General features: G+C 37.9%; 4 protein-coding genes, 2 non-coding genes and 1 pseudogene across 15 annotated transcripts; 3 read left to right on the top strand and 4 right to left on the bottom strand.

The window, feature by feature from the left end:
- Positions 1-103420: 103420 nt before the first annotated feature.
- TRMT11 (tRNA methyltransferase 11) lies at positions 103421-129587 on the bottom strand. 4 transcript variants are annotated; one of them, XM_034418748.2, is made up of 13 exons: positions 129372-129587; positions 126717-126782; positions 123765-123838; positions 121002-121083; positions 120814-120906; positions 118310-118444; positions 117255-117411; positions 115064-115144; positions 113594-113758; positions 109851-109923; positions 108359-108490; positions 107555-107675; positions 103421-104044 (listed from the first exon to the last, which is right to left on the bottom strand). In XM_034418748.2, the coding sequence occupies exons 3-13, from the start codon at positions 123785-123787 to the stop codon at positions 103913-103915; spliced, it is 1194 nt and encodes a 397-aa protein (XP_034274639.1). In that variant the 5' UTR covers positions 123788-123838; positions 126717-126782; positions 129372-129587; the 3' UTR covers positions 103421-103912. The 4 variants fall into 4 exon arrangements, with proteins under 4 accessions (XP_034274639.1, XP_034274637.1, XP_034274638.1 ...); XM_034418746.3 differs by lacking the exon at positions 129372-129587 and adding an exon at positions 128738-128899; XM_034418747.2 differs by lacking the exon at positions 129372-129587 and adding an exon at positions 128727-128849.
- Positions 129378-131709, top strand: LOC117666248 (actin-binding Rho-activating protein pseudogene; annotated as a pseudogene).
- A 346-nt stretch (positions 131710-132055) lies between these two features.
- HINT3 (histidine triad nucleotide binding protein 3) lies at positions 132056-142478 on the bottom strand. The gene is made up of 5 exons (XM_034418749.2): positions 141978-142478; positions 139619-139736; positions 137852-137921; positions 135936-136062; positions 132056-133205 (listed from the first exon to the last, which is right to left on the bottom strand). The coding sequence occupies exons 1-5, from the start codon at positions 142137-142139 to the stop codon at positions 133158-133160; spliced, it is 525 nt and encodes a 174-aa protein (XP_034274640.1). The 5' UTR covers positions 142140-142478; the 3' UTR covers positions 132056-133157.
- A 2928-nt stretch (positions 142479-145406) lies between these two features.
- NCOA7 (nuclear receptor coactivator 7) lies at positions 145407-219155 on the bottom strand. Of its 7 annotated transcripts, none has more exons than XM_034418741.3 (17): positions 218601-219140; positions 211901-211977; positions 201907-202029; positions 197942-198186; positions 189270-189349; positions 187170-187277; positions 184559-184654; positions 181404-181526; positions 177698-177882; positions 174619-175643; positions 173300-173468; positions 169360-169507; positions 154297-154425; positions 152626-152778; positions 152001-152096; positions 150471-150544; positions 145407-147737 (listed from the first exon to the last, which is right to left on the bottom strand). In XM_034418741.3, the coding sequence occupies exons 3-17, from the start codon at positions 201954-201956 to the stop codon at positions 147602-147604; spliced, it is 2817 nt and encodes a 938-aa protein (XP_034274632.1). In that variant the 5' UTR covers positions 201957-202029; positions 211901-211977; positions 218601-219140; the 3' UTR covers positions 145407-147601. The 7 variants fall into 7 exon arrangements, with proteins under 7 accessions (XP_034274632.1, XP_087738897.1, XP_034274633.1 ...); XM_087882771.1 differs by having other exon boundaries at positions 174619-175610; XM_034418742.3 differs by lacking the exon at positions 211901-211977 and having other exon boundaries at positions 218601-219155.
- An 8198-nt stretch (positions 219156-227353) lies between these two features.
- Positions 227354-227425, top strand: TRNAE-CUC (transfer RNA glutamic acid (anticodon CUC)). Its single transcript has one exon. It is a non-coding gene; the product is annotated as a tRNA-Glu (tRNA).
- A 3241-nt stretch (positions 227426-230666) lies between these two features.
- TRNAE-CUC (transfer RNA glutamic acid (anticodon CUC)) lies at positions 230667-230738 on the top strand. The gene has a single exon. It is a non-coding gene; the product is annotated as a tRNA-Glu (tRNA).
- Positions 230739-240920: 10182 nt separating this feature from the next.
- HEY2 (hes related family bHLH transcription factor with YRPW motif 2) lies at positions 240921-255644 on the bottom strand. Its single transcript, XM_034418740.3, has 5 exons — positions 255377-255644; positions 252539-252617; positions 252339-252422; positions 247699-247780; positions 240921-243119 (listed from the first exon to the last, which is right to left on the bottom strand). Exons 1-5 carry the CDS (start codon positions 255457-255459, stop codon positions 242446-242448), a joined length of 1002 nt encoding a protein of 333 aa, XP_034274631.1. The 5' UTR covers positions 255460-255644; the 3' UTR covers positions 240921-242445.
- Between the last annotated feature and the right edge of the window lie 32714 nt (positions 255645-288358).

The following is a 288358-nucleotide window of genomic DNA, read 5'->3' as shown; positions in this document are numbered from 1 at the left end:
CATTTCCAGCTTATGAATATTAAAAAACAAAGCTCAGAGTAAGAAATTGAGGGACGGGGGGGGAGCAGTTTTTTATATGGTTGCATTTTTATTAATTTCTTTTTATTTTTGCATTGAGTCCTTAGTTGACCAGCCAAAATATCTTAAATTGGACTTGAGTTTAAGAAATATTGCTATTCCTGTCCTTGAGCCAGGTTGCACTGATAAGATCTTTGAGGAGAAGAAACAGCTAGATCTCTCTGCCTTGGCCAATTTGTTCACATAAATTGTTTACTTACGCATGTTTAAACAACTACTGACAAGGCACTCTTTGGAAAAATCTTTTCTAAGCCTGTCTTCACATGGAAACGGGTTTCAACTGATGCTCACAGGATCCTTTGTGCTTTCTCACTTCTGTTCCTGCCTTGATTGATTGTGACCCAGCAAGACGAAGGAAAACTTTGGGGTAAAAAAAATACAACAATTAAAGCTTGTGGTTACTCTCCTTTTTTGTTGTTTATCTGTAGGTTTATAAACATAGAGGGAAAAAATATATTGGCCTTGTGTTTTAAACCAAATATTTCCAGGCCACCCAATCTGACCACTTAAAGACCTTTTCAGTTTATTCTCACTTAGGGATCAGAACTTAGTTGCAGTAGAGCTCCATTCAACTGGTATAATACAGGGGCTGAGAGATGAGATCTGGTTCATAGAAATGTTAGGTAAGTCAATCAAAATATTCACAGACTGCAAAATTTCCCTGCAAGTTTGTTTATCTTGTATACCTTAAAAATAAATCTCTGTTATATATATCTGAAAGAATCTAGCATGCCAAATCCAATCTAATATAGGATACTTCCTGTTATGTATAGAGGTTTTGGCGGGAAGTTTGAATCAACTAGCCATCAGCTGATTGGCTGACCGCCACAGCTGCAAGGTATATAAGGGGAGCTGTTTCCCCAGGTCAGTCGCTGGATTCTCACGCTAATAAAAAGAGCTGTTGTCACACACCGCCTGGCTTGCTGCGTCCTCATTCACCCCACAGAACACTTCCAATTATTGTCTCTAAATTCACAATCCCAAGGACCATATTATTGGAGAAATGAAAAATGGTTGTGTTTGCATGACTCTGAATTCTACTGGCTAATTGTATTTCAGCCAAGCATATTGGGCAAATCCTGTCTTTGTGGTAAGTATACAGTTCAATGGGTCATGCAAATCCAGAAAAGTAATTTAACAGAATAAACTATGGTTGAAATAAGAGCAAGGAGATATATCACATGGCTGCAAGGAAATCTTTCCCTATAACACTCTAAAATATAGGCACTCAAATGGCTGACTGGTATGTTGGCTTTATATGTATAGACTTTGTTAAGGACATCCCACTTAATTTGCAAAAAGTGAAGAACTTTTACAGAAGCAGTGGTAAACCATTTCTAAAATCTTGCCAAGAAAACTGCAGGGACTTGTCCAGGCAGTTGTCAGGAGTCAACACTGAATTGAAGGCACAAAATAAATAAATATATTTTATAAATATGAAATAAATAACTAAATTAAATATTGTAGAAAAATATTAGTGCTATTGTGAGAATAAAACTAAATTTATGATATTATTTAAAACTAAAACCCTACAACTAATAAATAATTAAAATCTAAAAAGCATGATATTGGTAGCATTAAAATTCTAAATATCTAAAACTGCTGCATATAATTTAGGAGGAAGTATTAATGTCCTTGGGAGTTAGAAGTATATTTTTGTATACATAGCAATAAAATACTTCAGTATTTATCAGCCAAAATTTTTTTTCAGTCAACAAGCAAGAAGTATTGATATCAACTCCACCTAGTTTTAGAAGCAGTATAGCAAAATGTAGTGATATACAGAGAGATGGACTCTAATTGGTCAAATAAAAGAATCTGCATATAAAAGAGGTTGATATGTTCTTGGTTCAAATGCTGTGATATGCTACAAAGATCAGAATTGTGCAAACCATGATATTCCCTGTGACAGTCTATGGAAGCAAAAGTTGGACTTTGAAGACACAGAATGTGAAGAATATTGTTGCTTTTGAACACCGGTGCTGGAAAAGACTCCCAAGAATACAAGGGCAGCCATGAAAACAAACAAATGTATCATTGAACAATCATCCCAGAATTCTCACTTGAGGCACAAACAACAAGGGCAAATTATCCTACTTCAGACATATTATGTGAAAACCTAAACTCTAAGTTTTTATGAGAAGGCTCTAATGCTGGGAAAGGTGGAAGTAAAGAGAAGAAGAAGATCATCAACAACCATGTAGATGGACTCAGTTACAGTGGGAATGAGTGTATTATTGGAAGATCTGAAGAACAAAGTTAGGGACTGATTGTCATGGACAAAATCAATTATGTATGTGGTTGTTAGAAGTTGATAACAACTTGATGACACATAATCAATTGGTGCCATGGATATTTTATCATATGAGGATTTATAGAACAGGGGTTAAAGCCTCTATAAAATCCACAATAAAATATGGGCAGTGTATTCTACAGCTTCTATGCCACATGGGCAAGAAGAGATAGCATAATATATTGTCTTGTATTTGCCTTCTAAAACAGTTAATGGAAAGACATTGAACAGAACAAATGTTAGAGTATTTCTCAGTTTGGAAACTCAATGAAATATCTTGAAGGTCTAATCAGAAGAAACAACTACACAAACTTGTGTCTCTGGGCAGGTGAGCTTGATCTACTTGTCTTTCCAGGTCCAAAATAGGTGCTGTCAATATTCTCTTTGCCCATGACAGTAGGGCTTCATGAGGCAATCTATAAAATGCAGGTTTTCCAGTAGATATTTCTTCTATCTAGGATTCAAATTATGTACTAATAGCAAAGGGTTAAAAAAAATCTTAACTTTAATTTATAAACAAAGAAATTAGCCAAAGCTTGTAGTCATCTTCATTCCTCCAGCTTTGCAACAAAGGGCATATGAAGGATTGCATGGGACTAGGAAGATGATTCTTAAAAATTTTGACAGCACAATTTCTAGTTTTGAATCAACAACTACATATTGTGCTTTGACAAAAATATCTTTAAATACTGGGGATAAATGAGGCTTTCATTGATTGATCAAAATAATAATAATAATAATCCAGGAATCTTTTCCAATTAACACATTTTATTAAAAGGCATAGATTCTCAAAAGCTATTCTTTTAATGAAATTTGTTAGTTGGAAAACATATTTCAATTAACGTAGGTCTATAGCGGTACGATTTCCAAACCTAATGGGGAAGGTGAGGTGTGTACAGAATACATAATCCAGATGACCACTTTGTGCAGCAGAGGTCTGAAAGACCATTCCCTAGATATTTTAAAATCTTAACCCTCAATTATATGGGCATTTAATTGCCATCTGAGAATTCTAAGATGTTTAGTAAATACAGATACCTTTGTCTTTGCATAGTGAATTGCTTCCTCCTTACTGTGCACAACAACATTTAGCCCACTAGCCCACTAGAAACCTGAGACCAGAAGAACTACATCATCAGCATATGAAAGCATATGAGCTAATGGGAAAATCAGCAGTGGCAGGCAACCAGAAAGTTCAATAAGGATGGTGCCAAGATACAATCCTATCTGACTCATCAGGGTGATTGCTTTAGTTAGGTAGCCTTGTGGAATAGGAATCTTTAAGGTTTATGAACCTTACAGTAAATAGGAACAATAATAGACACTGGTTTCTTATGGAATTAATGAGTTTATCCCACAGCATAGCTCTAGATATTGAGTTGAGGCTGAACCTAAAATTAATAAAAACTGCACATAGGGCAAATCTGGCTTAACCCATGTAGTTTCTGCCAGATACTTTCAAATAAAAGCATGATCAAAGAAAAAGCACTTGGTTCTAAAGCAGGCCTTTTCCTCTACAAAGATTTGTTCAGTTCCCAGCCAATCCAATAGTTTGGTACTTAAAGTATTTGTTTGGCATATAGTTTGTCAGCAATATATAGTGGACTGATGGCGTAATATTTGCTGCTAGGTTCTTTCCCCGCTCTTTCTAAGTAGGGACTATTATGACTGTTCCCAGTTCTATGCACCATCACAGAATGATTTATGAAAGACAACAGACAGGCTACAATCAGAGTCCAACAAAGTTGGTAAAGATAATTTCTACAATTAAGAAATCATAACGTGGCACTTATCTTGGTTTAAAGTAGTTAAACAATTTTTGAATTTCTGAGTATGTTACCATAGCCAGCATGAAAACCAGTCAGGATTCAGATCAACTTGAATAAATCTAAGTTCCTCACATGCACACAGAGAAAAGAAATGTGGCTCCCAAACCACAGCTGGAATTAAAGAAGCAAGAGGAGAAAAGTGATTTGTTGGTTGTACAGCTATAAGATGCCAAAACTGAGTTGAGTTCTGAACAAGGGATGCTATTATCAGCTGTTGCCAGGATGTTCTGTTTTGTTTTTTTTTCTTATAAAATAATTGCTTATGCTGCCTTTTTTTAATAACAATAAGAATGGACTATACCCAAAGATATTACTTTATTTATTAAATGGCCTAACTGACGTTCTCTTAGCTTCAATGCAATCTAAGTCAATCTAAGTTATTGGGAGATCTGGTCTTTGAAACTATTATAAGAGCAGGTTGGAATAACTGAGTTAAATGAGAGATTTAGAATTTACTTACCCAAGTAAATAACAATTGCAGAATAGATTTCATCATATATTTCACAAAATAATGAGCACATAACAACATAAGTGTGATGCTAGATCAACATTTTTGGATTGACTTCTCAAATTATTAAATACAGAGTTTTGTCTTTTGATATCTTCACAACTGAACCAATTTTAATATTCTTCAATCTTGTATGTGTATAATTCATTGATCAATAGACAAATAAATAAAAAAGCCTGTTGTAAGTCTTTGAAGTCTTTTGTTAAAATAAAATCATTTGAGATGCTGATTGGTTTCAGTATGAAGGGCTATTGATCTATTAGAACAACCTGGATTTTAAAATTTTAACAAGCATAAAAGTCCCACCATGTCCTTAGATTACCAAGCAATGTGCTAGTTCAGGTGAATAATGGTGACATTTAGTATAAAGAAACATATTATTAGTGCTTATCCCTGCCAAAATAATAAATGCATGGTTAACTTTAGTTTGTAGGTCACCAATAAATGAGTTTAACTTTATTGTATTGTGTGATGTACTTTATGAAAGCAGTGTCATTATGTCTGGCATCTTCTCCATCCAAATTCCAGAAGATGGCTGTCAGGGGTGAACAGCCAGGGAAGGTGGAAGGGGGAGAAGGTTGAAAGTTCACTCCTGCATGTTGTCCCTCTAAAAGACTTTCTGAAGGAATCAATGGTGATACTGTATTTTTCTTTATTGGGACATTCCAGAGTTAGTCTTATTTGGCATTAAAGGAATTGGGAGTTCTATCATTGCCAGGTAGTTCGATTTTTCTTTAGCTTCAAGTCTTCTTATTACCCTTTTCTTAATTTAGGTATTAGTAACATTCCAGCAGGGGCCTCAGGGGTATAACCAAAATAGTTAATATTTGCTCTTAGAGCCTGTTTTTTTCTCCAATTCTTGAAACTAGCTGTACACTTTCTTTTTGCTCCCTATTCTATTCTTTATATTCTGGCAAATCAAAGTATTTGCAAAGAATTCAGTACACCATATTATTTGTGAATAGTTATGAGTGGTAAAACTCATGTAATTATGATATTAAGGAATGAGGAAAGGAACTGTTATTCAAACTATAGCAAACAAACAAATATACGTATTTGCATTCCAAACGCTTACTGCACTTCTTGTTTAGAAAACAATTTTATGTATATAAAACTACTACAAGAGAAAAATCAAGCATCTTTTTAAGGAGAGTCTTCATGAAACAGACTGTGTGATAGAATAAAGAAATGCTTCGAAGGCGGGTTCTTATAAAGACTCTATGGGGCCGTGGTGTTGCAAATTTGCCAATATATTGGATATATTTCAAAGCTGCTTAAAGAAATTTAATAAAGAGTTTGAAAATTAAATCTTGCCCACTTGCGTTCAAATGTACTGATGAAACAAATGCTGTTAGATCCATTCATTTACATGCAACAGAATAAACAAAGACAATTTTAGATGTAACCCTTAGAAGCCATTGGGGGTAGGAGTCATGTGGCCTTCTGTGTTCTTTTTTTTTTTTTTTTTTTTGCTTTACTTCGAATATAGATAAGGTGCCTAATTCTGTCTAAATTTGATTTCTTAGTTCAGATGTTCTTTTCTTTAAAAATAAGCTCCAGTCTCTGAAAATCCTGGAGTGTATTGCTCTATTGTTTTCATTTCTATCTATACTCATATTCTGCTTCATAAAAGTACTTCCTCAAACTCTACAAGAGCAACATTCTTCCTATGGAATGGATGGCTTCTTTTTTTTTTTTTTTTTTAATAAAAAAGTTTTTATTTTCTAATCAGACAAGTATACAATATAAACAGTCATTCAAACTTTCATCAAGAAAAAGAAAAAAAAATCAATCCTTGGTAATCTCAATCTTCAACCCCTCCTCACCACCCCCCCACCCCCGACTTCCCAGAACAGAAAACAGGGCATAGGTTTCACCAAACATTCGCTAAAATAAACTAACTAACTGCAAGATTTAATAACTCCCAAGACCCCTTAACTCCCCTTTTACAATTTCGTCAACCTCCCTTTTTATAAACTCACAATAGCGTATAATCCAATAACTCTAAGAGTTTTAAAACCATTAACAAATATTAAACATTCAAACCTTAAAAATTCTCTTAATATATCAGTAAAGTATTCAATTGATTTACAAAAACATTTTTCCCCTCCTACTTTTCTCAAAGTTCAGATATTTTAAAATCTCATAACAAAGAATAAACCTTAGATATTAGTAGTTAAATTTCTTCATTTTTTAAGTTACCCCTCAGTAATTATAACACCTAAAACATAATCATTTTTTACCATGAATAGAACAACTCTAAGAATTTTAAAACCATTAACAAATATTAAACATTCAAACCTTAAAAATTCTCTTAATATATCAGTAAAATATTCAATTCATTTGCAAAAACATTTTTCCCCTCCTACTTTTCTCAAAGTTCAGATATTTTAAAATCTCATAACCAAAAATAAACCTTAGATATTCAGTAGTTAAATTTCTACATTTTTTAAGTTCCTAAATTTTCCCCCTTCATTATTCCTCCCTCCAGCTTTTAGAATTTTGAAAGATAATCATCAACATAATTAACCATTGATACATCAACTAGAAAACCAAAAAGGGTTAATCTTACATTCAACCATTAATGCATCATATTTAAAATCAATATTTAACTTTATGCTTTTTCCCCCTCAGTAGTTATAACACCTAAAACATAATCATTTTTAACCATGAGTAGAACAACTGCAAAGCCAAAAGAAAAGGTTAGTCTTCCATTCTTGCTTTCTTTTTATATTTTTTCCAGTCTTTCTGCAACCCTCCTACTTCTATTTTGAGGAGGCTTTTCATTTTGATCTGAGGTTGATGTAGCTGCAAAGATTGTCCCCTTTTTAAGAAAATTTCCTCTGATTTAGAGCCCCCAAATCGCCTCTTCTTGCTTATATAAATCAGTTCATTCCTTCGTCTATAGGACCAAAGTTTGTCAAGAGTTTGTGAAAAAAAGTTCAGTTGTTTCTTTTCAATTAAATGTATAAATGCCACTGGCAAATCTCCTTCATCTTCTAAAACTTCGAAAGTCTGGTCATTTACTGCTTTTTTCCAAACCAAGTCATAATTTTGAAAGATTCTATCAATTTTTTCAAAAAGAGCAGAGAATAAACTCGAAAATTCTTGAAAAGATTCTTCCACCTTCTCTGCTACAATCAGAATATCTCCTGAATTGTCATCATGCTCCATTCTTGTTTTTGTCTCCTCGGTCATTTCTGTTGTTATCCCTTTAAGAATTGCTATTTGATTACTTATAGCTGCAGTGTGATTATTCATGGCTTCTTTTATAAATTCTGTAAATTCTGCATCAAAATCCTTATAGCTCTGTAAATCAGACAACTGTTCCATTTCTGACACCTCTGAATAGCTTCCAGCACTTTCAGGATCTTCTTTCTTAGAAGCCATTTTATTTTAAAAAGATTTCCTTTCTTCCCACAACCATAAAATCATAAAGTCAAAGCCATCCTTTTAAGCAGCTTTCAGCAATTTCTTTATAAATCACCAAACGAAATAGTCTTTTCCCAAACAGCTCTTCAAAATCTATTCCAGCAACTTAAAGCCAGTCTCTGAGCACTTAGCGAAGACTTTCCTTTCTAACTTTCACTTTTAAAATCGCAACAAAGAAACGCCATCTTACTTCCAGCTCAGCAAGTTCAATTAGAAACATTGTATCCCCGGAGTTAAGTATTATACTTGCAAAAAGCTTGTCCTCCTGCTTCTGTTCCGCCTGCTTTTTTTAAATCATTTAATCTTCTGTTTGACAGCAGAAATTGGACGCAGCACCTAGCTCTGTAAAAAAAAACAGAGTCCCCCCGGATCCGGAGCTTCAGTGGGCTGAACGGGGAGCTCTCACCCTCCTAACCCCTGGAGTTAATCCAGGGGTTTCCGGGGAGCTCTACCCTCACCCACCTGCTCTCCTCCCCTTCTTTTCCCGAAGGGGAGATTTTCAAGCCGTTTGACAGCTGATTAACGCTGTCAGAACGGCTCAACGGGATCGCGGGGGCGGCGGTCTAAAAAGACCGTCAATGGTGCTGCGGAGCCAACCCGGAAGTCCCGGAATGGATGGCTTCTTATTGTCAAAAACACCTAAAATCAAGGAAATGTCGCCTCTCTTATTTTTTCAGGAGGATTCAGATTGTACCAACTATCGGCCAGTTTAGGAAGAAAGGGTTAGGGTTAGGGTTAGGATTAGGGTTAGGCACTTGTTGGGCTGCCATTTTTTTTCCCATTCCCCTGTAGTCCAGTAAATGGCCTTTTTAACCTTCCTACTCATCTTCGGGAACTTCAGGTTTCAAGAGAAGGTTAGTGAGTGTTTGCACTAGAGTTTGCATGAAGATTACTTCTAATCTTTTCCACGTTTTTCTCTTCTTGTTCTAACTCTTCCTTTTGTCCCCTATCTTTTCTTCTCCACTCATATGGTCTTCCCACCCTGTAAGTGGTTTTAACTAAATTTAAATGGAGGATTTTATAATGACACAAATCATTGCCATTGATTAATCTAATTGTTATCCTGCATTCTGTTTTAGCAAGTACTCTGGTCAATGAAACAATTTTTAAAAATACAGATTACATTTAACAATAAAATAAATACTAAGATTGTCTAACAATTAATAGCCTGGAAAATATGATGTGTTCTTACAGATTTCCTAAACAATGAGAAAGGAACATCTTTTTTTTTCCAATCAAGTTTTTATTGTCATTATTTTTTAAATTTATCCACCAGCTGGGCAGGGGGCCATAGATGGTCTACGACCCCTGCAGATCCCCCAACTGTCGACCTTCTCTTCACAGCGTTTCGGGTAGGACCGCCATCTTGGGCATGCGCAATTTAGATGACTTCATGGGGCATGGAGATTTCCAGCAGATGCTCCAAAGGCTTCAGGCGGCCAAGAATGGCAACTAGATTTCTGACTTGTAATGTTAATGGCTTAAATTCACCACAAAAGAGGAGAAAAATATTTCATTATTTGAAACAGTTTAAAAATGATGTAATTTGTTTACAAGAGACTCACATTAGAAGTAAAGATCAAAAATACTTAATAAATGCAAGGTTAGGTATACACTGGCTCCCAGTGGTCTTCCGAGTGCAATTCAAGGTGTTGGTCACCACCTTTAAAGCGCTCCATGGCATAGGACCAGGATATCTATGGGACCGCCTTCTGCCACCAACAGCCTCCCACCGACCAGTTCGCTCCCACAGAGAGGGACTCTTCAGGGTGCCGTCAGCCAAGTTATGTCGGCTGGCGACGCCCAGGAGGAGAGCCTTCTCTGTGGGAGCTCCTGCCCTTTGGAATGAATTGCCCCCGGATATTCGTAACATTTCTGACCTCCAGGTTTTTCGCTGTGCCCTCAAGACCCTACTGTTCCAACAGGCGGGGCTATCAAATTGATTTATTTTAAATTGGGTTTTAATTTTGGGTTTTAAAATTCAGCCAAAACTATTTAATGATTTTAATTAATTTTAACTAGATACTGTATATTTGTATATTTGTATTTTAATTTTGGCTGTACACCGCCCTGAGTCCTTTGGGAGAATGGGCAGTATATAAATAAAATTATTATTATTATTATTATTATTATTATTATTATTATTATTATTATTATTATTATCAGCAGCAGCAAAACATGATTAAAAAAGCATTTTTAGAATTTTACATGAGGTTGTATACTAGTGATAAAATTCAAACTATAGATGTAGATATTTACAGAAAGAGAATATTCCTATAATTACAAGAGAGCAAAGGGAAGGTTTAAATCAACCAATAACTTCTGAAGAGATCATGCTTGCAATTAAGCAGTTGAAAGTGGGTAAAGCCCCGGGGATGGATGGTTTGACAGCTGCTTATTATAAACACTTGCAGCTAGAAATGGTGGGACCACTTAAAGATTTATTTACCAACATACAATCTGGAGGAGATGTACCCCCATCCTGGAGGACAGCTTTTATTTCTTTGATTCCAAAGGAGGAGCAAGACCACACTCAGCCAAAAAATTATAGGCCTATATCACTTTTAAATACAGATTATAAGATTTTTGCTAAAATACTAGCAAATAGGTTAATGATAGTCATGCAACAAATGATTCATAATGATCAAACTGGTTTCATAAATGGTAGACAAATGAAGAGTAATGTAAGGCAAGTGGTTAACTTATTAGAGTATTTGGGGAAGAACAATCAAATCCCTGCGGCGCTAATTTTTCTCAATGCGGAGAAAGCATTTGATCGATTGAATTGGCATTTCTTATTGAAAATAATAGAAAAGATGCAGTTTGGAGAACATTTTACACAATCTATTAAGGCAATATATCAGAAACAAACAGCGCAAATGATAATTAATGGTAGTTCAACAGATACTTTTAATATAGAAAAAAGAACAAGACAAGGATGTCCTTTGTCTCCATTATTGTTTATCTTGACTTTGAGATTTTTGTTGAGTAAGATACATGGGTCAGACAAAGTAAATGGAATTAAAATTAGACAGTATGATTACAGAGTACGAGCATTCACAGATGATTTGGTTGTTACTTTAACCCAACCATTACAGTCAGTTGTAGGTTTAATGGATATAATTAAGCAATATGGGCAAGTATCTGGATTTAAAATAAATGCAGGGAAAACAAAGATAATAACTAAAAACATGACTACAAATTAAAAAGATGAATTAGAAAGATTAACAGGATTTGAAATAGTTAAAAAAAGTTAAGTATTTGGGGGTTTATATTATGACATCAAATGCGAAACTATTCACGCATAACTATGATCCGTTGTGGCAAAAAATTATTATTATTATTATTATTATTATTATTATTATTATTATTATTATTTATTCAATTTATATACCGCCCTTCTCCTAGTGGACTCAGGGCGGTGCACAGCCAAAACTAAAATACATAACAATATAAAATTTAAAATTAATTAAAAGAATTATATACTTTGGCCCGAATTAAAACAGTGCGAATTAAAACCCATTAACAAATTAAAACTAAACAATTAATAACCATTAAAAACTAAAAAAGGGGGGCGGGGTTCACGCCAGCCCTGCTTGCTGAAAAAGAAGAGTTTTCAGGGCTCGGCGAAAGACCCGAAGATCCGATATCCTTCTTATCTCCGGGGGCAAATCGTTCCAGAGGGCGGGGGCTGCCACAGAGAAGGCCCTCCCCCTGGGGGTCGCCAGCCGACATTGCCTGGCCGACGGCACCCTGAGGAGTCCCTCTCTGTGGGAGCGTACTGGACGGTGGGAGGCTATCGGTGGCAGAAGGCGGTCCCGCAAGTACCCAGGTCCTATGCCATGGAGCGCTTTAAAGGTGGTAACCAACACCTTGAAGCGCACCCGGAAGACCACTGGAAGCCAATGCAGCTCACGCAGGAGAGGTGTCACATGGGAGCGACCCCTCGCACCCATAATCCCCCGCGCAGCCGCATTCTGCACCAGTTGGAGCCTCCGGGTACTCCTCAAGGGGAGCCCCATGTAGAGAGCATTGCAGTAGTCCAGGCGGGAAATGACGAGTGCCTGAGTGACTGTGCGTAAGGAATCCCGATCCAGAAAGGGACGCAACTGGCGAATCAGGCGGACCTGATAAAAAGCCCCCCTGGCCACGGCCGTCATATGCTCTTCTAAAGACAGCCGTGCATCCAGGAGGACGCCCAAGTTGCGAGCCCTATCCGTGGGGGCCAATAACTCGCCCCCAATAGCCAGCAATGGTACCAGCTGGCTATATCGGGACGCCGGAAGCCACAGCCACTCGGTCTTGGAAGGGTTGAGTCGGAGCCTGTTACTCCCCATCCAGATCCACATGGCCTCCAGGCACTGGGACATCACTTCAAGGGCATCGTTGGGATGGCCCGGGGTGGAGATGTACAGCTGAGTATCATCAGTGTACTGATGGAACTCCACCCCAAAGCCACGGATGATCTCACCCAGCGGCTTCACATAAATGTTGAACAGAAGGGGCGAGAGCACCGACCCCTGAGGCACCCCACAAACAAGGCGCCTCGGGGTCGACCTCTGCCCCCCTGCCAACACCGACTGCGACCGGTCAGAGAGATAGGAGGAGAACCACTGCAAAACAGTGCCCCCCACTCCCAACCCCTCCAACCGGCGCAGCAGGATAGCATGGTCGATGGTATCAAAAGCCGCTGAGAGATCTAACAGGACCAGGACAGAGGAACAACTCCTATCCCGAGCCCTCCAGAGATCATCCACCAACACGACCAATGCCGTTTCCGTGCTGTGCCCAGGCCTGAAGCCGGACTGGAGCGGATCCAGATAGACAGCTTCATCCAGGTACCCAGGAAGCTGTTGCGCCACCACACTCTCAACAACCTTTGCCAAGAAGGGAAGGTTGGAGACCGGACGATAGTTAGCCAAAACAGCCGGATCCAGAGCAGGCTTCTTGAGGAGGGGCCTCACCACCGCCTCTTTCAAGGCGGATGGCAAGACACCCTCGCTCAAAGAAGCGTTGATAATACCCTGGAGCCAGCTTCGCGTAACCTCTCGGGAGGCCAGCACCAACCAGGAGGGACACGGTCCAATAAACATGTGGTCGCGTTCAGCCGCCCCAGTATCCTGTCCATGTCCTCGGGAGCAACAGGGTCGAACTCCTCCCAAATGGCAGTCTCAAGACTGACACCCATCATCCCGTCTGTACCTACCCAGTCAGAGACCAAGCCTTCCCGAATCTGAGTGATTTTATCGTGCAGATACTGGACAAAATCCTCGGCACGACCCTGCAAGGGATCCTCCCGCGCTCCCAGATGAAGGAGGGAACGGGTCACCCTAAACAGGGCGGCCGGGCGATTATCTGCCGATGCGATAAGAGCGGAAAAATAGTTACATTTTGCCGCTTTTATCGCCACTAGGTAAGTCTTAATATGAGATCTTACCAGTGTTCGGTCGGATTCGGAGCGACTAGATCTCCAACTGCTCTCTAGGCGTCTTTTCTGGCGCTTTATCCCCCTCAGCTCCTCGGAGAACCAAGGAGCCAGGTAGACTCGGCGACAGGTCAGAGGCCGCACAGGCACGACTCGGTCCAAAGCATCAGCGGCCGCCCTATCCCAGGCGGCCACCAGATCCTCAGCCGAGCCATGAGTCAGAGTCTCAGGAAATGGCCCAAGCTCCGTCTGGAACCTATCAGGATCCATCAGGCGCCTGGGGCGGAACCATCTGGTCTGTTCCGCCTCCCTGCGGCGGGGTGTGGCGGTTAGAAAGTCAAGCCTAAGAAGGGAATGATCCGACCATGACAAGGGCTTAATCACTATCTCCCCTATCTCGAGATCATTCTTCCACTGCCCAGAGACAAAAATCAGATCCAGAGTGTGTCCTCCTGTGTGCGTGGGTCCACAAATTAATTGGGTCAGGTCCATGGCCGTCATGGAAGCCATGAACTCCCGAGCCGCCTCAGACGCTTCGCCGACAGACGGCAGATTAAAGTCCCCCATGACCATAAGCCTGGGGGTCTCCACCGCCACCTCGGCAATCACGTAAATATACAAAAATACAGAGAGAGATGGAAAGTTGGAAAAAATTACAGTTATCCTTGTTAGGAAGAATAGCAGCAGTAAAAATGAATGTTTTGCCTAAGTTTTTGTTTCTTTTCCAAATGATACCAATACTTAAAAAAGATGAAAATTTGAAGATATGGCAAAAGGATATTAATAATTTTGTCTGGGCAGGGAAGAGACCGAGAATAAAACAAAAAATAATGCAGGATATACGTGAAAGAAGAGGTCTCAAAATGCCCAATTTAAGACTATATTATGAGGCAGCTGCCCTATCAGCAATGAGTGATTGGATGAACTCAACAGAAGAAAGAATATTGACTATTGAGGGATATGATTTGGTTTACGGGTGGCATGCTTATTTACTATATGATAAGAAAGTGGATAAGACTTTTAAAAGTCATATATTAAGGAATTCTTTATTGCGTGTCTGGAAAAAGTATAAGTATAAATTAAACGAGAAGTTACCAATGTGGGCAGTACCCAGACACGCGATAGAGAATATAAGTGTAGAGCAAAAACAAGATGTGATTACATACAAAGAGCTTCTTAACAAGGAAAGAGGTATATTACAATTAAAATCTTTGAATCAACTAAGAGAAGATGGGATAATCCAAACATGGTTTCAATATGTACAGTTGCAAGCTAGATGGAGAGAAGATCAGAAAATTGGTATTTTGCAAAATGAGGAGAATTTGGTAAAACAGATTAGAGATCAAAGTCAAATGCATATAAAAAGGCTGTATAATGAATTGGTAGAAATAGATTCAGAAACGGAGTTAGTTAAGGATTGTATGATAAAGTGGGTACAAAATATTGAAGAGCCAATAATGATGGATACATGGGAAAAAATATGGGTTAGAAATGTGAAGTTTATGCAAGCCCAAAACTTAAGAGAGAATTTTTACAAAATGTTTTATAGATGGCATCTAGAGCCTAAAAAGCTAGCCTGTATGTATCCAAATGTGCAACCTAAGTGTTGGAGATGTGAATGTGATGATGCCACGTATTATCATATATGGTGGACATGTAAAAAAATTAAGGCATTTTGGATAAAAATATGGTAGATTATTCAAAATATTCTCAAAAAGAAGATAACATTTACTCCACAGTTCTTTTTGTTAGGTATAATTACAAATTGTACTGTTATAGAGACTAAGTTGATTTTAAATTTAATAACAGCAGCCAGACTTTTGGTGGCGCAGTATTGGAAGAAGGAAGACTTGCCTACTATTGAAGAATGGACATTAAAAGTAGTGAATTTAGCAGAGATGGCTAAAATTTCAGCGTATTTGAAGGATCATTCAAATGAAAGATATATATCGGAATGGAGAAGATGGATTGACTATATTCAAAACAAATATCGGACTAAAAAGCTTCAAATAGCCTATGAATGAAACTTTTTTTTTAAATCATGTTTTGTTAGTGGAAAGGGGAGTTAAAGAGCAAGAGGGAATTAAGAGTTTACAGAAAATTAGCATATTTTAGTTTATGTTTGTTAAATGTTATACCCTGTATTTGCTCTGGGAAGTCCGGGGTGGGGAGAGGGGGGTTGGAGGGAGAGGTGGGATGGGGGATGGGGGGTGGGGGATGGGAGTGGGTGAAGGAGAGAGGGGGAGGAGGAGGGATGGGGAGAAAATCTGTTGTATTTGATAAAACTTTTTAATAATAAAAAAAAGAGTCCATGGATCACAGGTTGAGAACCACAATATCTTATATAGGAAGAAAGAATAGCAAGAGGTGAATGACAAGTAATGTTTTCTAGTAGAGGTCAACTAAAGGCTTTTTATAAATTTATAATTTATAATAATTTTATATAATGTATATAATTATTCACTTTAAATAAACTAAGTTATCACTGTTAAACCAAGGATTCTAGTAAAGGTATTGGCAGTGATGGTCGTTGCCTTAAAAATGGGGCATGACCTGATGATTGAAGCCCTGCCCTTTTTACATGCATGCTAAATACCTATATAAATACAGATAAAGGTAATGTCCAGTCATTTCCAACTCTAAGGACTGGTGCTCATCTTTGTTTCTTAGCCGAGGGACCCAGCATTGTCTGAAGGCATTTCCATGGTCATATTGCCAGCATGACTATACGCCAAGATACACAGAATGCTGTTACCTTCCCACTAAAGTGGTACCTATTTATCTACTCACATTTGCATTATTTCGAACTGCTAGGTGGGCAGGAGCTGGGACAAGTAATGGGACATTCCATTGTGCAGCACTTGGGTCTCAAACATGGACTTTAATAGCTGAGCCATCGTGCCTGTACATATATAAATAGACACGGTAAAAATAGGTAGGACTTATCCAGTTATGCTAGTTGGAGGTTCGTACCTATAGTTATGAACATCCCTCGACTTTGGCCATTTTTTAAAAAGCCAGTAGATGTCTTTTCTAATATCTTTTTTTTTAAAATTTGATTTATATACCGCCCTTGTGTTAAGCAATAGCCTTCATACTTTTGTATATTTATACAAAGTCAGCTTATTGCCCCCACAAACTGGGTCCTCATTTAACCTACCTTAGAAAGGATGGAAGGCTGAGTCAACCTTGAGCTTGGTAAGATTTGAACCTGCAGTAATTGCAGGTGTTAATAACAGGGTGCTTTAAGCCACTGTACTACCAAGGCTCATATCTTCTTGTGCCAAGCCAGGATTTTGATTTAGTTTGTGTCCGTTCAACTTCCTGACCTTCTTTTCTATATCAGATATTAGGAAGTATGGAACAGCATTGGGGTGGTAAACATATAGCCTATACAAGAAGGCCTACAGTGTTGTCAATGCTGGGTCTAATCCAAACTACAGGTAGTCCTCGAGTTGCAATCACAATTGAGCCCAAATTTTTTGTTGCAAAAGTGAAACATTTGTTAAGTGAGTTTTGCTCCATTTTATGACCTTGTTTGCCACAATTGTTTTTTTTTTTTCTTTTTTTCTAGACTTCCCAGAACAAGCACAGGATATAGACATTCACAAACGTAAAACTAAAATATGCTAACAAATTATTGCATTCATATTTTCCCTAGATCTTTAACTCCTTATAACTCAAAAAACTATAAACATAAACTACTTAAAAATATTTCATTCATAAGCTATATGAATCTTCTTATTCGGATACTTCTTTTGTATATAGTCAATCCATCTTCTCCATTCCGATATGTATCTTTCATTTGAATGGTGTTTGCCACAATTGTTAAGTGAATCACTGCAGTTGTTCAGTCAGTAACATGGTTGTTAAGTGAATCTGGCATCCCCATTGACTTTGCTTGTCAGAAGGCCATAAAAGCTTATCACAATGACCCCAGGACCCTGCAACTGTCATAAATATGAGCCAGTTGCCAAACATCTGTATTTTGATCATGTCATGTCAGAGGCTGCAACAGTCGTAAGGGTGAAAAATTGTTTTAAGTCACTTTTTTTAGTATCGTTGTAACTTTGAACAGTCACTAAATGAACTGTTGTAAGTTGAGGACTACCTGTAGTAAAAATAATTACTGTCCTGGTTTGTCTACAAACATCTGTTGCAAAAATGAACCACTGAATCATTCTCATCTCTTCTAGGATTAAATGATTTTATGATCTTTTTGAAATATCTTGGGGGGGGGGAAGGATAATGAACAATTGTTTCTACTCCCTGTTCTTTAACAATAGTTAAGATTAATAGATTTTAAAACTCTTAAATTAAGCCTATTTTAAAAAGAGAAATAAATCTTTGGAAAAAAGCAGAATTATATTTATATGGGAAAGATCTACTCTTAATATTTGAAAAGAATCTTGGGCTATAAATTGTTAGGGCCATTTTTTTCCCTTTAATTCAAAGTTTATGTCTCTCCTCTGGGCCTCCATTTCAGGATTCTAGTAATACCCAGTAGATTTGATGTCTGTCTGCCCTTCCTTGCTCTAATTCATCATATAAAGTACTTTCTTACCTCTTTTTTGCATCCTTGCTCATTTAAAATCGTCAAACTAGCTGAAGCTACAGGGTTATAGAAGGCATCCCTTCCAGACATGGCAACATTTTAGGATTTTTTTTTCCTTTTCTCTTTTGTAAATAATTTCTGGTACAATCTGTGTTTCCAGAAGCTGTTTAGATGCATAAACAAACACAGTAAAAGAAGACTAACTTTACAGCCTATATAAATATGGTGCTATTGCAGCAATATAAAGATACAAGTAGTGAAATACTTATTACTCCATTATCGGAACATAAGTTCCGATAATGGTGCACATATGTGTGCACCTATGTGCATGTGCATGTAACAATGGCTGACAAATATTTTAGTCAGTTTCTGGGGGGGGACCCCACTAGAATTGATAGTTTACAGTGTGACTTTCCTGTGCTTGAGTTTCAATTATGTAAATCTAGTAATATACCTACGGCTCATAAATGCACCTTCAATTACACTTACTGCAGAAAATGCATTTATCTTTTTTCAACTGAGTAAATGACAAAAATCAGAACAATTTTGAAAATGGATCCAGCTCCCTCTGATTTCTTGCAGTATTTGGAACTCTAATAGTCAAGGGAGAGTGCACAAATAAGTTTATCTTTAAGGGACTCCAGTTACATGGAAAGCCTCATGTTGGACTACTCCCTGTACAAATTTCTTTTTTTCTTATTGTTTGTATGTTTGTTAAATTTATTTACCACCTATCTCGCTATCCAGCAAATTTGATTTTAAAAATTCCACTTTTTAATCCACAGAGATAGAAATTACGGTATGTTGACATTTGCAATAAAATAAGAGAACATATTTTGATGGAATGCTTACTGATTGCCTGGTTTTAGTGATGCCACAGGGAAGGGAGCCTTGTCTGAAGAAACAAGTTAGCAAAACAAAGTAAACGTAGAAGAAGATTTGGCCATATAGTTCAAAGTGAGGAAAAAAGATCCTGAAGGAATGAATCACAAGAATGGGCAGCATGGCAGAGAAAACAGAGTATTAAAATTTTATGTGTGCAGTCTCCCTCAGGACTCAAGACCAATTTAAAACATAGGCAAGGAACATAAAGAAGAAAATAAATTGGAGCATTCTAGATTTGGCTTTTTAAAAAAGATGTAATTCCTGGATTAAATAGACATGTTCTAGAGCAATGATGCCTAACCTTTTTGCTGTCGTGTGCCAAAAGCGGGGGGAGCATGGGGGTCACGTGCGTCCGTACCCACACCCATAATCCAATGCCCCTGCACACACATGCACACATGACTCTCCCCCCATGCTCCCCCTGCTTTTGGCATGCGACGGTAAAAACGTTACTGGTTACTAGGCCTGTTTTTTGGCCTCCCCAGGCTCCAGAGGCTTTCTAGGAGCCTAGGAGCCTCCCTAGAGCCTGGGGAGGGTGAACCCCTCCCCCCCCGGAGGGCCTCTGGAGGCTGGAAACAGTTCATTTGCCAACTTCCGGTAGGCCCAGAAGGCCCAAAAATCAGCTGGCCAGTGGGCATATGCATGCTGGAACTGAGCTAGGGCAACACTTGCGTGCCCACAGATATGGCTCCGCGTGCCACCTGTGGTACATGTGCCATAGGTTCGCCATCATGGTTCTAGAATCATCTAATTCCCTGATTGAATTTGGGGCTGGTTAATAATTACAGAAGGGCAAGTTTTGTAGAGGCAGTGTGCAAGGTCCTAGTAGAGGAAAGAAATTATGAAGGATACACTAGTACAGATTCATCAATTTTACCAACCCATTGTTAATGAATCTTCCAAACAGAAGAACAGAAAGGAATAATTGGTGCATTATTGACAAAGAATGTTTAACCCATATTAAATTTCTAGAGAACGTATTCTAAAAGCCACAAGTGAAAAAAATATAAATATAATCAAAGCTGTTTAATACCATCTCCAACACTCTTGAAATATTTCATTTTTTTATTAGTACGCTAGAAACTTTCAACATATATTGATTGACCTACACTAGAAAACAAGTGTTAATGGCTGATATAAAATATTGACAATGTAATCAAATGAGGCTAAGCAGAAACTGGAATATTGATGCTAAAGCATATTTGCAATTCTTGGGAAACCCCACATCTTTTGAAAGTCTTAAAAACCAGCTGGCCAGATTAAGGAAACCTAGCACTCATTATAGATAACTCATTTGCATGGTTCCAGGGATCTCCAATTATTTTTGGGAAATTTGCAAGTCACTGGCTCTGAAAAAGATTTCATGTGGGCAGGCTCTTTAGGAGCAGATTATTTTGTAGCACTATAAATCTTTCCCACATGTACACCTGAAGAGTATCACACATGACAGTTGTTTAAATTTCGGAGGGAATTAATGATGCCTAAAGAGGCAAGGTTTAAGAGGATGAGAAAGCAGAGCTATACAGATAGCATGCCACCACTAAGGTCAAATTGTTTATAAAAGTTTGTAGATGTTACATTCTATATTGGTTAATCTTGAAGAATTTTATGAACAGCTCTGCTATCATTTTGGTCCTTCAATGACCTTTGAAACAATGAAGCCCATCAATTGTTCTCATCACCAAAGTATCTACTGATGGAGTACCAAGGGTGTTTAATGGTTTGGAGCCCTTGGAGTTGTGGTCAGTTTGCTCCTGTTGAATCCCTGGTGGTATTTCTGCTACATGTAAAGTCTTAAATATTTTAAGCTTTGTTGGTACTTCTGTTGAAACCTTAGCTGGGGATGGAAGGGATATTTCAGAGTTTATTCTGAGAAGAGAGTGGGAGAGAAGGAAGAATGATAATGAAGAACAGATTTACCAAGTAACCCTTCTCTAATAGACTGTAAATGGCAAAAAAAAAAAAAAATTCCACTCCACCCCTTTTTTCCTTTTATTGAATGACTAGACTTTTACAATGGGACAAATAAACTTGGTGTCAGCTACACAGGCATTCCTCATTCGCCATGAACCACTAGGCAGGAAATGTCCTCATTTCCAAACAATTTTTTTTTAAGTCTGCTTCTATTTCAAAGACGGTACTGAGAAAAAAAATTCCTTCTGCCTGGTAAATGTGAAGTGGTGAGATCACAAAGCCAGACCATGGGTAAGGGAATTATATAGTTCATTATAGCTGGATATTCTGCTGAAGGCATCTTCATTGTCTTCATTAATCCTCAGGAATAAGGTTTTGAATTTGGAGCATCAATCTTGCTTGAAATATTATATACTGAAGACTGGATCCAAACAGTGTGAGAGGGGAAAAAAATCTTTCTCAAAGCTCTTCCACAGAACTGTTGTGAAAGGGTTAGCTAATGAGGTGATTTATGTAACACTCTATCACCAAAGTTCAAAACATGATTCATGATCCAAGCGTCACACTGTAGTTAGTACTTTACAACATGTGGCATAATGCAAGGGAAGTTTCTCTTTGCAAAGCTGCTGGACTGTGTGTAGCCTACATGCTTTTCAGTGCAAAATTGTGTCCAGAAACACAATTGCTTTTCTAAGCTAGGGGAATTTCAAACTAACAAGAGAAAGCTAACAAATATTCTCATGCAGTGCAGAAACAGCATTATGAGATATGTTGCTAGTCCCAAATCATATTGCTTTATGTAATTATTTTCTACAATCTGCATGTAAATTGTCAAGCCAGAGCACAATTTTAAAATAAAATGCAACATTTAAATTAGACTAAGAAACTAGATAATAAAATAAAAGTGGATGGAAAGGCAAAGAATTCCTATTAGCTAACCGAGAAACCGAAAAGTCTAATAATAAATAATAATCAATAATAAAAATTATAATTAATAATAAATAAATAAATAAATAAAATATTAAGAAACCTTCCTATCCTATTGGCTTGGAACAAATTACTGCCATTTTTCCCAATGTATATATTTCCAGTCTTTAAGTGTTTCCTAATTTAATAGGTAATTAGCTTGTTACCTTTAGAAAGGCCTGGAAAATGATATGTTTATATTTTAGAGCAATGTTTCTCATCCTCAACCACTTTAAGATGTGTAGATTTCAACTGAGTGAACAGAATGCTGGTTGGAGAATTCTGGGGTTTGAAGTCTACACATTTTAATGTTGCTCTGATTGAAAATGGAATAACAAAAATTATAGACAGATTATTGTGGTCAGTGGACAATTTTACCAAGTACTCCCTATACTAACATTTCCTTGTCCATTTACTATATGTTCATTTTATATATTACATTTTCTAGATAGCTTTGAGGCTCATTAACTTCAAAAAGATGAGGTAGCCCTTCCTAGACTGAAGTTCTCAAGCTATACTTGGACTACATATCCCAGAATCCCCTATCAGTTTTATTGGCTGATTCTAACCACTTCAAGGCAGGATCTGTGCTGACTTACAAATTGCACTAGTGATGTTACTTAGCTGAGTAACGAAACCTGAGCAGGAAACAACCAAGTTCAGAGAGAACCAAGGAGTTTACAGTTCAACTCTGAGCTATATATATTCTCTTCTATTGGGACTTATAAATTAGAAATGTTTTCTTTCAATAGTTCATTTTGATTTTATGGACCTTACAGTCATTAATCACTTTAGCATAAGGTATGCAGACCACCTACACTTGGTTATTTAAAACTGAAAACTATTTTTGGCTTTTCTTCCCAGTCCATCCATATTTTTGTAATGGAACTGTCAGTTCCTGGGTAAATCTAGCTGCATTACTTTTATTTGTTTGTTTTCAGTGGATGCTTAGAATGAATAAATGTCTAGTCTTGTGATTATTTTTAATGGCAGATATGTCACAATATAACTTTTCTATGATTATACATACCATGCATTCAGTTTCTGTTTAGAGTGTTTTTAATGTGAGTCCTTTTTCTGTTGAAAACCTCTCAGTTAAATATTCTGGCAGATAAAACAAGCTAATATACAAGGAAGTATAGTCTATTTATCCATCAAGTATTGTTCCCAACTATTCATTCACCCTCATCTGTAATTCAATTGTTTGCTATTCAGGCAAAATATTGAAGAAGGCATCGTGTAGGGCAAGAAAGTATTAAAGTATTCTATGAAAACTACAATTACAGTATTCTAACCAGATTTATTAACAAATAGAAAGACTCCTCACTATTTAGATGAAATACTGTATTTATGTTCATTGATAGTACTTGCCAGAGTATAAAAAATATATTAAAATGATAATATCTGTTTCAGGATCAAAATACTTGTGTGTACAGTGTTCTACAGAATTTATTGTTAGACAATTACTTATTATTCCAAGGAAAAATGGAAGAAATACATAGAAAAGTCAATACAGAGCCAAGTACAGTATTAGTGTCATGAGTTCAGCAACTGAAAGTCAATAGGAAAATAGAGGTTGCAAATTGTGTACTGTATATTAATCATTAGCAGACAGTGGTGGGTTTCAAATTTTTTTACCGGTTCTGTGAGCATGGCTTGGTGGGCGTGGCATGGTTTGGTAGGCGTGGCAAGGGAAGGATACTGTAAAATCTCCATTCCCACCCCAATCCAGGGGAAGGTTACTGCAAAATCCCCATTTCCTCCTGATCAGCTGGGACTTGGGAGGCAGAGAATAGATGGGGGCGGGGCCAGTCAGAATTTTTACTACTGGTTCTCCGAACTATTCAAAATTTCTGCTACTGGTTCTCCAGAACTGGTCAGGACCTGCTGAAACCCACCTCTGCTAGCAGAGGTTCCAAATATCAAATTAGTCATAGCATTCTTGGACATGAAGGCAGTGTCCGCTCCCCTACTTTCTGGTCTGAAAACAGAGAAGGTAAGCTATGTTTGATCTATCTTTTCCCTCTGGCAAAGCACACAGGCACCCGGGATCCTAAAATCCAGGTTCATTGAGGTGGAGAGATTTTTTTCCCCATTCAATCATGTCTGATTCTCAGAGACTGCCTGGATATGTTCCTGGGATTTCTTGTTTTTTTGGAAGTGGTTTGCCATCACCTCCTCTCTAGGTCTGAGAGAAAGTAACTAGCACAAGTTATCCAACTGCATTTATGCCTAAAGTAGGACTAGAACTCACAGTCTCCTGGTTTCTAGCCTGGTGTCTTAACCACTACACCAAACTGGCTCACTAGAACATTTAAGTGAATAGAGACAGAATAGAAGCTAGAAAAATTCAAGCAATATTAAAAATGCTTTTTTCCCCTTTCTTTTATGAAGGATTCAAATCAATTTACATAAACGTAATAGAATTTAAAATAAGATTAATAAAAATAGTATTGGTGGTACAAGCAGCAGTTACATGAGAAACTGAATATATACCTTTTAAATTAAAATAAAAACTTTTTTGTCATCTTCCTAAGAGCTCCAAAACATAGACCAGGTAAGCTTCTCAATAACTAGACGTAATTATTCTGATAACTACTCTCAATAACCAGGAGTAAAAATTAATCAGGATAACAAAATTAATAGAAAAAAATAAATCCCAAACCTAATATTTTCATGGAACTTACATTCCTAAGATGTTTTTCCGTATGAAAAAACATTTGCCATCAACTAATGTCTCCACTATAAAACTAACTGTGCAGCCCAATGTTGTTCAGGTTTATATTACATACCAGTGGTGGGTTGCCCCCCCAGTTCAGACCGGTTCGCAAGAACCGGTAGTAAAACCGGCGGGAGGATCCAGCCACTGACCTGGACATCATCAGAAGTGATCTGCACATGTGCAGAAACTTCTGCGCATGTGCAGAAGAGCGTGCATGCGCAGAAGAGCTCACGTGCGAGCAAAGCGAGCACACACTCATGGGCACAATGCAAACCAGTAGTAAAAGTAAGTAGAACCCACCCTGTTGCATACCTTGTGTAATAATCTCTCAGTAAAACAAATATATACTATCATATTGAGAATGCATTTTGTCTATTGATTCCTGGCTAATTTGTGGTTTGTTTTTATAATTCTCTTAGGATTCTATCCAACGTACATTATGCTAGACAAGATAACTAAAAATTGTGCAATTGGCAAAATAAGCCATGATTATTTCATTGATCTGCAAGTTAATTTTGGTATTTTTAAAGATGGTTTAACCAACTGTGATTAAATAAAACCATACCTTTTTGTGATGTGTGAATAGAGTTTATATTATTTTCCCTATATTGATATACAAACTATTTCTCTTGTTCTTTTATAGTTTTAAAATAGGTAATTCTTGTTTCTTCTATATAAAACTGTTCTAATTGATTTCCTCAAAATACTGATTTAGCTTGAGTAGTCCAAAAATAAATTTCCAGGAATACAATGAAGTGTTCTTCAATAGCACATGTTATTAGAAGATTCTAGGTTTGATTCTTATATTGGCTAAGGGTGCTGGACATGCACACATATTCTGTGCCTTTGAAATATATATATAGATATCATAGAATATCCTTTGAATACCTTAAGAAATGTTTAATTAGCTTAAGACTACAGGTGTATATATACAGAGGTTTATCAAAGCCCAGATGAGAGGCGTTTAGCCAGCTGGATTATATTTTGTAAAGGGATGAGTTGTGACAAAAAAAATATCAAGTGATTATCTGACCTCCTCCTGCTCCTTGTCTCTCTATGTTGTTCTATAACACATCAGCTTTGACCTCTGATATCCTGTAACTCTATTCCTTGCCCCATCAGATTTCATGTTGAAAAGCTAGAGACAAGTGACAGAAGGGCATGGACTGTGAAGCAAAGACTAGGACAATAAATGCAAGCTATATCTAAAATTTCCAGCTAGTTCCTTCTTTCTTTATTAGCTTGCCTCAAAGGCAGCCTTTATTCTCCACATCAGACTGACTGATAATGAACTTTATAAATACTAAAAAAAAAAAAAAAAGATTGTCACCTGATGAAGACAGAAGATCTATTTTCTTTAAGAGGCCCTTTTATTAAAGAAGGACATACCATTGTTCTCTGCCCCCACCTCTCTCCCTGTCATTTCTCCATGTCAGTTACAGCCTGTGACCTTGAAAGAGCTGGAAAGTATCATTATAGCTTTGTCACAGATTGCCCATGGGTTAGCTCCAGCACAGCCAAAGAGGAAAACAGACCCAATCTGAAAACAAGAGGGTGGACATGTTGAAAGCCATCTTTCCTTCAAGTTATGTCCCCAATGATGGATTCAGTTTGAACTCCTGCCACATGCAGAAGTGTGAATGGAAGACATTAAAAATGTCTCTGGTGGAGTATGAAGAAGCTCTTAGAAGAGGAAAGGTGGCATCAAATGTTGTGTACAAGGCTGACAGGAACCATCCGCATAAAAAGTAAAGCCTTCTAGCAGTCATAAAAATAAAATCGCTTTGGCATTTTATCCTTCTCACAATAGTACTATATAATCGGAACTCCATGCCCCACCATTTTTATGACTTTTACATCTGACTGGTTGTTGTTGTTGTTTTTTGTTGTTTATTTGTTTAAATTAACACCAGAATTCCTGTTCTGAAGACCACCATCTCATTTCCCCGAGAGATTCTCTGACAGGACAAAGGGCCTACAGCACACCCAGACACTTTTATAAATCAAAAGCAAGAGGGAAAGAAATGAAATCAGTGGTCTGTCTCGCATTGGGAAGGAGCCTGAGAGAGAATGTATCAAGAGGAGAGAATTGGGAGAATACGGGAAGATCAGAGAAGACATTTTACCCATGACTTCTGTAAACCAGGAAATATCTCTATTTCCTCAGAAGAAATAATAATGTGGTAGAAAATAATAGTTTCCATTCTAGCCACAAAAACTTGCTTTATAGATCATCAAATGATTTTCATGGAGAATCAGGTCAGGAGGATGTGATTACCTTGCAGCTTGAATAGCCTTTAGTTAAAGGCAATGTTCTGTCTCTTCAGCCCAAACATTAATATTATTCTGTCTTCATCTAGCTCAACCCTATCAGCCTTAATTGGCTCTGACTTTTAATGATTTCAGGCAAATAACCTTTCTCAGCCATGCAGAAAATATATCCTACATTAGTTCTCCTCTAATTTAATGAAAAAGAAATGAATAAAGAAATTATTCCAAAAGAGAAGGGAATATCCGTGAATTTTTTTTTGGGTGGCAATACTCTGGTATTCTTGATTTTATTTAAATACAAGGTAACCAAAGAGTATGTATTTATTTTCATTGCATTTTACTTTTAAAACAAATGCATACAGTTGCTCATCTACCATAGGAATTTTGGGTGGTAAACAAAGATAAAATTAAAATCCAAGAAAACTAGTACAGCCCGCCCCATAAATTCTAAATGCTAATATATCCAAGTCCATGGACCTCCACCTCCACACCAGAATGCCATCAACATCCTGGCCCCAGGACCTGGGAAAAAGGCATGTCTTCGTGACCTTCTAGAAGGTTAGCAGAATCAGGGCTCTCCATATCTCGGACAGGAGGTTGTTCCACAAGATAAGCACCATGCAGGAGAAAACACACTTCCTAGGACCTACCAAGTGGCACTGTTCACCAATGGAACATGATGCATACTTTATATAGTGAGACAAAGCCATTGGAGATATTATATTTTTATTTTATGCAGAAGCAGAAGTAAGCCGCCCTTATTTGTAGGGAAAACTTTCAGATAGGAACCCCAGTGAGCAGATAGAAATGCAAACATTAAGGGAGGTGAGGAGGTCATGGTATTGCTCCAGTAATGGTTTTGTACTCTACAATGGTTTCCCATGCCATGCTTTTCAGTCACAATGGAGTGTCCACCCTCAATCTGAAGAGAAGAGGAAGAGGAGGCCATCAGGAGCAACAGCTGAACTGGGAGTGAAGGAGGAGTAGATGTAGTACCAGGAGCTCTTCCTTCATCTCCTTTCTCCTCCTTTTCATCCTCTATGGTTGGTCAGAGCTCCATGTAACCAGATTGGTTGGTTGGTAAAGTTTGAAAGACTGGAATAAAGAATGGGACAGGAGGGTCACATGGTGATGGAAATTCTCTCATTGGGTAATAACACTTTACACCACCTCTACAGAAAAAGTAAGCTAAATAAGCAGCCAAAAGAAAGTCAAACAAATTCTCAAGCAGCACAAAAATAAGGTAGAAAAAAACTTTTGAGAATTTGCAGGGCTACTTCTAGCTTTTTAACGCTTAATATTACTGAGACACCTATGTGATCTAGTGAAGTAATAAATAAGATCTGAAAAACAATAGTTTGGATCCTCAGCTCTTGCGATTGATATGTCATCTCCCTTTAGTACAGGGCTGTCAAACTCACATTGTCACGGCAGCGTCACATGATGTATCGGGACTTTTCCCCCCTTTGCTAAACTGAGTGTGGGCGTGGCCAGTGTGTGACCCATCCGGCCCGCGGGCTGCAAGTTTGACAGCCTTGCTCTAGTAGATGAGCTACATAATATTAATTTTTCCTTCCTTGTGTGGTTCTCTGAACCACCCCAAGATTTAGTTTTGAAGCCGTAAAAGAAACAGGTGAAAATTGGTTACCAACCACTTTCTGTCAGTGTAAGCCTTGACGGGACTAAAGTTCCAATATGGAAGAAAACATTCTTCAGCTCAGGATCCAAACTAATGCAGAAACATAGAAATCAACTTGCCACCTTAGGTGATTGGGCTACCTGGTGTAGAACTCTCCCTTTAAATAGCAATAATTTTCTGGGATTCCAGACCGGAGTCATCTACCTGAAGCTTAGAAAGGTGGAATTTGGGATCTTATACTCCCAGCGATGTGCTCTTTTGCTGGGCAATAATCCTTTCCCAAGTACAAGACCATACAACACAAACACCTACATATCAACTTCACAAAACGGTGTTTTGAAAGCTTTCCAGACTTTAAAAAAATGCCTAATTTCACTGAATTGGTGGCTTTAAAAGCTTATTGGCATGGGTCACTGCGGGCATAAGAAGCCTCACAGAATGTATTTGTGCCTAACAAGTCCTTCCGGTGCAGCTCTAATGCTGATACCATCCAGGGTAACTTCAGAACCTCTTTTGGTGGGAAATTGTTGATGTGTGTGGCTGTCTCCCAGTGAAATTAATGGGGCTTCAAAGTCCTTAACTCTGGCCCAAGCAAACTGTTACTCACATGTTTCGTGGAGGCGGAAGGCAGTTGCATCCTAACTGTTGATGTTGTCCGCCTTTTGCTCAAGGAACAAGTGTGTGGCGTTGCCAAGACATCGATGCTGAATCACGAAAAAGCCGTTTGGCTCAGCAGCTGCCTGTTTACAGGACAAGAGTTTACTTTCAGCACTTTCAGCTTGGAGTGCTATTTGGAAACATTTAGCTCATAAAAAGGCTTACAGTTCATGTGGTGACCCTGTGGTGACCTGAACATTTTGTTAACAAAGTACTCTGCTAATGTTTTGACCAAAAAGAAAAAAGAAAAAAAAAATGAATGTGCTTCAGATTGGTTGTTTTGCCAAAGTGGTGCTTGCTCCTAAAAAGGGAAAGTTTTTCACTCCATTTTCAGAAAGAGAGTTTCACTCCTAACTATATAAGGAAATGTCACCCATCAGTCCTGAAAAAAATGAGCCTGTATGTGCAAGTGGAAGTGGCACTAGAAAAGCAAGGAGTTTGGTTCTCTGTAAAACAAATCTTACCGAAGAATAGGACACGGCGGAAATCTTTGTCTATATCTAAATTTCTCACCATCTATTCTGAATAGATAGGCATATGACTTGACATTTATTACCAGCAGTGTAAGTTCCTTTTCAATGTGAGCGTATATGCACCAGAGCTTCCAGATGTGAAAAAAGGAAAGAAAGAATGGAAAATAAAATTCTATGTGCCTACCCCAAAATTAACAGAGCTCTCTAAAAAAAAGGTAACCTTGTAATACACTTTAGAAGCCATAAAAATAAAAGAAAGACGTATTAACCCACAAATGTATATCAGTGTAAATATTTATCTTTTGTAATTGGTTACTATTCTGTTTTGCTTAAGGTTTTTTTTTAGGGGAAAGGAAGTGAAAAATAATGTAATATGTGTTGACGAAGAGACTTCTTGCAGTATTTTAAAATAGGGTGTGAAATTTATTCATGTCAAAAGCTGCTGTTGGCTTTGGATATTATACCAAGGGCTACCTTTCAACAAATCTGCATGACCAGGACAAATGAATGAAGCAGACATGTCTGAAAATGAAATTTGACTTATTTAGAAAATAAAGTAATTTGCAAATGTCAATATGATTATACCTCGTGTTTTTAAAAATATCATTGCTGTTGCATTAAAACCATGATGGGTGGAAGTTACATTGAGGCCTGGGGGATATATACTATACAAATGGGTTTTTTCATATGTTGTCTTGGTACTGCAATTTGCACATCCTCTTTTAAAGGATCTTGCCTACAAGTTGCAAGTAAAAACTGAACTACCTATGGGGCAAATATTAGACTGCAGCAGACATTAGAATGAAAATGAAATGAAGGTTCTGATGTTTCAATTACATTAGCAATAGCACTATAGCAATAGCACTTAGACTTATATACCACTTCATAGTGCTTTACAGCCCTCTCTAAGCGGTTTACAGAGTCAGCATATTGCCCTCAACAATCTGGGTCCTCATTTGACCTGGGGCCTCACCTCGGAAGGATGGTAGGCTGAGTCAACCTTGAGCCTGGTGAGATTTGAACTGCCAAACTGCTGGCAGCCTGTGATCAGCAGAAGTAGCTTGCAGTACTGCACTCTAACCACTGCGCCACCGCAGCTCTTATCAATTAATTTATCTGAATGCACTGAATCATTATGCCCTCTTCAGGGACATTTACAGAGACATATCTGATCCTGAAGCCAAATCTGATCAACCCTCTAGCTGAATAAGGAGTAGTAATGCACAACCAAAATGACAAGAATCAAGCTGGAAGCAGCAAATCAATTCCACTAGGTAGACTAGACTCAAAAATCAACTTCATAGGAAGACATAGACTACTTTTATTGAGAGTAGCCATAATAACAATTTTTTCAAGTCCAAGTATATTGTTCTCTCCTCTTTCCCCCATATGAATTAGAGAGGTATCTGTCTGAGCCACTTCCACATACTTTCAGATTTTGGGACTTAAGCTATGTTTTCCTTCCCATTGCTTTGGTAATGGATCTGGCTTATTTATTTATTTATTTATTTATTTATTTATTTATTTATTTATTTTTATTATTATTTGTCAAACATGTAAGATAACTGATATAAGTATAAACATGATTATGAATACATGATAAGGATACAAGTAAATGGGGACAGTAGGACAGGGATGGTAGACCCATTGGTGTGCTTATGTACGCTCCTTACAGACCTCTTAAGAATGGGGTGAGGTCAACAGTAGACAGTCTAAGGGTAAAATACTTTCTACATAGGAAGACAGAACTGGAAATAATATGTTAGTGAAAAAAGAGAGAAACTTTTTTTTTCAAACACAGGACCACCTTTAGATTAAGGCCTAGTAGGCAGTGGCTTGGAGTGCCAAAGCTTAGAAGGCACCAATGATACCCTTTCTTGTGAATAATTCTAAAAAAGAAAATTTTCCCATTGGCACCATGAACAATGTGGCTACAGAGTGGCCATACTCCTTGAATCAGCACTGTTGTATAGATCTCTCAGATCAAAGAAGAACTTCTTTAGTATAAAGAGATTAATTAGGGTGGGGGGTGTCTTAGTTTCTGAGTAAATTATTTTTATGTAAATAGTCTCCCAATATAAATATCTTGGCACAAAATAGTTCATTTTAATGCAAACTCTATCCAACCAATAACCTTTTAGATTTTTCTAATTTCAGACTCCAAAGAAATGTAAGTATTTTAAAATAAATAATTTAAATGTATTGGAAGGAAATATATAAACAATGTTCTAGTTGAACTCTCCAAGAAAAATGATAAAAGTCTGTTCAGCATATCAAATAGTTGATATTAACTTTTATTGGTCATTTTTAACTTTATTAATTTTATTCACCAACTTTAAAAAAATTCAGGGATCATACAACAAAACACATTAAATGCAACTTGTTTGATTTTCCATCATAATGTCTTACCTTCTGCATAAAGAGTTTTTAGTTATTTTAATAAAAATTATAATTTCAACAAAAACTAATATAAACTTAAAAAAGAAAGAATAAAAAGGAAAAATAATAGGTGCACAAAATTAGAAAATGAAAAAATAAAAGAGAAAGAAAAATAAAATTATAATATGCAAAATAAATAAATAAATGACTTACCCCTCATCATAAATATAAACTATTTTAGTAACTTATTGCCTTCTCTTAAAATACAACAAATTATCTCTTCTTTCTATATCCCATCTGTTTTCTATAAACAAGTCCTTAAAACTTTGTCATTTTAATAAGGGGATATAATATGTACTAATTTTATATTTCTTAAACACTTTCACTGTATGAAAGATTAGCATTCAACTGTGTCAGAAGCTTTCTTCAAGGCATAGAAAACATTTTGGTTCTCATTAAAAATTACAGTCCTACAAATAATTATCTGGGAATGACTATTCATAAACTCAGCACATTTTACTTTTGAGTTAGAAAAACTGTTTCATTGGTAATGGAGAAAACATTGTCCAGAATTAATTGTATTAATTGTAATATTAAGCATTTAGTACAATGCATTTAGTACAATCAAAAATACTTTCATGACAGTATTTGTCATTAAATGTGGAGAAAGTTTTTGATAAGATATGTCTAAATTTACAGTATGTTCTCTATTTCCCAGTAATATGAAAATATTTCATAATCATAATTTATAATTGTAATAACCATAAATTGAAACAGACTGGCTCCAGTTTGGCAAAGGATTGGAACGAGTCTGCATACTCTCCCTTATTTATTCCACCTATAAGCAAAATACAGTATATATTAAAGAAAGCTGTATTGGAAGAATACAAATGTAGTTTTAGTAACTTATTGCCTTTGCTAAATAATCTATGCCTCTCTCTCTTTCCAATAATAAGGTATTTTCAACTAACATTGTTAAATGATATCTGTACTGGTTTAATTTACGTTGTGTTTTGAGGGTTTTTTTTATCTCACCTAGCACATACTTTTGGTTATCTTGAATTTTCAAGTTGAGGAGAACAATGTTATAATAAAGTTATTATATGTATAAATAATAACTTTAGAAATGTAATTCTCTGGGGGGAAAAGTTTGCTAGATTACTTAGGATGCTGACTGGTATCTAATTAATTATGCCTGCCAACAGCTTCTATATGTAGAACAGAACAATTATTGCACAAAACACATGGTCAAAGCAAAAGGCTAAATCAAATGTGCAGCCAGCAAAATGTCTTGTATTGGATAGATCACAGTTGATTTAACTTGTATGAATGCATGAGCCACATCTGATGGACTGTATCTACTTCCAATTTGACACTGAAACTATTCAGCACCAAAATCCTGGGTATATTCAGAATCAGCTTGTTAGTTGGAGACCTTTAGAAAACAGAATAAATGATTGATGTACTAACACAATACTCAATCTGTCATTGAATATGTAATTGATATAATCAATTTTCTCAAATGGGTCTAGTATAAGAGAGACATTATTCCTATGGTTCGCAGCCCCTTTTTAGCCTTCTATGTTTTACAACAATGTATCCCTAGAAGCTGGACCCAAGTAGTCAACTTACTTCCCCTAACCAGGTCTCCCAAGGTAGGTTGGCTTCTTCATCTGTTTATGGATGATTGCCATTTTACTTTGTGCTGATGGCATTACAAGTAATACAGATAGATCTCATATACAGTTGCAACAAGAATCTGAAAGCTTTCAGGGCATTAGATGGAGAACCAATGCCAGTTCTGATTTCCCTTAGCAGTTGAAGTTTGCTGAATTGCCTGTATTAGATATTCTATTCCCCATTACATGTTGTCCTTGATTTATGACTGACCACTTGGTGACCAAATTATAATGTATCTATCTTGGGGTGGGGGAGGTATTTACAACCTGGATGCAATGTTCTGGTGGTTGCCCTCCCTTGTCACATGGCCGTATTTCAGATGCTTGGCAATTAGACCACATTTATGGCTGTTTGCAGTGTCCCCCAGTCACATGATTGCATTTTATGATCATTTTGCCAAAGCTAGCATTTACTTTCATTTTCTGGCAAAACCAGCCCATGGCGAACCATAGGTTTGCTTAATGATCTGAGAATTTGCCTAAGAACTGCCACAAAAGAGGTTTTATTACTATTACAACTTACAACCATATTCAAGCACTACCTACTGTATATTGATGCAAGAACTACTTTAGCTTCAGTGAATGTGTGCAAACATTCCTCCTTACCACCATCATTCATTTAAAGACTTATTCACATCATTCATTTAAAGACTTATTCATATCATTCGTTTAAAGACTTATTCACATCAGGGGAAACATAATAATGACAAGTTAGATCTTTTTAAATAACATAACAGGATGAAGAAAAAAATGAGAGGTTTCAAAACCAATGCCCTTTAAGTAGATGAGCAAATAACACAACTTCACATTTTGCACTGCAAATTGGATATTTAAATTAATAGCTTCACCAAATGTAATTCTTCCATCAGCTGCCATAATTGTTCCACCAAATACCCAGCAAATGCACATAAATGCCAATGGAGACAACCAATGAGCAGGGAAAAGCTGTCTCCATAAGATCTGAGATGAGAAGAAGGACAAAGCTGATTTCCAACTTGTTTCTTCTAGCTGGTTTAGAAATAGCAAAATGTTTACAGTTCTTAATGGTTCCAATCAAGGAGCTTCGTGCAACTGTTAACTTTTTTCTTTCAAAGATTATTTTATGAGAAGGAAAAAATAGGAAGGCAAGCAGAAGACATGGAAAGATGATAACTGGAAGTTTTGTAATAATTATTTTCTCCGAAAGCAACTTAAATCAACATAATTCAACAAAGCAGCTGTTTTAGTTCCCTAGACCAGCCTATCTGTTCCAGACCTCAGAAAAAGAATCCACATCAATTATTGAATGATTTAATTGACATACTGGAGTTTTATGTTATCTCTGTGCATTGTGCAAACCTGATATGTCTGTACTACATAAAAAAAAAAAAACTCCACTATGGTAAATCAGCTGGATTTTCAGACCTGATAAATATACTATTTCTGGACTGTTCATGTAAACCATTCCAGTTACAATGTTTTTATCTTCTGCAAGATCTATAATCTCTTTTAAAAAATAAACCTATAAAATATGCTAAAAGTTTAATGTAGATCTACATTTCACATTTATTTGTGATTTTTTCTTAACTATTTCATATTTTAACATGTTTGATGTTTTAAAACACTTTATCAAAATCTGTTCTTTTAAGCAACCTGAATCTAAATGTTTAATTTACTCAAATATAGCTGGATATATAGTCAAAATACATTCCAGTGAATTGTTTACCATTCTGATTACAGAAAGCATTGGTTATTAAAATGCATGTCTTGGTCAGAAGTCACATATTATTTTTGTTTCCTGGAACTCAGCAAGTCCATACAAATTGATAACTGCTAGAATAGCACTCAAAGTCAGTGTCTGAGTATCAATTCATTGGAAAGAAAGAGAAGAGAGGATGAGGAGGATCACAACAATGGGAGCACCATTGGATGTCAGATCATCCTGGAGAAAAATGTATCTATGTGGTTGCTAAGATTCAACATCCACTCGATGGCAAGGAACCAATCTATGTGCACACCAATAGTAACTACTTAATCCGAAGCATTTATGAAGATGTGTGAATAGAGAAACCAGATAAATACACAGGCTTGTTTCTCAATTTATGTAGTAGAAAGAGCGGGACCTTCATGAATCTTGGAGTACTATTATCCACTTACATTCATTTTTTTCCATCTGGAAAAGGAACACTTGATACAAATAGTGATCTAGACGAAACACACTATCTCCCTCAAGTGGCCAATAATGTTAGTTTTCCTATTCCTATGTTGCACTATTATTAGTATCAGATAACGTTGCGTGTAATAAATCTTTTTTTAAAAAAGATTGTATGTCATCTACAGTTTACTTTTTATAAAAGGTATATACTTTCTAATATTTTTATTTAATTAGTCACAAGAAATACCAGTCATTAAGTATATCCTTGTCAGATGAGACCAAACTTTTTTGAAGTATGTGTACATGCAGCTAGTTCTCAATTTAAAATAGTTCATTTAGTGACCGTTCGAAGTTACAATGGCACTGAAAAAAGTGACTTATGACCATTTTTCACACTTACGACCATTGCATACGACCTGTTGTATGATCAAAATTCAGATACTTGGCAACTGGTTCATACTTATGACAGTCGAAGTGTCAGGGGTCATGCGATCCCCTTTTGTGATTTTCAGGCAAGCAAAGTCAAAGGGGAAACAACATTCACTTAACTAGTGTTACTAGTTACTAGTGTTAGTGTTACTAATTTAAAAACTGCAGTGATTCACTTAACAAATGTGGCAAGAAAAGTCATAAAATGGGACAAAATTCACTTAACAACTGTCTCACTTAGCAACATAAATTTTGGGCTCAATTGTGGTCGTAAATTGAGGACTACCTATATTTTCTTCTAGATTACCAAAGAATGTAGTAAATAATGTAAAGATCTAGTTGTTAAAATGCTAAAATTTTAAAGCAAAATATTTCAGAATTGCCCTTTTTCATGTTCAACCAAATTGAGATACAAGACTCTCAAGAATGACCCAATAAAGGTCAACATGATGCAAGGGAGTGTTAATATTAAAATGTCCCCCAAATGTGAAAAGTTGAGAAACCATGGAGAGGATCGAAGACAAACCCCAAGTCCTAAGAACTTGAGTCTTGAAATTGGCAGAAGGATAAGGGCTTTATTTTGGCAGTCATATAAAAATCCAAAATTGAGTCAATGGTATCTGCCAATAAAAGAATAGGTAAGCCAAAATTAACCTTAATTTTAAAATTCGTTTCATTTTAAACAAAATTGTTCAGTCTAAACTGTTCAATACTTTCATTTATATATTTATTTCCCTTTTAAAATACAGTTAATATCTGCTATGATAAAGAGTAGCAATATGCTTCCAATAACAAAAATAGCTCTACTACAAGCATTCAGTATGGTTCAGTACAAATCAGGGGTGAAATGCTCCTGGTTCGGATCGGATCGCCCGATCCGGTAGCGATGGCGGCGGGTGGTTCGGAGGACCAGTAGCAAAAATTCCTGCCCCCTCCCCATGCCCAGCTGAGCCGCACAATCATCAGAGGCTTTTTTTTTTTTAACTTTTAAAAGCATTTTTTCTACAATCTCTTCGGCCGAAAAAATGCTTTTTTTCTTGCTGGTGTGTCTTGCCTATATGTGCGCACAGGTTGACCTTTTTTTTTTAATTAGGACAGGGGAAGATGAGGTGACTTCCCTACACAGGTACAATTTCTATAAAGTGTAGAAAAATACATCCTATCAGATGATGTGCAGTCTGTCCTCTTTTATATTGTTCTTCAACTTTTATGCACATTCTTCAAACAGAGGCCCCCTTCTGACTTTTATACAGTTGGGGGATAAGTCCACATTGCAATGCTACATAACAAAATATAGGGCACCCAGAATATTCACACATTTGTGCCAAAAAAGAGCAACTCCCACTAACATGGCAGTTTGCATCTCAAGTGGATTCTCAGCAGTAATGGGTTTCAATTTAGTTTGCTACTGGTTTGCTCGTTTGCGACGCTTCTGCGCAGAGCCTCCCGCCCCCACTGCTATCGGTTCGCCCAATCCGCCCAATCCACCACTGATTCTCAGATGATCTAGAGGTGAGTTTTGAGGTCACTGTGCATACGGTACTATTTGAGTACTGAATTAATGAATGGAACTGAAATAAAACATCAAAATACAATAGGTTGTGTAGTGAAATCCAACCTAAGCTCTGGACTTCTTCTTTTTTTTCTTTGCATAAAAAAACTATCTTTTAAAAGACTTGCCAGACTTGGATAATAAACTTGTTCCTGCTCCAGATACGTAATTTAAATCAGCAGCCAAGCTTCAACAGGCAATACAAAGTTTAATTCAGTTGTTAGCTGCCTGATGTGGTGCCATGTTGGAAGCAATGACATGAATCACAGGCAGCAAAAATATAATATTTCCTGAAGCTGATATATGCAGAGAGACACTTTTCAGCCTATTTGTATAGCACACACAAAGATTCTGGCCAAAAATGGTGTGATGACCAAAGTCTGCCCCGCCTGTTGTGCTTGTTTATTACTTGGAGAAACTGCCAATTTCTGCTGTGTGAAAGAAAGGTCAGAAATAGGCAATTTGCAACCTCTACCCAATGAACACCTCAATTTATATAGCAATGATGAACCTAGTTCAGAAAGAACATCAGACAATACAACTATCTTGTCCAAATATGCAAAAAAAAAAGTCCTTCTAATGAGGAATGTATGGAATCTTTCTGTATGTATTCAAGGGCAAATCCATCATTACATCAGACATTTAATGCCAAATCTCCCAACCAGCAGGCCAAATTTATTCAAATTTACTTCATGGACCCTCAAGAAAGGATAGAATTGAGAATGGATATACTCCACAATGATGGAATTCAGTGTGAGATTGTTGAATCATTGGAAAGAAAAGAAAAGAAAAGGAAGGGAAGGGAAGGGAAGGGAGGGAGGGAGGGAGGGAGGGAAGGAAGGAAGGAAGGAAGGAAGGAAGGAAGGAAGGAAGGAAGGAAGGAAGGAAGGAAGGAAGAGTTTCTGATGTTCTCTGCCAGTTTCCCACAACTCAATGGGGAAGTCAGAAAGATGCTGGAAGTCATTCCCACCCATGGGCATTCTGTTTCTTTATTTACATAAGGAAATATCTCTGAAACAATGATCCAATTGGGCATTGGGTTGTCTAGTATACTACTAAAATCCTAGTTCTGGTAACCTTCAGCTGGGAAAAACAGCACCTCATATGGCAACAATTTTTGAACCAAGGTATCTCAAATGGGCTCACTTGTAAAATGTCTCCGAAATATGGAACCCATGACTCACGTGTAATTGAAATTTGGCAGGTTTAATAAAACATTTTATGTCATACAAATTATAATTAATGATTTTATGACGAGATGTCATAAAACATTTCCTGATGTTTGGCTGAGCTACATAGTTTAACATAGGCTATTTCAAGGCAGATATATCTCTGAATATCTCCCTCCATTTTAAAGAATGTTTCTAGTGAATTTAATTTAATTTAATTCAATTTAATTAATTCAATTTATATGCCGTCCCTCTCCGAAGACTCAGGGTGGCTGAGGATGTGAAGGATGTTACTTTAGAAGATCTGTCATTATTGAAGGCACTGAAGAATCTGGTCAGGAAATATCTCAGAAATGATGATCTAATGGAGTCACAATTGTCTAGAATCATATAATACATGGCCTTTAATAGTGAGAATCCTATGAAACAGAGCAAAGTAATGCCATCATGGTATACATATTTATTTGGAATAAAATTCCACTGCATTAGCTGGATTTCTTATATGACTTGATTGCATCTGAAAGTCTTTCCCGTTTGCTCCCAGTTATTCTTTAAAATGGAAGCAAGTACATTTGACAGTTCTTGGGAACAGCATAATAGGTCTTGGTTAACATCAATAGCTAATGTTTTCTTAACATCCACTTATCCCCATTTGCACATACATACACAGACACTGCTTGCCAAAATACTTCGCACTAAATTGTTCGGAATCTCTGCAGCCACTTGTCCTGGTGAATTATCACATGTGAGGATATATTTATTTATATAACACAGATTGAAATCACCAACTTCCTTTTAAATGCAAATGAAACAGGCATCAGCATATTGATAGCATTTACTCATGGTCACTACTAATCTTTTTTTAAAAGTCCTTTTCAAAAAGTTTAAAGACAGCTCACAAAGTTTAAAGAAAAAAAACTAAGGTTTTTCTAATATCTTTTGGCTTTCTAAAAACAGAATATTTTATTTATAGTTTTATGAATAATTTATTTTCTAATTACCCAGGTAAACATTTTGTGAAAAGATTACAGGAAAGTTGTATTCCTGCCATCTAGAGATTTATGCAAAAAAAAAAAAAATTCAGCTTGGATAGGAACTTCCCGCTATAATGTCAACCCTAAGTAATCTTACTTAGTAAGATAGAGAAATAATGAAGATCTATTTTTTCTTTGAAGGGTCTTATGGTTCCGCCTATATTGTAGAATTTGTCATTCCTATGGCATATAGCAACTATTTTTCCAACCTGGCACTCCTCAGCAATGTGAGCCAGCAATCCCCCTTGCTTCCAACTAGCAGATTACAGGATGGAGTTCTCAGGTTATGATATTAATAGTCCAACACATCCGGAGAGCATTGGGTTGGTAAAAGATGGCATACTGCATTACGGGATGTGTGTGAAACACCATCTGCAGGACTGGGGAATAAGCCCTATTAAATGCAATCAATTAATTTGTAGTAAGCACATGTGCCTTGATTAGCACATATGAATATGTAAAAGCAAAAATTTATGTCAGTTGGACTTCACCCTCCAAACAAAAATGTTGTGAATCAGAGTGAAAAAGCATTGCTGTAATGATAATGTAAATTAAATTCACATCATTATCCCTGTTTATCATTTATTCCTTTTCTGGAACTTTACAAAGGGGACACAGGTTCTTTTTGGTTGGATTGCCTGTCCCTTGTGATAGCTACAGAAAGATCCAGGAGACCACCCTTCCTTTATGTCTAGACAGGAAAACGCCATGAAGTTTCTTTAGACTGCTGAAGTTGATGCCAGAATCTTGTTACTGCTGAAACATGTGGTCCTGGTGTAGAAGAGATTGGAAGGCAATGCAACAGAGAGGTAGTCTCTGTTACTAATCAATCCAACGTGAGTGATAAAATCATTTTTAAAGGTGATAAGCTAACAATACTGTCCACGGATCACCAATAATGCTGACAAGCTCATGGCTCAGACAGGCTTCTGAAAAACATCCCACAGAAATCAAAATAATTGATTCCAGCTGTAGGCTTCTACTTTCACTGAAGCACAAATCCTTTAACTCTACTTTTAATCAACAGAGTGAAGTGCTACTAGAGAGCTTTGCTCTCAGCTGGGGAGGTGGGGGTACCTTGTCTCCATAGCTGGCAGGTAAACATTCTATGAAACGATTACAGGAATAAATACAAGAAACCTTCAAATCTACCTCACTTGTTGTGACTAAAGAGGAGTGGCAACTGTTAATGAAAGAATTTGGAAGAAGGCAAAGTGGAGAAACCATTCTCCCAGGTCCTTTCTCTTGCTTCTCCATTCTAGAACCCAAGCAGAGAAATGACTTCTAAAGAGAAATTCCAAACTTATATCATGCTTTTTTCTTCCCTAGTTGAATAACAGGACTAAATGAGAGCTTGCATCCACCCCAGTAACTTCTCTTCTGCACTTTTGAAGGAAAAGTAGCACATCAAACATCTAAAGCAAGATACAGCTTTAAGCCACTAAGAATAGCTGAACAGAAAATTATATCCTTTGAAGATTAAATGACCTTCAAAAGAGGTCTTTTTCCTGTAACTGACTGGAAGAAGGCCAGTTTAACTGGTCAAACATGGATTGTACAGCCGGCCAAGAAAGAGAATTAGTCATGTTTGGAGAGAAAGAGTGGAGGTTATGTTATATTGGTCATTTATATTAATATGTGGATCCATATGATAATGCCTTTGTGCTATATTTAGGGTAACAGGATTTGAAATGGACCTGAGCAATTCATAAGATTCTCTACTGTTGGGATAGAATTATTCTGTCATCCTTATTCAATTGGGAACAGTTTTTCATTTTTTAAGGAAAAAGAACACATTAGAACAGGGAAATAGGCTAGCACAGGGGTGTCAAACTTGCAGCCCATGGGCCAAATGCGTCACGTGTTGGTCCTGCCCCTGCCCGGTTTAGCAAATGGGGGGAAGTCCAGATATATCATGTGACACCACCATGACGATGCAAGTTTGACACTCCTGGGCTAGCAGAAGCATTAAGACAAGATAGAAAGATTATGTTTTATTTATTTGGCTTGGGGAGTCATTCAAATGAATAGTTTCCTTAGGGCACAGATTACGTGCATAATAAAACAAATAGGTGTGTTTTTTTTAATCAGGAGAAAGGGTAAAGTACATGCATTTACTTCTATCTTTTTACTTCTGTCATGTTCCTGTCATACGCTAAACAAATGTACATATCCAAGCCTAATTTGATGAAGCTACAGTATGTGGAATTTGGGATGATCATACTGCATGTAGTAGACCTGAACATTATTGAGGTTTTTGATTGATATCTGCACAGATCTACCTTTGGAATGCAATAAAGCAGCCTTGATTTTTACAAGATGGGGATGAATTACATCCCTGTCTCCAGAAAGGAAAGAGAAGGCAGTCACCTGTTGTTTTCTGCCTCAGTTCAACAACACATTGAAGTCAATGACACAATTCCCATTCATTTTCCACAGAAGCTACATCCTGGGTTCTGACCGTGTGCAACAGACTTTTCAATTAAAGATAATATGGATCACATCATTCTGCCCTTGGCTCTAGGGTAGGAAAAGCATAACCAAGCAAATGGAAGCAATTTTCCTATTAACTTTTTTTTTTTTTAAAGGAAGACTTTAAAGAAATACGCAGGCTAAGCCATCATTAACTACTTTTCCTTCCTTTGCTGACTCATTTTTTTCAGTCCTTGATTTTCTAGTAATCAGATTACTACTACTACCATTTAAAAAGCCTGGGTCCAAATTCTGCCTCATCTGTATAACTCAGAGGTCTTCAAACTTGGCAGCTTTAAGACTTGTGGACTTCAACTCCCAGAATTCTCCAGCCAGCAATGCTAATTACAACATATTATATTATTGTAATTATAACTAATTACAACAAGTTGAAGCAATAAACACAATAAATTTACTGGCTATCATGACACACGTGCATATTCCAGAATTATGTCTGTTGTAATAAGAATCTATACTTCTTATCTATTCAATTCTTTTCAAGGCTCAATTCACAAAGTTTATTTTGCATTCAGGACATTTGATCTATCACACTCTCATGTATTTCTACATGCTGAGAAATTAAACATATGATCAAACACCCTTCTTTACTCTTCAAAAATTAGAATTCTGATCAATGTACAGAAGGCCATCTGACAAGACATTTGGTTTCCTAACATGTGGAAAGCAAGAATGGTAGCTAACTTCAGAGGGCAAAACCAATGAATCATCCCATTTCTATTCAAATGAATGTTATTTATGCAATGAGAAGCCGGAAAAGCATCCAAATGGGGCATTAATGAAAGTGGAATATGTAATCCAAATCCAAAATCTATTCTAGATTTTGAGTAGGATGAGATAGTTTTGTAATATTTCTATAATTACCCACTACAGCTTATTCTAACTGATGAGTTGTATGGATTGATTGATTGATTGATTGATTGATTGATTGATTGATTATGTACTATCAAGTCAACATGGACTCTTAGCAATCACAGAGAAAGACTTTTTCCAGGTTAATGTGTGCCCAATCAACCTGGCCCTTCAGATCTCCCAATGGAGCACTGATGATCCTGAGCAATTTTTGCTGGCATATGAAATTAAGAATATTGTGTGATAGTATACAAAATTGTGAAGTCTTCATACTTCAATATTGATATGTAGATTGATCTGTTTCTGTTAGCTACTGTGTCATTCTACAGACTGATGGCAGAGCACCTTTACTGATTCTTCTTCTGTTGCTTGCCATATTTTAATAGATTTTGTAAATCCTGTAGTTATCTGACTCATTAATGTCTAAAGTAGTGGTGGGTTGCTACCGGTTTGCCCCAGTTCGGGTGAACCAGTAGCAGCGGCGGCAGGAGGCTCCACCCACCCACCTGGATGTCATCAAATATGATCTGCACATGTGCAGAAGCAAGCGAACCAGCAGCAAAGGTAAGTGAAACCCACCCCTGGTCTAAAGATCTAATTTTATCATTTAGCACTAGAGATTATTATATCTCGAATATCTCTGCTGTACAGAATTTCAGTGTATTTTTTCCATCTTTTTTATCTTCTTGGAAATAGTTATTCTCTGCCCTTTTAGCATATCAGTTTGAGGTTGGAACTTCACTCTGAGTTCAGAAATTGGAAGTCTTTCTTTCTTTCCTGTTTCCATCTTCAATGTCTTTAAAAACGTCAGTGTAATATGGCTTGTCTCTTTTAATAGCTGCCTGAAATTCTTAGTTAAATTCTTTCCCAAGATCTTTGTCTTTCTTGGCTTGTCTCCTTGGCAATTTCCATTTTTTGTTCTAACATCTTCTTTATTTTATTTTGTTTCTTGAACTTTGATAGTCTTTTTTCACATTCATCCTTTAAAAAATACACCTACATACCAGTACATACACGAACAGAATTTTCAAATACAAGTTGTTTCCACAGGTTTTAAAAAAAATTTTACACCCACTAATAGTTAATTCACTCAAATGAAAACAATTTTCCTCTTAAACTATAGGGTAATCCATTAACAATCCTTCTATTCCATTAAACTAAGTTTCTCTGATTCATCAGGCAGAACTACTGTTGACCAATCTTTTACTAACAAATTCTACCCAAAGTTTGATCAAATAAACACATGGTAATGTTTTAGATAAGACTGCTGAAACTTGTTCTCAGATAACAGTGTGTATATCTTTAGATTATATGGGGCAGATTTAATGAAATTCACAAATGGTTTAAAAAATTGTGAATGGTTTAAAGGTTAGAAGGATTTTTTTTTTAAGTAAAATGATATTTTCTCATTATGGTTGGTTTCTCCATATTCTACTTTCTTCCATGAAGATAAGATTCTCTGATCAACATTCTACTTTCCTCATGGTGTCAGTGTTATGTAATACCAAAAAACTTTGTGGGACTACAACAAAACTAGAAGAGGTTCAGGAATCCAGCTCACAGACTTCCTGTTGGAATGAATCAATCTTGTACACTCCAATATAAAAGAACTCTACCATTTCAAAGTTAACCCAACAGAAAGATGGTATATTCGCTGTAAATCTTTTAATCCTTAAATTTATTCTGTATTGATCTTCTGGCAATATTTAGAGTCGAAGCCAATAATTCCTAAATTTTCCCTGGAACCTCCATAATATTCTGATATCAGTAGTTTTGAAGCTAAATCAAGATGATATATATCAGTGGTGAAATCCAATTTTTTTTACTACTGGTTCTGTGGGCGTGGCTTGGTGGGCATGGCAGGGGAAGGATACTGCAAAATCTTCTTTCCCACCCCACTCTGGGGCCAGCCAGAGGTGGTATTTGCCTGTTCTCTGAACTACTCAAAATTTCTGCTACCGGTTCTCCAGAACCTGTCAAAACCTGCTGGATTTCACCTCTGATATATATCCCTTCTAAATTTTATATATAATAAAGTTTAATGTACTTTCTCTGCCCATCCACAAAAAGATTGGATCTTTCCAATGACTGTTTCAAAGTTTTCATTCCTGCAGCCTTTTTTTTGTACTAAATACGAAAAAGATTAATTGGATTAAAGAAAAGCAGTTCCTATTCTGTAAAATCTGTTCAGAGGGAAGCCAGCTGTAAATAGTAAACAAGGAGAAATTAACTAAATACAAACATTATTCCACATTCTATGGTCTAGTTGAACACAATCTTTTCTGATTGATATTCTCTGAATGAAGCTTAAGATATTTTCCTAATTCTGCCACCATTGAATCTGGGTCCTCCTGAATCTGTCCTTTACATATTGAGTGATGGTTTCTTCTTTTTATTGTTCCATATTCCCTAAGGTGCCCATTCATTAGGATAATTCACGTTTCTACCATATATTGGCTTCCAATTATTTTTTGAACCATGATATGTGGGTTCACTGAACTCTCCATTTTAAAATATCTGACTTATCTGTTTTATTATTTCAAAACCTGTGTGCTTGTAAAATGCCATGAAGGAAAATGACATTTCTAATAGAAGGTCATAAAACATTCATCAAACCAATAGTCCTTCACATTTATTTATTTATTTATTTATTTACAGGATGTGTAAAGTGATTCTAGGTGGCTCACAACAAATTCCAGGAACTGCAATGCATTTACTGATCATTTATTTTAAATTGTATAAACTGACATCCAATAAATAAAGAAGTTCCTTTTATCATCCAGAGCAAATTTATGAAAATTCAGTTTCACTAACAATAATCATCCCACTGGCATGAAAGATACAATTTAATACTATCTGGATTCCTTTTTATCTACAGGACAAATAAGATTTTCTGTTCCCTGAGATGACAAACGAGACAATATCTTTTCTTATTAAAGATATGAAAGCTCACTGGGTTGGCAGGTAAATTTTATTTCAATGGGACAACCTCCTACAAATATTTAAAACCATAAAATGTATAAGTTGGAGGAGAATGTATAGATTATCTAAACTAATCACCTGTTCAATGGCATTGGCATCCTGTTGGAAAATTTCCAGCAAGAGAGAAGCCACTGTTCTTCTAGATGAATTCCATTGTTTAACCTTTCAAGATATTCCTGCTAATATTGAGTCTTTTTATTTTTTAAAAAATCTTAAAACATTGATTCTACTTATGCCCTCTGTTTCAACAGAGAACAACTCAAACTTTTCTTGCCAATTATATTTACTGTCATGCCTCCCCTCTTGCTTCGTTTTTGAACATTAAACATGTTCAATTCCTTTAGGCATTTCTCATGAGTTTTGGCATCCAGATCCTTATCACCTAATAGCAATCCTCTGAATCTATTCCCGCTTCTCTGTGTCACTTTTAAAATGTGGTACCCAAACCACACAGAAGACTTTGGAACTGTTGTCTCTTGTGATCTGGACATAGTGCTACTTTTAATGCAGCCCAGTGGTGGGCTGCCCCTGGTTTGGACCAGTTCGCAAGAACTGGTAGTAAAACTGGCGGGAGGCTCTGCCCACTGACCCCGACGTCATCAGGAAGCTTCTGCGCATACGCAGAAGTGCGCACATGCGAGCGAAGCAAGCACGTGCGCGCATCCCCATTGCGAACTGGTAGTAAAGATAAGTAGAACCCAACTCTGATGCAGTCCAAGATTGCATTGCCCTGTTTAGCATCTGTGTAATATTGCTTGGTCCTGTTCAGTTGGTTGTCCACTAAGACTCCTAGTTTTTTTTTATATACCATGCTGCCAAGTCAGATTTCCCAAATGCTGTAGCCACAGATTTCATTTTTCTTACCCAGATGCTAGACTTTATATTTGTCTCTAATTGACACTGTCATAATGGAATTGGCCTGGGTTTAAGCATTTTCAATCACTATTTTCTCCATTGACAGTCCCATTAAGTTAGTGTTAACTGTGCATTTGAAAAATATATCTTTCTTTTCATCCTTTAAAATATATTTTATAGATGTCGAATAACATTTGTTGGAATCTCAGACCTGGAGGAGCCACTAACAATTTATATCCAGGTAGATGCCCAACAATTTACAACCGCTCTTCACTACCTTTCTTGCATAACAGACAGCCTCCTTGCCTTTTATTGTAGCCGTACCTCAAAAAACTCTTATTATAATTTGCACATCTTACCTGTCTGATCTCATTCCAGCTTTAGCCTTTTCAACTCTATTCTACTGGATTGAGGAATTTGCATTGCTCCATAATTGTTAGCTCCTGCTTCCATTTATTCTTTTATTACTCTTCTTTTTTATTTATAGTTGGTCATTGGTTATTTCCTTGGTTTTGTTTCTCAATTTATCGGTAAGCTTCCTACTTATTCATATGGCCTCTTTAAAACTTTTCTGGTTTTCCTTCTCCTAGGTTCGATTTTTGTCTAAAGAGCCTTGGTAGTGCAGTGGTTAGAATGCAGTATTACAGACAAATTCTGCCCACAGTCTGGAATTAGATACTGAAAGGGTTTGAGGTTGACTCAGCCTTCCATCCTTTTAAAATTGGTAAAATGAAGGCCCAGATTGTTGGGGGCAATATGCTGATGTTGTAAATCATCCAGAGAGTGCTATAAAGCACTATGGAATGGTATATAAATCTAAATGCCATTACTATTTTCAAGTTGCTTATTTTTAAAAACTTGCCATCTCACTTGGGCATGTTTTTTCAGTTATCATATACTGCCTACTTTTCATCTGATTTTTATAAAAGTCTTCCTTCTTAAAGTCCAGGTTTGACCTCTATGACTGACTTCAGTCCGTTTACAATATTTCTCCTTTGCTCAGAACTAAATTCAGGAGCGATGACCTCTTGTTTCTTTTTCTATCTTCCAAAATATGAAACTGTCAGAAGGAAACATCAGAAATCTATTGGAAATTCTATTTCCAAATGAATTAGCTTTCAAGGCAACAAGCTTGCTTCAGGTTGAAGGACATGCCAAGGGGGAGACAGTTATCCATTCAAATATTTTGTTGCTTCCTGCCAGTCAGTGGTGGGTTGCACCGGTTCACCCCAGGTCGGGCGAACCAGTGGCGGTGGGAGGCTCTGTCCACCCGCCCAGACATCTCTGTGCATGCACAGAAGCTTTTGCGCATGCACAGAAGCATTGTGCGTGCACAAGTGCGCATGCACCCACGAGCGAATTGGTAGCAGCCAAAATTGAAACCCACTACTGCTGCCAGTATGTGCTGTCAGCAACAACTCCTGACAATGAAAGGGCTTATTTTGACATTGATATACAGTCAAAGAAAAACTCTGTTTTGTGGGCTCCTGGAGATACCAGGTACTAATACAAAGATTTCGATTTGTGTCAATGCTGTTCAGTTGGGAACAAATGAGAGTCAAAGAAGCAACAATACTTCGAATATGTCCTTAATTGTTTGCAAAGATTCATGACAAATTATCAGGAGTCAGATGATAAGAATATCCAAAATTTATATATGGAAATGTAAAAGATAATTCAGTTTGTTAAAATATAGGGTGTGTTAAAATTATCTGATGTTAAAAAATATATTTGTAGACTAATCATATGATAATATATGATTATGATAATTTATACTAAACCTGAAAGTTCTGTTTTGTTAGGAGAAATTGTAGATTGGCATTTTAGAAAACTAGAAACAATGAATGCAATGCTTGTATTATATCTGTGAGTTTGGCCATTGATCTTAATAGCATATGGTTTGCATTATCTAAGCCAGGTGTGTCCAACTTTGGCGACTTTTAAAATTTGTGGATTTCAAATTTCTAGAATTCTCAGCCAGCATGGGTAGCTGGGGAATTCTGGGAGTTGAAGTTCACAGGTCTTAAAATTGCTAAGGCTAGATACCCTTGGCCTAAGCCTTTATTTTTATAATCGTTAATAAAGAACTAGTTGTAACTATAACCAAAGAAGCAAAATTATTACAGGGTAAACATAGCATAGATGAATATCATGGCCATTGTCCTTTTAGGAACACTCCTGCATGCTGTGTTTCTAAATAAAAACAAACAAAGATCATAAAATTGTGCAATTTTCCCCAAAAGGTGGGCGGGCATAAGAGTCAGCCAAGAACAGCAAGAGATGAATATATTTTCATGGAGAATAATAGTTTCTCATCTTCTAGCCAAACTGTGTATCTTTTATGAAGAGTTCGTTATTTCTTAGACATAGACATGCTGACTGTGTCTCATGTTTTCCCCAATTTGTTGCAAAGCGAGATTTGGTTATATTTTTCCGTATAATGTTTTTAATCAACTATGTAGTGCCTTGAATCATTTTTGATTAAGTAGCCCTATAAATGGATTTTATATTATTAATAAAAGTATTGAGTACCTATTATTTGGGCAGTTACTGTACCTGAACCATCTCAGCTCTTAAAAGATATTTATGCATTTTCTCATCCTCAGAGAATTTTTGCATTCTCAACATACTGAGTTGCATTTGCAGGTCAGGGTCCAGCATACATCATATTTGTTCACCAGCCACACATTCAGCAAGCTATGTTGTTATGTTGTTTGCATGTTACATATGTACACAAACCAGAATAATGTCCCAAAGGTGCTTTTTCAAAAGGCAAAACTATACTTTGTTTTTCTTTGAAGGTTTTTTGCTACTCATCCAAGAACTTCTTCAGTTCTGAAGGCAACATCTTCAAGGAATAATAAGTCCAGTTGCCTCTTTAAAAAACTCCTTTGGGATAATCCTGACCTGGAGGACTGAGAATCTCCATAGACAAACCAGAACAATAATGTACTGAAATGTATATCACTGTTGCAAACTCATATATAATACAGACCAGTGGTGGATTGCCCCCAGTTCAGACTGGTTCACAAGAACCAGTAGTAAAACCGGTGGGAGGCTCTGTCCACTGACTCGGACATCATCAGGAAGCTTCTGTGCACAGCCCCGTTGCAAACCGGTAGTAAAAGTAAGAAGAACCCACCCCTGATACAGACACATAATTCCATACAATGTTATTGCATCAAATTGAGTCCCTGAGTCTTCGGAGAAGGGCGGCATATAAATCAAATTAAAAAAAAAAAAAAATCTATTTTCTACCTTGAATAAATAAACTTACATGGGTTTTCTTTCCAAATAATATACTTTACTTTATTGAAGGCTTTCCTGGAACAACTGGCTATAAATGGCCATATAAAGACATTATTTATTTGAAAACTAAAGAAATAGCTAAACTTATAGCTTTTATGTCATAGCAGATGCATTTTTATTTTACTCTTTACATAGGTACTGAAAATTTACAGATATTCCAATACATTCTTGAAATTCTTCCTGGCTGAAATATAAATTTAATATCAAGTTACATATGCTGCCATAATTTTAATATTTTCTTACCAAATCCTGTTAAGTTTTCTTTGTTGTTGTTGTTGTTTTTAATTTGATTTATATGCCGCCCTTCTCTGGAGACTCAGGGCGGCTTACAATGTGCTCAGCAATAGCCTTCATCCTTTTGTATATTTATACAAAGTCAGCTTATTGCCCCCACAAACTGGGTCCTCAATTTACCTACCTTAGAAAGGATGGAAGGCTGAGTCGACCTTGAGACTTGGCGAGATTCGAACCTGCAGTAATTGCAGGCAGCTGGTCTTAATAACCAGCTTAATAACAGGGTGCCTTAGACCACTGTACTACCAAGGCTCTTTTTATATGATGACAAAAGTAGATTTTTAACTTGCCAATAAGGCTCTGTCAATAACTCTTTGCCTTTCAAAACTAATCTTTCTTGAAAACTGACTGAACCCCCAATCATTTATTTATTTCTTTTTTATAAAATTTGTATAACTGACCCTCTCGTGTATATGACTCTAGACAGTTTACAAACAATTCTTTCAAAAGGCCTGAAAGGTGAAACATTTACTTCACTTTAAGTTCTTTTTTGTGACTTTTTAGGATTATCGGGAGAAAAATGTATTTGAAATCATCCTATGTTGCTAGACTTTTTTGTATTCTTAACTGGCAGTTTACATGGCTTTTTTTTAACATGCAGTGCTTTGTAGCAACTCTTATCTTTAAGCCATGGACTTTTAACAGTGACATATAGTTATGATGCTCTTAACCAGATTCAGAATAGAGCTGAAAGGGACCTTGAAGGTCTTCTAGTCCAGCCCCCTGCTTAAGCAGGAGATCCTATACCATTTCAGACAAGTGACTGTCCAATCTCTTCTTAAAAACCTGCAATGATGAAGTTTTTTTAACCAGCAGATGCCTGTTAGACAGCTGCCCTCAGTTGTGTGCAATTTGCTGGAATCACTTTCAGGGATAATTCTCATTGTTGTTTCCTCTATGTGGGCTTAGCCTCTTTTTGTGGAAAAAAGTTTGTTTATTTGTTTACCACCTGAGATGACTTAAACATCTCAAAGTTCAAAGCTGCTAATGGTACAACTTGTCCCAAGTCACATAATTCTTTGGCTGAGATCTAAATTGTGTGGCCAGACTTAGACTTAATTTAGCTTATTTATATCCCTGGAACGTCAGGCAAAAGCAACCAGAAACAATTGTGAAGGGTCTCTCAACAGAAGTTTTATTGCTAGACAGCTAAGTTACAAGGATCTCGCCAGACTGACTGCATTCCCTTGGGAACCCCCAAGATAAGATTTCAAGGATTCTATGGCAATGTTACATCTGTGCCAGGTTCTGCAGTGCAAAGACTCCAGACTCGGGTCCCTCTTGATACCTCCTTCTAGTCTAGCTGGAGATTCCACCACAGGTATAAAGTTGTAACCATCAGTTAGTCCACAAAAGCTGTTTTCCAATGTATAAGAAATTATAAAATTATAATATGTTTTATTACAAAATCTTTTGAGTTTTTAAGATGAAGTGCTAGATATATTTTTTTTAATAAATAAAGGGGTATGCATCTGTTTTCTCTGATGCTAAGATTTGCTTACTAGATCCTTTTCCTATATAACAATGTTTGTTAGCAAGACAGCTTTTCACTCTCATTTGATTAGGGCCACCCTACCTTGATTAACACTCTCCCGTCATTTTTCTTAAATAATTCATGAACATCCTGGAGATACTGTGTCTAAATATTTTGTAAATGGACAGTGATTAATCTCCAGTTATTAATCTCTAGCTCACAACCTTTTTTTCCACCCCTTGTGAACCAGGGGTGGGTTCTACTTACCTTTACTACCGGTTTGCAACGGGACTGCTTTGCTTGCTTTGCTCGCATGTGCGTGATGATGACGTCGGGGTCGCTCGACCGTGCGTTCCTGCTGATGTCGGGGTAGGTGGGTGGAGCCTCCCACCGGTTTTACTACCGGTTCTATAGAACCGGTCAGAACCAGGGGCAATCCACCACTGTTGTGAACCATTTCTACTGTTTTTATTTCATTTGTTTGTTTAATAAATTTATTTAGCCTCACAACTCACACACAGAGACTCCACAAGTTTTATCACTTCAATACTTTTACAAGACTGTTTTTATATTCTGCTGTTAAGATTAACTTTGCTGTTGTAAATTTACAACAAGTATTTTTTTTATTGTTTAAAACAATAGGATGAAAGACATTTAGCAGTCGGTCTAATTTCATCTAATAACAATAATGTTATTAAAACATTATTGGGAATTCATTCAGCTTGTATTAAGCAAGCTAACCAGGTTATAAGATTGGGAACTATGGATTATCACCAGCTAGGTACAAATGATTTGCTCAAAATACAAATGATTTTACATAATATAGGTCACTATATTGTTAAACTTGTAAGACAGTAAGAAACACCTTTTACTCAGAGGTGAAATCCAGGAGGTTCTGACAGGTTCTGGAGAACCGGTAGCGGAAATTTTGAGCAGTTCGGAGAACCGGTAGTGGAAAATTTGGAGAACCTGCAAATGCCACCTCTCGATGGCCCCAGAGTGGGGTGGGAATGGAGATTTTGCAATATCCTTCCCCTGGAGTGGGGTGGGAATGGGGATTTTGCAGTATTTTCCCCTGCCATGCCCACCAAGCCACACCCACCAAGCCACACCATGCCCATCAAGCCACACCCACAGAACCAGCAGTATAAAAATTTGGATTTCACCACTGCTTTTACTTCCCAAAGATGTGGAGCATCTGGTATCCAGCTTTCATACAGTGCTTTTTGTTGGCCCCTAAAACATTAGTTTTAAAGGAAAATCCATTATACAGCTTCAGCTTGGCCTCTTACAATAAATATCTTAAGAAAGCCATTCATGTGTTTGATGATAATCCACTTATTTATGGACATACTAATAATAATAAAGTCAAACGGGTTCCGCCCAAACATTTTGTAGACAAGATACTTGATCTTCCAAGTTATGGAATAGAAATAGAGCTATTTGTTCTCAAAAGGAATGCATTTGAGAAATAAATTGTGGCCTAACACAATCCAACTGTATGGTTTAGGGCCAGAGGTCTTCAAACTTGGCAGCTTTAAGACTTGTGGACTTCAACTCCCAGAATTCCCAGAAGTTATGCTGGCTGGAAACTCCCAGAAGCTATGCTGGCTGGAGAATTCTGGGAGTTGAAATCCACAAGTCTTAAAGCTTGTGGACTTGCTGCTTTAAGACTTCAACTCCCAGAATTCCCAGAAGCTATGCTGGCTGGACTTGTAGACTTCAACTCCCAGAATTCCCAGAAGCTATGCTGGCTGGAGAATTCTGGGAGTTGAAGTCCACAAGTTTTAAAGCTGCCAAGTTTGAAGACCTCTGGCACTTTAGGCAGTAATGAAATTGACCCGAATTGATGCACATTGCTAACTATTTATCAGCAATTGCCCTTATATTTTTTCCAGCATAAGAGGATCTCAAGGTTCAATTAAAAAGAAAGAGGATTTGATATTAAGACTAATGGAGCTGCGGTTCATATAATGAATCATAGATTGGGACATAATTGATGTTATGTATCTCTCTCTTTTCAATAAGCATTGCAGTGTTGCCCTGACAAAAGTTGCAAAAAAAAATATATGGTAGTACATGGGTCATAATAATGGTAAAGAAAAAGGACATTTGTTTAAAAGAAATGCTTGTGGAAAATTTGCTAGTACCACAGATTGCAAAGCCATTCTCTGAGACTTCTGACTAGGCAAGGAAACAGAACACATATGGATGTACATTATTATTATTTTTTCATAGCAATAAGAGATGTAATATTTCTGAAGTCTGGAAATTAATGACAATTGGTAATGTATGTGCTGGCACATAAAATGATTCCCATGCCATATTTCTTTTGTCCTATTCTGTAACACTATCCAGCCCTTAATATTCCATCAATTGTTTCCAATTCTCAATCGGGTGCAGAATTAATACACTTAGATTGTGACCTCAAAAATTCACAAATTAGAAATATCCAGTGAGTGCTTAGACAATAATAAACAGCAAGTCTGAATTAATTGTAATGAAATAATTACACTGGATCTATGTCTCCATGAAGCCCTTAAGATGATATAGAGCAGGGGTCTGCAACCTTGGCAACTTTAAGCCTGGTGAACTTCAACTTCCAGAATTTCCCAGCCAGTTGCCAAGGTTCCAGATTCCTGATATAGAGCCAGTCTTTTCAGCCCAGGTATCACACAGAACTCTCCTTATGAGCAGGAGATAACAGAAAACAGTCCCTGCTATTTTGAGTTCTTAAAGAAAAGGAGTGTGAATTTACTAATAACCAACTCTTTCGTATCTGAGGTGCCACTGGATTGTTCAGAACAGCTTATAGAAATGTAGCAGAAGTCCTATTCATGAATCAGTCTTTGTAGGGTCTTATTGGTTGAAGTAGAACAATGGCTATATGTTTAGCCTGGCTCCATGAGGCTATCATGCATAAAGCACGCACACATCATGCTCACATCAAGATAACCAGGATTTCTGGTAGCAGTGGTGTTCCAGTTGCAAGGAGCCCTTACCCCAGCAGCTATTTGCGTATTAAGGTGCTGCATTGAATTCTTCATGCTTTGGTATAGTAAAATGCTGGAGATAAGAGAGTTCTGATTTTCACAAAATAACAGGAATTAAGCTTTGAATAAAGGATAAAAGGATTTTATCATAAAAGGATAAAAAAATAAACTTTCAAGGAATAAGAATACTACAAATTTTTAGGAACAACAGGCAAGCAAGTATGAAAGAAATTCATATTTTTCCATGTTTAACAAATTTCAGATATTTACAATTACTTGAGGATGTGAGTTTTATAGGAAAGAAAATTCCTCATCCTAATAAACTCATTGTTTTTGTATCTTTAGTCATTGTTTAATTCATCTTGAGAAATTAAATATTAGAGGAACTCTTAATCGATTTTGGGTTCTTAGGCTGTAGCAGTCACCTGAATTGAATAGGCTTACTTCTGAGTAACCATGAATACTATCTTCAAAGATTGTTGCATTTCCAGCACCATGAATTAGTGGAGGCAAAAGAAAACATAGTTTTGGTTTGGATTCCTACAGGAATCAGGTTGTAATTTTAAAAATCCATTATCAAGAACGATTTCCCTCCAGTTTCCAACCACAAATGTCCAGTAGTGGATGGAGGTTTGAGATAAAAGGCTTGGGGCTTAGTTACATCATTTTAATAGGCATGGATAATGGAGCTGTTTGAGTTTTATTTCTGCCAAACCTCATCGTTCAGGTTTGGCTCTCAAAAAACAAAAACAAGTTGAGAGTGGTTTGACTCAAGTTCCAGTTAATTCAGATAAATAAAATGAGGAGGTGGGATTTTGGAAGGGAAAAAAATGGTTGGAGATTGGCATTCCAGTCCATACCTTTAAATGAGATTACTGTAACACTGCAACATTTCTCCACAGACAAATAAACCAGATAAAAAACAGGGCCATTTTGGGCCTGGAAAGCCTCCTGCACCAACCTGGAAGCCAAAACAGAGCGTGGGGGGGGGTCATGCAGGGGGCACATGCACAGGGGCACATGCACAGGAATGTGCATGCATATGCAGGGGTGGGGTGTTTGCGGGGGGCGCTCGTATTGAATTTGGGGGGTTCAGACATGCGCTCATGCATTCACACACGCTTGCGCTTTGAGCACTCGGCACCAAAAAGGTTAACCATCACTGGTATAGTGTCTTCTGCCTATGCAGGGTTCGAACTAGAAGACCCCCAAGATCCCTTCCAACTCTGTCATTCTGTTTTTTTAATTCAGTTTTTTAAAGTATAAATTATACCTTTTTTTTGGCTAACACCAAAATGTCTGATCAGTCTTCAAAATCTGTGCATATGATATGCTGAATTTTCCCTTGCTAGTCTTCTTGCAAATTATTAAATTACCTCCTACATATTTTGTCCAACTTAAACATTTTCAGAAACACAAAATTAAGTTAGAGATATTTTTTTTCTATGCGTGTGCTTTGTTTTCTATGTATCCTTAAACTTCACAGTTATTCCTTAGAGATTCCACTCTAGTTCAATGTTCTGGTTTTCTTTCTCATTCTCGTACTACAATATGGTTCTGTTTAGACACAGCTTGACAATTTTGTAACCCAATTTGGATTTTCCTCTTCTATACAGAATGGCTTTCGTTTACTTTTATGCACACAGCATGCACAACAAATGGGGAAATGAATAATGCTATATACAATGCCATTATAATTTTATGCCTCTGTATGAAATTAATTATAAAATACTTCTAAAAGAAAAAGGAGGAGCAGTCAAGTATGTTTCCTGCATTAACCCTTGACTTTTTCTTCTCTTGGTTAATTCAAATATGAAAAATTTCTGTTCCAAAATATAACATTGTTGGATTTATTTATGCCAACATATTTTTAACAAACCTATTTAACAAATCTATTTAATAAATATAGGCTAGGGTTTTAATACACCTCATATCGTGGACATAAATTGTTTCAATGTCTACCCTCAAAATGATGTTATAGAGCATTGCACACCAGAACAACTAGACACAAGGTCATTTTTCCCCGCATGCCATCACTCTGCTAAACAACTAATCCCCACAACACAATCAAATTATTTACTAAGACTGTATTACTATTATTCTTCTCATCCTTCCTATTACCTATCTCTTTCTACTTATGACTAAAACCTTGATGCTTGTATCTTTATTATTTATATTATTTTATTTAGTTTCCTAGTATGATTTTGATTGCTTATTTAGTATCCTATGACTATCATTAAGTGTCGTATCTTACAATTCTTGATGAATGTATTTTGTATGTACAATGAGAACTTATGCACCAAAGACAAATTCCTTGTGTGTCTAATCACACTTGGACAATAAAAATATTTTCTGACACTGAAATTTGCTCTCAGGTGTGATTTTAGGGAAAGGTCTTTGCAATGTATTAAGTCTGCTGAAGTAGGAAGTAACATTCTGTTCGTTGATTGGTTAAAGTAACATTCTGTTCGTTGATTGGTTAAGCCGCCCGACAGCTGGCTATATAAGAGCTGTCAGGCAGAGTTCCAAGCAGTTTCAGTTATAACTGTGGCAGTTAGCCCAGCTGTTGTTAATAAGAGGTTAATTACATGATCTTCGCATTGTCCATCGTCCGTGATTCAGCCAATACATTTCAGTCTTAATTAAGTCAAATTGAAAAGAAGACATGAATTCATAAAGCAACACATCTCAGTTCTAAAACCACCAAAGATACATCAATAGATAATATGTGTACAAAGATAGTCAATGGTTGCCTTCAGAATTGCAGGAAAACTGTGCCACCACTTCTCTAAAATACTGTAATCACTTGAAGGATAACTTAAAAGTTCTTGGAAGAATGTCTGAAGTACAACATTGTAGCAAATAAAACAGGCCCATGCCATGGAAGCAGACCCTTTTAAGATTTTTCCTAGGTAGACGTCTTAGAGATGGTTACCCATACCAATCTATTTCTGAGCATCATCTTATGTGACATTAAACTCTCATATTTTTAAATCTTTTCTGGGAGATGAAGACTGAGGATTATTCCAGTATTTTTATTCTTAACTGCAATGTACTCCTGTAGCTTCAAAAGCAGTTTCTTATCAGTTCTAAAAGAAGCTGGCATCTTGGTGAAGAGTCATTCCTTTTTATTCTCCCAGTTCCCCAAACTATTATTATTGGCTAAAAGAAGATTAACAACACAGTTTAAATATACGCAGAGGTCAGTCTATTGATTTCACAGAAACTGGCCCCAGATAAATCAGTACACAGTTGCAGGCCTGAGTAATCTAATTCAGATTAGCAGCTTTAAAAAAGAAAGCTCTCCTACCAATGTCCCTCTGTACCTTTCCTAATCTCTGTCCTTGCAAAAGAAATCTAAAGTACAGGGAAAGAAAACATAGAAAAGGAGTAAAGATGCCAAGAGTAAAGATATAACCAAGAAAGTACCAACTGAAACCTTTAAGGATTACACAGAAAGGAGAACCCCAGGACAAACTAGCATTTTGTACAAACATGACCATATTTCTGAGAAACACCAGGCGTTGCTCACTGGAGGAAAAACTAGGGGGAAAGAAGACTTATGTTTGCTAAATGATCTTTTAAAGAGCAAATTTTTTAAAAGAGCAAAGCATAAGGCAATCTGTTTACTTTCATAAATCAAACCAACCAGAGCAACATCTATCACATGGTTGTTAACACATAACATCAAGCTATTGTTTCTTATAAGCATGTTTTTAACAAATGATAAAGATCTGATTTGTATATAACATTAAGCCACCAACCACAGTTTACATGCCACAATGATTAGGTTGATGTGTTATGATTTGTTAGTTTTTAATCTAAAATTTAACCCCATCTTTCTACTCAAATGAGCAGTAAAGTTGGGGAACAACATTATGAAACAAAGCAGGAAAAATTAAAAACCAAACTTGAATTGTGAAATAACAAGAAAATGAGGAAAGAGGTCATCCCAGTGGTGTGTTGCCCCCGGTTCACACCGGTTCTATAGAACCGGTAGTAAAACCGGCAGGAGGCTCCGCCCACCAACCCCAACGTCATCAAAATGCTTCTGCGCATGCACAGAAAAGCGTGCATGCACATGGCCCTGCTGCAAACCGGTAGTAAAGGTAAGTAGAACCCACCCCTGGGTCATCCTAATAGTTTTTATTAAAGATGAGAGAGATGGGAAGTCAAATACTCCCATTAGGGAACTCCTTTTCCATAACGTGGGAGCAAATAGGAGATAGCTTTGTCCTTCAGACTAGCTGAACAAGCCTCTAACAACAGATTCATATTCTGAAGATTTGACCAGTTTCATAATGGGCAAAGTAACCCTTCAAACAATAACGCTTGTTTTTCAATAGCATCAGAAGCAAGGCTAAACCAAGGGAAGCATCTTCTGAACTCAAAAATATGGGTAGAAGTGAACTTTTTACAATACAACACAAGTGTTTGGTGTAAAGAGGCAATGAACTGCCATCTGGAACAGACAAAAGGGTCATGCATAAAAATGCTTCACTCAACAGCATTGCTGGACTCTTTGCAGGGTGGTTTCCATCCTTCCTCAGATGATGAGTCAAGGAAGTGCTGAAGCAGACTTTCTTCAAAGAACTCAACCATGTGGTAAATGCATTGGCCTTTTTATGGGTTAAAAAAATCTGGGAAAAAATTTAAAAAATCTCTCTGTTATTTTGTGTATTAAAAAAGGAAGTAACTTCTTAACTGCAGTATTGAAAGGTTGCACATTGCCTACTCTAGGCATAGTCCAGCTGATTATAATTATGTTCATAGCAACAATAATTATGAAAAGAAGGAAAGAATGAATTTCTGCTGAGAAAAAAATTCAACAGTTAATCACGCAATACTCAATACTTCTGTGAACTTGGCTTGATAGGTGATGCCATACTTTAACTGTCCTACATTTTTGGTACCTCAGAGCAATTTTCCTCAGAGCTAAAATCTGGTATAAGTTTTCAAAAAAAGGGGGAGAATTTGTCAATAGGCATATTTCAATATTTCATATTTCTAAATGTTCTATTCTAATTCCTTTTGGCCCTTTCCCCAAATTAATGGTGTCTTTTTACAAAATGGGTGCATTATTAATAGAGCAGGGTGGCTTTATATTAACGTTGCTATGTGATTTTCAAAGGGAAATTATTATTCCCATATGTGACTTTTTCTTCTTCTTAATATGGTCAGCAAATTTGTTGTGATGTTTTTAGCATATGGCATGAGTACCACACTTGACAGTTGACTTTAATTTGAATCCATCAAAATGCCTTAAGCAAACGAGTGTAATACTAAGCCTTAAAAAAACTCCTAAACTGCAACATGACTAGTGGCATGGCCTTAAGGAAGTCCTTTGATCATAAAGACTGTTCCATTAGATTTCTGAACTGCCTAATTTAATGCATGCCTAATCCTATGTGAGGCACTTTGGATGTTCCTACATCACTGAATACTAGCTCAGTGGAATACTATGTTATTTCTCATTTTCACATCAAATTTCAAGACTGTGAAATCAAATGTTTCATTGGAAATAAGTTTTTTTTTAACAATAAATTTATTTCATCTATTTTTTTGTGAAAATGGTTGAGTTGTTATAAAAATGTATTCATTTATGTTTTTCTGTCAGCAATTATATGTGTGTGTGTGTGTGTGTATAGATATATAGATAGATATATAGATATAGATATAGATATAGATATAGATATAGATATAGATATAGATATAGATATAGATATAGATATAGATATAGTTTACCGAGACACCTGGTCTACCCTTATATATGGGAGGGGGCATTATTTCTTTATCAGCAAAATATAAATTTGGTATAAAATGGTTTGTCGTGAATGTGACTGCTTGAGGGCTCCTGGATTGGAGCTGAAAGGCAAATGGGAGCAGAATGCCCCCTCCCACATGTTGGGGTAGACCAGGTGTCTCAGTAAACACTTAATCTTTCCCCTGGCTCAAGCTGATGAAGGGAGGAGAACTTGTGGCTCAGAAGTGTGTTTTTCTTCTAGCCAGGTTTTCCCTACGTAGCCAAGGTTTTTTTGTAGCTCCAGCTCAGTAGAATCACATCTACTCGGTTCTGGGCTTTTTTCCTTTCTAACACCTAGCAAGCTCTAACTGCTAGGTGGGATACTGTACCTTTACAGGGAGGATACATAAGATATGGGTGTGGCCTACTGATGACAGCTAACGAGCTAGAAATGGATCTAATTAGGTCTCCCACCTAGCAGTTAGAGCTTGCTAGGTGTTAGAAAGGAAAAAAGCCCAGAACCGAGTAGATGTGATTCTACTGAGCTGGAGCTACAAAAAAACCTTGGCTACGTAGGGAAAACCTGGCTAGAAGAAACACACACACACACACACACACACACACACATTATATATATATATATATATATATAGATAGATAGATAGATAGATAGATAGATAGATAGATAGATACAGAGAGAGAGAGAGAGAGAGAGAGAGAGACAGACAGACAGACAGACAGACAGACAGACAGACAATATATATATAATATACAGGTAGTCTTTTGACTTACGACCACAACTGAGCCCAAAATTTCTGTTGCTAAGTGAGACATTTTTAAGTGAATTTTTCCCCATTTTATGACCTTGCTTGCCACAGTTGTTAAATTAATCTGGCTTCCCCATTAACTTTGCTTGTCAGAGGGTTGCAAAAGCTGATCACATGACCCCAGGACACTGCAATCATGATAAATAGGAGTCAGTTGCCAAACATCTGAATTTTGTTCATGTGACTGTGAGGGATGCTGCAATGGTTGTAAGTGTGAAAAATGCTCAGAAGTCAGCTTTTTTCAGTGCCGTTGTAACTTTGAACAGTCACTAAATGACCTATTGTACTTCTATATGTACTATAATATTTTATATAGCACAAAATTGAGAGACTTGCTGACATTATTGTATAACTAGTTACTAAGATCTATGCAAGCCATTCAAACGAGGTTCCTCACAGGATGTAGGAGTGCATGCAAAAACATCAGCAACTGAATTCCATACAGACACAGCTAAGAGCATCCATGTGAGCCCAGAACATGTGGCTGCTTAAATATTTGGGAAAAGTTGCTTTGTGAACATGTTCACTCATCATGAAGCACATTATTAGCATATTTTACACATCCGTGTTAACTGGTATTAAATGTAATACTCCAGCTCCTTTTAAGCAACAGCTCTTTGCTTAATCATGAGGTTCCTGTTCTATTGCCTTGCTCAAGGGACAGGCCTGGATGATTATGCACCTAGTGTCTGCTCTTGAAAAGCAATTGTCAGTATTTGAACTCCATTTTTCCCTTCCCCTCCAATTGTCTAAGCCTCCACCCCTATCTTTGCTCAAAGACTAGAAGGATTCTTTGTACAGAAGGTATATATGGATATGTCAGACAGGCACACAAGCAGGCAGGCAGGCAGACACACACTTCAAAAGGAGGTAAAGTCCTCATATAGGATTGGATTCAGTGGTGAAATCTAAAATTTGTTACTACCGGTTCTGCGGGCGTGGCTTGGTGGTGGGGGTAATGTGACTGGGTGGGCGTGGCCAATTTTTTTTTTACTTTTAAAACCATTTTTTACATGTAAAACGGGTGAAATCTAAATTTTTTTGCTACCGGTTCTTTGGGCGTGGCTTAATTAGTGGGCAGGGCTTGGTGGTAAGGTGACTGGGTGGGTGTGGCCAAGTCAATGTCACTTCTTTGCCCTTTTTTAACCTACAAAACACAACACAACACAACTGGCTCACCCACAATATAAAAGCAGCTGTGCTAGAACCAAAATGGCCCTGCAACAAGCAGGAACCTTACACAGCCACAAAAAGCCCCAAAAAACAACTTTCACACTTTACACACACACACAACACAACACAACTGGCTCACCCACAATGTAAAAGCAGCTGTGCTAGACCCAAAATGGCCCCTGCAACAAGCAGGAACCTCACACAGCCACAAAAAGCCCAAAAAACCAACTTTCACACTTTACACACACAAAATTCCACATACAGCTTTGTGAGATTTTGTGTGTTTGTGTAGTTAGAGTGAAACACTACAAAAACACACTAAATCTCAGAAAGCTGCACAAATATTATTTTATTTTAATTTATTTTTATATAAAAGCAGCTAAATTTAAAACTTCCTAAATTTTAAATGGCTAGGTCTAAAAAAAGAACAACTAAAAAAAAACCCCAATTAACTATTTTTTTTAAAGGTCCCAAAGGGGAAAAAAACTTATCCAATAGAACAGGGGTCTCCAACCTTGGCAACTTTAAGACTTGTGGTCTTCAACTCCCAGAATTCCTCAGCCAGCTTTGCTGGGAGTTGAAGTCCACAAGTCTTAAAGTTGCAGATAGAGCTGCTCACCAATGAACTTGATTGCAGGCAGGGAGATTCAGTTGCTTGCTGATGCAATGGATTGCAGGTATTACAGCAAGTGAAGCAAGCCAGGCTTTGCGACCAGCAGCTAAGGTAAGCAAGCTGGAGGCGGGGGGCGGGGGAGAAAAAAATAACCTTTTTTCTTTTAAATGGCTCTGATGATCCAAGCTGAGTTGCCTGATCAGCAGGCAACTCAGCTGGAATTGTCAGAGCTTGGCTTGTCAGAGGCATTTAAAAGAAAAAAGCCTCTGATGATCACGCGGCTCAGCTGGGCATGGGGGGAGAGGCAGGGATTTTTGCTACCGGTTCTCCGAACTGCCCACCGCCATCGCTACCTACTCGCCCGAGCCGGTCCAAACCGGGAACATTTCATCCCTGATTGGATTCCATGTGTTTTTATATATACACAAACACACATACACACACACGAGCGCGCGCACACACACACACTCATTCCAATATATATTTGTCATGTCTTTCTAATTTATGTATGTGTTTGATTTATATCCCACCTTTCATTCAGGAATTCATTGTAATTTATATAACATTCTCCCTTCTTATTTTTCCTCACAACACAACCTTGTTCACTGTGGAGTGAGTGAGTGGCCTAAAGTCCTCCTGACAACTTCCATACCTGAAGATGGACTAGAGCCTGTTTTGCTTCCTGAAAACATATTTTTGAATTTTGCAATATAATCCCCCAATGCATTAATGATACAGCATATATCTCAGTTTGTTATCAATGCATGTGGAATTCTACTTCTATTTTGTTCCTCCAAAAGTGAAATGGACAATAAGTGGTATAGGTATAGGTGGTTCTCGATTTACAACCAGTCATTTAGTGACTGTTCAAAGTTACAAGAGCATTGAAAAAAGTGATTTATGACCAGTCTTCGCATTTACAACCTTCATAGCATCCCTACAGTCATATAATCGAAATCCAGGTGCTTGGCAACCGGCATGTATTATGATGGTTGCAGTGTATTGGGATCATATGATCACCACTTATGACTTTCCCAGCCAGCTTCTGATAAGCAAAGTCAATGGGGAAAGCCAGATTCATTTAATGACCATATAATTCACTTAACAACTGCAGTGATTCGCTTAACAATTGTTGCAAAAAAGGTCATAAAATTGAGCGCAACTCATTTAACAACCTCCTTGCTAAGCAATAGAAATTTTAGTTCTAGCTGTAGGTGGAGGATTACCTGTAAGGAATATTATCACTTGGTGTTTAAGTAATTTAGTTTATTGAAAAATAGTGAATAATGTTAGAAAAGGGAAAATAATTATAAAAATTATGAAATACTAATAAAATGTCCCCAGTTTTTCTAAGTTTTGGATTACAGTATTAATATAGAAGTCGAAAGAAGGAAAGCCAGTATTCAGCCTTGCTTCAATTATTTGTGGGTGGGATTAGAATGGAAAGTAAACTCCTCCTATTCTTAAAAGTCACACAAGAAATGTTCTGGCAGGGCTTGGATTCTACCCTGATGAAAGAAGAATATATAAAATTAAGACTACTGAGTAAAATGAGCTCAGTCTAGATTCATTTTCTTTGCCTGTGAAAATAGAAAATCCACAATCAGTGGCATAATTGTTTGTTTGTTTCAGACACTAGACCTTAATTAATTAAGACACAGGGTCTTAATTAATTGTGTACATCATTTGTGAATGAATATCATTTTGTGGTGGAAATAATATTTTCTTCAAGTAAAATAATTAAAGGAGTATGTGTATTTATGTGCATGATCAACATTCCACTTTAAAAAAAAGATTTTGTGGTGAGTAATAAAGTTGTATTGGGCTACACTAGCTTTGTTGTTGTTGTTGTTTATTCATTCCATTGGTTCTGTCCCTTCATCCATTCGGATGACAGTTCACCAAGGTTGTCTGTCAACTATTGTTTCTCTTGGGATCAATGACAGCACCTAGCCTTTTGTCTTCAGCATCTATAACTTTTTTCCTACGTACTTTGATTTTCCCAAGCATCGCAGTGCTCTCCAAAGATTTTTGTCCCTTCATTATGGGGCCAAAATATTTAAGCTTCAGCTTCATTATGACTTCATTACTATTAAATAGTGATGGAAGGACAATAGTAAATTTCTTTAACATAGGAATGTCAATATCCAAAATACCTAAGAAGTTTGCCTTTATGGTTTCAACATCCCAATGGTACATATGTCTTTGCAGGATCAAACTTCCCTTTTGCCTCTTGACTACATCATCGATTGGATGTCCTTTTGGCTTTAATCTAATGACATCATAAATGCCAGTGCTAATCTCATTTCCTTTCTGCTCTAACCCAAGAGTTTGGTGAGGAGCTCATCCAGAATCATATGGATCCTGGCATTATGAATAACCATTTAGTTTGTTTAGCAAAATCTTTGGATTGTCATCTTCTTTTCCAGAGGATCATATTTAGTCTGATAACTTCTCTGTTATTGATAGCAGTTCTTGAGGTAGGCAATCACAACTGTACCAGAGTCTCTCTATGAATGAGATAAGTAGTCTCTAACTTTGATAAACAAATAAACTGTACACCTCAGAATATCATTGGGATTGCAAATTCAATGTAATGACCTATGAAGGGACGCATTCATGTGAGAATGGAGTTTGGTTGTGTTGCCCAAGCCTCACCTTAGCTGTATCATTTGCCATGATCAAGCTTTCTGTTAAAATTTTTAAGAATAATATATTTCCCCAATGTTTTATAATACAGTTAAAGGAACCCTATATGGATGTAAAAATCTAGTTTTTCCACATCTCTTTGCTGCCACTTAGTGTTAGTCTGGATGTTTGAGCAGAAATATTATTTATTTATCTGTTTAACCATTCGTCTTTGCTTCATTTTTCCATTACTGCTGTTTTGCCAATTGAAAAGGAGATTCTAGGAAACTGTATCCAGATTTAAAATGTATTCTTTTATCTTCCATACAAGGAAACAAAACTGAAAAAGACAACTTTATTTTCTACTCGGAATTGCCTTGAAATTGAAATATATTTTGTTCACGTTTATTTGCCAACAAATTATATTCAGTAAAAACTCTGATGAGCAATTTAGAGATATAAATCCTCTCCATGTTGAAAAGGCATACAAATTAAAGATGAAAAAAATGAGCATTTCATAATCGCAGGCAAATTCTAATTGTTGAAATATTTTAATGATATAGAATTTATGGCTTTCAAGAAGTCTTTTTTTATGATTCTTGATTTCTAACAAAAATCTCCAGCTGGGATTCTTTCAACGAAACAGCATTTGTAAACAAGTATTTTTTAATGTGGGATACTACAAAAGTTCAGAATAATACCATACTTCCATTATCTGTCTCAAAACTAAAAATATGATAAATCCTAATGAAATAGTGGTAGTTTATTGGAAAAAAATGAACACTACCTTTTTAAATGAATTTGTATTTCTCCTTGGAGAATGCATTTTGCAATGAACCTTGCTTCTTTGCCTCCTTTGAATTGTTGCCTGAATGCCAGAATGGAAACCAGTGTGAAATAGGCTTTTCTTTCATGGTTTCTAAAGTTACTTTTTGTAAATGGCAAACTTTGATCTCTTGACATTACAAGATGACACATGATTTATATTCACTACAATTCATTTGCAATCTTGCAATGCAATCCTCTCCATGTGTCTACTTAGAAATGGGCTAAGCAATGGCTTCTAAGAAATCCTTCCCTAGAGCTGCAATATTAAGGAATTTTATATATGCCAAGTCTCCAGTTTGAAAACAGACAGAGTGCTTGGGCGTTTTCTAAGCAATGGCTGGAGCAAACAGTAAGGCAAGCAGAGAGTTTGAAAAGGCCCAAATGGCTGTCTTTCCAAAGAGAATCCCTCTCCTTCTAATAGAATCCAGCAGTGGAAAACAGAGCCTTGCTGGCAATTGGGACTTGTCAATTAGAAAGAAATTTCAGAAACCCAAAGAGAAGGATGACCGGTTTTCTTTAAAATCTAGACATCCATTAGTTTGTATAAATTTGCATATTTATTAATTTGAATCTGTAACCTCCCACAGATGAGGACAGTTATAATGCTTTGGGTCCTCTAGTGCAGGGGTCGGCAACCCGCAGCTCTGGAGCCGCATGTGGCTCTTTCATCTCTCTGCTGTGGCTCCCTGTCGCCGGTCGGTGCCACAATTTTGAGAGGGCTTCCAGTTGGGGGGGAAAGCACAGCAGGCCAGGAGGAGACTCTATGGCAAGGGGCAGGTTTTCCAGTCGGCTCCACAATTAGGTTAGGACAGCTAGAGGAAAAAGGATGCTGCTCTAGGGGGAGACTCTATGGTAGGGGAACCAGACTTCCGGTTGGCTCCAGAATTGAATGGAGGGCTTCCAGTTAGGACCTTTGTGGCTCTTTGAATATTTAAGGATGCCGACCCCTGCTCTAGTGGCTACCTGGGTTTTTGACAGCCCAGGAATAATAAGTGGCAAAGACAGTGTTCCAATTTGTGTGAGCCTGTGGCTGTTTGTGTTGCTACTCCTGTCCTGCTACAATGGGCTCTTAGAAACTGAGATATGTTCTGAGTTTCAGAAGTGTGTCTGGCACCTTTAAAATATATCTCTCTATAACCAGTATTGTCCTGGACAATCCAGGAAACTTAATTACCCTGCAGGGAGAGAAGAAGTAATTTCATAGAGACCTGTCCTTATAGTCAAGCTAAAGGAAATATAACTGTATAAAAGACACCTTCACATTGTAGGTGTCTTTTATACAGTTGCAAATTATATCAGCAAACTCTGAAAAAAGACAGGATTTAGCTTGCATCTTTAGACTGAAACAGGCAAAGTGAATAAGGTGGTATAAAAAGCAGATGAAACAAATCTCTAATACATTCTTGTTTCCTATCCAGCCATGTTCCTAAAAACTGCAAAAGTTTGGGTTTTCCTAACCCAGCCTGATGCATACAAAGGAAGAGTACGCCATGTCAACTGATTTAAAACATTTCGATTTCCATTCTTATTTACCTTATTTCATTGTATACATCCCGTCTGCAATTAAAACTCCTCTGATTTTCTAAAAAGAGAAGCAGCTCAAATGATTCAAGCTGCATTAAAGCTGCAGCCAACTAAAAAAAACGGCAAAGAATGCTTAAGCCCTCTAGGTTGTTTGAAGATGACAGCAGGAGACTGAATTTGTACAACTGTTCCAGCAATACTAAAAAAAGTAGTAAAACCACTCTTTGATATCATACGTGCCACAAGCCCTTAATTAAACTGGAGAGCAAGAAGAAAGTTTATCAAAACAATACTCCGAGCCTCTTAAATTATGAGCCTATTACAAGTAGACAATATGTACAGGACTGAGTAAGAACTGTATGTGCTGGCTGGAGGGTTTGTGGTTATTAAAAAATAAATTCTGTACTTTTCAAGTTCTAAGCCTTCAAACATTTTTAAGTGTTATCGCTGCTAGAAAAATTATAGGCTATGATAGAGGAGAAGGGTAATATATTAATCTTGTGTCTTGGATCGCTCATATCTTTTCTACAAAAAATAGCAGGTCCTCCAAAATATTATTTCAGAGGCGCAGGCCTTTGCCACAAGATCATGATGTGTTGACAGCAGCTCTGAAAGCAGGAATTCACCCAGTGTCTTCAGAAGCTGCCTTTTTTTTTTTAACCGCTCCATATTTCTCATGTACCAGGAAAAAAGGCGAATTCAGACATATTCTTTATGTCTGGAAACTGGAGAGGGACGGAGGAGGGAGAAAGATTTACTTAGCACTTATCTCTATATGAAGGCTGTAGTGTAGACTTAGCATGAAGGTATTAAAATATACGGTAGTTATTAGAAAATGGAATTTATAATGCACTGATTATTCCGTTAAAGCTCTTCCAGGCAAATCCTCTCCCATATAAGGTTGGCACCCATCTTCTACAGCATAATTTACAATTAAAATTGTAATTTAATACTGTAAGGATTTTAAACTTAAACTGGTAACCCTAAATCCTTTGCATATTTACACAGAAATTCATCACTTAGAGACTTAGAATAACTTTATTGTCACTTTGAATGTACACTAATTGGCATATATTGAAATGAAATTTCGTTGCATACAGCACTCAAAGGGTCTCCACCTCTAATATATATACTACATAAACATAAACAAACAAATAAATAAATATAAAATTATGCATATAGCCACATATATTATATGACACAGAGAAACAACACAGTCTAGTTCGGATGTATGCATGCACATGGCGAAAGAAACGAAACTTGCGAATTTGCCAGATGGATGGCATAGGGAACAAAGCTGTTACAGAATCTGGTAGTCCTGCTAGAAATACTTTGAAACCTCCTCCCAGAGGGGAGCAACATAAACAGACCGTGAAGTGGGTGTGTGGGGTCTCTAACAATGCTTTGAGCTCTAAGCACATAGGGCTTATAAGCAGTATCTTGAATGACAGGAAGCAAGCTTCCTATAATCTTCTCAGCTGTCCTTACCACTCTCTGTATGGACTTTCTATCTGAGGCACTGCAACCACCAAACCAAACGATGCAGTTTGCTAAAACGCTTTCAATTATGCCTCTATAAAATCATTGCCCTGATGTCCATTTCAGCATATGCAGGTTTAAAGATTTACACTGCGATCTTATTCAGACTAACCTGAGAGGGACTTCATTCTCAGTTGACAGACATAGGTTGCATTTTAGTTCATGAGTCAATAGGCATGCTGAAAAAACTCAGTGGCTGAACACCCCTCAAGGTCAGCGTCTGATTGGTTTAATTCCCGGGGAGACTGGAGGAAATACTTCCTTGAAAGTGGTGAACAGATGCAGATTCAGCCAGCCAGCCAGCCTTAGTCGCCTTTTATTACTTGTCGGTTGACTGCACTGACATCCTGCCATATTTTATACATGCTTCCAGCAGTTTATATCTGTAAAGGCATATAACTCAGCTGTTATAGTGACAGAAATAAAATATAAAAAGAGGATTATTCATAAATATGAGAATAATAAATAAGTGCAAATGGCAACCACTGTTTAATCGCCATCTGGAACAACTCAATTTTTGGAAGGTCAGTAAAGAGGATGTTAATCTGATTTTGAGAAAGAAGCTATTCCAAAGCACAGGGGCCATGACTAAGCAATGGTGTGAGCCACAGCCTTTTTCACTTCATGAAACTGGGGAATTGCCAAAAACTTTGCCAACGTGTATGCACTGGGCAAGTCAGATGGATTATATTCTACACACAGAGAAGATTCTGCGTGTACCTAAGCTATTTGGACTAACACAATTTTAACCAGCACTTTGAATTTTACCCAGTACCCTACTAATCACCAATGTAACAGCCACATTATAGTCTCCCGTGATTATGGTGATCTTGGTTTGCCAAGATATAAGCCACTGTATTTTGAACCCGTTTCCAACGGGTCTTCAAAGACCAAGTGAACAGAGATCAATGTATGAATTAATGTTAACACCATTATGACTTGCTATCTAAGTCAATAGTATCATGATTTATGTGGGAAGTGACTCATCGTGAAATTCTAAAAACATCCCAGTAGTTGTGGTGCTATTATTAATATAGAGCAGACATTTTGTAACTAGTTTTGATAGCATTATTCTAGCTTAACATTATTATTGATTGCTGCGTCATTTTTAATCAGAGAATACAGAAGCAATTCAGCAAGTTTAAGGATTCCTGACAGATGTATGTCGTAGCCAGGGAAGGAAACCTTGCCATGGGGACTGAATTTGCTTCAAAATGATTAGGAAGAATTGCCTTCGATGTGTTGGAAAGAGCAACAGCTTTTCTACAGCTCAACTCAAGCTTTTCTACAGCACATGAAATCGTATTCATCACCTCTTTCAATAATATGTTATATTCAGTAGATTTTTATGTTACCATGTACATATTGCATTGTTTTAACATATGCGCTATATCAATATTTTTTAGATGAGAAGTTGGAACCATGTGACAATTTCTCTTACAATATGTTAAATAGATAATAAATTCAGAAGTCTCTGTTCACCTTATATCTGAATATGAATTTCTGAGCTTCAGCAAGAAATTTATCTTTTAATAATGCAAGTTCCCTTGACCTGTTTGTTTGTTCTTTAAATAAGTATTTAGTCTGTAAGTCTTTTCTAATTGTACATTGGATCTTCTCTTTCCTCAGAGGCCAGTTCCCATTGATATTGGTTGAGGGGGCATAAATAGAACTCCAGGCACCTGCAGTGTGGGGTGCCTCTGGGCTCAAGTCTTTTGCCCCGTCTCTTTAATAACAATATGAGATTGCTGAAAGAGATCATCCAGTGTCAGGCCCAAAGAACAAGAATGACACATCACTTCCAAATAGTTTATTTATTGTTGTTTACTTATTGACAGAATCTTACCAGACTAAAGCAACTATCTACATAACTATAAATATACTCTGTGAATGCTAGAATGTTGTCACTTAGCTAGAATGTTGTCACTTAGCAGGGTCTTTGGAAACACATTTTCTTTATCTGCCTCTTCCTTGTGGAGCCCATTCCCACAGAGATCCAACAATCCCCAACCTCTTTTGCCTCTGGAAGGCCTTAAAGAGCAGACTCCTCCCACAAGTGTTAGGATAGATAGGATGAAGCTGGAGTCCAATAAGATGGCATGCCATGATTTTTTAAATGAGTTTTTCTCTTGATTGTTGGGGGAAGAGATTGCTACTTTTATTGTCTTGTGACTGCCCAAGATTGTAGTTATAATACGGGTAGCTACATAAATCTTTTAAATACATACATAAATTATTTTATGTAATTAATAGTTAACAACAGGCAGATGGCCTGTACTGAGCCATATGGGAATTAGCATTCATATCATTCTATAGAAAACTGCACCACATAAAAGAGCACAGGGTTCTGTTTCAACTTAGTTAAGTCCATTCAACTTTATTGCTATTTGCTACAGATTGTTGTAGAAAGTAATATCAAAATAAAATCAACAGTGGTAGCATATATGTAAATATGTGTAGCAATCGCTTAATACAACTGTATAACATTGTTTTTCTTCCACTAGAAAAAAGGAATCTTATTAAAACAAGTAAATAAGGAAGATACTAGAGATACTGAACACAGTGATTTATGCAGTCCAGTTCCTGCTTGTGACTAGCTTTTGTACTATTCTCCTTATTATTCTTCAGTCTTTCTCAAATATTAATATTAGCCGTACCTATATTACTAGAGAAAGGAGTGGGCTGCAGACATGGGAAGAGGAAACAGCCACTAAATTTCCTCCCTCTTAGCAGTTTTGCTCCAGTTGCCTTCTGTCATTGTCTAAAAGAAACTAGTATCTTGGACAAGATCATTAAAGAGAAGCTATGAGGCTTCGTCCTCTCTCCGCAAATCCTATTTAAGATGGATGTTTTTCAACAACTGCCAGCAACAATGGGAAATTGCAATCCCAACTGCCAGCAACAATGGGAAATTGCAATCCCAAGAAGATTTCTCTTTCCTATCTACCCTACTTAAAACTACTGCCAGCACCCATGAAGAAATCATTATTTGTCTGCCATAGCTAACTAATGACTAATCACCTGAGGAAAAGGAGTTGGACACTGGCAGACTCCGAAAAGTGCATCATGCAGCATACAGATTGCAGATTGCCTACCATGACGTTTTTGAAAGTTCACAAGAAACAATCTGCCTAACAAAAAAAAAAAAAGAGAGAGAGAGATTTTTTGAGTTCCCCTTGCCTTTTGGTACAACATGCGGTGGAAAATACAAAGACACGAATCACCATTATTTCCACTTGCAACTGAGAAAGTTAGAGCACACTCAAAGGAGTCAAAAAGATGGCTGTGAAAATATCTACAGACCCCTCACATCTTGGACATAAATTGTTTCAACTTCTACCCTCAAAACAACGCTATAGGGCACTGCACACCAGAACAACTAGACACAAGAACAGTTTTCCCCTGAATGCCATCACTTTGCTTAACAACTAATTCCCACAATACTGTCAAATAATTTACTAAGACTGTATTACTATTATTATTCTCTTCCTTACTAGTATCTAGCTCTTCCCACTTATTACTATAACCATGTTGCTTGTATCTTTCAATTTATATTGTTTTTATTTGTTTTCTAGTACAATTTGATAGCTAATTAGTAACCTCGACTATCACTAAGTGTTGTTATCTTTTTATTCTTGATGAATGTATATTATTCTCCTTATGTACACTGAGAGCATGTACCCCAAAGACAAATTCCTTGTGTGTCCAATCATACTTGGCCAATAAAGAATTCTATTCTATTCTATTCTAAAACCAGGATAATAATGTCCTTCCAGAATACCAGCAGACACAATTTAGAAACAAAGTGCTGTGCAAGCTTTCCCCAAACTACAAGGGTCAAAAAGTAAAATAATTTTCCCAATTATAAGTCTTAAAACGACAACACCACAGAGAAGAAAGTTCATTTTTGAATCTCAGCCAGATCAGACTGAATTTCAATGTCATGAGTCTAATCAGAAGCAAAGATTTAGGAACATCCTTTGCTCCTGATGTCAGCAGGCTAGACTGCTGTAAATAAAGGGGCAGGGGGGAGGAAGAACTAGTTATAGCATTGCTTAACTCAAACCAAGATTATTTTAAGATACATTTCTTAGAAAATCTGATTTTTCTGGGCAAAAGGATTTCTCTGAAGTGAGTGAATAAGGAGCAAAATGACCTTGACAAGCTTGAATACTGGGCCAAATCAAACAGGATGATGTTGATTGGTGATAAACATAAGGTAGAAAAACATATCTAATACATAGTTACAGGATTTGGGAGACCTGTGTGTGAAAAGGACCTAGGAGTCCTAGTGGACCGCCAGATGAATGTGGCCAAATAGTGTGATGCAGTTGGTAAAAAAAGACCAATGTAGCCTGGGCTGCAATAAAAGAGGCATCAAAAACTAAGAATTTCTGCGGTCACTACAATATTGGAAGAAACAAAGCAAATTATTCAAAGCTAACAAGTAGACTGAGTTTCATACTTAATAATGGGGCCGAAATTCTTCACAATTTAAAATACAGTTAGCCCTCAATTTACGACCACAACTGAGGCCAAAATTTCTGTTGTTAAGTGAGATATGGTACTAAAATGGAGTTTTGCCTCATTTTTTTTTTTTTATTTATATGCCGCCCTTCTCCGGAGACTCAGGGCGGCTTACAATGCGTTAAGCAATAGCCTTCATTCTTTTGTATATTTTATACAAAGTCAGCTTATTGCCCCCACAAACTGGGTCCTCATTTCACCTACCTTAGAAAGGATGGAAGGCTGAGTCAACCTTGAGCCTTGGAGAGATTCGAACCAGCAGAAATTGCAGGCAGCTGTGTTAATGACAGGGTGCACTAAACCACTGTACTATCAAGGCTCTTTTTGCCTCAGTTGTTAAGTGAATCAGTGTGGTTGATAAGTTAGTAACCCAGTTGTTAAGTGAATCTGGCTTTCCCGCTGACTTTGATTGTCAGAAGGTCGCAAAAGGGGATTACATGACCCCAAGACCCAGCAACAGTCATAAATATGAACCAGTTGCCAAGCATCTGAATTTTAATCACATTAACCTTGGGATGCTGCAAAGGTCTTAACTGTGAAAAATAGTCATGTCACTTTTTTTCAGTGCCATTGTAACTTTGAACAGTCACTAAAGGAACTGTTGTAAGTCGAGGACTCCCTGTACCTAAAAGAGCCCAAAGCAAAAGAAGTGCTACACTCTTCCTGTAGAAGCATAGTAATGGATTTTAGTCTGAAAAGAAGATAATGAGTCTTATGTCTGAAGAAACAGAGAAACAAATACTTTCTAATTTTTTAAAATCATGTTTTAAAGTAAAATCCTTCACCTTCATTTAAGATTTTGTTGTCATATTTATCCAGATAATGTTGATAATCAAAGTAATTACTTCAACAGATATTCAGTTGGGACCAAGATCTTTTCACAGTCCATTTCTTTATTTTGTAGGACAGCAGTCCCCAACTTTTGGGCACTAGGGACTAGTTCCATGGAGATTTTTCCGCGGACTGGAAGGGACGTGGTTTTACATGCTGCTTGCATACTGCGGATGAGGCTTTGCTTGCTTGCATGGACCGGTTGCTGGCATGCCACAGACCGGTGCTGGTCCATGGACTGGGGGTTGAGGACCCCTGTTGTAGGATGTCATTCAAGTGGACATACTTGAGGGTCACCATATCACCTTTTGTGTCAACAGGTAAATTTGTGGTATGCTCTGATCATTTTCACTATATTTCCATTTTAATACTATGTTTACGTTATCTTTGAACTTAATCTATCATTAAATTGTCTTATTTCTGATTTGATCTCTGAACAAAATTTTTAGCCTTTATCCTCCTGCAGCACACTGCATGACTCAAGGGTTTTCCTACATCTGATTTCCATACTTCGCATCTATAGGCCATTGTTAGAAGGACTATAAAACTGGGAGTGTTTTTACAAGCCTTGGTGTTGTCCATCTGTTCGAGGATTGTTTTTATTTATTAAGCAATCATTTAGTCAATTTATATGGCTTCCATACTAAATACATGATTTCTGGACAGTTAACAATAAAAATGTGATAAAAATGTCATTAACAATACAATAAACAACATATACAGCAGCTATGGATACAGTAAAACCAATCAACATAGCTATTATATGATACAGGCTCAATAACACAAACCAGGACCCCAAGCTTGGTAACAGAATCAGATCTTCAAGGCCATACAGAAAGTCAGTAGAATCAGGGCAAGTAAGTCTCTTTGGAGTGGCAATGTTCCAGAAGATGAGAGCAAGAATCATGACAGAAAAGGATCTTCTACCAAATGACATTCCTTAATAAACAGAACTTCTCCTGCTGGCTCTAACAAGTCAGGTAGATACAACTGTGGAAAGACAGCCCTGAAAGTAATCTGGATCCCTGCAGTGAAAAGCTTTATCACCAGCAACTTTAATTGAACCTTGAAGTATATTGGCAAATAATACAGCTTGCAGAGTAGAGGGATGACATACACTGAATAAAAAACACCCATAACTGTCTGAACAGCTGAAGCTTCCAGATGCTAATCAAGGGCAGACTCATGTAGACCTTGTATCTGCAGTCCACTCAGGAGGTGACCAGGATATGAATCACGATCAGCAGAGACTTGAAATTGGTGCCCAAAATGTAGTTACAGGTTTGAACACTGATTGGAACCAGCTCTGGAGGAAGGAGGAGTACCAGCTTAACACAGTGCCACTTACCCTTAAACCTGGAGCAGGGGTGAAATCCAGCAGGTTCTGACAGGTTACTGTCAGGTAAGTGAAGTATAGTTGCCTTCAGGTTGAGCAGCCATTTTGAAAGCCAGTTTGCTCCTTGGACTGATGCTCACTCAGTTGTTTCTCCAATCTGTTCACTACTATTCATGTGAAAAGTTTGTGGATTATAGAAATTAATAGATGAAGTAGTAGTTTATTGGGCTTTGGAGTCTCCTTTTTTTTTTAGGATAAGATTATTTTTATAATATCCCATTGGTTTTTCTATATAAAGGTACATACATTCATCTATCAGTTCTGTTTTTCCACCATGTATGTATAACTGTCAATTATTCATTTTTTCTGTTGAACAGAATTACATCAGACTTGAATACGTTAATTTTAGCTCCATGTTTATCATTGTATATTACTTGCAAATCATTTGGGTTATCAGCCAATAATATAGTGTCATTGACATAAAAAGCACATGTACATACAAATCACCAAACAGCATACCACTAATGTTACCACAAGAATTTTCTTGCTAATATTTTAGGCACCAAGGGGACATCATAGACTGTCTTAGTCCTTGCTCAATATTTCATTTATTAAACAAGTTCATATGGTCATTTGGACGACATTGAACTATTTCAATGCCCTAATATCAAACTGCCCTTCAAGAACACTCAGAAGCTACACTGGCCCACAATATAGCTATTCGGTAAATGATGGATGTGCCAGAAGGCAACTATACTGGTACTCCAAGAGCGTCAGTATTTGTAATTGGCTTCTGGGTGCAATTCAAGGTGCTAGCTGTCTCTTTTAAATCCCTTCATGGTTTCTGAGTATCTTCTGAGAAAACTGAGTATCTTCTTCCAGTAACATTTGCCTGCCCAAAAAAAATTCAAGAAGGGAAGGTTTGTCAAATGTCCTCTCTGTTCAAGATTATCAGCTTCAGGGCCCATATAATGTAACTTTTCAATTACATTCCCACTATACTCAGTCCCTCCCATCCTTACTTTTAAAAAATTGGTGAAAATCTGGCTGTTTCATCAAGCCAAGGGCATTGAATTGCTGTAATTTCTTCTTGAGTCATGAAATGCTTTATGAGATGAGATATCTTTTTTATTATTACTAGATGCTTTTATTTATGATTCTAGTTCCTTGTTATTGTTAAACTGTTAGTATGCTTTTAATCTCAAATACTGATGGGGGAATTGTATCCACTCAGAGTTGGTAGATTGGAGCAGCCTATTGTTGTGGTCCACCAGCAGCCTGCAGAGCTGGCAGCAGAGTTGGACAGTGAGGAGGCTGAGGAAGAACATGGGCCAGTCCTGGAGGCTGGGGAAGGCCTGGATGAGGGCTCTGTGTTGGAGGCAGAGATGGGGCCAGGGCCATCTGGGAGTGATGTGTGGACTCTGGAGCTTCCAGAGGCTGACAGCAGAGAGGCAGAGGAACAGGAGGAGCCTGTTCCTAGTGCACACATGAGAAGAGCTGCCAGAAGGCAAGAGCAGCTAAAGCAAAAAGGACGACTCAGGAGTAGGGCCAAGAGATGATTGGCCCCTCCCATAAGGGGCAATGGCTCTTGGGCTCTTTGTCAGAAAACAACGTTGATAGATTTGCTTCTTGTCTTGCTACATTTATTTCTTGTCGGTGTCTTCTGCTTCTGAACTTTTGCCAAGAAAAGACTTTGACAGGTTGCCTAATTAGACCAAGGTTGGTGATAAGGCTGAAGAATTGTGTTATGAAGAATTTGTTTTGAATTAGTTTGGACTACGCTGAGAATGAATTAATTCTCAGCTGTTCTAATAAAATCTGTTTGTTTTCAAACTGATTGCGTCTGATAATACCTACTTGGGCCTGGGTCTCAATACCTATAAGCCCTTTTAATCAATGGTGAAATCCAATTTTTTTTACTACCGGTTCTGTGGGCGTGGCTTGGTGGGCCTGGCAAGGGAAGAATACTGCAAAATCCCCATTCTCTCCCCACTCCCGGGGGAAGGATATTGCAAAATCTCCATTCCCACCCCACTCTGGGGTCAGCCAGAGGTGGTATTTGCCAGTTCTCCAAACTGCTCAAAATTTCCACTACCAGTTCTCCAGAACCTGTCAGAACCTGCTGGATTTCACCCCTGCTTTTAATAAATTAATATAGTAAATACAACTATAGGTTTATTATTTTGTATTTTAAAAGACTTTTATAGATAGTCTGGTACTGGATAGAATCAAGATCTTCTTATGGGCATAAGAAATATTCAAATAGAAATGATATCCAGACTGTTCTTGTAAAAATACAGCTTGCAGGCAAAGATGATGTTAGAGAAAAAACATGGAAGGGTGTTTAATACTTTGAAAATTATAAACATGTTAAGCTGGAGCATCTCATTATGCCAGAATTGTTTTTCCAGAAAGCTTCTGACAAAATTAATTTGGCAGGAGTAGAAGCAGGTTAGCTTTAGAGACATGGTCTTTCATAAATATATTTTGTAATTCTGCCCTTTTGCAATATATCTCAAATTGGACACCTAAAATTGGGAAACTTGCATAAGAATTTACACCTACTCATAGTTTTCTGTCTCTCAGAAAAGAATATTCTCTTCACAATGCATACCTGCCAATATAGTCACAAGCCTGTCTGAAAGATTTGTAACTGGGTGTGACTACATGATAATAATGACCCAATAGTTAGAATATCTGCTTGATTTATTAACTTTTGTGAAAGAAAACTATGCTAACCCTTTCCCAGTAGAAACCTGAGCCCTTTCTTCAGTAGAAAGAACAAATGAAACACTAGTCAAAATTGATTCAAACATGCAAACTTTCTCATAAAAAATTGGAACCATGTGTCAAAAAGATGAGTGATAATTACAGGAGATAAATTAAAGACTTATTTTCAGTGAATGACTGCTGCGTCCTAATTGCTTTTGCATGAGAAAGAAATTAACTAATTGCTACCACTGGTCTCCAGAGTTTTTCATTAATAAAAGCCAGAACAGGTTTCCTCTCTATCCTACATTCCAATCTGCGTCAGCTAGTTTATTCCCAATGTGGTTAGCAAATGATCATGGAGATTCAAAACCAGACATTTTTGGGTTCCACCATTAAGTCACTGTATCGGCTCAAACACAAAGTAAAATGGATTTTACCACCTAGCAAATGACTTTATACAGCAGAATGGGAGAACTCCATATAAGTTCCCACATTTTTAAATGGATCTTTTAATATAACTATTGATTCCAATCCAGCTACAATCTTGGACAGTTAGTAACAGCACACTAAGTAGCATGTAACTACTCCAAATGTTGCCTGCAAACTTAAAATAATTTAAAATGCAAACGATGAAAGTGTTTTGAATAGTTGAAATCTTGTAAGATTATCAAATGTCACTAGATTTTGATGCTCTCATGTCAAAGCAATAACTTTCCACAATTCCAGGTTGACTAACTGTGACATATTCTACAAATTGTGGTTCAGCAACTTCTAAAGGACCACAAATTTCCACCTCAGCCTGGAATGTGGGAATGACCTTGGGAGACCAGACTCAGACCCAGACGCTGCCTAGGGAATGGTCAGATAAGAAACAGCATAGTCTGCATCTGGATAGAACAGGGGTCTCCAACCTTGGCAACTTTAAGACTTGTGGACTTCAACTCCCAGAGAATTCTGGGAGTTTAAGTCCACAAGTCTTAAAGTTGCCAAGGTTGGAAACCCCTGGGATAGAGGACAGAGCAAGAGGCTCAAAAGAGACTTTTCCTAATTTCTCAGAGATAAAGAAGATGGGAGGAGAATTATATTTTCAAAATTGCAAGATTCAGTTAATATAACCTTACAATAAAATAGAATTAGCTGATATGGCCATGTTTCTTGCCTGCTCTATCTGGTACAGGTGGCACAGGTTCAACCTGTGACAGTGGCACAGGTTCAAATGCTCAGAACAACTTCCACAAAACATTTTATTTAAGAAACATCTCAGAGACATCTGGTTAGCCATGGTAGAAAGCAGAATGTTGAACTAATAATCTCTTTCATTTGATAGAAGAGGACTTTTCAAATATCTTTATGTATTAAATATCTTTATGTACTAAACAACTGTTGTTCCTGTTGCTGCATATGTTGTTTATCTTAATATATATGCAAGCATATGAGTGGTGGTGCAGTCATTAGAATGCAGTATTGCAGGCTAACTCTGCCAACTGCCAGCAGTTTGTTCCTGACCAGCTCAAGGTTGACTCTGCCTTCCATCCTTCCGATGTCAATAAAATGAGGACCAAAATTGTTGGGGGCAATATGCTGACTCTGTAAACCACTTAGAGAGGGCTATAATTCTAAGTGCTATTGCTAAGTGCTAAGCTTGTCTAGCTATGAAATCTGCCAGAGTGCACAAAAAGAAAATCTAATTTTTACCCAAGTACAAACTGACAACTGAGCCTAATGCAAATTCATGTTCATGTTGACAAGTCTTTGTGCAAGAATCTTGTCCCTGTTGCTTGGCCAAATGGTGGATATCTCCTTCCTAACTCCTAAATTATGACAGAATTACTCCAAATGTGAATTAGATTTCAGAAACTAGCAAGTGTTCTCATTACCATAAATGGGGTACTTACTGACTACCAGTGTCATGGCCCTATCAAATCCCAATTCAGAGGAGGAGGAGAAGGTGGAACTGGGACCATCCAACGGGGATGGCACATCTCCCATGGAATGTATGGGGAGTCCGGGGGTTGAGGACGATGCTGTCCCAGGCCCCTCACCTGACTCGGACTGATTTAACCAGAGGTCAGGGGAGGGTGCCTTTGTGTTCATTAGAACAATTGTTTGCTTTGACACACTTTCCCAGCCTTCATGAACTCTGCTTCTTTGACTTTGGATCGTGTTTCTGCCTTGACTCTGAAACTTGTTTATGGACTCTGGACTTTCTCATTGCCTTGTGAATCAGCTCTGGTGACTATTGGATCTAGTTTCTTGGATTGGGTTGCACTGACTGGGGGTGGCTGCCTTTGGAAAAAATTGGCATGGAGTTGTAGGGCCATCTGTTACAGGATAGCAGTGCAATATAAGAATTTATTCCTGCCTGCATCTGCCTATGCTACCTAGGTCATAACAACCAGTTTGGCTGGCTTCAGAAAAGGAATGGACCCATTTATGAAATTTTTGGAGATCAATGGCTGTTAGCCTTGATGTTAGTCTCTGCCACTGGAGGATGTCACTCCTGGAAACTTCTTTGTGCAGTTGGTTGGCTAACTGCTGAATTCAGATGGGCTTATGTTCTTATGCTTATGTTCTTATTTCTCTGCACTTAAAAGTCAATGAAAAACGAATGTATGAAAGAATGTAAAGTTGTTTTGGCAATATCAAGAATATTTATTAAAGACATCAAATAAAGTGCTTCTCAAAACCACAGACTGGTGAGTCATTTCGAGTTAAAAACTCTAGCTCTCAGGATGTTATCAACTAGTAGTTTATCTAACAATTTAGTAAATTAAATATATTTTGTAATGAGATATATTTTTCACCGCAGAGTATTAAATTTCCAAATCAGGAATACTACACATGAAATATGTGAGGTTGGCACTCAACAAAGAAATTAGGCATATTTGTGTGTTCTCTGCAATATCATAACTTTTAAACTATGTTCATTCTAGGTTCATTTACTACTTGCTTATTTTCTTCTAATGACATATATCAATAGTCATAATCATTTAGCAGATTTGTGTCCTCTGAATAAACAAAAGTGTGGAATTCAGTTTTCTGAAAACCCTGTTATTAAAAAAAGTTTCAAACCACTATGGTAGCTGTGTGCGCCAAATATGCTACTCAGTTTATGCACAATATGCACAAATGGCACTCGAGGCAAGAAACAATAAAGCAATAAGACTATAATTAAAACTCATCAAATAAAACACATCAGTCTGAATTAAATTAACCACATTAGAAATAAGTTCAGCAACAAAAGCAGCAAAACAGCCTCAAAAAAATGTTTCTACCAGCTAAGAGAGAACAATCAGGCTGACTTTCCTTCAGAGGGAAATCCAAAGGGTTTGAAGAATTACTTTAAAAGCCCAAAATGTGTAACAAATTTGCCACATGAATTTGGATCCAGGAAGTTCCCAACAAATCACAAATACATGTGAAAAGCCAAGTCAGCTAGACCGTCATCTACTAAGCATGCTACTGGTAGTAGCCTCCAGGACGTCTAGCAAAGGTTTTTTTTCACAAGTGGAGATGCTGCTTTGGGGGTTGGACTTAAGGTCATTTACAAGCTGTAGGTTTCAAAACTGTATAGATGTCAGATCTGGGCACCTTACTGAATGATAGGAGTGCTCTGCTTCCTGGTTGTTTTTAGCCATTTCAAGATGTTGTTCTTTGGAATCTGCTCAGTTATGCCTGATCCAATTTCCTAGTGAAAAAGCAAAGCAGCCTTTTGGGGTTGGTAAACACATCTGGAATGCAGAGAGGGTGAATTTAAGGTAAATGCTTTGGATCTCAAACACCAACTCCAGTGGAAGTTGGCCTTATCCACAATAGCTCAAAACTATTAATAGAGAAATAAATTCACTGTATTTCTTATAGTATTAACAAACACAACATTAGTCAACCTCTTCTTCTTCTTCTTCTCCTTCTCCTTCTTCTTCTTCCTAGCGTATTTCCGCAAGTGCCGGGTCTGCTTTTTGGATCATTGAATGCCACTTTACATGGTCAGCTGCATCTCCGGGGCGTAGGTCCACGGCTTGCATATCTTTGTTGATGGTGTCTTGCCATTTCTGTTTTGGACACCCACAAGGTCAATGGCTATTGACTTCTAATTCGTAGGCAGTCTTGGTAACGGTGGAAAGTGCTACTCTCTGGATATGTCCATACCAGAGGAGCCGGCCTTCTCTCATCTTCTCTATAATTGGTGCCACACCAAAATGCTGTTGAATGGTGTCATTTGGGATGTGGTCAAGAAAGGAGATGCCGGATATCCAATGGAACATTTGCTTTTCCATGGCATGGAGATAGCTTTCGGTCCCTGTTGTTGCTGCCCAGCATTCAGTATCATAGTGCAACAGGGTGGATGGTTGTCTTGTAAATCTTAGATTTGAGAAGGGGTGGCATTCATCTGTCACATAGCACATCAGTGAGTTCTTGCAAAGGCATCCAGGCTGCATTCACCCTTGCTCATACCTCGCGATTGATGTCATCATTGCTTTGGAGATGGGATCCCAGATACCAAAAAACATTAGTCAACCTGCTACCCTATATATGTTTTGGTACTCACATATGCTCATTAGATTATTTGATACTCCCATATGCCCAATAGGATCAATACTCAGTGTTGGGGATCTGTAATCCAAACTATCTGTAGATCACTGGGTTGCCTACTTATACCCTGAATATCTATAATTTCTCTAGCTATTTAAAAAAAAACCCTTTAAAATATTGTTACATGATTAGCATTGTCAAATATTTTGAATGATTAAGTGTCACCTAAATATGTACTGTTTGGCATTATTAAAAATCTGTCTTGTTGCTAAGCAATGCACAACAAAAACAGAGAAGCTCTATTAATTAGGGTTTCTGTGATTTCTGGCTATAATTTTGGCTGGGCCTACACTTCAGAAGACTAGTTTAATATTGGTGGGGGGAAAGTAATAAATAATTACGGTTGGACAATAACAACAGCAGACTAATTAATTAGTTCACTTTGAATATTTGTTTATTTATTTACAGAATTTATTCTCCCACAACATGGAGAGATTCCAGGCAGTTTACAGTTAATTAAAAAATATATAATCAAATAATAACAAACACTGTAATAGAGGCAGTCCTTGATTTATGACCAGTCATTTAGTAACCATTCGAAGTTACGAGGGAACAGCCACAAATATACAAAGGAAATTGTATAGTCAGAGAAGCTGGCAGGGGAAAGAAGACAAGATTGTATGATCAAGGGTAAGAGTAGTGTATGCTGTGATTAGGACTGGGAATTCAAAGGCAAAAAGTGCTGCAGCACGCACACACTACACCTATCGGCACCTTCTTAAACCAAACGTCTCTTTATCCTGCAATTGCACTTTGTTAAAAAAAAAATTGCTGACAGGTATGATGTTCATAGCATTAAGAACCATGCTGTGCATCATGATTTTCTTGAAAGTTTTCCAGGCACTCAGCACAGACTAGTAACTGTCAGCTCCATAAGATTAAACTTTAGCAATGATTTGTTTTATTCCTAACATCATTTATTAGGAACATGAGCTTGGTGTGATGTGAAAAGCAGAATCTCAAAGACCATCCAGTCTTTTTATTGGAACCGGTTCTAAATCACAATGGGCGACTTCTTTTTTTATGGTTGTCAACTGCAAAGGCACCAGTCAAACCAAGCACACTATCCAGCATAAAGCCTAGTGTCAGAAAATGCTATAAATGCAATAAAATAGTAAGAATTATATTAAAAAAAAAAAAACAAAATATTACTTGGTTGGCAAAAATCATCTCTCATTATAGATGTCAGCAGGAATTTCACCAATACTTCGTTTCTTTTCTCTTGCTCCTTTTCACATCAGCATCATCCTCACAATAGTATTATATTATAGTATCAAATTGTATTATGAATAAATAGTAATATAAATAAGTTTGCATGTCATTTTCATTTATTTTAATTTTATTTATTGGGTTCATTAAGACTACCCAATTCCAGGAAAATTCAGAGTAACCTTAACAAACTTTTATTTTGCCAATAATATCTGAAGGTGAGATCAAATACTTTGTCCAAGGAAATTCAGCAAGTTCACAAAAGATACAAGATTCGACAGGGAACAATTTGAATTGTAAGTCGGCATTATACACACACACACATACACACACACACACATATATTGTGTAGTATGGCTGTGCAGCGCTTCTGTTCAAAAATTCAGTTGGAACCAGTGGTGGGATTCAGCCAGTTCTCACTGGTTCAAGAGAACCGTTTGTTAACTCTTTGTGGAGTTCTGCGAACCAGCTGAATAGTCAAGGCTGTCTGCCTGCCTGCCGATTCCAGTAGCTCACACACACCTCAGATGTTCCTGCTCGTTTGTAATTAACCAAAGTACGAATGGTCATCATTATGGATCTCCCTGACCAGTTAAGCAGCACTGAGTGGAAAATAAAATAGAAGTATATACATATCAATACACACACACACATACCACACACATACATACATACACACCCCTCCTCCATTCTATTCTCCATCCAATGCTGCCTACTTGGCCAGGAAGATCCATAATGATGTCCATTGACTTCAAAATGGTAGGCATCACCATATTTATTTATATATCATATTTCTAAACCACCTGTCTCCCTCAAAGAGGAAGGGCTTTGTACAGTGTACACTATAATATAACTGATAAATAAAGCGACATATAGAAATGAACATTGGGGATGGGGGGGAGATTCAATATCTCAAAATGTATCCTAAGTAAAAGCTACCCTTACCTGGGATACCATTATTTCAAGCCAGCCAGACACCTGTTGAGATCCGTCAACCTTCTCCAGGGCCCTCCTCTTGGCCAACACTTCATTAATGAAACCAGCTTCTAATAATACTGTGTTACCCCAAAAATAAGACCCAATCTTATTTTCTTTTGGGCCCCAAAATAAGCACTGGGGTTTATTTTGGGGAAAACATGATTTTAAGGTGATCAGCCTGGCTGGGTGCCCTGCCTCCCGGTGCACACACAAGAGCCAGCAAGAGCGTAGGGATTAACAGTATCTGGCAGCAGCTGCAGCCTGCCGGTCCCTTGGTCAGCACATTCTGGGGCTGTGCAGAGCAGAAGGAATGGAGCGGAAGGCAGGTGACCCCGACGCTTAATGAGGGCTGTAGGTAAGCCGAGAGACATGAAGATGAGCCTCTCACAGCTGGCTGCGCTCTGGCCCACCACATCTTGGCTTTGCCGTGGCCAACGCGGTACATCTGGATTGCCTGCCTCCCCCTGCCCCCCGCATGCCTTTGCTCTGGCCCACCGACACTCAGATTTCTGCTGCCTGCACAGGTACTCAACTCACCTGTGCTGCGTGGGCTGTGGCTGCTGCCAAACACCACTGGCCCACATGCACGCACCATCTCCTATGCTGGCCAACCCACCCCAGTTCACCAGGACTTTTTTGGGGGTAGGGCTTATATTAGGCGCAACGTAAAAAAACAGGCTGGAGCTTATTTTTGGAGTAGTCGTATTTTCAGAGAAACAAGATATTACTTAATTGGGTAATTAAATGTTTGCAAGCAAATAATCAAGTTCAGAGAGCCTAAAAAACACAAGTGTTCAAACCTGAACTACACATATTTTCTTTCATTGAATCCTGCTTTTTCCAAATGGCCCACGAGAAACACAAACACAGGCACTTTGCAAAGAAAATGAAGTCTTCAGTAAGAGAGAAAAGACAAGAAAAGAAAAGCGCAAACATCCCTAAGCACAGTATTTCCAGCAGAAGGATCTTTCCCATTCAGGAATAGAGGACAAAAAGACAAAAAGATCACATAAAGCTAATGTAGGGCACAGTTCTTGGCACCAGCTGTGGCACCTCAGAGTATAAAATAAGGCATAATTCAGCAATTCATTCTCACAAGAGACACATTTGAAGCTTATTCCAGATTCACCTTAAGGAGAGTATATACAGAAGTAGCATCTGACTTAGGTGAATTGAATGGCAATTGGCCACCAGGTGCCAGGTAAAATTACTTCAGTACAACGCATCATCTAACAACCTATTGTAGAGTAAGGAAATGACCATAAAGAAATAGGGAGGAACTGTTATATAAGCAAAGAGGACTGAAACATTCCTTGGGTACAAGGGAGTATCCAAGAGAGACTCGGGCAAGCCCTTCCAGGATTCAGTGGGGTAAAAGAGGGACAGAAGATAAAACACAATCAGGTTTGCAAGATTATGTTATTATAGGTTATCTCAATGAAGTGTGATTCTAGTTTTCCTGTGGACTCTGATGTGGACTGTCCCAAAGGATGGCATCTGTGGACTTAGTTTTGTCATAATCGCCTGATGCCAGGATATTGGTTCTTTTTCATTCCCTTTTCATTCCCTTTTTCATCTTCCTTTTTCACCCCCTACTCTGATTATACCTGTTAGGCTACATTCATTTAGGACAACTCATTATATCACAGTCTATACACTTACTCTTGCCAAATGTAAGTTTGGGTAGAAGGAAATAACCAACGTTGAATGGCATCTGGGTCAGAATCAGAGCCAGCTGGCTCTCCACAGACATAGTCTGTAAACAGTGAGAGCTAGGTGGTCAAAGATATCCAGATGCTGACAAAGAGACACAGAGTCGACTATGTCTCAACTGAAGAAAACAAAGAGAAATTCCACACTGCCAGCCTAAACTACTGGTCTCCTTTGCATCTCTCAGCTGTTTCTTAAGCCAATTTCATAAATTCCACCCTGGGTTGCATTGAATTAGCTACAGGATCAGACTGGAGAATAGTCTAGCCACCCGTGTCAAACTCAGTCGCATCACATGATGTATCAAGACATATCACAATGTTTTTTGCCTTTACGGAGCCGGGGTGGGTGTGGCCTGTGTGTGTGACGCATCTGGCCCACAGGCCTCCAGTTTGACAGCTTTAGATTATGTACACCACGGTGGTGGGTTTCTACCGGTTCGCCCCGGTTCAGGAGAACCGGTAGTGGCAGCGGTGGGAGGCTCCACCCACCCACCCGGACATCATCATGGACACTCTGCGCATGCATAGAAGGTTCTGTGCATGCGCAGAAGCGCCACGTGCAAGCACTCCCAATTCCGAACCGGTAGTGAAGGTAAGTGGAACTCACTACTGGTTCACCTCCATAGTCCAATCCACAAGTGACCATTTGTTTCTTGCCTTTCCTGTCCACACACGGAAGACAAAACTTGATGACTGGTTTCTGTGTGGACCATTTGCCAGTCCCTGCTTTTTCATTTTGCTCAGTGATTGTTTAACTCCTTTCTAGGCTTTCCTGCTAAATATAATGCTTTTCCCTCTTTTTCCTCCAGTTGATTAGATGCTAAAATTAACTATGAGTTTTCTGACCCTAACACAAGTACAATGTTCTGAAGGTATTCAAAACTCATGATTCATGAGCATGAAGATAAGTAATAAATGCATCTTAACCAAAATAGCTCAAATGATTAATTAGTTCATAAACACACAAACCATGTCAGTCATGACCTGCAAAAAAATATGAAGTAGTTTCAAGATTGTTAAACCCAATATTTGTTTGTTGCTTTAATTAAATAAGACTAGAGTCATAATTGTGTTTCACCTGAAGAATTTTGTGTTGAAAACCTAAACACAAATATAGGCTTTTGTGTTAGTCTTTTTTATATATAATGATACCTTTCACAGATAAGAATTCTGGGATTACAATCAAGATTTTTTTAAAAAAAATTATCTTAAATATTTTCCTACAATTTAGGAAAATTAAAATCAAATCATATAAAAGTTAAATCAAAAGTAGATGTGGCATTTCAAACTAGTCAAACTGCAAAAGAATTTATCACAAGCACCTTCTGTTATTTTCAAATCCCTCATCAATATATTTTTATATTTTTCTTAGTGAAAAGCATTTGCATTCCTGGAAAAGGAAATTTAATCAGGAATGGAAAATAAAACCCCTGGATCTGAAAACTATGTAATTTACCTGAATAAGCAGGAATGATGTACTTTGTTGAAGATAAGCCAATATCCATGCATATCCAAATTGTCTAGCATCCTTTACTTGTTCCAAGTGGTGATGACAAATCCAGACAAGCCATCTCAGAATTCAGTTTTATCAACCACCCCCCCCCTTGGGTGAAATGCTCCCAGTTCGGCCAAACCAGTAGCGATGGCGGACGGTGGTTCCTCCACTGGTAGCAATGGTGGCACGAGGCTACGCCACCCGTCCGGTCGTCGTTACTTCCAGGTTTTAACCAGAAAGTAACCTGTTTCTTACCCTCTGTGCATGCACAGAAGGATTTGCGCATGCGCAGAGTGTCCAAGCACACACATGACCGGTGCATGCACTTCCGAACTGGTTGGGAAAGTTCGCCCCCCCAATAAATTATTCTCATAATATCAGTTAAATTGCTATGGAGGATTTAAAGGTGACAATCAATACCTTGGATTGCACCCAGAAGCCTTATAATAACCGGTGTGGTCAGGGACTCTTCAATTAGTTAGTTCAGCAAATGACACTGAGTCCAAACTGTTACATTCTAGAGCATCTGAAATTTATGGACTGATCTTCCAAGGAAGCCCTAGAATAAATTGACACAAATGATTGTCAACAATATCTCCTGGTCTTGTGGGAACTGTGTAAAGAAGATACATAAAGACCTGCTCTGCTCTGGGATTGTGTTCCTTTATGTATCTTCTTTACACTCTATTGAGGCAAGGTGGCGAGGTGTCTTACTGAGTGGTGTTTGCTCCTGGGGTTCAAATCCTAGCACTGTGTGACAAGGGTGAATGTCCGTCACATGCCTCAGCTTCTACCCACCTAGCAGTTTGAAAATATGTTCTATGCGAGTAGATAAATAGGTACCACTTTGGTGGGGCAATGAGCTGATACTTCATGCAAGCAGTCAAGATTTCTGCTGGAATCTGAACTTTCTTGCAACACCTGCTGGCAAGGTGGCTCTGGTGGAGGGAGGGGGGCCTTGGATGATGCTGCAGGAAGAGTCACTCATCTTTCTTTTCTTTCTTTTTGGTGCAAAGCTAGCTCCCCCTCCTATGGTGCACCGTGAGAAACACGCAAGTGTGTATCATAATAAAACTAGTAAATTGGCAGCCAAACTACTACTCTAGATTAGCATTGTAGTCTCCTGGCTAGTGTAACAATACCATACACAAATACTGTGTATTATTATCTCTTTTATTCATTAAACAAGAAACTCAATCAACTGAACATTTAAAGTTGTATTATAAATACCATTGACTAATGCTAATGGTTGATATGGGCTGCTGCCAGCATCCTAGGTATCGTATCTTTTAAGAAGGCGTCCTTCTTAAAATATACGATGGTCAGAGTAGCGCAGTTTTTTGCAGTTCTGCTGATGTTATTCCAGGAAGCTGCAATTTCTTGATGTGTTTTGTAAAATTCTTGGACATGGTACCAAGTGTCCCAATGACAATGGGTATCACTATTACATGTTTCATCCATAACCATGTAGTTTCAATGGCCAGGTCGTGATATTTCATTTTTTTCCAGTTCTTTTTCTTCAACTCTGGCATCTCCTGGTACAGCGATATCAATAAATTGTACGCTTTCGCCCTCCACAACCATGATATCTGGCATGTTGTGTTCCAAATAACGATCCATCTGTATTCAAAAGTTCCACAAGATCTTCACCACTTCATTTTCAACAACTTTTTCCACTTTATGTTCCCATGACTTTTTGGATACAGGTAGGGCTACATAATGACCAGTGGATTAATTTAGCAACTCGATCATGTCTAGTTTTGTAATCAGTTTGCACGATTTTGCTGCATTCACATATTAAGTGTGAAACAGTTTCAATTTTGTTGAAACTGTCATTGCAAAAGTTAGCAGTTTGGATTGTCAGTGGATTTTTGCATCTTCGCTTTCATGGCATTAGTTTGTAGTGCTTGTTCTTGAGCAGCAAGTATTAAACCTTCCGTTTCTTTCTTGATGGTTCCCCTCTTAAGCACACCCATGGCAAGTTGTTATCACATTTTCCTTCAATGTTTTTCAAGTGCTGTCCATGAAAGCTTTGGTTTTCCATTCATGTAATCTGTCATCCAGCTGTTTTCCTTTATATTCTGCCTTTGTTTCTGTTGTTTTTATGATGTTCTCCATTTTCACAACCTGCAGCAATTTTTCTGTACTTTGGTTCACATAATCATTCAAACTTCATTTTTCTTCTTCTACAGTTTGATGGATTTACAATAGCCCTCTGCCCCCTATTCTTCTTGGCAGGTACAACCTGTCAATGTCACTTCATGGATGTAAAGCGTGGCACATATTCAAAAGTTTATGTGTTTTCTGGCCCAAATTTTCCAGTTCAGCCAAAGTCCAGTTGATGATTCCAGCTGAGTAGCGTATCACTGGAACTACCCATGTATTAATGGCTTTATGTTTCCAGCATTCAGCTTTGATTTTAATATTTTGCGGACCCTCCTGATGTATTCCTTTTGCATTGACTCTTTGACTTTTCCATTCAAGATGTTATCTGCTTCCAATATGCCTAGGTATTTGTAACCATCATTCTTTGCTAATGCTTTTACTATGTTTCCATTTACATTTCCAGTTCTATTCCTTCTATTTTTTCCATTTTTCCTTGCTGCATGGATAATATAACACATTTTTCAAGTCCAAAGTTCATTTTGATGTCGCTGCTGAACAGTTGAACTGTGTTGAGTATTGATTTAAGTTCAGTGGGGCTTTTCGCATACATTTTTTTAAGTCATCCATGCATATTATTATTATTATTATTATTATTATTATTATTATTATTATTATTATTTAATCTTTAGTGAGATTCACAGCCTTTGAGGCTGGTTAATAGCTCAGCAGCTTGAGTCCTAACCAAGGACCTAGGAACTGTTAAGGTATCGTCGGAGGATGTAAGCTGTTACGAGTAAGGTGGTTTTTTGTAGAGTCAAAATGTTCAAGTCCAGTAAATTTAGAATTTCTAAATATTATTATTATTATTATTATTATTATTATTATTATTATTATTATTATTGGTTAATCTTTAGTGAGATTCACAGCCTTTGAGGCTGGTTAATAGCTCAGCAGCTCGAGTCCTAACCAAGGACCTAGGAACTGTTAAGGTATCGTCGGAGGATGTAAGCTGTTACGAGTAAGGTGGTTTTTTGTAGAGTCAAAATGTTCAAGTCCAGTAAATTTAGAATTTCTAAATATTATTATTATTATTATTATTATTATTATTATTATTATTATTATTATTATTGGTTAATCTTTAGTGAGATTCACAGCCTTTGAGGCTGGTTAATAGCTCAGCAGCTCGAGTCCTAACCAAGGACCTAGGAACTGTTAAGGTATCGTCGGAGGATGTAAACTGTTCCGAGTAAGGTGGTTTTTTGTAGAGTCAAAATGCTCAAGTCCGGCAAATTTAGAATTTCTAAATAGCGGGGTAGCCCTTTGGGTATTGCTCCGAGGGCTCCAATTACAATCGGGACAACACACGATTTCTTTTTCCACAGTCGCTCAACTTCAATTTGTAAGTCCCGGTACTTTGTGATTTTTTCTTGCTGCTTATCTTCAATTTTTATTATTATTATTATTATTATTATTATTATTATTATTATTATTATTATTATTATTTTCTTTTATTCATTAAAAATGAAACTCAGCCAACTGGACATTTAAAAATGTGTCACAAATACCATTGACTAGTGCTAATGGTTGATACGGGTTGCTGCCAGCGTCCCAGATATCAACCAAGTACCTTCTTATATATGATGTTCTGAGTAGCGCAGTTTTTTGCAGTTCCACTGGTGTTATTGCAGGAAGCTACAATTTCTTGAAGTGTTTTGTGAAATTCTTGGACATGGTACCAAGTGCCCCGATGACAATGGGTATCACTATGACATGTTTCATCCATAGCCGTGTAGTTTCTATGGCCAGGTCGTGATATTTCATGATTTTTCCAGTTCTTTTTCTTTGATTTCTTTGATGATGATGATGATGATGATGATGATGATGATCATGATCATGATGATCATGATGATGATCATGATGATCATGATTAATCAGTAGAGTTATGGAACTCCACTTGTGGTGATTAGCTTCCTTACCCCAAGCATTTTATCTTGCTAGGATTGGTTCTAAGCCTGTCCCTCTGCATCCAGACCTTAAAAGCTTTCAGGCCCTAAAACAAAACCTCAACTTCATCTTCTGTTTACAACTAAGTCAAAATGGAAACTGAACCTCGGGAGGAAAAAGTGTTAGAATTAATCAAGCAATGCTTTGAGCAGATCCAATTTTTTAAAAAAAGAATTACTTTTTGTTTATTATCTATTCAGAAATGTGGCACCGAATTGATTCTTTCCTGTGTTCTGGGGAAAAAACCTTGCTATTCTACTTTATTCTTCTTTCCACATAGGCAATCCTTCTCTTGAGAAGATTACCAAAGAACAGCTTCTAGGAAACTTTTGCTGGCGAGTTAAGTTCAATTTGGGAGGAGACTGGAAGAATGAAATCAAATGCCCTTGCTAGACAGGAAGGGATTTGAGTACAATGACTTGTGTGTGTGTTCTGCTCTCATGAGGACTTGTGAAATATACCATTTTAGAAAAGCACATTAAAACATAATGATTTTATTACGTTTCTTCAATCCTGCAGGCGCCATATTCAGTATTTGTTGAGAACAACTGATATGATTCTTTTACTTACTGTACCTATATCCTTTTGAGGTTCATGACAGATGGCTAGATGGAGTCAATCTCTATCTTGCAGTCAAATAATTTACACCAGCTATACATTCAGTTAGCCATTTGAATGTTGAGGGGTTCTGACTTAAGTATGGAAGGCTATCATAACCACACAATATTTTAAGAATGTCCAGTTAGAGATGTGAAAAAAGAAAGTATTATCTTTCTATCCTACTCGCTTCCAGAAGAAGTAGATTGTAACAGGGGTGAAATCTAAAATTTGTTACTACCGGTTCTGTGGGTGTGGCTTGGGGGCGGTGTAATGTGACTGGATGGGTGTGGCCACCATTTTTTTTTTTTTACTTTTAAAAGCATTTTTTCTACAACTCTTGGGCCAAAGAGGTTGCAGGAAAAAAATGCTTTTAAAAGCCTCTGACAATCAGGTAACTCAGTTGAGATCACCAGAGGCTTTTAAAGGCATTTTTTTTCCTACAACCTCTTTGGCCGAACAGATTGCAGAAAAAAATGCTTTTAAAAGTTAAAAAAAACCCAGCCTCTGATAATCGTGCGGCTCAGCTGGGCATGTGAGAGGGGCGCAGGGATTTTTGCTACCTGTTCTCCAAACCACCCGCCACCATTGCTACTGGATCGGGCGATCTGGTCCGAACCGGGAGCATTTCACCCCTGGATTTAACCATTTTAACTTGAATTGTTTATTTAAACATTTTATTTGGTATTTCAATAATTAAAAATAAGTCACTTTTCATATATTATATCATTCCAACTATTTATTATATATGGCAATCTAGAAATTTAATATTGGAGGGGTCCTTAGCTCTCTGAACTTGGTTGTTTTCTTCAAGCTCAGAAAGCACCAAGGACTCCTCATTTCAACCCTGAGCTACAAATATTCTCCTCTTTCCGTAATTCAATATCAACTTGAAAACAAAATATTTGCTTTCATAACAGACAATTCAATCAGTCAGAAATACAATATAGTCTTACCTCTCACCTTTAGCAAACAGTATCACTCATCATAGAGGGGGAATTATTTTCTGAAGAACAAATAAAAAAGAACTTTGAAATTAATCTGCTCTGCATATGCGCAGGGACTTCATTCTTCATTTGCCATTCTTAGACACTGGCGGTGAATTTGGTGAAAAAAATTATCTCGGGCCTTCTGAGGTGTTGTGGGCTTTTTAATCCACACCTTGTCAAGAGTTCTGCTGAGAGACAAAAGTAGCTCTGAAGGGCCTATTCTTTTACAAAAGTAAAGTGTCAACACTACTCTAGGTTTTCAGTTTGGCCAAATACACCTGAAAGAGAAATACAAAAGATTCTCAAATCACTCAATAAGTAAAGAATTTCAAAATAAACAAACCTCTCAGAATATCATTGCATTTGTAGAATGAAGTGCTAGAGCTGACTTTAGAAAAGGACCAGTGCAACATTGTTTTTCTATTATCTATCATCTATCTATCTGTGTCTGTCTGTCTGTCTGTCTGCCTGTCTGCCTGTCTATCTATCTATCTATCACATTAAGATAAATGTGATTAGAATCTTTTGGTTGATTAGGAGCCCTGGTTGTGTAACATTACTTTAGTAAGGTACTGACCTGTGGCTCCTAGACTAATCATAGTTTGCATGGCTGAAGTTCAGCATCAACACTTTTGAATTTCAGTAGAATTTCCCACTTTTTTTTGCCTTCTGCCTGAGAACAGTTTAATTTTCTGTACTCCCTCAGGTTGAAACCAATGGAAAACAGCCAATCCCAGGATCAGTGTACTCCATCAGCAGTTGGACTATTTCCTGATGGTCAGATTCTTACTGATTCACAGCCTTATTTCCCCACTGACATTGTATGTTTCCCTATTTCAAAATATTGGGGTGTGGCTATGGGCAACAACCATAAACTTTTTTCTGTGTCCCAGATTTTTTAAATCCAAAAATATCTACGTAGTACTCCACAATGTTTATCTCTCAAATTACATAAGCAAAAATTTAAAGAAAACCACTAGGAAATACTTAAGGCTGTTGGAAAGCAAAGATAAAGCCAATTTGTATCAAAGCTTGTCAGTTTCTCTAATACCCCTATTAAAGGTTAGGTCTCTTGTCATCATGACATTGTGGCCTTAGGGTGCTCTCCAATCTACATTTGTCATGCTTGTGCCTAAACTCTTTGACCACTTGCTTCCATGCAGAATCAGCTATGCTGTGTAGCTGGTTTGGAGATGTTTTGGTGGTAAAAAGGCTTGGAAGTTGACGTTAAGACAGGTTAGGTAGTCGTAAGTGGATACTTCCAAGGTGAAGAAATCTGATGTTTACATCTTTCAGCCCAATGGTAATTTAAGAGTAAAGAGATCAAAGTAAGCTAAACCAGAATTCACATTTATGAATGCACAATTCAAAAGTATTAAACAGTCTGAACATTTTTGTTTACCTTTTGGAATATAAAACTGAAAATGAAGGCATGGCTGCTGAAATAAAGTGAAGGAATTGCAACTCATAATTTCTCTCTTCAAGGAAATTTGGTTTTTTTCTTTTTTTTTTCTTTTTTCTGCTTCTTTCTACGCCATCCCAAAAAAGAACCGGTTCTAAGAGCTTAAGGTGACTTTTTATAGTTTTGTTTTAATTTAAAACTGCAGTCTAATATGCCACAAGCCATCCTTTTGCTAAAGGATGAGCTCTAAAAACCATTTATAATATTGCATGGAAGCTCTAACATTGAAAGCTGCAAAAACCCTGATATACAGTACGCGAATTGCACGCAGAGGCTGTGGCGCAGTGTACTAAACTACTGTTAAAGTAGTATTTAGCTGCCAGCTGCCTGCAATTACTGCAAGTTCAATTCTCACCAGGCTCAAAGTTGATTCAGCCTTCCATCCTTCCGAGGTAGGTAAAATGAGGACCCGGTTTGTGGGGGCAATAAACTGACTTTGTATAAAATAAAACACCGCTTGGGGGGGGGGCAAAAAGCCCTACTAAGCAGGTATATACAAAAGTATGAAGGCTATTGCTTAAAAGCATTGTAAGCCGCCCTGAGTCTCTGGAGAAGGGCAGCATATAAATCAAACTAATAAATAAATCAAACTAATAAACCAGTAGTAACACCGGTGGAAACCCACCACTGAAGCAGATCTATTCTGCAGGAGGACAATGATGCCAAATATACAGCCAATGTCATTAAGAATTATCTTCAGCATAAAGAAGAAGTAGTAGTCTTGGAAGTGATGGTTGGCCCCCACAGAGCCATGATCTCAACATTATTAAGTCTGTTTGGAATTTCATGAAGACGGAAGAATTTGAGGCAGCCTACATCCAGGTAAGGTCTGTAGTTAGTTCTCCAAGATGTTAGGAACAAGCTTGAAGGAGACTTGCCAAGTTCGTTCAAAAACAGCGTGCAAGTGTACCTAGAAGAATTGGTGCTGTTTTGAAGGCCAAGAGTGGTTACAGCAAATATTGTATTTGATTTGGATTTCTTTTCTGTTCATTTACTTTCCATTTAAATAATAAAAATAAACTATTAACACTTCTATTTCTGAAAGCATTCTTAATTTCTAACATTTCTGCACAACTTGCACAGTACTCTATCTTGGGTACAATATTTCTCTACACATAAAGAACTAAAGCATGAAGATACTACTTGGCTTTCGGCCTTCAAGAATTCAGCCCTGAGTTTTTCTCTTTACTTAATATAAACAAGACATAAAAGCCAGTTATCCAACCAAGCAACTCATTCAGTGTGTAGAGATGAAGAATCTTTTGGCATGGCAACTTTTACCACTCAAAAGCAAAATAGCCATTTTTTAATTTCAAGATGTAGAATGGAAGTCTTACGCAAATGGGCAAGAGGAAAGATTGGAAATCATTTTAGGTGGTTCCTACAAACTTCTTTGCTGAAATGAAAACATACTATTCATCAAGGTCATTTATTTGCCTGAATGATTTATTTTGCTGCTGAATTAGGAAAGTTTACAGCTGCTTCTTTCTTCTTTCTGCTTCCACAGCAGAAATAAAGGAAGCCAATTGGGACGGGGTGGGTGGAAGAATCTTCCTTGCAAACTCCCCAAAAATTCTTGTATGAAACCAAAAGTGACATTAATTATTCTCTCTCTCTTGATGCAAAATTTGAAAAATATTTGAAAATCAATTACTTAAAAATTTAAAATTACTTAAAATTGTATCTATAAAGATACAATGTAAGAGGATACAGCTTTATTAGAGTTTTTTTTTAAACGTAGATGATAAATATGCATGCTTTTGGCAAATCAATCTTAAATAAATAGTAAGTGTAGCCTCAATTCTTTTTTAATCTTTACATAGAATTCCAAACGCAAGAGAACTCTTCCAACCTTCTGGAACAGTTTGAAGAAGCATGGGAGCTAGTAGTAATAGTGGAAAGATTAAAAATTGAGCTCCACCCACTAATCCTGGTCTGCTAATGGCAGTTGTCTGTCTGTGGAAAGAAACAAACTAGATTTCACCATTCTCTTGGGTCATTTTAAATGCCTCAGCAGATAAGAGTTTGGAAGTAGTAGTGGGGCCTCAGCAGTTTGCTTGCCAGCATTGCAGTTTGAGGCTTTCAAACATCGACTTTAATCCAAATTAGTAGGAATTTCAGAAAAAGCATTTTGGCCAAGTCACAGCTGGAATGATTTTTTTGCCAAATATAAGAAATACAAGTGTTAAAAATAAGAGACAGCAGAAGACTCTTGGCATTAGCAGCAGATTTTTTAAAAAATTGATTTGAAATCCTGACTTAATTATGAAACATTCCGTATTTTGGTCTGTTCCATGATGTTCATACACTGGTAAAAGTGTATTAAATCTCCTCCCTTTTAAAAGATGAATATTTGCCCTCATTTTTTATTGTTTAATAGCATCTTGTAAATCCAACAGCCTTTCAATTTTTGGCAGGTCATTCCCTGGTCAAAATTGGTGTAGTTAACAAACTCAAGCTGAGATTTGTCATAATAATTCTACAAAACACCAATATTCCTGAAACATATTTTTTAAAAAATCTAAATGCCGAATCAAATGAATAATAAACCCTTACTGATTCCATATCTAGGAATACTGAAAAAAATATGTTCAAATTTAAAACTGTAGGAATATGCTAGTCATCTGATCTCTACTTAAAAACCACCTTGCCTAGAACATGATTTCTCATTTTCAAAATATTTGATGAAGTAGATTGACTTCATACATTTTAGATGGTTTACCAGAGAATTATCGCCATGCTATTTTAGATATGGATTTATGCAGTGATGATTCCCACTCCACAGTAAAGTCCCACCCCCTCTTGATTTCACTTCAATGAGCTATATCATAAGGTATATGCTATACTATATTATACTATACTATACATACATAGGTAGTCCTCAACTTATAACAGTTCATTTAGTGACGGTTTAAAGTTACAACGGCACTGAAAAAATTACTTATGACCATTTTTCAGTTATGACCTCTGCAGCATTCCCATGATCATGTGATCAAAATTCAGATGCTTGGTAATTGGTTCACACTTATGACCATTGCTGTATTCCAAGGTCATGTGAACACCATTTGCAATCTTCTGACAAAGTCAATGGGGAAGCCAGATTCACTAACAACTGCAATTACTAACTTATCAAAGTAGTAATTCACTTAAAAACAGTGGCAAAGCAAGACTGGCAAAAATTTATCCGAATGTAAGTCCTAAGTGTTGGAAGTGTGATCACCACCAAGGTACCTTTTTCCACATGTGGTGGCTATGTCCCGAAGCGAAGAGGTATTGGAGCAAAATACAACATTGGTTACAAGAATTAATTAATAGCAAAATTGAATTAATTCCGGGAACATTTCTCCTGGGTGTACTAAGAACCAAATACGACAAAAAACTCCAAGATATTTAATCTTACACATACTCACAGCAGCGAGAATCGCATATGCGCAATATTGGAAAGGAAATGAGTCCCCCCAAAGGGACTCATTATTCAAAAAATATTTGACTGTGCCGAAATGAACAAATTAACTTTAGAACTAAATGAAAAAGAATAATATACAGTGTGGGATAATTGGTACAGGTGGAGTGATAACTGATTTAAAAATGTATAAAGATCAGTATAAAGTTTAAGATATACATATATATATATATGAATTGTAGAATTTATAGGAATCATCAATTTAACTTGCTTTGTGTGGGAAAAGTAACACTGTCCATTCGACTGTGTATTGGAATTTTGGAAAAGAAAAAAACCACAATAAAAATATTTTTTTAAAAAAACAATGGCAAGAAAGAAATACAGTGTGCACGTGTGAAATATTTTTCTCTTATTTTCCTTTAATATGGCTATGTGGCTATGTTTAGTGGCTATGTTCTGTACTTTGTATAATGTTCCTTTTTAAAGAAAGAAACAGCATGATAAATGAGATTTTTTTAGTCCATAGCAAAGCTAGTCAAATCCAGAACTTTACCATTTTTACATCTGCTTCTCAAGCACTAAGTTTCTGTTTAGTTTCAAGATATAGTTTCAAACTGTCTCTTAAAATCAAAGAAATTAGGAGCAGCTGAAATATTTTCTATGGAAACTTCTGAAATGTGGAAAAAGAAGAGTGTAATGAAAACATATATTCCTGAAATGCAGGTAATACAGTCTCCACTTTGCTTTCTAGAAGACATAACAGCAAGCTGTCCATCATATAAAAATGTAATCTAATACATCACTGGTGATACAATCATTTTAATTTTTAACCTGAAAAATTCAGGATTGAGGTGCTGGGGTTTCCAGCACCTCAAAAAAAACCCCATGATCTATTGGATCATCTTTTTTCCAAATATAATAAAGGCTGCCACCATTTTCCCTCTCCTCATGACCTTCAGCAGAGCCCTGGTGAATCTGCCTCTTCCTCCTTCGTTGGCCTGCAAAGTTGCCTGCCACTTTGCCGTAGGAAGAGGGACAAAGGAGAACATGGGCTGTAAGAAAAGCTGCATCCCTCCATCTCTCCATCCCAACATATCCCCAAGGATCCCCTCCCACCAGGAAGAGGGCTCACTTGTCAACAGTCACCATCACCCTGCCAGCTCTACCTCACCAGCAGGCATCAGTCATTCTCTTATCTTTACCTCACAACCTACCACCACTAAGATATTTCTAATTTTTTGCCTTGGTTCCAAAGCAGCCAATCACTGTTCACTCATTGGGCTTTGCCACCAGCTGACTGGCACAGGGACCAGAGGGAGGGAGGAAAGAGACTGGGGATATGTCCCTCCCATCTTTCCTTGGGACATACAACCTCTGCTCTGCGGTTCTGAAAATGTAGTCAATATTATGATTGCATGACTGTGGCTAACTGTGGTGATATTGCAGGGGCCACCACTTTGGGTATACAACTTGTGTGAAGAATCTTGAATTTCCAATTATTTAAGAGTAATGAGTCCTGGATTTTGGACATATTTTTAAAGTTAGCCCATTTGAGATTCCTTGATTCAAAAATTGTTGCTCTATGATGCACTGTGTTGCCCAATTGAAGGTTAAAAATAGTTTTAGTAGTACATTGATAACCTGAGCAGGACGATGTAAATCTGCACCATAAATAGCTGCTTTTCTTCCTCAACCCACTGGCTTTTCAGCATTAGAAAGGTATGTTACTAAAGAAAAGTACCTGTGCCTGAGAATACAGCAGGACATATGCAGATCCATCAGGTCCATTTTCAAAGGTGGTGACTAAACACAAAAGGATGGATGGTAACCACCTTTACAAGAGGGTGAAGCAGAACAATTTCATATCAATCAAGTAACAGAATAAGAGCATTGGAAGGGACCTTGGAGGTCTTCTCATTCAACCACTGCTCAAGCATTCCAGACAAATGGCTGTTCAATCTTCTTAAAAATCTCAAATGATAGAGAACACCCACAACTTCTGGAAGCAAGCCGTCCAGTCATTAATTTTTTCTCACAGTCAAGTAATTTCTCCTTAGATCTAGGTTGGTTATCTCCTTGATTAGTTTCCATCCATTGCTTCTTGTCCTGCCTTCAGTGCTTTAGAGAATAGGTTGATCCCCTCTTGTTTGTGACAGTCGCTCAAATATTGGAACACTATATATACATTGTATATAGTGGTATATACATTGCCTTGTTAAAAACAAAACAACATAGCAGTCTTGTTGTTCTTGCCTACCATGGCAATGAAAAAAGTGGCATGAAAAAAAATAGTCCAAAATAATGTCTTAAACACTGGGGGGGAAATGTCAAAGCACCCCAAAACACCATCAGAACAGGCTTTTGAATCAATTGTCTCTGCCAGGGGCAAGAGACTGGAATTTAACACAGCTTGGAGTCAGCTTGGCTCTTAGGAGCCAAAACAATCTCTTGCTGCCAAAGCAAATGATCCATTTCTGGCAAGGAAAAAGCCAATCCATCTCTGAGAGACAAGAGGTCATAGAGAACTTGCAAGGGGGCAGCCTTGTCTCAGGTATCTGCTGGTTTTAGAAACAAATTGTATGCATAGAGAGAAGTGGAGGCAGGGAGAGGATTTTCTCAGCAGAGGTGCTGCTGTTTTGGAGGAAAAAAAACCCTCAAGTGGCAATCTCCTCATTATGGGACTTTATAACCATTTTAGTCACCAGGCTTTTGAATGTGACTTTCCCTCCCATTTCTTATCCTTGCCTATTTCCACCGCATCCAGTATTTGTGTTTTGTACAAAGTTACTGTTTTTTTAATTTACATAATTTCTGAGAACCTTAACACAATATTATGAATTTATCACAGAATCTATTACTAAAAACAGAAATCCTTTAACAAGTTTATGATCATCACAAATGTAGGATTGCCAAACATGAGTGTTGAGTATCTTAAAAATCCAAGCTAGAAGTTATGCAAATAAGAGCAGATGTCAATTATTGATATTTAAGAAAGAACAGAGGAAACAAAGTTGGCACAGATCCATTAGTAGAAGGGAGACTTAATTATTTCTAATAGTGACAACCTGCCTTCCTATAGTGGCATCAAATTGATTAACCAACAAAAGGGAAAAACAACAACAACTATAACAATCATTTTAAAAATAGCAACACAAATATCAAAAGCAGCAACACCAGGGCTTATTTAAAGTGATAGTAGATCCAAGATACAGATGAGCTTCAGATGTGTAATACCACACTGGATCCTTGGCAGGAAGGAAGAGGGCGTATTGGCTCTAGAAATGGCGGTAAGAAATGATAATTGCTGCGACAGACAATATAATTTTAAAATTCAGAAGAAACTTTTCTGAATTTATTGTATGGCAGTTACAAAAGAATAAAGGAAAATGAAACAGATCTTCACAACAGTTAAAAAAAAAATTAAAACCAAAATACCATTGTATTATTCCTAAGACTTCCAGATGTTCACAGCTAAAACAAAGCCAAACAATAGTCTTCATTTTTGCTAGAGGTAATAGACTGAAAGGCTAATAGTGATAAAGGTTGTAATCAATTATCATTAGAACTTGAAGTCCTAAAATAAATTAAATAAAGGTCAAAAAAAATTCTTGTGCAATAATCTGGTCTAAACAAAGTTAATGAAAAAGAACTGTCCTTCACTTATGTTGTGGTTTTTGCTTTGAGTTTTTAAAAAAATTAAAAACAGTATTTGTTCTCTGAAGCTTCTACATAATGTAGAGGTCCAGATGTTCTAATAGCCAAATACAAGCCTTGTGCGTTCCTTGCTTTCATTTTTTCCTTTCCAAACAGATTACTTTTGGCTGTCTTTTTTTTCCTTGGCAATCCTCTTCGTCACTCCACTGAAATATTTCTCACGAAAGGAATCATGACATTTGTATTGCAGATACTGGCTATCCAATATGTGAGAATTATAGTCGTCCTCCTATATGGGATTAAAAGACAATGTGAAGACATGAAGCACGCTTTGTTATGTCTTGAAATGCTAGAAGAGCTCGACTGCTAAACTATGGTAACAATACTAATTCTTACTCTGCTCTTCATTTTTCTAAAATATTTGGTTGCTGATTCCTGCAAAGATCGGCTGGTGAAATGATGACAGTATCAATAATAAAATGGATTAGACTCTCCCGCATGAGCATACTTGCCAATCATTCTCATCATGAGAAGACTTGTATGATATTTCAAGATATACGAATTGGATGTAAAACAGTCATTTTAATTGACACCCCATTCTACCCCCTCCAGGGGTTTAAATTACTCTTCATAATGTATAGAAGGAGACCTATGATACTTCCTGTGTTTTACATGCTAGTTCAGTTGTTTTAATGTCCTGTTGATAGTTTCCTTATTTTGTGCATTATTTGTTGCTGTGAAGAGTCTTTAATGTGGGCCAAAATGCAAGGCAAAATTAATTCTATTGGTAAATGCTCAATGAAAATATAAGTGCCTGATAGTGTGAAGCCAAACATATTAGTGCACTTATAAAGTTATGCTGGGAACACCGCATATCTGAAGACATTGGCCTCAATTTAATAATTTATTGCTTGTTAAAGTTCAGATCTAGATGAGCGTCAAATTTGTGTATTCCCTCCTTTAGAAATCCTTTTCTTTTAACTTAAACATACAAAAAGAAAAATAAATCAGAAAAGAGGGAGATAGAGAAAAAAGAAAGAGAGAGAGAGAGAGAGAAAGAAAAAAAGAAAAAGAAAAAAGAAAGATTTTATATAGGAAGATTGCTTGAGATAACAGTCCTTCACCAAATAGGTGTTTTTAGCATGTATTTTACTCTGCAAATACAAAGCTTATAGGAGTAGCCAAAGCTGCAAATGTACATTTTGGTTTCCAAATGCAGAGGAATTCAATTTCTGAAAGCACTCATATGTTGAGAAATTTAAAGTTAGCTGAATAAAGATAATGCGAGTAAATCTTTGAGAATGCAAGGCGTAAAAAGATTCAACCTATCTAACAAACATTCTCAAGATAAGATTTTAATGCATTTGCTCCCTTAATAACAATAACAAGAGCTTAATAACAAGCTCTTGTGCATATTGATCTGAACAGTACCAGTATGGATAACATTAAATATGTATTAAAATATACATTATCACAAGAATGCATACCCTGATATTACAGTAAAATGCTACCAACACTAATTCTAACAAACATAAATGTTTATCCTATGTCACTAACATAAGGTTACAAGCTGATATGCTGGTCAATGACAATTAGAGGATGGATTAGAGGATGGATGGGGATGTGTCAACATACGGAAGATGTTTAGATGACACCATCATCACAGGAAAAATATTATAATGAGATCTTGTTCCTTGGGATTACTGCATTGACACCTGTCAAGTTTAATGCTATTTTTACCCACTGGAAGTCAAAGGATTTTAAATCTTTATTTATTTATGTGTCTTAAATTTTAAGATTAAATCTTAATCTCTGAACTGTGACTGTTTAATGGACTTTTAAGATTTTTAGTGGGTTTTTATTAAAATGCTATGCTATGATAAAAAAAGCTACCAGTGTGTGACTAATACGTCCCTATTGTATTAGGTATACACAGCAATAATGTTTTCACATACATTGTTAGGGTATGAAAATACCTTATAGTTCAAACCAATAATTGAAAGATAATATTGCCTTTAACCAACTGCAAAAGTAATACATACATCTTGCTATTTACAGATCAACTACTTGTTAATTTTCTATACTCTGCCACCATAAAGCCCTACTTGAGCATGGCTTTATGGTGAGCCCTACTTCTGCATTTAATGCAGACTAAATGTTTAAAATAGTTTTTCCTGTTCTCTTAAGAGAGTTACTGTATTTTCTTGCCGGCAGTGCAAGCAATTTAAATGCCAAGTGATCAAAACTAATTTATTGGTACAGAGTTACACATTTATTTAAATGTGCAATATAGATAACATGATAACTGATAGATAACATGCAATATAATAGCACATCATTCATCTAATGTAATTCATCTAATACTAGGAATCAGAAAAGACCATTTCAAGCAAGATACTCAGTCCAGATAATAAAGAATTAAAAACAATTCTAGTTCTTTTAAGCATTTTGTTATTTTATGGTTATGGGTTTTTCAAGCAATTTTCCAACATGATAGTTAGAAAATATTTCTTTGTCAACATATGTATGTTTATTTTTATCAATGTAAAATTATGGTACTCCCATCCCTTTCAAATGTTAGAACTGGAGAAGTTCCTTAAATTTTTGGTACACTAAAAAGGGTGAAATGCAACAAATGCTATTGTTAATAGAGTACTGTGTAATACAGTACTTAGAATATGTGTGTGCACACACATGTGTATTTTCAGTGTTACTGATCATAGCAATAAAAATGACATAACTTTACCAAGTTATGGTAAAGTTTTTAAAGTTCATGTCAGAAATTGCGATTTTAAAAAATCCAACTGCTGCCAAAGAGTTCACTATGAAGTCAGGGGAAATGATTTTTGAGAAGACACCAAGAGAATTGCCCTGTCATAAAAATAATAAAATGCTTTACTTTGTCTACTAAAATGAGATTACTCAGTGATGCATAGTTCAAAATTTATTAAATGTAAGTGATTTTTCACTTGTCTTAATTGGATTTTTTATTGTTTCTCACTCTGATTAATTTTGGGTCTCTTTTAATAACGTTAGATATGAAAAAGAAATCTGAAAGCTGGTAACAATCAACATCTAGTAATGACGTCTCCATATGATGTTCCCCACATGAATCGTGCAGAGGACTGTATGAATTTAATACATCCACTAGAAGAATAGTGTCTTCCTTCTATTCTCTTTGAAGTTTCATTGTACGAGCTGAAACCAGCTCAGATTCACATTAATATAGCACATTAATATATCTAGAGACTCTATCTAGAGACTGCTTTCAGATGACTTTCATGCTTTTAAAATGGGGGAAGACCATAAATGAGGGAAGACCATAAATTCAGATGACTATCAGAATCAGATCTGGTCTATGAATCCAAACAAAGAGACGCCCTGACACATTGCACAAAATATTCCAAAATTGTGATCACTGTCCTCCCTTCCAGAGAATAGGGGAAACTCATAACCTTTTAAGTGAAGTCAATGTGCAACACTTAAGTAAAGCAAGTAAAATGAAGAAAATTAAAGTGAAGAAAATAAAACAAAGAGGGGAGGGGGAAGACTTTAAAAAAAACCATCAGATATTCTTCAGAAAGAATGAAATGAAACTAAATACTTCTTTCCTGGACTGTGTTCAAGTTCATTAAATGTTTTGGCTTTCTGTTTTGATATTTATAAGCATTCACAAACTTTCTAAACTTGCTTTAAAAATATAGCTTGGCATGGTAAACACCTTACAACAGTGCAGTAGAAAAACCCATGAGAAAGCTGACAGCTCCTTCCTTGCATGAAAGCCCATCCAAACAATTACCTCAAATTCTTTCACCTTTTCCATGGTTATCAGGTATCTTGATGTGTGGTTGGAAAGCGTCTGCTCACAGTTGCTAACAAGTTTCAGGCAAGGGTGCTGAGGTATAATCTCTTCTGTATATCTGGAAGGAATAAACAGTCAAAGAGCTTATGAACGGTAATATGTGAATCTGAAACAGAACTGCCAGAGGGGTTGATTCAAACTGAATTAGACTATACACTTCCACATGGTTCATAGCCTTATTAAATTTTCCAGAAACAATGTGTGCTAATTGCTTTCAGAATCCATAGAAAAAGAAAGAAAGAAAGAAAGAAAGAAAGAAAGAAAGAAAGAAAGAAAGAAAGAAAGAAAGAAAGAAAGAAAGAAAGAAATGTTGCAGGTAAAAATTTGGTTTAAATAGGATAAATATACCATGTGGATTTTTCTTGCAACAGTTATTTAAATAAATTATTAAAATCTGCCTAATAGAAGCATTTTTTAAAAAGCTGTCCATACAATGCTAAACTGTTTTTCTAAATCTGAGAAATATGTTTCTGCCATCCTGAGTTTATTAGAGCAAGGATAAGTTACATATGTAATTAATACCCATTTTCCAAGCTGCAAATTGTTTACCAATAAATCTAAATGTTTTCATTTTCAGTAAAATCTAGCAAATATCCAGTGTTTAGTACTCACTGATTACCATGTGCTCGTAACAAAATAATATACAAATAGGGAAAATATCCTCACCGACTTCAGAATCTATTCTCTCCTGTTCTATATATTAAAATCTGAGATCTATTGTAATATAGAATAGGGACTTACTCTGGTTTGTACACAGGCAACCAGTAGACCAATCTTCCTCCAAGAACCAAATACTTTGCCGCAAATTTTAATAGGTCAAAGATTATATCACTCAGCTGATAATTTGAAGAAACTAGGTTATGATTTTCAGTGCTAGGAGATATTTGGAAAAGAGTTAAATTAAAATTAATAAGAGCTATTGATACTTGGATGTTTCACAGTAAGAACAAAAACTAAACATTTATTATCTCTCACAAGAATCGAAATGTTTTCTCCTAGTCTTTAAAAATGCACTAATCTGCTTGGTCTGTTTAGTCTAATTAAGAATAAGTGTAAATAGAGTTTCTCATATAAAGTTTGGATTTAAGAAAATTTAATGCACTCTTTATACGAAGAGCAAAATTGAAGCAGTAATATAGAAATTAAAACAAAAAAGATCTGGAAAAACACATGGTGATTCAATTTTATAAACTTTGGTAGGAGATGGAGTGAGACTTGAAAAGGTAATGCAAGATTATACTTGGTACAGTATAATGATGCAAGATTATACTTGGTACAGATTTCAAACTGACGATTTCTGGTCAATACTTAAAGCATAGCCTTACTGACACGCATAACACATGTCCAATATATACTTGGCTTTACAAACTCAATTATATATAGGAGTTTGGATGAAACAGAAGATAAATTTTGCTTTGAAGCCCAAATAATCAATTATATTGCAAAAGTTCAGCCAAACTACTTCAAATCAGCCATGGTTTGGCAAAACAAAACCCATAATGTTTTTGAGCTTTTGCCAAAATAAAACCCACAGAATCCCAGAATGATTTAATAGGCTGAATATGGCAAAAGTGGAGTGCATCGCCCCCTCCCCTTCCTCTAAGTGGCCTTTATGCTTGTTTGATCCTCTTCCACAAGCTACTGCTGTTGCCTCAGCGTGACTTAACCCACTATCTGCCTTTTCATGGCCTTCCTCTCCCCACATCTCCTTAGCTACCACTGACCATGCGAGGATTTTGCCGGCTCACCTCTCAAAACCACTCTTTTCCAGAATGTTTCATTCCAAATCAAGAACAAAACAGCCCTGTTCAGTATAAAAGCATACATGTTTCAAAAAACCTGCTCTTCCATGTACGTAGCATGTTGGTAATTGTTATTGCCGGTCTTCAAAGTTACAATGACATCTGGTAAGATTTAGATGAAGAACTCTAATTAATATTAGTGAATAATCTTTTCTGCCCTTTTTAACTATTTTCCAGAGATTACACCAAAATGTACCACTATTTTCTATATGGGAGCAATAATTTAGATAAATTCCTAATCCCAAAATTTAGCCGAGAAGAACAAGAGATACACAAACCAAGCAAATGCTATATAAAAACTCCCTAATTAAAAACAGCATGGTTGAGTTGGTTACTACTTTGGCCGAAGATTACAGCATTCAGCAAATGTTTTCACAGCCACAGCTAGCTTTCTGTTCAGATTTGTGATTCATAATCCAAGCTCTGCCTACCTTTTTTCAATCATTTTTGGTGTTTCCCGCTGTGAACCAATTTTTCTGGTGGCTTCCCGAATGCCATATGGTGCTACAAAGAAAATAAATACAAGACACATATTGGTTTACACAACTCTGAAATTTTAGCTGCTACTGCTGCATTAACAGCAAGTATTCTCTCCATAGTCTTAATATACAAACAGATATACATACATTCAAAACCTGTAATCCAATTGTTGAACCAACTACACTGACTTCATTCAAGGGCCCAAAGGAGACCTGTTACATTTAAAATCCTTTTGATAGTTAAATAACCAGGTGTTCCCATACAGATTAGCCCATCCATTCTGATGTTTTACCCTATATCTGGTCACTGATAAAACCTTGACTGATAAACTAACCTACAGAAGGCTGTGCTGCAATACATCGGCTAATCTTTTAACACAGCACAGAATTCTTAGCTAGAGAGATGAGATCGCTTTCTTCAAATCAACGTTCAGCTAACTGAATTTGATCCTGCTGCCTAAGCTGGTTTTATCTGAACATAATACAAATCCATTAAAAAAAAAAAAAGAGGTTATTCAGTCTGCTGTGGCCTGAATGTCCTTTTACTCTGTCTTTTGTCACTTGCTTTGGGCATCTCAAGGGAATGGAAAACAGGATGCAAGTATTTATAATGATAAAATTGTGATATTACAAAGGAATTCTTCTTTTGCGCAATGGCTTTTCAGAGTTAGAACGTAAATACCACCACTATTTGCTGGTATCCAGACCCCTAAGCTCCCTTGAGCAAATTGCTTTAATTAATTAACTCACCATTAAGATCCACGAGCTTTGGAAATGATGGGTGGTCTGTCACCATGGTCCTCCCCCTCTTTAAAAAGAACTATTGATGCGATTCTTTTTAGCTGGCTAATATATGGGAGCGTTTACAAAGGTTCCATTAATCTCAACAAATCCCAAACTGAAACCAGTGAAATGTTATAAAAAGCTCCACTGAATCAAGAACTAGTAGGCACTGTTTGCTAACTTACATCTGATTCAACATTTAAACTGTACTTCTTTATAATTTATGTTTTTAATAAGCCTAGTAAAAACAAATTAAAACTAAACTGTAAGAAAAAAGAAAACCACAATAAAAATTGATCCATTGAAAGTGCAGGAGAAAAAAAGAAAAAGGCAACAAAGACAATAATAAAATGGCTTCCAACCTTTATCACACCAAGCATAAGCTCCTATAGTAACTTTTCACCTTCTTCTAAAAGTCACAAATAATAACTCTTCTCTCCTTAACTTTTATCCATATACAATCCAGAAATTGTCATTTTTCAGTTCTGGTTCAGCAAAGTCCATTAGACGTTACCAGAAATATCAAACAAATAGTTTATTCCTGAACAAATACTCCATCTTTGTATTTTTCATTTTTGCTCTTCTTAGCGTTAATCTTTAAATCCTTCCAAGGGTATCACAAGATTTGATCTTTCATCAATCCTTGGCATTCAAGAGCTTTCAAAGCTTTCACCAGCCTACTTTGTAAATCCCATAAAATGGCATCATGCAGGATTTCTTATTGCAGCTGTTTTACGTCTAGATCCTTTTCCCAATTTGTGGTTGTTTCCCACAAATATATTATTTAATTGTATACTTGTTTTTTCAAATCTTATCACAAAAAAAACCAATATTCCAAATCTCTCTGGTCTTCCAATCCACTTAAAACTTTCTTAAATCATTTTTTTTTTTTTTTTGCCAAATGTATATTTTTAAAGGGAGGGGTGCGGTGGCTCAGTGGCTAAGAGGCTGAGCTTGTTGATCGAAAGGTCAGCAGTTCAGCGGTTCAAATCCCTAGTGCCGTGTAATGAGGTGAGCTCCCATTACTTGTCCCAGCTTCTGCCAACCTAGCAGTTCGAAAGCATGAAAAAATGCAAGTAGAAAAATAGGGACTACCTTTGGTGGGAAGGTAATGGCGTTCCATGTACCTTTGGCATTTAGTCATGCCGATCACATGACCACGGAGACGTCTTCGGACAGCGCTAACTCTTCGGCTTTGAAACGGAGATGAGCACCGCCCCCTAGAGTCGGGAATGACTAGCACATATGTGCAAGGGGAACCTTTACCTTTACCTATATTTCTTTTAAAAATCCTAAATTTCTGTTTAAAATTTCCTAAATCCAAAAAATGTAAAACTTATCAGGTGTCAAATTAAGCTTGCCATTTTGAACGCCTGTGAGAGCCATAAAATGGTTAAATTGAGCATTTCTGACTGTTGTTAAAAAATGAGTTTAGCTGAATTAACATCAGTTTTAAAAGTTCCAATTCTAGTGAGAGCAAAAATCGTCTCCCTTGGTTCCTGGCACTCAAACCTATTGGAGGCCGTCATTCCAAACATCTGAGGGCAGCCTCCCCTTTTCTCCTTCTCCAGAGAGCTTTCACAGCAGTCGTGATCTTCAGACTGGTTTTCTTTTTACATTTAATTCAGCATTTAAACTGTACAGTTTTAATTGTTCACACTTTGACACTGTTGTAAAACTATTCTTACTTTACAGTAAGTTTAATATTTTAGTCCATTTTCACATTTAAATATTATTTTATTTGTTTATTAGATTTACGTGCTGTCCTTCTCCTCTAAATGCTGGATGATTATTAATATATTTGGCTGAAGGATACTTTAGGTTTTCCTATATTCTATGGAAAATATTTTTGGAAGTGATTAATGAGAGAATTTATTTTACAATCAGTATTAAAGCATAAATTTACACTTTTGCTCTGAGGGAAATAAACTCTTTTTCTCTAAATAGTGCTATAATTCATACCTTTTAAATACTGATTAAGTATGGATTCAAAGTAAGCATAAAAATGGGATTTTGTTACTTTTATGAAATTCACAATGCTTCAACAAGTAATAGAATTAATTAGGCTCAATTTAAACCAAAAAGGGGACAATCCTAATTTTACATTATTTAGTCCATGTAAATATTTAGTTGGTATGGTGTTAAATTCTATATTACTTTTCCAACCAAGTCACATTTCCTATATTACATAATCATACACAGCAAAGAGGTATTTAAAATATTTAGCTTATTACTGGAGTTTTTCTAACTAATCCCAATAAAAAAAAAACAAGCCCAATAAGCAAAGGCAGGAAAACTTTGGCATATGGTGTTACTCCAGGAACAAAGAAAGATGGAGAAGCAACAAGACAATGCACCATATAACATATGTATAAACAATGCAGCATTCCATTAATATTTTTAAGCCATTAATAATTTATATTCACTGGAAATAATCTTGACTTGGTCAGAAAAGTAACACAGAATTTAATGCCAACAAAAGGAGAAACCATCATATTTTGCAATGCACACCTAGAATTCCTCTCTGTTTGCTTATGGAAATTCCAGATGCAAGTATTATATTTGAAATTAATATGCTTCACATGTACTAACTTTACTTTTTTTTGAAGGGAGAGTATAACGAGAGCAAATGCTTATGTACTCATTAACAGAAATAAACTTGTATGCCGGTACTGTGATGTTTCCAAAATATGTTTCTACTGGGTTTACTTTTACACAAAATAACATATACTTGAGTTCAATAAATACTGAAAAATACTAGCATATTTTTAAAGGTCCAGATGTTCCTATTCTCATATTTCATCATACACATCAATCTCTATAACAAGCTTATGGATATTTCCATTTTGCCACCATCCCCATGGTCTGCATTCATGAATTAAAGCTATTTCAGGTTTTTCATCTTAACTTACGGTCTGTAATGATTGCATCAAACTGCACTCCCTTCCTCCATATGGGTTTTGATGCATCAGAAACAAATATGTCAAGGTAGTATTTCTCCAAACCGTACTGGCGAAGGTTAGCTCTGATATTTTCATCAGGTCCTCTCCACTTTTGATTCTTTCTACTAGCTTTGCCTTAGAGTGATGACAAAGGGGGGAAAAAATCATGGTGAGATTAAAATAATCTCCAATGTTTCTTTTGTCACTGCAATTCATTTATATTCCATTCAACTAAATAACATTTGGTTAGAATATTTCCTTTCACCTTAAATAGATCATAAGTGAATGTCAATGATGATAACACCTAATTCATAATAAAATAGTCACAACTGTTCAGTAAGTTCTAGAAGAAAACAAAAACTTGCATGGTAGCATTTCCTACAGGTAGTGCTCAGGTTACGTCCGTTCTTTCAGCATTCAAACTTACAACAGTGCTGAACAAGGGAGACTTATGACTCCCTTGAGAGTCCAATCATCACAAGGAACGCATTATTGTGATCTGGGCACTCAGTGCCTGGCTTGCAATTACAAAGTTGCAGCGAGCTGCAGTCATGTGATTGCAATTGCTGATTTCCCTTCTGGTTTCCCATAAGCAAGTTCATGGGAAGCCGGCACAAATCAGAACTTGAAGTCAAGTGAGGTCCTAACTTAAGCACTTTCATAGTCTTCAGTTAACTCTAGCAACTGGGACCGCTGAAACTAATGTTGTTAAGCGACATGATCATACAACATCACACTTTAGGGCTACACAGCTTAGCAATGGCAATTCTGGTCCCAATTGTCATTGTAAGCCAAGGACTACCTATATTTCATTTAAAATAACAAAACCTTTAAAGCTGCTATTATACTTTAGGATGACTTGGAAATATTTGAACAAATAAATTCCTGTTTCCTCTTTGCAGGATTTTTGGATAGTATACAAAACTACAACTCATTTCTTCTCTCTGATGAGATAGATACATAGCGATTCTGGACAGGGTACAGCTTTTACTGTATCTCGTGAGAAAAACCCACTATCATTGCTAGAAAAGAAAACAAATGATGACTATAAATCAACACATTATAAGAAACTCAACCCATGACTCTCAATTTATGGCTGGGATTTTATGCACACACCATAAGTTGATTACATCCCCTAGATTTTTTTTTATAGTCAACCATCATTCCATTTTGTAAACAGCCACCTAAATTCCCATGTGACTGAAAAATTAATCTGAAGGAAGGCATGGTCTTCCTTGAACAATCAGGAGTAAAATTCAACTGCATATTTTTTTTACAGTAAAATTGTCAGTCTATCATAGCTCACTATGAGAAAGACCATGTGAGGCTGTGAGTAATTACTACTGTCTGATAAATTTCCTAGGTTCAGGAGCTGTTTTGAGATTACCATACCTTATGTAATTAATTAATTTGTACTAGTAAATAATGAAAAGGACATACCCAACCCATGTACTATATTATAATCTATATCTGTGCCACAGACATATGCTCCAAAATGCGCAGAAGCTATAAGAAGTCCACCTGCAAGCCAAAGAAAAGAAGCAAAATATGTTTATTATAATTCACAAAATATTCCACAGTAGGGTGGAGCATGACTTCATAAAAAGATTCCCAACATACTTGGAGTGCCTGAATATTTTGTCTTGTTTGTGTAATATAGACTAGGCTACTGTCATCATCACACAGAAATAATAATTTTTGACAATTGTTATCAGCAACCTTCAGGCCATGAATGTTTATTTCTTCTGCCAGAAGTCTCACCTTTTCTCACCAGTGCAAATTGTTTTAAATATTAATATTTAAATTGCCTTCATAGCAAAATTAGTCTATTGCTACTTAGTGCATACTAAGTAGTGCATTCATTTTGAACCAATTTACCTCATACAAAAAGTGCATCTCATACATGTGACACAAGCACCCTCTACTGTTTTGTTCAAGAAAGACAACTAACTGAAGGAATATCGGGAGTCATGTAAGAAATAGCATTGTTTAGACAACACAGCAAATTTTTAAAAGATCTATGATGAACTCCAGTATTAAATCTGAAATTTGTTCAGCGCAAGGGGCACACAAATAGCTTCCTTAATCATACAAATCCTGAAGGGAATTTTTTCATACGCTTTAGTGCAGGAAGAAGAAAGGTGTAGTATCAAATAATTATAGACTGTAAAGGAATCTAAAAATGACCTTGGGGAATGTTTGAAACAGCCATTAAAGGCAGGAAGGAAGATATGAGCTATTAGGAACTTGGAAAAGTCATTACACAGTCCAGAAATTGAAGCAAGAATGAGAAAGAAACTCAAGATGACCCTGTCTTTTCTTTAGTACAGGATAGGTAGAAGGAAACTTAGAAGTAGCTTTCAAGAATCAATATTTATGCACTATAATATTTCTAGAATTCCAGCAATGTCTGTTTCAATGGCTGACATCAATTTTGAAAGCCTCTCCAAGTATTTTCTTTATCCTGTCTTATACGAAATATATGAAATCAAGACAGGATTACCTTGCGTTTCTTTCTCATATTTGCTTCAGTCTCGGGACTGTGCAATCCCTTTTCCAAATCCCTTTTCCAAGTCTTTTCCATGGTCCATTCTTTAATTCACTTGTTAACATCTTTTTCTTATCTGCCTCATTTTCAAATTCCTTTACTTAAGCCCACCAGCTCCTGAACCATAAACATCTGTATTCCTTCCCAAAATACTCTATAAACCAGTTTTCTTCAATCCAAATGAATGGGATTTCTGAGTGGTTACACTGGAATGAACCATAATGGGACAATGTTATAAACTATCCTTGTTTCTTTTTTCCTTCTGCATGAATCACTATTAAGATTTTATTCATCAAGCAGGTATTTTTGAACTACTTCCAGAGTATATGACTGATGCTGAAGTTTCTTCGAAGCCAATGACTTCTGATATCAATTGCAACAGGAACTGCATGAATAAAATAATTAAGCTGAATATTTTTAGGTAGTTGTCAATTCTAAGCAGTGATCCGGTATGGTTATAATGAAGCTCCAGAAGCTAAAGATTAATATTAGAGTTTTTATACAGAAGGCATGAGCCTAGGGAATAAATCACATTTAGATTACTAAGGATGTTGCATAATTATATCTGGATAATATATGCTGCATGTGTGTAACTTTGTTTACCAGCAGGAACGGAAACCTGTGCCTAAGTACCAGGGGTGGGTTCTACTTACCTTTACTATCAGTTCGCAACCGGAGCGTGCATGCTTTTGCGCATGCACAGAAGCTTCTGCGCATGCACAGATTGTCATTTATGACATCCGGGCGGAGCCTACTACCGGTTCTAAAGAACCGGACAGAACCACGGGCAATCCATCACTGCCAACTACCCATTCTCAGTGTTGCTTAACTCCCACTCACAATGTTTCAGCACTTCCATACTGGCTGGAGTTGCTTGGGAATTGTTTAGCAACATCTAGAATGCCAAAGGTCTGTAGAAAGTGCATGTTCCCAAAAGCAAATTCTTCTATCTAAAAACTTGGAATATGGCCAGATAAATTTAGTGAAATAAAAAGAAAATATGAGCAGATTATAAACGTAAAACTCCATGCACTTTTTTTTCCTTGATAAAGTTTGGAGGAGAGGAAATAGAGGAAGGGATACCTGTTCCCACAAAAGGATCAAACACAATGTTGTTTGGTTTTACTTTTCCGTGGTTTGCCATGATAAAAGCCAAGCCGGAATGCATGCTCGTGTTCCCAATAAAATGTCTTTTTTTAACACTGTAGGATTCAATAAGGTCCCTTTGTCCATTGGCAATCTATGGAATACATGGTTGGGAAGGCAGTGAGAGAAAAAGAACAAGAAAGATTTATTTTGGTTACCAAGCACTTCTAAAACATACAAAAAGAAACACAGAATAATTTTTAAAAAACCAGATGCGTAGATTTTATCAAATTACCACGTTGAACACATTAAAAACAGCACTCTTAATATGCTTTCCAATCCAGAATATTATTTTACTTTTCAGAAGAATTGAGTTCAACTACTAACTTGAAAATTGTAAAAGAGGGCACATATCTAAGCTTTTGTCAGCTGGATCTCCAGCATAGGTTTTCCCTTTGATGCTTGCTATCGGCTGCCATAGTAATGGGGAGGTGGGGGACATGGCATTGGGGTTTGGGAAGTGTGCTGGTGTGATGAAGGCCCATGTGGACTAAAAGGAAGGTTTGCTCTGCAGAATTATTGTGCTGCTGAATGGAGTTGTTTACAACCCAGTCAAGGCCAACGGTCCTAGAATTCCAGATGGACGAAAGCACTTGAAGATGTGTACTATAGTGCCACTATGACACTATGTGGGACGTGGATTGGACATTCAGCCTGGGTCCCTGGGGGGAAGGGATTTGGAGAAACTTTCAATATGTAACTTTTGCACCTTTTGGCTCAGATCTTGCTTTTCTTTTGCTGCTATCATTTCAAACTCAGTAAAAGTACCTCTTCTCTACTTCAATGGAGTCAGGGGTTTTCTTTCTTGGGTTTTGAAGAGAGGCAGGCCTGACAGCCTTAACAATTCTGAGACACATAATGCATCTATTTCCTTTTATTTCATCCATAAAGTCATACTCTTCAACATTTACTTCTTTCATATTCCAATCTGCCAAGGTTGCATTGTTGTTTTAAAAACTGATAATTTCATTATAATGTAGTACATTACTCACCCATCTTCCAAAGTACAAGCTAATAGGCTGTTCTGTACTGTTGCCTAGATAAATTCCATAATCTTCTAGAAACCAAAATGTATGATCTGGATTATTTAAATCTACACGTCCTTTAAATGGTAAAAACTGCAAAGACTATATGGTGTGAGGGGGTTGGGGAGGGGAGGAGAGAGGAATTGGAAACAATGCATTAATCAACAATATTATATGCGTGATATTGTTTATCCGTATCTACAGTATCTTTACTTTTATGATAATATATATTACAAATAATTGAAGGCAGCTACTGCCAAAACATAAAATGTGCACTATTCTTAAGCTAAAAGATTATTTTTAAAAAGTTAGTAAAGCAGCATAGAATAAAAATGTAGAGCGCTGGTGATCTATTAAAGCCAAAATATATCAGTTGTATTATGTATTCCTGATGGAAGATACATTTTTTTTAAAATTTGATTTTTTTTTCATCCTTTGAGAGTTAGCGAGCATATAGTTGTTTTAGCCTTGAGCTGCATGTGTTTTTTAAAATCAAAACTAGTAGAGGGTTAATACACCTAATTTGCTTTTTACTGCTGTTTCCCTTGGGGAGGGGAAACAGCAATGCAGACCATCCTTCCTGGCAGTCCCAGGTGTAATTTGATTTTTTTTTTCATTCCCTTCCTAACAGAGCATGGGCTTTGTGGCCTGGCCCTCCCAAGCTGATGTTCAGATGGAGCAGACTCCTCTTGCCTCCCAGGGCACTCAGACCCTCGTTAGGAGCCTGCCTCCACTCTGCTCAGCCAAAGTATTCACCCTCAGACATGGAACACCAGCCATTATTCTCGATTGGGGGTTTGTGCAATAGTTTTGCCAAGCAAATGTATGCAGCATGCGAAAAATTAATCCTTTCCCTTCTTCTCTCAACATCCAGGATCTTCTAGGTTGGAGTTGCAAAACATACACAACTTTGTTCATGAGTTATGTATGAATTGTTCATACACAACTCATGAACAAAGTTTTGTATGTATGAATTGTTCATACACAACTCGAAAGTTTGTAAGTAGAGTCACATCTGCTGGCTTCTAACTTTTGGCTAGCTGGTTGAACATTTATTTTTTACATTTTGAACCACAATACGCTGCTACTATTCCTATACATTTTACTATTTCTATACAATTAGTTCCTTAAACAAAACTGAAAAATTGTCCAGCTGAATCTTGGAAGTGTGCTGGAGGGATGGGAGTTGCAAAATTTAAAGACGGTGGACGGCTGTATTTGCCCACAGTGAATATATCATATCTGAGACAATTGTGCAACCAAATATTAAGGCATTTTTTATACTATCTGAAGTGAGAAGAAATCAAGAATGTTGACAGGCTTTATAAAGAGATTATTTCCTAGATCTACAAGGTGGGAGGCTAAAGCAGAAAATTGCAAGCTTCCCAAAAGTTGTAAGAGGATATCTAGTGATCTCCCTGGAATGCAGAGGATTATTTAGCCCTTTTTTGTTTTATACTATGTTTTAGAGTGTTAATGGAAGCAGGACACTTCTAAGAAGCAATTCCTCCAAATCTCTCCTCCCCACAAATAGTGATTTGGGATCATCAAAAGCGTCATGCTCATCCTTAAGGAAAAACATCTTGCCACAGAAATTTGGTCATATTATCACCAAATTTTAGTAAAATGACAGAATGCTGGATAGCACAAATGGAGAGCTGGACAATTGCCTGAGACCCATGGATCATTCAATGCTGGTGTGTCTTATGATATAATACAACATAGTCTGAAAAAAGACAAGGCACATAGCAAACAATGATCTCTTCATTGACTTGAAAAACAATGAGTGGAAGACTGACTCTACTTGAAAAATTCTGAGCCCCGGGCTAGGAAGACTTTAAAGCTAAATTTTAATAATAAACCAACAGACGGCAGCGATGTAGACATCGCTGCCGTCTGTTGGTTTATTATTTATTTAGCATATTTGTAACCTGTCTCCCAAATGCTCATGAGCATACAACGCAACAGCAAAATAAATCTAAACACATTTTATTTAAAAATAAACATATAAAATTAAGAAACAAAATCTAATAAATATTAGCCAAAAGTCTGTAATTCTTTAATTATTAATTTCTTAAATTCTAAGTACAGGTACTTATAATTGAAAGCCTTTCATAGTTCATTCATGAGAGAGAAATGTAAACATATCACGAGAGCTTCGTGAGGCTTAGTCTGAGGCTTGGTTGTAGCCCTGGGAAATACACGTGGAGGCATGAAATGAATTCTTCAGCATATGAAGGCTTTGCAATGTGACACTATTGAATGAATGAACAAAGACAACTTGGCTATGCATCAGGTATCAGAAGACAGGAGAGAGGCAATTGTGATTTATGTTTACAACAACAAAAGAATATTAGCTCTCCAAAGCTATTTGATAAATGCTGCTATGTATGTACTTGTATTACGTTTCCCTCTGCAGTATTATGAAATAAGAGATATTTAAGCAATCGAAGAACTAAACTATTACTTACATCTATTCTTTGAATCTTCTCTGTTTGTGTTAGCGTTTTGTTGAAAGCATGGACTATTATTTTGTAGGTGAATTTGGACTGTAAATATGGGGCCTAAAACAAAGCAAGACAATTTTGATTATGGTATAGGGTATGTGGTGCATGACACATACTAAATGAAAAAGTTTAGAATTTTTTCTTATACTAACCATTTTCTCTACTGGATAATTCTTCAGTGAAGAATGCAGTTCTTCTACAGATTTCCCATGACCCCACAGCTCAAATATTGATCTGAAAGCAAATAAATACAGGCATTCAAGAATGTTTTTATCCTACTTTGATTAAAAACCTCCATTCTCTCTACAAATGAGGTTATTTGAAACAGAATTTATAAATTTAAAGAATATATAGATAATATTTCTTCATAGCCAAAGGCCTGTAGCAGGGGTGGGTTCCACTTACCTTTACTACCAGTTTGCAGCGGGAGCACACGCATGCGCGCTTTTGCGCATGCCAGATCACCCATGATGATATTGTGGCGGGTGAGCAGAGCCTCCCGCCGGTTTTACTACTGGTTCTATAGAACCCGGAGCAACCCACCACTGGCCTGTAGTATGTTTATAAAACTATGTGTCATTCACAAAAGACCAAGACCGTATGTGATGTTCCAATTAAACTTATTTATTACTAGTCATGACTATGCACAGGAATCTACTCAACTAATCGTTAGCACTGTTTTGGTGCTGGTTAAGGATCAACAGAATTCAGGAGAGGCTGGACTTAGTCCATTTGTGACTACTTAGATATTCTAGGCTGATTCGTCTTTTGACTCTGCTCTCAAGGTTCCATCACTCCTTCTACACTATGCAATAATATAAGAGCAGTGAATTATTATTTTAAGAAAGTATATATACAGATCCATACACAAATATACATTACATTCACATATACCCTGTTTTACCCAAAATAAAACATCCCCTGATAATAACCCCAATCGGGCTTTTGAGCGCATGGCAATAAGGCCAAGCGCTTATTTCAGGGTTCAAAAAAATATAAGATCGGGTCTTATTTTTGGAGAAACATGGTATACATTCACTGCTTAAAACTGTGACAAGTTGGGCAAAATAAAATTAAAGTTGACCAAAATGTTGGGCTAGGTGTTACCTCAAGCTAGACTCTAAACATTATGGTGTTATATACATCAGCATTGCCTTTCTTGAACAGCGGTCATAAAATTGCAGTGACATATTAGAAAAATGCAACATAAAAGATATAATGCACTTGATGTGTCAAAAAATCTATAGTACAAAAAACCATAACAAATGGCCATTATTTTCTGTCATTCTTGATTCACAAGGGCAAAGACATATTTTCAGGGGATATTTAAAAATCAATCCGATTATACTGCCAATATGACCACAATGAATCTTATTTTTAAAATGTCATCCTATATTAGGGAAGTCAGGAAGAGAAAGGAGCTAGTAAACCCTCCTTAGAATAATTTTCTTGGTTTGTAAGCCTAATTCCTGTTGATAAGGATTTGCTGCACTGATGTGGTACCAATCTGATTTGCTCATAACCAAGAGACAGTAGGATATAGTGGAAAAACAGGGAGCAAAGCTTTAGAGCAACAGCTAGCATTCACCTTGCAAGACTACTCAAGGCTGTCCTAAGTCCAATTTGAATAGGAGAAAAACACTGCATCACTGGCATACAAAAGGATTGTGGTTGTTTGCTCCATTAAATGAGGTAAACATTGTGGCACTGTATCTGAAGTCTTAGCTATGGGGTGAATAGAGATGTTGAAAAGTAAATGTGCCACGATGCAATCCCTTTTGACAACTCTCTGTACAGGTTAAAGAGTATCCCAAGCAGGCTACATCTGATTCTCAAACTGGTGTTATAACTCCCGATGAGCAGCAGCAAATTTCTGTCAAATTTAGTATACATCCGGAGACTAAATCTCTCTAAAGTCTACAAAATAAGGATTACGTATTTACTTCCAGTGGCTTTGCAGCAGAGATGAATAAAATTTCCAATACTGCTTCTGTACAACTTCAAGTCATTTAATGGTATTTGTACAATGGTATTTGTACAAATAGCCCATGGAAAACAAAAATTCCTTGCATCACACCATCAGAAAACAAACCTGAAATCACTTAGTCTCATGCATAGAAACCAAGGTGGATAAAACTCAATGATTTTTTTTTAAAAAATCAAAAAAATCAGATTTTTTTTATTTAAATCGGATTTTCTTTATTTTTATCAAATTTATTTTAATAAAAAAACTTTTGGGGTAAAAATCTATCGTAAGATAGTTTTCTATTTAAGATACATAAATAATTTAGTTTATTCAGCATGAAATGGAGCTTAGTTATGTAGCATGAGGCTGTATATTCTGCAACATTGGGACTATCCGTGAGTCAACAGTGGGTCAAAGGAGTAGCAGAGATGACAGTTGCTCTTTAAAAATTATGATTTAAATCAACTTTTTTTACTAGTGATTTAAATCATGATTTAAATTGTGATTTAAATCAACTCGATTTAAATCAAATCTACCCTGACAGAAACAATAATAGATAAAATATTTTGCCTCTTTTTTGACACAGATATAAACGCATTCTAGACAGGACAACTAAGACAGGACACTCTAACACTGCAATTTATTTTATTTATTAGAATTTGTCAAAGAACAAGAATAAAAGAAAAAAAAATACAATGACAGAGACAATAGGCACGTTAGTGCATTATGCACGCCCACTCTACTGACCACTTAAGTATGAAGTAAGGGTTTATAATTCATAAGCTAATCAAAGTTCTACTGGCATTGGCAGTGAGAGAGGGAGGGAGGGAGATTTCTACCTGTGTTAGAGAAGAAGGATGAGAAAGCTTAAAGGGAACCTTCATGCAAAAGGGAAGCAGGGACATTCTCCCTCTCTTATTCTTATTTTTTTAACAAGACTAGTCCTTACTTTGCACATACTGTTCGTTTCATTAGTCTTCTAGCTATCTCTTCAGAAGGCAAGTCAAGAATCCAAAACGGGCTCTGAAGTCAGGGGAAAAAAACCAGCAGTTATTACAAGGAACAGCACCGCAAATCAATAACATCGTTATTTAGGCAACTACAACCTTCCTTCCTTCCTTCCAACCTTCCTTCCTTCCTTCCTTCCTTTCTTTTTCATATGTATTTATGGAGCATTTATAAAATGTTTCCTTCAAAACTGCAATAAGTGGTATTGCAAAGGAGCAGCCAGTGCAATAATAATGGAAATACAACATATAATTATAGTAGGCAAGCGTTATATAGGCAACCATGACAGCAGGCACTCTAGAGTATTCAGGACCCAAAGGCTTTCCGAAACAACCAAGTTTTAATGAGCTTCTAGAGGACCAGGAGAGTGGAAACTACCTACGGCAGAGGGGGGGCAGGCGGGGTGGGGGTGGGGATAGATGGGGATAAACTATATGGGATTTTCAGCAGGAATTTTTTGTGTCCTTGGATGAGACAGGGAGAGTTTATATGAGGCAGGTAATTTAAAGATTCTATTAAAGCTAGATAATCTATTCTGCAATGTTTTCCCCATTTTCACATCTAAAGCAGGGCATGAAAATCTGTGGTTATCCTTTATCTTTCCTCTTTTGAATAAAGGAGCCGTTAATCAGACTGTTAATGCTAATTTTCAGTATGCACCGACAAAGATACTGAGCTGTGAATAACATCACCACTTTTATTCTTAAAGCCTGTATTCCCGCTCAGTTAAACCAGTGGTCAGCAAACATCAACAAAAAATTATTACTGAGATTGAAAAATTAGACTTCTTTCTACTCCCATTATGAATGCGTGATGGTAAACCCTACGGGGCACCAAATTTTACACCATTACATTACATTTGCTGTATGGCATTGGTTGTTTTTAGAATCATTGGTTGTTTTTAGAATCATTGGTTGTTTTTAGAATCAAAAAGCATATTGAACTTCATGAATGTATAACCAAAATTTGCAACTAGGTACAAGCCTTAATATCTTATTCCTCTCTCCTCCTAATGATTACACTTAGGACACCTACCTAACTCATGTTTTCCACATTATCCCCCCATTGATCCGGAAGGGGCAGAAGCAAGTGAACATGAGAAGAGAAAAATATAAAACAGATGATGCTACACATTCAATTGTACCTTCCATTTGTGAAGAAGGGGACCGACTGCACTATTTATGACCTCTGTCACTGGAGAGTTTCAATCTTGCTGTTCACAATACCTATTTGGTGCTCTTCCTTTAATTAGTAACTCTGGCACATCAGGCCTGAACTAATGCTACTAAGGACAGCAAAGCTCCAGAGTGGATCTCCTTAGGGAGAAACCAATTGATTACCAAAGAAGAGCAGATGATGTATGATGCTTTGTTGGAAAATGCTATTTAAATCTCCAGCAAGATATATTGGTGACAGTTGCCAAGATACAAATTAGAGGAAGGGTGGGGGGAATTGGAGACATGTTGAAAAATGTGATGAAATGAAGATGAAATATAGCAAAATATATTTCCAGTGCATATTGGAAACAAAATGCTTTTTTCCCACTCTTGCTTGCTTTGCTCGCTTGTTTTAACCAATAGGGGTCTGGAAAATGATTCCTGAAATATTTTAATGTGACCCAAAATTTGGACCAGATTTGAAACTGTTGGCCCCTGAAATTCCACAACAATAGCAAAAAACTGGGAAGAAAAAGAGGTACAGAGGGACAAGATATTTTGCAGGGGTTGAAGTACAGGTACTTTTTAACTTACAAACATTTGTTTAGTGATAGTTTGAAGCTACAACATCACTGGAAAAAAGTGACTTATGATCATTTTTCATACATACAACCATTGCAGCATTCCCATGATCACTTGATCAAAATTTGGGCACTTGGCAATTGGCATGTATTTATAATAGCTGCACTGTCCTAGGGTCATGAGATAATCTTCCCAGCCAACAAGCAAAGTCAATGGAGAAGCCAGATTTACTTAACGATCAGATGATTTACTTAACAATTTTACTTTATTTTACTTAACAGCAGTGATTCGTTTAACAACTGTAGCAAAAAGGTCTTAAAATGAAGCACAACTTACTTAACAACTACCTCACTTAGCAATGAAAATTTTGGGATCAACTGTGGTCCTAAGTCGTGGACTATCTATATGGTCACATAAATGTCAAATAAGGAAGCAAATGCCTTGTTTTCATTCCAGGGAATGAACCTATCCATATATTGTGCTCAGCAATCATAGAATTCTGGAATTCAGGGCTCCCAGATTGTTCTAGCTTCTGCTTAAAAGCAGGGTTCAGTGGCAAGACAACACTGCTCTCTGTAGCTGTCTTTCTTGGGCTATCTGCTCCTCAAAGGAAGTCTCAAGAGAAGATGATGTCCTTCAGACTTCCATGATTAGCCATGTAGCTAACTTTCTTGGCCTATCTGCTCCTCAAAGGAAGTCTCAAGAGAAGGTGAAGTCCTTCAGACTTCCATGATTACCCATGGATTGCGAGGACAGGTACAGCTGCCAAAGATAGTAGGTATTCTGTCACCCAACTGAAGGATATGGTATCAATTCTCAAAATGTAGATATGTGGCCAGAAAAATCTCAGATCCAAAAAAGGGTCCAATATACATGTAAACCGTTTTGGGAACATAGTCTGCATTTTTATGGCACTGAACAACTGTCAACATTTTTCACAGGAAATATTTTTGTTTCCCACATCATACTTTTCAAATTATTTCATGCAAATAAAACATTGCATCAATGTAATTAGAATAATATTCCTTATTATCCTAAGAATAATATGCCATAATATTTTTTATCATGATTAAGATTAAAGCTTGGCTGCAGAAAATATTCATTTCACAAAACAATCTCATGGAAAACACATTTTATCTTTATCTAATTCTTACCTTTAATCTCAGTTCTTGTGAACTGCTGAACCTTCCATCACAGAGGGAAAGCAAAGACTTTATTTCCTAGAAGAAAGTAAGATATGATAAATCATTTTGGAAACAACATTTTAATAAACATCCTAAAATCGTCTAACACTGTTATTGCATTATTGCAGTATACTTTATACTTTAAAAAATACAACTTCTTTAAAAATGACTTCTGGAGAGCAAGTTTGGTGTAACAATGAAGGCACCACACTAGAAATTAGGAGATCGTGAGTTCTAGTCCCGCCTTAGGCACAAAACCAACTGATTCCCTTTGGGCCAGTCACTTTCTCACTAGCCTAGGAAGGTGGAAATGGGAAGCCACTTCTGAAATCTCGCCAAAAAAATTGCAGGAACCTATCCAGGCCTGTCACCAGGAATCAAAAACTGATTCGAAGGCACAAAATAATAATAATCAGAGGTGAATAATCCAGAGGTGAGTAGGTTTTCACGCTATAAGTCATACTAGAAAACCCAGAATGCTAGTTGCCGCAGTTGCTTTCTCTTCCCACCCCTTCCAGAATAGGTACAGCCAAATATTACTTCTCTGCATTGGAAGGAATGGGAATTAAGGCAGCCCCTTAAAATATTTACATCTTACCCCCAGATAAGTATAAACACAGAGAAGCAAAATAGCCAAGTGCTTTCCTTTCTATGAGCATGACTTTTGAGACCTGAATACAACAAATCCCAACCACTTGGGTAAGTGGTACCTTAGCAGGAAAAAGAAGAAAAGACAAGGCTGTATTTCAGGTTATCGAACCTGACACTAAGTCTAATGGGGGCAGGGCTATCCATTTGAGTGAATGAGGATGAAGTCGAATGTTCTCCCTGCAGTGCAGAGGGGAAAGATACAGTTGATATCAGTTGCTTTCCCAACAGGTAGCATTTACACTTCCTCGTCCATTCTCACCTCCCAATAATTGGCCCAACCTTGCAGAGAGGCAAGTAGGAAACATTCAGTCGTTCTCAGAGATTGCCTAGACAAGTACCAGCAGTTTTCTTGGCAAGGTTTTTCATGGGTGTTTACCATTTCCCCTTTCTTAGAGCTGGGAGAATGATTGGCACAAGGTCATTGATTCTGTGCCTAAGGCAGAAGTAGAACTCATGGTCTCCAGCCTGATCGCTTTAACAATTACATCAAACTGTTTCTCAGGTATGGACCAGCCTTTGACGTCGACTAGAAAAGTGAAGCAGATGGGTATCAAGGGAGGTTCATGTTGATGTTCATATTGCATCTTCAATAGAAATCTGCACAAAGAAGCTGTAAAGAGTACATCCAAGATTTGAGCTTCCTGAAATTCTACCCAACCCTTTCTTTTTCTCCTGTTCCAAAGTGTACTGCAATCAACTTCCGTATTGATATGTTACAGCAACAGGCATCCCACCTAGTAAAATCTGGAAGACCAGGGTAGGGCCAGATCATCCTGATGGCTAATTGTCGACCACTCGAGAGCACACAATAATAATATTAATAAAAAATCCTCCCTTAATACTCTGAAGCTATGCTCAAATGCTATGGGCTCCTACACAACTATAACTTGAACAAACAGAAATTGTCATAACGATCTCTCTTCCACCCCATTCCTTGGGTCGTCGTTCTTCTTTGAGGTGAATGTGTTGTTGTTGTTGTTGTTGTTGTTGTTGTTGTTGTTGTTGTTGTTATTATTGTTTTGCAGCTTGGGGAAATGCTCCAAGGCTACTACCGGTAGTAGGAAACCCGCAGCCTGGAGCGTCACCGTGCCAGCGTAGGACTAGCAAAGGCCTAACATGACCCCATTTTATTCGTCTGCAAAAAAAACCCACCAACCCCAAGGTTGTGGGACTTTCCCTTCTGCAGCGCCTGGGATAAGCCAACGAATTCATACGGCGCCGCCGAACCAAGGCAGAGTTACGATAGTTCCGCAGGCGCGTTGGAGGCCGCGCGCGCTCAGCCCCCGGGAAATTCCAAATTGGCAGAAAGGGCGCGCGCGCGCTCCGCACCTCGGACTCACCGGCAACCGGAATTCTACGTTCTGCTGAGCTAGGAGCAGCAAGTACTGCCTATAGCCCGTTTTCGCCAACGCCATAGTCCCCGGCTCGCGCTCTCAGAGGCGGCCGTACGCGCGCGCGTGGAGCAGGAGGGGCGGGGTCAAGGCTGGGGAAAGGAGGAAAGCGGGATCGAAGCGCCCGGGAACTCGGAAAGAGAGAAGTGCAGGATTTTTTTTTTTTTTAACCGATCTGAATGGTAGGGAAGGCGGTAGACTAACTTTATTGTCGCTTTGAATGTACGCTAATAGATTCCAGTGAAATTTCGTTGCATGCAGCGAATTTGCTACGATCTGAGCAAAGGCAATGACGGGGAGGTTAACTACTACTGCATCCTTACGGACCCTTGCTGCCATACAAATACCTCTGTAGGGACCTTATTGCCGTGCAAACTTTGTTTGACTTAATAAAAAAATTGTAATTTTTTTTCCAATAGCTTCGGCTGTAGGACGAGTAAAGAAATAAGCAATAAGGGAAAATTGAAACCCGCGACGTTCTTCGCGGGGTCTGATCTGCAATATTTATTGTTAACGGAGAGAGCTGCAGCTTGCTGAGCAACAAGTGAACTCGCTTCTTTGTCCGGCTCGGTGAAATTCGTACCTCGGGATGGGTGACTCGGTTCCCGGTAAACGAGATCCGCTTAGAAAATCGGGCCCCGTAGATGAGCTGGAGGTTAGCGTTAGAATAGAAAGACCGAATTTAAAAAATGAATTATTAGGATGCTAGTAACCGGATATATGGTGGAGCGAACGTTCAAATGTTGAACGTTCGCTCCACCTTAAGAAGGCGTTCGGCAGCGCGATGGGAGCGCCGCCCTGTAGCAAGGAATAATGGGATGGCTCTTCTCTGATTGGCCAACTATTTTCACTCCAACCAGGATGTTTGTAGCTTGAAGCCAAATATTGCAGTGCTTCAAAGGCAAGAATTGACTCCTTTCTCGCAGAGAAATTCCGCAGCGGGATAAGTACCGGTAAGTATAAATAAGCACTATCTATCTATCTATCTATCTATCTATCTATCTATCTATCTATCTATCTATCTATCTATCTATCGTGTTTCTCCAAAAATAAGACCCTGTCTTATTTTTTTTTGAACCCTGAAATAAGCGCTTGGCCTTATTGCCATGCGCTCAAAAGCAAGATTGGGCTTATTATCAGGGGATGTCTTATTTTGGGGGAAACAGGGTATCTACCTACCTACCTACCTAAATTTTAGAAAATTGAAGCAGTCTTGCTATCATTTATCTCAAACATATATAATGTCACTTCCATAGAACTGATTTTACACGTCTAGGGAGATTCTCAGTCATCCAGGTCATGGTTATCCCAAAGGTGCTTTTTCAAGAGGCAACTGGACTTTCTGGTTTTTCTTTGAAGGGGTTTCACTTCTCATCCAAGAAGCTTCTTCCGAGCTAAAGAAGTTTCTTGGATGAGAAGTGAAACCTCTTCAAAGACAAACCAGAAAGTCCAGTTGCCTCCTGAAAAAGCACCTTTGGGATAACTGGTTTTACAGTTTAGAGTTTAGCTGATTTATACTTATTTGGGTTAAAGCTGTGCCTGAAATTATGAACAATTTATTTATTTTGTGGATGCTTTTTTACTCTTGTATTTGGGATTTTTTAATTGTTTTATAATTTTAAAATTGTAAGCCACCTAAGGTCACTTGGTTGAGTTGGGTGGCAATAGAAATTGAATAAATAAATTGGAAATGCTAGAGATGGAATCACAAGGTTTGTGAAGCTAGATGCTGTTTTAAATCTTTAAAAAGTATTACAGCTCATCGGTCATCACAATGAGTCCAGCAACATGTAGCCAGCCTTAGTCAGTTAGAAATTTGATGGAGTGGTGGATTTGGATGGGAAACAACCCTCCCCACCAAAAAAAACCCTTAAGATTGGAAGGGCAAAAAACATTCTGGGAGACAGTTGCAGCCCATTTCTGTGCTGTAGACAAAAAACATTAGGTGGATAGATAGTCATTTGGCCCCATCTCTCTCTCTCTCTCTCTCTCTCTCTCTCTCTCTCTCTCTCTGTCTCTCTCTGTCTCTGTCTCTGTCTCTTTCTCTGTCCAATATATCCCATAGCTTTGTTGTGGGAAAAAGTGGACATTTTACTAATGCCTTGAACATTAGTAAAAAATGTTAGGGCTTCTGAAGGAGTAACTTCTTATTTTTACAGAATATCCTGCAAAATAGTTTTGGTACTATCTATTGTAATTAGTTTTCTTGCCGTCACCTTTTCAAGTCCAGACCCCTTTCTCTTCTTTATATGCCATTAAAGCTATTTGTAGCATGGAAGAAAGCAAAACACAGACTACCACAGCAGCAAGAAGTTGTCACGGCATTGTTGGACAACTTGCAAGAAACTGGCAGAGCTGGTCCAAGGATCGTGTGGCTTATCAGCAACGAAACCCATTTAGCAATGGCAACCAAGTAACCCAACGCACTGAGAAAGAGGATCCCACTTATGGGAGACCACCTGAAGGCTCCAAAACTGAGCAGAGAGGAAAAGATGCACACGCACATATAGGCAAAGAAGTGGAAGAACTATGCTTAATTATACTCAACACTGGAAAGAGGGAACAGGATGGACAAGTGAGAATAACATTTAAACAGCTCTTTGATAGGTATGTGACTATATCCAATAAACTAGTAGGTGTCCTCTTAAGAGCAAGGAAGCATGGCCTGGTTGACTTTGAAGGTGAAATGCTTTGGCAAGGAAAAGATGATAGTGTAGTTATTACTTTGTTTGAACAAGATAAAGATTATCCAGCTACTTCATGATTAATTCAGAAATCTGTTAAAGCTCTTGAAACATCAAAATGACTGCCTGGCTTAGAACATAGGGAAGCAATTGTCATAAAATGAAACTTATGTTTTAAAATACTTGGTCATTATGCAGTAAGAAATATGTACTTATTAAAGGAATTTAGTCAACATATATGGTTGAAAACAACTCAGTACATTTCATGAGGTATGTTATTCAAATTGCAAATGCTAATGAAAAAAACTAGAAGTGATTATCCCACAGATATGTGTAAGAGGGTGATTAAAACTTGTTTGAAAATAGTAATAAAGCTTTCCTCTACATTACAAATACCATATTTAAGAGCTGGTAGCCTGAAACGTATTGCTGAATACAAGTCTTTCCTTTAGTAGTATACTAGCATTCAGATAATAACCCTGGCGTTAAACAAAACGGATTAGGGTTTTTTAAAAAAAAATCTAATAACACATATAAATCAATATTTTTAAATTCAGCTGTATCCAAAAATATTCAAGAGATCTATGGGTAACGGTTTTATTAAAGGTTTCTTTTTCATAACATATTAAGTTATATGTTTCACAGTTCCATCACATAAATTATCAGAGCAGTCTCTTTTTATTTTAGCACATTAACATTTGAACATGATTAAACATGTTTATCCATCACCCTTAACAAGAAATTGAATAAATCTTTTCAATAACTTTTACAAGCAGTTAGGAGTCATACTAAAATAAATGCATGCTAAGATTTGAATAAATAAAACAGGTTTTAAAACCATAAAAAACAGAACATGGCATTCTCTAAATACTAGTCTACTGCATGCTTTTAAAACACACAATTTCAGTGCTTGCTTAAAATCATTTTGCTGTAACAGATCTGTGTGAATACCTACCTATATAGTTTAAAAAGTAAACATGTGAAAGTCATTTCATGCTAGATTCAACAGAATCTACGATTTCTGCATCCTTGACAAACAAATCTTAATCCAAGATCCACATTGAATAATTTGATATTTTATGCTAAACCCTAAATCCAAACAAACTATTGCATGATTTTAAAATGTTTTATTACTCCCTAACTACCTTAATACATGCATTTAAATACTAAAATTATTTAAAACTGTTCACATTCAAGTACATATTCTTATTCTAATTCAATGTACCAACTAAAGTTTTACACTGAAAGTACAGAGTAAGTAAGTCATACTCCGGACAATGGCTTGTTAGCCACTCTGTGCCTGTAATCATGTACACTTGGGAGTGATAGAATATAGCACCAAGACAATACTAAAAAGATCAGGAATGTATTGTATAGGCACAAACCTTGCATTAAGACAAAAACAGTCAAAGTCAGATACAGTTATTAAATTTTAATGGCATCTCATAAGTTTCAAGGGTTCTTTGCATTTGAACAGATAGGTATTTGTGATCTTATACGTTCTTGCATTCAGATATTTGCCTGAGAAATTTAACGTATAGTGTTTGCTAACAACTAGTTCAAACACTATATAGCAGCAAATTCAGTAGTTGTTTTAAAAAGTCTAGCATGTTATCAACTACATCCAATCCTTTAATCAGTATTCGAAGGTCAGAAAAATGGTACAGTTCAGAGGTAGGTTCCCCTCAACTTGTAGTGCTTTCAGCTTTCAGACGTTCCATCAGCTGCTCAGCCTGTTCAAGGGGAAACACACATGGCTTATTAGCACTTTCCAGAAATTATACAGTGTTGTGTTGAAGAACATAAGATTGTTCCCAAACACATTTACAAAGCAGAAGATCTATTGAGACAACCAGGAATGAACTAATTCGTATAATTAAGCAGCACCCACTGGGCTTAATCCAGATTCCTACCCAATGGATGAAGGAGCATACATATACAAGCTGGATACTTTAGGGCAAGGATCACTAATACTTTTCAGCTTGTCTCCTCTTTACTTAGTCAAGGGATCCTTATGAGATTACTGAATCTTTTGGAAAATATAAAACATAGAGTTGGTGACCTTGCAAATGTTGCCTTTAAAAAACAATTAACTTTGGTATTTTTTAAGAGCCTGGATAATGTATTCCACATGTATTACTTTATTTCAGGGTAATCAGGTTACAGACTTCATGCATCATCATCTTTCTTTGAAAGAACTTGGAAAAACTTAACTGAAATTTCAGTTAAGTTCAGTTCAGTTCAGAGTTCAGTATGAACTCCAATATTATGAATAAAAGGGTTAAAGCTAGAATGTAGTACCGCAATGCGTATTTCTGCTTCCCCGACTATCAAAAATATAGCTGATTACACTGTTCTCTCCATTGCCTAGAGTCATTTCCTATGTTCCCCTAGAAAGTCATCCGTCTATACAGAGATTATATTTTCCCTAATTCACTGATGAAAATGTTCTACCGAATCAAAAGCATTTTGCAAATGAAAGCTGTTCTTTTGTTTGATGGAAACAAGTATGGATCTAAAAGAACATATTTCTTCCTCCAGGTTTTTAGGGTAATTTATTTTTCTGAATGAGACTTCTTCAGTAAAAAACACAGCTAATGCTGATCAAGTTCAGTGTTGGTACATTTTTTAGAAATGCATTTTGTGGAATGCTGATATGGTACGATCATATTTATTTCACATTGAAGTTATATTTGAGAGTCTTATTTATTTTGAAAAGTTTAACTTCTCTAATGCAATAGAGCTAGTTTGGATGCTTAATTTTCTTTTCACACTCCTGTCTTGTGAGATTTGTTTTCCTTTCGCTATTTCAGTTCTTAAGTAAATTCTTCTGAACTAAGTTATCATGTGCCTTTTTTTCCCTTCTGTTCAATCATGTCTATAATTTTCAGAGACTGCCTGGGCAAGTTCCTACAGTTTTCCTGAAAGGGTTCTCAGAAGTGGTTTCCCACTGCCTCCTTCCTAGGACTGAGAGAGTGACTGGTCCAAGGTCACCCAGGAAGCTTTGGGTCTAAGATGGGACTTGAACTCCCAGTCTCCTGGTTTCTAGCCTGGTGCCTTAACCATTATACCAAACTGGCTTTCGTGCCTAATTTACTGCTACTGAAATGAACTAAAAGCTTTTATTTTTCAAAATATCCCAATAGTTTAGGAAAAATAATTTAGCACTTTGCAATATGAATTAAAATTTTGACCTTACCCCCTAAGTCAGTCAAATAGATTGCTCCCATTATTTGTTATATTTTTAGCATGCTGCATCAAACCAATTGAGATTTATTTTTATGTAAAACTTTAGCCATTTGTTAATAATTCATATCTTTGTTTACTGCTAGGTCTGTAACAGATATTTGACTATAATAGTATATTTAAATGTAAATTAAATGTAAACATGTCCAGTCATGTTCAACTAGGAAGCCGTTCTTAGCTAAGGGATACAACATTGTCTGAAGACATTTCTGTGGTCATGTGGCCAGCATGACTATATGTCAAGGCACATGGAATGCTGTTACCTTCCCACCAAAGTGGTACCTATTTATCTATTTGCATTTGCATGTTTTTGAATTGCTAGATGGGCAGAAGCTGGGGAAAGTAACAGGAGTTTACGGCAGTTGTGTCTTGAACCTGGGCTGTCAGTTTTCCAGCTAACAAGCTTGGCATCTTTAACCACTGAGCCACCACACCCCTAAATATAAATTAAGGATATGTTATTGAACACCCTGGCTTGACCTCATGCAATCAGGTGTATTCTGACACTGCCTCATTTATAATGACAGCAGGCTCTAAAAGAAGGACGGGGATAATTTCAGGACCAAATTCAGTAATTTCTCAGTCTTTGACTGCAACAGACCATTTTTTGTCCAAATTAGTGGCTATTAAAGTTTTCTCCAAATGACTCAATCCATGGACAGGTTCAAATTGCTGAAATTAAAAATTGCTGGTAAATACAAGCAATTATCAAATAGCTATTGATAAACTAAGAGGGATACTTGAGATGTAATTCAACGGGAAATACTAAGTCAAATGGAATTATAATTAGCAGGGATCTATAGTGTTTAAATTGAAGAAGGTGCTTCCTAATGCACATGTTGACTTGTCAACAGCTCTTTTCTACAGGATCATGTTGCAACTGTCTTGTTACCTCAGGAAAAAGTACAGCTGCTTTAAAGATAGAGGCTACATGAACTAGGGCTTCAAAATACATCTTCCCCTTCAAAATAATGCACAGCCCTACAAGGTACAAGAATAGGATAAATTTACAATATTCATGAGGAGTATAAATCAGGAATAGCACTGGGCTCATAAAGGATGGCAGTTCAGTTCCAATGAGAATTATAAATGAAATGTCTTCAAGTAACCATTAATGAACAGTGTAAGGGAAAACTGCAGATTTATCATGAAACTGTTTGATAGCTTTTTCTAACAGCAGCAATAAAAGTCACTGAATTAATAGTGAAATAACTTACTGTGATAAACCAATAGGAATTGATTCGGTATATCATCCGGGACAAGAATCCCAGGTGACTAGCTGGAGCCAAGACATGAAGGTGCAAGTGAGATATGGAGCAGAAAGGAGGCCAGTGAAAGCCCATCCTAGAAAAACAGATGTGGCAGCAACAATTCAGGTGCATAAAACAAGGATCCAGAATCAAGGCAAGCCGTAAGGATTTGAATCTTTGCAGCAACTTGACAAAGTCATTAGAAAATTCCATGCAGTCCCTCATGTTTTCCACAAAGGATAGATTGTTTAGCTTATTCCATGCAACAAACTAGTTCTTTCCAAACTTTTTTATAGTCTACAGCACTTTACAGATATTATTCATACTAATAATTGCTCAATTTCTTTTCATTTGGAATTACACTGGAAAGCTGGTGTTTGTTTTTGATGAACAAAAGTCAGTGAAGACAAGGTTACAACTTAGCAAGAACACTCAGGGCACCCTGATGCATTCAGTAAGCAGAAAAGAGCATCCTTTATGTGATTACTCTATTGGTTTCCATGGTGGATACAGAAGAGGAGTCAGAACTGTGTTTTTCCTTTTGTACTTCATGAGTTCCCATGACTACCTGGCAGATGCTTAAACACAAATCCATAAAAGAGTTGCTGTCTTAGTGCACTTGACTTCTGAGATAAGATACTCAATTAGTGCTAGTTTTTATCATAAAATGTTTTCAATTAAACTTCCAAGCAAGGATTTTGAAAGTGACTGAAAATATACATTTGCCTTTTGTAAACTGGATTATCATGAGGTGTGTCCGTACTCCCCCAATACCAAATTCATTGGAGCTCCAATATAGTCCCAAAGGTGCTTTTTCAGGAGGAAATTGGACTTTGTTTTTTCTTTTGAAGATGTTTCGCTTCTCATCCAAGAAACTTCTTCAGCTCTGACAGGATAATAGGGGATGGAAGGATTTATATTCCTTGCAGATAGCTGGTAATCTGCATCCTTTTAGAGGGTCGTTGAAGCACTAGGAGATTTAGCTGTGCTTCGAAAATCCTCTAAAACGGTTGTCAAACTTGTTCATTGAGGGCCCTATCAGGGTTGTGTTTTACCTCGGGGGGGGAGGGGGCATGGTCAGAGTGGGTGTGGCCAGCTCAATGTCAGGGGTGTCTGTGGTGGCCCGAGCAGCCCTCCCAAGTTCCGTTTTCGCTGGTCCTTCACTGTTTCCAGGATGCGGGCCGCAAACCTTGAGTTTGACACCCCTGCTCTAAAAGGATGCAGATTACCAGCTGTCTGAAAGGAATATAAATCCTTCCATTCCCCACTATTCTGTCAGAGCTGAAGAAGCTTCTTGAATGAGAAGCAAAATGTCTTCAAAAGAAAAAACAAGAAAGTCCAGTTGCCTCTTGAAAAAGGCATCTTTAGGACAACCATGACCTGGATGACTGAGAATCTCTACAAACTTTTAGCTCCAGTAGTAATTCCTATAATGCAATCATGCAGCATACAGGGAGTCCTCAATTTATGACTGGTAAGTTATGATGTATCTACTTTTGGACTACTTACGACCAGATTCAAAATTCACTTGACCAAACTGGGTGCTCAGCAACACAACTATGTTTATAGCCTGGTCACGTAACTGCATTTTACAATGGTTTTGTTGAAATCCAGCAGTTTTTGGCAAAAACACATCATAGCAAATAATAGGTTCACTTAATAATCACGGCGGCCACTTTATGACTGCCCTGTTCCCTTAACAGCCACCACAAAAAAGGTCACAAAATCAGGATGCTTACATAACTGATCTGGTTTATGACCATCACAACTTACAATGGGCAGGCTCCATTACAGTTGTAAATGATGATTACTTGTATGTTTATCTTGCCATTTATGTAATAGCACAGCATAATATATATTTTTTTTTCTTTCTGAAAATATACCTTATATCGTCCAAGTCAGTGCACTTACTCCACTGAAGGATAGCTCTTCCAACTGCTATCATTCTTTCCACTGTCAAAATAGGACAGAGAAAAGGAGGAAAATTAGATTTCTGAAGTTCAACTACTCAGTGCTACAGATATGTATTGCTAACTCCTGTTTAACTTCTCTGGAAATCATTTTTAAATAACACCCCACCCCCACCCAATTCTGAGGACACTTGAATTATGTTTTTAACATTTCACAAATTAATTTGTTTATATATGTTTGTACCCAAATACACATTAATCAACCTTCATTAAAAATGGATACATTATTTATAAAAAAATTACCGGTATTTATAAAAGTTTAAATAAAGCTATTCATACAAATATGCATCTATTATGAAAAAAACAACAGAATCATCAAACCCAATTAAGAGAATAAAAGCAGATTGGAGTTTGGAACAAAGTGTATTTTTAACGAGGCATAGAAACAGTGCAGGAGCAACATTAATTTATCCGTGGAGTAAGGGTAGGAAGCATGCTTAAATGTGAGTATCGAGGAGAAAAAAGATGCTATACTTTTAAAAACATACATGCACCCATATATTATTCAACACAACATAATTTATTAATGTGTGTGAGTCCAGCCTGATTCTACAGAGGAAATGGGCATATAGTGACACACATCAGATTCCACTGATGCCAACCAGGCTTCTTACCCCATCTGACTTTGTGTGTATTTTAAAAGATGCATTTAATTCAAAATTTGAGTAAAAGGATAGCATTCTGCAAAGTACTTGCCTATTTATTTACACAAATGCTTTTGGGCCTCACAACAGTACCATTGAAATCTAGAGAAATATTTTAGAATATCTAGAGTAGTGATGGTAAACCTATGGCACGCGTGCCAGAGGTGGCACAGAGTCCTCTCTGTGAGCACGCACGCTGTTGCCAGCTGCTTTTCAGGGTTCCATCGCATGCATGCGCACGCACGTGAAGGAACCCGGAAGAGCAGCTGGCCGCCACCTGCATATGCACCGGTCAGTTGCTCTCTTCCAAGCTCCAGTGCTCCGACACACGCACTCCAGTTTTGGCACTTGATGCCAAAAAGGTTAACCATCATTGATCTAGAGAAATCATTTTAGAATATCTAGAGAAATCATTTTAGCTCCTAATAAATGAATAATTTGTGATTTCCATTCCCTCATGGCAGCAATTCTGAGTGAAGCTACCATATGCTGCCATCTGTTCAAATACGACTCCATCTCCAAAAGACATGTTTGCAATATTCTCAATTTCTAAACCCGTCAGGCTCCCAGAATCAAGAAACACACATGGAGTTATTTCTGATCAATTCCTTTATTGTTCCTCGTCTACAGACAGAAATCTTGCCAAACTAAACAACTATTTGCATCACTGTAGATATACAGTGCTGTAGGAATCACTGGGGAGCAGCTGTTTTAATTCTTTCTCTCCTGACCAAACTTTCCATACTTTGCTGCCTCTAGAATGCAGCCCCTTCCTTCTGGGAATCCAGACTACATTCCACCATACAACCACACCACAATGGGAGTAGTGCAGGTAGTCTTGGTTAACAATTACAATGGATAATTGTTAATATTTGGTAACATATTCAGCTTTGAGTTCTCCTGATACTGAGATCTAATCTTGCTCTTAGCCACTCATACTGTATGTAGAGACCTGTAAACTAATAATAAGAGTTTTAGATGTACTGTATAGAATTTCTCCTTTCTCCATGCCAATATTAAGAGATTTTCCACTTACATAATGGTATATGCTCACTCTTAAGAGTCTTGCAATTTCCAATGTGGTTCTTTGGTACCACTAAATAATGATGAGGCGCTCCTGGTCTGATATCTCGGAAGCATACCAAATCTTCATACTAATGGAATATTTGAAAAAAGATTGTTATTGAAATTGCCTTGCTGACAAACTGCAAGTCGTGAAAGAAACAGCTTCATCTGGAGCTACTGGAAGTATCATTCCTCCTGAGAAAATGCAAATGGTCGATCAAATATACACTTTGTCTTATTTCCCATTTGCAATATTCATGAAGAATTTTTCCTTAAATTGATTCTCAGGCAAACCAACAGCTAGGATTTCAGCATAGCACTGGAACTCCCATTTGGATACAGCTATTTTATAGATTAAAGTATATCAATAGCATAGCAACAACTGACAACATCTAAAGGGTAATAGTAGAAGAGAATATTTGTAGCTCAGAGTTGAAACGAATTACCCAACTAGGTAATAGCATCAGTGCAGGTGATTGTGGGGTTTGCTACCTGTTTATATGCAGTAGATTTGTCCTGCAAGTTTGGGTGAGGATGTAATTTCCTCTTTCTAAGAAGTAACTAATGATGCTACTACCTACTCAGGTAATGAATCTTCTGCAAATCATCAAGCACCGAAGATTCCAGTAAAGGCTTACATTTTGAACTGCTTCATGACATATTTCAATAGCATCCCCACATCAGGCTTAATTATTAATATCAATTCACCCTAGCTCAGCAGACAGGCAAAAAAAAAAAAAAAGCACAAGTCAAAATCAGTGACAGATGGCTGCATTAAGAAATGTAAGGAAATGAGGACAACACATTCCTAAATTGCAAGTCAGCTGATGTCAAAAAATAGGGAGAGATGACGACAGTCAGAGGCAGAAATTTGTTAGCACACATGAATCATGTTTTCACTCCTAAATTTCACCTTTTTGAGGATATTAACTACCATATGCCAGATACTGTGTGAAACTGTAATATAAAGCCCTAACGTTATTCAATGCTCTTAATCTCTCTCTGTATATGTGTATGTATATGTATATGTATATATATGTATATGTATGTATATATATATATACACGCACACATGCACATACACATGTGCATGTGTGAGTATATTCTGTAGTCACGAAATATAAAATTCAGCGTCTACTGTAGTCATGAAATATAAAATCCACCACTGAATCTGGACTATTGTTCAAAGTTGAGAGATGCTAGGTGCTTCCACACTAAGCTTTTATAAACATCCGGCTCATTTGTGTAACTTTTTTGGGATTCAAACAACACATCTTTATAAACTTTCAAAATTCACTTCTAGGGTCAGTTCATTGTAGTGGTGAATGCATCAGGCTAAAAAACAGGGCAGCCATGAGTTTTAGCTTCTGCTTTAGGCATAAAGTCAGCTGGGAGATCTTGAGCCAGTCATTCTCTCTCAGCCCTAGGAAGCAGGCAGTGGCAAACAACTTCCCATATCCTCTGCCCAAAAAAAGTGTTTACTTCTGGAGCAAGGAGATAAAATTGGTATGTTTTCTATGACTACTCCTGTAATTGCTGCACTATCCAACAAGAGAGAGCAGGCAGGTTGGCAGACAGGCAGGACAGAAGTGCACTGAAAGATTACAAATGGATCAGGTTCAGGCCACAGGCCTATCTGGTTCAATATTTTGTGCCTCCCTCGGTAGACAATAGGATGCATTTGGGAAGCTTCCAAATGCATGGGCTGGAAGGCAGCCGTCTCCCACCACTTAGTATTTAAAGCATGCTGCCTATGGACTCAGGAAATAGCGAACAGGCCATCCATGCAGCGATCTCTGATCCCCCCCCAGTCCCCTTTAAAACGATCCAGCCGGTCTGCCGATGCCCACAATTGCAAACCAGCGAATTCCAGTTCCACTATGCTCCATTTCCCATCACAATGCCCAGCCCACAGACACGACCGCCGTCTGATCACCGGCAAGTTTCCCACCAGCGGACTATTGAGAAAAAAAAGGGGGGGAGGGGATTTTCCCGCGGTTCCCTAATGAGGGAGGGCTATCGCTGTCCTTTGCCTGGTCTCCTCTTCTGTGGCAAGGCAAAGCCAGGAGGGGAGATCAGGTTGTCCACTTCGGTTGCCCCTCCTGGATGGGGTTCCTGCCTTCCAAGGAGAGCCGCCGGCACCAGCAGCGCCCCCTCACCGCCCCTCCTCAATGCAAGGTGACCTAAGCGCTCAAAAGGCAACCGGTGCCCAAAGCCATTCGTCCTGTGAATCCCCAGGACAGCTACGGATTGGGGGGGGCCGCACCTGGTTCAAGGGTTTTGGGGGGAGGGTTGCGGCACCTCCTCGGACGGCTGCTGGTTCTCCTCACCTCGCAAGGCAGCAGCTCAGTGCCCGTCTCCACCCCGTGAGTGATTCGGCAGAAAACGCACTTGCTGTCGTAGCCGCCGTCCTCTTCTCCCGCCGTGCCGGAACCGGCTATTGGCGTCGCGGCGGGAGACGAGCCCGAGCTTCCTCCTTGCTCCCCGGCCATCTGGGCCCTTATTTCGAGCAGGCCACCCGCTCAGTCAGCGACCCGGGAAAAGAGGGAGGGCTAAACAGAACCCGCGGCCGGTCAGCTTCCCTGCCTCCGCCCTTTGTCATCGCGGTAAGCCTCGCCGGCCTATGGAGGGAAGGCAAAGAGGCGGCCCCTGGAAGCGGCGCTTGATTGGACCTGCGAACCTAGGCGGCGATCAAAAGCCCTGCTTTGCTGAATTGGACAAAAGGCTTCGGCTGCTGGTTTTACTTTGACGGCAGTGCTCAGAACCAGAATCTTCCTTTCCCTTCCCCCCTCCCCAAAATGTCATTCCTTCCCAAAACCATTGGAGTTGGGAAGGAAGGATGGAAGGCAGGATGGATGGATGGATTAAATTACAAACTGACAGACAGATAGACAGAGTTGGAAGGGACCTTATAGGTCATCTAGTCCAACCCCCGCCCCCCAAGCAGGAAACCTTACACCATTTCTGACAAATGGCAATCGAATCTCTTCTTGAAAGTCTCAAGTGATGAAGCTCCCACAACTTCCGAAGGCAACTTTTGTTCCACTGGTTGATTGTTCTCACTGTGAATAAATTCCTTCTTATTTCTAGGTTGAATCTCTCCTTGGTCAGTTTCCATCCATTATTTATTTATTATTTATTTATTTATTCAATTTGTATGGCACCCCTCTCTGAAGACTCAGGGCGGCTCACAATGCATTTAAAATCACTATAAAAAACATTTAAGAATTAAAAACATTAAAACTCATTCACGCCATTCATGGTCGGATCTCGCCGGATCGCAAGAGCGAGATCAACAGCCCCAGGCCTGCCGGAAAAGCCAGGTCTTCACCGCTTTTCGGAAAGCCAATAGGGTGGGGGTGGTCCAGACCTCAGGAGGTAACTGGTTCCAGAGAGCTGGGGCAGAGAGAAGGCCCTCCCCCGCAGGCCCGCCAGCCGGCATTGTTTAGCTGATGGGACCCGGAGGAGACCAACTCTGTGGGATTTTACCGGTCGTTGGGAATTATGCGGTAGAAGGCGGTCTCGAAGATAACCTGGCCCTGAGCTATGTAGGGCTTTAAAGGTAATAACTAACACCTTGAATTGTGACCGGAGACCAATAGGGAGCCAGTGCAGCTCGCGGAGAATTGGTGTAATGTGGGTGTACCTAGGTGTACCCACGACAGCTCGCGCGGCTGAGTTCTGGACCAACTGTAGTCTCCAAACACTTTTCAAGAGTAGCCCCATGTAAAGCGTGTTGCAATAATCTAACCGTGAGGTGACAAGGGCATGAGTGACCGTGAGGAGAGCCTCCCAATCCAAGTAGGGTCGCAATTGGTGCACCAGGCGAACCTATGCAAAGGTCCCCCTAGCCACAGCTGTCAGATGTTGCTCTAATCTTAGCTGTGAGTCTAGGAGGACACCCAAATTGCAAACCAGTTCTGAGGGGGACAATTTCTCCCTCCCCCCGAACCAACATTATTCCTTGTCTGGCTTTCAGGTGCTTTGGAAAATAGCTTGACCCCTTCCTCTCTGTGGCAGCCCCTCAAATATTGGAACACTGCTATCATATCTCCCCTGGTCTTCCACTAGACTACCCCTGCCCAGTTCCTGTAACCGTTCTTCATATGTTTTAGTCTCTAAGGAAAAAGTCTCCAAGGAAGGAAGGATTTCATCTTTATTTCCCACATGTGCTGGAACAGTTCACAATTCTTCTGCACCGAACTTACTGACCTGGATATATATTTTGATACCTGGTGCAGCCGCTGCAAAAGCAACCAAGTACTTCAAGTACCACTAAAAGATACTTGTGGTGTTTTACTTTCATTGGGAAAATACGTCTGGCAGCTAATGAAAGCAGCTCTGATCTACAAATGCTTATATCTGGATTAGTCAATATTCCAGGGTTCAGATTTGCGAGGTTAAATATATTTAAAGACATTGAACAGTATGAAAAGAATGAACAGTTGAAGAGGGAATTCCAGGAGTTACCTGTCTTCATTTACGATGTACAGAAATAGCACTGTAAGCTTGCAGCCCAAGTTCTGTTGAATGCTCTGGCTTTACATTCTCTCCAGTCCAAGATATAAATGATTTTTTCTCACTTTTGCTTGAAGAAGAAATATAAGTAAGTAGAGTGTCTTGCTATGTCAAGGGACCATATTAGCCTTGATCACCATTGCTAAGCATCTACCCTACATCCTGGTGACTTTGATATGAGAGTAATGCATTTTCTTAGCTTATTTATTTATGTAACTTTGTTCGGTCACTAAATGAACTGTTTTAAGTCGATACCTGTAGTTTGTAAAATGCTAAATTGCACCTACAGGTCCACCAGATCTAACTTAGATGTAATTCATATGCTTCAAACACACATATAAACTTTGCAATGACTAGTCCCGCTTTTATTACCAATGTGAAATTGAAGTCACATTCACCTGCATACAGCCTGGCAATTCTGCCAGAGGGAAGCCACACAAGCAGTACACTGCCTCACTGCAGCCTGGAGCATAAAGGTTCTCCTGGATCCCCAGAAATTCATCACTGCACTGCTGATGAGCAGTCAATAAGTTATGGGGAAAAAACTGTTCCACCCCCAACTCTCACATTCCTTGCAACTTACATCCAGAAAACATACCCCTCAAGACTCAAGGGGAGGGCCTTCTCTGTGGGGCACCCACCCTGTGGAACCAACTGCCCCCAGAGATTAGGAGAATCCAAGACCTCGGTGCCTTCCGCCGTGCCCTTAAAACCCTCTTTTTTCAGCAAGCTGGGCTGGCTTAACCTTTTTTCTTAATTTTTTAAATGTTTTAAATGGGTTTGTTATTGTTCTTAAATTACGGGGCCAATTTATATATATATTCTTTTAATACTATTTTAATGTTTGTAATTTATGTTTTTATTCGGCTGTACACCGCCCTGAGTCCTCAGGGAGAAGGGCGGTATATAAATTGGATATAAAATAAATAAAGACCTTTTTGTTCCAACAGGCTGGCCTGGCCTAACTTTCCCTTTTAAACGGCATATGAGTAATTTTAAATCTGTTTTTAAACAACCAAATTGTTTAATAAGTTTTTATACTGTTTTAAATTTTATAATCTGTGTGTTTTATCTTTTTGGCTGTCACCGCCCTGAGTCCTTCGGGAGTAGGGCGGTATATAAATCTAATAAAATAAATACCCTCAATCTATGTCTTGGAATAAACAAGGCAGAATGTGGGATTTTGTGGAGATGTTTAAATATATAGGGAGAGGAGGAAAAAAAGTTCAAGATACAAAATACACAGGAATGCTTAATTCCTTTATTTGAAAATGTTGCGGTAGCACTGCATTACATATATTCAATATCCACAGTTTTTGAAGGATCGTAGAATTTTGATAGGACAACACTGTTTGGAATATATAACACATGTTTCTGACAACTATAATGAATAAATTGCAGGTAACATGACTGGGATAGTTCAGGTATGAAAAATCTTTTGCTTGAAATGTGCAAATGCCCCATCTCTTAGTAAAACTATCTTTCAATCATCCTTAAGTGTTTCAGTGTGTTAGGTAATAGCAGCTCGTTGTTATAGTTGTGATCTATCAGTAAAATGGATGGTTAGAATATCTATTGGAAAGAAATGCAAAAAACTACTGTCCCAGGTCTTAGCATATATCGTAAGGCTAAAAACCAAGGCTATTACTTCTGTGCTGGAGGATTAAGTTTGTACAGTACATGTGATAGATGCAATTTACTCTGCTTTATTTACATGCTGCAGCAAGCTTCTGTTACCAACATATTTTCCTTTGCAACTACATACTCCAAAACCGATGTGTGTTTTGCCCTATGTGATTATATACACCGTTTTGTAAACACTTCACTGTATCAGGTAGTAAATTATACAATAAGCTTAAGATTCAATTGCTAAATTCCCTTTAATTTCTGCACATAAAAGGTAATAGGAAAGTACAATTATTTTTTGCAATCTAATCAGTTCATATAAAGTGAAAGAATGAAAACACAATTTCATCAACCTTGGACTGATTCTAATATATTTATGTCTACTCCTGATTATTCCTATGTTAGCTGAAAATAATGTGAATGCGACATTGCTAAAAAGCACCAAGCTTTAATAACAAGCTGACAGACTAGATGGATTTTGCACAGATGCTTGGTGAAGGTACCTAAAACATTGCAGACAAAGAGTAGGATCAACACTTGCACCGAAGTACACTTTTTAAAAAAAAAATCCCTACTCACGTCAACTTAATTTGACTTTTTTAAAAGAAATGTCAACGACCCCAAATCTTCTGCTATAAACTTTAGGAACAGCGTTTACAATAGAGAGAAGCACAAAAACAGAAAAACATTTTGGATTAATTTGTAGCCCAATTCTTATCAAACGAATGAATATTCCCAGCTATGTCTCCCACTAAATGTTTAGTTATATGTAAATGTGGTCCAAATAGATTTTTTAACAAGAAAGAAATATAGTTATTTTGCTTAAAAAACAAAATATTGAACATATTCAGGTAATCCAATTTTTTTGAAAAGTTAATGTAAGGAAGGGCTACACAGTGCTAATGGTTTTTTCTAGCAAAGGTTTTAAGTAATGTGCAAGGAATTACTTAAAAGTTCACTTTCTGCTTCAAACTATATGACTTCATTATCCAAAGGCATTTCTATCCTAACTAACAACCAATTAAAAACAGAATCTCTCTCTCTCTCTGAACATATCCTCCAATTGAAAGAATAACAAAGGGCTCTAGCAATGCACCTGTTTGAAATAATCCAGAATAATGTGTTCTGTCAAAAAACAAGATCCCAAAACTAATTGCAACCAATAACTAAGATGTTTTTACAAAATTAAAAAACAAAATATAAAAACAATTAAGAAATCATTTTTTTCAACCACTGTTTTAAGATATTACTTCAAATGATAAATCTTTCTAGGAATTCTGACATTTGAAATATTAAAAGAAAAACGGGCCTAGTAATATATTTTACAACCAATAAATATACTTAAAAATATCTTTAAGTGCTGTATACACAATTACTACTCTGTCAAGTAAACTACCACTGTAGAATTTGGTAATGCAACTATTCCCTCTTTTTGGTTTTCACTTTCACTGAATAAAAATACGCAGAGAATATACTATACAGCTCTATGTTTTTCCACAATATTCTTTCACAATTACAAAAAAAAAAAGATACTTTTTAAACAAGCTCATATATATACACACATCACAATTGTCTTCCATAAACATCTTGCATTCATACTGCAGAAATGGTAGCAGGACAAGAATAAGTTATTAACTAAATTGCCTTTTTTAGTATAAACCAATCTCTCCCATTTTTGCCTCAAAATCTTGTATAACCATTAGACCAGCCTGTCTTCCAGGGCTATTCTATCACAAAACAATTACATTCCACTTTTTGATGTCCACTGGGTGCTCAGGAAAGCAAAGTCCATTTGTTTAAGGCAACAAGATCATTCAAAAGTCCATACTTCCAGATCCTGTACAACAAAGTCTTCTTTTTTGGACAGGATATCATTGTTGAATGTGTTGCAAGAGTTGCTCCGACCATGATATAAATCAGCATCTAACCATAATCCAAATTTGCCACTGTAAAGAAAAGAAAATTAACTAGAAAGTTTTGTTTGTTCAGTTGTAGGCAAAAATGCAGCAATTTTTTTTTGTTTTGCATTTCAGTGTTCCAGTTATGTTAGTAAGAAGACCAATAAGCACTAAACTTCTTCAAGTAGAATGAGCACAATAATACATTTGGGTGATTTCTGCTGTTAATTTTTAACCAAAAACAAGTTTTCTCTGATAGCAACCTTTTTTTTTTAAAAAAGAAAGAATATGGAAACTTAAAATATTGTTCTGTATTTAAACATACGGAACAATACCAATAAACCACAGAGACTTCTAATGTTAATAGAATGAGGCAAGCATATTTGTTTTATTTCAATTTCTGGACTACTTAATCAAAAGAAGAGTATCTTTATCCATTGGGTATTTATGTGTCAATGAAAAGCAGGAACTACAGCTAGTCCTTGTTTAACAATCATACATTTAGCAACTATTTGAAGTTAAGACAGGATTGAATGAATGGTACTCGCCCATTCCCCAAAATTACAGGCATGCATCCTTTGATCAAAATTCAGGCCCTTGGCGCAGCCTGCCTATAGTTACAACTGCAGGGGCATTTCAACTTCCCAGCCAGCGTATCTCTCCTCCATCTCTGCTCTATTTCCCACTCTGTAGCAGCTCTCCTCTGCAGCAACAGTAGTGCTGGGATTGAATTAGAGTGCCTTTAGCAGTTTCAGCCAGCCTCTATTTCACTCCAGCATCGCTGCAGAAGAGTGCAGTTTCAAGCCAACCAGCTGCGTGCCACACCAGAGCCACTCCCACCGCCCTGTACGCCACAGGCCCTGCCACGCCCAGCTGACTTTCACCATCTTCCTTCTGCTCATGATGCTACAAAGGTCTTGGAAGCTTTCTGGAGGCTTTCCTATGCTTCATGAGTGTAGTGCACAAAACCTGAGGAAGAAGGCCTGATGTGGTCAGCAACTGCCTTGTATAGATCCAGGCCAGGCATGCTTCATCAGAAGCAGGAGGAAGAAGGCAAAGGTCAGCTAGGTGTGGTAGGTCCTGCAAAGTGCAGGGTGATGGGGCCTAGTGGGGTTTTGCTTTGTGATGCTGGAGTGACTAGCTCCAGAGTTTGAAGTCGTACTTCAAACTGGTGGCAGCGGCACTGGGACTGAAGTAGAGGCCCAGGGACGATCACCCAAAGACTACTGAAGGCCCCAGGCCTCTACTTGCTTCTCTCCTTGATTAGTTTCCACCCATTGCTTGTCCTGCCTTCAGGTGCTTTGGAGAATAGCTTGACTCCCTCTTCTTTGTGGCAATCTCTGAGATATCAGAAAACTGCTATCATGTCACCCCCTAGTCCTTCTTTTCATTAAACTAGACATACCCAATTCTAGCAACCATTCTTTATGTTTTAGCCTCCAGTCCCCTAATCATCTTTGTTGCTCTTCTCTGCACTCTTTCTAAAGTTTCAACATTTTTTAATTGTGGTGACCAAAACTGGATGCAGTATTCCAAGTGTGGCCTTACCAAGGCATTATAAAATGGTATCAACACTTCACATGATCTTGATTCTATCCCTTTGTTAACGCAGCTTTTTTGGCAGCTGTGGCACACTGCTGGCTCATATTTAAGTGACTGTCCACTAGGACTCCAAGATCCCTCTCTCAGTTATTACTATTGAGCAAGGTACCTCCTATACTGTACCTGTGCATTTGGTTTTTCTTGCCTAAATGTAGAACCTTACTTTTTTCACTATTGAATTTCCTTTTGTTAGATAGCGCCCAATGTTCAAGTCTGTGAAGATCCTTCTGAATCTTAAGCCTATCTTCTGGAGTGTTGGCTATTCCTGACAGCTTGATATCATTGCAAATTTAATGAGTTTCCCATATAGCCACTCATCCAAATCATCGATGAAGATGTTGAACCTTGGGGTACCCCACTGTATACTTCCATTCATGTAGATGCAGTTCCATTGAGGACTAATCGTTGAGTATGGTTGGTCAGCCAGTGACGAATCCATCAAGTGGTGATGTTGTCTAACCCACATTTTTCTATCTTATCAAGTAATAGTATTATTATCTATCTCATCTTCTTATGACTATAGCTTTGTTGCTTGTATCTTACAAGTTATATTGTTTACTTAGTATCCTAGTATGATTTATGTTGATTGCTTATTTAGTATCGTATGACTATCACTAAGTGTTGTATCTTATTGATTTATGATGAATGTATTGTTATGATGACTATGATCATGATTTATCCATTGCTTGTATGTACACTGAGAGCTTATGCACTGGAGACAAATTCTTTGTGTGTCCAATTACACTTAGCCAATAAAGAATTCTATTTCTATTTGTAAAAAGGCAAAGATGTCAGGGAAAATGGGCAGATGGGAGACTTAAACAAGAAGCAGTCCTTTTCCTTGCCAAGGCTTGGGGCTGGGAGGAACCAAGCTGAGAATGGCTTGGATCAGGTGAATCTTCATCAAATGACAGGTGGAATTTAGTTAATGAGGGCAACACAGATTGCTGGGATTGTCATCACTAAGCAGTGCATTGTGTTTTATGACCACATTGCTTAGCAAAGGAAATTCCAATATGATTACTGTTGTTACTGTTGTTAACCGAAAACTACACATATGCACCCAACCAAAGCTTCATTCATTGGTCTCTTAGAAAAATCATTTTTGAAGCATAGTTGGCTGGAAACACACAGTTCTCACCAGTACAATTCGTAATTTCAGAAATGTAAATAACTTACTCTCCACCACCAAATTCTAAAGAAGTGACATCTCCATTGATAAAATAGGTGTTTTCTCCACTCCACTTAAAATCCTATGGGAAATAAGGCATTAATATTAACAGGGAGATCATGCTAGCAAAGCAATGTGCACATTGTCTTATTAGATCAGGAGGAACAAAACTAAGAGGAACAAAAGAAGAAAGAGACACATAGTCCTTGGGTTACAACCACTCATTCAGCGACCATTCAAAGTTACAATGGCGCTCAACAAGTGTTATTACAACTGGTCTTCAAAATTCCAGCAAGTTGCAGCACCTCTGTGGTCACATGTTAGCATACTTAGAGATCAAAGAAGAAACCCAACAGATGAGCTAATTCTATAGATAATCCTCAACCCTATGACCATTCATCCAGCAACAGTTCAAAATTACGACGATGCTGAAAAAAATGAATTTACAACCGGTGTCTGAAATTACAGCCACTGTAATGTCCCTATAGTCACGTGATCAAAACCTAGGTGCTTGGCAGCTCGCCAGCATTTACAACCACAAAGGTACTGCAATCTTTCCCATCCACCAATCTCCCCACGATATATGTCCTTTTGGCTGCCCTGTCCACAACCTTCAACTTAAGCCCAACATTGCCACTGCCACTGAGAAATGCCATCTCGATCACTCACACCACAGCCAACCATGTCAGCAACATTACATAAAGATTACATAGAGCCGTGGTGGCACAGTAGTTAGAATGCAGTACTGCAGGATACTTCTACTGACTGACTGCAATTTGGCAGTTTGAATCTCACCAGGCTCAAGGTTCACTCAGCCTTCCATCCTTCTAAGGTGGATAAAACGAGAACTCAGATTGTTGGGGACAATATGCTGACTCTGTAAAATCACTTAGAGAGGGCGGTAAAAGCACTATATATAAGTCTAAGTGCTATTGCTAAAGCCCCAGTTTCCCTCACTGCTCTATACTCCGTAGCTTCTGCCACACCCAGCTGAGTGTCTTTTTTCCCCCATGGCTCACAAGGCATAGGTTGTGTGCTTGGTTGTGTGCAAGGCAGCTGCTGGGTATACCACGTCCCCATGACTCCATCCCTGCTGGCCTTTCACAAGGCATAGAAGATCTGGATATATGCCTCGGCCTAGGAAGCCAAGTGTGTGAAGGGACCCATTTCCTGATTATATTGATATCCATAATGATAATTATTCTTGGCTGCCATATATTTTACTTTTGAACTGTACTGTATCTGCTTTTAATTGGTTTATGATTGTTTATCACCTAGAGTCAGTTTCTGAGATAGGCAGCTATAGAAATTTAATAAGCAAATAAACAAACAAGTGTTTGACTACTTCTGAATTATCCCACCACTCTTGGCTCACAAACTAATATCATTACATTCAAAGAGCACATCAAACCAAAACTAAACACACGGACACACATATGCACGTGCACACATCTTCAAAATTTTAGCATGATCACATTGTTCTCATGTAAATCACATTGTTCTCATATAAAAGCTTTCAATTGTATCCAGAAACATACCTTGAAAATAGGATTGAATGTGTACAGAAAAGTTTCTCCAGTACCATAATAGTGGTCACTAAGTCTGAAAGCATGAGTTGCGTATGCCCCAAATATCTGCCAAAATAGTATGTAAAACAGATATAATTTTAATGTTGAGATAAAAACATATTTATGGCCAATCTACTAAGTGCACAAATGAAAATTATTCTGCATGTCACATGAATGCAGTTCATAGGTGGAGATATGAATACTAAACTATCAGAAACCAAGAGCTTGTAAATCCTTAGCTTCATCTCTCCGTATTCCTACATAAAACAGGCCAAATATACCAAAGAGTTTTTCATGTCACCTTGTGAATCAGACTTGGCAACTTTTAAAATTACATCATTTCCAATTAGCATAGGAATACAGTAACAGGTTGAAGAAGGCAGTAGTAAAAGAAACCTAAATCAATGTAAATAGTTTTTACAGTGAAAAACTCAGAGGATTTGCATATAACAAAGTATCTAATTCAGCCTTCTATCAGCCTAAATCTTTTTTTAAAATTCAAAATCTGATATATATATAAAAAGAAAAAGCGGGAGGGAGAGAGAGAGATGCAGAAATATAAAAGAAAATTCTGAGAAGAATGGAAGGGAGCTACCTGGTTGTCCATGTCTCTGATGACTAATAAAACTGGACTATCAAGAGAAGATGATTTACGATACAGAGTTTTCAAGCTGGTTCCATGCTCTTGTGTACTGTAGACAAGCTTCCATGGATATCCCTGCACTCGAGCTGGGAGGGACTGAGCAAGCTAGAACAGAAAAGAAAATGCTGTTCTTGAAAAGGCAACATGTTCCTTTTGTCAGGTATTATGAGTAAATTTGCTGTTAACAATCTATCTTATATTCACTAATATGCAGTAAGTGAAAAAAAAATGTGGGTTTTTTTAGTCAGGACAACATATAATAACCATCATAAGAGGGACAACATCATCTGATGTTGAATTAGGCAGTGAGGATTACTAGTATAGTTTTCCTACTGGATCAAAAAGTTCAATTCTTTTCATTTAAAATGTGGCGCCTTGGATTTGATGTTGCATTTTCAAACAAAAGGCAATCATGAATTTAGAAAAACTGTCTATCCCATTATCCTTGGAACAGAATTCTGGCCTCTAGAAAAAAGAGAGGAGCCTTGATCTTATGCCAGGAAGTCTCAAAACTGGAAGAATCTTAGATGAGATTAAGGCTACAGCAGTGACTAAAATTACATCTGAAATTAATATAGAAAGCCTCAAAAAATGTAGATAAGGCACAGAACATGCAGGAAGTCCATTTTAAGATAAGGCAGCACATCTAGTTGCTTTACAGTGAGGCACTGAAAGGAGGATGTGGCCTATGGTCTTTTTTTAACTTTTAAGAGGAGTGATTAGTTAACAGATGTCTCTGTTAACAAACAAATAATTCCCTCAACACTGTCAAACTAGTTACTAAATCTGCATTACTATTAATCTCATCGTTCCTATCACTCATCTCTTCCCACTTATGACTGTATACTTGTTGCTGGTATCCTTAAGATTTATATTGACTGTTTCTCTATCACTATCATTAAGTATTGTACCTTATAAGTCTTGATGAATACATCTTTTCTTTTATGTACACTGAGAACGTATGCATCAAGACAAATTCCTTGTGTGTCCAATCACACTTGGCCAATAAAAAATTCTATTCTATTCTATTCTATTCTATTCTATTCTATTCTGTTCTGTTCTGTTCTGTTCTGTTCTGTTCTGTTCTGTTCTGCTCTGCTCTGCTCTGCTCTGCTCTGCTCTGCTCTGCTCTGCTCTACTCTACTCTACTCTACTCTATTCTATTCGATAGCTATACTTAATAAAAGTAATTTGTTATATAGTGATGGCATCTCTTTCAGGGATGGCTCTTGTTGTTTTCTTTCTATAGCTTACTTGCTGTATGGGTTCAATTGTCTTCCTGTGAATAAAAGGACTTTTTTAACCTCTTGAGGTGACCTCATTGTTCACCCTGGATTCAAAGTTATAGGGACAGTGTTGGGCCAGCAAAAACGACAGTGTTCAAGCTCTATTTGGAAATCAAAAAAACTGAAGGCATTTTTAAACTAACAAATGTATTATTTATTTGTGGGCTACACTCCATTTTATAGGCTATTTCAAAACCATGTGCCATAATAAACAAGTTGCTTTTAAAGAAGACCCTTGTAGCATCAAACTAACAAAGCTACCCATCTTGAATTTCAACATGCCGTGAAAAAGACAGTAACAACTCCAAGCAGAAAGAAATCATGATCAGCGTTTTACCTGTTCCACATGCATGTTTTCTAAAAGCGCACTTTGGTTTTTTAAGGTAGGCAAAGCATCATCTTCACCATCATCTTCACAGTAGCTGCAGACACTCTGTCGGCGTTTTGCCTCTTCTACAGTTATAATCTAGACAGATGAAAATGTGTTTACATCTTTCATAATGGTACATGAAAAGTTGATAAAGGAGAAAATGTATTCTATGCAGCAGTGTTTCTCAACTTCAGTAACCTGAACAGGTATGGACTTCAGCTCCCAAAAGCAGGCTGGCAGAGGAATTCTGGGAGTTGAAGTCCACACCTATTCATGCGCTGAGGTTGAAAAACACTGCTATATAGGGTTAAGAAATGAGAAAAATAACCTCAAATGTGCCACTGCTGAAGCACAAGGGATTTTTGCTGTAGAGATCTTGATAGAACTCATAAACACTTTTACAATAAACTATGACAAAGTTTAATGAAGTTGTAACAAGCTGTTAAACAGTTTGCACAATGACTTGCCAACCCCACTGCACTACAAAGTAGTTGTGTAAACATATAAAGAAGTTCAGGAAGCCTGCAAGTATCAAAAAAAGGAGATCAGGAAGCCTGCAAGTATCAAAAACTTTGAGCTAAGGGAAGGAAGTAACTCAATTTTCAGACATAGCATCCATATCTTTAATTCTGTTCACATGATAGAATTAAACATAAGAACTTCTATAAAATAATTTAAATTGTTCATCTCTTAGACATTTTTCTTTCTTTTCAGCAACAGCAGCTTTATCACTGCTATTTGAACTAATCAATCATGTAAGCAGTCAAATAAGTAATACCATGAATAGGAGAACCGGTTTATACAAACCAACACTTAAAAGAAATATTTAAAGTTTATATTTTAAAATTATATTATGCACATGCCATTTAAAATAGTTAGTTTCAAATGTGGCTATGAAGAAAACATTCAGGCACATTTCTAAATTAAAAACATTTAAATAAAATATTATAACTTTACTATTAGCTTTATAACATTACTAGGTCAATTCTTGCCATTGAATACAATAATGAGATTACAAAACATAGGCTGTGAGCTAAATAAGGACACTGTCTAACATCGCCAAATATTGTCAATTGACATGTGAGCATCTGATTGTCATGTTAAAGTTTCTTGACAATGCTGTAAAGCTTTTTTGAACTATTAGATGAGACTAATCCAGAATAAGATGCCTTAAAAGGTAAGATTGTGGTATTAGTCAGCATGTATTCCATGAAAATGTTCTATAACAAGACTTTTATTTTAGAGAAAATTACTGTGATGACCAGAATTTATTTTCTATCATTTTATGGAGTATCTATTCTCCGAAATAACCATTCATATAATTAGATCAGATGCTAATTTATTCAATAGTGTAATCCTACAGCCTAAGCTTCATTTCAAGTTTGAAACATAAACTGGCATTATTTTTAATCAATTGGTTTAGTTTATCATTAAAGTTTCTCAATATTGGAGAACTGTAGTGTTTTGCTCACAATGAGTTATATGAATAATAACATCAGTTACTAATCACCAATAGTGATCAAAATATTAATATAAAATAATTATAAAAGCAGGATATAGGAACAAAAAGGAAGTTAATATATTTACCAATCTGGAAAAAAAAATGAACCGATTTTAAGCAATTGCATTTCAAAGACAGAATAGATTTTAGGTTAAAGGTAATTCTAGTCCTCAACTAAAAATAAAACAATGATCAAAAGAACATACATTAAAAAAAAATACTTCATAATAGGGGAAAAATAGGAAAATTAAAGAATGAAAATAATCAGAATCAGGAATACATTTTGAAGCTGTTTGTATACTCAGTGACCAAACGGTTAAATCCAACTAATCCCAACAGGACTGATTTGAACTCAGACATTCAAAAGAAAGAAATTCAGAAGCATGTAGCATGAACCCAAATAAGCTGCCTTTCCTGAAAAACGTGATATGGAAATTATCTTAACATTCTCAGGCACGTGCTAAACAAATCAGTAAACATCAGTTTCTTCTAAAACTGCCTTTCCATTCTGCCTGTGAACTTACAACTCTTCCACATGTGCTCAGTTCGGTGTTTTGTTGCTAACGAACAAAAGAACTGGGGGAAAAGTCAGAGAGATTTCAGCAGATTTTCATACCTGCACAAAAGGTTCCTGTTCTTCCTCAGGCCTAGCACAATACAGAATTTGAAAATTCAAAGCCATTCCCTTAACTCTCATTTTTAGCTTCGGTTCCTTTCCCGGTTTCAAGGTCTGCTCACAAAAAGAAACTGCTGCTACTCGCTTGGAGAATGAAAGCATTCAGTCTATACTTCCTTGAAGAACTAACTTTCGTTTTCCTCTGTATATGACAAAGAGTAACCTGGCAACCTTAAATTCAGAGGAATTGCCATAGAAATGTACCCAGGCAGTTGCTGCAGCTAATTTATATTATTTTGAAATTAATTTGCATTCTCTGACTTGTGAAGACCAGGCTTACTTATTACCATTCCAGGAAGCTATAATGGGAATATGTAATATAATTCCGTCTCATTGACTTATTACTGGTATTACTCTTCAAATCCATCTGATTGAACAGGCTTAATTATCATTACTGTATGAATATTTTTTTATTATGGTCACTGACCAGAATTGCAATGAAAAACACCTTAAAATAAAATAAAAACCAAGTAAGATAAACTATTACAATTGGTGGTGGGTTCATCAGTACATCATAAAAGTCTGTCTAATTGTACAGGCAGTACAATAAAATTTAGCTATATTGAAGGAAACCTAGCATTATTTAAGAGAAATTATTTTCCTGACAACTACAGAAATGTTCCTGATCACATTTATGAACCTCAATATAAAAACGCCTACTAAATTGCAGGCTATATCCAGATATCAAAACAAATAAATAAATTTAATTATAATTGATCAGCATGCTGCTATAAGTTGCTCAATTTTTGGCCCTTTTCTACAAACCACTGTTAATTAAGCCTGAATAGCCTTGCCTATGACCTATTATTATGGGTGCAGTAGTTTGTGATTTAATAGGTCAAAGTTAGAAGCCATTGTTTCTTCAGCTGAGACAGCCTTGTTTGGAAAGAAACAAACCAATGTTTTCGATTCACAAATCAGGCTATCTTAGGGTTTGTTTAAACTCTATAAATTTTTCTACAAATTTTACGGTATTCTGATTAAATATCTGGTTTTAAATTAAATAATGTAATGTCTCTACTACCTTTAAGAAACTACTCCTATATTAAATAATAATAGAACAATAACATGAAACAATAAAGGATACCGTACTAAGTTAATTTTCAACATTCTTCTTCAGACACATGAAGAGGGGTTTTTTCAAGAACTGGCTTTGTTCCAGCAAACTTTAGTTGCTATCAATAACGTAACAATCAGCAACTGCCTGGCTAAGACCTTCATTGGGAGTTAACAGATTTTATAAAACAAAAAGAATGTTGGGTCTTCCTCCCATCACACCCAAAACACAGCTGTTCAATTGGCGCTCTTATATGTGGGCAATCAATGTAATTTTGTTGTTGTTGGGTCAATTTTCGTTTGAGTCAAACTTAACTCTGCATGTCCCAAAGATTATTTTTTAAGATGCAATTGGACTTTCTTTTTTTTTTCTTTGAAGATGTTTCGCTTACCGTCCAAGAAGCTTCTTCAGTTCTGAAGTGAAGTAGGTTCTTGGATGAGAAACAAAAGTCTTCAGATAAAAACAAAGAAAGTCCAGTTGCCTCTTGAAAAATCACCTTTGGGATAACCACAACCTAGATGACAGAGAATCTCCATAGATACTTAACTCCAGATAACTTCATGAATAAATCCATATGGTTTTCTTGCTAAGAATTACTGATTACAGAAGTGGTTTTGACCAGTTGTTGAGAATGGAAGATAGTAAAGTTAAAGAAACAATGGCTGGTTTATTGTACCGTATTTTCCGGCGTATAAGACGACTGGGCGTATAAGACGACCCCCTACTTTTCCTGTTAAAATATAGGGTTTGGGCTATACTCGCCGTATAAGACTACCCCTCTTCCAACGCACACCAAATAAAAATTAAAAAACATCAGATTTGATTTCAATATGGTAATTTTAATTCAAATGCTTATGACACGCAGGTACTTAGCAGGAAAACTGTCACTTATAAACATAAGGCTGTTTGTCATCAAACATGTCAACATAAAACAGTGCAATTGGATTAAACTTTTCCTAATTCACTCTAAAGCTGAAAGGAAGGATAAGACAATAAACCCATGGGAGCTGCCATGCTGTTTGTTTTCTAAGCTGTCAACCAAACTGGAACTGATGATGATAGGAGGAAGATAACAATCAATAGAGAGCCAGTGCTGGGCAAGTCCCTGGTGAGTCAGTAATGCCCATCATAACTGCAAGCTATTTTTACAGGTTTTGCTGGCGTGACAGTTTCCCTTTAAAAGCCTTCAAAATCCTCCTGTTCGTCATCTGATATCATAAGTACATCAAGGACATCTTGTGATACATTTGTAAGGCAGTCATCATATGGATCTAATTCCTTATCAGATGGTGTGGTCTCAGCTTCGGCTTCCTCTTCATCTTGCCACAAGTAGTCGTCCTCCATACCATCTAATGAATTTGATATGCCACACTTCTTGAAAGACTTGATTATTGTTTCTGCATCAATATCATTCCAGGCTTTTATGACAAACTTGCACAAAACATCCAACTGTGGAGCACGCATGTTTCCTCCTTTTGTGAATGACTTTTCACCGCTAACCATCCACTCATTCCACTGTTCTCGAATGCGATCTTTAAATGGCTTGTTTAGGCACACATCCAGTGGCTGTACCAACGATGTCAATCCTGCAGGAATAACTGCCGCATCTGTGTTTATTCTTGCAAGCCTTTGCTTGGTGCTGGGAATTAAATGAGCCCTGAAAATATCCCACACCAGTAGACTACGTTTTTGAATAAGTCCACCTGGTCACCTGCTCCATATATTATCAAGCCATAGCTTTACACCTTCTTCATCCATCCAGCCTTTTTCATTCACATGTACAAAACAACCAACAGGGAACTTTAGTTTCGGCATTGTTTTTCTTTTAAAAATCATCATTGGTCTCAGTTTGGAGCCATCAGCTGTGCATGCTAGTACCACTGTAAAACTGGACGTCTCATGTCCTGTTGTTTTAATTAAAATTGTTTTTTCACCTTTTGGATGGACAGTTTTATTTCCAATCATATCAAAATTCATTGGAGTTTCATCCATATTTCCGATACTACTTAACGCATAGCCATGTTTCTTGCGCTGTTTTATTACATATCGGTGGAAACTATTTACTTTGGCATCAAGATCTGCAGGTAATTTTTGTGCAATTTTTGTCTTTTGCCTCAGAACCAAATTATGCCTTTCCAAGAATCTAGTACACCAGGATACAGTGGCCTTAAATCTGTTGCTGTGATCTGGGTTAGATTTGGCCCACTGAAGTGCAAACAAACGTATTTTATTTCGTGTCACTACATAACCGTTTTGGCGATGCTCATTCACCATGTCTGCTACATGTTTTTCGAGTTCTGGCCAATGTGGGGTGCCTCTTCTTAATGCACACTTACCCCTTGGCATACTCTTTAATGCTTTTACATTTGCTTTCCAATCCCGAACCATCTTTTCTGTTACTCCATATTGTTTTGCAGCAGCACAGTTATTATGTTCCATGGCAAAGTTTACAACTTTAAGTTTAAAACTGGCTTCATATTTCTTTCTTCTTGCTGGTGGAGCCATGATGGGGTCTTGACTATTATATTTGTATACTATACTGTATGTACTGTTGCTGTACTGTATGTATTGTTGCTGTACTGTAGGGAAAGGTAATGGGCTACGCTACGTGTAGTGGCAAGAGGGCTATTTTGTACCAGGTTTTTTTCCTTCACCATGCAGCCTTATCGAGATCCGCACAACTTCATGAATCTGAGTTGCTGGCACTGACTGATGACGCTACGGAAGCGCCGACAACATTGACAGGAAGCTGTGCCGATCTAGTCAAGGCTGCATGCTGCTGAATGCTGGAACCAGCTGGTTGCTGAGTGGAGCTTCTCCCAGGCATCTAGGGGGATATTACCGACGCTCCGACTTCCCCAGCTGACCCCCACTGATGGCGAGCCCCACTGGTCTGGGGAAGTCAGAGCGTTGGTAATATCCCCCTGGATGCCTGGGGGAAGCTCCGCGCAGCAACCAGCTGGTTCCAGAATTCCAAGGCGATTCCAAGGAGGTCCATGGTGAAAGAGGCGCCGCGGTCAACCTGGGCCAGCGCCTTGCACACCTGGCTCTGCGTCTCCATTATGAGAAGCTCCATCCGACTTCGCATGTCTCCGCCCCAGTCGCACAGCTCTCGCAATCCGCTCACCGGAGGAGCCATGAAGTGCTCGCACCGCCTTGCCAGATCTTCCTCGTCCTCCTTTCCCCACAGCTTTTCCCGTTGTAATTGCTGCTGCTGCTACCGCCGAGGCTGCTCCTTCATATCCGCCCACCGCACCAGACCCAGCCCGGCCAGCACCGCCGTGGCTCCCACAGTCCAAGCGGATCGGCGCCCGGGCTCGCAGGCGAAGGGTGGGAGTGCGCAGCGATCGACGCCGATCGCTGCCACCCACCATCGCCCCAACGGGAAGAACCACCCAGCAGCGATTCCAAGGAGCCTGAAGCGAACATCCTGGAGCAGCGCGGGCCGGCCCAGAGGCTTAAACCCCAGGAGCCCATGTGCCGAACCCCGCACAGCGGAAAAGACATGACAGCCGGTGCCCAGTTCCTTCTGCAGCCATCCGGATCAGTGCCCGGGCTCGCAGGCGAAGGGTGGGAGTGCGCAGCGCACTTTCCTGGCTTGGCGCCGATCCGGACGGCTGCAGAAGGAACTGGGCACCGGCTGTCATGTCTTTTCTACTGTGCAGGGTTCGGCACCTGGGCTCCTGGGGTTTAAGCCTCCGGGCCAGCCCGTGCTGCTCCAGGATGTTCGCTTTGGGCTCCTTGGAATCGCTGCCGGGGGGTTCTTCCCGTTGGGGCGATGGTGGGTGGCTGCGAGCCTGGAAGAGGTGGTGAAATGCAGAGCAATACCTCGTGGGGAAGGAGTCCACCGTGGCTCCCGCAGTCCAAGTGACGCCGATCGCTGCCACCCACCATCGCCCCAACGGGAAGAACTGCCCGGCAGCGATTCCAAGGAGCCCGAAGCGAACATCCTGGAGCAGCACGGGCTGGCCCAGAGGCTTAAACCCCAGGAGCCCAGGTGCCGAACCCCGCACAGCAGAAAAGACATGACAGCCGGTGCCCAGTTCCTTCTGCAGCCGTCCGGATCGGCGCCAAGCCAGGAAAGTGCGCTGCGCACTCCCACCCTTCGCCTGCGAGCCCGAGCGCCGATCCGCTTGGACTGCGGGAGCCACGGTGGTGCTGGCCGGGCTGGGTCTGGTGCGGTGGGCGGAGATGAAGGAGCAGCCTCGGCGGCAGCAGCAGCAACAATTACAACAGGAAAAGCCGTGGGGAAAGGATGATGAGGAAGATCTGGCAAGGCGGTGCGAGCACTTCATGGCTCCTCCGGTGAGCGGATTGCGAGAGCTGCGCGACTGGGGCGGAGACATGCGAAGTCGCATGGAGCTTCTCATAATGGAGACGCAGAGCCAGGTGTGCAAGGCGCTGGCCCAGGTCGACCGCGGCGCCGCTTTCACCGTGGACTGCTGGGAAAGAAAGGAAGGTGACCTGAATTCCGGGGTAGAGTGGGGACGCGTTCCTTTCTCGTGGGCCGCGCACTGCCTGGCACCTCTTGTAGGTTGGAACTAATTCGGAGTACAGCTTCCCCTCAATGTTGCCGGCACTCCCAAAGTGTCATCGGTCAGCGCCAGCAACTCAGATTCGGGTACCCAGCGTATAAGACAACCCCCGACTTTTGAGATGATTTTCCTGGGTTAAAAAGTCGTCTTATACGCCGGAAAATACGGTAAATCTTATTAGCAAAAGTAAGACAGCAGATATATCAAGCTTACAGATTTAGAATTTTATAACTGTAGGACTTCGTTAGGACCATAAAAATATAAAGGCACATATTGCTTTTATTGCTCTGTGTAATTTTAACTACTTTGTATTTGCTAACTTTGATTGTTGCTAGGCTCCATCCTGGGGAAGGATTATACCTTGTTTGCAATATATTGACAGGAAAACTATGTTTTAAGTGTCTGGAAGATGCAAGAAAAACTTGTTGTAAGTTTCATCTTTGCAACATTACTAGTTATACTAACTACCTTAAAATATATTTTCAGGTTAGGGATGCTGGTTGTGGGCCAACACAACTAGGGGGCACTTGAAAAGGTTCCTCTTTTCATAATTACCGCATTTGTCCAAATTCTGTATTTATGACAACATCCAGAGTATCCCCAATGCAAAACTAACCCCATCTATTCTTAGCAAATAGAAGTTAATTCTAATACCTTAAACCAGGGGTGTCAAACTCAAGGCCCACGGGCCGGATGCAGCCCTCAGGGTGCTTGGATCTGGCCCACGGGGCTGCCCTGGAAACAGCAACAAACTGGCCTGTGGTGCCTCTGTCAGCAAAAATGGAGCTTGGGAGGGCCGTGCGCAGCCCTCCCGAGCTCCATTTTTGCTAGCAGAGGATTCCAGGCGGCAGCTGAAAATGGAGCTTGGGAGTCGCAGCTGAAAACAGAGCTTGGGAGCCCGTTTTCACTGGCAGTGCGCCCCCAACATGAGTGATGTCAAGCTGGCCATGCCCCCCCCAACCATGCCCCCCCACCCCCCATAAGGTCAAACACAACCCTGATGCGGCCCTCAATGAAATTGTGTTTGACACCCCTGCCTTAATAATAATAATAATAATAATAATAATAATAATAATAATAATAATAATAATAATAATTTTATTTCTATACCACCCTTCTCCCGAAGGACTCAGGGCGGTGTACAGCCTATTTAAAAACACAGAAACAAAACAACAGTTAAAATTTAAAATCATTAAATAATTAGGCTCCAATTAAAATCCCAGAAATTTAAAATACCCCAATTTAAAACGTTATATTAATAGCCCGGCCTGGCGGAACAACAGGGTCTTCAGAGCGCAGCGAAACACTCGGAGGTCGGAGATCTTACGTATTTCCGGGGGCAGTTCATTCCACAGGGCTGGGGCTCCCACAGAGAAGGCCCTCCCCCTGGGTGTCGCCAGCCAACATAACTTGGCCGATGGCACCCTGAGGAGACCCTCTCTGTGGGAGCGGACTGGTCGGTGGGAGGCTATTGGTGGCAGAAGTCGGTCTCGAAGGTACCCGGGTCCTATGCCATGGAGCGCTTTAAAGGTGGTAACCAACACCTTGAATCGCACCCGGAAGACCACTGGGAGCCAGTGCAGCTCGCGCAGGAGGGGTGTCACGTGGGCGCAACAAGTTGCACCCATAACCACCCGCGCGGCCGCATTCTGGACCAGTTGGAGCCTCCGAGTGCTCTTCAAGGGGAGCCCCATGTAGAGAGCATTACAATAGTCCAACCGGGAGGTGACAAGGGCGTGGGTGACCGTGCGCAAGGCGTCCCAATCCAGAAAGGGCTGCAACTGGCGAATCAGGCGAACCTGATAAAAGGCCCCCCTGGCCACGGCCGTCATGTGCTCTTCTAAAGACAGCCGTGCGTCCAGGAGGACACCCAGATTGCGAGCCCTCTCTGTGGGGGGCAAGGATTCACCCCCAATAGTCAGCGATGGCACCTGCTGACTATATCGGGGCGCTGGAAGCCACAGCCACTCGGTCTTGGAGGGGTTGAGTCTGAGCCTGTTCCTCCCCATCCAGGCCCGCACGGCCTCCAGGCAGCGGGACATCACATCAAGGGCATCGTTGGGGTGGTCTGGGGTGGAGATGTACAGCTGAGTATCGTCAGCGTACAGATGACTAAAACTAAAACAACACTATATCAGACAACAATTATACACATAAAAAAGAAGAAAAATCTGCCTTGAGTTTGATAATGGTTTATACAAACACAGAGTAACTGACCAAAGTTATGATACCAAAGGATGACTTAACTCTACCCAACAGAATGAGCAAAGGAGATAGCTTAGCAACTTACATTCATTTTTAAGTTTCAGAATAGCCCAATAACTTTTTCCATACTTTCTCATCTCATTCTCACCCATCAATTCATGTCATCTAACAAAATATTGTGCTCTCTCTCAGATCACATTCATTAAGAAAGTTGCAGTGTTGCATTTTCCCAAATTCATGTTTTTTTCCAATATTTTTTTTTAATTCGTTAGAGCATAACATACAACTATCACTAACTATGCTATTTTCATAATAATATACAACAAACTAGGTAACACCATACTTTCCTTCTAGCCCTTAATTCATAATTAAATTTCACTTCCATTCATGTGCTGATCATCACCAATCCACAAATCAGGAAACTTTCATTATATTCTATTCCCCCTTATTCTTATGTTCATCAGTTCAAGAGATACCTATTTTTCTTTCATTTCACTTGCTAATTTATGCTGTCTACTATTCATAAGTCACAAACTTTCATACAGCTATGCTGTCACCAGATATGCTAATGGGCATTTTCCTTTGCCATCCATCATGCTTTGGGTCAATCAAAGTTTTCATATAAAGCTTTATTAATAAGAAAAACAAAGAGGAAAGTAGATTTCCAGTCTTAGATATACCTATGTTGTATGACTAGGACGCAGGAAGTTGTTTCATATACTGGTTTACAGATTTATATAATAAAAGGTAAAATAAATTATGGTCTTGGAGCTACAAAAACCTATTAAGTTAGTTAGTTAGTTTATTAGTTTGTATACTGCCCTTCTCCCAAGGGACTCAGGGCGGTGAACAGCCATGGTAAAAACAATGTACAACAAAAATTAAAAGCTTATTAAAATAATTCCATCATTCGGCCAAATTTAAAACATCCAACTAACATCATTTTAAAACCCCTATCAAAACCCAATTTAAAAAACCTTTATCCTGTCAGTCCAGCTTGCTGGAATAATAGGGTCTTCAGAGCGCGACGGAAGGCACGGAGGTCGGGATCCTTCATATGTCCAGGGGCAGTTCATTCCATAGGGACGGGGCCCCCACAGAGAAGGCTCTCCCCCTGGGGGTCGCCAGCCTATACTGTTTGGCTGACGGCATCCTGAGGAGGCCCTCTCTGTGGGAACATATTGGTCGGTGGGAGGCAATCGGTGGCAGAATGCAGTCCTGTAGATCAGTGGTCCCCAACCTTTTTATCGCCGCGGCCCGCTGAGCGCGCGCAGGGGTGGGGGCACGGCCCAGGAGCTTTTGCGCACGGCCCATTGCGCACGGCCCAGGAGCTTTTGCGCACGGCCCAGGAGCCTTTGCGCTGCAGCGTTCATGTCCCCCGGCCGCTGTGCGGCCCGGTGCCAGGTACTCCGCGGCCCGGCACCGGTCCGCGGACCGGGGGTTGGGGACCACTGCTGTAGATAACCAGGTCCTAAGCCATGGAGCGCTTTAAAGGTGGTAACCAACACCTTGAAGCGCACCCCTTAGAAGACCACCGGGAGCCAGTGCAGCTCGCACAAGATGGATGTTACATGGGAGCGACGAGTAGCCCCCATTATTACTCGTGCGGCTGCATTCTGGACCAGCTGGAGCCTCCGAGTACTCCTCAAGGGGAGCCCCATGTAGAGAGCATTACAATAGTCCAGCCGGGAAGTGATGAGGGCATGAGTGACTGTACGCAGGGCGTCCCGATCCAGAAAGGGACACAACTGGGAAATCAGACGAACTTGATAAAAGACCCCCCTGGCCACGGCTGTCATATGATCCTCCAAGGACAGCCATGAGTCCAGGAGGATGCCCAAGTTGCGAGCCCTCTCTGAGGGGGGTAAGATCTCATCCCCAATAGCCAGCAATGGTGTCAGCTGGCTATATCGGGCCGTCGGGAGCCACAGCCATTCAGTCTTGGAGGGGTTGAGTCTGAGCCTGTTCCTCCCCATCCAGATCCGCATGGCCTCCAGGCAGCGGGACACCACGTCAAGGGCATCATTGGGGTGGCCTGGGGTAGAAATGTACAACTGCGTGTCATCGGCATACAGTTGACACTTCACCCCAAAGCCACGGATGATCTCGCCCAGCGGCTTCACATAAATGTTAAACAAAAGAGGCGAGAGGACCGATCCTTGCGGCACCCCACAAGTGAGGAACCTCAAGGTCGACCTCTGCCCCCCCCCCCCGTCAACACAAACTGCGTACGGTCAGAGAGGAAGGAGGAGAACCACCGTAGCACGGTGCCCCCCACTCCCACCCCCTCTAGCCGACGCAGCATGATATCATGATCGATGGTATCAAAAGCCGCTGAGAGATCTAGGAGGACCAGGACAGAGGAGCGACAGGAGGGCCTGTCCCGGGCCCTCCAGAGATCATCAACCAATGCGATCAATGCCATTTCCATGCTGTAACCCGCCCTGAAGCCCGACTGGCACGGATCTAGATAGACAGCTTCATCCAGGAATCGAGGAAGTTGTTGCGCCACCACACTCTCAACAACCTTTGCCGCGAAGCGGAGATTGGAGACAGGACGATAGTTAGCTAATACAGCCGGGACCAGGGAAGGCTTCTTGAGGAGGGACCTCACCACTGCCTCTTTCAGGGCAGATGGGAAGACCCCCTCACTCAATGAAGCGTTGGTAATCTCCTGAAACCAGCCTCGTGTAACCTCCCGGGAGAACAGCACCAACCAGGAGGGACACGGGTCCAGTAAACATGTGATAGCATTAAGCCTCCCCAAAATCTTGTCCACGTCCTCAGGAGTCACATGGTCAAACTCTTCCCAGGAGACACTCTCAAGACTCACCTCCGTCATCCCGTCCGAGGCTATCCAATCGGAGTCCAGGCCAGCCTGAATCTGAGTGATTTTATCATGCAGGAATTGTCCAAAATCCTCAGCTCTACCCTGCAAGGGATCCTCCCTCGCTCCCACCCGTAGGAGAGAGCGGGTCACCCTAAACAAGGTGGCTGGGCGGTTCTCTGCAGATGCAATAAGAGTGGAAAAATAGTTGGATTTTGCCACTCTTATCACCACTAGGTAGGTCTTGATATAAGACCTCACCAGTGACCAGTCCGATTCGGTACGGCTGGACCTCCAATCGCTCTCTAGGCGTCTTTTCCAGCGCTTCATGTCCTTCAGCTCCTCAGAGAACCAAGGAACTGGTTGAGATCGGCACCGAGTCAGAGGCCGCAAAGGCGCAACGTGGTCCAAGGCTCCAGCAGCACCCTATCCCAGGCGGCCACCAGTTCTTCAGCCAAGTCACGAGTCAGAGTCTCTGGGAATGGCCCAAGCTCCGTCAGGAACCTCTCAGGGTCCATCAGGCGCCTGGGACGGAACCATCTGGTCGGTTCCGTCTCCCTGCGATGAGGGGAAGTGGTTCGAAAGTCTAGCTGAAGGAGCGAATGAGCTGTCCATGACAAGGGCTTAATAACTAGGTCTCCTATTGTAAGATCATTCAACCACTGACCAGAGACAAAAATCAAGTCCAGCGTGTGTCCCCCGATGTGGGTGGGGTCATGAACTAACTGGGTCAGGTCCATGGCCGTCATGGAAGCCATGAACTCCCGAACTGCTTCTGAGGTTTCACTGACGGATGGCAGGTTGAAATCCCCCATGACCAGAACCCTGGGGGTATCCACTGCTACCCCAGCTATTACGTCGAGCAGCTCAGGCAGGGCTGCTGTCACGTGGCAGGGAGCCAGATACGCAATCAACAAACCCATCTGCACCCCATGACCCCACTTCACAAGGAGGAATTCACAGCCGGCTATCTGAGGAACAGTGGCCTCCCTCGGACTAAGACTTTCTTTAATAATCACCGCTACCCCCCGCCCCTCCCCTGGGCCCTCGGATGATGAAATGCACGGAAGCCTGGTGGGCACATCTCTACGAGGGGAACCCCCCCCCTCGTGGCCCAACCAGGTCTCCATAATCCCTGCCAGATCCGCACCCCCCTCCTGAACTAAATCATGAATGAGGGGGGCTTTATTAGTTCCAGACCTGACATTACACAACAGCAGCCGAAGGTTCGGGCCCTGAGACTCTGTACAACCTGGAATACAAGAGGCGTCTTGAGGGCCGGAGAATGCCACCGCTCGTAGGCAGCAGGTGCGTACTCCCCGAACATGATATGGCCCCCTGCGCCTGCCATATCTGCCCCTCCCACCCACTATTTTGATGGAATAGCCCTTCACCTCAGCCCCCGGTTCCCTATCTAAATCCCTTCCCTCTCTCCTCCCGCCTTGACCTTTAGACCCACTCAGCCGCTCAGAGGTTCTGTGGACCCCCCCCCAGGTCCTTCCCACCCCTTCAAACCCCTTAAAAACTTTACACAAGCCTTCGTTAAAAAATCCCTCACCCTCTTTTTTGCTGCAAATTAAGTCTCATTAAGAATGAGTCTCATTAAGAATGAGACTGAAATATAACTGATCAAAGAGCGAGAAAAATAACTAAGGAAATTCGGTGGGGCAGGAGGAAATTTTCCAAATGAAACTAATACTAGTTTGAATGAAATTTATCTGATAAACTCCTATCTTGAAATTGAACAATATGTGACAGGGAACTTTACTTTTGGCTCTGGGAATATTCATTCACTAAGCAAAAGATATTTCAGTAATCTTGAATCTTGTAAAATGGAGATTAATTAACATTTTGAATATTACAATAGAGAAGTGGCTTTATTTGATCTATGGCTAATCAGATGATATTTGGTGTAAAACTAGATTACAAAATTTATTATTTTTATTTAAGCATCATCTGTGAGATGCCCAGCTGTAAGAAAGTACTTTAAGAGCCAATATTCAAGTAGCATATAAAAGTTGAGAATCAAAACCTTTTATATTGTCTCTTCCCCTTATACCTGACACAATTATTTGTTTTTCAATTGCCAGTTGGCAAACACGAGAACTATAAACTGGACCAAAAAGAAACAATCCAGTGGCTAAGGGGATTACATGAAGCAGAAAACTGTTAATTACAATCTACTGTACAGTCTCAGATAATTCCAAATTCAAGAAACAAAACACTTACCTCCCAACTTTTTGTTGAAGGTTCACTGAAGAAATTGTCTATCATGTCAAGCTCCTCTTTTTCCACCACCACAAAACCCTGTTCCTTAGCATCTTTGCCATATACATCTGGAGACCACTGTACAAAAAAGGTATACAGATGATCTACCCTGTCAAACAAAACAAAAAAAAGTTAAGAGCGCTAAAAAAAATAAACTGGAGGATGCAAATTCACTCAATTGCTAATCAAGTTTAGCATCTGTCTAAAGAAGATTTTGCTCAAGCATATAATGCCACCAGAGCCATCATTGTGGAATTTTACCCATGAGCTTTAAAGCTAGTCTTTTTTTATTGGCTGGGGACCAACAGCTGCTGGGAAATGACAGTTCCTGGTTTCTTGCAACACAAGATGAAATCATAGCAGGGATAAATCATCCTAGCCATCAGCCAACAAGCAAACATCTTTCTCTTCCCTCCTCCAAGTACATTTTGGTCTCTCCTATGAATAGTAGTTACTCAAGGCTGGGAGTTGTGCATCTATTGTGCAGAAAATATCTTTTATAGAAACATCAATAGTAAAGTGCCATATTAGTGCACAAGTAAACTAATGTATTCTGACAAAGTCATTTCTACTCATTTCTTCATCCACTAAAGCCATGCAGTTCTTCTAAGCCAACTTTACAGAAAGAACACTATATCATAAAGAATGAATAACTTAAGTTTGACAGACAGTGGTCAGCCCATTTAAAGGACAGATTCTCAGAAAAAGAAAACTATCAGCCTAGAGAGATCGTGGGAAAGACAATCTGTAAAGTTGACAAACTATAAATATTGTAATTCTTTGCAGCTGTACCTGCACTTCTAACTAAAATTGGACACAGTGAATAAGGAGAACTAAAATCCTACATGAAGGCAATAGAAATACAAAAGCCAGTTTCCCATAAAGTTTTGTAATAGAGTGACATTGTGCTTTAAATTGGCCCAAGATGAAACTTTATCTCTCATTTGGTTCCCAAAGCTTAATTTAACATTATTATCATGATCAAAGGCTTTCAGGTTAGAAATGCTAAGCAACACAAGTCAAAACAACCAAATGACCTGGACTGCCAACCTTTATACAGTCTCTCTCCTAATACTAATATTTGTACACACATAAGCTTCACCAAGGCTTATCCCAGGCGATAACAAAGCACCGGGCCTTGTTTTGCCCAGCAACACAAGGTAGCCAATGGAAACCCAGCAGGGTATCACTTTTGCATGAAACCGTGGAGCAAGGAGGCATCTCCCAAAAATATAGATTTAGTTTTAGTGTTTAGGGTCAGTTAGCCTTGACTTCTGCAGTTATTAACCCAAAAGGATGAGAGTGATAAAGACATTCCTCAATATTATCTTATTAACTAATTTTCTTATCTATTATGGTGTTTTTCTGAACTGGCAGCCTTTAATTTGCTTCTGTTTTTGTAATACTGTTTCTATAACTATAACAGTTTTGTTTTGTTTTATTTTATAGTTGTTTTAATTCCTGTTAGGTGTTGAGCATTGTTGGAATTGTCTTTTTCAAAAACAACATAATCGAAATTGACATAATAAATATAATAAAAATTATAATAAAAAACCAGAGGAGAATTCTGATAATCTTTTCTCCTAGGCGCATGCTTAAGGCACAAGTATACATGCATGCGTACTTAAAAATGCCCTGATATTACCAGCAACTTTAAAAGAGCCTGCAAGGTAATCCTTATTACCATATATTACATTAATGAAACTGTAGAGACTTTAGCTTGTGATGTTCCATACTACTCTTACTAAGGGTTTCAGCAATGCACATTGTCCCATGCTTTGACTGAACATTCTAATGCTCAACCAGAAACATAAAAGAAAAGCTGTGTTTCTTGTTGAGATATATGAACTGCATGGATCGATAGAAAATTGGCAAAGGCTGAACACTGCAACTTTTAAATAAAATCCATACTTCAGTTCATCTCAGAAATAAAATGTATACCATATCCAGGCTCCAGAATATTACTTTAGGGGCCAATTTGATGTGGTGGTTAAGGCACCAGGCTAGAAATAGGGAGGGTATGAGTTCTAGTTCCACCTTAAACACAAAGCTAGCTTGGGTCAGTCGCTCTCTCTCAGACCTAGGAAGCAGAAGGCAATGGCAAACCACTTCTGAAATCTTGTCAAGAAAACTGCAGAGACCTGTCCAGGCAACTACCAGGAGTCAAGACTGACTTGAAGGTACAAAAATAAATATTACTTCACCCTTTAAAAGCATTTGTAGCAGTTTCTATGTTTCAATACTTTTAAAGTATTTATTTATACAGAGTGATAACCAAACAGAACTATAAACCACCAATCTTCTTTTACAGCAAGCACATAAAAATATAGCATAAAGCAAAATATTTATACTCACTCTGCAATGCTGTTAACATGCCCCATTGCAAGAAACACAATGAAGGATCTTCAGTCAGCTAGGTCAGATGCAATTGTATAACTGGGTCAACAGGAATATTTGAACAAAAGCCCTTATAAAGCACAAGTCTTTAACGATTACTACTCCTTAAGGTATGTGCAAAAAGATAAGGAGCATTCCTTAAGAAGGATGCCTATTTCACAATCACAGTGCAAGAGTGGTCAAGCCACTGTTTAATGCAGTTTCATTATCTGAGCTGATGCAGCTACATGTCTAAAATCACAACCAGGGCAAAACATTCAGCAGGCGACAACTGCAGTTAGGACATATTGCAGGTCATTGCAACATAAATCATCTAAACTGCTATGCAATCGGTCAGCAAACTTGTCAGCTACCTAATGTCATTTCCAGAGTACGTGCTATATTGAAGAAAAAAATAACCTCAGGAAACCTCTTAAAGACTAACAAATTTTAGCCGAACGCTCATTGCGCAGAGTCCACTTGCAAAATTTCATCAAGTGGCTATTCTGTTGTAAAGATTCTTAAAATCTCTTAACACACTGTAATGATGGGAGGACTGACATGTAACATGAGACATGTTAAATGTAACACACTAAGAGACATGACATTTCTTACTAAAGAACACTTTTGAACAATTCTTAGATGACAATTGAAATATGAAACACATCAATGAAAATGCTGGAGAGCATTACAGAAACAGCAATAGCACTTAAGACTTATATACCGCTTCACAGTGCTTTACAGCTTCCTGTAAGCCAGGAGTGTCAAACTCAAGGTCTGGCTCATGAGGTACTTAGATCCAGGCCACAGGGCCACCCTGGAAATAGCAAAGTCCGTGGTGTCTTTGCCAGCGAGAGCGAAACAGAGCTCCGTTTTCACTGGCAGAGGGTTGCAGGAGGCTGTTGCAGCTGAAAACGGACCTCACAAGGGCCACAGTGGCCCTCTTGAGCTCCATTTTCGCTGGCAGAGGAATGCAGGAAGCCGTTGCAGTCAAAAACAGAGCTCAGGAGCCCGTTTTGACTGGCAGAGTGCTTGGGCCACTACAGGTACCTCCGACACGAGTGATGTCAAGCTGGCCATGTCCCACACACCCCGAGATCAAACACAACCCTGATGTGACGCTCAATGAAATTGACTTTGACACCCCTGCTGTAAGCTGTTTACAGAGTCAGCATATTGCCCCCAACAATCTGGGTCCTCATTTTACCGACTTTGGAAGGATGGAAGGCTGAGTCAACCATGAGCTGCTCAGAATCGAACTCCTGGAGTGGGCAGTGAGTTAGCCTTGCATTACTGCATTCTAACCACTGCGTCACCATGGCTCTTTAGACTGAATATTCTCAAGAAGGGGGAAATTATCACTTTTTTTTCAAGGACAAATGACTATTGTTCAAGTTTATTTTAGATGACTTCATCAACAGAAGCATACGCTTTGATAGATGGCCACTGGGTTTCTGAAAACACACACACTTATACAAACTTTGAAAAGGACCCAAGAAGCATTTCACAAAGACCTTGAACATACCTTTCTCTAGGGACAGCAAACCAGTATTCTGGTTGCTTTCGTCTTTTATGATATTGTTGATCCATCACAGCTGACTGGGAAATGAAAGTCTTCCTCATAGGTGTGCCCACTTTGATGCACAGAAACATTGGTGGGGTCTTGCTTTTTTCCTCTTTTGAAGGAAGCATATCTGAATTCAAGAGATTGTCCAGTCACAATAAGCAACACAACAGATTAATAATGTAACAAATACTTACATAGAAATACCAATAAGTTTAATAATAAATCATACTACCCAGTTCTCCTACATAACAATCATTATGTTGCTAATCAATAAAATTGCAGAATTTCTAAAATTAAAAAAAAATCATAGAAAATATGGATTCTTCTTTCTGCTCCACAGGGAGAAATATTGGTGAGAGAATGTGAGAAGCCTATCTCAATGGCTACTTCTTAAGTCTTAGTTCCCTGTTAAGAGAAATTTGTTGAATTCCATCTCTGCTCTTTCATTATGAAAGTTTTTTTATACTTAAACAAAACTTTTGCCAGTTAGATTGTTAAACTGTAATCTACCATATGCTATTCTTTATTTCTTACTGATCATGTTTTACTTAACACATTGTAATGCCCAAGTTTTCTGAGAGAGAAAACTAATGTGAAATGCTCAAGCACTCATTCTGTATGTTTCCAGATAACTGCAGAAACATTTTCTTTGAAATTCAAGCTTTTACAAATAGTACACAAACATTACATCTGATACAAATGTTATGCCTCTATCTTGATGCGTGTCAGAGGAGAGAGAGGGGGGGGAGAGATAATATATGTATATTTCGCAGCAAGACCTTGGAAAAAGTTATTGTCATGACAATCCTAGAAATTAGAGCACTAAGAAACTCATCATATGTATACGGGCAGAGAAATAAGCAAGAAGTAATACATTCAGCAACTGTCTTGGTCATTATCCATAAGTCTAACAACAAAAGTATGATAGCAACCAATGTGTTGAATCAGTCTCTGAAGAAACATTTAAAAGCCTGAGTGACTGAAAGGTTATCTTTACTTCTGGGCGTTTGGTTAGCCTTAACAACAGAGAGGATTAGAGCTTAACATAAGAAAAACATGATTGTGCAGTATAATGGAAAAAGTTGTTTACATGCTAAGCAAGTTTTGTGTTGAATCATCCCCAGGCCCAATTTTAATTAATTAATGATGTAGCACAAGATTTATATGTACAGAATGGATATCAGGCTGAATCAAAAATTATTCACTTTATAAGGAAGGTAGACAAAGCGAAAACAGGAATTTAGGTTAAAAAAACTAAATATGACAAAAAGGCTTACCTTCAATGGGCACTTGGACTCTCTGCAACAGCCACAGTCTGACTTCAGAGTTCTTATCTAGATGAGATGTCAAAAAAGGAGTATCTAATCCTGCACATGTTTTTTTCTCTGCTGCTACTGGGCCAGCTTCCAACAAAGGCTCATTTCTTACAACAGAACAGGATTCAAGTCCTTCCTTTTTGACAGAAAGAACTTCAGTGGATTGGGATTTTGAAGAGCTAAGTGTGAGGTCTATGCCCACAGGCATATTGTTCTTTTCTTCCTTGACTACATCCTTAGGTAAGTAATCAATAGGCAATGGTTCATCTTTATCATGATTGAGATAAAATTCAATAAGCTTGTCTTTATTCAACTCTTTGTTTGCATCCAAGTTCATCTCTATTTTATTAGTTGGTGAACTTCCACCCTTGTTCATTTCAGGCATCGCATCCAGCTTTTCACAGGTGTCTAAATCTAGATCATCCTTAGAGAATTTATGCTTTACCCCAGATGAATCTAACACTGGTTGCTCATAATTGTCTTTGTTACTTGCTTGCAACTGAACCTCCTTTTTTGTCTTGCAATGATCCGTATGAAGATCAACTGTTCCAGCATCACTACAATCTATTTTACTATCAATCTGCAATGAGGTCTTGTCTACCTCAATAAAGCCATCTTCCTCCAGAAGGGAATTGTCTTTGGTTAAGTCCGAAGTTATATTTGATGCAGAACATTCTGCAGTATAAGTTTTCAAAGTCACCTGTTCTGAAGACTCAGGAGTAGTAGAGTCCTTTGGTGTTTCTACTGATCCGGATGTGACTAGGGGAGGACTTGCAGAAGGCTTCAGGAATTTGAAATCTGAAGACTTCTCTTTGTCTGAATATTTTATTGGTCTGGAATTAGGAGCAACAAAACTGTCTGGTTTCTGTTGCTTCTTTTCTTTGTTCATGGATTTAAATTTACTGAAAGGATTGATGTCCTTCTCAGAGGCAAGATCTTCCCATTCACCGGGCCTGTACAGAGGACAAAGATCCTTTGGAATATCGCTGCCAGGACAGGTGTAGGGTGTATATGGAGTATTAAAAATGAAGAACAAAATGAAAATAAATGAGAATACATAATCACTTAAATAAACTTAAATACTTAAAAATAATAAAATAAAATTCAAATATGACAACAAAAGAGACATCAACTGAAATGTACCAAAACAACATGGAAAGATCATGAATTAACCAAACAACTTTCTTCAAAATAAAATGAAAGTCAATTAAAATAAAGTAATTATAAAGTTGAAATAATTGTGGAAGTAGGGATATCAATTTATCCGAAGCAGCTTATTGATACTTTAAAAGAAGAAGGGACAAAAAAGAACCTTCAGGAGGCAAGGAAAGCAAATAAATTTCATCTCATCATGAGATTTTTTTTTTTACAACATTGGGAAAAAAATTGGCAGCAGGCATAAAGATTCCTATTTTTCAAAGCCTATAATAACAAAAAATATTTAATTTTAATTATAGATTTATATCACAGCCCAACTGACATGTGACCCAGTCATGAAATCTTAACTGTAGCAATCACTACAGCAAGCACATACAAATATGTTTTTATTAAAATGTCTGGAATTTTAAATCAGGTTAACTGTCCAATTTTACTAAAATCAAATAACCAAAGCCATCTAAAAATAATAATTAAAAAATATTGTCAAGTCAGAGGAAAAAACCCCATTGCTTCCTCAATACCCGTGCTTCTTGGTAAATGTTCTGAAAAGTACAAGCATTTGTCTCTAGTGGAAATGATTATTTGATTATAGCTCTTTCTTGATGTCCCTTTAATATCTCCAATCCTAGAAGTTAACTTCTGCACAGTAAAGTTAAAAAAAAAAATCTAAGACAACTGATTTCTCTGTTGTTTTTTGTTATCTTATGCTAAAACTTTAGTGGATGAAGCTATCAATGAAGACATGTTGGTGCTTCTATTTAAGAAATTTAGACACCAAAAGGTTAATTAAAATAACCATTAAGGAGAACAGTAAGGGAATAATAACTAATACCACTTTCCAATATAATATTAGAACTGCTTAAAGAGGACAAATAGGAAGACCCATTCAAACAAGGCTTTGTGTGTGTTGTTGGGTTGTTGTTTTTTTTCAGAAATCCAAAGCAATTTCTTTCTAGCGTTGCAAATCATAAAGTTATCCTGGATCCCTTTTTTCTGCTTATCAGTGTATTTCCAATGAAGTAATAGCGGGAAGTTACTCCCATTCCCAGAAAATGATTTCAAGATCTGCTTTCTGACAGGAGAATCCATCATAGATCTCCTCCTTATAGCCCTTAGCCAAGAACATTCAATTTAATTAACGGCATGGGCAAGATACAGTAACATGCAGAAATTATCTCAGTAAATCTATATTCTCTGCCAGTTCTCTGGAACATCTTTGTCATTCCTTGGTTTCCTGCTATTTGGCAGCTTTTATTCTGTTTAGAATTCTTAACTGCTCAGTTTTCATGACCTTTTTTGGAAGTTATAAAATTCTAACACAGAATATCTTACCTACTGGTTTTACACAGGTCAAGCACCTTATAAAACAACTTTTCATGTTAACAGTTACACCATTAGCAAAACCTAACCAATGTATTAGAGAACAATAATATCAAATGAAGCCACTTTGGTCTAATGAAGGTGCTGGCCTAGAAATCAAGAATCTGTGAGTCCACTGTAGGCACAAAAGCCAGCTGGTAACTTTGAGCAAGACAACCTCTCTCAGCCCACCCCACCTTACATGGTTATTTTTGTGAGGAAAGAGAGGAAGAGGAAGGAGTACTACACATGTTTGCTGTCTTGAATTACTTATAAAGTAATGAAGGTGGGATTTAAAAACGTATGCCATTTACAAAACATAAAAACTCATTTTTAAAAAAACGTTATCTGCCAAAAATAGTATTTGGGCCTAAATTTGCATTGTCATTCTACACTCCTTTCTTGTCAGGTGGTGTTTGGCTCCACAATTTAACCAGCTTCTCCTTTTCCTTGCCAGTTGGCTGAATATTATATATACACCCGATAATGGTCAAGCACAATCAACAAAGAAAACACTTCTTACGATGGAAGGGCATCTTTTATCTTCATGTGAGAGATATCATTGTAGAGGGCAATCGAAACTACCTCCTCCATGGGACATTTGAGCCCGTATTCTTCACAGCCATTCTCAATGACAACAGGGTCTGACTTGTGAGGATCAAACATTATGGTGTTGGGAGTGACTAACATGACCCCTCCAACAACTCCCTTGAAAAACAAAACAAAAATAAGTAGATAGTTAGTACTTATATTCATCACATCCACCACTGTCACAACATGACAACACAATGTACCTTCTGTGTTTTTTATACTCCCTTTTCTTCTCTAATGTAATTTTGTTTTCTTCTCAAGTGCTCAGTGAGGAGGAATGGGGGGGGGGAATCTCAGCTAAAACAACTGAGCCAAGATAAAAGATTTTCAAAACACATCTATCTTCAGCAGACAAGGCCACAGTTATAAAAAGGGATCAAGGTATTTAACTTTCATCCTGGGTTGCAGCGAAGGAGAAGCTACAGCTTGTTAATTAATGAGAGTCCAAAGGAAAACAGTCCAAAACATTTTCTGATTTTGGCTGCAAGCCCTAGCTTTAATTGATTTGAGTTCAAAGACGTAGAATTCCCAGTAGGAACTTTTAATTGTTCTAGAACAGAGAAGCCATTTAAATGGTTCTATTGTATATCTTAACTACATATTACATATATACTCGAGGACAAAAAAGGCCACAAGAAATACGGACTTGGAATTAGGCAAAGAGAATGTGGTTAGAGAACATTATGATAATATACTGTAGATGGAACAGATTAGGAGAGAACTGAACACTCTCTTCTCTTCCCAGCAGCTTTTAGATCACTTACTTTTCTTTTGCTTACATGTATACATAAAAATTGTGATCATAAGAGGGGCAAATAGTTTTAGGTCTTAATCACCCCAACAAAAGTATTTGAAGGTTCTTTTTCCAAAACAGTTTCAGCCTAGCTTTTCTTTGTCTTAGAAATCTTAATCACCCCAAGGAAAATATTTGAAGGACCCTTTTCCAAAAACAATTTCAGCCTAACCTTTCTTTATCAACGATTTTATCAAGGAAGCTCAGAATAGTCACAGGAGACTGGGAATACAAGTTGTCTATAAAAAAATAGAATCTATGATCTCAATTAAAATGTTTTATATCTGTGATATAAAGACTCCAAACAATTAATAAAAATCTATTAAAAGAGCAGTACTGGGGGCCACAGTTTAGCTCCTGATTTCCAAAGTGCTACAAGAGATGGTAAGGTGGTAGCATTATCATAAGAGGCAAGACTGAAATATTTTTGGTGCAGTACTAAGCATATTATTAATATTAATTGAGAAAGACAAAGAATGCCCAAAAGAAGTTAGTATGTGCTTAATTGATTATAGGAGGACCTTCCATTGCATTGATCATGTGAAGCTGTGGAATCTGCTTAGAAAAATGAGACTTCAGAACATTTCATTGCCCTTGGAAAAACTTACACACAGGTGAGGAAGCCAAAGTATGGTCAGAACATGATGAAATAGACTGGCTGTAGGTTGGCAAAGGAGTGAGAAAAGCCTGGTTATTCTCCCTTTATTTATTCAAACTACATGCTGAATATATACAGAGGGAAGATGGATTGGAAGAAGATGAGCATGGTTTTAAAACTGGAGGGAAAAAGCATCAGTAACCTGTGTTATGGAAATGATACTACTCTGATAGCTGAAAATGCAAATGATTTGCAAGTTCTAGTCAAGGAACACAGTGAAAAAAATGAAATTAAGATGAAATGTAAACAAGGCCAATCTAATGACAATAGGTACAACAATCAGCCTTAGAATTGACTTAGAATTAAGATATTAAAGTGATGGATACTTTCTGCTTTTTAGGATCAAGTATCAACACTAAAGGAACCAACATTAAAAAATACAGGCTAGCATTGGAAGTGTAACCATGAAGGCTTTGGAAAAGATATTCAGATACACATTGTGCCTATACATAAAAAGATCACGGTCATGCAGGTAATGGTTTTACCTGAACAAACTATGGAAGTGAAAGTGGGACTTTCAAACAACAGGACAGAAAGAGTAGTTTTTAAACATGGTATTGGAGAACAATCCTAAAACAGCCAAGAAAACAAATAAATGGAACACTGAACAAATCAGTCCGAAATTATCATTCAAGGCACAATGATCTGGCTAAATCTTACTTCAGATACATTAGACGAAGACCAACCTCTCTGGAGAAGGCTCTAATGATGGAAAAGATACAAGAAAAAAGAAGAAGAAATTGTCTAGAGCAAAGTGGATGAATTCATGTACAGTGTTGATACGTGTACCACTGAAAGAACTAGGTTGGGAACAAATCACCATAGAGAAAATCTAGCCACATGATAACTAAAGATCAACACCAATTTGATAGCACACAAGGAGAGTGGTTTTTTACTGCCATTTCCACCCTTAAAACTCACCCCAAATTGTTTCAAATAACCATTTAGGAACAAATTATGAGCTGAGCTGGACTGGACTGGGCTATGCTGGAGCTGAGAATGATGATGGTAGCTTGCCTTCCAGAGGCATCTCTTCTGCCCATGCAATCTACTGAACAGGGTCTATTCTTTCCAGATCCCATTGACTCAAGAATGCCATCTGACAGGACTTTAGGCATTTTTATTTCTTGACCCCACTCTTTGGAACATTCTTCCCTCCTGGAATTCAGGAGACTGGTTAAGCCTTTGCTTTTCTATCTCGATAAAGAGATTTAGGGTTAGAATATGAATTCTATAACTCAATCTACCATATCTGAAATGAACTATTTCTTGGTGATAAAATAAGAAGCAAGTGGGTGGGGCTTCTTAAATTATTTCAATAGACAATTTTAAAGACGCAATCAAAACAAGATTAGTGCCATTTATGTTAGGGACCTATAGCACAGCCTCACCTGGTTAGTATTATGATGTTCTTTTGAATCTTTTTGCAAGACAAATGCATTATTAAAATATCTCTTTATCTCATTAAATGGGACGGGGTGGCTCAGTGGCTACGACGCTGAGCTTGTCAATCAAAAGGTCGGCAGTTCAGCAGTTCGAATCCCTAGTGCTGCAAAACGGGGTGAGCTCCCATTACTTGTCCCAGCTTCTGCCAACCTAGCAGTTCAAAAGCACGTAAAAAATAGGGACCACCTTTGGTGGGAAGGTAACAGTATTCCGTGCGCCTTTGGCATTTAGTCATGCCAGCCACATGACCACGGAGACATCTTCGGACAGCACTGGCTCTTCGGCTTTGAAACGGAGATGAGCACCGCCCCCTAGAGTCAGGAACGACTAGCACGTATGTGCGAGGGGAACCTTTACCTTTTTCTTTTTTTAGCTCATTAAAGGTCTGCTCCTTTTTACCATCTGGTGAACATACCCATTTCCCGAAAATAAGACCCAACTGGAAAATAAGCCCTAGCATGATTTTTCAGGATGCTCATAATATAAGCCCTACCCCAAAAATAAGCACCAGTTAACCTTGTCAGTCAAACAGATGCATTTAGTACTGTATTTCTCTGAAAATAAGACCTAATCGGAAAATAAATCCTAATGTGTCTTTTGAAGCACAAATTAATTTAAGATCGGGTCTTATTTTCAGGAAAACATGGGTATTTCCAGATTAATATATCATTTGGTATACTAATTTGTAATTGGTCTTTCACATAGGAAGCAAATCTGCTGGAAATTATATAAATTCTCTACCTTGCCATCTGTGAAGTAACGACAATTCATTTTTAAAAACTTATACACAGGTTCATCTTCCTCTGAGGTGGACGATGTAACTCTCTGAAGTGGTCTGCAAGCCCTTCTGGCTAAATCAGCATCCTTCAAAAATAAAATTAGACAAATAGCAATGACTTAAATTAGGAGTTCATTCATATAGGTGAATGCGATCGTTACTAATCCGTCCCTCTGCAAAAATCAGGAACATTCATCATATATTTGATATCATTTCAAAGGCCTGAGGAAATGTTTGAGAAGTAGAGAGTTTCCAGGACTAAGGGGGCTGTAGGGAAGCCCATTCCCTGAACAGAAGCTGTTGTCTCCAGGAAAGGAAATTTAGGTTTCCAAACCAGTATCCATAATAGTTATTATTGTTATATTATGTATGCTTTCTATAAAAACAGTCTTCCAATAACACGAAACTCATGTTTGTTATACAACTTGAAAATGCATCAGCCATTGCCAGAAATAGGCCAACAACAGGATATCTATAAACCTGTTTTTATATCAACTTTGCCTTTAAAGGAGGATACCACTGCTGGGTTTTTTCTTCTTCTTCTATTGTTGGTGAGAAAGTTAAGGCCACAGAGGAACTGCATCTTTTTAAAAATGTCAGTATTGCCATTCTTGAGAACTGGCGCAATCCTGGCATAAAATGATGATGATCCTTCATTTTTATATTGATCTTTCAGAAAACTGATGGTGATAGTAGTGGCTACTACACAGGGAAATTAAGTAAGAAGAGGACAGCAAGCTAGTGGTACAGCTCTAGTTTTCCCTCCCCAGAAATCAAAGCTGTATCAAATCAGTGGGTTGAAAGAAGGCATCAATCTCAATACAGCCAGGACTGCTTGGGGGCAAAATCTTGTACAAGTAGTCCTCAACTTACAATAGTTCCTTTAGTGAAAATTTGAAATTACAACAGTACTGAAAAAAGTGACGTATGATTGTTTTTCATATGACCATTGCAGCATCCCCATGGTCACATGATCAAAATTCGGACGCTTGGCAACTGACTCGAATTTAGGATGATTGCAGTGTCCTGGGGTTATATGATCACCTTTTGCAATCTTCTGACAAGCAAAGTCATCACAGAAGCCAGATTTACTTTATAACCATGTTACTAATTTAACAACTGCAGTGATTCATTTAACAAATGTGGCAAGAAAGGTCATAAAATGGAGCAAAACTCACTTAACAAATGTCTCACTTAGCCACAGAAATTTTGGATTCAATTGTGGTCATAAATTGAGGGCTACCTGTACACATGAATATATGCCAAAATATATTCGATATATTTTATTTTATTTTTAATTAATTAATTAATTTTGTCAAGCATGCTGTACATCTCCACCCCAGGCCATCCCAACGATGCCCTTGAAGTGATGTCCCGGTGCCTGGAGGCCGTGCGGATCTGGATGGGGAGTAACAGGCTTCAACTCAACCCTTCCAAGACCGAGTGACTGTGGCTTCCGGCGTCCCGATATAGCCAGCTGGTGCCATCGCTGGATATTGGGGGCGAGTTATTGGCCCCCACGGATAGGGCTCGCAACTTGGGCGTCCTCCTGGATGCACGGCTGTCTTTAGAAGAGCATATGACGGCCGTGGCCAGGGGGGGTTTTATCAGGTCCGCCTGATTCGCCAGTTGTGTCCCTTTCTGGATTGGGACTCCTTACACACAGTCACTCAGGCACTCGTCACTTCCCGCCTGGACTACTGCAATGCTCTCTACATGGGGCTCCCCTTGAGGAGCACCCGGAGGCTCCAACTGGTGCAGAATGCGGCCGCGCGGGGGATTATGGGAGCGAGGGGGCGCTCCCATGTGACACCTCTCCTGCGTGAGCTGCATTGGCTTCCAGTTGTCTTCCGGGTGCACTTCAAGGTGTTGGTTACCACCTTTAAAGCGCTCCATGGCATAGGACCTGGGTATTTGCAGGACCGCCTTCTGCCGCCGATAGCCTCCCACCGACCAGTACGCACCCACAGAGAGGGACTCCTCAGGGCGCCGTCAGCCAGGCAATGTCGGCTGGCGACCCCCAGGGGGAGGGCCTTCTCTGTGGCAGCTCCTGCCCTCTGGAATGATTTGCCCCTGGAGATACGAAGGATATCGGATCTCCGGGTCTTTCGCCGTGCCCTGAAAACTTTTCTTTTCCATCAAGCAGGGCTGGCGTGAACCCCCTCCCCCTTTTTTAGTCTTTTTTAGTTTTTTAGTTTTTAAACTGTCATTGGGTTTTAATTGAATTGTTTTAAATTGGGCCAGTTATGTAATTCTTTTAATAATTTTAAATTTTGTATTGGCATGTGTTTTAGTTCTGGCTGTTCACCGCCCTGAGTCCACTAGGAGAAGGGCGGTATACAAATTGAAATAAATAAATAAATAAATGTATGAGAAAACAAGTGTAAGTAAGAACATAACATATAAACATAACATATAAACAGGTATAAGTATATACATAATAAATGAGTAAGAATAAATGGGAACACTAGGACAGGGACGGTAAGCATGCTGGTGCGCTTATGCACGCCCCCTTACAGACCTCTTAAGAATGGAGTGAGGTCCATGGTAGACAGTTTAAGGTTAAAGTTTTGGGGGTTTGAGGATGTAACAACAGAGTCAGGTAGTAAGTTGCAGGCATTGACCACTCTGTTGCTGAAGTCGTATTTTCTGCAATTGAGTCTGGAGCGGTTTACTTTGAATTTGTATCTATTGTACTGTATTATATATTGTATTATATTGTATTATATGTAGACAATGACCTGTATCTAGCCAGAAAAGAATGTATGCCCCAATGTAAAGCAGTTCCAATGTTATTGCGATTTTGTTAATGAATTGCATTATTTTTAGGATAGTGAAATGGATAGTTTTTAGAGGCAGCCTAAATGTTTAATCAATTTTAGTAAATCTCTTAAACCCCATGAAGTCTTTCTGGAGAAATATCTAATCATGCTAATTTATATATTATAGAATAAGCTTTCATAGAGTTTACTTTCAGAAAAACTTGTATCATTCGTATATGCACATGCACACACACAAAGAGGCACACAAGCACACATGACACAAACTATACAAGTTTTACCGCAACATATTCTGTCTCTAAATGTTAACCTCAATTCAAACCTTATGCAAATCTTACCGGAAGCTTATCGTATTCTGCATCTGATGATGAAGGTGAAACAGGAATACCAGAACTTGAGGAAATTACTCTTGAAGTATCTGGCACATATAGTACCTAGTTTAAGGGGGGGGAAAAGTGGAACATTAACATGATAAATATTATGGCCACTATTAAGATTAAATATGAATTGTAGAGAGTTATTTTAAAATACAATCTACCAATAATTACTGGTTATTGGATTTCATTATTTTCTTCAGCCATCATCAATCTACTGTCCTCAAGGTGCATTAGACTTCAATGTAACTAACATGGTATTATGGGAATTGTTATTCAGCTCAGTCACAGAACAAAGGGATAGGGAAGGTTGCAATAGACAATTTTCATTTCTAATTTGATTACAAATATTTTTTAAAAACTGGCATATGCAATTAATTTGATTTCTGTAATGAATCCATGTGTAAGTATTTAAAACAACAGAAAATAAAAATCACTAAAATCTTTTCTACATTTACTTAGAAATAAATTCTGTTTCTTTTCAGGGTTCTTCACTAAAGCTTGAGTATTGTATATTATCAGGTGCACCATAAGCCACCCAGAGTCACTCTGGATAGCAAGAAGAGTAGCATATAAATTTAATAAATAAATAAATAATTTAAAAAGGAACAACTAGAGCAGATATATGAAATGATCAACAACATATAATATAATATAAAGAATGGTTGCTGGAATTGGGTATGTCTAGTTTAATGAAAAAAAGGACTAGAGGTGACATAATAGCAGTTTATCTCCAATATCCACAAAGAAGAGGGAGTCAAGCTATTCTCCAAAGCACCTAAAGGCAGGACAAGAAGAAATGGATGGAAACTAATCAAGGAGAGAAGCAACCTAGAACTAAGGAGAAATTTCCTGACAGCTAGAACAATTAATCAGTGGAACGACTTCCCTTCAGAAGTTGTGAATGCTGCAACACTAAAAGTTTTTAAGAAGAGATTGGACAACCATTTGTCTGAAATGGTATAGAGTTTGCTGCCTGAGCACAGGTTTGGACTCGAAGACCTCCAAGGTCCCTTCCAACTCTATTATTCTGTTATCTTCAAAGAAATAAAATTCACAAGGGAAAATGAAAACAACAACACATTATCCTTCCTGGATATCCTCATCAGCAGAGAAAATAAAGGTAAAATAAAGGTCAATCAAAAACACAAATCTATTGAAAAACAACCCATACTAAACATGTGCTCCATTACCAAAGTAACAATCTAACCTACCACAAGCAAAAAAGGTTGTAAAATCGGCAGGATCATGTGGTGATCTGCTTAATATCCACCATGACTTACCCTTTACATATGGTAGAAGATACCCGTGGGACAAGATATGCCAAAAATAGAAAATGATTTAATCTCAATTTTAAAATTTCCACACAAAATATTAAAAGTTTATAGCTTTCAGTAGCATCAACATAAGAAAATTCCCTGCAGCTTAAATCACAAACAACTGAAATCTAGAAATGGAGATTTCTGGATCTAATTAGTTTCATTATGCGAAACAATGGTTGTTAAATTGTGTTCCAGTGAACTATGAAATTACTTTAAAAACGTTATAGGCGCTGTCAGGGAAAATGAGTGCCACAGGAACATTCTTTTCCTACTATTGATATTCCTATTATTCCAAGTTATCAGAAAAATGTGGCTATATCACATAGGGTGCCTTCAAATAATGCAGAGTGACAGGAAGGCTCAAGGGAAGAGTCCTATCCTGTTTCCCCCAAAATAAGACACCCCCTGATAATAAGCCCAATCAGGCTTTTGAGTGCATGGCAATAAGGCCAAGCGCTTATTTCAGGGTTCAAAAAAATATAAGACAGGGTCTTATTTTCGGGGAAACACAGTATCTAGTAAACACACTAAAATGTTTCAGACCGCATCACTTTCTCAGGGTAAAAATTACTTTCTATTGAAATAATTTGTTCAGTATTACAATGTGGTCTCTCAGCATATATGTTGAATGATCTTGGTAGGATCCAACACTTCCTGTTTTTATGGAAATAGTCAAAATTTGTGTTTGCAACCATGGTTTCTACTCTGAAATTGCTCTTCCAATTTTATGTATATGTGCGTGTGTGTGTATGTATGTAGATGATATTCATCTGGAATTACTGGTTCAGAATAATAGGAATATAAAATCTTTGAGCAGTTAGAATATCAAGATTGTTACTTCTTTTGCAAGGTTATAAGATGTAACAAACTGACAGAATGTTCAAAATGATGAACTGTAGTAAGGCGTCTATTCACAGTAAGGGTTTTTTTTTAAAAAAAACAATGCTCACACATGCAAGCATTAGTCTGATGATTACAAACAGCATCCATAAAATCAGGGTGTAGCTTGACCAACATTCATAAAATAATGGGAAGCAATAGGACTCTATGACTATTTGATTAATTCAGAGTAGGCATATAATATAAACCACAGACCAAAATAATAAATCTGAGTTATTGTAGAGGTAAACTGGAAGCTGTTGCTCTCTACCAGCCATACATCTAAAGTTATCACTTCTCTTATCAAAAGTTCTTTTAAAGAAGTTAGCACAAATCAAATATTTTCAAGTGAAATTTCCTCTTGTCATAATTACCTGGCCTGGAACAATTGTGTGTGTGAAAAGCTTATTGAGTTCCACAAGTTTATTTGGAGTTATGTTAAACTTCAGGGCTATGCTGTTTAAGGTGTCTTGGCTTCCAGCCTAAAATAGAGAAGACAGAAAGTTTAAATTTCAAAACATATTTTAATCAATCATGCCTCTTTAAAACAAATATCTGGTCTAGATTTAGGGACTGCTGCAAAACTGTTTTGGAATATAGAAAAACAACTTCTTATTTCAGATATTGAGCCCACAAAGACATCAGAAATTTTCAACCCACAGCACAGTGACTGATTATCTGTGTAGTCACCACTGGATGACTTTTGGTTCCTTCTGTCTTTGTCCCAACTATACTGATTACCAAACTGTATGAAGAGGCAATCATTTTGCAACAGTCAATATGAAATTTACTCCTTTTGCCCCACTTTCAACCATGCGGATACTGCTTCACAATTAACCAGGAGCATATTGGTCAAACCATAAAAACTTAGTCACATTAGGGAAATCTTCACTGAGGATGGATTTTTTTTTGTGAATAAATATGTGTATGCACATGTATAGCCAAAAACATCTAAATTATGATTTATGGACAAAAACAATAAATTTATATTCTAAATCTAAATCACGGAGATACTATGTGATTCTTATTATGTTTTGATGCAACAGTCTCATAGGTCAATCCCACTAGAAAAACATTTTAAGGAGTATGGGTAAAGCTGCAGAACTCAATGGTTTCTAATTCAAAGCAAATCTGATTCCATCCCTTTTCTACCCAGTATTATATATGCATGCATCATAGAGTAAGTAGATTATTCACTGTTGTTTTTTCATCTAAACCCATTCCAATCCAGCAGTCTTGAAATCTAGTTTTATATTTGTCCTTTCAAAACTGCCAAGAATATGTATTCCAACACATAAAACATATCTAATTTTGGTGGATAACAAAACAACAATCCTAGTACATAAATATTATGCTAAAGATCGGATGGCAGTTAAGACACACCAATTTCCAAAATTATTTATGGAAAGTATCTGTGAGTTTGAAAAGATAGCTTCTCCCCTCCAGAACAGCCATCGCATGCGATAGCTACAACACCTCATTTGCACAGTCAGAATTTTCCACACACAAAGATTCACCAACTGCTAGACTCCTCTGTCCCTTGGATGCACGCACACACACACATATGCACAGACACACTCATGTGGTTAATAGAGTTCAAAGCAACCTGAATAACTTCCTGTTTTGCAGCATTTCCTCTTGAGGTATAGAATAGGTGGTTTCTCACTGGCAGGAAATACCCCTCCCATTCTGGCTCCTAATAATTTCCCCTACCGCGTAAGCACCTACATAAGATGTCCTACATAGTATCTTATATATGTTAACAAATATTCCACATTCCACACATGGAAAATCTACATTGGTATATAAAATTGTGCTTTCATTTGCCCTATAGGTTACTTAAAGGAAACTTAAGTAAACTACAACAAAAACAGCTATTATTCAACTATTTGTGCAATCAACCTAATAAATCAAAAAGAAATAGGAATGGAGTGGTTCTTAATTTCTTCCTTTGCAAAATAATTTCACTTATTTTTCAGCATGTGTGCGTGGAGGAAGTTCAATGCTACTCAGCTTGGTTTCTAATTAACTGACATCAAATATTGTTACATGAAAAAACATGTTTTAAATCTCCCATGAAAAATTGTCTCCTACAGCTGTTATTTGGCTCAGAAAATACCACTAAACAATTGGAACGGCATAGCAGTTGGCAAAGTGGATATCTCTAGTAGGAAAATGGTACAAATAGAAAAAACACTTAAAATGTTTACAGAAGCTACAAATGGATTTTATACATTGTCAGGGGAAATCACATACACAGAGAATACTCAAGAAATGACACATCATATGCTAAGTTGCTTTATTTTATGTGCTTCAGTTACAGTTAGAGAAAAAGATTTTCTCCCCTTATTAGCATATAACTTTATAGTTAACATGAAACTATTATCAATTTAGTGACATTTCAAGTATACAAATTAGGGAAGAGTAGGCATTTCCACAACTCCCATGTCCAAAAATTCCTAATCAAGTCTTACCATGTACTCAATTGTACCCTGGGGTTTCTGAGTGACCATTTTTTTTTCTTTCTTCTCATTTGTTTTGGTTTGGTTATCATCTGAAAGAAAAAGCAGAGCAACAATTACTAATGTTGTTTCACATGTTTTTCGTGATAATTTGGCACTATATGACAACAGCAGCCAAACCATGAATTTAAACCAGAAACTGTAGCTTAACACATTGAGAAAAGCCCTTTTGACATTTGCAAGTTAAACAAGGATTGGCTGCATATTGCTTTCCAGTTATGTCAGCATGGCTCATATAAACTTTCCTGTCTTCCAGCATTTTTCTGTTGCCTTGGGCTATGACATTCAACCAGACACTCATCAGCAGACATTCTGATCTCTACAAAACAGAAACACTCAAGTTGAAACTGATTTTCAGCTATATTTATTTTTTTTAAAGGATTAAAAATGCTGCCTGCTCCTTTGTGCTAGCAGCTTTCTAAAGCAAGATACATGCTCAATTACTTCTGTATTTGTTACACTCACTTCATATGGGATACAAAGGTATAAATAAAATCATCCTAATAATAATGACAGCAATAAGCAAATGCCTGTTAAGGTAGAGATGTGGGAATAGATAGGTGGAGACACTGATTACAGTATCCTAAGACAGATCCCAACTATTGTTTATGCTGCCTGGATTAACAGTTGGTAAAAATGTTTTCTAACCCTATTCCTTAAAATTTAGTGAAGAAGCATGCAATCCAGGGGACAACACTGAATTTTTAAACTGTTTTGATTAATGGTTGCACATTTATATAGGTTGACTCAGCCTTCCAGCCTTCCAAGGTGGGTAAAATGAAGCCCTAAACTGTTGGGGGCAATATGCTGACTCTGTAAACTGCTTAGAGAGGGCTGTAAAGCACTGTAAAGCGGTATATAAGTCTAAATGCTTTTGCTATTTATATTTCTCCTTAATTTGACTTCGAAAAGCAGGGGAGGAAAACGTATGGAATCTACCAGTCACAAAACTGGGTTGGTGGAACCCATGCCACATGTGTGACCCATAGATCTACCCCTATTCTAAAGTTATATGCAAAAAAGCCCGAAGTGATCGTTCTACAAATATCTTATTTGAATTTGATTGGATTTGTGGAGCCCAGTGATGGGAGACAACTAATGGAGGGAAAAATTACACTTGAGGCTTTTGGTGTGCGATTTCTCATTTCTGGTTATGTAGTACGGTAATTCACTTGTCTTCTAGTAAACTATACCTTTCTCATTAAAAGGAGTTAAGGATCGTTCTTACTTAGACCTTCAAGCTGAGACAGGTCTCACCCACATCATGCGCAGCAAAGCTTTTTCCTTTGTATAATTTAGTCAGGTTCCATATGATCTTTATCTAGCTATTTCTACCACAGTCAAGACCAAAGGATATATCACAGTCCATCTTCTCTACGTATCGTAAACTGCAAACTGCAAGGCCAACATCAGCTGAAGAACTATAATTTTTACTTTATTGTAAACAGACAATAATTGGAGCAATATGTAAAGAATTCCCCCATAACTGGAAATATCAAATTTATCGGACATGAACAACCTAATTCTATAAAAAAATAAACACCCTGCTGAAACTGCCTTTATTCTTAGACTCTACCTTAATCATTCTTTATTAAGGATTTTTTTAAGGGCAGGTCAGGACACTACAGCAATCTAGTTGCTTTCGAATAGATTCTTGCCAAGACTCTTGCCAGGTAAGCCTAGCCTGCATCAAAGCAAGCCACATTCACGGAAAAATTAAAATAACCCATATAAACACAGAATTGCATTGTTCAGAAGATCAACTGACTCATTTTCTCCAAATCTGTGAAATTTAGGCAAGGGGAAGGGATGTAACCCTATCCCTTCTCTATTTTCTTTGACTGAGGAAGCTGTAGAGGAAAAATCTATGCAATGAATAGAGGAATAACAATAAATGTCATTCTCTACTTTCTCAGCTACAACATGACTAATTCCCTTATAGCAAAGAAACAGGATAATTCGATGATTTCTGCTTCAGGCAATTCTTACAGCAGAGGTTTGTACTCATTTGGGAATTACCAAGTGATTCTCATATTAGCTATATGTGTAATGCAGGGATGGGCAATTAATTTTCCCAAGGGGCCGCATGAGAAACTGGACTGTTGTGGAGGGCTGAACCAATAGTTCCTGACTATGCTCTACCCTCAGGGCCACTCTTAGACCAAAGCAGCAGTGGGTGACTGAACCCAGGTCCCCTTATGCGACGACTACTGTCATCATCACCTTAGGCTACTCCAGGCCAGGGGCAAGCGCTGTGCAAGTGTAGAAAAGCACATTTTCTCCTCACCCTCCCACAACTGCCAGTTGATTGACGGAGTGCATGGCGAGTGCACAGAACTGGACCTGACTTAGCTTCTTCTCCCACCTTGTGAGACTCACTTATTTATATCTGATTTCTAATTTGAATTGACTTCAAGAGAGCCAGATAGGGACAGCCAAAGGGCCAGATGTGGCCCAGCGACCATTAATGCCCAGATCTGCTCTAATGTAAAGTGGGGTAGTATTAAAATAGCTCTCTTTTGCTTTCAACTCACAGCCAAACAGGCACACAAAGAAGTTGTTTGAGAGGCAATCAGAACAATTATTAAGGAAGCCTGGATAATCACATCTCATCTTAAAAAGGTATGAAAGAGCTTTCACCCAAACCAGCACTCTCCAGCTCCTCCCTTCCTGGCAAACAGGCAGGAAGTCTTCAATTAATTATGGTTTCCCATTTGGTCTGAATCAGGAAGCAAGAATAACAGCATCAGAACAAACAAAGATATTTTGCTGTTCAGTTATCAGCATGACGAGCCAACAACTTTCTAACTATAGAACTCTAAAGTTAGGTCTAGTATATTGAACATATATTTTTGTAGGCTAAAAACAGGTGAAAGTTTGGATCCTCTTTCAACCACAAAAGCAGCACTAATACTTAAATATTTTTTATTTCATCAGATTTTTATCTATTTATTTATTTAATTTGTATCTTGCCTTTATTATTTTTCCAAATAACTCAAGGAAATAAACATACTTAATATACCTTCCTCCTCCGATTTTCCCCACAACAACTCTGTGAGGTGGATTGAGCTGAGGGAGAGTAACTGATCCAAACTCACCCAGCTGGCTTTTATGGCTAAGGCATCACCTGAACTCAGTCTCCTGTTTTCTAGCCTGGTGCCTTAATCCCTAGAGTAAACTGGTTCTTTTATCCAACCTTTTTCATTTTCTAAGTAAGTGGAGGCAGCTAATATATCCACCACACCTTCCTCCTCCTATTTTCCCTGCCAACAAAAAACCTTGTGAGGTAAGTTAGGCTGAGAGAGAGTGAATACCCAAAGACACCCAGCCAGCTTTCTGGGCAACCAACTATCAAGACTAGAGCTCACAGTCTCCTGGTTTCTAAATTATCGCTACACCAAAATTTATTTAAGAGAAATAAATCATAAAGAAATTGTAGAAAATTTTTCTTTCCAAAAAAGAAAAAAAAATGACAAATATATCTATATTATCTACCTATTGTATTATATACTATTGTTTTGCATGTCAATAGAAACAATATGAGACATGTAGTTCCTCTCTTCAAGCTTAACCCATTGTTGGATAGACCTGTGTGTCCCAATACTGCCATGTTTTCCAATAAGCAGCACCAAAAGTAAACTGTCAAAGCTAAATTTCACTTATGCTGCATGTTTGTTTATCCTAGGATAGATTGCTTTCTAACAGTTTGCAAACTAGAATATATCACAATCAGCTGTTTCAGAAAGATCAGTTTTTATCCTCCACTTGCTGTTCTACACTTTTGGTATCTTTTGAAAATGAACGCAATCAAGCCTAATTCTTAATTTTAGATTACCCTGAACTAAATTAGTGCAAAATCTCACAGGACTCTGCAGCAATTGTTAAAGTAGCACAAGAAGATTTGGAAAATTATAGAATCACTTATTCCAGTTATTGTGAGTTATTGTGTATAGATTTGAGTTTTGCATTCAATGTTACCATATGTTTCTTTTACCCCAGAGATTTTATTTCTACATATTTTGGTGTATATTCATATACAAAAACACAAAATTGATGCCCCTAACAACCGATGTTGCATGACTTTGATAAAGTGGGTTCCAATCCATGGTGGCACATGCCACAATCACACTAAAGCGTATCCATTCAAAACGAAGTCTCTTCTATTAAGATGTTACACCAACGTATCTCTGACAGCTTTAGGTGCTACAGAATTCATTGTTATTTTCATGACAATATTCAAGTACAGCTTTCTTCTAAAAGGGGTCAAAATTGAACACAGTCTCTCTCCCGACTCACTTCACTCAGAGAAGAGTTTATATTAAAAACATCTTGAAGAAAATGCTAACCAGTGGGATGTGTAAAGTGTCAGGATGGTTGCAAGCTTATTTAGACTTTAACAACTCACATTAAAATATGAGATGGTAGAAAGAGATAAAAGTGACTGAAATGATTTGTAGTTCCCTTAGAAAATGATGTGACTAATTATATAATTATTGGCTAATCTGTGGAGACAGGAGGAAAAGGAGGAGGAGGAAAAAGGAGGAGGAGGAGGAGGAGGAGACATGGGAAAAGTTCAAGAACAATTATCAGTCCTTTTTTACCTCTATGCATATCCCATTATCCATATGCCCATTCACAACAAAGGAGGAGAGCAACAAGTTTCAGAATATACAGACTGAAGAAGGCAGCCAGGATGCCAGATGCTCCCCACTGAATCCAGAAGGATTAAACAGAAGGCTACCAGAGATAAAAGAGGGCAGGTGGTATGAGACCAAGAGCCAAACTCACTTTTCTCCTGGGATGCGTATCAGGTTTCTTGGAGGTAAATAAGAAAAGCATAAAAACCGGAAGCCTGCTATGTTGGTTAAAAGCTTTTCACCAGAGGGACAGAAGACTAAGGAAATATTGGTGCAAAGACTTCAACATCATATTATTGTGAGCTACAGAGTAATTTGCAGCTTAGTCCAAGAGGTGAATTTAAACTATTTTATTTTAAGCTTATTTATACGTAACAATCTGGAGATTTTGGACTAGTGAACAAATCATGATTAAAATGTGTGCCTTCCTATAATGCATCAGCCAGTCAAAATCTGTACAGCCAGTTCCTCATTATTATATTTTAAAAGGCTCTCCAATGTTAGATTAGGGAGGTAATTTGCCAATCAAACCAAAAAATAATAATCAAGATCAAGAATAAGACATCCAATAATACAAATATCATGAATGAGCATCAAAACAATCACAACATTAGAGCAATGAATCACAGAGCAAATGAAAAATAAATAGGGAAAACAATTAAAAGCAAAATTGGTGTGGCTACTATGGAGGAAAAGCTAGAGAATGAAAATAGAACATATTCTGAACATATTCTGATTCTTCTTTAAATGTGGCAAAGAAGAGGTTGTACAGACACACTAAGGAGGAAATTCTAGCTCACTGGCACTATTAGAGTACCAAAAAGGCCCTATATCCCTAATCAACTCCAGACAGGTTTATTTTGGGCGGCAAAAAGAAAAGTTTGTTTTTTTTCAGAGTGTAGCTCTCATGCATAATTTTGTCATGTTTGTGTAGTGTATATTGGAGGTGGTGACACTTTGACAGCTGTATGCAATGAAATTCCATTTTAATGTATGCCGATTAGTGCACATTCAAAGTGACAATAAAGTTATTCTAAGTCTAAATCTAAGTCTAAGGAACAACATATGGATGAAGACATTTTTTTAACCACACGGGACCTGAGCTACATAAGGATTTATCAGTAATAACAAGCTCCTTGAATTAGAAGAGTTGGAATTAATAAAACAAATTCAACAATAGGCATGTATTAGATTTCTAACTCATTGGTAATCAGTTTTGCAGATGTGAAGTGGCAACTCCTATTTATACAGATCATAATCCAGTAATTGTTAAGACTAGGTAGAAGAATAAAAGAACGATTATAATACTATTATAACTATTAAACGGTACTCTTACTAGGAATTAAAGAGCTTCTTCCAAATCAGTTTAACCTCTAATGTCTCCCTATCTACAAGTTTGGGAGAATGGAAACAGTATTAATTATGTTTGTAACTGCTTCAAAGAAGATAAAAAATCACTTATATAAATATTCCTTTTCTTTCTTACTTTTTTCTAAACCTTCTACCATCATTCACTTTTTCTTCTTTCTTTCCTATCTTATCTTTCCTTTTGTATTTTTTCATGTTTCTATATTCTTTATTTTTCTGAAGCTATACAATATATATATGTACAACCCAGTGGTAAAATGTAAAATTTGTTACTACCGGTTCTGTGGGTGTGGCTTGGTGAGGGGGCTGTAATATGACTGAGTGGGCGTGGCCAACTTTTTTTTTTCTTTAACTTTTAAAACCATTTTTCTACAACCTCTTCGGCTGAAGAGGTTGTAAAAAAATGCTTTTAAAGCCTCTGACGATCCCAGCTGACTTGCCAGATCCGCAGAGGCTTTTTTTTTTTTAAAGCCTCTGACGATCCCAGCTGACTTGCCAGATCCGCAGAGGCTTTTTTTTTTTAAAGCCTCTGACGATCCCAGCTGACTTGCCTGATCGGCAGAGGCTTTTTTTTCCTTTTAAAAACATTTTTTCTATAACCTCTTTGGCCAAAGAGGTTGTAGAAAAAAATGCTTTTAAAAGCCTCTAATGATCCCAGCTGAGTCGCGTGATCATCAGAGGCTTTTTTTTTACTTTTAAAAGCATTTTTTCGGCCAAAGGGGTTGTAGAAAAAATGCTTTTAAAAATAAAAAAAAGCCTCTGATGATTACGCGACTCAGCTGGGCAATGGGGGGGGCAGGGATTTTTGCTACCGGTTCTCCGAACCACCCACCTCCATCACTACCGGATCAGGCGATCCGGTCCGAACCGGGACCATTTTCACCCCTGGTACAACCCCTACAATATGGGTTGCTATTCTAGCATTTGTGAAAATGTTATTTATCTCACTTGCATCAAATAGAAATAAAGCCATACAAAAACCGAAGGATACATTACTGAATAATCTAAAACAATTCAAATCAAGGCATAAATGTAACTCAATTTCAGATTTAGAACAAAAGATAAAGCAATATGGAAATCAACTACATTTACTGGATATAAATAAGATCTACAGGAAGTTGAATTTACCGAACATACTTTTGAAAAAAGCAATGAATCAGATAAATCGCTGGCCTATCAATTGCATATGGAACAGGATAAAATAACAATTATTTATGAGGGAATCTTGTTTCTACAGCAAAAGAAAGGATGCAGCAATTTGGTATTATTCTGGAAAACAGCTATGATCGTTTTTGATACAAAGAAGCTTTTGACAGAATTTGGCTTGGAAGGCAACTGGGTGCCAGTGTAATTTAACCAGATGTTATATGCAACCATGGTAAAGGCTGGGTGCTACACTTTAGACATCCTGCAGTTTTTGGATAGGCTTTAAGGCCATACCATTACAGATCTCATTACAATAATCTATCTGGGAGATTATAATATATGGGTAGCAGTAGCCAGAACAGCTCTCATCAAGAAAGGATGCAGAAATTATTCACAGATAAAAACAATGTGCCAACCTCCCATATTGACCTAAACACTCAGGGACAGAATTCATAAAGTGCAGGCTTGAGAAGAATACTTCTGTTTGGGATAGGAAATGCCTCCTCAGATACTACCAAACCCTTAGACTTGTCTAGAGTCTATTTCTACCTATTGTTACTCCTCCAGTCCATGCGGAAAGTTAGTGCATCTGACAAGAAACCAACTATGGATAAAATTGAGATATTTATCAAGCAACAGCTAATCTAAGATGCCACACAATATTATTACATGTTTCTCTGTTCTAACCTGTGCTGCTTTAGTTGCAAAAGTAAACATATTTTTTCTTTAAAAATTGAAATATAAAAATAGAATTCATAAATTTACTATTTTTCTGTCAGCCACTCAGCTATGCAGAAATGTCATCATCTGCATTATCATATTTAACATGTTTGTATCCCTTTTGAAGGGTCAAGTGGTAGTGCTGCAGCATACAGTATATGCTAAGCATATTAATTATGCTAGCAAAATCCTTTATAATTCCAATAGTAAATTACATCGCCTAACTTATTGTTTTGAAACTGTTTCAAACATCTCAGCTGTTTCTAATTGTCCTTGTGATGCCTGGCTATAAGATGGGAGTTATCCATACAAAGTTTTATTTCCCTTTCAGAATTAGGCAAACTTATGTGATAGTTGCATCTGGGGTGCACAAAACCAGGTGACCATATGGTAGGATAGAGGGAGGGAGATTGAGACTTTGCTGCCATCTAGTAGTCATTAGGTAGACTGGCAATTGGAGGAAAAAAATATTTGAACATTAAAAACTATTCTTTATGGAAATTGGGAGTGGCTTTTTCCTTAATTGGTGACATCTGAATTCTAGCCAGTTAAAGTGCCAATCATTATTCTTACAAATAACAAAGAGTTCTTACGAAAAACCAAGTATCGCATATTCCTATTTTGGAGGTGCATTAGTTTCACCCTGAGGGTCAGCTCAATTAATGCCAGGACAATTTCCTCCCACTTCTGAGATGGGGAAATCATGGCAAAGCATTGGTGTGGATGATCCCAAAGCTCTTGCATTAAACTCACCAATGCTGTAGTATCGTTTAAGATCAGTTCGCCTAATATCCTTTGGTTGACTGCTCTTTTTCTTTTTTTTCTCATAATCCTCTTTTTCTGCAGAATGCTTGTAGTTTTCTTGAGGACTGCTTGTCTGTTCTAAAATGATTTTGCTCCCATCACTTTTTCCAGTCTGAGTTTTACAGGTGTGAGTTCCACAGGTGTTTGGAGGTGGCACATCTGTATTTTGTTTAGCAAGCTTCTTTTTTTTCAAACTAGAGGAAAAAAGGAAGAAATACAAACTTTGAGCATATAGGAAAGAACAGTGGAATAAAGGTAATGGTTGAATAATGGCAATTTAATATTGGTGAATTATCCACTTACACATAGTTCTTGCTGATGAATCTATTCCTAACTGATCCTTACAACCTCTTCTGATGGTACTGCTATATATTCTTCTTCTTATATTTGATAATATCAAAAGGCTATTTTTGATTCTACACTACCATATGGTTCTCATGCCAAAATCACTCAGTCCAGAAATGTAAAATAGCAAGGATAAGAAAATTAGTATTCTATCCCTGGTAGAATTTCATTACAGCTGAATAATGGATTGGATGCACATTGCTACAGGTATTTCAGAATGCATGGGGATTCCTGTCTGTGACTCATTAAAACAGCCACATCTGTTTCCATGACTGATGAATCAGGAACCTCCCCAAAACAGCCCATACAAAACTGGAAAAAGATGCAGCTATTTTCATTAACTTTTAGCAGGAATGCACTCATGCCCCTACATGTTCCAAAACATCTTTTCTGAAGCTTCGTCACTCCAGCTCTGCAATATTTTTATTTGTTTCAAGATCAATAATCAGAAGTGCACGCAACATTCAAAATATGGTGAATTATAAATAGGTGATCCCTCTACTAACACAAAGTACTATAAGGGTTGGAAGTAGTTTTCCAGCAGTACTTCTATGCTATGGAACAGCTTTTCCTTAGAGATTAAACTTGTTTTGACATAAATGATATTTTGGAAGATGTAAAAGATAAAGCTCATTCAGACAGTTTGTTTTAGTTTGACTATCACAATGATGTATTATATATTAGCGCTGGTTGTTTTTAGGGCTAACTTTATTCTGAATTATATTTATTTTTATCCTTCCTTTATTATTATTTTATAAATAACTCAAGGGAGTGAATATATCCTTCTTCCTCCTATTTTCCCCACAGCAACAACCATTTGAGGTAAGTTGGACTGAAAGAGCATGCCAGCTTTCATGCCTAATAGAGGGGGCCACATGCGCATGCACGGAGGGGCGGGGCACAAGCAGGGCACTGCGTGTGCATGTGCAGGGAGCAGGGTAAATGTGTGGGGGCCACATGCGCATTGTATTTTAGAGGTTCAGGCGCACACCTATTCACACACACATTTGGGCGCGCTTTGGGCACTCGGTCCGGAAAAGGTTAGCCATCACTGCTATATTGTATACTAAAGATTTTTTTTAAACTGTTGTTACATGGCAGTGATGGTTAACCTTTTCCAGACCAAGTGTACAAAGCGCGTGTGTGCATGCATGAACCTCCAAAATGCAATGCGCATATGGCCCCCCGCATGCGCCCCACCCTCCCACACATGCACACATGCCCCCATATGCCCCATCCCCCTCACATGTGTGCACGCCCCCCGCATACTCCCACCTCGCACACATGCATGCGCAGACCCCCACATGCACCGCCCGCATGCATGGCAGAGACCCGAAGACCGGCTGGCCGGTAGGAGGTGCGCGCGCACACGCGGCAGAGCTGAACTGGGGCGACAGTTCGCGTGTCCACAGAGGGTGCTGTATGCCACCTCTGGCACGTGTACCATAGATTCGCCATCATGGTTATATGCTATCAAAAGTCTTTAATTTGTGGTGGGACAGAAATGTCATGCAGTAAAACATAAAACAAATAAAACAAATACAGATTTATGTAAGGACATTCTAAATATGGCCTATCTGCTGTCAGAAACCTGGATAACAGATAAAATCTGTAGGAACTTCCAACTGTGGAAGTAAAGTAAACTTTGGCCTCCGAGGCAAATATATGAAAAAAAAGATAGTTTACCCATCCTTAATTGTTTATTCATATTTGTTTGCAACCATAACAAGGGACAGAAAAAAGATGGCCCATATTTGGTATTTTAAATTTTTCTAGGATAATTTTTTACTCTTCTTCTCTTTTGTTCCCGTTCAATGCATGTAACATTATTTTGTGTTTTTTACTTGCAATGCCACTATATTCTTTCAGCAACACTAATCACAGATTTTCCTTCTGTTTCTATTAACATCCTGCGATTAAATAGCCTGTAAAAATATGAAGATGGTGCAGATCTCCACTGCCTTTCTTCCCTATTGATCCCGTACTAAGAACAAATTAAAGAAAACAATCTGTTTAAAGGGAAAAGGAGATATTTATTATTTACATAGGGTATTTGTATTGCATCCATTTCTTTAACACAGGGGTGTCAAACTCACGGCCAGCAAGCCAGATGCGTCATGTGCTAGCTGCACCCCAGCCCAGTTTAGCAAAGAGGAAAAAAGTCCTAATACGTCACATGACGACATGGTGACAAGGCGAGTTTGACATCCCTGCTTTAACACATTTCAGCAGCTTACAGAGATCTAATAAAACAGCAGAAATACAATTAAAACAATCATTAAAACAACAAGTCAATACCTTTTAGAACAATTAAAATCCCCAAATACATAAAGCAGGTAAAACAACTGAACCAATTCATAAACATGGAAGTCTGAGTTGTTGCCTAAACTGTAATAAGAAAGGAGTTTCCTTAACTCTATGGCAATTTATTCTACAACATGGCCTCTGACATTGGAGAATGAACCATAGTTGTCAGAGCTGTCTGTGAAGGATATTCTTCAATCAATACCATTTTGCCATTAATCATATTTAAATGTAAATATACTTTAATGTGCCAAATTGCTAAATATCATTTTTGGGCATTACTGGAGAAAAAAATTAACACCAAAATTCATTGTTCATGAATTACAAAAGCAAATTGAAACCTATTAAAATTCTAGCAGTCGTATTTCTTCCAAATGGAAATTTGGAAATTTGGGTAAACACCAAATAGTGTTTATGGGCACACAGCAGCATAGTCCTAAGCATATTTAATCAAAACACAATAAGCATGATGACATGGAAACAAATGTTTTAATAAAATATATCACCCACTGATTTGAATAATAGAGGCTTTTCCCAGTTAATGCTGTATCTCTAATGAAACAAATTAATATTCTATTAATATTCTAAATCGTGTGAAAAAAATTATCCATAAGGGTATTTCAGTTTATGAATGTTTTATATGGACAATAATAATAACAGCAATTGTAATAATGTAGTGTCTGAGTTATTAATTCTAAAATAGAATTTATAGGATTAGAACATTTGACTTCAAGCGTGACCATTTCTATTTATAAAACAGATGTAAATCTCTTGCAAAATCATGTTAAGCACTGATAAAGGCTTTGAGAACTAAACAATGATTTGCTTTGTGTGTTGCCCAATTTTGTACAGGTGACCTGTGCTTTGCATTACTGGACAGCAATAGCATATCCTCTTACCTAAGAATATACCTCAATAAACCTAATGGAGCTTATTTAAGATAAGTAATAAAATAGACTAATAATGCAGTTTTCAATCTATCACACTGCTATTAAAATAAAATAAATTTGGAGGAACTTGACTCATTCAAGTTGGAGCACCTTGACTCATTCAATGGGATGCCCCAATAGGCCATATACATTAAAGGAAAGAAACTTCAGTGCACTTTATATTATACAGACATCAGGTATCACAGACAAAACCCTGCCTGACACTTCTTCCAACAACCGAAGTTAGAACATCATGATAGGCAAAGCAGAAGTGAGGGGGGGAAGGAAATGAACATTCGTACTTAAGAGTCAACTGAAACAATATTATATCCTTACCGGGCAAAGTAGCTTTGCTTTCGTTCTTTTTTTTCTTCCTTGGTCTCCATAGCAACCAGTAAAAAAGGTACAAGGAAAAGGGGCAAAGGCTTCCAGTTAGCACCTCATCTCCAGGCAGAGTCCCTGCATTAAGGGAGGGGGGGGAAAGAAAAAGTCCATAAACTAATCTGTTGGCAGCATCTGATTTATTTGCAAAGTTACAGCACACAGTCTCACAGCAAGTACATTTTAACCTGGGAAAGCCAATCACATGTCAAAGAACTTATTGTACCCAAAACAAAACCAAAAAAAGAAAAAAGAAAAAAGGGGAAGAAAAACACTGCCAGGGCTCATTGTATAGAAATAAAAGTTCTAACTCTGGTCTAACCCCAAGAGATACATAGGAGCTTCTTTTATGAAGGCATCTATGAAATCTGATATCAAATGAATGAAAGGCTTATGAATTTACAAGGACTTTACAAGGACTTCATTCCAGCAATTACCTCAGCAATTACACATCATGGTTACTCTTGAAGCTTCTTTATCTTGACAACTTGTTAGGTACTTTACAGCTAGTAATTCTCAGGAACATGTTGGAGTTTAGTCATAAAATTCATATAGTATTATCTATTTGCTTGATGACTTGCATAAGAAAACTGGAAAGAAAAAATGCTGTGGGAGTTGTGGGGTTTTGATGTTCGTACTTGCCTATTGTATTTTGACACTTGTCTCCCTCCCCCCAAAATGAACAGTTATAATGGAAAAGGTCTGCTCTTCCAGCTGGACCCTTTGTGTTGCCAATCATTAGCACACTAAATTAAAAAGAAAAAATTAAATTAAACCAGGATATAATCAAGAGTGGCAATACATGTGGTCCTCGACTTACAACACTTCATTTAGTGACCGTTCAAAGTCACAACGGCACTAAAAAATGTGACATGTCCCAAGGCCATGCCTTTTATGACCTTCTGACAAGCAAAGTCAATGGAGAAGTCAGATTCAGTTAACAACCAAGTTACTAACTTATCAATTGCAGTGATTGACTTAACAACTGTGGCAAAAAAAGGTTGTAAAATGGGGCAGAACTCACTTAACAAATATCTCACTTAACAACAGAACTTTTGTTCTGTGCTCAAAGATGCTCTTAAGTTGAAGACTACCTGCATCAACTTTAGCCACCTTCATTCCGAAAAAGCAAAATAGTTACATTGCCTGGAAGGGAAGCAAAGGGCACAGAGAAAGAACCAAAATTTATTTTAAGGCAGTATCTTCATTAGACTAACTACGATTTTATAAAACAGTAAAAATTGCCTTATATAAACAAAAAAAAATGAAAAGCAAGGTTTATTTCCTTGACTACCATCAGAGCAGATTCCTGATAGAACCCAAAAAAACAGGTTTGGAGATTTGACATCTGGAAGCTGCAAGACTGGCATAAAAATAGAAACAACTAAAACAGAATAGAAGTCTAAGGTCAAATTATTATTTCCAAAGCTGAAATACAAAAAATCATTTTTTCTTTTCAAATAAAATTTCATTTTCTGAAAATTGTGATACAGCTGGTTACTGTCCCAAATACCATGTATGTAGCTGAAGAACAAGCAGTAACCTCACAAGTACTGATTTTTCGGAGTATAAGAGGCACCTTTTCCCCCCCTAAAAGGGGATGAAAATTTAGGTGCGTCGTATACACCAAATGTAGCCCCACCCAACCACTGGCCCCCACCCTTTGGTCTCTGTCTCGCAGCAGTTACCTCCTTGCAAGCAAACAGCAAGAAAAAACAGTTCCTTTCAGCTTCAGGACATCCTAATTAGCACAAGTTGATTGGATCGGCCTCCCGACTCAGCTGATTTGCTCTCAGCTGTTTTGTGCAGGGCTCTGCTGCTTGCTGCAAAGAGGTAAATTGCTGGAGCAGATTTTTTTTTTTCCTTGTGCTAATCAAGCTATGCTGAAAATGAAACTGAAAGTAAAGCAGACTGTTTGCTGTATGCTGCAACGAGGCAAAATTACTCAGAGGCAGAGGGAGATTTCTTTTTCTTTTCCTCACCAAAAAAGGTAGATGCGTCTTATACTCAGGTGTTCTTATACTCAAAAAAATACGGTAAGTATATTCAGGCACTGGCATCTCTATTGTTGATGGTTGCAATATATTTTCATTTTGCTACCAAAAACATCAGTCATGGGGTTGCCAGTGCCTGAATGTCCTTCCTTGTGAAGTTTCTTATCGTTTTTCAGTTACATGTGGGGGATTTGAAGATTCTGCAAATTCAGTAACTGACTGTATGAACTGCCTAAATTCTTATGGTCCTTTTATCCAATCAGTAATTGTGCAATCAGCAAAGGCATGGCATCAGTTTGAAACAAACAAATCTATTACTATTAGCCTGCAGTTTAAGAAAAATACAGTAGTTGTCTCAAATAAAGGAAGCAGGCAAATACTCTGTGATCAGCAACAATCAGAGTACGCCACAATTGATCAATTTCTTTTTCCAGGCAGAAGAGTCATCTAATTAAGACTGGATACTCAAGAAAAACTGCTAGGCTAATGAGAAGTCAAGGAATAAGCGTAGCCTAGACACTTTGTGGAGAGTTTGTTAGGCAACTACTTTGAGAATAGACAAGAATGCTGCTATTTCTCAATGCTACAATTGAAGTAATTTGTCTTGAAGGTAAGAAAAAGTCAAGGAGGCAAACAGACAGACAAAACCCTGAAAAACATACTGAACTGAACCCAACTGAGCATATTTTTTTTGCTTTTTTTTTTTTTTTTTTGCGAGACATTTTGATGGGTAAATCCTAATTCAATGAACTGTGCACTATTCATATGTGAACCTAAATCAATTTTATACTCTAGATCAGGGGTGTCAAACTCCCATTGTCATGTTGTCATCACGTGATGTATCATGACTTTCCCCCCTTCCTGAGTCCTTCGGGAGTAGGGCCGTATAGAAATTTGATTAATAAACGTCTTAAAGAAAACAATCAAGCTCAGAGAATACCCAATTGAGGGCTCCTTTCGTGTCCTCAGCAGGAGCTGGAACATAGGACTGGAACTCACCCCACCCTATGGCAGCACTCAGATCTCAAACGCAGGCTTGCTAACCTCCAACCCCGTGTGCTAACCACGTGAGCACTGTGCTCCATAGCTTAGGTAATGAAACATCTTCAAGAAAACAACCAAGCTCAGAGAACACCAAGAACCCCTCATTTCAACCCTGAGCTACAAATATTCTCCTTTAAAAATATATCTCTTGAGGGGAAATATGCAGTTGCTTTTACCCTTTCAAGGTATCATACCATTGGAAACAAGAACTATCTTCACTTTTCTCAGTGAAGATAAGGTAGAACAGAACGCAATTGTACTAAAGGAGGAAAAAAAGAAGATAGGTAGTTATATAAATTAGGCAGAAAGGAAGGAAGGTAGTTTAGGTGGGTAGGTAGGTAGGTACCATAGGTAGTGGGTAGGTAAGTAGGTTAGGAGGCTATAAGATTGGACAATAATCGAGAAAACATCTGCTTTTAAGCCAAAAGGTAACTAATTCATTGTCATACTGTTTTTAATTTCTCAATGGATGGGCAAGTGTGTACATGTATGTGTGATGTGCATGTTCATTATGTGTAAAAGAGAGGTATCACTTATTATAATCAAATATAGATTGTACTGCCAAATGGGGCTCTGTGCTGGCTGGGGAGTTTTAGTCCAGAAGTGGTCAAATTGCGGAAGCTGTTTTACTCTTTTTATTCCTATTCTCTTCCATGTCTGTAGTCATTGGCATAATGGTACATATCATTTTCTCCTGCCTCCAGAGGCATTAGATACAATTTGATATTTTACAGGTAATCTTCAAATTACAATCACAATTGGGACCAGAATTTCCACCACTAAGCAAGGCAGTTGATAAATGAATCGTGTCGAATTTTACAATCTTTTCTGCCACGGTTGTTAAGTGAAGCACTGCAGGTGTTAAGTAAATCATGCTGTCATTAAGTGAATCTGGCTTTCCCCCCATTGTCTTTGCTTGTCAGAAGCCAGATAGGAAGGTCACAAATGGTAATCACATGATTCCAGGATGCTGAAACTATCGTAAATATATGCTGGTTGCCAAGCAACAGAATTTTCATCACATGACCATGGGGAAGGCTGCAATGCTCATAAGTGTGAGGATTGGTCATAAGTCACTACAGGCAGTACTCAACTTGCGACCACAATTGAGCCCAAAATTTCTGTTGCTGAGCAAGGCATTTGTTAAGTAAGCTTTGTTCCATTTTACAATGTTTCTTGCCACAGTTGTTCACTCCAGTTGTTAGTAACATGGTTGTTAAGTGAATTTGGCTTTCCCATTGACTTTGCATGTCAGAAGGTCACAAAAAGGGATCCCATGACCCAAGGACACTTCATCTGTCATAAATGAGAGTCAGTTGCCAAGTGTCTGAATTTTGATCATGGGGACGCTGCAATGATCGTAAGTGTGAAAAACAGTCATAAGTCACTTTTTTCAGTGCCATTGTAACTTTGATTGGTCACTAAATGAGCTGTTGAAAGTCGAGCATTTCCTGTATTTTCAATGCCATTGTAACTTCAAACAGTTGCTAATAAATTGTTGTAAATCAAGGATTATCTGCGCAGATCTAAAACTGAGATCAGTGACTCAACACATAGTGAGTAGCAAACACCCAAGTTAAACAATTACAGATGACACTGATTGAAAATGTCACATTGTTAAGCAATCCCTATTTCCTTGACCCCTGAAATACCCCATGGCTGTAATTTTTCTGTTTTCTAAACACTCAGACATGCCAATTATCTGTCAAAACAAAATTTCTTCTGAAATTTAAAATATTCCAAAAAATTTTTACAAAATCCCTAGCTGGAGAGCAGCTGCCAAGTTAACAGCTTTTATTTAATTGTCCTGGTATGGGCATAAGAAATCTGAGCAAAATTATTTATTTTGAATACTTAAAACTTTTCAGAAACAACCATGTATAGTTAGTAGGCAGAATATGGTGTGAAAAGCAAGCATCCATGTTGGTTGGTTAAATGGTCATGGTTCAATAATAAATGTAATTGCAACAACACTATTTCACAATTTATGATCATTATGCCTTGGGTATGTTTAGATGGAACTGTTGTCCAATATCAGGTACAACTATGGTTTAGATCACGTCAAGGACTATCTGCGCAGATCTAAAACTGAGATCAGTGACTCAACCTTCATAGGGTTAGTTCACTGAAATGCAACCAAGTTTTTATTATTAGAGTTTTGCCTCTTGAGTAGATTTCCAGGATTTTTTTTTTAACTAGCAGATTCTGCAACCCTAAACCCCTGGTTTAGATCACTGTCTACCTAGACCATTATTTATCCTTTTTCAAGCCTTCCTGCTCTTTTTAGGCGATAAAGAACTATCTAGCTCTATAAGGACCCAACAACTTAGATCTCCAATTTGGGCACCATGGTACCAGTAAAGACCTCCTCTGGTGCCCAACATGCTCCTTGCCCCATTTAATTCTATTTCTTTTCTGATTCTATTAATTTTTAAACAATATACCATAAGAGAAAGCCAAGCTTTATCTTCAAGCCTAACGTACATTACCAATAATACCACTTCATCTCAGGTACACCAAGAAGTACTTTTAGAAAACAAGATCATTGGCTGGTTGGTTGCAAGCTACTACTTTGTTTGGAAATATGACTATCTACATTGAAAAAAAGTAAAGGTTAAAAAAACATCCTGGGAAATTAAAATGGTGAGCATCCTGGGTGATCAAAATGCTCCAATTATGAAAAACAATGATTGATTTTCTTCTGATCCAGTAAATAATAATAAATAGATTGTTCAACCATTCATTGTTGAATAAACCACAATTAGCTATAGTCATATAAAATGCCAAAATATAAATAATGATTTACAGACTACACAAGTTGAGTTCATATCATATTCTTAAGTCATAACAAAACAAATATGGCTGGCTGGGGAATTCTGCGAGTTGAAGTCCCCCCCCCAATCTTAAAGTTGCCCAGGTTGAGAAACACTGACATACTGTTTTTCTGCCTTAATAATCAGCCAAGTTTTTTTATTATATCCATCAAGCAGGAAGGTTTTTTTGGCCTTCCATCTCATACAAACTAATTTTTGGCTTACTGTGGCATGCAAATTCAGCCATACTTTAAGTTATGGCTTAGCATAACGTTTTGACTCGATCACTGTGGCTTGTTTAACAAATCAATACTATGTGTTTTATAACCTATTTGGTTTGAGAGAGAAGAACAAAGTCTGCAGCAACTTAAATTTTAATTTTAACAACTTTCTAACAACCAGAAAGCTCAAAACATGTGCACTTCTGAAATAAATATGCAATAAGTGTAGCAGAACATGACTCAATCCAACATTTAAATAGCACTCCAGATACACTGGCACTGAATCCTGATTCACTTTAAAGAAAGCACTTTAAAAACTGCCTGTAATCAAAAAGCATCAAGCATCAATTGCCAATATTCAGTTTGCAATGCAGGAATATAATCCCACTAGTTCTAATCAAAAACTAGTTGAGCCTAATGCGTAACTAGTGATGTTGAACTTTAACCATTTATCCTGGGATTGGATGACATCAGGAACTTTGCCAAGGATGGCCACAGGTGGTTTTCAGCCAAATTTCAAAAGCCTGCCAAATGAAAAGGAGAGAAGAGATAGAGAAGGGGTATAAGGAAGGAATATGAGGGTGCCATATGCAGTTGATCATCCTTTCTTCTTATTCTGTGGGTGTCGTTTATCCACCACTGGCCTGCTGTACCCATTACCACCAAAGAAAGATGGTTCCATCTTGATCTATTGGCTGCAAATCACATCATTATCATCATATAACCCTAGATAGTCAAATCATCTTCCTTCTACGAATCCCAGCCAGAGATCACCCTACTGCAGGTCACTGAGACCACCTATACTTTTGAAAAAGAATCCTTTGCAAGCCAACAGTTTCTGCAGTGGAAAGTAAATATATCATCCAGACTTTGAAACTGAACAAGGTACCTATGGAAAATCCTCTCCCAACAGAACTCTTTAGAGACTTGGTGGGAGCCTCTGCTGGCAGACTTTCATGTGAACAACACTGGTCTTATTCCAGCAAGATAGAAGGTCTTCATCATAGTGCAAATATATATAAAAAGGCAACCAGGACGACCAACACAAAACTACTGGCCCATAAGCTGCATTGATTTAGTGGCCAAGATGTATACCAAACATCTCCTAAACAAGATAAAGTACTGGTTCATGTAGAAAAAGCTCTTAGCAAAAGAACAAACTGGATCAGACCTGACTGTTTTACTTCAGGTATTTTTTTCACATCATCTTTTAACCAAGTATGAATCTGAAGGCAAACAACTCTTTGTATCCTTCATTGATTTTAGTGCAGCATTTGATTCAATAGATGATTCTTTGGAAGAAATTGGCCAGGTTAAACATAAAATCTAGAGTCTAGATGGTTATAGCTGCTTAAAGCCTTTTATGCAAACACCTACCTAGAAATAGGTGATTAGGGGACTGGAGACTAAAACATATGAAGAACAGTTGCAGGATCTGGGCATGGCTAGTCTAGTGAAGAGAAGGACCAGGGGAGACATGATAATAGTGTTCCAATATTTGAGGGGCTGCCACAGAAAGGAAGGAGTCAAGTTATTTTCCAAGGCCAGACAAGGAATAATGGATGGAAACTGATCAAGGAGAGATTCAACCTAGAAATAAGGAGAAATTTTCTGACAGTGAGAACAATTAACCAATGGAACAACTTGCCTTCAGAAGTTGTGGGAGCTTCAACACTGGAGACTTTCAAGAAGAGATTGGACTGCCATTTGTCAGAAATGGTGTAGGGTCTCCTGCTTGGGTAGGGTAGGGGTGATGGACCTACAAGGTCCCTTCCAACTCTGTTAATCTCTGTACCAAGTCTGTACAGCGACTAAAGGTGCCCTAACACAGAACATTCCCACCTATAAAACTATAAGACAAAAGTACATCTTGGCACAAATGCTGCTTAATTTTTATGTCAATGACATGCCAGGATTTCTTTTTTCCCCTGAAGTATACATTACCAAGATTTCTAACAAACCTATTAATGTTTTTAATACACTGATGACATTGTTCTGGTGACGTATTCTCAAGTTGGCCTCAGAGGTCTTCTCTGAAAACTACCTACCTTATTGTGTTTTCAATAAGGTACGTAGTTTGTTGAACTACCTTTCAATAAGGTAGGTAGTTTCAATGTTGAAAGTTAATTAGGCCAAAGTGGTAGCATTTGACAATTAACATTTGGATCTGAACATATAGTACAAATTCATACCTTTTCATACCAAGGGGTATGAAAACTTATTACAGTTTTTCACACTTACAACTGTTACTTACAACTTATAACTGTTGCAGTATCCCTGTGGTCACGTGATCAAAATTAGGAAGCTAGGCATATATTTATGAGTTGCAGTATCATAAATGCATGTGATCATATGATTGCCCTTTGCAACCTTCTGACAAGCAAAGTCAACAGAGAAGCCAGATTCACTTAACAACCATGTTACTAACTTAAGAGCTGCAACAATTTACCTAACAAATGTGACAAAAATGGTCATAAAATGAGGCAAAAACACATGTAACAACTATGTTGCTCAGCATTTCCCTGGATAAAGCAGATCCAGCCACTAATACACATACTGAAATCTGATTACTGCAATACTGGACACTGCTTTTAAAAAGAGTAAAAAAAAAAAAAGTCAGTGCAAAATGTAGGCCATGTTGATCCCATTATTCCAGTTTGTTCTAATTGTACTTTTTATAGTTTGGTGCATTGCTATCTAAGAAGCTGTGCAATTGTGCATGATCCTTCAACTCCATTCAGGACAAATAGAGATAACAGAATACAAGATTCAACAGCAAGCTGGCTATTTTCTTGAGACTCAATTTTAGAAATTCCTTCCTAGGAACATTTAACAGACTCTATCCCTAAACTTTAGACATTATCTTTAGAAATTGTTTTCTTATTTCTACAAGCTTTCAGCTTGCTTCTTGTTACTTTAAAAATTTTTCTTATTCTTTTCATATTGCTTATTGTATTTTAAGTGGATATTATTGTATTGTTAATTCAGGGACAGAAAATAGCCAATGAATATTTTTATAAATAAAAGGTTATCTTTGTCAGCTTATCTGCACCCAGCTATCCACTGATAAACCATTAAACAGAAAAGGGAACACAATCTGTTTCTCAAAGTATTTTTGTTAACAGCACTTGCAGATGGCATTGTTTCCACTGATCCAATCTCTCCAAAAAGTATTGAAATCAGCTGTGTCATTGTTTTTACTCTTGTTGACTTAGAAGGCAATTGGTGCTCCTTTCAGCTGACTGGTGGAAATATGAAAATCAGTAGCAACTTAAGCTACAGCACCTTCAGAAGTAAGAAAACTCTCCTTGTTCCACTCTTCACAGTAAAAAATAGCTACACAACCATAATCCATTTTCTTTTTATCAGGCTATTTTTAAAAAATGAACAGTTGGAATTGACATGAAAGCTGCAAGACTATCAAGACTTGAATCTGGCTGCATATTTCCAACGAAAGCTGTAATAATGGCATGTCACCACAATTTTGTGAACAAGTGCTCAACCCATGATTGCAGGATGTAGGGTAGCTTCTGTCTGTGTCTGTCTGTTGAAGAAGGAAATAATGGCTCACTTAACCCCCAGAAGAAAAAGGCAAGAGTATGCTATAGGCTGTTTATGTAAACAGTAAAGATCAGGCTTGGTACCATAGTTCCGTTTTGATTTTTAGATGGCATGTGAAATTGACTTGATGGATTAAGATCAGTTTTTCTAAAAAGAGTGCCTGTGACATCTACTAGAGAAAGCAGGGCACTGGATAAGAGCAAGAATACCCACACTTCATAGCCTTTTTTTAGTTCCAACTGGGTCCCAAGAGAAAAGGCAATGTTTTATTCAGCTCGTTCAGTGTATAAAGGCGATAACTGTAAAGAATACTCACAACTGCTCCTTGTACTACACACTGCTGTTGCAATGCATTTTTGTTTGGTACAAATCTCAGCTTGGCATCAGGGAATACTAGAAAGAAGAATTAAGAACAAGCCAAATAGTTATGTATTTAGCACATTTTGTAGATCCCACCAGAAAGACTCTCAGAGCCACAAAGGGTATAAGCTACAGCTGCAACCCTTGCAGCAATTTCGTGCATGATCACTAACACTACACAATCATTCTGCACAACTGTGGCCTGCCCTCAAGAATACTTCCATACGATAGTAGGAATCTACCTGACATTTACAAACCTCCATTAAGGATTGAAAATAAATCTTGTCTATTTGGACATCAGTCTACTTGGTCATCAGCATCAGTCTAGCATAATATAAAGCCAACTATTATTGGTTTAACCACGATTATAGAATAAGCCACAACCAACTGCAACAACATATATTAAGGTATTGTTTACAAATCATAACCTTGGTTTATACATTAAGTTAAGCAAACTGTATTATGGCATTGTGACATGAACCCAGCTTTGTGAACTGAACTGGGAACAGATATGCAAGTCAAACTTCACATATACAGGTGAGTTCCTAATTCTTTTCAGATGCCAGTAGATTTACATGAGTTAATAAGTGAACTGTCCTTTGCAAGCACGGCGAACGGGCTCATATGACATTCTAAATCAAAAACACATCAAATTTTGTTAATGTGTTTTGAAAATGTTGCTTTTTCTCTTTCATCTAATGTATAAGAACCAATATAAGCAAGTTCTTTTCTCCCAGATCCTTTTCAGCAAGAAATTACTGTTTCTCAAGAACAAAAATCACTAATTACTAAAACCACAAAAAGTCTAAGATAAATATAAAACATATACAAAAGATAAGATAGAATTGAAACAATAATAATGACAAATTAAAAGCTGTTTGATGAATCATGACTGAACAAAAGAGGGAAATGTGGAGGAGTCTCAAACTGTCTGGTTTTGTTCTTACAGTACTAAAAAAAAAAATACAGCTGTGCCCTTACATAATATAGTTAGTTATAAACAACGCCATCAATTTCATTCTTCCACTCCTATGCCTTTCAAATGGACTGCAGCTACAAATCTCAGAATTTCGAGACCCATCTGGACTGTTAAAATTATGATCTTAAATAGATCGGTTTCTTCCTTTTTTCTTCAGTGCCTTTCCACTATTGTATTACTAGTTATCTTGTCTTGACGTGCCCAGAACACATTCCTTAAAATGATCAAGATCCAAAGCTGAATCCTGAGTTCTCATAAGGAAGTGCCTATCAAGATTAATAGTATTGGACTAGTTCAGTGGCACTGAACTATGTTGTTCCAACTACAGTTCATAATTTCTTTGACCACTGACTTTGCTGGCTGAAGCTGACAGGACTTGAAAACAGATCCACAATATATGCGCAGCTCTAGGATGAACCAATGACCCAAATATAAAGCAATTTAATATCAAGCTCCTAATGACTTCTTTCGTGATTATGGACTGATTTTTTTTATCAAAGTTCTTGTATTATATGTGTTCATTAGTACTCATGCATCATCTGGGCTTTACAATAATTCTGACAGCAATTGTTCAAATATAGCTCTCTAACAAAAGAATACTAACACTGAAGACAGTGTTTAATTTTGTTGTACCATGTGCAATGACAATAAAGTAACCTAAACTAAATTAAACTAAACTAAAAGACTTTCCCTTCATGCTGACTTGATATTCTTGAAACTGTAGTCCAACAGATCTGGAGGCCGTCTTGGTTAAAAGAGCATGCGAAGCTATTACCTACTTCTTTCCTCCTCTGCAGACTCAACCATCCCCAAAAATACTGTGCTTTGCTTTGAATTCAGTTTGGAAAAGATTTTTGGGATATCCACAGCATTTATCTTTGACTCATTAAAGAAGCCATATCAGTTTTCCTGACTGCATGGCTGCAGCTCTGTTTTGAATGTTCTGAAAATGTTCTTCCAAGAGGAATCTGACGGACTGCACAGCCTTATAAAATAATATAATATAAATATAAATACAACATATCACAAGACAAACTTGCATATATAGATTAGCCACAATTCTATTTCAACCCATTCCAAAATGTTAGTGACCCACATGCAGTATTTTTTTTTCTACCACCAGAACAGGAAATAGTTCAATTAGCTTCATGTTACTAGCTTTAATAGTAAAGCTATAATATATACATGTCCTTCAGTAAATGAAGATTGAAATATGGCCTAACAACACCATCTTCAAAGGATAAAACCAGTGTCTAAGCACTTTGGCATTTTGACTAACAGCATTTTTCAGGAAATGAAGTCAATTTACTTATGACAGCCTAATTGCTTTCTGGCTCAAGGTCGAGGCAACTTGATTAATGTAGCACTTGCTAGAGGCCAACATACTCTAGAAAGGACAAAGCAAAGATCAGGATGATACTGATTTGCAACATACCGATTTCTTCGCTTGATTCCTCCTTTCCTTTCTGTAAGCTCTGAAAATCTAATGCATTAGTACTCTCATCCAAAAGAGCATGCGAAGCGATTACCTACTTCTTTCCTCCTCTGCAGACTCAACCATCCCCAAAAATACTGCCCACACTGATTCTACAACTCAGCTATGCTTCATTTCCCCACAAATCTCTAATACGTAAGTTATCATCCGCATAGGTAGTCCTTGACTTATGTCCACAATTGGAACCAGAATTTAACTCACTGAGTGATGCAGTTATCATGTGAGTCATCACATGACTGGACCATATTTTCCTGTCATTGTTTACTGCAGTTAGTTAAGTGAATCATAGTGTTATAAACGAATCTGACTTTTGCTTGTCAGAAGCCAGCTGGGAAGGTTACAAATCACAATCATGTGACTGAAGGATCCTGCAACCAACATAAATGCAGTTTATGAAAAGAAGAAATATGTAAAAAAGTGACTTGCAACCTGCATCACAAGTATAAACAAAGGTTACAAACAAATCTCTCTTCCTCTCCTATCCCATTCCTTATTTATAATCCATAAAATATTAACTTTAGTTGAGCTCCATATCCAACTTATTCTTTTTTTGCAAAATAACTATTGTTCCTTCCTGGGCTCCTGCCATGCTATCAAGCTATCTATCTACATATCTGTTTGTTTATCTGTGTCTGTCTGTCTGTCCGTCCATCTGTCCATCCAATGTGTATCACATACACATTTCTATTGTTTCAAAAACCAGTAATGCTGTTTGGATTACAGAGTTGCTGAGGAAGATTTTGGGGGGAGAAATATTTTGTTCTCTTATTCCACCATCCTGAGTCATTACCTTGCTATGTGTTACAATGCTAAAAGCTCAGTGCTGCTGTTGGCTATATGCCCAGAAACTAAGTGCAGTATTGTTTTGTGGCAGAACAGAAAGGAGATGTTCTTTTTTATTATCATTCTCTCAAACAGTAATCTTAAAGAGGGCCAGTTCATTATTACCCCTCTAATTCTAATCCTCTCCCATTCCAAGATGCAGTCTTTTCAATATGGTATTCTTCAACTATTCTGTATATAATGAGTGGCATCATCTAATGTTTTGTTTCTCTTTCAGTATGCGGGTGTATCTGAGCCAAAGTAACAATTTTGTGGAATTTCTAAGTGTGCCCAGTACTGTTTTGTATTGATTCCTGCTATGCTATGCTATGCTATGCTATGCTATGCTATGCTATGCTATGCTATGCTATGCTATGCTATGCTATGCTATGCTATGCTATGCTATGCTATGCTATGCTATGCTATGCTACGCTACCATATCCTATCCTATGCTATCCTACCCTATCCTTTCCTATCCTAATGTCAGACTATTAAGAATTAAAGCAATAAATTTTGGTCAGAACTAACTTTGATTACTGCTTGTCTCATCAGGTCAACATAGTTCCACCATGTAATTCTTTGCAATATTTTTGTGTTCTTTCACATTCAAAACTTACACGAGTATACTTTGAAACCCTAGAAATTCTTTACCTCAATTTAAGCCTCATCTCTGTGTATTTCCTTAAACACACCCTGTGAGTTTCATTTTATACAGAGTTGTCTTTTTGCATGATGTGTTGATTTTAAAGTATGTGAAATAATTATTCTTGCTTTACAATCAAAGGATTCACTTAAAAGTGCCTTTATGTATTGTTGGACTCTATAAATACAATCACTTAAAGCAAATAAAGAGCAATAATTTGACAAAGATGTGCTGTTTAAAATTATTAGACAGATAGAACCAAATAACTGTCATTGCTGGATACAGTACTACTGTACACTCTAAAAAGCTATTTTTCAAATAGAAAATATAATGGAAAATAAAAAGTGAAAAAATAAAGCACAAACAGTCAAATCTATAATTACACTGAAGATACCGAGTTTTGTATCCACAACAAAACACTGCAGAAAAAAATTAAAAACCAGGGGACCTGAAATTGATCTCTCGGTCAGACTACCTAAAATATTTTTGTTCTATGATTCAATATATATCATAAGTAATGTCAATCAATTTCCCAGTGTAAATTATAAATTACACCACCTTATCCAAAATATTCTAATAAATATGTTCATTTCTTAAGGGTGAAGTCTTATACAAATTGCCTTTCAGGTAAGCCCGATAATATATGCATCAAATCAAAATAAAAAAGGATTAACGGTTTTAAAATAACTGGAATACAGAAAGGGTATCAGAAATTTATATCTCTAATACTTTGTCCCTTATTATCCTTTCCTGTTTTGTTTAGTTTCTCTGAAAAAATGTGAACCAAAAATGAAAATAAAATGTGATAGGAAAAATCAGAATAACCTAATCATACCATTAGCTAATTTAACTCTGTAGGAGTAATTAAATCAATTAGAAGAAAAATAAAAGAGTTAGCTGAGTAATACCTGTGGACTCAAATAATGTTGTAATCCAAATTGGTGTAAAAAGAAATAGATACAATGCTAAAGTTTAGTTTGTAACCTCCAGTTAGACAAACAGTGCATCATAGAGCAATCATTTTTGAATCAATGTACCTCAAATGGGCTGCCTTAAAAAAATACGCCCAAAATCCCACAGGGCCCAGGACTCCTGTGAGATAGAAATTTAGCAAAGGTGTGGCTGCTCCAGTGTTGCCATACTGTTACACCAGTCATGGTCACGTGATTATCATTTCCAACACTCCCTGTCAACTTCCCACAAGGAAACTCAATGGAGATGGAAGTTGCTCCCACTCCCACTGCTTTTTTGCCCACGTAGGATTATTCTGTTTCTCTGTTTAAGTAAGTAATTATCTCTGAAATGGTGATTCAATCGGTCATTGGTTGTCTAGTTTTAGTGATAGTTTGTCTTCCATATATTCATGGACTATAAAATCACCACTGGCCATTCTGTGGGAATTCAGTTCAGCAACATCTGGAGAGATTATATCATTATCCCATTGTTTTGGAACTAGGTGCATTAAATCCGATATGTTCAATACCTTTAGGAACTAGGAATAAGTAACTATTCCCAAACTGAAAGGATTACATAATACTATTTAGGCAGAAAAGAGCAATTCGTATGACTTTTTAATTTTTACATTTAGCTCAAGATGGATAATATTGCTTTTTTTAAAAACTGACATAGTAATTAAATATTTCATTCAAATCCTTACAAACATGCCTACTAAAACTTCAAAGATGAAGCAAACCTAAAACTGCAAATAGAAAAACCCACCATAATCCAAATGTCTATGTGTAAAACAGCTTATGTCATCAATAGTGCATTTTAACACGCATGATAAACAGAGACAGGCACAGCACTGCACAAATCCTAAAAAAAAATCCAAAAACTAGCCATTTGTTCCTTAAGACCTGGAAACCCTACACACAAAGACAGGAGTGAGTGAGCGAAACAGAGTGTGTGTGTGCATTTGCCAGATATGGAAATTATCAGTCTTCCCTTATAAATTTTAAATGGCTTGAGTTCTGGTGAACACAGTGAAATATTTCTACCCACCTAAACAACATATACAGCAGTACAGTAACATTAGCAGAAACCATTTTTAATAGTTAACCATTCCAAAACTTCTTCCAAAAAGGAGAATCATAAATGTGTTAGAATTGTATTCTTGCTGGATCAGATGTAAACAAACCCTGAAAAGGGAGGGGGTGACAGTTCAAACTGCACATTGTCGTGGGTGGATCTTTTCCTCCAATATCATGCCAACATACAGGCATTTCCATTTTCCCTCTTTCCTCATAAAGGAAAGGAATGTGACCTCTTGAAGCACCTACTGTCAGGTACGATTCGCTAGTTAAGTACAGAATTAGCGAGTCAGCATATTACGCGGGGAAGTGAACTAAGCGGGCCCGATAAGGAACGGGCAATGGCCACACCCACACCCTGAATCAGCACCCTTAATGCCTGCTTGAACTCTGGCTTCGTCGTCTTGGATCACCAGGCTGGAAAAAAGGAGCCAGATAAACAAATGCGCTTGCTCCTCAAAGCGCTCTGCCTGTCTCCGCCGACGTACTACGGAGTGGGTGCCCACTCCTTCCGTGCTAACTGGGGGCGGGGGCGAAGGAGTAGGAGTGGGATGCAGCATTTCTATGAGCCGAGAAGCTGCTGCTTCGTTCTTTCTCTTCCCCCTCCCTCCCCCGTCCCTTAGCGCTCCATGCACCCAGGCTGCAAACAGGCGCGCGGCGCGGGGCTCATCACTAGCAAATACCCACCGCTAGAAGGTGGAGAGGGTAGCTTGGGTCTCCTCAGGCCAAGATCGGACCTTCCTGGCCGCCGCCGCTGCTGCTGCCGCCGCTTGGCAGGTTCTCCGCAAGGATGCCAGACCGAGATTCCTCCATGATCCCCAGGAAGAGGCGGAGAAGCGAAAAGCAGCTACAGCATCCGCGGGCGGAGAGAGAGGAATGGAAGCTGCGGCCGGGAAGGGAGAAACGCTCGCTACGGTCCTCCTCGGCTAGAAGCGGCCGAGGGCTGCGTCCACCGCTCGTGGCTTCCAGGCACCGTTTGGCAACGGGAGGCCAGCAACCACCGCAGCAGCAGCAGCATATTCCCTCGGCAAAGGAAGACGCAACTCCCCGGCGGCTGGTCTGCGCGCGCGCGCACACACACACACACACACACTCAGCCCCGCACACTCCCTTCCCTTCCGCGCCTGGTTCCGCCGAGAAATCCCTAAAGGCTCCGCTTCGCGGGAGCCAGCTCTGCCCGCCCGCTCGCTTTCCTCCCTCTCCTCCGTGCTCCGAGCTCCGCCTACCGCACAACCCTGTGACCTTTTCTCTAACAGAAATGTAAATTTTTAGGGAAGGAAGCGTGGAGTGCTCGCCTCATCCGCAGGAATGCGCTCGCCAACTTTCCTTTCATTGTCCCCGCGCGTTTGACTGATTCGTTCCCTTCGTCTGAGCCACAACATTGTCTGGATAATTCATTGCAACGGCTTAGTACCTTATCAACAGGTTTTAGCCAAAACGGCGGCCTTGTTTTTTTGCTGGTTTTAAAGATGCTTTCCAGCCTAAGCGGTGCTTTCAAGCGTATTATTGCCCGATAAATACGGGCAGGGTTGCTGTCTCTAGAGACAATTCGCTTTCAAAAAGTGCTGATCCCAAGACGTTCACAATTAAGATGGCTGTTCCTGTCACATAAGCCACCTGTGTTATCCTCAAGGTTTCCTCAACTTTGTGGATACTGCACCATCATCTTATTGGCTTGTTTATATTTAACTCTGCCACATGATTGAACCACAGGAATTGTAGCAGCTCAGGAGTGAATATGTTTTTCCTTTGGGTAGCAAAGCTTTATTTCCTTTAATCTTATGCTTAGCATTATTCCTGTGCAAGGAATAAAGCAAGGAATCTGCTTGCTTTATTTCATTTAAATAACTATATAAATTGTCTCCAGGAAATATACACCCCTTTCATTATAGTGATTTTCATTTATATGCATATGATAAACTTAAATTCAGACATTCTGGTGTACAATAATCGCAATTTGAACACTGAAGGTATTTAGGGAGATGGCTGGAGTCCCAGGTAAAAAATGTGGTGTTGGGGGGGGTAGGCCTGGGGGGCTGCTCATTGCAGGTGGTGGGTGAGGGCAGGGAGGCTAGGGGAAGCAAGGTTAGTGCAGGGAGGACAGTAGAATTATGGGAGCAACTTGTGATCTTCTGTGCTGGCTTCCCCATTGACTTTGCTTATGGGAAGGTGACAGAGGAAGGTTGCAAATGGTGATCAGTGACCTGGTGGGGAAGGTGCTACAACCATTATAACTGCCAGCTGGTTGACATGTGCCCAAATGACATAACTATGAAGATGGTGTGAATGCCAGAGCTTTAATGACTGGTTGTAAGTACCACTTACTTAGCACCATCGCAACTTCAAACAGTTACTGAATGACCCAAAGGTACTTTTTCAAGAGGCAACTGGACTTTCTGGTTTTTGAAGAAGCTTCTTGGATGAGAAGCGAAACGTCTTCAAAGAAAAACCAGAAAGTCCAGTTGCCTCTTGAAAAACCATCTTTGGGACAACCATGACCTGAATGACTGAAGAATCTCCATAGATAGTTGCTGAATGAGTGATTGGTAAATGATGACTACCTGTACTATATAGCAGAATGCATAAAGAATTGCTACATGACAAATTATAAATTCACCAAGCTAGGAAAACACTAAAAACAATTACATCATTGTTGGAAAGGCAATGCAACACCAAATTTACAATCTTAAATCACCAATTGTCAGCCTTTTGAGGTATGTGAAGTCAAAAACAGCCATTGAAGGGACCCAGGAATGCTACTTTATTAGCATAGGGTATAATTACAGAGTCTTGAAAGCCTATCCAAGTTTCTCTTTGTCCCATGTTATACTAAACTAAATCAAGGTTGGATTATCTTGAGTTTCTTGTTATTTATTGAATGTATTATGGATGCCCACTCCAATAAACTCTGCTTTTGTCTCTGGACTGTGTAATCTCTTGTCCAAGTCTCTTCTTAACATCTGTTTCATATCTTGTCCAAAGTCATCTTTAAATGCATTTATTTAGCAAATAAATAAATTGTGTGTGTGTGCTTTCTGCTTAAAGTTCTATATCAGTGTAATGGAAGAGCTAATCAATATTTTTCCAAATCATCATCAATCAACAACAATATCTGCCTATCCAAAGTCTTTTGGGGAGGACTCAATAGGTGGATAAAAATGCCTAAAGAGCATGGGGTGGTCATATATTGCATCAGTGTATGCTTCCCTTGTTGCAGACATAATATTTTCTTATTAGCAATTTCTACTTTAGTAACTGCAGATGAAAGCACCTCTACAAAGCCATGCTAATATTTGCATAATAGACTTTCAGATACGGAAGTGCCTATTTGGTTATGGGGCTTGTCATAAGGCTTATTATTATGCTTGATGAAAAGTCCCCAATTATAGTATGATAATATGGTAATAGTAAGCTGCACTGAAACAAAAATATGGGGAATAGGTTAGAATGTCCATCAGACTTTTTGGGAACAGAAACTCAGCATTTTTGTCATTGTGGGATTGTTGCTCCCAATCTGCTTATTTATGGCTGCACACCTCTGAGTACCATAACTGCTTATATCTTCTGGTCCTTCAGAACTTGGTTTTATCAGTACACCACCTCCATTCTGAGTATCATGAATCGAACTTGGGGAATTAGAAGCAAGCTTTCCATAGTCTAGCTACAGAAAACATAGAAGGTGTTGAAATGCCCAACAATGAAGGTGTAAGAATAGGCATGGGAGTTGTTTGTGCTACAAGCTGCGGTGCAAACAGTAGGTCTAAGTTAAATGTTGACTTTGCACATTTATTTGCCTGCAAGTGAGAGATGGGGGGACATTGTGTGTTATTGTAGTTTCCCACAGTAGGAAATGTGGCCTGAAGGCCCAATGCAAAAGATGGTTTCCAGGCCTGACTGTTACGTTTGCATACCAAGTTCTTTTAGAATCAAGAAGGAACTGTAAAGTGTGGTAATGTGATGTGATGTAATCCAAGGTCAGTGGAACACTGGAAGTGGTATTCTCTATAACAAACTTTGGAATAAGCAAGAAAGAGTCCTTATATCATCCCATACAAATGAACGTCCAATCTTTTCTTGAAAACCTCTGGCAACAGAGCACACACAAGTCCAGGAGGCAAGCTATTTTATGGTTAATTGCTCTTACTGTCAGGAAATTTCTCCTTAGTTCCAGATAGGATCTCCCTTTAACAAGCTTCCAGAATAGAAGCCCCTAAAGCAAATGTTGAATTGGTGAAGCTTTCTGCACCATCAGATGCTGGAGAAAAGATACAGTATCTGATGGATTTCTGCTTGTTTAATTCTTCATAGTGTAGATTCTCAATATTGCTATGGGGTATGAGAAATTAGGGATATTATATTTCAACATGCTCAAATAGCTGACTTTTACAGCATCTAAAGCTGAGACTTGGCCTTGAAAAATCCAATCCAGAGCCACCTATAATCATTTATACTATGTAGCAAAGTGCAGCAGTTTTTTAAAAAAATACCCTAATTCACCATTCAGGGTTAGATGAAAAATAATAGTAGCTGCAAGACAGAAGATTTATCAGAAACTTTGAGAAATAGAAATAGATGGCTTTATTGGCCAAGTGTGATTGGACACACAAGGAATTTGTCTCCGGTGCATAAACTCTCAGTGTACATACAAGCAATCAATGATAAATTATGATCATAGTCACCATAAAAATACATTAATCATAAATCATAAGATACAACACTTAGTGATAGTAATAGGATACTAAATAAGCAATCAACATAAATTATACTAGGATACTAAATAAACACTATAAATCATAAGATACAAGCAGCAAAGTTATAGTCATAAGAAGATAAAGATTTATTTATTTATTATATTTCTATACCATCTTTCTCCCATAGGACTCAAGGCGGTGTACAGTCAAAAAAAATATAGACACACAAACATCATAAAATTGCTAATTAAAATTATTACTTAGTTTGGTCAATTAAATAAAACACAGAATTAGATCACATTTAAAAAATCATTCACATGTTCATATGTTTAGCCCCGCCTGTTGGAACATCAGGGTCTTGAGGGCACAGCGGAAAGCACGGAGATCAGGGATATTCCGTATCTCCGGGGGCAGTTCATTCCAAAGGGTTGGAGCCCTCACAGAGAAGGCCCTCCTCCTGGGAGTTGCCAGTCGACATAATTTGACTGACAGTACCCTGAGTAGTCCCTCCCTGTGAGAACGAACTGGTCGGTGGGAGGCTATTGGTGGCAAAAGACGGTCTCGTAGGTACCCAGGTCCTAAGCCATGGAGCGCTTTAAAGGTGATAACTAACACCTTGAATCACACCCGGAAGACCACCGGGAGCCAGTGCAGCTCGTGTAGGAGAGGTGTTACATGGGCGTAACGAGCTGCGCCCATAATCACCCGCGCGGCTATGTTCTGGACCAGTTGGAGCCTCCCCTTTTCAAGGGGAGCCCCATGTAGAGAGCATTACAGTAGTCCATACAGGAGGTAACTAGGGCATGAGTGACCGTGTGCAAGGCGTCCCGATCCAGAAAGGGACGCAACTGGCGGATCAGGCAAACCTGATAAAAGGCACTCCTGGCCACGGCCGTCAAATGATCTTCTAAAGATAGCCGTGAATCCAGGAGGACACCCAAGTTGCGGGCCCTCTCTGTGGGGAGCAAGATCTCATCCCCTATTGTCAGTGATGGTACCAGCTGACTATACCGGGACACCGGAAGCCACATCCACTCGGTCTTGGAGGGGTTGAGTCTGAGCTTGTTTCTCCCCATCCAGATCCGCACGGCCTCCAGGCAACGGGACATCACAGCAAGGGCATCATTGGGGTGGTCTGGGGTGGAGATGTATAGCTGTGTGTCATCAGCATACTGATGAACACTCACCCCGAAACCACGGATGATCTCGCCTAGCTGTTTTACATAAATGTTGAACAGAAGGGGTGAGAGGACTGACCCTTGTGGCACCCCACAAATAAGGTGCCTCAAGGTCGACCTCTGCCCCCCTGCCAACACAAACTGCGAACGGTCAGAGAGGAAGGAGGAGAACCACCGAAGCATGGTGCCCCCTATTCCTAACCCCTCCAGCCGGTGCAGTAAGATACCATGGTCGATCGTATCAAAAGCCGCTGAGAGATCTAATAGGACCAGGATAGAGGAGCAACCTCTGTCCCGAGCCCTCCAGAGATCATCCACCAACGCGACCAATGCCGTTTCCGTGCTGTATCGTGACCTGAAGCCTGACTGGAACGGATCCAGATAGACAACTTCATCCAGCTATCGGGGTAGTTGTCGCGCCACCACACTCTCAACAACCTTCGCAACAAAGCAAAGATTGGAGACTGGACGATAATTTGATAATATAGCTGGGTCCAGGGAAGGCTTCTTGAGGAGGGGCTTCACAACCGCCTCTTTCAAGGCGGCAGGAAAGACACCCTATAAAGACACCTATATAAAGATATAGGTAATAGGAAAGATGAGAAGAATGCAGCCTTACTAGATAGTTTGACAGTATTGTGGAAATTAGTTTTTTAGCCGAGTGATGGCATAGGGGGAAAACTCTCCTTCTGTCTAGCTGTTCTAGTGTGCAATGCCCTATAGTGTCATTTTGAGGGCAGAAGTTGAAACAGTTTATGTCCAGGATGTGAAGGGTCTGTAGATATTTTTAAAGCACTCTTTCTGGCTTGTGCATGTCCTCAATGGAAGGCAGGTTGGTAGCAATTTTTTTTCCTGCAGTTCTAAAGTAAGCCAAGAATGTAGAAAGTCTGCAAAGTTTTTTTCCCCATACATCCTTGATTTATTCCTTTATTGAGCATTGCAACAAGTATTGTTTCTTTACACTGAATTCTCTCCTGGAAAAATAGTTTTAAAATTGGGCCAACAGGCAGAAACAAGAAAAATTTGCCACATCTTCAGAACAGAGAATTGAATGGGAAGTATGGCTGGGAAGTACAGCTTAACTTTGAGAGACGGAACAAAAACTATGAAAATAAAACTACACTTTGATACATCTGCTAGAAATCAAGAAATTCTATACTCCACTATGCAAATTCAACAATTATAAAATTTTAAAATTATAAATTTATAAATAAATATAATATAAATATACATTTATAAAATTATAAAATTATTTTATCTTCCTATCTTACCATGACTTACATTGCTGAAATAGGTTTCTTTAAACTAAACTACACGTTATCTAAAAGCACAAAACCTTAGTATAACTTGTTAAGGTAGTTCTTAAGGTACAGGTAGTTCTTGACTTACGACCACAATTGAGCCAAAAATTGATGTTGCTAAGTGAGATATTTGCTAAGTGAATTTTCCCCATTTTATGGCCACAGTTGTTAAGTGAATCACTGCAGTTGTTAGGTTAATAACACAGTTGTTAAGTGAATCTGGTTTCCCCATTGACTTTGCTTGTTGGAAGGTCACAAAAGGAAATTACATAATCCTGGGACACTGCCACTGTCATAAATATGCGTCAGTTGCCAAGCGTTTTAATTTTGATCAGATGACATGAAAATGCTGCAACATTTATAAGTGTGAAAAACGTTCATAAGTCACTTTTTTTAGTGCTGTTGCAACTTTGAATGGTCACTAAATGAACTGTTGTGAGTCGAGGACTAACTGTAGTTTCAAGTGTTTGTATTGTCTTTGTGTGTATCTTTTTGGTATATCAACATTAAATAATAATATAGAGCAGGGGTGTCAAACTTGCGCCATCACAGTATCGTCACGTGACTTATTGGGACTTTCCCCCCTTCGCTAAACTGGGCAGGGGCGGGGCCAGCACATGATGCAGCTAGCTAGCACAAGTTTGACACCCCTGATATACCATGGCTTAGGGCCTGGTTATTTATGGGACCGCCTGCTGCCGCAAACAGCCTCCCACCGGCCGGTACGCTCTCACAGAGAGGGACTCCTCCGGGTGCCGTCGGCCAAACAATGTCGGCTGGCGGCCCCCAGGGGGAGAGCCTTCTCTGTGGGGGCACCTACTATCTGGAACGAGCTCCCCCCAGAGATACGGAGGATCCCGGATCTACGCACTTTCCGCCGTGCTCTTAAAACCTTTTTATTTCACCAGGCTGGTCTGGCCTAACCTTTCCCGTTTTTTTTTTAATGTAAATTTTAATGTAAATTTTAATTCGTTCTTAACCTGGGGTTTTAAATTTGTCTTGGGCTAAATTGATTTAATTCGATTTTACTTCTGTTCTTAATTTTTGTATTTTACGTGTTTTATTCTGTGCCTGTTCACCACCCTGAGACCTTCGGGAGTAGGGCGGTATATAAATTAAATAAAATGAAATGAAACGAAATAGAGCATTTACACCTAATTTTTAAGAAAATAGGTTATGGACAGTATAAAAGCTACTGATATTAATTCCTACAGGGTTATATTATTAGTCAGCATAGCTATTATATGTTTAACTACTTCAGAGTAAGCCTTAATTATTGCATAATTGACCTGGGATAATTTTTTGTTGGAATGTTTTTTTCTCAACCTGTTCCATTTCATGGATACTTTGAAAAAAAATTTGCCTTAGCATTCATTCTTTAGATTTAGATTCCTTTTTTCCATTTGGGAACTCAAAGCATCACCTCCTTCCTTCCATTTATCCAAAATACTTCCATGAAGTAGGTAGAGCTGAGAGAAAATAACTGGCCCCAATCCACCAGCAGAGCAAAATAAGACTTGAAGCTGAATTTCTCTACTGTACTTCTAGTCTTCCACCTTAATTATCATACTCCCTCGCTGGTAGAGTATTTTTACACATTAGTAATTCCAGAAGAGGAACCTTTTGAATTTTGAGAGCATATTCTGGCTATTTTGAGAGTAGGGGTTTATCCTTTCATTGATAGATAGATTTTGTGACATGGCTGATCACAAAATTTTCTTAGTCAGAAAGAAAACTCTCACAGCCTCTAGCAGGTGTCAGATGTGGAAAGTCAGGCTCTGCTCTATTCTCAACCACAGAAACTCAATGCAGTGGGTGACTTTGGTTAGTTCCTCTATCTTCACTCAGTCTAACTCACAAGGTGGTAAAAAATTGGAGGAGACGGCACCATGTGGGCCACCTTGAGTTCCTGAAAAAAAAGCAGTATATACATTTAATTAATACATAAGGTAATAGCCTGTATTTTCATACTGACATTTCTGTTGTTATATCTTTGCTCTTTGCGTTTATTAGCCAGAGCACATTTATTCCTTTAGAGTACTACACTATTTTGTTTGCTTGTTCAATTTCCCTCCCAACTTTCATTAAAAAGTTCCTGGTGTACATAAACTTTTATCTTCAGAATAAATCAATATATATATATATTGAAAATTACCAACAACTGGCTCTATATTAGAACAATTGAAGTTGCATGTTGAAATAGCCAAATAGAAGTGTAATAACTTTTTTATTCTGTTGATATACAGCAAAAATAATTTTCACAGCCAACTTCCCTGGTGGTCTAGTGGTTAGGATTCGGCGCTCTCACCGCCGCGGCCCGGGTTCGATTCCCGGTCAGGGAAAAGTGTTTTTCCTGTAGCTATTCACAATTAAATCTGATCACCTTAAAGATTTTAAAGACATTTTCCTAGCCTTTTAAAACCAGGAGTAGAAAGCCTTCATTTCACTCTTCCTTGGTGACAAAGGCAAGGTTTCGTTAGACTTGCTTTTACTTAGTGTTCACTAGGTGAACAATTTCTGTCCTACAGCATTATTTCCTAGGCTTTCAAGAATAAATTTGTCCTCTTCAGGCTTGGAATTCAAACTTCTAATGAAATACAGTTTTTACAATTTTCCAGGAAACTAATTAACTCCATGAAATTGATTAGACATTTCTCAGACATGTATATGATTTTAAGCTTTATACAGAGGACTTCAAAAATCGGAAACAATAGCCATCCTAAATTCTTAGTGCAGGATAAATTGTTTTTCCTCTGTTACTTGAAAGCAATGTTTTCTCTCCTCGGCAATTTTAAGATGTGTGGACTTCAACTCCCAGAATGCCTTTGGGACGCTGGGAACTCTGGGAATTGAAGTCCACGCATTTTAAAGTGGTTGAAGATGAGAAAGCAACTTAAACAAAGCTTTAAAATAATTATCCTCTGCTTGCAGCATAGCTAGGGGAAAACAACAAAATTAGTTAGCCTTAATAACCGAGTTCGTATTTTCAGTGTAAAATGAAAACCAAAAAAGCCTCTCTGGTTGTATAAACTATCCTGTTACATGTCTATGGGTTATCCTGTTATAGTTTAGATATTAGAAAATACAGACTGGGGATTAGAGATAAACAACCGTTTTTCATTTGTATTGCTCTTCAGGGCTCATATAAGGAGGATATAACCATAAATAATATTTTATATTTTGCCTTTTTAAGAGCTCTAGGTTCATGTATATATTATCTACCCAAAGGAAGTCCCACTAAAAGTAATAATTGCCTGACAGATAAAATTGGCTGGGCAGATAGTATCTTGAGCTGAGTTAGTGTGATGCACCATGGTGGCATGATTAAGCACAACGACTTCCCCAGGAAAGGCTCAGAGGCCATGTATTGTCTGGGGAAGTGTTGGAAGAAATATCCTCCTGGGTTCTGCTCCAAGTGGGGAAAACAGACACTGGAAACATGGAGACTGCTTGGAAAGATGGTTTAATGGTGGACAGGATCACATGGCTTGAGTTACTGAACAGAAAAAGGGCAGATACAGCGAGTTTTTCAGGTTTTATGCTCTCTCTGGCTTTGAACTTCCTGGGGCCCAGAAAGAGTATCCTGATTGGTTGTCAGACTCCCAGGGGGTGGGGGCCTTGCTGGCTGATGGTCACATGTGCTTCCCAGGTCACATGTGGTGAGTTTCTGCTGCTATTGTGTAGAGGGCTAATCCTATCTTTGGCAATTCCTACTATGGCTCTGCCTGAAGGAGGTAGATCTTTGTTATGTAGAGTAGACTGGCCCAGGCCTTAATGGCCCATTGACAAAGGGTGGGGGGCAGGATGGTGGGAGCTGCTTTGTCTGTAAAATATGCTTCTCATATTTCTCATCCAGGGAAATATAATATTCTGCCTTTTTCATATTTCCTAAAATATTTCACTCTTCCAGGAAAGGGGTGGGTGCTAACTTCCTACAGAAGCAAGTTTCTGTATATACACAATGTACACAATGTAGCTGAAGAATATATTGTACCCCTCCGCCCCATTGAGTGATTGTGCCACCAATGCAAACATTTGCATTTTTTAAATGATTTGGAAAAAAAGAGATGATGTTGGCGCTCCCTGAGCTTCTGTGCCCTAGGCCAGTTTTTGCTCTGTGTGAGCCTAAATCTGACCCTGAACTTAAATTCTTGCATAGATTGATCTCCCTGGCTTTTCTTCATAAAGGGACAAAGTCACAGCTGTTTCTTGTCTCTTCGCTTGCTTCAAATTAGATTTGTGAAAGAGAACTTCTCACTACGACACGAAGTGCCCCACTCTGCACTTCAGGATCCCAAACAGCATTAAAGCAATTTATCTGAGTCCTCTGAATGCAGGCAAAAGTCATCCAGCTGAGGAGAGTTTGCATTTTGTGTCATAACTCTTGCTCAACACGTGGAGGCGCCCAAATCCCTGGGAGCCCTAAATCACAGTTCTTTATTTTTTAGAGAGAGACTGGCTAATGTTTTTTTCTAAACGCTCTCCCCTTACCCTCCATAAAATGGTTATGAGAAACATATTTGGTGTAAAGTCTCTATTGTATGAAACTCCATAACTGATTTAGAGCTGCAGAAAGCATCTTAATACCACGGGCGAGTCAGTGGAGCACAACTTTGATAGGTAACAGTAAAAGAGTTGGAAGGGATTGGAGGCCATCTAGTCCAACCCCCTGCTCACACAGGAGACCTGTACTAGGGATTTGAACCGCTGAACTGCCGACTTTTCTGATCGACAAGATGAGGCAACTTTCCTTGAATCACTTGAAATATGGCATACAGTCTCCATTTCCCTGGAGTTTTGAATCTTTTGCTGATGTAACCACCACAGAGGCTGTTTATGCATCCTTGCCTTAATGTTTTCTGGAATTAGTAGTCATTTTGTGATATCTATGAGAACCTACAGAACTTCCCTTTGTGGCAAGTCCAATCCAATACTTGGATAAATACTTATCCAAGTATTTCTGCAATTCACATCCTTCCTTTTTTGACTAATATATCAGTTCCAATCTATAACATTTAATACACTGTTTTTCATGTACCATTTGCAGACAGTCCTTGTCTTGCGACCATCATCCATTAAAAACCATTTGAAGTTAACAACAGCACTGATAAGAGTAGTTTTGACTGGTCTTTGCACTTATGACCATTGCAGCATCCCCATGGTACCATGATCTGTGCTATCGGAGGGATAGGTGTGGTTGGAAACATTGAATAGAGTTTTCAACACAGCTACTGTAAATTTACACTTCTCTGAACAGAATAGCAGCGCAGTCAGTTCAGTAGAATTGCTGATTTTTCGCAGTTTTCAGTTTGAGCATCAACTCAGCCGAGGAATGGAGTCCGCCCTCTTTTTTCCCCCCTAAAGGCAAGATGCAGGGCAAGAGTGCCAAGAAGGTAGAGGACAAAAAAGATAGAGGGTTTTTAACAAAACCAATAATGTTGTGGTTCAGTTGCCACAATTAGCCTCCTTAGCTTGGTGCAAAGTGGTCTTTTCGATTGAAAAGCTGTTCAATTCTGGAAAATATAAACAGGACAAAAATTTGGATTGATAGATTTAAAGAAAAGAAGAAAAGTGACTCAGAGTTCCCTGGTGGTCTAGTGGTTAGGATTCGGCGCTCTCACCGCCGCGGCCCGGGTTCGATTCCCGGTCAGGGAAAGAGTATTTTTAAACTCCAAACCTCCAGAATGCCTCTTTTTCTTCTGTTTGGAACAATAGTGTATAATATGTAGCTTGGGTTTTTTTCTTATAAGGTAAAAGAAGGGAGTGAAAAATAATTTGCATTACATTTTTATTTAGATAACATGTTCTAGTATATTTATCTGAAAGGAAAACTATCTCACTGGATATATTTTTTAAAATTAAAAACAATATCTATGGAAGGGATTTTTCTTTCTATTTTGAGAATGTAATGAAAAGCTAAAAGGACCTTTTCTGTCTTCTGTCTTGTCTTAAATTCATGACTGCATTCCTTTGGGGTAATTTACTACCTCCTGTTCAAGTTCCTCTGTAGTTTTTGAAAACAACAAAGTTTTTGTTTCTCTTGTGTACCAAAATGAAGCTTTCCTCTTAGACAAGATAGTCAAGTCTTCAGCATCTTTACTTTTATTTTTAAGTCTCCCTATTCAATAACAGCATGGGAAGCAAAAATGTAACAACCAAAATTTCTGCTGTTTGTGCCAGAATCATCCCAGGAAAAGACAGTGTGCAATATTTGCTTGTAAGCATGTGTACAAAGGCAGAAATAAAGATAAGGATTCATCTTTATCAACTATAGAGCATTGCATTGCACTGCACTACATTGCAGTGAATGCAATGTAATGCAATGTAGTGCAATGCAATGCAATGCTCTATAGTTGCATTCTCCATTACTAAGTTCAAAAAGAAGCTTTCATTGTACAACAGTATCCTGAAACACAGGAAGTCTTTTCTATGAAATCATCATCATGTTGATGTTGCATGAGTTTTTCATGAGACCCAAGAAAAACCATGATCAAATTCTAGATGAAGTGATTCTCCATGAGGTTAATCAGGAAATCTCCCCCCAAAAAATGTATGATTTCAGGTGTCAAAAATTGGGAATGAGAAGCATGGAACTTTAATTGTGGTGTTTCGGACCATATTTATATTTTATTTCATCTTTTCATAAGGATATTGAATTGAAATCTATCTTTGTAAATTGATGCAGCTTTTGTACATACAATACTGCATATTATAGCTGAAAACCAGGAAAAGCCAGTGATGGTTGGTGATTAGAGTCAAATATGCATGGAGTTAATTGGGAAAGAGAAATAGCACTTTTTAAAAATTTAAACTGCTTTTTAATGCCTTCCCATTTTAATTCTTTGTTCTAAATTGTATTAATTGCACATTGCCTTTCAGTTCATTGATATACACAGTTCTTACAATTGCTTGCTTCCAGATTTTTTTAAATTGTATTTTTGTGTACTTTAAAACATATACATACATATTGCAATAAAAAAAAGTTTATGTAAGCAAGATAAAAACTAAATACCCAGCATATAGTAGCAAAATACCAATAAACTTGACTTTAAAAGGCCTTCACATGTATGTATCATAGTAATGCAATATTGGGAAGCAGCCTTTTCAAAATGCACAATCCACACTATATTGCCTCTGAGGTTTGGCAGCTATCAGCTGCAGTAGGAGTAAGCGAACTTAGTCATAACCATATTATGGCCACTCTTTCTCCAGCTGAAGTGTTTAAACTGTTTTCAAAAGTACACATTGCAAAACCCATTAAAATAATCTCAGAAGTTTTTAGGGCCTTTTTAGAAGTTTAGGAAGTTTTAAGGGAGGTTAGATTAGCAAAGGCTAGATTTTAAATTCTTTGGTTGCCATATATTCTGTACAGTATTATGAACAATGATGGCTATTATTATACCAATAGTAACTTTATTTAGTAGTCGTTTTTAAAGCTTAAGGCAGGTCTTTTTCTGTTCTCTTCTTTGATAGCAAAAACATAGTAAGTATCCTGAGAGCCATTTGCTGGATTTCTAGTAAAAAAATATCGGAATATTCCAGAAGGGGGCACACTAGTCCCATAATGCAAGCTTCTTATTTGCTGCCGCCTCAGAAAACTTGTGCATTTTTTTCTTTCAAATCACATGGATTTGGCATAGTAATGAAGGTTTAGTTTGGGGGGGGGGGAATCAGATTTCATATCTGAAGCTTATGTTTAAAACAGTTCATAAAATAAATATTGCATAAAAACAATAAGACATTTGTGTGATTAATTAACATATTTTTGGAAATACTCTGTAAAGGTAATTTTGGCTTGGCTGTCCCAGCCCTAATATGTATTTTCTTCCCAACCCTCCAGTGAGGAACAGGGAACCTCTATTTTATTAACAGTACATAATCTGGGGTTATTAAAATTATCCTAAATTGTAGGACCATGTTATTCTGAGTTCTTGTAGATCAGCTGCTGTGTAACATAAAGGACTTCTGACTAGAAATAAGCAGATCATATCTTCACCAGTTAGTTATCTATACGGTAATAGTAAAGGCTTCCCCTGTCCAATCAGGTCTGACTCTGGAGGGAGATGCTCATATCAATTTCTTAGCCGAGAGAACCAGCGTTGTCTGAAGACACTTCAATAGCCATGTGGCCAACATTGACCATACACCAAGGCACACAAAAGGCTGTTACTTTCCCACTGACGTGGTATCTATTTTTGTTGTTGTTAGTTGCAAAGTCGTGTCCAACCCATCGCGACCCCATGGACAATGTTCCTCCCGGCCTTCCTGTTCTCTACCATCCTCTGGAATTAAGCCTACTGCTTCAGTGATTCCATCCAGCCATCTCATTCTCTGTCGTCCCCTTCTTCTTTTGCCCTCAATCTTTCCCAGCATTAGGCTCGTCTCCAGTGAGTCCTTCCTTCTCATTAGGTGGCCAAAGTATTTGAGTTTCATCTTCAGGATCTGGCCTTCTAGAGAGCAGTCAGGGTTGATCTCCTCTAGGACTGACCAGTTTGATCGCCTTGCAGTCCAAGGGATTCATAGGAGTCTTCTCCAGCACCATGGTTCAAAGGCCTCAATTCTTTGGTGCTCAGCCTTTCTTATGATCCAACTTTCACAGCCATACATTGCAACTGGGAAAAACATAGCCTTGACTATACGCACTTTTGTTGGCAGGGTGATGTCTCTGCTTTTTAGTATGCTGTCTAGATTTGCCATAGTTCTCCTCCCCAGGAGCAAACATCTTTTAATTTCTTGGCTGCAGTCCCCATCTGCAGTGATCTTGGAGCCCAGGAAAATTAAATCTGTCACTATCTCCATTTCTTCCCCATCTATTTGCCAGGAATTGAGAGGGCCAGATGCCACGATCTTAGTTTTCTTAATATTGAGTTTCAAGCCAACTTTTGCACTCTTCTTCTCATGTATTTGCATGCTTTCGACCTGCTAGGTTGGCCAGGACATGGGGCAGGAATGGGAGCTCACTCTATCATGTGGTACTTGGATATAGAACTGCCAATCTGCCAATCTTCCAGTTGATAAGCCCATCAACTTAATCTCTAGCCCACCATGTCTCTTAGTTATCTAAGCCTGGTAAAATCTAAGATTGGCTTGATCCATAAGAAGCCCCTTTGAAGACTATTCAAAAACTATAAAGAGATTTGTAACAACATGCAGTCTTCAAGGTGCCACTTTTGATTTCTTGTTTTGTTTTGTTTTTGTTGTAAAAGACTACCACAATGGCCACTTTGAACATTTTTCAAAAATACAGTTGGTTCTGATGAAAACTGGTACTTTACATTACAATGATGGATAATCTTGAACATATGCCACTGCTTGAGAACTTAACTAGCTACCAGTCCATTTCAGAGGGCCATTCAAAGCACCAATGGTACATTTCAAGCTACATATGGCACAAATCCAAATCTGGAACTTATTAATTAATAATAGGCAGCACATTTAAACATGAGAAAAAGTCTCAACTAGTCTTTGTATATCCAAAATCAGGGCAGGGGAAAGAAGTTTTTAAATAACACAACTTTAAGAAAGATTTGTGCCACAGAACCTTTCATTTTACAAATGAAACACAGCTGCAGATTTTCACATTAACAATGGGGGGATTCTTACTCTCAGAATAAGAGAAATTTAGATTTTGGAAAACTAAAAGGATGCCAAAATACAACTGGAAACCCAGAAAGAGTATCTTGGTAAGTTTGAAACTGGCTTCTTAGACAGTATTTGGGAGGTTTAGGTAATATCTATGTTGGAGTTTGCTTCTGAAAAAGAACTTTTGGCAATTATCACTTTGAAACTTTAGAGAACAGAACTATTGGCCACATTTTGTTGTAATGTCAGAGGCTTGATCCATAACATTTTGAGTTAAAGGGTAAATTGGCTGACAGTGATAAAGTGTTCTGGACTGTAGAGTCAGCTGGAATAAGCAACACTGGACTAGGGCAAGATCATGTCTTATTGTCAAAGTGATGCAAACCTATCTTCATTGCTATTTCAGTACAATACTGCTTTGATGTCCCTAGAATACACTTACAAGTTCTTAGTAGAGGATTCTACCTTAAGTGAACCAAGAGCAGGATACACATACACACACACACACACATTTTTTAGTGAAGCCCTGTATATTTTATAAATACCCACACTTGTAATTAAATTGTACATTTACATAGTTTTAATAACTGCATAATGTTAGCATCTTATATATTGTTATAAAGTGCTTTGGAACGTTTTGAGATAGATTTCAGAGATGGCTCTTTGTCCCGTCCACCAGTCTTTGCTTACTGTTGTGCCTTGATGCTCTTCACTTTCAGAATTTACTCCTTTACAAACAATTAAGAGTGGAGACATCTCTTTGCGGTGTTTGATTATCTAGGATCAAATTTTGAAGCTGCCCTGAAAAACATAATCACTTTTCCTCAAGTGATCAAGTATTATTGCTTTTACTCCCCCAATCCAATAATAGGATCTCCCATGCTTGCAAATCTATATAGATTTCCATTTAATTTTTCAAGCCACATTCCAATCTTCGTCAAAGGGATCAGAGAGCTTTTAGCTAGGACTCCCAAGTCATTGCATTAGTTCTTATTTTAGAATATATTGTTTAGCTATAAAAATGTCTGCCAACTTTTTAATTTATCATTTTATTAAAAATCTACGTATCTATCTACTCATACTTTTATACAGCAAAGATGCAAAGACTATTCTTATTACTACTCTGTCACGCTCACAGTATATGTGAAGGAAGATAGGCTCTTACCTCTAGCCAAATGCTCAGCATCACTATGAAGGCCCTTCAGGTGCTAGATGTATTGAACATATACATCTGTACATTTGTAACATTCCTTTCTTGATGAAGGCACATCTACAAGAGGCCAGGGCATATATTTATAGCACATTCAAATTTAATGACAACAGAACACAATAACAGAGTTGGAAGGGATCTTGGCAGTCTTCTAGTCCAATCTGCACAAGCAGGAGACCATATACCATTCGGGACAAATAGCTGTCCAATCTCTTCTTTAAAACCTCCAGTGATGGAATACCCATAGCTTCTGGAAGCAAGCCATTCCACTGATTAATTGTTCTGTTAGGAAATTTCTTCTTAAGTTCTAGGTTGGTTCTTTCCTTGATTAGTTTCCATTCATTTCTTATCCTGTCTACAGGTGCTTTGGAGAATAGGTTGACCCCCTCTTCTTTGTGGCAACCCCATATATAATTCTACTACATTTTCCATAATTCCTTCTGAACAGCTCTGTACTGTGCACTCTTATTGCATGAAAATTCTATAGAAAGGCTAACTATCTGGGAGAATCCTGATGCCCACTTGCTTAGATACGTATAAGTCTAGATTGTCTGACTTGGCAGCAGTTTGAAAATCTCATTGCAAGGATTTTTTTTAAATTTGGTTTTCTTTTGTGAAAAGCTCAACTGTAGAGGCGTATGAGAAATGAACACACATTTGTCTTTAACTGTGCGTAGGCATGAAAAGTGGAGATGCAAAATCAACAAAGCTGTAGTCTGTTTATATTACAGATGAATGTTGGGCAATGTCCAGTTGATTCAAACTTCTTCAAGTTCCATTGTGTATTTTTCCAAAGAGACCATCAAACATGTTATTCCCCTCCCCCCAAAGTTTGAGTTAAGCATGGTGTTAAATCTCACTCTCGCTAAGAAGACTTTACAGTAGTTAATACTTGTTCAAGTCTTAAGTAACACTGATATTTCTCTGATTCAATCTGTACATTCTTTTATACACCGTAAATTGGTTTGCACCATAAAAGGGCACTTCTTGGAAAACAAGCTTTCCATTGTTCTGTTAAAAGTATTACTTTTTTTTTTTTAACTTACAGTTCCTACTTGTGTTTTTGGGTATCCTTGGATTTCAACATAGTGTGAGAATTGGTCAATGTTGAGCAAGATAATGCTTAGGTTTATTGCTAAGGTTGCTTCATATAATTGTCTGTGGCCAGCAAGCAATGAGTGTCATAATCCTTATATTCTCAGAAAAGCATTGTGGGTGAATGGTGATTTACTAGGATGAGTCATTCATGTATGGTTGACCAGACCTTGGCAAGCAATACAGAAATATTTAAAGGTCACGTTAATTGGAGTAGACAAATATATTTTTCCTCCATGTCTGCTGCAGCCTGCAGCTATATTTTTTTGAATTTTATTTTTTTTAAAGAAAGACATCCTATTCATATCTTGTTTGTGCTTTTTTCAACAGATGTTTAAAAACTTGTTTTCACACATAAGCCTCAATGATTAAACAATGTAACTGTTGTAAAAATCAATTAAAATATATGGATCTAACAAACTTGCACATCTTTTAGCTTCCGATTTCTATGCAGCATTTGCTGAGCAGAAGGAACAAAAACAAAAATGCTTTTTTTTCTTTTATAATACAATATTAGTACAACATTGTGATGATGATCAATTCACCTTCTCTAGTCTAATGGCTTTGAGTGCTGTGAAACGTTCCAAATTCCTAGTTACCTTGGCCATCTCTGTTCCAGAACTTCATGATCTGGTTTTTGGGCTGTTTAGGAGAAATAAAAGAAGTAAAAGAACAGCAGAACCAGCCCTGTTTTGTGGAAGAGGAATAGATTTGTTGTTTCTTATTTAATTTGCAGAAAAAATTCTAGCCCCATCATGCACGCCAAACTTTCTTCATTATTTTCTCATCAATATACACACACACTGAATTCTTGCTGTCATAGGATAATTTATCTACAAGTCCTAAGAATAATTGCTAACATTGATTATCACTCCATTTTCATTTGTTCCAACCCAGCAGACATCAGGAAGAAAACTATGTAAGCAGGCCCAGAATTGTTTACCTGCTAGCAGGATCAAACTTTGAAAATTGAACAGAATAGGGGCAGAATTTGGTCTAAGTGAAGAAGCTATTAGGAGGAGGATTGAGTTTGAAAATGATCCAAATCAGATCAGAAAATGCATCCTGATGGGCAGGCAATCTTCAAACTGTTCTGATTCAGAATGAAGCATATGCAGTTGCGTGCTTCCCAATGCACACACAAACACCAACAGAGACACACTACTGCATTTCACAGGAGAAAATATAGACTTCTCCTATGGTCACATCTGATGAACGGATTGAAAGAATTCCAGAAACCGTGTTTTCCATGCCTTTCCTAACATTGAAAGAATGTTAGAAAATGATTTATTGGGAAGATATTGTATTTAGGGTTTGGACTCTGTCCATCCATTCATCAGCAGGATAACTGCTAAAGTAAATAAGAACCAAATTCAGTGGGAAAAGACAACAAAAGAAAGATTGAATTCCAGTGCTTCCCTATGGAAGAGTGAATTGGGCAGCTGCTCAGAATATTACCAATTCCTCCACTCTAAGTCATCTTCCCTCTTCCTTGCTGGTCAGAGCACAGGGAGCTTGCTCTGCACTTTCCAGTGCACAAGAACAGGGATTCAAACACAGATGCAGCACACAACCATCCTCCTCAAATAGTCCTTGGGGAGAAGGTGCACATATGTGTTCATGCAGACAGGATTTTGTTACATAACTGTCTATGAAGATTCTCAATCATCCAGGTCATATTTATATCAAAAGTGGTTTTTATTTTTGAAAAGGCAACTAGATTGATTTTTTTGAGAAGACGTTTCGCTTCCTATCCCTGTCACAGATAAAACCCCAAGTAACTACAACAGCTATCAGACAGCATGAAGACCAATTGACTGCATAGAAAACACCATCTTTCCATCCCCTCCCCCATCATTCCCTCCCCCACACCAACTAAACTCAACTGTCAATAACTGTCCTTCCATCTCTAACACCATCCCATACAACTGATGAAGCTTGCAGGATAGGAAGCGAAATGTCTTCTTCTTCCTCAAAGAAACTAGTCTACCTGACTTTTCAAAAATAAAAACCATTTTTGATATTTTGTTACACAGAACAAAATACAGGCTGCTTCAGCTAATTGTGGGGGAAGATGTAGGAAAAAACCCCATAAGCCATATTCTGCTCCCTTTCCCAATGTTTAAAAGCATATTCTTAAAAGTGATTTTCTATATCTAGAGTAGAAAACTGTAATCCCTCATATGTTCCAGAACAATTTCCAACAGCTCTACCCTGCATCACCAATCATAAACTATTCTGGAATCTAAAATTCAGCAACATCTAGAGAATCAAAGCAAATTGAAAAATTCTGCAAAGAAACACAATCCTTCCATCCTCACCTCACCATCCTGTCAAAACGTATCCTTCCATCCCACCATCCAGTCAAAATGAAGTTTCTTGGATGAGAAGCGAAATGTTTTCTTCTTCCTCAGGTAAAACAGTCCTGTTTCCTTTTGAAAAAGCATCTTTGAAGCAACTATGACCTGGATGACTGAGAATCTCCATAGACATCTGGAGAATCAGTTTCCCCACATGCTCTTGTGAAGTATTCTATTTTGAGAGTCAGGATGAACCGCAAGTAAAATTGCAGCCAGTGAAAGTGACTGGCGATGTACTGAGATTATAATGAGATGAGAATAAGATGTAAATGCCTTATATATTCTATAGTAAGACAGAAAAAGGCAAAGACAAACGATGAAACAATAGGATATCCCAGTGTAGATCATTTTCTTCTCTGATCCCTCCCAGGGTTCCTTAAATGGACTTAAAAAGCAGAAATGCAGCCCATTACTTCATGTGAAAACCCTTAATCTTGGCGCTAGCCTATTTTATACCTGTAGGCTGCAGGAAACATTTCTATAACTTTCTAGCTCAGTGGTGGGTTTCAAAAATTTTTACTACTGGTTCTGTGGGTGTGGCTTGGTGGGCGTGGCATGGCTTGGTGGGCATGGCAGGGGAAGGATTCTGTAAAATCTCCATTCCCATCCAACTCCGGGGGAAGGATACTGCAAAATCCCCATTTCCTCCGGATCAGCTGGGACTTGGGAGGCAGAGAACAGATGGGGGTGGGGCCAGTCAGAATTTTTACTACCGGTTCTCCAAACTATTCAAAATTTCCACTACCGGTTCTCCAGAACTAGTCATAACCTGCTGAAACTCTGTTCTAGCTCCTTAGGAACCCTGAGCTGAGTTCTTGGAAGGTATTTTTTTCTTTTTTGATTGGCTAATCCACCGCAAGCTACAAATGTGAACACAATTTATTTTATTTTATTTGCTTGCATGGCTACTCCATTGGACACAGATATAATTTTTTCAATGTAGAGATTCTCAAGAGCTGCCACTCAACACATTAGGCTATGATGGATAAGTTTAAGCACAATTTCAATCAGTATAAAGACAAATGGAAGCTAGACTAAAAAGCAGTTCTAAACCAAGTGCTCCTCATGGGGCAGCCCTGGAGTGAAGATGAGGACATGGGACGATGTAGTAGAGGAAAACTGGATTTAATCCTCCTTAATTCAGATCAAGCTCCATACAGCTGTTATTTCTCCCAAGAAGAAAACTACTATTATTAATAGCAGCAGTTTTTTTCAGACGAAAAAAAAACTTTTGGGGTAGACTAATATAGGAACAAAAGTTGCAGCCTAACATTATGACTTTCCCATTCCAGGTTATGATCACTGTAGCTTCCACTTGCATCAACAACTTAGCAAACATGCAATGGGTGATTGTGTGCTTATCACTTATTTAGTCCCAAATTAGTATTGATTTGGATACCGAATTGTATTTTGCATAATTTTACCACACATTTAAGAAACTAAATTGAATAGAACCTTAAGTGAGATTGTGTGCACTTTTAGTTGTGTAACACAATGCAACCTCTCCAGGAAGCTACCACCATCTGGACTTGCATTAACTTTTAACACATTCAATTTCTTCCCTTTCACTGATCACATCAAGACAATATCTGGAAGTCAGTCAAAAAAAGACTTCATTTAATAAGTGATACATAAAAACTTTTGCATAGAAAAAAGGGTTACCAAAATAATAAACAATTTGCCCCTCCTCCAACTAGGAACAGTATTTTTAAAACAAATATTTTAAAAGTACATTTGTATAATGTTTAACATTCTGTTTATTGCTTTCTCCACACAGCAGAGAAATGAAGTGCATAATACATGCTGTGCTTTCATTTAACTTGCCCTCCCCCATCATTAACTCTAGCTCTTGAGTCAATGAATAAAAATACTTGTGTTATTTCATGTTGCTGTAATAATAATAACAAAGCAAAACATTTTTATAGTACTGCTTGTATGGGTAGTTAAAAAAAACATAACTTACATTTTCTGGATTGGGAACTGAACCCGTACAAAAAAAGGAAAAAAAAGGGAAACAAAATGGCAGCAACAGAAACTAACCCAAAGGTTCACGTTTGCTGCTACCTACAACTCAGCCTTTGGCAGTTTAGTTACTTCCAGTTCTCCTGGAATACAATTTGCCCTAATTTTTCAGGTATGGTACAGCCAAAGAGAACCAAATTGAGCTCTAATGAAAGCCAGTTTTCAATCAGATATGATTGAGTGGAACAAAAGAAAAAGGCCGAAGGGTAAAGTATTGTAGCTATTTAATCATACCTCTTTCTGTGACAAAAAAGGACTCTAATCTAAAGGAAGCTGTTTCCCAGCTTGCAAAAATGAACCAGACATATCAGCTGTGACTTTATCAAAATGTAGAACTGGTGGTCAATTTATGCACACTTAGGTATAATTTGACACCAATGGTTTTACAGAAAAGTGCCAGGAAGCTTGTAATTTCTTAAACCACGCTGCAAGTTTAGTGCTTTTATCAAGATTACACTGCAGACATTTGATAGATCCGCAAAACAAAGGTAAACTAGATGAGATTAAGTATATACAATCTCAGCAATCTTGTTATTTTTAAAATTCAACTCTAGCATACAGTTAGTTTGGTGGGGTCCCACTGATGCTAAAGGACGGCCACCTTACTGTGTGCAGAAGTATTTGTATCCCTATTCTGGATCTTATTATCCGAATCCAAATTCTATTGTTTCCTCTCCAGCATCATTTTCATGCTTGCCTTGTGGTTTAGACTTAAGAGGAAAAAAAAATGCAAAGAAACACATATGAACACATTGCCTATTCAGAACAGGGCAGGCACTTAAGCATTTAGGACAGCATTTGTTTTTCAGGAAGGTTTTGTGAGCTATAATCCACCACTTCCCTGGCAAATAAAAATGCATAGCAAGAACATTAATGGCGACACAGGATATCATTTGAAGACCACTGTCATCCAGTATGAGGTCTGATTCAAACAAAGTAGAAAAACAACTCCATTCTGAAGATTCTTATGGCAGAATTGCTTGTTTTCTCTTCTGTGTCTTGAGCATCCATCCGGCTCCTTGAGCTGTTCATCACCTAACCTTTGTGCAAGAGCTTTCTGTTCTAACTGCAGAAGACCTTGGGAAGGAAAAATCTAGAAAGCTCCAACTTCAGTACCCCAAGGTCGGTAGGGTTTGGTGTTTCCATTACTGCTGGGTTGCTGAGAGTTAGCGGTTGCTGAAACAGATAAAGGGGGGCTAATGGCTGTGGCAGCTGCCACTGCTGCTGCTGCACTCGGGGGAAGCATTGGGAATGCTCCAGCGAAAGACAGAGGGAAACTCTGAGCTGCTGCCGCTGCCGCAGCATGCACAGTAGCAGAAAGCGAGAGGAGAGAGGTAGAAAGTGGTGGGACGCAAGGGGCGATGCTGCCTGCCGAGGGCATTCGGAGGGTGGAATCGGCATGGGCAAAAGTGGCTGTGAGAAGAGCCGAGCCGTGGGAAGGCACCTCTGAAGCTGTGGAGAGTCTACAAGGGGAGACGTCAGAGGGATGTAATCCATTCTGCTGCAATAAAGCCGTAGGGAGATGATGGAAAGCAGCCGCCCAATGATGAGGGTGCAGAGGATGGTGATGATGTGTCATGGACGAGGTCATGGCAGCGGCTTCCCTCTGAGAAGCACACGAGCTGAGATGGGAGACTAGTCGGACTCGTAGAGGGTCTGCTGTGTCCAGACCTTCCACAGAACTCAGGTATCTTGCAACTTCGGTTAAACATTCTCGAAACCCAATGCTAATGAAATCCATGGCCAGAGCATGAGCATCAAAATAACCTGGAACACAGAGGAAAAATACACTTTAACTATCAGATGCTTCCTTTGGTCTTTCTTGTAAAGCACAGCCTGGAATACGTATTTTAGTTCTGAAATATGTTAGTAAAGATGGCTTGTAAATTAACTTGGTAAAGTTGTCATCTCAGGGATAAACATTTGAAAAAACTTTTAAAATCTGGAATTGAACTTCTATTATGATGCTTTTCACCCTGTGACTGATAAAAGCCCATGTCTGCATGAAATACATACGAATACTATTAAATTGAGTACAGGTAGTCTTCGACCTATGACGACAATTGAGCCCAAAATTTATATTGCTCGGTGAGAAATTTGTTAAGTGACTTTTTTCCCAGTTTTTCCCATTTTTATGGCTTTTCTTGCCACATTTGTTAAATGAATCACTGCAGTTGTTAAATTAATAACACGGTTGTTAAATGAATCTGATTTCCTCATTGACTTTACTTGTCAGAAGGTTGGAAAAGGTGATCGCATGACCCAGGGACATTGCAACCATCATAAATGTCAGTTGCCAAGCATCCAAATTTTGATTACATGACCATGGGGATTCTGCAAAGGTCATAAATCCCTTTTTTCAGTGCAGTTGTAACTTAGAACGGTCACTAAATGAACTGGTGTAAGTCAAGAACTACCTGTATTGAAAAGTTTGGCCGTAAAATCCTGCTCCTTATATTCACAGGGCTATTGAAAAGATATATGTGGATATATGCATAAGTATGTATGTATGTATGTATGTATGTATGTATGTATGTATGTATTTAGTCATGTTTATGTAGTGTATATTGGAGGTGGTGACTCTCAGAGAGCTGTATACAATGAAATTTCATTTTAATTTATGACAATTAATGTACATTCAAAGTGACAATAAAAGTTCTTCTAAATGTAAGTCTAAGATAAAATGAGGGGAAATCCCCACCGCCTTGGGTACTCAGACAAAAGGTAGAACATCCCAAGTTGCTAGACAGTGAAATGGGCAGAGTATAAATCTAATCAATAAATAAAATAAGCATAAAGGCAATAAATACAAAGCCTCCACACTTATTCAGCTGTAGTTCAGAAACAGTATACCGTAGTACTCAAGTCAATGGGCTAATTATAAGGCATTGAGTTGTACTGGTTAAGGTGTTGGACCAAGACTAAGATGACATAGATTCAGGTTCACCCATAGACCTGGCAATCTACTAGATGAATTGCAGGATGTAATTGTTAGGAAAAGTAGAGGAGTACTACATGGTAACTTGTGCTCTTGAAGGAACATTGGAATGTAAGAATCGAGTCAACTTGCAATAGTTCATTTAATGACCATTCAAAGTTACAATGGCGCTGAAAAAAGTAATTTATGATCATTTTTCACACTTACGGCCATTGCAGTACCCCCATGGTCACGTGATCAAAATTTAGACACTAGGCAAGTGGTTCATATTTATGACAGCTGCAGTATCCTGGGGTCATGTGATCACTCTTTAACAACAGTCACTAACTTTAACAACTGCAGTGGTTCACTTAACAACTATAGCAAGAAAGGTTGTAAAAATGGAGCAAAATTCACTTAACAAAGGTCTCGCTTAACTACAGAAATTTTGGACTCAATTATGGTCATTAACTGGAGGACTGCCTGGAATAATATTAGTAACAAAAACATCGTAATAATGGAAGCGGCAATACTTAGAGACAGCAGAACAGAAGAGAAAGAAATGGAGATCATCACAAAATATGAAGACCTGCGAACAGTAGTAGAATGACAATGGCAAAAGAAAGCAAAGATGGTGCCAAGAATAATGGATATGATTCCAATATAACTGGAGCATCACTTGAAGCACCATCAGCACTGATGACATCACCATCAGTCAACTACAAAAGGCAGCTTCACTTGGAACAGCTAACATCCTTCAACAATACCTTTAACACTTTCAAACATCTGCCTATCCCAGGTCCTTGGGAAGGACTCAATAGGTGGATAAAAATGCCAAATCCAATTTAAAACACTGGCTGATTTTGTCACCAACCGTAATTAATAAAAATAGCAGCAGCAACAAATACAGAGCAAACTCCGCCACCACTAGAGGTAAAATAGACTTTTTACTGCCAAGGACCTTTCCTCTGTAGTGATTGCTTCTTCATATACTCTAGGCCTCAATAGCCAGGTCTGATAATTTTAGGAGTCCTACTTCTTCCTTTAGTGAACATTTCTCTAGAAAAGCATAATAGAAAACACTAGTGTTTTTTCTGTATGTTCTACTCGCTTTAGCTGGACTTGCATTAAATATTTACATTGAATCTAAACCAAATTAGATTACTATTAAATAATACAATTTTTGCAATCATTATTACTGCCATCTAAAAGGCATTCACATGTTATATAAGAACTTCAATTGCTTAACTGAATGTCACGTAACATATTATTTCTTTGCTTATGCAATTGTGAGGAAATACTGTTGTAAACCCAGTATTGGTGACCATTTTCGTAGCTTTAGAATTTGATACCATAGCATGTTGAGGCAGTCACCTCTTAACTTCATTTTATATTTTTGTATTTATCTTTTACTTGTTTAAAAATATTCTCATTTTTAAAAAATCAAGCAAAACAGCATTTTTATTAAAGCAATAAAAATGAGAGATAGATCTAAAATTGTTTCCTCCCAGAAAGTAATTCTGAAGAATGTGATTACACATTCCTGATATTAAAAGAATAGGACTTAAACAATTCTCAATGGCTTCTTTTAAACAAAATATAAACTCCTGAAAACGAATTGAATTGTCTTTCTTTGTCAAACTCTACTATTTTTGAATACTAATTGCTATGTTCCAAATCACTTGTGGAGGCCTAGTCACTTTTTATGTAAAGCTGCAATCAATGTACTATCATGGATTAGGACTAAACTATGTATTAAGTTTACTTAATTCAAGAGGATACATGGTGTAGAGCAGTGGGTCTCAACCTTCCTAATGCCGCGACCCTTTAATACAGTTCCTCATGTTGTGGTGACCCCCAACCATAAAATTATTCCTAAAACCATTGAAAATATGTGTTTTCCGATGGTCTTAGGCGACCCCTGTGAAAGGGTCGTTCGACCCCCAAAGGGGTCCCGACCCACAGGTTGAGAACCACTGGTGTAGAGGATCATAGATCTCTCCCTACAGAATCAAAGCCTTAAGTTCTCTCCCCAGAAATACTAAAGAAAAATAAATTTAAAAAACCAATTACATATTTATAAAGCACCTTCATTTCTTCTTTTTAAATCCTCCTGTTTTTATACCCTAAAATGCAGCTTGCTCGGAAGTTAGACCAATGGAATTTCAAATACATATACTACGTGCTATCCTTTTCCAATATGGGAAAAACATCCCAAAATGATCATAAATGGCAAATGGAAACTAGTAATACAACTCTTTGCAACCATTTATGTTAGCATGGATGGAAATCACATGAACGAGCTGATGAATAGCCATATTTTCTAGAAAATAATTCCTGATAAAATGATTGCTGCTTAGACTGATGAAATTCATAAATCCCCTTCTTCACAGACAAGCTAAACAAGAAAATATAATTAGCTTGAAAATACCCAGTTTTAGAAATACAGTAAACATTGCAGAGAGATGATGCATTCTTTACACTGCCTTTATGCAAATTGTCAAAAAGAATCGCCGAAGCATATCTCCTTTATGTGTATTAGTTTTGCCCCCACTCTTCATAAGATTTGATTAACCCTTATGAAAAACAAGACAGGATTATGGGATAGAGAGATATAATTGCAGCAATCAAAGCTAAAAACTGCTGCTAAATAATGAGGACTCTGATCAAGCCCTGATCCACAAATCATCATCATCATCATCATCATCATCATCATCATCATCATCATCATATTATGTGGAGTGTTCAAAGCACTTCATATGTTTAATTTTTTGAGTGTTTAAAATATTACAAAACTGTTCTCTAAATCCACATAAAGCCACATTCTGTACTACATTCCCAATTCCACAAGAGAAACGTGTCAGCCCACAAAAAAGTCAGCACCTACGGTCGATCGTTCCCCCCCTTTTCCCAGTAATATTGAGTTTCCTCTTTAGCTACCAGAAAATGCAAACTTAGATGTTGTTCTGGTTATGAACGGCACAGTCTAATTTTTCATGGAAAACATTCTTTCTAGAACAAAGGGCAATGCATAAACAATACAGAAAGTTTCCTCTGGATTCACTTCCCGTGGTATAGCAACTGCATAATGAATTTTAAATTTGGTTTTGTTTCATGCCTCACAATAGTGGCCGCAGCCCTCTTTGTTTATGTTTGGGGTATTTGTTTTGTCTCTCTTGTGCCGATTGCTGTGCTCTTTGGAAACCCCAAACAGATCTCTGACTGGACTGCCTCTGAATGGAGTCTTTACTCTCCCACAGTGTTATGAAAGCCAACACAAGCTCAGGGTCAAGTGCTCCTTTTGTCCCAGTAGTTCTTTCCCACGAGTTCAACCCTGCCTTGAGCACCAATTTCCACTCCTTTAATCTAGAACTGCCAGGGGTGTTTGCAAAGGTTTACCCTGCTCACATTAGAAAATCAGTTCCTTACCTTTCCCGCCTGTCGCCTGGAGCATCTTCAAATGATCCACTGTCATTTGCAGGATTTCTGCTTTTTCTAATTTGGCAGATCCCTTTGAGATAAGAGGCACAAACAATAAAGGCTTAAAAGTACTGTGTGCTTTGATTTGGTATCCTCCCTTTTGAGCTCCATCTTATGGTTTCAATTTTCCCAACCATTAGAGCATTCTCAGTTTAATTCTTCTACTGAGCATCTGTAGTCCAGACTTTACTATTACACACAAGCACTATATATCACACTGCATAACGTGACATATATAATGCATGTGCTTCTATGGAGCATGGAAAAGCATAGACAACGATAATATAGACGATAGATAGATAGATAGATAGATAGATAGATAGATAGATAATTTTATTTCTATACCGCCCCTCTCCCGAAGGACTCGGGGCGGTACACAGCCAAGTAAAAACACAATACAAACATCATAATTAAATTTAAAAATTATTAAAATTCTTACATTTGCGGCCGAAATTCGTTAAGAACCCAAAAATTTAAAAACTCCAAATTTAAAACTCCATTATAAAGATAGCCCTGCCTGTCGGAAGAGCAGGGTCTTGAGGGCACAGCGAAAAACTCGGAGGTCAGAGATTGTGCGTATTTCCAGGGGCAGTTCGTTCCAAAGGGCACGACAGTATAGACAGTAGAGCTATATAGCTCAATATCAGACTCAGCAGAATCAGCATACAACCCTAGGAAAACATTTGCAAAATCCACTATGGATTCTTTATATGACCAAATGAAACAAATGGAAACTGCCATAAACAATGGCAATCTTTCCAGGTGCAGGAAAACGTCATACCAAATAGAGCCCAGCTATCAGCAATGATGATCTTCAGCTCCATGAAAAGCACAAGCAAAGCTAGTTTTATTGATTTATTGTCATTTTAAAAAATGTACGTGCAAATACTGGAACGCTATTCATATGAATCTATAGTATGGTGAAACGCCATGTTTTAGTTCTAGCCTAATCTTGTTTTCCTTTTGGGCAGAGAATCAGTTCAAAGTTCTAGTTAACCTGTTTCCATATTAGCCAACTGTCCCTGGGAGAAAGAGTGATGGCAGATTAACAGTTGTCATGATCAGGGGCATGTGTGGCAGGTGCCCAGCATTTTGTTTTTATTTGCAATAGGCACAAAAGAGTGGAGGGTCTCTAATTGCATGGCTGTGGCTACCATTATTTTTACCCTCCCCCAGCTGCAGATGAATGTAGGCATGAGGATGGGTTTAGCAAACCATTAGCTTTTAATTTACAATTAATTATCTGTTCATATACGTATATTCAGGTTTAAAGAAATTGATCTCTTAGAAATAATATTTGGGCTTTTCCCTACTGCTGATATGAAGTGCTATCCATCTGTCCCTGAGTAAAGTACACTGGTGTGAAAATTGATATCCCCATTCCCGAACAAATTCCTCAGTCATCATGGATAACAAATCACAAGACTGGTTTTATATACCATGGGCTCTCCTTAGAGTTGAATTAAAGGGTGAAACACACCTGAAGCCCCGGGACACGATTAAGCCTATCTCATTCATCGGATAAAATGATAGGACATCTTGGGAACACAAGCAAAGAAAGATAGTGCCTTGGCATATTTTTCTCGAGGTCATGTACAAGTTGGGAAAAGTCTTTTAAGATGATCACTTTCTCCTTACTTAAATATACCAGTAACCGAACAACCTCCTAATCTAACATGTTTTGGATATTAATAATAATTTAGTACCATTAGTTAAGAAACTGGTTTTAAGTAACTTATTCTTGTTATTGGTGATGCCATTTAAAGTTCTTTCTTTCTGTTAACTATCCAGTATCTTTTGTTGTCTCATTTTATTGCATAATTTCATAAAGTTTGAGTTAAACTAGTACATCTTCCAAATGTAACTGGAAATCAGGCAAGCCTACAAATGAATATTCAAGTAATACCCCCAGTACAGAGCAGACATGCAACATTTCTTTGGATGAGATTACATCAACTTTCCATAGCAATACGATTAAAATAATTAATAACAGCCATTTTAGATCAAGATAAAGCAGCTATAATGATCTGGCTTTGGGTCATTTAAAAATTGATTTCAAAAGGGTCTTATTTACATTAAATGTTACTGTTATAAAGTGTGTGCGCGTGTACATTTACGTGCTGGTATTTAAATTGTTTTCTAAAATTTAGTTTACTCTATATTCCTCAAATTACATTTTGTCCTCTTCTCAATATTAATCTTTTTCATAAAGTGCAGAATTATAATTACTTGTTCCTGAGTAGTTTCCAAGGTCTTTGAAAGCCTTGTTTTACAATGTTTGTGATTTTCTAAAAGTAAATAATTTATTGCAATTAATAACTGTTGGCTCTTGTCCTGGTTTCTTTGACTGGCCAAAAACACCTCCAAAATAGATCCCTTTGCAAATTGCTCAAGATAAAGTGTGACCACCAGGAAAGAAGTTTTATTTATTTGTTGTTAATTTTTTTACATTACGCTATAATTAGTTTATTACCTCATATCTACATTATGTGTACAATCTGTTCTCTAACCATAAAATAAGCCATCACTTTCTACTTGAGTCAAAGGACAGAGAGAGAAAGTGATCTGAGGTCTAAGCCACAATATTTATTGTATTTTTAATGGTACAGCTTTCTTAATGGGGCATCACTTCCCTTACAAAGTGAAGTGGTAAATGCCAACAGTAACTGAACTAAAATGAGACCAACTGGAAAAATTATGGGGAGGTCCCACCATCGTTGTGACTTTTCCAGAAGTACATAAAAAATAGATATAAACATTGATATAAAAGAAAATGTAACTGCCCTAGAACAATGAATACAAAGAATGCTCATTAGAAACAAAAAATATTAAAAGCTATTTGCTAAAGAAAATTAAGAAGCAAAAGTTGTGGTGAAATTGAGTGGAGTATACTGAATACGTAGCTGAACTGAAAATCCTAAAAGCAGGATGTAAGATCTTATTGATATTAAGTTACTTACAATGTAAAATTCATGTTTACCCACTAAGTGAAATAATCTATGGTAAGTGTTCTAAACTGAAACGCAAATATTTCTAATGGTAGTTTATATTTTCCTAGATACCCTTGCAACTTTAAAGCGTAAGGCATACATTTCTTAAAATATCTGTCCCTAACCTACTACCTTCTAAATATCTCAGAATACAAATCTATAATCTCTAAGTAGCATAACAGATGAAACACCTGCACAATAAGTAAGGGAAGTATGCCTTAAAATATTTTTTTTGTAGTTAAGAGGATCCTTTTGGATCATGTGGATCACATGTTGATTGCATACAGGTTGATCACTAGGTATGATATAGCATTTCTTTTTAGTGGTCAAAGGCAGAACATCTATCATTAAACACGTATTGCAAAACTTTCATAGACATTTATGTTGTAAATTGTCTAATGATAGTATTCTAAAGAATTGAAGCTGCTGATTTATTGAATTCTCTATTTTCTGAGGTTTCAGACATAACCAGAATTGGACGATGTACCCAAAACCTCCTAACTTATTATTGAAAATCACCAAATCATTCTTTTCTTTACTTCACAAACTTATCAAGAGTTTTATTTTATTTTCTAACATGTAGTATAAATTGTTCCTGCCATCTAAGCTGATTCAGGAACCACCCATGGATCTGGGTTGGATCTTTGTTCACCTCTTCAACTTGTAGAGTTTTTGGCTAATTGTCAATTATTTGGGAAATAGTGAGGATGGCAGAGGGGTGAATAAAATTTGTCCTTCAAATCCGAAGTTATTTCATTCCTTATAATTATGACTTCAGAGGAATCTTTATTCTGAACAATTATAATTTTTAATTGGGTACTTATTATATTTTTGAAGAAAAGTATACAGTACTCAGAAATTAAAGGCTGAAATGTGTTCCTATAGATTGCATCAGTTTTTGTAAAATGCCCTGAACTAATTGTTTTTAAGGTTGTGTTTTTTTTAAGGTAAGGATAAAACTATACAAAACAAAGTTAAACATTTTATTTCCTGTCCTGCCATGTATCTTTCAAATCAGTATGTTCACATAATAGAGAAAAAAATTTACTTTGTTTAATAGCTGGGACAATTCTGAAAGTAGAATATTAGTCCTCTTTCATGTGAACCTTTTGGGAAAATTTCCATTTAAAATATTAGTTTTGAGTCATTTCAAATATAGCATGAGTAACACACATTACATCAGATTTTTTTTCTATACCTTTTAAAAAATCTAGCCAATTATAATGACTCTTAAAATATTAACTGAGCTAGACAAATTAATGGGAAAAGTACAATGATACTGTAGAATTTATCCAGAAGAGAACTTGTCATATGTTTAAAATTTTACCAGATAAAACAATAGGAAGAGCTACAGAAAATTACTCCCATCCACCCACAAAAAAACCCAGAAACAGCATAGGCATTCTTGCTCAATGTAGTAGCGAATAATAGAATGAAAATATTTTTCAGCTTTGCGGAGTTTTGCTTTTCATAGGTTTGCCACAACAGGGCATTTTATTGAAATGCCTGTTCCCCCACATCGGGCACATTCAGTCTTTCATGAGCTCTATGAAAGACACAACAAAATGACCTACAGAATCATTTATTTATTATGCTTACTTGTTTTTCAAAAGCAGTTGGTACAAGTCGCCTCAGTTCAGATAAGCTGTTATTTATACGATCACGGCGCCTTTTCTCTATAATCTATTCCAATAAAAACAAAAAGCATATGCGTATGTAAGCATTAAAACTATAGGAAGAACAAATATTTACACAACTGCAAATGTTACATTACGAATACACTGGAGGGAATTCCTTACCCCTCTTCTTTTTTTCCTGGCCATAATCTGAGATGTTGTGATAGGAGAATTTGACCGGATCACAGAACTGGCATTAGGCCTAAAAAACAGTTGAAAAGACATGTCAGGTGTTGGATCCCATTGATGCATTTTTTTTCTTACAAAGAGTTAATCCTTTAACCCAAGCTGAAAACAATATAAATACAAGTTTAAACAATTCCCCCTCACCATTTCTTTTAAATTAGCAAGCCACAAAGTGTGTTTTAAAAAAATTGTTTCAGGCAGTGATTAGGAGAGATCATTAAATAATAATTAAACTGACGATCATATACTCAAAAGAACCCTACTATTAAAATTCTGAACATGAGAGCATGCCAAGCTGCTGCTGACAATGCGTTTTGTATTAGGACACAATTACTTGAATCAAAAATACATGTGCCTCCCTTTCATCTCCGAATGGCACATATATGGCAGAAATAATAAAAAATGTTTATTTATAAAATATACAGAAATTGTGGCCTCAGAAAGATAGAGTCCTGTTCTGTATATTTTACTGAGCATTTTAACTACAGCAAAATATATAACCAAAGCAAGGCATATATTTTTTGACATAAATTACATCCAGGTATAAAAGGTTAGGAACAGAACTGCATGTAGAAATCTGAACATTTCAATAAAATCTATGGAACTTGTTTTTCAATTTACACATGTTCAGGCATACATTCCGCATTATAATGAATATGTGAAATTAGTTTGTAAATGTAAAGATGCAATAAACACACACAACAAATGTATACTATGGACAAAGTGTACACTTTTTGTAATTCATCTATTTAGAGAATATTATAGACTTTTATGCTTTTTTTATGACACCCTAATAGACACCCTATTATTTCTCTTATCCATTTAGCACAGCTTCTTTTTTGGCTTTATTCAAACAGTTATACTGACTTGAATTAAATTTTCCCTTAGGACAAAGATCCTTAATCTACTTACATTTACCTTCTGACTTTTAAGACTACTCTAAACTGGGTTTAAGACTTTCATAAAGTAACTTAATTAAAACTAATTGTTCAGTTAATCTGCACTAGCTAATTTGCTGTGTGTCAAGCCTGTGATCAGGTGTGAGTTACTAACCTTTGTAGCACATATAATATACTAGCTAACATTGTCTGATGCCCTGAAGCAAGGAATCAATAAAGATTAATTTCAAGTGCATCATGAAAGGTAATTTGGATTCACTACATAATATTAGACAATGATCTACATGTTGAAAACTCTACTATCTCAGCAAACTCAGAAAAATACTACTTATCAGCTGAAAAATAAAACTGATCTCATAACCAACTATATGTAATGTTACTATTATATGTTCTCATAGGTTCTTTATTAATTACAATACATTTAAAAAGGCCTACAGGCACAAAGTACAATACTTTTTAAATTGTACTATTTTCAAAGAAAATAAAGGAAACATGACCCCTTTTTCTTTTCTAGGAACTTGTGATACTTTAATGTCTGTAGCTGAATAACCAACTAAAATTCCAAGGTTGACTGACAGCACTCTTGTAAGCACATCTTATTGTGCTCCTTAATAAGTGCCTTTCTTCAATCACTGGATCACAGAATCTAAGGACTGTTAGACAAGCAGGAGAACATCATGCAGTGATAGAAGAATTGAAGCGGATCTATCTATTTTATTTTATTTATTTATTTTATTTTGTCAAGTACATATTAGATAATATATAAATATAAGCATGAATTGAATACATAAAATGAATACATAAAATGAACAATTAAAGGGAACATTAGGACAGGGACAGTAGGCATGCTGGTGCTCTTATGCACGCTCCTTATCTAAACAGTGTCCCTCTTACTGGAAGTAAAATATAATCAGACTGAGATTCTAACTTATCTAATAACTGAATCTCTTCATTTTCTCTTGAATTTCTTACCATCCATCCTTTCCAGAAGATAAACCTAGAATGCTTTCAGGCATACAACTCCAACTACTGTCAGTCAAAGGACACTAAATACTACATAACAGAAAATATGGAAAGGGCAGCTGACAACAAAGTCTTAAAAACAGAATATAAAAATCTGGACTGCCTGAAGCATTATATAAATCAGCTTTATAGGCACCTTCTGGCAATCTGGCTTCTAATACATCCTCTTCTCTCAAGTCCACGTGTAGAAATTCCAGGAAATTCCAGGAATGCACATCACTTAAGGTTTGCAAGATATAAATTCAAATCCAAGGGCTTTTTTGACATCATCTAGTAACCCCAAGAAAGAGCAGCCTTGCCCCTTATTGCAGGATCTTGCAGAATAGCATCTATTCATTGCTTTGCTACCCCTGAAGATGTTCATTGCCTTCCAGTGTTACAATCTTCCTATTGCTTTTTCTCTTTACTATGCTCCGAAATAAAACCCATAGCTTCCTCTTTTTCTAATATTGATAGAGGTGGCTAGGATAAAAACTGTTGCTCCCTGCCTTTTTTTTTTCTTCCTCTGCCCTAACAACAGTCTTATGCACAGTCATTCTGAACATCTGCATTTGGATGTCCGGCTGAAACAGGGCACCAGAAGGGTAAGTGAAAATATTAAAGTATAAAGAAAGAAGTGGGTATCTTAATGTAGGAGCCATGAAGTCAGAACACAGCAACATGCAGCTCAGTGGATGAAGGCAAGAATGGCTCTTAGTCCCTGTCCCAAACATCCACAGGGAACAGCCAGAGTCCATGAGGCTGAGCCTGAGGCACTTGCACTCCTAAATTCCTTCCCCCACTCCCTTGAGTTGCAAGAAAGAACAAGCACAGGCTGAACGTTTAAAGGAGGGAAAAGAAGGCTTTTTCTTACCCGGAATAATTATTTTCGCTCCCTACGTCTATAGTCTCGTCCATATCGCTATCTGAGGTAGTGTCCTCGCAAGGTCGCTTCATCGTAGCCGAAGGAGACAGTCCAGCTTCCAAATCAGGAGGTAAATAGCAAGAATTTGAGGTTGTGAATAGGCTTTTTTTTTTTTTTTTTGGACAGTCTCTGGATTGAGTCCGCCTATCCCCACCCCCCACCCACCCCAAGCCGGCGCCAAGAAATCGAACGGATTTCTGAAGCTCTTTCCCACGGTGCAGCTCAGCCTCAAGCTCCAGGCCCCGCCCAGACGACGAAGTCACTCCCCCTCTCTCCGGGAGAACCACTGGATTGAGAAAGCGGAGGAGTGAGTGACAGGCCTCCTTGCCAAGTGCTTCTGTTCCCTTCTTCATTGGCTGAATGAGCCGAAGCGGTGGCAGCGCCAAGCTCTCCCGGGTGTCTTGGAAGCGTGGGAAAGCCCCGAGCGCCTCTCGCGCACAAGGGAGACGGGGGAGGGAAAAGGGGGTGGGAGGACGGCGGGCTGGCGCTGGCTGGGAGGCACCTTCAGGTCTGCACAGCCCCGGCTGGATGGGGACAGCTAGCTTGGGCAGGAACCGCTCCTAAGCATGTGTGCCTGCTGACTGCCTCGCGGATGCCGTGCGCGCAAAGAGGAAGCGTGCACACGGACTTGCAAAATGCAAACAGATTTTTTAAAAAGTCGTTCTGCGTAGACGGTTGGCGCGCCTGCTTGCACTTTTTAAACTTTAACCCCAGGAAAAAAAATTGGCATGAAAACTAAGCTAGGAACCAGTGAATACCTAGCAAGTTTTCGGATGCGAGCATCTATTTCTATACAGGAGGCACAGAATAAAGGAAAAAATGGAACATTTCTGGAGACAGATTAACACTACATGTACACAAGCGCATATACACATATACTTAACACGGGATTGGTTTGCCTATCCTTGTCCCTTTTTTTTTTATTATAGAGTGATTTGGGTCAACCGTTCCCCCACCCCCGAATTCTAAGCACCACGTACCTCAAAACACGTTGTTAGTTGCGAAGTCGTGTCCGACCCATCGCGACCTCATGGGCAACATTCCTCCAGGCCTTCCTGTCTTCCTCAAAATATGACTTGACTTTTAAAAAACCCCAAGGCCACCCTTTCTCAGAAGCAGAGAAAAGCTTAAACTAGAAGGCAACAGTGAGGCCACTTTTGGAGCACTTAATTTGGAATAGCTTTGAAAGGTTCTATAGGATCTTGCAGTAGGAATGGCTAGCTAAAGAAAAGAATCCAGTGGATAAAGATAAATATCTAGAAATAATATAGTTGCCTCTTCCAAAGAAATAGGGTCTATTTGCAGGAGTGCTTAAGAAATATTAAATGGAGACAGAATCTCAATTAAGAAAAGCCAAGTAATTTGCTTATTCTGTTTTTCATTCTGCTTATTTCAACCTCAGTCCAGCATCTTCATTTAAACTTAACCTCTTTAGCATTTTCTACCTTGCAGGCGTCTTCCTATACTTTCTCACAACTTCCACTCCATTTTGGTGGGCAACCCCTCAGCCCAATTGCATTTAGGATCAAGGGCATTATGTCCTGGAATTGGGCTGCTTTGAACTGGGAAACGCATGGGTACCATTGACAGGTGGGGTCCCCCCCCCAGGAGTTGTTCACAGGAGCAAGCCAGGAATACGTTGTGGAAAGAGAACAAAGGAGATGGCCAAGGTGCTATTATTTCTGGTTCATGCTGCTGATTATTACCACCACCGCTAACATTGGGTAAACATGCCTTCCCTTGTCAACTGACTCTGGTGTCATCGCCCATCTTGAGCTTCTCAGAGAGAAGGCAGGGTATAAGTGCTTTAAGATGTGGTTGAAAAGGAGACAAGGAGAAGAAGAGAATAAATGAAGGAAGGGAGATGAAGGAAAGGGGTAAGAAACAACAGCAGAAAAGAGCAAAGACCCGAAAGAGTAAGCAGGAAGCTGAGGATCATGTTGCCTCTTTGAGAAGAAAGTCAAGAGTCCCGGGGCGCGTTGGTTAAATGCAATATACAATTAGAAGAGTGATGGGCAAATGCACCCAAATGCAGGCACTGTGATGAGAAAGCCCCTGCTGGGAAAAGCGGGAGACAACGGCTTGCTAGGACGGCTTCCCCATGTGAACAGAAACCTGACCCATTTCAGCTTGGCTGGTTTTGGAAACGTACTGTACTGCTGGTCGGCCTGTCTCTGTTCCAACACTTATCCTTCAATGTGATTTGTCCACGGTAACATCCAACCCTGACAATGTCAGTTGCTTGGTTTTCACACTTAACCAGTGAAGAGATACTGGATGCCCTCAGAGGTGTTGTGCGGCTGGCTTTATGAAGATAACAAGCCTGCAGATTTGAAAACTAGAAGGCCTCAAAGTTAGGAGGGAGAAGTGGCAGGAATGTAAGCTTTGGCCAACATTCCTCAACAGATCCTGAAAATTCTGCTGAACGCATGACAAAAATCTGTCTTCTTCTCAAGCTTTTTGCCCCATAGTAACTCTATATAAGGCTATGGTATGGGGTGGGGGAGGGGGAAGTGGCACCTTCAGCTCGATTCCCAGGTGAATTCTTTGCTCTTCTTCATTATTCACCACAAACATCAAACGATTTTCTTTGTGAAATTGGGAAGCATTATATGCTTGTGTGTGTGTGTGTATATATATATATATATATGTAGCACATAAATAACATGAAAATATTTTTTTTAATCTAATAGAATGGAATAATGCAGTGTGGTAATGAGAGGATCAAACTTTATTTGTCCACCCAAATTTCCCTCGCACGAAGTTTTTCCAAATTTGGTAAGAAAACCTGTTGGTCGATGCTTGTAAGCTAATTCTCACCTTACCTATAAAGGTGAGTAAGAATGTAAAATATAATTACCGCCTATCCCTCTTCATGGATTATGGGCGATGAAAAGACAAGACAAATACAATCTGCAAAGACCACTTATATTTCACATTTTAGCTTTAGCGAATGGGCGATATATCGGGTTTTTAAACCCGTCCTACTAGTTCAAAAGATTCATAATGAAAAATTATGTCACTGAACCCAAATTAAAATATCCCTCAAAGGAAATGAAAAGGGTTTCGGGAAACGGGGACCCCAACAGAAGGAATTTGCATAAAGTGAGTTTCCCCAATTGGGAGTGACTTTCCCAGTTGCTCAAAAGAACTCTGAACGGACGAATTCCTCCGGGGAAACGATCGAGCAGCGAGGCGAAACGAGCGCTTCGCTTCTCAGCGCCTTTCGGGCAAGCGGGCGCGCGGGGAAAAAGACCTTGCCGCGGCTTCTGGGGCTGCGCGGGGTAGGGCTGCGCGCGGCAACGCAGGCAAGAGGTTTCAAAAGCGTAACAGAGATCACATCCCAACCCCGTTTGCACGGGGGGCGCGTGCCGGGGAGGAACCCTGCGGGGAAGTCTGAAGAAACAATTCCAGGCGTATCCGAATGAAGTGCACTGGAGGTTCTTGAAGACAGGCAAAAAAAAAAAGTTAAAATCGAAATTAGGGCGCGTGGGAACGAGTGGGGCAGTTAAAACAATTTTTAAAATAGCAACGCTTAAGAGCTGGAAAATTTAACATTTTTGAAGGAGAGAATTGGGAGTCTGGTGGGCTAAACGCGTCAAGTGAGAAACTGACGTGGAAGAACCTAGGCGATAGCAGGCAGCGCAAAGGTTCCTAGGAGGAAATTTGAGTGGGTGAATAAAAGAAAACGAAACAAAACAAAAAAACGCGCGTGCTCGCGCGGTGGCGCGTGCAGGTGATTAAAGGTGAGAAGCGCCGTTTTGCCAAAATATTAAAGCGTGGAAAAAAAAGCGCGCGTGGTGCAGTGAACGCAAAGCGTGGAACGTATGGCTGAGGGGTGCGAGTGCGTGCCCTCGTAGTTTAGAAAAGAAAGCCTTACTAAGTTCCTTTTTCATCCACGCCCCAGGCTGTGTAATTATATATAGTGACATGTTGCATGTCGCTCTTTCATGTGGCTGTTGTTACTGTGTAAAGGCACTGTGGGATTTCATGCTTCATTGCCTCTACAGGAACATCCTTTTCATGCTGATGTTTGCAGAGTTACTAAAAAGTGCACCACTACTCAGACACAACAAAAGCAACAGCTCTCTCCCACCCCACCCCACCCCCCAGCAAAAACAAGCGGTAGTTCTCAGGGTTTTTCAAAATATCCTCCACAATGGACTGATTTAACAACTGGATATATACACATTGCAGCATTGCTTCCCCCCCCCCCCCTTTCTGGGACATATGGTGGGAATTTATAATGAAAGAATGACAGTTTTTGAAACACAAATTGAAAGACTGAAATATAAATCAAAGGCCGATATTAAACGTTTTACTTTTTTTACTTTTGAATTCCAGTAGATTTAAAATGCTTATTAAGGTTAACATCCCAAAAAAGACTTACTTGGGAGTAAGTAATTCACTGGGACTGCAAAGTATTTATTAGGTGTGTGTATGTTGCCTTTGTATCATTGTTGGACTAGAAGAAATGTAAAGTTGTACCACCTTAGATTCTATTATGATCGCTATAATAATTCTCTTTATTTTGTTTAAAGATTGTTCAAATCAAATTGAGTATTTCTTCAGATTAGCTATGCTCTTGGAATCTTAAAAATTCAAAAAAATTCAAAATAGCAGCACAAGTGGCCTCATTTCCTTTTTAAAAACATGTTAATCATTTATTTAGAAATGCAACCCTATTAACTACTTAATGATTACCTCCAAGCACATAAAATGGAATGGGGGTGGTGTTAAGATTTAGATATAATTTTTGCCACAGCTGTCACTTATCATTAATGTGCTCTTTTAATTGTTAGCTGCCACCTTTATCTCCCTACCTGAATAGTAACTTTCTTGAGCTGTTTTGAGTAGGCTATAGAGAGAGTTAACAAATTAAAAATAGTAAAATAATATTGCCTGCAATGGAAAGTAATTATTAGTAATAATGGTTGTGTTCTGAAGTTCCTAAAATATCTAAACTGTGTGTAGTGATAACACATCTTTGAGATTTTAGGAATTTCTGAGGGCATCATGAAGATACCAATGACTGACATTTTTTTCATCTGCCTGTCATCTCCCTGATTAGTATATTTTCATAATACCTTTATATTAAAATAGTTTAAGGTTAGAAAAAACATTTCTAAGACTAGATTTTATTCATTGTAATTAAATGATCTGTCACTTTTATTTATTGTCATTTTGTGAATATAGGAATCAAGGCCAGATGCCTATGCCTTTGATTTGGCATCAAAATAATGGACATCACTTGTAAATAAAACATGGTTAGGATTGAATTATGTAGCTTACAGTACTGATTTAGAAGAATGCCACAGAATAAACACATATACTTGGAAACTGTAATAAAAGGTAACTCTTTCAAATAATTGTAGTGAAGATTTGGCTTTAAATTCCATTAAAATTAATGGAAAATGAGTGCTTGTGAATGACAGCCTAATTGTAGACTTTATTCAAAGACCCAAAGAATTGGATTTGAGCCATTTTATATTAAACCAGGAGGGAAGATGAAGTAAACATATGGGGGAAATAGATCAACAGATATTTCAAAGGAATATATCATGTGTTAACTTTTAGACAGAACATATTATGTTTTCTTGGTTCCAGATTCTGTTTAGTGATGCTTAACTTGTAGATTTTAAGTTAGGCCATAAAGATCTGCGAAAAGCTTACTGTCTGAAAATTATGCAATTAAAACAAAGAAAAGCTTTATGATTTATAAAAAGCTATCTTGCAATAATCAGTAATTCAGTTTAAAAATATTCCTAAGTATTATGCTTACTTGAAAACCATTTCATGAAACCTATGTGGATGTAGATAGTGAGTACAGAATGATCGAAGACATACCAATTGTGGGCTAGTTTATATGAATAAATGAAGCTGACTTTAAACTAGTTAGTTGGTTTATTTAGTTGTTTACTTATTTTCTCCAGCAAGGGGAAAGCTGAGCTGAAATGCCAGGATTTCTTAGATGAAAAAAATGTCTGAGAATGTATCTTGTTATCAAGGAGAAAGATTCCTTGTGTCTGATACCTAATCATAAAGATGAGTGCATGCTTCAAAAATGATTCAGAAGTGCTTTTGATAGCATGTACTGGCTGTTCTGCCAAGCAGGCTACCTTTATTTCGGGCACAAGCCTTAACAAAGATGCTGCTGTTTTAAGAATCACGTTGAGTTGGTTCCACAAAGCAGCAACATTGTTTTATCATGCTCATGGAGAACCCCCAAAAAGAGAATCTATTTAGCAGTTGGGTATTGTGCTTGTACAAAGGCTAACATACTTCTTCCCAGTCATTTTCAAAATGTGCAGTGTGGTGTGCTTTTCCATATTCATGTATCTTAGGTTCCATGTTCCCTCTGTAATTCTGTTTTTGCAGCTTTGAATTATGAATTGGTTTCCTCTTTCTACCCTTCCAAGTTGCCTGACCATGCAATCTGCTACAGCACAACTGGCAAGGCCTATGAAATGGATGTAAAATCCCATAAATTAAAAACATTTCAAAAGCAATCAACTGACTACTATAGCACACAAACCAACTAAAACCTTCTGAAACATCTTAAGCCAATCAAAAGATTCAGTAACCCAAGAGTAATAAAATAGGAGTCATCTACATCATACATTGTAAGGACTGTAACAGCCTCTATTGTTTGTAGGACGAAAACATATCCATGAACACCAACTAGAAGTTATAATACATGATGAAAACATAACTTACAAATACATGGATCATAGCTTCAACTTGAAATAGATTTAGTATTTTAAAAAATTTGGGAGAGCCAGTTTCACAAGGGTTGGGAACTAATGCAGTAATGTATTAATCAGTATTCAACTAGGGGGGATAATATGTGTGTATGTGTTGGTCTTTTTTGATGCAACTTTTTAATGTTTTGATTGTTTGTGTTTCATGTTTTATCTTTTGGGGGATTTTTTGGGAGTTTTGTATTTTGCATTTTATGTGTGTGTGTGTATAAGAAAAATGTGAGCATCCTAGAGCAGACTAAATCCAAAAATACTAGATAATTCTTAGAAGGTTGGCATTCAGACAAATCAACCATCAATTGACACATAGAGATAAACCACAGTTACACACCAATAAAAAGAGACAATAAAAACCTAAGAAGGAAACAAAAAGATTACCGCACATTCCCTCCAGCAGCCACATTCAGATAAGCAGAGATCAGCACCAGACAAACAGGAAGAAAACAATAATCTAATTAAGGAACCATCAAGGAGAAAACCACACTACCACCAAAATTGGCAGGACAAGTTTCTATATATAAACGGGCAGCAAAACCCACATTCACATAGATGATGCTATCTATTTGGGTAATGAAACATCTATAAGGAAAGCACTAAACTCAGAGAGCATCAAGAACTCCCCAGTTCAATACTGAGTTACAGATATTTTCTTCCATTATTCTTATATTCACCAAAAAAAAGTGCCTGTTGGGCATTGCTTTAACTGGGCATCTGGAATGACAGTCAGGCCTTGGGTGACCCTGCTGGGACTATCTACTTTTGGCATAAGTGTTCTTTGCTCATCTCTCTCAGGAACACCCTTCTTCACAGTGAGGCAACTCAGCAGGATTTGAAGTTGGGATGGAGGAAGATGTTAAAATACAGTAGTATAATAAAATGAAAAATACAAAATAATAAAACATAGTGTATAAATGGCATGTTATAGATGTACATATATATATATTGTGAAATTCCCACGTGACTTAGGTAAATGAATCATAAAAGTTCCTGACACAGAACATTGAATTAACTGTATTCAGTTTCATGGACATCTGTTAATGCTAGGGAAAAAGGGAGTTTCCAAGTGAGGGACTGCTACTGGATACTGCTCCCTATCATCTTTAGGTTGAAGTGGACTCTTGACATTTAAAGCTACAGAAGTAAGGGCTGATATGATATTCATAGTTGACCTGCAGTTTAAATAAGATTGGAGCTAATGTCATCTTGAGAACAGATGAAATTCTATAAGTATAATTTTGGAAACATTATCTATCCACCTGCTATAATTGGTGAGTAAGAAGTTAAGATAAACCCCATGCAAACGTGTGTACTTTCAGCATTCCAAAATGAATTACTTCCATATAAAATATTCGTATTATAGTATAGAAATGGAAAGGAAATCTTTGTTTCTACAGAAGAGTATATCAGGGTATGTATCCTCACTGGTTTTCTTCTTGCAAGCTTACCCCCAAGCAAAGCAAATGGGGGAGCCAGCAGGAATGGGAGGGAGAGAGGAAGGAAGGAAGGAAGGAAGTTGGCAGAGGTTCGGGAGAGCTAAGATTATGTGCAGTTCGGAGAACCCCCAAAGCAAATTAGATAGAAATTAAGATATTAAATTGTCTTAAATTATATACCAAAATGAAATGCTTATTGGAAATGTAATGAATTAGTTCAAAATCAATTCAGAATCAAAGGTCTTCATCAATTGATCTTGGAAAACAGAATCAGAATAGAACTGGAAGGGACCTTGGAGGTCTTCTAGTCCAACTCCCTGCTCAAGCAAGAGACTCTATACCATTTCAGACAAGTAGATGTTGTAGTTCTACCTTTCTTCTGCAATCTCCAATTATACAATATATTTTTACCAAGTCTTTCTGAGATTTCATGGATACATGAGTTCTGAAGAACTCATGTTTTATGCTGCTATAAATTGGCTATCATATTTTGTGTTAAGTTGTTTGATGTCGTAAGATAATTTGCATGGTCTGAAAATCTCCCAGTTTATTTCTACCTGCTTCTTTTCTATTTGTTCCTGTTTGGATATTTAATATCATCCATCATAATTACATTGTTGTCAACAAATAGTCAGTTTTTAATTTTAAATTTGTTTAAGAATCATCTAAGAATATTAATGCAATAAATAGCTGATTTTACAGATTACATTTAATCTCATAGTTTATTATTGAACACTTACATGTTCAGTTGGTAGCTAGTAACCTGGTTGCTAGTATTGCCTGCTTTGTCCAATTTCTAGGCTAGCTGTTCCCCAACCATGCACCCTTTAGTTGTACTGCAAAGCAACTCCCATAATCTGCACACATATTTGGAAGGTACAAAATCTGGAAAAAATGGTTTAGGCTAAATTGTCATAATGCCATGATTAGTTGACATATGCAAGCAGTAAAATCCAGTGTTAACACTACTCTAAGAATAGTAACTATTATACATTATAGGGTATATTTCAAGAATTCAAAGCATTCTTACATGATCTATTAGAGTTAGTCATTATTACTTGTTTAATCCTATTTTGGAGATTGAGGGCAGAGACTGAAGATTAGTATTTCTTTTAAGAGCCAAACTACACATTGATAAGGAAAAACTAGCACACAGGATTCTCTGAAATTGAAAAGACTAGCAGTGCTAGAGAAATTTTGACTTTCTTCCCAGCACTGTTTTTTAAAAAACAGTGCTGGGTACTGTTTAATCTAAAGTGTACTTCTAAAGTAGCTAAAGCTATATAAGGACAAGCAAGTATTTAAATTTTCATGCTAAATAGTGGCACAAAGATTCCTAGAAAGTTTAACTGTATAATCTGTTCAAGACTCTTCCTTTACTTTCTCTTACAATTAGCATATTGTTATCATTAAGTCACATTTATTTCTTCATGACTCTGGATTGTCTCAGTAGCAATTTTAAGCTCACACTCATAAACTCATATTTGTGTCATCAATGAGAGTACCAAAGCAACTTGTCTCTTGTCAACCTTTGATTACATTTAATATTTTCATGCATCAGGATCTTATTCAATGATTATGTGCTCTGTCATCTGTCCAAAATATTTTAAGAATTAACTTGGTGCTTCTGGTAAACAATCCAGTTTTATTTTCTCTAATACTAAATTATTTATTAGTCTTTTAGTTCAAGATATGCCTAGGAATTTTGTTCAGCAACCCAATTTAAAACCTACACTTTAATTATGATGAATAATTATCACAAATAATAGCACTGGCACATCTTGTTCTCCTCTTGCAGCAAATGCTAAAAAGGGATATAATTAGATCAGGAAAGAATTCACATATTTTTTGTAGTGCCAGCATTCTGATCACATTTGAAATCTTGCAGTTGGATTTGTATCTCTGTGTGTGTCTCTACATGTGTATTTCTCTCCTCTCTCTCTCTCTCTCTCTCTCTCTCTCTCTGTGTGTGTGTGTGTGTGTGTATGTATGGATGGATGGATAGATAGATAGATAGATAGATAGATAGATAGATAGATAGATAGATATGCACAAACACACATCTCCCTTTGTCCTGTTTTCTGATATCTCCTTTATATTGTTTTGAGGTTAGATGGCTGAAGAAGGCATGAGTTGGTGGACAATTGAGGAATATTAGGGATCAGAACTTGTAATTTCATTGAGGTATCCTCTGCATTCCCTATCATTGAACCGTAAAAGCTTATTACCATTTTCTGTCATCTCATGTGACTTGACCCCAAAAATACCAGGCACATTTATGGCACAGAGTAAATTTCAAGTAGAGACCTACTGATTGACACAATTGAGATTTTTAGTCTTTGTATATACAAAAAAAGAATTATGCATGTTGACTGCAAAGATGTAAAAGGCACTCTTCTAGCTACTCAGGAAGGAATGTGCTTGAATGTGAACCTCTTGTCTCAACACTTCTCTTTTTAGTATTGTATACATATCAGCCCGCTGGTAGAGTGCTCATAATTCTACTCATAGGCTGATTTCTGCTATGTCAGTTTACTCTCCAGTATCTTCCAATTTGTTTGCCTTTGTAGTTCTCTGTACATTAGTAACACAATGTTCTACCGTATGCTCTTTCCCAAAATTATAACAAGTCATTTTGCTTCCAGAATGATATTGTTCTGTTCCTTTTGGTTTCTCCAAATTTGCCTCACTAATAGCAAAATCTGAGTTATGTTTTTTTCAGATGGTTGTTTTTCACACAACAGGCTTTCTGTTATTCAGCCAACAAATGCTACTTTTTAAAGCAGAAATATATTCCTATCACGGGTCTTGTTCTAAGTCTCATTAAGATATCTTGTACTGGAAATAATTGTCATTTGGAATGAACTGTCTCCAGACTAAATTGATTCTTTTATCCTATGTTGTAATGATATTGTCACTTTCTTCTAGACCTGTAAAATCCATGGATTATAGTTCCAATGCTAATCCATATTGTACTGATGTTATAATCTATGATTTAAAAACTGGGTTCACCCCTGCATTTTATCATGTATTGTTTCTCATTCACACATTTTCTACCACCAGAACCATTCCTTGCTTGCCCAATTTCCCTTTCCTTTTTAATGTTTAATTGGCTTTTGGTTTATTACATGCTTATCTCTTGTCTTAATCTTTAAGAAGCACACAACATTTCAGTTCCTTCCAACAATGACAGAAAATAAACACAGTATATTTATGAATCATATAATTTCTTTCCTTGCTTACTTGAAAAAACTGTATACTCCAGAGTGGCAAATCTTGAAAGTCTCAGAACAATTCACTGTGGCTCTTCCTTCTAAGATGAGTAAACCACAGGATCAGAAGTGGATAGGACCATGTCACCTAGATTAGATAAAAATGCTCCTTTCTGAATTGTTCTCAAGATACCAAGTACATCATTATAGATTTTAATGCAAATGTTATTTTATGAGGGACACATAGTCTTTTCTGATATTCAGGGATATTTGGTGGCATTTTTCTTCATGTGATAAATTATCTTGGCCTTGGTCTACTGTAGTAGGCAACCTATTATTAATTAATTAAATTGATATGCTGCCCATGTCACTACCTGAAGTGATTCTTATCATCCAGGACTGCATTTTTACTTCTAATTGTTTGTTTCTTCTATTAAGATAAGGTAAGAGTTGCAGTTAGAGAGGCAATGATGAATTGGTATCCCATGAATGGGGAAGGACCAGAATCTTGTGGAGGTGTTGTATTTCATTTTGATCTTGTGTGTGTATTTTTGAAATGAGTTAAGCCTATCTGACTTATTGTAACATGACAAACTTGATCTAGCCAACTTTGATCTTAAATAAATTGCAAAACCAAGTTTTATGCAGCTTGCTTTGGTGATAGGTTGCACTCAGTTTAGTTTATCAAACATTCTGCAATCTCTTTTAAATCCTTTTCAAATGTTTGACCTACCTCTGTGTGATATCTAAAGGAATCATATGATCAATGACAGACAGGGAAGCCATTTCTGAAATATAGGACTGTGGAAAAACTGGAGATAAGTAACAAATTTTGACACTTTTTCCAAAACCATGCATTATCTTTTCTTTTTTTTCCAAATCAGCATCAATCTATATTTTCTGGTCAGACTGTTTGTTAGACTGGCCAGAATGCTACTTTTTCTCCTCATTTTAGAAAGGAGCTATGAGATTTTGATTATCAGGTACTTTCAACATTAGAGCTAATGGCAGTAATAGCGAATTTTTAAGTAAAGCACAAACTCTTGAGTCCAATTCTGAGAGTTTTCTATAATTGCATGGAATATAGAAATAGGACTTGGCTTATAACTTAGACTCACTCATTTATCTAATTGTGCAGTCCTAGATAGGGTTTCTCTGATACTGTATTCCTCAAAATTTTCCAGTTGTATTACTAAATGAGGTCATGAATATCTTCCAATTGACCCTTCGCCTCAGAATAACCTCTCTCTCTCTCTTTTTTTTTTGCAATCAGTCATGCTATATTTGCAGAGGTATTGCAGGATGCCAGATTCAGGATCTGACATTTTATTGAAGTGCTTCTTAGTCATTCTTAGTCACAGGTTCATGCTTGTGTTTTATTATTTTTTTCAAATGCAATCAGTGGCAATTTTGTTTTCTTGATAGGTGGATTCCAAGCATTAGACAAAGCTCTTTTGATTTTGTCACCCAAAGGGTGAGAGGAACAGTTTACAGTAGCTTCTTGTACTTTTAACACTAGCCGTTCTGTGCTGATGGTAAGAGAAAAGGAGAAACTCTTTAAAAAGTAGCAGTGAATAAATTAAATGAAGTAGCTGGAGAAGCAAAATAATAATAATAATGATGATGATGATGATGATGATGATGATGATGATAATTTTGTGGATTTTACAAACTACTTTAATGCCCTTCGCAAAAAGGATTAAAAGATTTGTTCATGACTATATAGTATAGCAAGGAGAGTAGCTGATATTTAGTGAATATTTCTCCATTAGAAACACTTACTTCCAAAAATAAAAATAGAAGTTAATTTCTTTATGTGTTTACCCACTTGGAAAACATTAAGACCCTCCTATATTGTTTCATAAAATATTATTTTATTATGAGAAGATTCTTGAGAATACCACGAAAACAAATAATCTGAAGATCGAACAAATCAAACTGGAGTTCTTACTTGAAGCACAAATGATCAGCCTCAAATTATCCTATTTCGGAGACATTATGCAAAAAAATTGCTCACTGGAAAATGCTCTAATGCTAGTAAAAGTGAAAGAAAAGAGAATAAAAAGATGACTGTGAATATGCTGAGCTACAATTGAATGCACTACATAAATAAAATATATTAAGAATAATGTAGCAAAGGGACACAGAAAGGAATTCAATGGTTTAAGAATGTGGACAAAGTGAAAAAAAGTTGAAAAAATATGATGGTGCAATGCTTATTCATAAATTTCACTGAATTTCATAATTTGCTTAGGACTGCAGGCAGTCACACAATATAAAAACAAAACCCTACTTCTTGTAGTGTAGATGAAAATACTCATATCTATGTTTAGATGCTTGTTTGGGTGTCTGGAAAGTAGGCTGCTTGTCAATTTTTGTGACTTTGTTTTAGTCATCAATATGATAAAGAATGAGTGATTCCTACTTTTTAGCTTCTAAAGACAATATTGAGATATACAGAATAAACGTCTAGGTCAAAGAGAGAACAAAGGAGTTCAGGTAAGGTTACATACATGACACTATCTTTTTATGCAAGTTTCATCCTACTCTTTGATTGCAAAGATTCGAGCAGAGAAGAAAAAGAAAAGATGTTCCCACAATAGTTTAGTGTTACAGGTCACTCAGGGCAGAAGAGAATTCACTGAAACATGGAGAGACTGGGAATCCAATTAGCTTCCAAAGGAAGCTTCTTTGTGGCACAGTGAAAGAGCTCACAATGTCAGCTGTAATACACGTGTTGAATCTTGTTAGGGTCTAATTATACAGGAAATTAATGATGTCATTAAGAATTCTAAGTCCTCCTCCTCTTTAAATTGCATCTTTTCTTTGGAAACAATTTTAACTTGTCTGCAAATCCTCAGACATGAGGGTCTAATCGATGGTCACCTCACTTGGCCAATGAGCAGCATAGTCTTTGTGGGAGTCTTACTCTACCAGTCTACTTAGTCACAACATCATGTTGGTTCTAAAAAACAGGCATGGATAGGTTTAAGGTAAGTTCTTTCTCCAATCACAGTCTCAGTATAAATTACCTGGTAAATCGACTACGACTGGGAAGGGAGAAAATGTTCTAGAGAGGCATACCTGCAAATAACTGGGAAACGACGTGTTATAAAAGATGAATAGTTGAGGGCATCAATGAGTCTTCACTGTGTCACAAAAATTAAATCGAATATGTCAGATGTAAATGCCTTATTCTATAATGTGTAAATAGTATATGAATGGGATATCAGGGGTTAACTTATCCTTCTATTCTTAATGTATTCATATTTCACCACTCCCTCATATAGCTCCACCCACTGTATATATAAGGAGCCACCTTCACCCTTTTCCTGGCTTCTATCTGTGAATATTCAGTGAATATAGAATGCCTATTGTAAATAAAAGGAAGTATATTTAAACCTTTAACTCTTACTATTATTATTGAGTCTGATCCTAAAAATATTGCAACAGAATAATGCCAAAAGCTAGACCATACCGGCCTCTTAAAATATTTTTAAACTTATAGTGCAATCCAAATCACAAACATGTAAAATTAAAATAACATGTTTTAAAACATCATGGTATAACAAATTAGTATTTTCAAATGAAAAATTATAAAAGGAAAGAATATGTATATGCATGTATTTACACACCAAAAATTGAAAACTGGTGCATTTTTCTAATACTGTAGCTCAAATGTTATTCTAATCTAAAACAAAAGCGATTAATGTCCCCCCTCGTCATGATACCATAATGATATATGTCATCGTGCAAACGAATAAGGAGAAAAAGTAAACATAAACACACAGAAACTCTTGAATCAGCCATTTTCCATGAGTAAAATCTGTGATCTGTATTCAAGAGGATGATTGAGAAGTAGGCTTGGGTCCAAGAAAAGTTATCACAAGCAGCAGAATCCCCTAAGAAGTAAATTATGGTCTAAACTTTACTGCATAGATAATCCCTTGGAATTTTCCTTTGATTCATGTGACTTCCATCACAACAAATCTCTTTGCAATCCTAACCACATGAATTGATATAACTTAGAATTAAAGATGAAAAAACAAAAGCATGTTGGCTGAGACACCAGTTAATTCAAGCAAATTCAACATGAAGGCTGTCTTCCTGCTATAGGCCTCATATTTATGCAGGGAGGAGGTATCCTCACTCATCCTTAAAGACAGCATCTTGTAATACCGTACTGCTCAGTTTCTAAGAACTAGGGGCAGTTGAATAGTAGAAAAGAATAAAGAGTGGAATACAAGTATGTTTTGTCATCAAGAAAGGAAGGAATCCATATATGCTAATTGCTTACAAACTTTCTGCGATCAAGGGTCCTTCCGGAATTGTGTTGATTTGGAGACAGGTCTAAAGTGGGAAAGAATCATTGCGAATTCAGTGGTTTTGCCTTATGTAATAAATTATTTCCTGTTTAAATAAACATATTTTGATCCAAGCAGCCTAATTATCCAAGGCAAGTATGTGGATTTCCCCCTCCTTGCTATCTTTACCAACAGCCTCATATGGCTCATTATTTTGAAAAGGTAAAATTAGTTGTGCATTGGTCAATGAACTGACTTCATGGTTCACTCAGACCTCAACCAATGTTTCCTTGGTCTTGAATATGCATTCTACCATTGGACAATGCTGACTTTAATTATTATTGTTATCATCTCTTTTTTTTTCTTCTGCTCCTACTTCTTCTCCCTTTTCTTTCTTTCCTGATACATGCCTCAGTAACCTACAGATGGAAAGCCTCTAATATGAAAAGACATTTGAATGTGTGCTGCAATGTGATTAAAATTCTGCTTTTTTGTAAATGTGAATTTGATCATGCTGCGTGAACGTGGATTCAATCCTGCTGTTGTGTCTGCCTTCTTGACTTTTTTGACACCTTCTCACGGACACTGCTGGTTTGAATTTCAAGCCAGCAATTCTCTCAAGCCAACCTACCTTGCATGACAGAAGAGGTGACTCCTACATGTGCTACCTTGGTTTCTCAGAAAGAGAGAGATTCTAAATGTATCTCTGATGAACTTTGCATAAATCAAGTTCCCTCCTCTTGATTTGAGTAGTTGACAGGAAAAATAAGCAATTCAGAATAATGTGCTACATTTTCACTGCATGGGAAAAGGATTGCTACTCAACTCTTGACTCCAGAGGGTTAACAAAGGAGTGAGATGTCCAGTAATTTTTTTTTAATGTAGAAATAAGTTAATTAAAGAGCCCTCCTTTGTCTTCTCCATGAAAGTAGCAATGCTTTTGAATGACTGGAGATGGTTTCACTGTGAATTTGTGAGGTTAGCAATACAGCTGGGATACTGAGTCTGTGGGCTGAATGGAATGAGTAGAATGTGTTTGATCAGTCTCCTTACTTGTATTAGGCAGAAATGACATGAAAGGAATATGGAGAAAATGTGCATGAAGGCTGAACAGGTTCTGTGGAGCAATTCCAAAAGATCTGGTTTTCAGGGGCAATTTATACCCTGCCTCTTTGCTTCAAGCGGTTTAAATAAAAGGCTTCTGCTTTTATTTTTGGATTTTGCTTACAGATTTCAGGATTTTCCTCTAATCTAGTAAGGAACATGTGTATAATGCACATTTTTAGCAGTTTGTGCTTTTAGATCATAAGTACATTTCATTATTATTTTTTTAAAAAAAATTTGATTTATATGCCGCCCTTCTCCGGAGACTCAGGGCGGCTTACAATGTGCTCAGCAATAGCCTTCATCCTTTTGTATATTTATACAAAGTCAGCTTATTGCCCTCACAACTGGGTCCTCAATTCACCTACCTTAGAAAGGATGGAAGGCTGAGTCAACCTTGAGCCTTGGCGAGATTTGAACCTGCAGTAATTGCAGGCAGCTGGTCTTAATAACAGGGTGCCTTAGACCACTGTACTACTGTACTACCAAGGCTCTTGGTATATCAGCCTTACCACTCTGGTATCTTCCAGATGTGTTGGACTTCAATTCCCAACTACAATCCTGATGGTAACCATCACAGGGCAGTAGGTGGGGTGTGTGTGTGGAAATGACAGGCACTACTACCTGTGCAGTTGTTTTTTGCAGGTTCACTTGCTCTGCATATGTACCCCTGAAGTAACCTTACCACCAGCATTTGAACCAAGACCTGCAAATTGGATGCTCTTTCTCTTGGTATCACCCTTCTGTATTGCTCTGCAGATATCTTAAAACAGCATCAATCCATGCTGGTCAGAGAATATAGTACATACTTATCAAATAATATCTCTTCTCCAGCAAAAAATAAGTAATCATTATTTCTATGCATAGATAAATGTATAGATAAATGTCCTTCGCCATTTTGTTCACTCTGTAAATATCAGTCAAATCAAGCAACTACCCAAGGAGGAATGTTAGGTGTGTTTTTTTCAAATGCCTTCCATACAGGGAGTTCATTTGAAACCCTGACAACAGTTTTTTACTCAGTTTAAAAATAGTTCCTTTATATTGGAACTGGGAAAGAATCATTTTTTATTCTGGATGCTGGGAGGCTGTTCTTGGTGCTATTGTTGTGGTTTTCCCCAGAAATGCATTGGGTTCAGATGGTTTTTGAATGCAAAATGGCTGCTGGCATAAAGCACAGCCAGCTGGGTTGTCATTTAGATGGGATGGTCATTATAGTGGAGTAAGCATGCTGAATATATACATTTATAGAGCCTATTCCCACTAACTGTTTGCTATGACAACACTAATCTTTCCCTTTGTGGGAAAGAAGACAATGTGGTCTTCATTCTATTTTCAATCCTTGAATGAAAGAGCCTTGTTGATACTGATTGTGCTGATACAAACCTAGCTTTTCCTCCTTTAAAACAGTATTTGTCAACCTTGGCAGAGTTAAGGAGTGTGATCTTCAACTCCCCAATTTTTCACTTTTCACACTATCATGGGGAAAAAAATGTAATGCCGCACCCTTTACTGCCACGGAAATAAAGGCAGTGAGCAGTAGTAGGTGGGATGAAAGCTTGAATTAGGCAGGCTGGGTGTTTTCTCTCTCTACTTATCAGCCACCCTGCGCATCACATTTCTCTCCCAGTTTTTGAACTCTCCATGGGCCCTTTGTTTCTTGAATTCCTTTCCTACTGGTCACATCCTCACACCCACTTTTGAAAGTAATTTTTCTCCAGTCCCCCAGCATGGAAGAAGAGCATATTCTGAAATGACTCAACCTCTGTTATTTTGTTGAGGAAGTGGAAGAAGAAGGAGGAGGAGGAGAAGAAGAAGAAAAGAAGAAGAAGAAGAAGAAGAAGAAGAAGAAGAAGAAGAAGAAGAAGAAGAAGAAGAAGAAGAAGAAGAAGAAGCAGCATTGTGAGTTCTGATTTAACAATATTATGAAATGTAGGGTCTTCATCTTAGATGCCATACTCATGCAAGGGCCAAAAAATAAGGATTGGGATAGGGACTGTTATTTCATATTTGCATGTTTCCCTGTCTTTGTTCCTGCTTTCCAAGTTGACCCTGCATCCATCTTACAAGGCAATCTTGTAAGACTCTGTAACAGCCCAAATGGTAAATAAAAACATGATTCTGATGTGATGATGCATTGGTTGCTTTATTTTAAAGCAGCTGCATCTTTTCCTGGGGTTTCCCAGACACTTTGACTTAATTCAGGATCCTCAACCCTTGGGCTGTGTACTAGTACCAGTTCATGGCCTGTTAGGAACCGGGCCACACAGCTATAGGTAAATGGAGGGTGAGCAAGCAAAACCAAAACCATCCCACCTCTCACACTGTGGAAAATTTGTCTTCCACAAAACTGGTCCCTGGTACAAAAAAAGGTTGGGAACAGCTGGTTTAATATGTCCCTGGTAGGTGCAATATGCGTGCCCAGCATTCTTTAAATCATATGAATCCAGATTGCTCCGCAGCCTAGTCAGTTTCAGTTTTCCTGCTGAACAGGATCTACTTAGTTGCATCCTCATGGCAGAATCTTTCTCCCTGAGGCTATTTCTGTCCTGAAATATATTAACATCTTTCTTCATTTTTAAAAAAACTTGGGACATACCTGGAGGGAGTTGGAACAGAAAAGCCAATTAAGAAAAGCTTCTTGAAATAAAACGACAATCTTCATATTTCAGTGCTTTCACTCTCCATGTTCTTCTCCACCGACTGGTGAGACATGCTGAAGGGACAGCAACAAAGCTGTGACAATAGCTCATTCACCAATCACTGCATTCAGTGGTAATTTGGAACAGACACAATAGAGGCCAGATAGGGATTGACAGTGGGAAGAACTTATTCAATGCCAGCATTGCTTTGTGCATCAGGGACTGGTAAAAGTATTTTAAGTTGCTCATGGGGAAAGGCCCACTTGGTCTGTGAATAGTTCCTCCAGCAGCTTCTCTTAACTGTTTCTCCAAATAAACATTTTGTTTGGAGGTATGTGCAGTAAAATAAGGCGTGTTCTATGCAGTTATAAAACCTGAAGTACTAAAACAATCCAGTCTTTTTCTGAAAATAAAACTACACTGATCACAATGAATTGGTATTAGCTGGGTTTTAATATACTTCTAGAAGGTATCAAATTGGGAGACAAATTTGTTGTTGGGAAATGAATGCATCATTTTGGAAGTCTGGGGTTGAGGTCATACAACAGCTAAGTTATCAAAGCTAGGGTATGGGGCAATTGTTCATGAGACTCTTGCAGTAACCAGGCTCACTGCCCCAGATGGCATTTGTTGTATGGCTAAATTCAAAATGCAGACTATCCCTTTAAATCCCCTCAGGAAACAATACCAGGATATATTAGGCCAGCGGTCACCAACTGGTGGTCCGCGGACTAGTGGTGGTCCATGAGAAAATTTTGGTGGTCCACAGAAGAATTATTTGCATTTTTTATATTGCACTAAATACTATTTATTTTTTTAAAAAATCATATTAGTGCTCCATGGGATTTAAAATTATGAATTTAGTGGTCCCTGAGGTCTGATAGGTTGGCGACCCCTGTATTAGGCAACACTTTGCTGAAATCAACCTTTCCCATCAGGGGTGGTATTCACTTACCTTTGCGGTTCACTTGCTACCGGTTCACAAATGTGAGCGCTTGCACACGCTTGCTTTGCTCACACATGCCACCAACGCGCATGCACAGGGCCTCCGTGCATACGCAAAGCATCAAAAGCGGGACTAGATTATGTCCAGGCGGGTGGGCGGAGCCTCCTGCAACCGCTGCTACCGGTTCGCCCGAACCCGGATAGAACCACCACTGTTTCCCATCCTGTCTGCCTTCTAGAGAGGACATATTGCAGGTCCACCTCCTTCCTCTCAAGGGGAACCTTGTTACTTGAGCAATAGTCTGTCTCCCTTAGTGTCACCCAGCTGATTTGATCTTGCATGCTTGTCTGAAACTCTGGACTCTTTCAATTAAACAATGTTATCTATTTGGAGCCCCAGAAATGTGCCTTCTTTGTAGTAACCCCTGCCTTCTTGGTTCTCCCAAGATCTAGCTGATTCCCACTCTGCTGTTGTTTAGAAAGTCCGTGAAGACCTGGCTCTTCATAGGTCTTTAATGAGTGAGGGTGAGGATTGCTTTGTTCCAACCAATCTGTCGTTCTTGCAACTTTAATCTTCCTTTTGATGGTTTTATTGCAATTTATTTGTTTTGATTGTTGTGTCATTGAGAACTGGTGGCACAGAAGTTTAATAAATTATTGTTTTATGAAACCCTCTCCCATGGATGTACAGAGGCTCCTACTTTGGAAGTTCTTCAAAATCTGGGCCAAAGCAGTACTATTCCAGGGATATTTGGCCCTTAGGTGAAAGCTGCAAAAGTTATTTTTTAATGATTGATTTGCATATTCATTTACGTATGTTTTCATTATATCTCTCCCAGAGTCTATTAGGGTGAGAATTTGTTCTTTATGGTTCTATTGCCACCAATAGTACAAAAAGCTCATTTGTTAGCCCAAAATATCTTTATTTAGGATGCCGATACTGTTGTCAATTTTGGAAGTATTCTCACAACCACTTTCTTAAATGGTTTCAGCATGTTAAAAATCCAGTTGTAATCATGCCGCGTAAAACTGTTTTGCTTGCTTGCTTATGTGCCATCAACTCATTTTCAACTCCTAGCATTCACACAGATATATCTTCTCCCTGACAATCTGTCCCTAATCTGGTCCTTCAACTCTTCAAACAGTGTCATTCTTTTGTCACTATAACTGAGTCCAGCCACCTAGCTTTGGGTTGTCTTCTTTTTCTCTTCACTTCCACCAAAACTATACTATTTTACACAGAAATACTCATCCAATAGCAAAGATCCACTATCCACATTGGTTTCTTAAGTAGCAAGGATCTTGCTTGATTTATGGATCCTAGAGACACATTTGTTTTAACTATTTTTGTGTAAAATAACAACAGTATTGAGAGATCAGCTACAGGACCAGTGCGAATTTCCTAGGGCTTCTTTAGGGAAGTCTCAGCAGTCCCATTCCTGCCAAAATATTGCAATTAAAATAATGCAGGGCTACAGTACTTGCCATGGACAATGCACATTTTTTAAAACTGGCATCAGACTCCTAGAATCAGAAGGGGACTGTACAATAAAAAATTAATATAACAATTCTGGAATGCATGTAAAATGTAATAACAGCCTTCTATCAGCTCTCTAGGGATGCCCTTGACATTTAGATATATAGACCAGGATGTAACATTTAAATGTGGGATGTTATTCTGGGAATTCTGGAGGGTCCAACAAATTTACTTGTTTGAAAAAGTGCATGATTCTATTGGCCTTTTATAAAGTTTGCCTCTCTCTCTCTCTTTCTCTCTCTCTGTGTGTGTGAGAGAGACACACACACACACTTAACTTATGGTTAAGTTAATAAAACCCTATACAAATATATTTATGCTGTCCTAGCAAGGTGATTGGACTCAATCATAGCAGCTACAGATCTTCAGAGACAAAACCTAACCTATATTGTCGCTAGGAATCAATGCTGACTTGATGGTACATAATTATTCAATCTTGCTTTCCAAGTTATATTTATAGTTTAGCTGTACCTTATAAACAGAAGCTTTCATTGTGTTACAAGTATTATTCTGCCTTAATTTGGTCTAAATATGCATTAATGAATGCTAAGTAAAGATGTTCTCAAGTTCAATTTCTGATTACTGGAAAGGATGAGTGAAGAAAGCCAGGAATATATTGAGAAAATACATTTTCAGCAGGATGTCCCATGGTTTGAAGGTCAAACTAGCCGCTCATTTAAAGGAAGCAGACATCTATATTTGGCAGCAATGATACAGGAAGATGCTGGATGTGAATGATCCCTTTAGTAACAATGGCAAAAGTATCATTTCATATCAGTCTGGAGGAGGCAGTGGTAAACCATTCCTGCCTTTTTATTAAGAAAACCCCATGGGTAGCAATATAAAGCAAAATCAAAAGGAAGTTTTGACAGAGGAAGCTGTCATATTCACTGGCATGATAAATCCATTATTCCCCATCATGCTTCACCTGTTTATTTGTCAATGCTCCACAGTGCAATACCTTATGTCCATTCAGATGAAACACTGAAACACTACTTTTTGAAAATTGTTTGCTCAGAGCAGTGGTGGAATTCGATTTTTTTTACTACTGGTTCTGTGGGTGTGGCATGGCGGGTGTGGTGTGCCGTGCTGGGCGTGGCTTGGTGGGCATGGCAGGGGAAGAATACTGCAAAATCTCCATTCCCACCCCACTCTGGGGCCAGCCAGAGGTGGTATTTGCCAGTTCTCCAAACTACTCAAAATTTCCGCTACCGGTTCTCCAGAACCTGGATTTCACCTCTGGCTCAGAGAATTGGGGTGTATATAAATATATATATATATATATTGAAACTTCTTCAGCTGTGAAGAAGTGCTACGGAGCCCCATAGATTAAAATAAAAAGTAAGCTTCATACAGTTCTATAGTTTTCAGAGATCTGTAAATCTTAACATGGCTGTGATGTATGTTCAGTTAAGAATGTTCTTCTTGATTTAGTGTAGTTGAGCATAAAGATCATTCTGAAGATTTTGTCAGAGTCACATAATAACCATTTCAATAATATTTGGGCAAAGCAATCCTGTCTTGAGTTCCAACGTCAACATCTCTGAAGAATTATACTGCCCTGCTGAGTCCCTTCCAGAAAGTTAGAGAAAAATCACCTTTTTTAAGGCCACTCTCTTCTCACTGATTCCTTTCCCATCTTTTAAATCATTTCTTTCCTACTGGCAAATAATATGAAGAAAATAATTTATGTATGTGGTTTCAGAGCTGGTATGGATTAGATTCTAATATATGGCCATGTCAGAATTGGGCAGGCTTTTGATCAAGTAGATCCATCATTTCCTTTGACACACCACAGGACACAATCCCAAGTCTCGGGGTGTGTTTAGGTGTGTCAGCTAGCAGAGTGTTTCATGCCTAATTGTCCTCTGTCTAGTCAGAACTCCATCTACCATTGTGGGAAAGTAAGGATTTCTGTGGTTCACGGGATTTTGAGTATAGGATTATAATAATGTAATTTATCACCATGAAGGAATGTATGGTATACATATTATTGAATGAAAAATTTTCATTTCACTATTTCAACCTTCTTATCAGAAAATTATAAGTAGTCCTCAACTTACAACTCATTTGTTTAGGGACTGTTCAAAGTTACAATGGCGCTGAGAAAAGGTGATTTATAACCATCTATGGAGATTCCTAGTCATCCAAGTCATGGTTGTCCCAAGACAACCATGACAACTTTTTTCTGAAGAACAGAACTGAAGAAGCTTCTTGGATGAGAAGTGAAACATCTTCAAGGAAAAATGAAGTCCAGTTGCCTTTTGAAAAAAGCACCTTTGTCACTTATAACTGTTTCCCCATGGTCGTGTGATCAAAATTTAACCACTTGGCCACTGACTCATATTTATGACAGTTGCAGTGTCCCAGGGTCATATGATCACCTTTTGCGACCTTCCGACAAGCAAAGTCAAAAGGAAGCCAGATTCAGTGAACAACTGTGTTACTAACTTAACAATTGCAGTTATTCACTTAACAACTATGGCAAGAAAGGTCGTAAAATGGGGCAAACTCACTTAACAACTGTCTTGCTTAGCAACATAAATGTTGGCCTCAATTGTGGTTGTAAGTTGAGAACTACCTGTATTAGGTTACAGAAATCTAGCTGTATTGTATATACAGGTGTCAATGGTGGATTTTTCCTTAATAAATATAATACAACAAATAACAATTGTTAACGTACTTATATACGTTGATGAAGAGACATATCTGCAGATTACGGCTATTGTATTGTGACTGAATGTTACAATCTATTTAATAAATACTGAATAAGTTGCTGTCCTTAACTTAAATCACATCTCAGCTTCTGATTAATCAGGGGCAAATTAATTTATATATTTGTTTAGAAAGGTTATGAGCTAGCGTTCATTTCCAGAACACTTTACAAAAGCAAACTTCTAATTTTTTAACACCTTACTTAAGACGAAATAGCTGTATTATTATTATCACACTTAAAATGTTATCTTGAGTTACCTGATGTAACCTAACAATATATGCTTCCTCAGAAGATCAGAGAAAATTTAAATAGCAGAACATTTAAATACAATGACAAAGACAAAAAAAGCAGTATAATTTTTATTTTTTATTTTTTTTTCAATGAGCAATAAAACTAAATTATTCGTACAGAGTAAGATTGAAACCACAAGAAATCCAATTTGCAAAAAAAGGTAAAAATTAGGTTGAATCTACAACAAAACTTTCTGGAAAGTCTTCTTTACTCTCAAAGTGATATAATACTCTTGCTAATAATTTTGCTTCATTGGCTGATGCATTCAGAAGAGAAATTTTAAAGATGATTTTAATAACTGAAAAGGAATACAATAGATGATAACCAATGCACAAGTGACTTGCTTTGCCATTGAAAACTTTAAGATCTCCTTGAACTTAATGGGCTAACTTCTGAGTAGGTTGGGCATAGAATTAAATTGGTTAACAAGTAATCCTGTTGAATACGGCAGATTTATCTTAATACAGAAAGTAAGTTACATCAAAGCATAGCATATTAATAAGCGGAAGTATAGTACTTTATTGAATTTGCCCACTAGGTGGCTGCCATTTGGGAATGGAAAACTAGATTTGTTGACTGATACACATGTTATGCTTTATCAGATTGTTCTATAGCTGCTTTAACATAGTTTGGATTAAATGCTCAAATATTTATTCTTGCTCATTCAAGAAGAAATCAAAAGTTGGTTATAGAACATTGTAGTTCTGAAAATAATATATTTATAGTTATATAGTTGGGACACTTAAGCAATAGACCTGGGCAACGATAATGTACTTCTTTTAGACTTGTTATACCCTGTATTTGCTCTGGGAAGTCCGGGGTGGATGGGTGGGGGGTGGGGGGTTGGAGGGAGAGGGGGGATGGGGTCTGGCTGGAGGAGGGAAGGGGGAGAGGAGGGATGGGAAAAAATTGTTGTAATACTTGTTAAAACTTTTTAATAAAAAAAAAAAAACTTGTCCTATATTGAAGCTGTCAGGAGGGTACCATTTGAATTCACTATTGAAGTAGAAAAGATATATATTGTCAGGACAGTGCATATGGCACTATATCATGGATTTGGAGCCATCTTTGTGTAGTGGTTCAGGTACAAGCACACCATGAGTTCTAGTTCTGCCTTAGATATAAAGCCAGCTGGGTGACCTTGGACCAGTCCCTCTCTTTCAGTCCTAGAAAGCAAGCAAAGGCAAACCATTTCTGAAATCTTGCCAAGAAAACTGCAGGAACTCATCCAGGCATTTGCCAGCAGTCAACACTGAGTTGGAGGCAGAAAAGCAACAAAATGGATTTGATGAAAGAATGTTAAATGTTTTGTCTGGATGTACACTGAATAAAACTTTCTGTTGAACAGGATTGTCCTTAGAGTGTGGTTGAAAAAGTCAAGAAAGTGGTCACGAAGATGGGTTGCCTGATTTTTATGTACATTGCACAAAACACATGAAAAAAAGAGCTTTGATTGCACTGTTGCAGCTGCCATCTTGACTTTATGACCATACCAGGGGAGGGTTCCAAATCCTGTCGCTACCGATTTGCTCATGCGCACGCTTATGCATGTGTGTGGCGCTTCTGCGCATGCGTAGAAGCATCCAAGCAGGTGGCCAGAGCCTCCCGCCGCCACCGCCACTACTGGTTCACCCGATCCGGTGCGAACCAGTAGCAACCCACCACTGGACCATTCCCTGCACACACCTAATCTTTCTTTATGCTGCTTCAGTCATAAAACTGAACCTAAGTAGCATACACATCAATCCTTTTATACTGTTAATATAACACCATATACTCTCAAAACAAATAATGGATATATACAAAATCATATATACTAAGGAAAAATCATTCCAAATAATTTAAACTCTACTTACTGCAGGGGAGGGATCCACCTCTCAGTACCCTCAAAGGAAAAATTAACCTTAATAGCCTTTCTAAATACCAATAAAGCTTAGATGCAAGCCAGGCTTTTCTTTTCTCTCCCACTGCCCAGCCCCACTATTTCTCAGCCCCTCATACACAGTGTTTATCAAATATGACTTGGAGATGGAGCAAAAGCTTGTATTTCTGGAATTTACTGGAGAGAACGTGTAGTCAAATAGATTAAGAATACAACTGCACTGTGCATGAAAAACAAGGCCGAAACCTGAATTATTCAAAACAGCCTGTAGGCACTTCACTTGAACATGCGTGACCAGTGTGTACTCAGCGAATGACCTGAGGTCACCATAGCCTTGTCAACATCAGAGACTTAAAATGAGCAATACTGTAGTGACATTGTTAAGAGCCACTTAGTTATAGCTCAGAAGAACAATGGCTTTTTCATGTGCCTTTGACAAAGTTAACATTTTCATGAACAGTTTCTTCAGTGTTTCTAAGCACAGGCCTAATTCTTCACCATAAAGTAGTAGGAAGAGTCCCACTATTGAAATAAATATTGCTGGTCGGTCTTGAAGAATGGTGAACATCCCTCCAAGCCTTCATGTCTTCTGTCTTTCAGAGAGGCCTGAAATTGTTTGTTATAATGAAAATCCACCAATATAGCAAATAGATGGATCTCCTACATCTTTATAGCATTCATTTCCCCAGTCCAAGGGCCGCCTAGCTCAAGAACACAGAAGTTTCCTGAGGCACCATAAAAGCAGTTCTAACAGTTTTTCTAGCTTATGCTTTTTTCTCCCAACGTCTTCACTGGGATGGAAATCTCCACTGATTTAACAAAATGCTCCTTCAGTTTAAATAAGTTATTAGGAACACAGAAATCATCCTAACAAGGAGTTGCACTTTTGGCCAGGGGTGAAATCTAATTTTTTTTTGCTACCGGTTCTGTGGGCGTGGCTTAATTAGTGGGCGGGGCTTGGTGGTAAGGTGACTGGGAGGGCGTGGCTTGTTGGTCAGGTGGGCATGGCCAAGTCAATGTCATTTCTTTGCCCTTTTTTAACCTACAAAACAACACAACACAACTGGCTCACCCACAATATAAAAGTAGCTGTTCTAGACCCAAAATGGCCCCTGCAACAAGCAGGAACCTCACAGAGCCACAAAAAGCCCAAAAAACCAACTTTCACACTTTACACACACAAAATTCCACATACAGCTTTGTGAGATTTTGTGTGTGTAGTTAGAGTGAAACACTACAGAAACACACTAGATCTCAGAAAGCTGCACAAATATTATTTTAATTTATTTTTATTTTTATATAAAAGCAGCTAAATTTAAAACTTCCTAAACTTTAAATGGCTAAGTCTAAAAAAAAAACCCCAATTAACTATTTTTTTAAAGCTCCCAAAGGGGAAAAAAACTTACCCAATAGAAGAGGGGTCTCCAACCTTGGCAACTTTAAGACTTGTAGACTTCAACTCCCAGAATTCCTCAGCCAGCTTTGCTTTGCTGGCTGAGGAATTCTGGGAGTTGAAGTCCATAACTCTCTGCCGGCTTGATTGCAGGCAGGGAGATACAGTTGCTTGCACGGATTACAGTTGATTGCACGGATTACAGCAAGGTGTTGCGACCAGCAACTAAAGTAAGCAAGCTGAGGGGGGGAAGGGGAGGGATTTTTGCTACCGATTAGGAGGCAGAGCCATTTAAAAGGAAAAAAGTTTTTTTCTTTTACATGGCTCTGTCGATCCAAGCTGAGTTGCCTGATTAGCAGGCAACTCAGCTGGGATGGTCAGAGCTTGGCTGGTCAGAGCCATTTAAACGAAAAAAAAGGCTCTGATGATCGCACGGCTCAGCTGGGCATGGGGGGGCGGGGGCAGGGATTTTTACTACCGGCTCTCCGTACTGCCCGCCACCATCGCTACCTACTCGCCTGAGCTGGTCCGAACCGGGAGCATTTCACCCCTGCTTTTGGCCCATCTGTTGTATTTCAGGACTGTCTACATTAGAAACAGCAATCCAGGATTCCAAATGGGAGTTTTTTTAGGATAAGAGATTAAACTCATGCAGATTAAACTGCATTAAAAGCATGTATTTTACCACTGAGCTGCAGCATCTTTTGATTTCTTCACTTTAAATTGGATTCCTTGATTTTCATTTCAGATGTCATAATGTATGATTTCAATCACTCTTCTTTGACTTTTGACTTATCAAACTGGTTACCAAACACAAATAGCTACATCTATCTATGCTTTTTAAATGTTGCATCTGGACTAGGAAGGCTAGCTTGCTAGCTTTGCCTGCTGGCAGAAGAATTTCTGCTCATTTGTAAATAAAACAGATTTTTTTATAATTGTGGCCTACCTACAATTTGCAAACAAGATGAGTTAAGTTCTTGCTGCACTTGGATTAACTTTTTAAATTACATCCCTCTAACCTTTGGCCTAAACTACTGTGAAATTCTAGAGAAAAGAACTCCTTTGAATTTATAGCTCACATATCTGTAGCTCCTGAGAAAAGAGGCTACAGAAATAGGGGAATAGAGAAGAAGGGAACAGTCGCATTTTAAAACTTTGAAAAATGACTTTGACAGATTGATGAGTAAAGAAAGAGAGGAAATCTGGAACTAGCAGGAAAATAGGTTTCCTATTCCAAGACATTATGTTGCTTTGAGCTCTCAAGCAGCTTGTAATGCTAAACTTTTAATTTTTTATAACTCTGATTTATCCTCTTTGGCCTGATCCATACTTTACTGTAGTGTAGAAGCGTGGGAACTGCTTCTTCTGTGTCATCTTCCCATGTTTTTGTCCCAAGCATGTCTAGATAATGAAAATGTGTGGGTGAGGCTAACAGACTATCTATAGCTGAATACTTGCGGAAAATATTAGTGGTATGAGTACATTTCTTTTTTTAAAAAAAGATTAATTATTAAATGCTTATGTATTCCCACTTAAGGATGTTACCTGCACATTTCATATGCATTTTGATAATTTTATACTCTAAACTATTTAAAATACACTGATATTACTATAACATACATTGAAAGGATTTATATAATTTGTATGCCATTGGAAAAAAGTAGAGTCTTGGAAAGTATGCAAAGGGAAGGCATGGACATATATTGTATCTTCAGAAACTATTTAATTAACACCTTTAAGAATACAGTGTAGCTCAGAGAGTTTTCTCTGTGTTGTTTCCCTTATTTATGGTAATTCACTGTATTGCCTTCATCTGGGACCAGTTCTTATATTAGGTAGTGTGGCTCAGCTACCTTAGACAGATTTCAAGACTGTAGTAGCAACTTCTAGCTATTCTTCTATATTGGACATCAAAGCACTCCATGGCACATAATCATTACGAATTCTTAGATGTAGTGTGTGTTTCTTCAAGTCAGTTTTTGACTCCTGGAGATTGTCTAGACTAGTCCCTGCAATTTTCTTAGCAAGGTTTTTTTTGGAAGAGAATTGCCATTTCCTCCTTTCTAAGGCTAAGAGAAAGTGATTGGCCAAAGTCACACAGTTGATTTTGTACCTAAATTGAGACTAGAACTCACAATCTCCCAATTTTTAGCCTGATGCCTTAACCACTGCATCAAACTGGCTCTCTTTTCAGATGTAGTAAAGGATGTAATCCTGTCTCAGGTGTTGAAGTAACATTCAGTTGCCAGTCTAATTGGCATCTGTATCCTGAATAAGATTACTATCTTGTCTTCTTCTTTATACATTCCCTCAGTGACATGGCCCTTCCTCTGATCAATGAGGCATTCTGTAGAGCTGGCTTAGTTTGGGCCAATGGCACAGTGCATCAGTTGTGATATTGTTTTGCTGCAGAGCCCATTTTGTCTCACACTGAAGGTGTTTACTAATTTCTGTGTTTTGAAAGATCAGGTTTTACAGCATAAGAGGGTAACTTTGTGGTTGCCAGAGGTCACACTTAAGCTCAGTTTGGTAACCTACGTCAGACAAAGGAAGCCTTCATGTGTTTGAGGGGAAAATCAAGGGTGACAAACAGTAGGGTGATGACATAAAATGGACAGGGCCTTTCTACACATCCAGACCAGACTGGGATTCTCTGGCTTTGGCATAGGTTCTTTGCATGTTTGCTTTGCATTTAGACTACAGCTATCGTCTGTATCCCACCTCAAAATGGTGGAAATAGAATTATTTATTTTCAGCAGAAGTGCTGCTGAAGTATGGAAACACCAGCTGAAAGGATTTAGAGGGATGCATCTGTGCTTGGAACCACAGGTTGGCTCTCTCTGCTTTACATTATCTAGGGAAAGTCTCTCTTGTCCTGGTAAACATCTATCTGGAAAACTCAAGTGCCAAGTTTCAAGAGCCTGTTTAAAAAAGCGTATTTTTGAGGGACAATGTTGTTTGTTATCCTCAGGGTTGATAATACCACTAAAAAAATCTTTTTTACTGTCAGGAATGTAACTTTTTAATTTTGCTATTTGGAATAATCTCCCTTTAAATGTTACAGATGAAACCCCACAAACCATGATATAACCAAAAATATTTATATTTGAAGCAGTACATTCTTGAGGCAAAAAGAAGACACAATCTGTTCTTAATGTTTGCCTTCCTCTATTCTTCTACTGAATATATGGCAGTTAGATAATTGTTTCCCTGTGCTCTAACTAGACTGGAATATTTCAAAAACCCAGTTACAATAAAATGATCCATCCTGGCATATTGGATATCTCCTGCAACTTATACTCACAGTCCACCAAATATTTCTGCAGCACCATTTCTGTTCATGGCAAGAAAGTTACTTGAAACATTGCATCTGGGTCAGTCATCGGGACCAGTGATCTACTCTTCTGAGCTTTCGGACTCATGCTGGAGCCCATCTTCAGGAAAGTTCTAGAAGTTTCCTGAAAATGGGTCCAGCATGAGTCCGAAAGCTTGCAAGAGTAAATCTCTGGTCTTAGTGATCAACCCAGATTTGATCTTGCAACTTTATCCTGGGACATGTATATTTTGCCTTCATTCACAGTTTCTTGAATTCATCACTAGTGATGCATATGGATATTAAATTCAGCTTCTTGGAGAAGTTGATTGTAAAACAGTACAGTTCAGTTGTTAATAACCAATTGTCCAGCATCTATAGAACTATAAATTGACTACATTTGTCTTAAGTAATAATGTCTAAATCAAGTTGTCATAAAAGGTTTTTATATGGATGTCCAAAATGAAAACTGAGATACTGTTGGCACTGCATTATACTTCTAGTAGGCAGCCTTTCCAGACATGGTGCCTCAATGCTGCTGTCATATAATCTCAATATGATATCGGGTGGAGATTGTGGGAGTTGAAGTCACATATCTGGAAGGCTCCCAAGCTGGGAAAGTCTATGGAAGGGAATGCTGCTAGTAAATATTGACAGTCGCCAATACAATTCAACATGGAATAGAGGAAACATTATTCATTAGATTTGTCAAAAATGTGCATAATTTCTCTGAGATTGCCACTATATATAAATATTTACAGCACTCTTTAAGTGGTTTACTCTTAAGTGGTTTATAATGTAGAGGCATTATTTGCATATTGTGCCCAACAATCTGGGTCTTCATTTTACCGACCTCGGAAGGATGGAAGGCTGAGTCAACTTTGAGCCCCATCAAGATCGAACTCCAGGCAGTGGGCAGAGCTTGCCTGCAATACTGCACTTTAACCACTGTGCCACCATGGCTCCAATAAAATAATTCAAATAATTTTTAAAAGTATTGTGTGTGTATGTGCCTGCGTTTGTGTATTAATTTTTATGTTCATGAATCTGAACTTGGTGATCATGGAGAGGGGCAGTGGAAATGGGAATGCTGTGATCACTTTCTTATGTACCAGAGGCACTATGCTATGCTTTTCTTTAAAATTACTTTGTTATTTGTTTGTCAGTTGCTTTGGTAAATTATATCTTGTATTAGGCATCTGGTTTTCAGTATTCCTATAACATCATGGTTTGCTAATGTACAACCCACCACTCATCAACACATTAATATCCTAAAAAATAGCAGGGAAAGTGAACAGGCCTGGAATAAATTCTCTAAACAGATGGGCAAAGATATGATACATACTGCTCTACATACAGTAATATTGCTGATATTCTGCGAAGTATCATTGTGTG

The sequence above is a fragment of the Pantherophis guttatus genome, chromosome 1 (genome assembly GCF_059756535.1).
Source record: "Pantherophis guttatus breed Tessera chromosome 1, ASM5975653v1, whole genome shotgun sequence".
NCBI classification, from domain to species: Eukaryota; Metazoa; Chordata; class Lepidosauria; order Squamata; family Colubridae; genus Pantherophis; species Pantherophis guttatus.
The sequence above is the reverse complement of the archived record's forward strand: the minus strand, read 5'-3'. Positions and strand labels throughout refer to the sequence as shown.

Bases quoted from the DNA above. Each gene is read 5' to 3' on its own strand.
- NCOA7 (XM_034418742.3), bottom strand. From the start codon at position 201,956: ATGGAGACCAAGGAAGAAAAAAAAGAACGAAAGCAAAGCTACTTTGCC. The intron at 198,187-201,906 runs GTAAGGATATAA...TTTTTCCTCTAG, and splicing joins AAGCAAAGCTACTTTGCCCG to TTTGAAAAAAAAGAAGCTTG. The intron at 184,655-187,169 runs GTAATTATGACA...CCCTTAAACTAG, and splicing joins ACACAATTGTTCCAGGCCAG to GTACTATATGTGCCAGATAC.
- HEY2 (XM_034418740.3), bottom strand. From the start codon at position 255,459: ATGAAGCGACCTTGCGAGGACACTACCTCAGATAGCGATATGGACGAG. The intron at 252,423-252,538 runs GTAAGGAATTCC...TTATTGGAATAG, and splicing joins CCAGGAAAAAAAGAAGAGGG to ATTATAGAGAAAAGGCGCCG. The intron at 247,781-252,338 runs GTAAGCATAATA...CTTATCTCAAAG, and splicing joins CAACTGCTTTTGAAAAACAA to GGATCTGCCAAATTAGAAAA.
- HINT3 (XM_034418749.2), bottom strand. From the start codon at position 142,139: ATGGCCGGGGAGCAAGGAGGAAGCTCGGGCTCGTCTCCCGCCGCGACG. The intron at 139,737-141,977 runs GTGAGGAGAACC...ATATTCCATTAG, and splicing joins CTGAGCTGCTGCCTTGCGAG to TATGAAGATTTGGTATGCTT. The intron at 137,922-139,618 runs GTAAGTGGAAAA...CTATTTTGACAG, and splicing joins GAGTGAGCATATACCATTAT to TGGAAAGAATGATAGCAGTT.
- TRMT11 (XM_034418746.3), bottom strand. From the start codon at position 128,812: ATGGCGTTGGCGAAAACGGGCTATAGGCAGTACTTGCTGCTCCTAGCT. The intron at 117,412-118,309 runs GTGAGTAATGTA...TGTATTCCATAG, and splicing joins GCTTGTACTTTGGAAGATGG to ATTGCCAATGGACAAAGGGA. The intron at 115,145-117,254 runs GTATCCCTTCCT...TTTGGCTTGCAG, and splicing joins TGATCCTTTTGTGGGAACAG to GTGGACTTCTTATAGCTTCT.